At 33.2% G+C, this 288,358-nt stretch overlaps 7 protein-coding genes, 2 long non-coding RNA genes and 1 pseudogene across 12 annotated transcripts; 7 read left to right on the top strand and 3 right to left on the bottom strand.

The window, feature by feature from the left end:
- Nucleotides 1-54,589: 54,589 nt before the first annotated feature.
- Nucleotides 54,590-64,294, bottom strand: LOC120414512 (protein FAM107B). 2 transcript variants are annotated; one of them, XM_039575719.2, is made up of 3 exons: nt 64,168-64,294; nt 60,090-60,393; nt 54,590-55,639 (listed from the first exon to the last, which is right to left on the bottom strand). In XM_039575719.2, the coding sequence occupies exons 1-3, from the start codon at nt 64,232-64,234 to the stop codon at nt 55,339-55,341; spliced, it is 672 nt and encodes a 223-aa protein (XP_039431653.1). In that variant the 5' UTR covers nt 64,235-64,294; the 3' UTR covers nt 54,590-55,338. The 2 variants fall into 2 exon arrangements, with proteins under 2 accessions (XP_039431653.1, XP_039431652.1); XM_039575718.2 differs by lacking the exon at nt 64,168-64,294 and adding an exon at nt 60,450-60,534.
- Nucleotides 64,295-66,969: 2,675 nt separating this feature from the next.
- On the bottom strand, nt 66,970-174,337 carry LOC128093047 (uncharacterized). Its single transcript, XR_008212192.1, has 5 exons — nt 174,010-174,337; nt 161,478-161,926; nt 131,234-131,307; nt 99,681-99,775; nt 66,970-66,984 (listed from the first exon to the last, which is right to left on the bottom strand). It is a non-coding gene; the product is annotated as an uncharacterized LOC128093047 (long non-coding RNA).
- On the bottom strand, nt 100,987-101,990 carry LOC120414510 (26S proteasome non-ATPase regulatory subunit 7-like; annotated as a pseudogene).
- On the top strand, nt 102,584-104,025 carry LOC120414513 (abnormal spindle-like microcephaly-associated protein homolog). Its single transcript, XM_039575720.2, has 4 exons — nt 102,584-102,819; nt 103,075-103,227; nt 103,282-103,454; nt 103,515-104,025. Exons 3-4 carry the CDS (start codon nt 103,355-103,357, stop codon nt 103,664-103,666), a joined length of 252 nt encoding a protein of 83 aa, XP_039431654.1. The 5' UTR covers nt 102,584-102,819; nt 103,075-103,227; nt 103,282-103,354; the 3' UTR covers nt 103,667-104,025.
- Nucleotides 174,338-182,733: 8,396 nt separating the features above from the next.
- Nucleotides 182,734-183,710, top strand: LOC128093831 (uncharacterized). The gene is made up of 3 exons (XR_008212782.1): nt 182,734-182,840; nt 182,900-183,314; nt 183,375-183,710. It is a non-coding gene; the product is annotated as an uncharacterized LOC128093831 (long non-coding RNA).
- Nucleotides 183,711-188,229: 4,519 nt separating this feature from the next.
- Nucleotides 188,230-242,136, top strand: LOC120414515 (endoplasmic reticulum resident protein 44). Of its 2 annotated transcripts, XM_039575722.2 has the most exons (7): nt 188,230-188,612; nt 192,930-193,005; nt 193,146-193,237; nt 229,811-230,204; nt 232,912-232,923; nt 232,987-233,452; nt 241,137-242,136. In XM_039575722.2, the coding sequence occupies exons 1-7, from the start codon at nt 188,565-188,567 to the stop codon at nt 241,306-241,308; spliced, it is 1,260 nt and encodes a 419-aa protein (XP_039431656.1). In that variant the 5' UTR covers nt 188,230-188,564; the 3' UTR covers nt 241,309-242,136. The 2 variants fall into 2 exon arrangements, with proteins under 2 accessions (XP_039431656.1, XP_039431657.1); XM_039575723.2 differs by lacking the exon at nt 232,912-232,923 and having other exon boundaries at nt 188,233-188,612.
- LOC120414517 (uncharacterized) lies at nt 204,815-205,679 on the top strand. The gene has a single exon (XM_039575726.2). It carries the CDS (start codon nt 205,095-205,097, stop codon nt 205,662-205,664), a length of 570 nt encoding a protein of 189 aa, XP_039431660.1. The 5' UTR covers nt 204,815-205,094; the 3' UTR covers nt 205,665-205,679.
- Nucleotides 205,731-229,783, top strand: LOC120414516 (uncharacterized). Of its 2 annotated transcripts, XM_039575725.2 has the most exons (2): nt 205,989-206,285; nt 229,408-229,783. In XM_039575725.2, the coding sequence occupies exons 1-2, from the start codon at nt 205,995-205,997 to the stop codon at nt 229,690-229,692; spliced, it is 576 nt and encodes a 191-aa protein (XP_039431659.1). In that variant the 5' UTR covers nt 205,989-205,994; the 3' UTR covers nt 229,693-229,783. The 2 variants fall into 2 exon arrangements, with proteins under 2 accessions (XP_039431658.1, XP_039431659.1); XM_039575724.2 differs by lacking the exon at nt 229,408-229,783 and having other exon boundaries at nt 205,731-206,601.
- A 16,189-nt stretch (nt 242,137-258,325) lies between the features above and the next one.
- Nucleotides 258,326-260,491, top strand: LOC120414507 (uncharacterized). Its single transcript, XM_039575709.2, has 2 exons — nt 258,326-258,754; nt 258,818-260,491. The coding sequence occupies exons 1-2, from the start codon at nt 258,538-258,540 to the stop codon at nt 259,516-259,518; spliced, it is 918 nt and encodes a 305-aa protein (XP_039431643.1). The 5' UTR covers nt 258,326-258,537; the 3' UTR covers nt 259,519-260,491.
- Nucleotides 260,492-261,288: 797 nt separating this feature from the next.
- Nucleotides 261,289-283,142, top strand: LOC120414521 (proteoglycan 4). The gene is made up of 3 exons (XM_039575729.2): nt 261,289-261,965; nt 271,993-273,203; nt 281,522-283,142. The coding sequence occupies exons 1-3, from the start codon at nt 261,933-261,935 to the stop codon at nt 282,915-282,917; spliced, it is 2,640 nt and encodes an 879-aa protein (XP_039431663.1). The 5' UTR covers nt 261,289-261,932; the 3' UTR covers nt 282,918-283,142.
- Nucleotides 283,143-288,358: the final 5,216 nt, after the last annotated feature.

Below are 288,358 nucleotides of genomic sequence, written 5' to 3'. Positions count from 1 at the left end.
GAGGATTTCTTTGAAAAGAACTTTTTTTTTGCAAAAAATGGTTCTTGATCAAATGTATCGAATTTTGAATCGAAGATTGTTTTAACATATTTTTTGATAAATTAAGGCCGTTGCAAATATTTTTCAAAGTTTATGTCACCTCCCCCCTTCAAAGTCGGGGCAAAAAATTTTTTTTTCTAAAAACTTCAATATTTTAATGAAAATTAAAGTTTAAACAACCGAAAAACAATTTTAGCATGTTTGAACTCCTCTGAAGACATTTTAAATTTTCATGAAATACCAATGGATAGTCCCACGAAAAGTTTTGAGAAAAAAATAGGTACACGGAAAAAAATTGCCGATTTTTAAATTAACTTTTTCACAAAATCTCAATTTCCCAAATTCGAGATTTTTTTACATGTTTTAGGGAACAAAAACCCGCAATTTTTGAGCCATAAAGAAGCATGAAAGCAAAAAATCGAAATTTCATGCAAAAACAAACTTTGACCTGATTTATTATGTTAAATTGAATTTGCAATCAAAAAGTACTTTACTGTTTTTTTATAAAGGGCTCTGTTTTCAAGATATAGCCACCGAAAGTTTAATTTTAGCGAAACATTCGCAGTTTATCGATTTTTAAAAATAGTGACTATGAGTGACCACTTCTGAAAATATTTTTTTTTTAAGTTTACAAAATTTGCTATAAAATTGTCTAAGAGACATTGAAGATTGAACCTCTGGTTGCTGAGATACAGCAGCCTAAAGAAAAAGAAACAGGAGAATTGAAGTTTCAAACAACCCACCATTTTCTAATGTCGATATCTCAGCAACTAATGGTACGATTTGCAATGTTAACATGAAACATTCGTGAAATGTTTCAATCTTTTCGAAAAGAATAACTTTAAAATTTTTGAATCATTTAATACCTTTTTTTGTAGAAAAAATTCTAAATATTTTTATATTGCACAGAAAAAAAAGTTAAATTTTGGAAGGTTTAAAATTTGGTTGGTTGAATATTGCCTCTTTTTTGAGTTATTTTACCTAAAACAATGTGAAAATGTGAACCAGATGAATATTCATCAGAAACTGATAAAAAAAATCACCAGTTCCTGATGCACATTCTTTTAACACGAAATCTGTCATCAATCCCTCATGAATATTAAAATAATTTTGTTTCTGTGTGGTTCCCCTTAAGCTGAAAATTATTAGATTATTAGATTACTACCGCAGGAAAATTCGTTTTAATGTTTTGTCTAGTTGGTTTCACGTCCATTTCCTTTTAAATTGTTAAGTTATTTGGGATTTTTTTTTCTAAAGAAAAAATATTCACTTAATGTTTTTTAAACGGCCAAAAATTTCCCATTTCACTGCCTAACTGCTTCATATTGTAAGAAATACTCCTAATCACCTCTGCTTAAATTATATAGGAATTTTCAATTGAATATTGATTAAAAATGAAAAAAATACGTTTTCATCCTTGACTGAGAAAGGCTACAAAAACTTTGAAAAATATTTGCAACGGCCAAAGAAGAAGAAAAAAGTCAAACAATTTTAATGCTAAAATTTTCAATAGCTGTTTACAAATCTATGTTGTTTAATTTGTGAGTTCGCAAAGCCCATACAAAAAAAATAATGAAGTTTTTTAAATATAACTGTATGTTCAATGGTAGGCAAAACGTTTTTGAATTGATTATTTATAGATATTTATTTTTAAACTTTTTATAAGACACAGTTTCTTATGGGTCATTCGCTCCCGCAAGACATTAAGTTTGATCAAATATTTTCAATTTTGTTCAATATAAGTTTTTACATATATTTTTTTTAAATTTAAAAGTAACTATTAAAATTATAATGATTAAAGTTATTATTAAAATTATAGTTAAATTTCTGAGAAGTTTAAATGGATAAAATAATTTATAACAAAAATTTACTAGAAGTTAACTCTTAAACTCTTAAAAAAGGATTAATATAAAAAATGCAATTTTGTATAACACTAACAATGTTGGAAGAAACACAATTTTGCTCTAATATTTTTATCAATATCCAAGGTCAATTTTTATTTCAAATAGATGACTTTATTTTTATATTTATCTCGCTCAAAAGAGAAGTATAATTGTAAAAGTTCAATTGACTGCCTGATGGTTAATACTCACAACTTACCAAAAAGGAGGGTGTTTCGAAATCACGAAACAACTTTATAATTCTAGAACTATACTTTATCTACCCCATGCATCTCATGCAGGCAGTAGCGTTTCAAAAACTTGTACCAATTCATTGATAAGATGTTCTGAAAAAGCTTAACTTATTTTTCAGTAGGTAAAACTCATGATTAATTATTGCAGACAGTGCAAAGACAGACAAAAAAACAAGTTTTACAAATTCAGGCGGTATAGTTGTAAAAATATACACAATAAAAACAAATGCTCGATCATTTTACGTAGAATTAATTTTGTTGGTAGTTTAAAACATTTTTCTCGAATAACAAAAACAGGGCTAAATCTACGCAAAAAAAAACTCTACCCTACTGACTGATTGACCACGTGGGATTTGAATGCACTTCCAAACCCTTTAAAATGAGGCGTAATTGTTATAATTTGGCCGCGAACAAAATTGTATTAACTTAACAAGTAAATTGATACCGTGATGTACTTCTGGTTAATACAATCCATCTCGAATCTCGTTTCAGATCTCAGTGCAGTTGAATGGCGACTGGGTAAGAAAAATAAAGGTAAAGAAAAAAGAAACAAAACCTGCATTTTTCTTGAATGATGATTTCACCTTTCGCCTCCAAAACTCCCCCTTTTTCATGCATTTTCCCTACCAAAAATCACCAAAAAAATGTGCTCGAAAGAGAGCTCAAAAACCTGCGCGAGTAAAAAAAGAAAGAGAGGGACGATTTTTGTGGTGGTATTCGTTTCGTCCCCCCTCAGTCATCCAGTGCGAAAAAAAACGGGGCCGAAATAGTGGGCAGGTGGGGCGGGCAACGCCAGTCCCGGGGACGGGGGCAGCACACTTCATTCAACCGAACGCGCTCGAAGAAGTTTGCAGCGCTGGGGTGGGGTAGCCATCGATTTGCCACACCATCGAGCCCGGGAGCCACCTCCGAGGTCCACCCCCGGTGTGTGCGACCAAACGCACTCCTCTGTGCGAGAAGGGAGGGAAGGGGTTGAACCGGCGAGATTGGACGAAGTCTCGCCCAAAGTCAACACTTGAGCTTGGTGGGAGGGAGTTGTGGGTGGGTAGCAAAAAATTACAGTACTTCGAGGAAACTAATTGTACACATATCGGAACAATTGATTAAGGATCTCTCCTTTGAGGCGGTTGGTGTTGGATAAACATTGGACTTTGATTGAGTTCAATGTTTTTGGTGTGAAAATATTGTATTGTTGTCCTAATGAAGAAAGAAAATTGAGTATCTGATTAATTTCTCCTAAATAAACTTTTCCTTTAACAATAGTTTTTAATGATTTTGAAGATTAAAATGGAATGTCAAACCATATTTATCAGGTTTCAATAATTATCCAGAAATCGAAACCATATTTTCATAGTATTTATAATCATAAATTTTTAGATTTTTGACTGTTCTTTTATTAAAACTTTGATTTTAAAATCCCTTGACCGAGAGGCGAACAATAACATTTTTAAAAAATATTAAGTAGATTAACCCAAAATACTTAAGGAAATGATTAGAACAATTTTAATTTTGAATTGTTATATCTAAAACAATCTCAGTAATTTTATTTTTTGTTAAGGATTTAGAGAATTGTATACAAAAAAATGTTAATTTCAGGCAATTTTATTATATTTAAACAGGTAATTTTAATTCATGGTAAAATTAACTGGATAATTATATCTGATGCTGGAAACCCAATTTATAAATGTAAATGATATTAAATTTAAATTCAATAAAAATTATTACATTTAAAGATCAAATTGAATAACATTTTCTTCTCACGAGATTTTTGAAAATTCTTTGTCATATTGGTCATGTGTAACATAACAATTCTTATTTTTTTAAATTCAACTAAATTAACTGTAGAAATGTGTTTTTATTAATTCAGGCCAATCTAATTTTTTTTGTAAGACATGCCTTTTATAAAAAATTTTAAAATTATGTTTAATTGCGCTTAAACGTTTAAACAAAATAAAAAATAGATAAAAGCTCAATATTTTCAATTTTGATTCCAGCATGGCAATATTTGCAAAGTTTATGTCATATTTTTTTTAAATTTTTTATGATATTGTAAGATCAGTTCCTAGCTGGACTAGAGACCCTAAATAGGGAGACTGGTCTAAGCTGGCTTAATCGATCTGGCAACGTTTGTTTTGAGCTTGGCAACACTGATAAGTTTTGCTGGGCGTAAAGGCAAATGCTCGTTTGGATACGTCAAACTCGTGTCTGTTTGGGTACGTCAAATTCACTTCGACCAGTCTCCCTATTTAGGATCTCTAAACTGGACTCGGTCGTTGGAAACAACCGACGAAATAGGCGGCGGGCCAGATGCGGGTATAAAAAAAGTCAAAATCTCTCCCCACCCCCCCTCCCACTTCGTCTCACCAGGTCTCACTATCCAGCTGCAGCTTTGTTGATAAACAAACGGAGCACGCGGTCGCATGATAGCGGCATCGAGCCAGAATTAGGGGTGATCATGTGATTAAAACTGAAATAATATTTTATCGACTGAATAAAAAATTTGCGAGCGTGTTCAAACTTTCTGATGTAGGAGAAGTGATTAAAAACCAATGTTTTAATCCATAATTTTTCTATAAAGTGAACTTTCACTCCAATTGGGAACCCCTAGGTCTATCTACGATCGTTTCCAATGACCGTGAGAAGATGCCAGAAAATCCAGCTAGGCTTCATCCATAAAGTACGTCACGCTAAAACCAGCCAAAATTTACCCCCCCTCCCCCCTTTGTCACGCTTTTCCTATACTTACAACACGCAATGTCACACTTGCTCAGACCCCCCCTCCCCCCCCTAGAGCGTGACATACTTTATGGATGACGCCCTATCAGCTGAATCCAAAATAATTTGTCCAATATTTTCGGAAAACTATTATTTAATTATTACTTCGGCACCAGAATTCGTACCATCCAAAATTCCGGAATTTTGGAAATTAAGCTTTTTCAGAAAAGTTCTTATCACAAACAACAACTTTGCCTGGTGGCAAATCTATCAAAAATGGATATAGATTTTAGATACAGTTTTTCGAATGTTCACATCCCTTTTTATGACTAGCCTTTAATCATTTTCAATAAAATCTGATTATCACTCTAAAATGATCTAAAGCAAAAGTTTCTTAAAATTTATATGATTTTGTGATGCAATCATTGTCGTCCTAGTAGCCGGACAGACGGTTATTACAAAATTCATGCAATTTTAATAACAAATACTGTTAAAATAACAGAAAATTTTATGGAATCTTCTTGAAAAATCAACTTATGCATGAGGGTTTGATAACAGTTAATGTTATCATAACAAGATTTGTTATTGGTCTGATATTGGTTGAAAGCCAAAACAACTTTGGAATAATATTTTTTGTTATGGAAGTATACCTCCAAGTGTTATTGGGATGATCGGATTAGTTGTTAAAATAACAAAACAATAATAACAAAGATTTGTTCGAAGAATAACTAAAAATGTTATTAGTCTGATATTACAATAACAATCCAATAACAAAAAAATCATAACGACGAATAACAAATCTTGTTATAAATAACATAAAATGTTATTGGTCTAGTATTTTCAATTATCAAAAAATGTTATTCCCAAGTTATTTCCGTCTGCTCGGGTAGACAATCATTGATTAATGACGATTTCCATAACTTTGCAAGAAAAAAGGAAAATCGTCGCCATTAAGTATCACGATGAGTAGAATACTATTCTAACCAACTTGTAGAAGGAATTTTGATAAAATATCGAACGGGAAGCAAAATTTATATCTTTCAAGGAAAAATCATGCTTATGTTTATAAAAAAAGAAAATTTACTTTGAAATTATTTAATAAAGCAAATTGTTGTCAATTTTGAAGCATGAATCACATTTTCATATTTAAAAAAAAACGTTCCACTTAAAATTCCGATACATTAAAGATATTTTTCAATTCTGTTTCAAAAACACTTAAAACTTGTACTAAGAAATCAATAATACTATTTGTCAACGTTTTCACAGTTTTCACCTTCTTTTAAAGTTTTCAAAAAATGATGAACGATGCTTCTAAAAATTGTGTGACCGCTTCTCAATCAAGCTTTATATGATTTTTTACCACTCTATTCGTTATTGAGTAATGTCTTGGAAAACTCGAAGAAATTTTATTCAACGATATTTATCCAGAGTTTTTTTAAAGGTCTTATAAACATATGAAAAACAATAGCTTATAGGACTTTTTAAACAGATTTTTTAAATTTAGCCATAGCATACACATTAAAAAAATACATCAAAAGTAGAGTAATCACCTGATTTTGATGGGCAAAGTTGCATACATAATAGAAAGTGTTATTAAAAGTTGATATGATTTGATTTTTCAACTAACAAACAAAGTTTTGCACAAATTTTGCAGCAACAAAATATTTGTTAAAGTTTTGAAGAACATATCTTGACTTTTTTTTGATAAGGTCCTATAAACAAAATGTAAACATTGAGTGTATCCCGCTTACTCCGATGGACTTTGACATAAGGTGTGAAAGGGATACACTCAATGTTTACATTTGTTTATAGGACCTTATCAAAAAAAAGTCAAGATATTCCTATGTGACTCAATCAAACTTTTGCGATTGTTCGCAAAAAAAACCGTTGAAATTCTGCAATAAATCAATAAACAGGAGGCGACAGAAAGGTAATTGATTGTTTATGTTTTTACTGCTTTGCGACACACACGAGGCTCGACTGATTTGAGCCTTCTCAGGAAAGTTTCGAGCATCAGCTCTCGAAGGTGCCAGTCTACTTTGATTACAATTTCCATTTATGACCCAGGTTATTTGTCGCATTTGTTTTTTTTTTTTTTTTTGCGTCTATGCGAAATGTCCAATTGACATCTACTCGTCTACCCGCGGCACCGACTGCCGTCTTGGCAGAATGCCGACTTTATGGCCCCAACAATCACAAAAGGAAACCCGGTAGTGGTCCGCGTAAATTGGCTCCATTGTTCGACGAAAAAATCCGTTACTCCTGGCAAATGTCAAACTGGCGAGACACTTGCCTAACAGGTAACTGTCATATTTCTCTTATAAAGCTTCGTTTTTGCACCGCTAGGTGGCTCCCATGGAAGATTCTTTTTTTGGCTTTACCTCCTCCGACTTTTTTTCTGGCCAGTCGGGGTCGGCCAGAAGATATTACGGGGGAGTGCCCCGTGGGCTGTGCCCGATTACTGATGGAGTTGTCATAATACCCGGGACAAATATTGGCCGTCCCAGGGTCAGGAAGTCTCGCAAGCGAGTCTCTCTCCGGTTGTCACCACACCCCAAAATTCCGACCCTCGCGTGTGCAAACGTTTTATTTATGCCGAAATGCCAGAAATGAGATAAAATATGCGACTTTGGTTCGCAATTTGCCGTGTGTAATGTTTTGACGGAGCGGACCATATGGTTCCTTTGGTGATTATCATAGACTTGAAGCAAACAGACTTTAATGTTCGAATCCATAAAATGAGGTAAAATTCCTCGCAACGCAATGTCCCCTTGTCTGTGGTGTAAGGATTCAGTCACGTTTTTGCGTGGGTGATCGCGCGCGTGAATTATTTATAGCGGGGAGACGTTTCTTGCCCGTCGTTCAGTGATCCTGGGGGTCGTCGGTCATAAACCATACGGGCGAGTGGATAATGTGGTCCCCCCCGGAGGGGGTGACGACACATGATTTAAGACATTTACGGGGAGTGTCTAAATACTGCGGCGAGAGAATTTTGCAGCAATTTGTTTGGGGCTTGTTAGACGGCAGGTTGGCATTTGGCACTGGAGTGAATCGTGTGGTATTATTACGATTTGATTTTTTTTTATACATTTTGTTTTTCTAGAAATCATTTTTCCCTAAATTTTACAACGAAAAATAAAATTATTTTTATGATTAAAATTAAGAATCTGATTAGAAAAATTACTTTATAAATAGGCGTCTTTTAATTTAGCAGAAGACGCTTTGTTGTTTAAACAAAGTTTAGTTAGAAAATTGGAGCCAGCTTAGCTCGAATTTGAGCCAATTCGGATTGATTTTCCTCATTGGGAAAGTGAATTCACTCTTTTGTAGGGATTTCAGAGTTGCAAGTTAAAAAATGTAAAAAAAAAATAAATTTAATTGGAAATGGAAAAATCCTTCTTGTCAGTTACCTAAGTTAAGTTAAGTCAGTTAAGAAAATTGTGAAAATCTTTAAATAAAAGTTGATCGAATCAGTAAAAAACTAAAAATACTGCAGAAATTCAAATTGTGTCATGAAAAATCAAAATAGAGGTGGTGGATACACATTTTCAAATATTTAGACAACGTCGTTTATTAATAGTCCCATTCAGTACAATATATATTTTATGTTACAATGGTGCTTTATTTTCTGTTATAAAACTGTTCAAGGCTGTTTGCCTGTTGTATCACACTATTTTTCTATGGAATATTGTTATTTTTTTTTCCAGAAAATGTAAACTTTCATCAACCCTTTCTAGACTGAAATCAAAATTTAAAACATTTCTTAAATTTCGTATGTTCATTAGAACTATTTTCTCATCATTATACCAAAAAATAAAAAATAAATCAGGCCTGAAAGGGATGCATCAAAAATTACTTTTATAGCGAAGCTAAAAGCCAAAAAACTGCAAAGAATGCATTTTTTTTAATCTAAAACTACAAAACTGTAAAATAAGACAATTTTAATCGATTTAAGCTGGGTTCAAAAGTTAGTCGTAATTTCAAACTCTTATAAAAAGATGGGAACATTTCCTTAAAGTTTCTTTTTTGGACATAGGTAATTCTCTACCAACTCACACGATGTTGGAAAAATTTGCCCCGACCCCTCTTCGATTTGCGTGAAAATCTGTCCTAAGGGTGACTTTTGTCCCTTATCACGAATCCGAGGTCCGTTTGTTGATTTCTCATGACGGAGGGGCGGTACGACCCCTTCCATTTTTGAACATGCGAAAAAAGAGGTGTTTTTGAATAATTTGCAGCCTGAAACGGTGATGAGATAGAAATTTGGTGTCAAAGAGACTTTTATGTAAAATTGTACGCCCGATTTGATGGCGTACTCAGAATTCCGAAAAAACGTATTTTTCATCGAAAAAAACGCTTAAAAAGTTTTAAAAATTCTCCCATTTTCCGTTACTCGACTGTAAAAAATTTTGGAACATGTAATTTTATGGGAAATTTAATGTACTTTTCGAATCTACATTGACCCAGAAGGGTCATTTTTTCATTTAGAACAAAATTTTTCATTTTAAAATTTCGTGTTTTTTCTAACTTTGCAGGGTTATTTTTTAGAGTGTAACAATGTTCTACAAAGTTGTAGAGCAGACAATTACAAAAAAAATGATATATAGACATAAGGGGTTTGCTTATAAACATCACGAGTTATCGCGATTTTACGAAAAAAAGTTTTGAAAAAGTTACTTTTTGCGTTTCTCTTTGTTTCGTCGTCCGTGTCTGTCGCGGGTGACCATGAACGGCCATGATCGATGACGACCAACTTTTTCAAAACTTTTTTTCGTAAAATCGCGATAACTCGTGATGTTTATAAGCAAACTCCTTATGTTTATATATCAAAATTTTTGTAATTGTCTGCTCTACAACTTTGTAGAACATTGTTACACACTAAAACATAACCCTGCAAAGTTAGAAAAAACGAAATTTTAAAATGAAAAATTTCGTTCCTAATGAAAAAATGAACCTTTTGGATCAATGTAGATTCAAAAAGTACAATAAATTTCTCTTAAAATAACATGCTCCAAAACTTTTTACAGTTGAGTAACGGAAAATTTCAGAGTTTTAAAAAAATTTTAAGTGTGTTTTTCGATGAAAAATACGTTTTTTCAGAATTTTGATCACGCCATCAAATCGGGCGTCGAATTCTACATAAATGCCTCGGCCACCGAGGATAAGACCAAGGATGTACCGAACCCGAGTTCTGAGCTTGGCATCTGTGCTATACGAGACACAACAGGCAACCCCTGCACAAATATATTGGAACTAGTTTAATCAAATCTCTAGGTGGAAAAATTAAATGTGACATATTACCCCCTTACCCTTACACCAAATTTCTATCTCATCACCGTTTCAGGCTGCAAATTATTTAAAAACACCTCTTTTTTCGCATGTTCAAAAATTGAAGGGGTCGTACCGCCCCTCCGTCACGAGATATCAAAAAACCCCTTAGGACAAAGTTTCACGCAAATCGAAGAGGGGTCGGGGCAACTTTTCTCGATTTCATGTGAGTTGGTAGAGAATTACCCAGTTACTATCACTTTCTGTTTGAATAACACTTGAAACTTGTTATTTAGAGGCTAATTTTATCTGATCTCAGTGGAAAATTGTCAAAAATAACTAATTTCAGTTTATTTTCTTACTAGAGGTGCATTGTTAACGTGAAGACTTCCATCATTGCCATGATTTTTCGTTCAAAGATATAAATTTTGCGTCGCTATCAATATATTGACAAAATTTCTTCTACAAGTTGTTTTTAATACACAGCAAAAAATCCGATGGTAAAATCGCATGCAAAAGCATGCACATCACCTTTGTGAGAAAAAGCATGTAATAATGTATGAGAAAACGTGTACACAAAAAGCATGTATTGAAGAAAAAAATCAGGTTTGCTCACACCAAAAACAACATCAATCCGGCGAGAGTCATATTCAGATTACCAAGTCCGCCCCCCTACCTACTCGGCTATTTCGCCGCTATGAAAATAGTAGGATCAATGCCAATGTAACAGTAGGTTTTCCGTACGTCGTATACTGTGTTAACTGCATACGATGTATGGGGAACCTACAGCTACATCGGTGAAGATCCAACTATTTTCATAGCGGCGAAATAGCCGAGTGGGTTGGGGCGCGGACTTGGTAATCTGAATATGACTCTCGCCGGATTGATGTTGTTTTTGGTGTGAGCAAACCTGATTTTTTTTCTTCAATACATGCTTTTTGTGTACACGTTTTCTCATACATTATTACATGCTTTTTCTCACAAAGGTGATGTGCATGCTTTTGCATGCGATTTTACCATCGGATTTTTTGCTGTGTAGGACGTCAATGATTGTACCACAAAATTATATAAATTTTGAAACACATTTGATTTAGACCAAAAATTCTTTCAGTGGCTTCAAGAAGGCAACAACCGGCACATGCTGATTCATTTTGGTGCAAAAATTCGTTAAATTAAATTCAATACAGAGCATTTTAGAGTGAAGATCAATTTTCTTCGAAAATGATCAACGGCTTCACCTTAATTTGATTTTGGTTAACCGCGGTAAATTTTCTTGAAATAATTCGTCAGCGTCGAACTGTCAAAAATTGATCGGGGTGGATTGCGGTGGATACTTTTCTACCACAGTTTTTTGTGTGATCAATGTGGTAAATGCTTTGGTGGATTTTTGACAGTTCGAATTATTTCAAGAAAATCCACTGCGGTTAACCAAAATCAAATTAACAATGCAACTTAGAACTCCTTTTCATTTAGAAAATAATGATATATGAGAGCAGGAAAAATCATATTTGTCAATGTTTTCGTAGCAAAAGTTGACTTAATTTTATTTCATTTTTTTAATTTTGTTGAAAACTAATTCTTGAGTTAGATATTTTAATTTGTAATTTTTTAAGCTGTTAATGAAATGAATCGTATTTCAGATTAAATTTTTTAAAATTGCTAGAGGTCCATACACGATTAGAATCATTACAGTAATTTAATTTGAAAGTGGGAAGGGAGGAACAAAACTAAAATCCGAAACTACTGACTAAAAGTACATCCAAATGTAAAACTAAATGGTCATTTCGTCCAAGCGGCATCCTCAAAAAAGAATCCCGCTCCTTAATTTTTTGCCGCCGCATATTTTATGACTTGTTGACAGTGTTTCTTTGTTCCAGAAAAAGGACACAATTTGCTGCTGCCGGCCTAATTTTTCCCATGACCCCGAAAATTATCTCCGATTTCAGTGTAAAAACCAGCACAAGAGGGCCGAAAATAAATGGGTCACAAAGTGACAGGTTGCCAAAAGGGCCGCCGATAAGGGACCGACAAAACTAGTGTTTCATTTCGCAGAATCGACTAAAAGTGTGTGTGCGTGTGCGTGAAAATGATTGTCGCAAAGTGTCCTCTCCCTGGGTTGAGGAGTAGTGTCGGAATTTTAGATCGGGATCAAAGGTAAGAAATCAGGTAAGACTGCCAGGTTGGACCCTTTTGGGCTTCCGCAGAGAGGACAGTTTTTATTGTCGCTTATTGTGTAACTAAACATTGGACGGCATGGGATCCTTTGAAAAGAAAAAAAAAACAATAAAATAGTTGGACAATTGCGCCATAGTTTGTGTCCAAGGCAGCAAAAGGTCAGCGGGGTGTGCTCCGGGTTATTGGTTTTGGGAATTCAGTAGCTAATCGTTGGTCAGGTTAGACCATTGGTCGGTCTCCTTTGGCGGGCCGGAACGCTTTGAAGTTGGACAATTGGAGAATACAAAGCGCCATAATTGCAATTGAGGTAATTTTTCCCTGGAAATTGTAATCATTACTCAGTTTGCGGCAAATTTGAGATGGTAATGTAGGATTCGAAGAGGATAAGGGAAATTCTCCACGGAATCCTCAAGCAAGTTTCACATGGGCTTGGACGGTTTTTTTTTGGGAGATGAATGGTCTAAAAAAATTCAACCTGAAACGTCAATTTACGCACAAAAAAAATCTATAAAAAGAAGTATTGTTAATGAAACAGACATAACCAAAATGACCAAAATTCTCTAACTTAAGATTCATCAGACCAATTACCACCTACATCGATGTTTTCAATCTGATAAACACGAACGTGTCAATAATGACACCATTGATAAGATCTAAACCCAATGACAATCAACAGAGCGAATCAAACAACAAAATACAACCAAAGTCTTCCGAAAATCAGAATGAATAATGATGATTCTAGAGGGCCACACAATAAAACCACTTTACACAATACCCGCAAGTGGAGTGTGCTGTTTGTGTGTGTACACAATCCATTAATTAATTCGAGTCAACAAATCATTAATCAACCGAAAATCACTCGACTTTTTCTCAACTCGATTCTCAAGTGGTCACGCTGCCACGAAGAAATCCCATAAAACCCGCCAAGCAAGCAAAAAAATCGAAAAAAAGACGAGCAACAATCTTCCTCAACATGAAAATAGAAATCTCATTGTGCTCGGTGCTGTGGCACACGCGCTAACTTTTATTCGTTTTTATTCCATCAACAATCAATTTTTCACTCATGATTCCTTTTTTTTCTTTCCATCGACGGAGAGGCCGTTTCTAATTGAACAATAGCTTCCCGCGCGAGCCTTTTAAGACGATCCCGCGGCTTTTTTTTCTCTTTTCGTGTAAGCATTTATTTATTTGGGGTGGTAAATTCAATTTTGAGGATTCCCGCCGCGCGAATCGACGACTTTTATGACTTTTCTTTACCGCTCTCAGCTGGTGTGGTGGTAACATGAATGAATTTTATACTGAAGAGGTTTGTTTGCACGGTGGAGCTATTTCACAATTCAAGAAAAGACAAAGTCTAATTTATACTGGCGTTTAAGAAAACATATTTGACGTTTTCACAATAACACTAAAAGCAAAACAAAAATTTGTTGGACCTTTAAAAAATTCTCTAGATTTCATTATTTGACTCGTTTTTCTAAATAGTTGTTTTTTGAAAAAGTGAAATAAACGAAATTTTCCTTCAAAAAAAAAAACCAAAAAAGCAAAAAACTAAAAACTTTGGGTATGAAAAAATGTTTTGAATTATCGAAAATATAAAAAAAAAAATTACACATTCATCATATTTTTTTTTTTAAGATTTTATTGAGAATTGCAGATATACAGTCGATTCACTGTCGTTGAAAAATCCTTCACAGAAACTTAACTTTTTTTTTTTTTTTTGATACCTACATTGAAAATATTTACCTTAAGTCTACCGACTGAACACAAAGCGATCTAAGTCTACTGTTCTCAGGCTGGAAAAGATACCAAATTGTCACACGTAGCACTAAGGTGGCTTGAGACATCTAGAATCTCAAGGGCCTCAGTGGTATAATTGGCAGTGCGTCTCAGTACTAATGAGGAGGTTGCGGGTTCAAGTCCCGCCTGGAGCCTGATTTTTTTCGCTTCGTGGATCAGTTGGATAGCAACAGTCGTCGTTTCTTTCGAATGTCGTCCCTAAAGTAAGTCTTTTCGCTAAAAGAGAATTAAGGGAAAATATACCCTTTATCGTAACATTTCTACTGTCGGCCTATCAGCACTTTGACCTCTAATTACAACTTACACAACATGATTTTGGCTCAAATAAAAATCAGCGAGCAACTCTTCCTTATTGATTTTACAGAAAATGGTGTTTTGATAGGCAAAACTGAAAATGGGTATATTTCCCCTAATGAAATTTGGCTTTTAGCGATAAAAAAATTAAAAAAAGGATTTCTTTGGGAACTTATGGTTATGATTTTATACACTTAAAATTAATCAAAAATATTTAGACAGGGCCGAATGGGTTTTCTCGAAAGTTTGTTTGGAAAATTAATGTGATTCGCTCCTTGTACATATTGCATGCAATTTTTGGATTGTATGTCAGAGCGACGAACCACCCTAATTCATCAAACAAACAAAAACCTATTTGTTCCTGTATAAATCTTCTAATTTTAAAATTTCATTTAATATTGCTTTATTTAAACTTGTTTTTGGGAATCCTAAAAAATATTTGTTGGGGCAATTTAATTGAACTTAAAGAAGCAGATCTTTAAGGCTGGTACTAAGTTCATTTGACGTTTTTGCCCCCCAAAAAATCTGGGGGCAAAACAAATATTTTTTCGAAAAAGTTCAAATTTTCAGTGGAAATTTAAGTGCAACTAACTAAAATCAATTTAAAATGCATTCCCCTGCATATAGAATAATTTTTAGCATGTTTGGGTTAGTTCAAAAATATTTTTAATTTTAGTGGGAGTGGGTTTGAGTCAAGGGGCAAAATCTTTGAAAAATATTTGAGTCGGCCTTATTCGAAAAAGAAAAACAAAAGCGATTTTTTTCCAAATAATTTCAGGCTATGCACATTTTTTGTCGATTTATCTTCAAAATGTTCTAGCAAAATCAGGGGCAAACAAAATACTAAAATGGCCATTTCCATTGAAAAAAAAAACTTGTAAACCGATTAAATTTTTTTTCAAAATTTATTTGCAAGAAATCATTCATATTTTTAAATCTTTTTTGTGTACACACCGAAAAAATGCTGGTAATATTCATCAGGAAATAGTGATAGATGTTGTGTCAAAAAATGTGTAATATTGCATCAGTAACTGGAAAAAAATCATCAGTTTCTGGTGACTTTTATGCAAGGCCACATTTTTTACGTAAAATTACTCACAAAGGAAATAATATTCAACCAACCAAATTTTCAACATTCCAAAATTAAACTTTTTTTTTGCTGTACAACGGTAACGATGTATAAACCAACCACATTATGATACTCTCTCCCAATTTTTTTTGAAAATCTTGCTTGAAATATGGTTTTATTTTTTTGATTAAAACAGGGGTGACCAAAGTACGGCCCGCGGGCCAAACGTGGCCCGCGAGGTGATTTTTTGTGGCCCGCGGACCCATTTTGAATGATCATGTAAAATGGCCCGTAGACCACTTGTAAAGTGATTTTATACTTTTTTACCATTAATTTAATCTTTTTAAGGGTGCACAGCAACCAAGGAAGTTGTTGTCTTTTTATTCCCAAATTGTCAAACTTACGGACCCAATCCTGCAAGAATCTGATTGTAAAAATAGTCAAACCTTGTAGTAAATAACTACGAAGACAGTAATTTAGGGGATGAATAAAAAAATATATCGAAATTTCCCGTAGTTTTAAGGATACTAAAATGTCTGTAACAGAAATCTGGGTGCAAAAGCTATGGTTGATGTGTACCGTTAATGCTAATTTTTTTGTTAATAAAAAATGACTTATCAATATTTTGATCCCCATTTTAGAACACAAATATTTTGTTCGAACATTTTAAAAATTAAAACAATTTCAAAGGTTTCAATGGGAGTAACTATTAAATACCGTCAAAAATTTTATCAAACATTTTTGAAAGTAATTATAAAACGTTCAAATTTGATTTTGGTAGAAATATGTAATAATTGCATAATTTGAAATTAAAAGTAATAATGACTTTTTCATGAACTTATCCTCAAACTTACTTTGCACTTAGGAACCTTCCTTCTGGATTCGAACTCATTACAGTTAGATAACGAATCTGTTTGACTACCATCTGATTCAGGCAGGCAAAATGTTGAAATCGGAGGATCAAGGCTGTTGCAAATATTTTACAAAGCTTTTTGCCGATTAACCCTTTCCCTCCATTTAAAAAAAAATGCTCAAAAAACCAGGAGCAAAATATTTTTTCAAAAAACTTAAAAAAAATCAATGGAAATTTAAGTGCAATCAGCTGAAATCAATTAAAAATGCATTCCTCTTTGTTTAGAATTATTTGAGCATGTTTGGGTTTATTAAAAATAATTGAAATTTTAGTGAATTTTGCAATAATAAATGTTTTTTTAATAAAATGATTTTTTTTCGTCGAATCTTTTTTTTTGTTGAGAATAAAGATTGCAGTTTAACTTTACGGGTGCTTAAAACTTATTCTAATTTTTTTTTCTATGAAATGATGCAATTCTGGCTTGTATTTTCTATTATTTTGAATTAACGAAAATGTTAAAAAATAACAGAAATAAAAAATCAACTTATAGATTTATTTTCCAGTCTTTTAAATCAAAACGTTATTTAATTTTGTTTATAACCTATTTTGCAAATTTGGCCCGCAAGCTCATTCGGGCTTTTAATTTGGCCCGGCCTCCAAAAACTTTGAGCACCCCTGGATTAAAAGTTTAAAAAAAATTACGAAAATTAATTTCTTTTAGATAATAATTACTCAAAAGAATCTTTTTGCCGTACAAAAATTCAAAATATTTTGAAACGAGCTCAAACAGAGAGGGGAAACTTTTTCAAAAGGTCCTATGTACATAGGAAATCCATGGCACATTGGTTATTTTGAAAAAGTAATCTGGAATCCGGGTTCGCAACGACTGATTATATTTAATCTTTCTGGTTTTGGCGAGCAGCCTTGTCGAGAAAGGAAAACAGATTTTCTCTACTTCACCGACGTTTCGGCCTTTATTTTGAGGCCTTCTTCAGGGGGTTTATAGTTGTCTGTTTCTTGTCAAAAATGTTTTAGTCCTATTGTTAAACTGTCCTTTACGTTTGATGCACATCAATGTTTGTCCAAATAAATTGTTGTAAAACAACATTCAACTGCTGGGTCACTTTGTACTGTACAACGTCTAATTGCTAACTGTCCTGAATTTATTTGGACAAACATTGATGTGCATCAAACGTAAAGGACAGTTTAACAATAGGACTAAAACATTTTTGACAAGAAACAGACAACTATAAACCCCCTGAAGAAGGCCTCAAAATAAAGGCCGAAACGTCGGTGAAGTAGAGAAAATCTGTTTTCCTTTCTCGACATGACTGCTCGCCAAAACCAGAAAGAGTAATCTGGAATTATATGCAACGACCTTAAAGCAAATTTTCTGAACTTTTCGAAAAAACAAATACTTTTAGATTTGGGCATCATGGGTACTAGTGAAAAACAAATGAAGTCTTGAGTTTTTTTTGATAAGGTCCTATAAACAAATGTAAACATTGAGTGTATCCCGCTTACTCCGATGGACTTTGACATAAGGTGTGAAAGGGATACACTCAATGTTTACATTTGTTTATAGGACCTTATCAAAAAAAAGTCAAGAAGTACTTTATGATTCAAAATACAATTTGGATCTAAGCTTCATGGTAATTTTTTCAACTGTTTTTTTTTTCATATTTTCTAAAAATATGTTCTTTTTGCCTTCCTCACTGAGGTAAGGCTATTATCCTGCTCTTAAAATGAACTTTTTATTTAAAGCTCAAAGACCCACCTTCATGTATACATATCGACTCAGAATCGAAAACTGAACAAATATCTGTGTGTGTATGTATGTGAGTGTGTATGTGTGTGTGTGTGTGTATGTATGTGACCAAAATTCTCACTGAGTTTTCTCAGCACTGGCTGAACCGATTTTGATCAAACCAGTTGCAATCGACTTCGACTCGATCGCTATTGAATTGTTTGAAGTTTCGATAACTAGTTCAAAAGTTATGTATAAAAATGTGTTTTCACATATATCCGGATCTCATTTATATGCATGTAAACGATGTCCGAATCCATCATCCGACACATCGTTGGTTAGGTAATCATAAGAACTTTCCAATGAGTCCCAAACATTGAAGAACTGGCAACCATGCCTCGAGTTATGACCACTTAAATTATATCTGTGTACTTTTTTTCTGGATTTAAAAAAATATCTTTTTACCCATTGTTGGTAAAAAGTGAGGAAGGCATCAACCACATAGGTGGATTTAGCTAGTTTTTTTTATAAAGATTGGCAACACTGCCTAATATTCATTGCCCTTGCTGGGTTAAGGCTTAAATGTTGTCATTTTTAATTTTCTAAAACATATCCATTTTTTTAAATAATGTTTTTGCGTAAACATTTTTTTGGTGCGCAAATATAGATATTTTTCAAGAGGGTACCCATTTGCTCAGGACTTTTCTTTTCCCAAACCTTCAACTTGCCTAAGACACAAAATTCAGCAGAAATTTGTTCTCAAGATACAGATTCTAGAATAATTTAATTCCATTTATGAATAGACAGCTGTCTAATTTGCATGGAAACTTGTATGGCCGAACCTATTAAGTTTAAGGCAAATACAAAATATAAAAAATCGATTGTAGAAATTTAGGACATCAATTAAAATGTGTGTTTATCATTTATATTATTTGTTAAATATTCGGAAGTTTGATTTACATAGCGTTTTTTGAGTTAAAACAGTTTTTACAAGCAAGTCATTCATATTAAATTAGATATTCTGATAAAAAAAATTGTGTTTTTAATGCAAACTTAAATAAAGAAAAACATCTCTATAAGAGTTTTTGGAGCTTCCACAACTTTAACTCAATCAATGTTTTTAACAGTTTTTAATGTTTTTTACAGCGATTTCAATAACATCATATCTTTTGAGAACATAGCATATTTTTTTACTCAAGGATCAGGACTGATCAGTCCATATATTTAATGGTATAAAAAACTGATCGAAAATTTACAGCCTGAAACTAGTCATCAACTGGGGAAAATAGAAACCACATTCTGCATGGATTCAGTCGTGTTTTAAAGTAAATCATTTTTTTAAATACATTTTTCTCTTTTTCACCCACTGTGCGCGTATCAAACTCGTCAAACACGAGTCAAATGCGAGATTGCGCTTTCCGATCGACCTTTCTGACACACAATCAAAGATCCATCACCTCACAATCCATCGTCATCGTCGTCGTCTTTCGTCATCATCGGAATCCCCGCGTCGAGGACAACTCAAATCGTCGAGAAGGAATAAAAAAAAAATGTTCAAAATCACCAGCAGCTTTCTTTGCCAACCCTTTCACAAGCACACCATTTATTATGCCTCTATTCCTGCAGCAATTTTTTCGGGGTAGGACCAACCAGCCAACCTACCCTTTTTTCCGAACTTGCCCCGGGAATGTCAAGAGTCGCCTCTGACATTGAGCAATATTAATTCGACAATTAGGAAGTTGGAGAAAAAACCGGGCTGGCAAAGTGCCAAACCCCACTCGATTGTTTGTCAATAAAGCAGTGTGTGGTCGTCTGGTGGAACTTATTTTTTTGTTTTCAACGGAAATTTAAGAAGGGGATTTTATTTCATGAAAACTGAATTATCTGAATTGAAAAACACAACATTCTTTTTTTTCACTTCAATACAGTACATTAGAATTTGTTTCCCTAAAATCTAGCATAATTTTCTGAAATACTGAGTCAATTTTGAATTTTAGAACCACAAAACGACAAATTACTTAAATTTAGGAGAAAAAATGTTCCCGAATTTATTTAAATTTTGCAACTTTTTGACAGTAGTAGTAAAATTTTAAATTATATGTTTTTGTTATTGTTTACTTGCCTGCCTTATTTTTTTCTTGTTAAAAAATTAAACTTTTCACAACTCAAACTTACTTTTTTGCAATTTCTTCGTGAAACTTCCTACTTTTCCTATAATTCTCAAATAACGAAACAGCCTACTTTTCTTTACTAAAAATAACAGAATGGATTAGAAACACATTTCAAAACAAATGCTGCAAAGTTCTACTTTTCAACACTCAAATGGATGCTGAAAAATTGAACTTTTCAGCACTTGTTTTGAAAAGTAATACTTTTCAACATTGTTTTGATTTAAACGGTGGATTGACTGAATACATGGACATTTGACTTACAATTACATTTAAAAGGTGTGCTTCGGAATTGCAATAAATGTTGAACTCGTTGCAAAATAGTAGTTTATGCAACAAGTTGCAAAAAGAGGATTTTTTCAGCACGAGTCGTACATTTATCCAACGAGGTTCACCGAGTTGGATAAATACGAAGAATGCTGAAAAAATCAAGTTTTGCGACGAGTTCCATACAACATTTTTTGCAATTTCGAAAAACACCCATTGAGTGAAATTTTAAGTCAAATTTTCATATATTTTGTCAATAAATCGTTTAAATCAAAAAAATGTTGAAAACTGTTACTTTTCGAAACAAGTGCTGAAAAGTTCAACTTTTTAACACCCATTTCAGTGCTGAAAAGTAGAACTTTTCAGCATTTATTTTGAAAAGTGTAGCTACTCGATTCTGCTATTTTTGGTACAGAAAAGTAGGCTATTTCGTCGTTCAAGAATGACAGGAAAAGTAAGTAGTTTCACGACGGAATAGCAAAAAAATATTTTTTCAGCACTTGCCGTATTTATCCATAAATAAATGTACGACTCGTGCTGAAAAAATTGTCTTTTAGCAACTTGTTGCATAAACTACTATGTCGTAGAGATTCTGGCAATTTCCTATAGATTTTTAGTATTTTGATATTTGCCTCTTATACAAGCCGAGCGAAGGACATTAATTTATAGGTTAAGTTTTCTCTTTCTCTGTAGATTTTCTCAAATTCTACAAAGATTTGTTTTTCAGTACCTCGAAAAAGAAGCCGCTTTATAGTTTATATTGCGAGATAAATCAACTAAATTGCATCAGATAAGCAGCACAAAGATTTTGCGCTAGCCTTTTTCGGTCTATAAACCTTAATGTCCTGGCGCTACAAAAAAGGACCAAACACAAAAAACCTACCAAAACTCTTGTTTAACACAATAATTTAGGAGCCGATTCGTCCCTTCACCGTTTCGACTCTCAAAGGATCCCGCTATCGATAAATTTTACAGGTCGAACCCCGAAAGGTGTGTCCTTCCCGAGATAAGGTCCGGTCCTTAAGATGCAAGGGACAACCGCAGGATTCTCGGAAAATCCGTCAGGTATCGCGCGGGCCTTTTTGGAGGGCGTTACCGACCGCAAAAGTTGCTGGCGTTACGGGATCTCCGGATTCGCCAGGTGACATTCGGGGACAAAAATTGGAAACTTTGGTGGTGGCGCCTTGATCGTTTGAAGTTTCACGTGGGAAACTGGTTTTTTTTTAAGATAACCGTACATTTTTTGGAGTGCAAAAACAACAGTTGTCACGGTTTTTTCGGGCGGGTCCTTTCAGGACGTGTGGGCAGGGCAAGATAACTGTCACACGCGATTTGAGATTAAAGAGTTTGATTCGGGACTCGTTTTTTTGTGAGTGAGAATTTTGTGTTTTTGAACCGGAACAGGTGGATTCACTTTCTATCGTGAGATAATATTTTGGAATTTTGATACTAAACGGTGGAATAGGACATCAGAGGTACCGTTAAGTTGGCACAGCGAAATAAATTATTATTCGAATTTGATAATGCTTTGTAAAATTTGATTTATTTTTTGCCCAAAACAATACGAACTTATTTAAACAAATCATACTATTTTTTTTTTCTTTAAAGTTATGAATACTACTAACCCTCTTCTATAGCTCAAATTTTTTTATGATCAAGAGGTCATTTTGAACAGTTTTTGTTTTAGAAAATCTTAACTTCTTTTGTTACATATTTTCTCTAATAATTTTTAGTATTTTTAATGCATTTCTCTTGTTTCTTGGGGTGAATTGGAACAGCAGTTTAAACAATATTGCAGCCTGGTATTTTGATATTTTTGAGTGGTTTTGAGAGCAGATTCAGAGCTACAAAATGTCTACAATCTCCACATTTGAAGCATTGCAGCCCGAGTTGACGGTACTTCCTATTTCCTACAATCTCTTAAAATTATGTTTAGCATTTAATGTTTTTTTGGCTATGTACCGTCAACTGGTGTAAATCGGGAAACATGGGGCGAATTAGGACAGCAGTTTTAACCATGTTGCAGCAAAATATTTTGATTTTTTTGGTTGGTTTCGGTTAGAACATACTCATACCAACAAATTGCGTGCATCCATTTTCAAATTTAAAATCTTTAAGTACACTAAAGTTTCGAAATTTTCGAAAAAATATGTTTTCTTCATTCCATATTTAGGAATATTTTTTTAAGAAACTTGAAATTTAGAAAAAAAAAGTTCAAAAATTATAATTTAAAATTCGGGGTGACATTAAAAATCACTTTCTTTCTAAAAAAATATTAAATTTAATATTATGTTCCATTAGGGTGTAATATCAAAATCGATTTTCCAGCACAGCAATTTTTCAGTTCCTTTTGGGGTCCTAAACAACTCCCCAAAGTTTGGGAACGATTGGTTTAGTCCTCGCTTTGCGCAAAGCGATTCAATTTTCCATATAAATTTGTATGGGAAAAACCATTTTTTTGGATTTTGATATTTATAAAATCCACGTTTCACGCTGTACTGAAACCGGATTCATATTCGAATACTCTGAAAGATGCTCTACAACTTTCCCGAAGAGAGTATGGTGCTAACTTGCTCCTAAAAAAAGATACAGCGTGTTCAAAACTCGTCTAAAACGTGTTTTTTGCTCGAAAATCACGTTTTAGACGAGTTTTGAGGACGCTGTATCTTCTTTCAGGGACAAGCTAGCACCATACTCTCTTCGGGAAAGTTGTAGAGCACATTCCAGAGCATCCGAATATGAGTTCGGTTTTAGTACAGCGTGAAACGTAAATTTTATAAATATCAAAATCCAAAAAAATGTTTTTTCCCATACAAATTTATATGGAAAATTGAATCGCTTTGCGCAAAGCGAGGACTAAACCAATCGTTCCCAAACTTTGGGGAGTTGTTTAGGACCCCAAAAGGAACTGAAAAATTGCTGTGCTCGCTAAATTTGGACAACTTTATTTTTTTCCATACAACCATATTACACCCTAATGTTCCATATCCAAATATCTCAATTGATTTTTTGTTACAAAGTCAATTAACTTTTGATGAAATCTACAAAAAAAATGTTGTAGGGTAAAAAAATACAATTTTGCTGAAAACTCATCAAAAAATGTTTTTTTTTATAAAAATAAAATAATGTAATTGCCTAAAAAACTATTTTGAAGCATGAATCCAAAAACATTCTAAAAAATTTGTTCTTATAAAGATGCCGACTGATTAGAAGTTTTTTTTTTATTTCTTTTTCAATAACAATTCGAATTTTATAACTAGGTTTAGAAAACTGTTCAAATAATCTGAAAATGCATTCCGTTTTCCGATTCAAAAATATTTTTTACTAAAAGAATCAGGACACCTTCAGAGTATTAAAACAATCCATATATCAACGTTTTTGTAATTATAGCTAACTAACGTTAAAGAAAATTCAAATATGTTGAAACGTTCCATTCTAATTGAAGTCTTTGTTTCTCTTGAAAAAAAAATATTTTATTAATTAATTCTAAATCCCATAAAGTCTGATAAGAAAAACTAGATAAAAACAAAATTTAAATGATTTAATCGTTTTTAAACATTTTTATATTTTTTTGGGCGTTTTTTTTAATTTCGTTTTTTCTATACAAAGTTTCGATACATTTTTTGAGAGCTTTCTGTACAAAAAAGCTACAGCTACCTTCGATTCTTTTTTGAAGTTTTAGTGGATTAAAATTAAAAAAAATGATGAAAGTGTTTTCGGACGAATTGTTTTGACCTAACATATTTTTAAGTTGTGTTTTTGGAAGCTATCGGAAATATGTACATTTTTATTAAAAAACAAGCCTTACCCGACAAACTTCGTTCTGCCTTTTTTTTTCGTTTGTTGACGTTTTTTGCTTTTCAGCCTCCTGTGATCAAAATTTGATTTTACGTAACTTTCTCCATACAATTTGCCGATGCTCCGGAATCGGTTCCAGAGTGGCCAAAGTTGTATCTTTTTGGCGTAAGAACCTTCCTTGGACTTATACGAACCGAACACAACAAAGAGCACCTCGATCCGACATTCCGTGTTGAATTGATTCGCGTTCGAACAAAACCGTCGTAATTTTTTATATATATAGATTAAAATTGCTGTCGTAACTACTCTAAATCTTTTTTTCAAATCAATATTTTTTTCCATAGAGTAGAGCGGAGAAAGTTACGCACTACGCGGGGCAAGAGGGATTTTTCGCTTATTTTAGGTGTAAAAATTAAATTTTAATCTAGTTTTCATAAGTTAGTCGTTTTGCACCCCACTACTTATACAACTTAAGTTTAATTTTTAGGCTTTAAACCCATTATACTTTTGCAAAAGATTATTTTTTGGTTCGATCCTGAAATAAAATTTTTCAGTGATTTTGATACAATACAGTAAAGTTATCCAATGAGTTTGATTTTTTCATGCAAAAATGTATGGAAATTTTAGTTCGTACCTTTGCTCCTCAAATTTCTTTTTGGGAAAACAGATGGTAACAAATAAGAAGAAGGGGAATTTCGAAAATTCTTTACTGATTAGCAAGGCTAGGCTAAACTCTAGTTAAACGGTTTCAATGATTTCGTGAACCTGAAGTTTGGTAAACCTTATTTTGTGAATTTCAAGTATTAGATCAAAGTTGCCAAAAAATTCTTTTCTTAATACTTACACAAACTTAAATTTAATCACTTTATTTTTGTAAACGCATAAAATTTTCCCTAAAACAAGCCGAAAACCCGAATAGGAGCTTTTTAGGTAAAAAATGAGTATCAAAAATACCGGTGCGTACGTACTACTCTAATTATTTAGAAAATTACTACAGTTTTCTCAAGGTTGTTCTTTTTTGAACATTATTGATCCAATCTTGAGAAAATATTTGTTCAAGGTATGCTAAAGTATAGTTCAAATGTTGGAGCATTTAAGCCACTTATAAAATGTTAATGCAAATTATATTTATTTTTTGTTTTCGAACAATAGTAAAGTTTGATATGCAAGATGCTATTTTTTAACAATTAATTCGACATTTTATGAATTGATCTCTGTTCCCCAGTTCCTCAGTTCTTAGGTTCTCCAAATTCAATTCAGAAAATTGGAGAACCTTCGACTGATATCAATTCATAAGCCTTTGCAGAGAGGGTACATATTTCAAGCAAAATCTATTCTTAGAAATATGTACCCTCCCTGCAAAGGCTTATGGGTTGATCTAAGTTGAATGGTTTTCCAAAACCCTGAATGACAAATATAACATCCTGGAGCAGAACTATTAAATTCTAATAAAATACTAGTTGAATTAAATTGAAACCGACATTTTCCAAACATTACATAAAACTTGCAAAAGTTTGTTTCGTTTGACACACATATTGCAAAAAATAAAAATTGGTTTTAAAAACTATGTCATAAACTATTTAAATTAAAAAAATAGTACAAATAAAAAAGTGTACAAAGTTTACTGAAACCTTTTGAATTTCTTGCTTATATTCACAATTTTGAGAATCTTTAATTTTTCCAAGTGGTCTTAGACAAAACTGAAACTTTAGAAGCTTTTTTTTTTTGCTTGTCATAAAAAGGACAAACCGCGTGCAGCACCCGACACAGATCATCACCATTTCGTGTGTCCCCTACAGTGATTCTATACATTTGTCGGCAAACTGCGGGGGTCCTCGCCTCAAGTCCGACAAAAACAGGTCCTTTTTGTGCTCCCAGGCAGGGCCGTATCTAAGGGGGGTGTTATGGGTGTTCAACACCCCCCATGGAAAAAAATGGCTTACACCCCTAACGCCCCGACAAAAACAAGGCCCGAAGGGCCGCCATTATTTATGATTATCAAAATTTAGTCACCCAAGAAAAAAACTTCACTCTCACTAGATACGCCATCAAGTGAAAAACTCAACTCTCAGTAAATACGCCCTCATAAAAAGATTCAAAAATTACCATGTTCGTTGACGCCTAGAAAAAAACTACACTCTCGCTAAATACGCCTTTCTAACGCCCCTTTGATCGTTGACGTCTAGAGAAAAACTGAACTGTTACTAAATACGCCCTGATAAAAATATTTGAAAAAAAAAAAGTTGATCGTTGACGCCCACAGAAACCTCAACTCTCACTCGATACGCCCTCACATTTAAAAAAAAAATTAAAATAAACTTTGACCGTTGACGCCTAGAAAAAAAAAATCTCACTAAATACGCCCTTTCGAAAAGATTTAAAAAATCGTTGACGCCAAAAAATAAACTCAACACTCACTAAATACGCCCTCCGAAAAATAATTTAAACAAATTTGATCGTTGACGCCAACAGAAAACTCAACTCTCACTAAATACGCCCTCATAAAAATATTTAAAAAAAAACTTCGATCGTTGACGCCTAGAGAAAAACTAAACTCTTACTAAATACGCCCTCATAATTTTTTTTGCAAAAAAACTGAATGTTGACGCCTTGAAAAAACCCAACTTTCAATAAATACGCCCTCAGGAAAATATTTAAAAAAAAAACTTTGATCGCTGACGCCTCGAAAAAACTCCACATTCACTAAATACGACCTCAAGAAAATATTAAAAAAAAACTTTGATCGTTGACGCCTTGAAAATAACTCAACTTGCACTAAATACGCCTTCATAAAATCATTAAAAAAAATACTTTGATCGTTGACGCCTTGAAAAAACAAAACTTTCACTAAATACGCCCTCAAGAAAATATTAAAAAAAACTTTGATCGTTGACGCCTTGAAAAAAACTGAACTCTCGCTTCATAAAAATAATTAAAAAACTTTGATCGTTGACGCCTTGACTAAAACTTAATTCCCACTAGATACGCCTTAATAAAATAAAAAAAATACTTTTATCGTTGACGCCAAGAGAAAAACTTAACATTTACTAAATACTTTGGTCATTGACACCAAGAGAAAAACTTTACTCTCACTAAATGCGCCTCATAAAAATATAAAAAAATGATCATTGATGGCCACCGAAAAACTCAACTCTCACTAAATACGCCCTCAAGAAAAAAATAAATAAATACTTTGATCGTTGACGCCTTGAAAAAAAAACTAAACTCTCGCTTAATACGCCTTCATAAAAATAATTTTAAAAAACATTGATCGCTAATACCTCGAAAAAACTCTGTTGGCTGTTGACGCCTTGAAAAAAAAAAACAACTTTCAATAAATACGCCCTCAGGAAAATATTTAAAAAAAACTTTGATCGCTGACGCCTCGAAAAAACTCCACATTCACTAAATACGCCCTCAAGAAAATATAAATAAAAAAATTTGATCGTTGACGCCTTTAAAAAAACTTAACTTGCATTAAATACGCCTTCATAAAAATAATTATAAAAAAAAACTTTGATCGTTGACGCCTTGAAAAAACAAAACTTTCACTAAAAACGCCCTCAAGAAAATATTAAAAAAAAACTTTGATCGTTGACGCCTTGAAAAAAACTGAACTCTCGCTTCATAAAAATAATTAAAAAACTTTGATCGTTGACGCCTTGACTAAAACTTAATTCCCACTAGATACGCCTTAATAAAATAAAAAAAATACTTTTATCGTTGACGCCAAGAGAAAAACTTAACATTTACTAAAGACTTTGGTCATTGACACCAAGAGAAAAACTTTACTCTCACTAAATGCGCCTCATAAAAATATAAAAAAATGATCATTGATGGACACCGAAAAACTCAACACTCACTTAATACGCCCTCCGAAAAATAATTTAAACAAATTTGATCGTTGACGCCAACAGAAAACTCAACTCTCACTAAATACGCCCTCATAAACATATTTAAAAAAAAAAAACTTCGATCGTTGACGCCTAGAGAAAAACTAAACTCTTACTAAATACGCCCTCATATTTTTTTTTTGCAAAAAAAACTGAATGTTGACGCCTTGAAAAAACCCAACTTTCAATAAATACGCCCTCAGGAAAATATTTAAAAAAAAAACTTTGATCGCTGACGCTTCGAAAAAACTCCACATTCACTAAATACGACCTCAAGAAAATATTAAAAAAAAACTTTGATCGTTGACGCCTTGAAAATGACTCAACTTGCACTAAATACGCCTTCATAAAATCATTAAAAAAAAAATACTTTGATCGTTGACGCCATGAAAAAACAAAACTTTCACTAAATACGCCCTCAAGAAAATATAAAAATACATTGATCGTTGACGCCTTTAAAATAACTCAACTTTCATTTAATACGCCTTCATAAAATAATTTAAAAAAATAAACTTTGATCGTTGACGCCCTGAAAAAAAAACAAACTTTCACTAGAACCGCCCCTTAAAAAAACTTTGATCATTGACGCCTAGAAAAAAAAAACTCTCGCTTCATAAAAATAATTCAAAAAAACTTTGATCGTTGACGCCTTGACTAAAACTTAATTCCCACTAGATACGCCTTAATAAAATAAAAAAAATAAACTTTCATCGTTGACGCCAAGAGAAAAACTTAACATTTACTAAATACTTTGGTCATTGACACCAAGAGAAAAACTTTATTCTCACTAAATGCGCCTCATACAAATATTGAAAATTGATTGGCCACCGAAAAACTCAACTCTCACTAAATACGCCCTCAAGAAAATATTTAAAAAAAACTTTAATCGTTGACGCCTTCAAAAAAACTAAAGTTTAGCTTAACCAAAAGCTTAACCCTATAACGCCCATGGTTACTCCAGAGCACCACTAATTTTTGTCTTCAAAACTAAATTTCTCTGCAACCATGCATGTTTTCAACCTGATTCAACTTGCGTTAGTTTATATAGATTGTAAGCTTATAACCATTAGAATTTCATCCAATTTGGTCGGTTCAGTTACGAGTTATGGTGATAAACGTAAAAATCTCGATTTTGCTATGGGCAGGAAGGGGTTAATACGCCCTCATAAAAATATTTCAAAAAATACTTTGATCGTTGTCGCCAAAACAAAAACTCAACTTTTACCAGATACGCCATAAGAAAAATATTTTGAAAAAATTAATAAGACAATTTGATAGAAACACACAGAGAAAAATCGAAATGTCACTAAAAACGGCCAGCTATTTTTATTATAAAGCCTTGGAATAACTGGATAGGCCCTTCTGGATTTTAAGTAAAATAGTTACTTAGATCGTTATCGGCCAGATCCAAATCCAAATTTGGCGAAACTGTTTATCATTATACTGCCCCAAAGTTTTACGATTTGCGCCAATTAAAAAAAAAACTTTGTCAAATATTGTGGAAACAAAAAATGATAGAGCAATATTCGACTGCTATTTATAAAAGAAATTTGACGCTGATTCAATTCATCGTCATCATTTTGATTAAAATCAAACATGGCAGCATTTTGAGCAATTAAAAAAAATGTTGCATGGATCGATGTAGGTAAATTCTGCTACTGCAAGCTTATACATTTGAAATTCACATGAGATTTCATTTTGCCCTAACAAGTAAAGTTTGATTCGAATCAAAAATTTGATGACGCAATATAATTCAGCGTTTCTTAAAAAAGCAGTCGAGTTTTGCTCTATTATTTTTTGTATCCAAGATATAACCATTTGAAAACTAAATAAAAAAAATAGGTGAAAATCGTAAAACTAGAAGGGAAAAAAGAAGGGATTTTTGCATGTTTCGATAGGATAAACAGCTCCGCTAAATTTTAAGCATGTTCTGAAAAAGTCGATTTCGAGTGGTGTTCCGCTTCGTGAAATGGCCTCGTAAGCAATTATATGGGCAGCTGTCAAACTTCTATGGAAAGTTGCACGGACAAATCAATGTTTTTTTATTTATGAAGCTTTCACAACTAGGAATATTGTTTGCTTATATGTTGGGCAACAAAAATTATTTTTGTCTAATAAATTTAAATATTAGGCCATATAACCATATAACTAAAATCAAACCATAAATGGAACCATTAAAAATCATTAAAAATACAACTTTGTATCATATGAAATTCACCCAAAGAATGCAACCATTTTTCAAAAACTCACTTCAAATATTGCAAAACTTTGAGTTGTGATTTCATGAAATAGTGTTTCAAGTTAAATAACGTTAGAAATTAGATTTTTGACGCAAATTCAATGTTTATCTATTTATTCACAAGTTGAAAATACTAATTTGCCATGAAAAACATTATTTCTGCTTGATATATTTTTTTCATTTCAACTTTGTGGCCACTGAGACAAATTTAAAAGCAATTTTATTGTTGTGGAGCATAGATTTTCACTGTCCAAACACTTTGATTAACCCTCTACAACCTAACCCCGCCTTTAGACGGGCTTAGATCTAAAAACCCGATTTAATCCCACCTGGGGTGAGATAGAGCCTTTCTTACAAAAGTAAGTTAACGGCAGTTGATTTTTTTTTTTCAAAGAAATAGCAAAATAAAGAATGGTCCATTCATAATACAATTCTAAACTCAACCTTATTTTTTCACATAACTTATAAAGCGCTGGTTTTTGCCCCATTTGCCATGGCCGGTTGTAAGCTGTGCTCGCACACAAGCATTTTCGATTTTTAAAATCAGAACAAATTATTTTTGAGGCAGAGAATTAGCTCACAATTTGCGATGTTCGTAATGTTTTCTGCATATCGCTAAATTGTTCGTATTCTCTGAGTGTTTATTTGCACTTTTCAAAATATTAAAAATTAACGAGAAAACAAAATAATTCCGTCTTGCTCCAATGCGTTAAAGTGGTTACAAAATGACTGGCAGAAAGTGTTTCAACACCCGAGAATTTGCCGTGTTGTAAACAACGATGTAACGGTAAAGCCGCATAAATGTTCTTGAAAGCTTTGAAACGCCTACTGTAATTCACTAAACTGTCATTTTGGCGTTAGGCAAAATTGAGAGCTTTCAATAAGCAAGCATTTAGGCGTTTTTGGGATTGGGAAGCATACAACGACTGAGCGCTCGGTGGGACTTCACTACGACAAACGCAAACGTACCGAATAAACAACCTTGGTGCGCTGGTACGATGAACAAAAATACTAATACACAAAAAGGCTAGTACCGAAGCTAGAAAACCAAACCCGCGATGTGCGTTGTCACTGGCACATGGGAAGCTTAGACGTTTCCCAGAAATTCGTTCGCTCAGAGTTCGATCAGAGAATGAGCAAAACAAAAAAGAAAGGCAAAAGAATGAGCATGAGGCTTCAGAACAGATAGCTGCTTGCGTCAAGTTTGCGTTCACTGAAGCTTAGCATAGAAAATAATGATAGGCGATGTGTGATGAACGAGCAATCGATAAAGCAACTTGCACTAAAAGGGGGTAATCTAGTATCAAAACTCTAAACGCGCCAGCATCACGCGCCAGCATTGCTCGCGTCTGCATGTGAAGCTCAACTTGACAACTTGTCGACGAGGCGTCAAAAATCGATCGTCCATGATTTTTTGCAGATTTTTCGAATGAATATTTCTCGAGAAATGATTTGGGAACGAAGCTTGATTTGGCGTCGGAGCCAAAAGCAAACCCTATACCTTTCTTTAGTAAGAAAGGCAAAAATGGAAATTTTCTAAAATCTGAACGGTAAATCCGAATGAGGTCAAATTTGTTTCAGAACATCGAGTATGGTCTAGATTATGATGTGGAGAAAAAAAATTAGATAAAATGCCAAAGGAATAGTTTTGGCATTTGGTGAAAATTGGCTTTTACCTTTTTTAGGGGTTTTTCCCCCTCACAGTGAATTAGTCCACAAGCTGTAAATCAAGAACCACATTACCGACATGGATGAAAATTTGGGAGGATGTAGGGCTGGAAAAATGCAATTTTTTGGATAAATAAACGATTTCAATACTTCAATTTTCGACCGAATTTTCATTTGAAAACCGCCTGATTTGCGAAAACACACTCCGAGTCCCCATTAAAAATGGATAAATTCAAATTTGGTATGGAACTGGTTCAGGTTCAGCACATCCCCTTTCAAATGCGCCCAAGAGAGCTCAAATCCATAATGTGGGCTCTGAGAAACCCCCTACCACAAAATTGAGCACTTTTTTACCACACACGGACGTCACGCGTGCTCTACAGTAAATTAAGCGCCAAAATTCGGATATTGGAGGTAGACCAATTCTGTCATTGTCAATCGATCGGGCGTCGAAAATCGATCGTCCATGATTTTTGGCAGATTTTTCGAATGAATATTTCTCGAGAAATGATTTGGGAACGAAGCTTGATTTGGCGTCGGAGCCAAAAGCAAACCCTATACCTTTCTTTAGTAAGAAAGGCAAAAATCGCCAAACATCAATTTTCCAACCGATTTTTGATCTTTAAAAAGCATTGGAAAGAAGAACTCTTAAAATTTTAGAAAATGTCAGGGTTAGAAGTTAAACTTGTTTTATGTGACTTTGCCAATGTTTTTAAAAATGTCATTTTTTAAGGGTCAACTTTGGCAATGTTTTTTACTAACATTTCCTATATTTTCAGTAAAAAGAAGTATGCAGTAATTTTTGTAGTGACCCAGACTATGCCTCTATGCATTTTTTTACAATTTAAATGATGATGGTGCGATTCTATAGCAGAAAATGTGAAAAACATGCAAAAAATTTGAAAAGTGACTGTAAAATCATGAAAAATTTAGATAGGCGAAATGTAATTATATTAGGTGGTAGAGTAGGCCAAATACTACCAAAAACAAACATAAACTAAACAAGATAAATGCAAATTAAAATACTAAAAATGAAACAAGAAAAACATAAAACAAGAGAAGTAAAGTTTTTCGTAGAACAAAAGTTGCTCAAAATGACCTCCTGAACATGGGAAAAATAAATATTTTCGAAAAAAAAATTTGGGCAGTAGAGGGTTAAAAAAATACTTCTCAACAAAAAATCCTAATAATATTTTTTTTTTATTTGGTACGAACAAATATCGCTGATGTCTTCGGCAAACTTGTTCCTTAAAACACGAACTATAAGCTCATGATATTTAAGAAAAATAAAAAAAAACGACGAAAGCCAAAACGCATAGATCTTACGAGTTGATTTCCATTTTAAATTGATTTGGTCTGGGATGGCTCAAGTTGTGTACTGGTAAAAAAGGCTCTCCTTTAAAATTTTCCCGAAAAATTTGGGGGCAAAAAAAATTGCTGATGATAAAAAAATTAATTGAAAAAAAAACAATCTAAACTATTAAGGATGCAATAACGTTATTTCAATATTTTCAATCACATATATCACATCAATAATATATGCACGAATAACAATATTTTCATGAACTTATTGATGTTTAGATATTTTTTTAGCATTACTGTTACAATATATAAAGCAAATTTCACGTTTTTTTGATACTCATTTGTTGACTATATACGCCTTTCCTATAACACACATACACCCCTAACGCCTTATGGGAGGAAACACCCCCCATTGAAGAATCCTGGATACGGGCCTGCTCCCAGGGTCCATTCCAACAGTTTCGGTTGCACTTTGCTCTGGTTTTTGCGTTCTCCTTCACTTTTGCTCTAATTTATAGCACTTTCGAGAGAGAAAAAAACGAACATTACAAGAATTGATGGCCAAGGACTTTTACTTTCGGTTTCGATTTCACAAAAAGGAATCTGCCGCCAACGGACCGTGGTCCAGTTTTGGCATGGGTTCTTTCTCCCGGTTTTGGTGAAAACAAGGCTATCGATTTACACACTTTTGGGTGAGGATTGTGGACGGTCAGATTTTAGTTGGGAAAGTCATTAATCATAAGTGTCGGTAGATAAAGAACAGTCCCTGTAAAGCAAACATTATACACAGCAATATGATTTTATTTTATTTTAAAAACTATTTTTGTTTGCACATTTATCATCCGATTTTTGATAAATTTTGAAAATTATTGAAACTATGTTTTTTTATAAAATAACTATTTGCAAAATAGTTTAAAAAAAATACTGCTTAATAGTTTTTGATAGTATGTACAATAATTGCTCATTCAAACCTTCCCCAAACATCTTAAGTCTACAACAATTTTCACACCATTTCAAGCAGACAGACAGGTATCGTTCCAACACAAAGATCACCTGCATCAAGTTTCCCAAAAAAAAGGAGAGATAATCCCACCAACCATCCTTCAGATCCTCGAATATCTCCTTCCTATAGCTCTGCTGATGTGGGAACAGAACAACTTTGGGAGTAAATTAGCGAAATTCGATAGCTTTATCCTGGGTCCTGGATGCATTCCGAAACTTGTTCTTCCACCAAAAACTTTTTGTTCAATCCGACACTTTTATCGTCACATGTGATCATCAAACTTTCCCACCAGCGAGAGAGGTTTGCAACCTGCGACGATGATGATTTCGAAACTTTTTCATGAATGAAATGTGTAACATTATCGGGATCGCAATCAGCTTTTTCCGCTCCGTGCTGTGCCAGGAGAGATCAAAAGTTTGAGCTGGCCTTTATCACCCGGGCACATCCTGTTCTTGAAAGCTGATATCGCGATGGTTGGGGAGAGGAACTTTTCTTTTGGGAAAAGGTTTAGGAAAGAAAGAAAGTAACTATGTCGAAATTTACTGAAAATATGAAGAACACGTGCTGTTGTTGATGTGGACATTCCCGCGGGACAGTATCGAATACGTGTACTGCAGGGTGACGACATGTTAAGAAATTTGGAAAGACTCAGTCATTCCAGACTCAAATATCCTAAGTTCTTGGAAAAAAACCTATATGGAATTTTGTAGACTTTTATGAAAAAAAGCATACTTCATTTACAGCTTTAGTCGAGTTTTTACAAATGTGAAAAAAAATTGAAATCATTTTTTTTTTTAACAGGTATTCAAAAACGTTACTTAATACACCTGGGTGGTGCTTGTGGGTGGTGCCTTCCTCTCATTATTCAAGTGCATATTTTTGATCAACATCCTCACACACGCACAGACATTTGTTCAGAATTTGATCCTGAGTCGATGAGTATAATATATATTTTGAATATTGATCCTTTTCAGAAGTGTTTTTCGGAATTACAAAAGATGTGGTATGCAACTCGTTCCAAAACTCGAATTAAATACTGTTTCCTAATAGTTTTGCATTTGACCAATCTTTTTTTCAATTTCAATTGATAGTTTTGAAACATCTGATTCTTAGACAGGTCCATGGTAATTGTAACATAAAATCATTTAAGGCATAATATCATCATAATCATAATAATATAATGCTCGGTTAGTGTACAATTATCCGTAATTAAGTGTAAGTTTTTCTCTTGTTTCTCTTGTTTTTTAATAACTTGGTTCAAATATGTTTCAACCTTTTTTCTAAAAAAAAAAACTTACAAATCATAAAATAAACTTAACCCTTTCATGCCTGAATAATAGCCTAGTATTTGAAATTTTGAAAATTGTGTCATATCAGGCCTTAAAGGGCTTTCACATATAAAATAAGGCTTTGAATAACACGTTTTAAAAAATCATTGAATTTTTTTTAGTGGATTCTAACTATTCGATTCGTGACAATAAATCGTAACTTCGAGAAGTTCGCCAAAAAGTATCAGCAATTTCATAAATTATGAAAATTAAAATTTAATGCAAATGGCCAATTCTATGTTTATGGGTTTGAGGCAAATGAAAATCTTCTAGGTTTTAATATTGAATCACTTAAAAAATAGATATTTCTATTGAAGTTTAGGTTAGGCCATTGCAAGTTAAACTTCAAGTTTTTGCACTCTAAAAAATGAGGAAGCAAAAAATTATGATTGATTTAAATAAAAATCATTGAAATCACTTGTAAAATTGATTTATATAATTAGTTATGTATTTTCAATCAAATACATACAGTATGGCCCATAAAAAAATGCGACATGTGCATTTTTTCACAGAAAAAATGGTGCCATTCTTAAATTTATTTAACAATCTGATTTTTTATGTATTATGGTGTTAGTTTAGTATGTTTTGAAGATATCGTCATGATAATTTTTTGCAGTTCACCAAAACTGTGTACAGGCGGTCTACAATTATGAATGTGTTTTTGGAACAATATTTACCCTAATTAAATAATTTATATTTCAAAAACGAAACAGTTTAAAATATCCAACAATGTACCGAAAGCATCATTAGAAGTCCTTCTTAAATACGCCCAATCAAGAAAGTTTTTTAATTTTGTTAAAATTGGTAATTTGTGTGAAAAATGCCATTTTGGTTATTATTTTGTGTGATTCTGTCAAAATAAATCAATAACTTAAAACCGTTGTCGATGGCTCAAAAGCGTGCCCAGCGGCTCTATATTGTTAAAAGTCACATCAGAGCATCTGTTAGTATCAATTACCATCATTAGTAGCATTTGTTTTTTTCGTTGAAACATTGCAGGCTCCAAAAAATACCAAAAATTGATGCATTTTCAGAATCGGGATATTTTTGAAAAGTTCACTATTTTACTATAACTGGTAAATAGAATGCGTAAAATTCGGTGGAACTAACTCTTACAACTCTCAAAAACAGTAGCCTTGAAGGCTGTATACTTTTTAGCAGGGCTGCGGAGTCGGGTCATATTTAAAGCGACTCCGACTCCGACTCCGACTCCGGCTTTCTGAGTTAAGCCGACTCCGACTCCGACTCCGACTCCGGCTTTCCACAAATTGATGACTCCGGCTCCGACTCCGACTCCGGCCTTCCAACTCTAGCTGACTCCGACTCCGACTCCGACTCCAGCTTTCCACAAATTGTTGACTCCGGCTCCGACTCCGACTCCGACACCTAATCCGTATTTAAAATATTTTAAAAATTTCAATTAATCACATCACTCACATTTCAGTTCACACTTGCGCGAATAATACCGGGGTGACATTTATGTTCGGGGTGTTTAACAAAATTATACATACGAATTATTTATACAAACAGAATGATATTGAACCATACTAAGCTTGGTAGAAAAGTGTTCGCTGTTCTATGTTACATGTTTTCAGCGTTATTGAAACAAAAATCATAAATATCTTCAGATTTAAACGCATTTTCTGCACAACAATTTTCTAAATATATTTAAATTTTGTTGTTTGAAAAATTTGAACTTTTTATTTAACTACTTTAAATTTACATTCATTTTTTTAAAGTTTATATGCTAGCTACACTAATTTTTAACTGTACTTTTTTAAATGAAATATTAAAAGAAAGTTAACCTTCATGATAGAATTGACATATAAAATCCATTTGGATAATTTTAGGCTGAAATTTTAAAGAAACACAGTAACTATCAAAGATACGCTGGTTTTGAAATAGACAATTTTTAAAGCACTATTTTTAAAGCTCTTTTGAATTTATTTCAGAGGACGTATATGGAAATTGTGTGATCCAGCCCAGTACACACTTTAAACATATAAATCATGAGAAAATTCTAATATTTGAAAAAAAATTGAATTATATCACCCCGATTTAAGGTATTTAAAAAAATTAGACTTGTTCAACGATATTATTTAAGGATCCACTACACGCAAACATTTTTTGCTTCGAGTTTTTTACGGAAATTGTCATAACTCTGAATAGCAAACAGTTAGAGTCCCACTTTTTGTATTAAGTCCTGTAGAAAAGTTATGCAAAGTTTACAAGACCTAAACTGATCTGATTGTTTCAATAGTTTCTTCAAAAAGCCAAAAAAAAACTTGCGAAAATTTTGTTAACTTTGCATAACATTTCTACAGGACCTAATACAAAAAGTGGGACTCTAACTGTTTTCTTTTCAGAGTTATGACAATTTCCGTAAAAAAGTCGAAGCAAAAAATGTTCGCGTGTAGTGGATCCTTAAGGATCAACACTTTAAGAGAAATTGTAAACATTGAGGTAATCGATATATCTAATCAATTCAATGATTATTTCAAAATTAGTTGCAACTTATTTTCGATATTTTTTGTTTGTTTTAAATGTTTTCAGCACGGCAGTTTGATTTATTTTTATTTACATACAAAATGAGCATGTTGCGGTCCAAGTAGTAGATTGATATAATAGTTGATAATTTATTAGTATAGTTATAATGTCAATTTTACAAATGTTACATTTTTTTTTCGTTAAGTACTGATAGTGAACCTTTATTTTCCTATTAACATAAAGGATCTACTTAAAACCTTAGCAATTCTATGGTAATATATTGACATTTAGTTGAATTAAAAGTTTGCAAAATTAAGTTTAGATAAGTTTTATATAGAATTTCCAGAGTTATATAAACTTTTATACTAAGAAGTTAGTAAACTTTATACTCAATCCAAATTATTTTTTAATCTGTCAAAGATGCCTATTTGGAGTTGGGAGGCTGGATTTATGGTGATTTGTCAACAAATAACTTTCAAAAAAAAAAAAAATCAAATTATTCGCTCTACAGCATTGCCTTGGCGTTCTCGATTGCGAGATTCCTACTCGAAACAGATAACTTTATTTATGTTAATTTTTCGAAAGGTGTACAAACTTTTTTTGTACCTTTTTTGATTTTTGTAATAGTATTTGTTATAGAACTTTTTATAGAAATCATCTTTTCATGAGCTTGTAGCAAAATGTTCGGCATGAGTTTCTGTACAAAACGTAGTACTAGGTTTCTGTCAAACTTTAAATTGTTTACATGTTTCATCACAAAATGTGCATAGGGCCCAAGGGGTGTAAATACTTTTTTTACATACTGTAAATACAAGCAAAAAGAGACAGTAAAGAACCATTTTAATATGTTTAAATTTTTTGACTACGCAGCCACAATTATTTACTATTTTATGAGTTATGACACTATAGTATAGTGTATGCAAACATTGACAAGAGAGGATTAACAGATTATCATTCTGTGATCTTAGTGAAATAACACAATAAGAGCTTTCCAATCACAATAGAAATGCTTCGAAAACATCATGACATCTGATAAATATCTTGATCCAAAAAATAAATTGATTATAAAAATGTCAACGCAGTGCACGCGATTCAATAAATAAATTTAAAAAAATGGGAATTAACCTGAATTATAACAAATATTGAACAATAAATAAGTTCATAAATTTATTAAAATATTTTGATAACTCCGACTCCAGCTCCGACTCCGCGTCAATCAGAAATCTACGACTCCGGCTCCGACTCCGACTCCAGCTCATAAAATTTAGCCGACTCCGACTCCGACTCCGACTCCAGCTATTCGAGTTTTGACGACTCCGACTCCGACTCCGACTCCAGGTCCCCAAAAAGACCCGACTCCACCGACTCCGGCTCCGACTCCGACTCCGACTCCACAGCCCTGCTTTTTAGTCCATAAAAATACCATAATAGGCTATCCAGATCGACCAACATGAAAAAAGTATGTTTTTCTTTATATGGCCTGGGCGTAGAGCAAATTGGAAAATTATAAATTTCAATGAGCTGTAACTTATTTTATGCTAAGGGAATGGTTTTAAAGGCATTGATTGTTTGTTTTGAACCTATTTAACATGTACACATGCTACATACATCATTAATAGTAAAAATAGTCCCGATTTACACCTATTAACATTGTCGCATTTTTTTATGGGCCATACTGTACTTTTGAATTTTTGAACATATTTTGAAACACAGATCTGTTGAAGCCGTAAAATTATAAGAATAAAAATATTTTAATAAATAAATAGATATTTTGATAACTTTTGATAGTAGCATTCCTCTAATGATGTATAAAACTATTTTTTTATGAAATATGTAAATTTACATCTTTTTATGTGTATTTGTTCTTTTTCCAGATAATGCGGTAAAATTATATAATAGTAATTTATGCAACAAGTTGCAAAAATAAGATTTTATCAGCACGAGTCGTACATTTATCCAACGAGGATAATCGAGTTTGATAAACACGACGAGTGCTGATAAAATCAAGTTGTGCAACGAGTTCCATACAATTTTTTTGCAATTCCGAAAAACACCGTTTGAATGAAATTATAGGACAAGAGTCCATGCATTGAGTCAATGAAACGTTTGAAAAACTAATGAAACAACTCGGTGAACCTCGTTGAATAAATGTACGACTCGTGATGAACAAATCATCTTTTTGCAACTTGTTGGATATATTACTATTTTTCAGAAAACTTCAAAATAGATGTCTAAATAAACTAGAAACCATCTCAACCGCATTTTCTGCATCTGTAATTAAATTAAGCATGTTTGGGATGGTTTAAAAATATTTTGAACTATTTTAAAATTCCAATGTACAGCCCCGCATAAACTCTTTTTTTCTCTAGCAAAAATAAATTCATCTATGCTTTGATATTTTGGAAACTTATGATTGCAAAACAACTGGACAGGTGAACAATACATTTAACACTTTTTTCATTTAAATGTTAAAACCGTGGCATGTAATTTAAATTTTTCAAATTCTGTATTTTTTCAAAAATTTGAATTTTGGGACCACAGTTTGAAATAAAAATACAACTGAAACAATGTATTTAAAAGCGTTTTGTGATACCTTTTGGTTTCAAAATTATGGAAATTAGGCTTAAAATTTCACATTAACTGTTTTAATCCTTTAGTACTGTTAAATCCTACATAAAAACAAATTTCATAATTATTCCCAGAATATTCATAACATTGGAAAGTCTTGAATGCAACATTTTTATTGATTTTAACAAAATTTTAAAATTTGTGAATTCATTCAATTATTCCAATTATCAACATCATAACCTTTTGTTTTCTTAGATAAAGTCATGTATTTGTTAACTCATTTGAAAGTCATATAATTGAAGTTGTAGCAAATAATAATTTTTTTTGTGAATTAAAACTTACTAATGTTTGTAAATCATAATTTCCCTAATATTGTGAAAATCAAAAACAACACATGCGAGTGTACTTAAAAAGGTTTTGTATTGTTTACATTTTTACTTCAATTGTAAAAACGTGCAAAAACTAAATATCCTCAACGACCCAAATATAAAAATACAATATTAATGATGTCATAATTTATTTATTAAATTACACGTGATTTTGTTTATAAAATTTGCATGAAAAAAAAAAAAAAATCTATTTTCAAAAAATTTCAATCTTGTACTTTTAGCTTCAGAAAGGCTTCAAGAAATGAAAAAAAGGAAGAATATTTATTAAAAAAGTTTCACTAGACACAGACTTTTTTTTACCGAATTTAGTAAAGTTTAGCAAAATTTCAACTGCTGCACAATTCGGTAATGCAATTAATTATTGTTCATCGTACAACCGATTTTCGGTGAAATTCTGTTCATTTTGACAAATGGTTTACCGATCTAAACTTTACCAAGCCGCATAACTCTCATACGTGAAATAACATTAGTCGTGAAACATCATTTTTAAGCAGTGCTATGTCCTATGCAAGGAAACTGCACATAGCGCTATTTGAAATGTTGACGTTAAAATTAAAACTTGAAAAATAATCTTCAACATTATTGGCGGGAATTTCGATTTCTTTAATTCATGCGCAGGTAAAGCATTAGAGGTCGTTATTTTTTTTATATCCTAGGTAGTCAATGATAATAAACATTTGCTAAACAATGTAAACACAGCTGAGAAAATTAACGTGAATTTCCAAAAATATTCATAAAAATATCGTTCATTCTTTGAATTAATTCTAAACGCGACCGATTTCACTTTCATTTGCGAGAGTCGTCAGTGAAAAATAAAATTTAAAAATAATTCTATTGCTCTATTCAAATTTGTAATGTATATTTTTTTGTAAGAATTCTGTGAAAAATCAATAAAAGTTATAAAATGATAAACTTGTTTCAAATGTGCTTCCACCATGCAAAATCACTGCCCAAAAGTGTGTTATCGTCTTGAAGCCTGCAAGTTCCAGAGCATAATCATCAGTTGTGCATCACCACGTGGCACCAGGCAGTGGAAGTGTCCACTGCAGATGCTGGTCCGACGCCACCGACCGCCGTTTTCGGGATGCAAATCACCATTCGTCACTTTCGAAGGAGAAAAAAGCAACCATGATTAATAGATATCCCGAGGCTCTTCAGCCGCACTCTTCCGGGTTAATTCGAGAACTTCCTCTCTCTGGTGAAGACGTTTCGCATCAATTTCGTGGAAGTTTTCCGTAAATTTTGCATAATTTTTGTGTCGCAGATGTTTTTGAAATTTTCTTCAGCAAAAAGTGTCAACTCAATGAAAATGACCAATTTGCCGAATTCTGCCTGTTCTGTCCTGAGAAATCCTCCACCTTTTGTACACCTCATTTTTCCACTAATTGAATTAACTACCATTTCGAACAGGATTTGCGACACCCCTTTTTTTCCGGCGAAAGAAGCTCCCAGAAACCTTGTCCGAGCCGGGATTGCTGTGACTTAAGCCAAGAGGACAAAATTGGATTAACGATTTAGCCTGGGCCTGACTTTTGGGGGCCATCGAACGGGATTGATTTGTAAATTTCGAAATTTCCCAACTCGACTCGAAAAAAAAGGAAGGGAGAGGAAAAAATCCATAATTTACAACGGCTTAAGGCTTAAAAAGTCAGGGTAGAAAAGTGAGTCCTGAAGGTTGCAAATCTTTTTTTTTTTTTCTTGCCTCAAGACGACCACCTCGCAGAGATTAGCATACGTTCAGCGTAGGAAGAATGTTGAAATTTTCCGCTATGGTTTGTTGGTTTTACGGGTAATCATAATTGGATTAACGGATTAAGGAGCAAAGAGAGTGAGAGGAGGGAAGGAAGCCAACGCTTCGGGATCTGGGTTTTTCGAGACGAGTAATGTATAAGATTTAGCACGTTCAGGATCACGTTGGGTATGTGTGAATAGTAAATTTATCGTAATGAAATCATTTGATTTTTTTTATAACTCTCATACATTAAAAATTATTTAAAAAAATCAAACATCAAACATAAGTTTAAGTTGCACTGCATCCATGTTTAAGACTTCCAAATATTCGTGGTATTTTTTTTTTCAAATATGATTAAAAATTAAAACGCTTTAATTTTAACTCACTTCACCAAAAACAAATTAATTAAGCTAAACCATGTTTTTCAATGTGCATTAAACAAACATAACATAATTTTGATTCATCCAAGCGCCTAACAGTAGGCAACGGCGTAACGCATTTCACCAACTGTAATGCATTGGTAACGCTTGCCGCTGGTGTTGCATTCTGGTGGCGAGTAGGCAAACTACCAAGCTACCAACCATTCGGCCACAGTTGATCTCACGGGGAGTAACGTAGTTATGCTTGTATCGTTACATTTCGTTTCCAGAAGAGAGTGAAGACATCAACCGTGAAGGTTGCCTAGCTGTAGGCGGTTGGAATGTTTTGTAATGCTTTGGATTTTTCTAACCAAATCAACTCGCTGAGAAATTCGCTGTGGTTAGGAAAAATGATTTATTTTTGTATTGTTAAGTTTTAATTATTTGTTTCTTATGACATCCGACTGACGGACGCAAAATCTCCTGGAGTAAACTGCAGCCAGAGCCGAAACGCCGAGATATTTTGATAATACGATGTTTCATTTATCACTGACTGGCATAGCCAACATAAAGTTAAAAGAAAGAAACTAACAATTTTCTCATAATATTCAGTGTTTGAAAAACTTCATCTTTTTTTTTCATTTTTTCAAGGGTTAACTTTGGAAATGTTTTTGATAAACATTCTTATATTTCTAGTCAAAATAAGTATGCATTATTTTTGGTTGTGTTCTAGATTATGTTTTGACGCACTTTATGCGACTTAAAAGCTAATAGCTAATAAAACTTTTCACACAAAAATGTGAAATGCACTGAAAAATCACAAAAGTGACTGAAAAAAATATAATATAAAAACATGAAATAGATTAAAATACATACATAAACAAACAAAACTAAACAAGATAAATAAAATAAAAATGATAGCAGAAAAACATGAATCAAATTCATGAAACAAAAGTTGCTCAACATAACACTCTGAACACGAAAAAAATAAAAACTCTTGAAAAACAGTTTTGGCAGTAGACTATTATTAATTTATATATAAAATTACGTTTTTTCCCTAGCAAGATGTTTAAAATGCAACTTAAAACTTTCCTTAGTAAATAGTTCAAAATCCAATACAAATTTCAAATAGAAGGTTGACAAATCAAACCTTAGCCAAATGAGGTCATATTTTCAGGGAAGCTTCTGGGGACATAGAAGAAAGAATTTCCGTTTAATGCGCTAAAGAACATTGTAAACACATTAATTGAACGATGTTAAACGTTAAATAAGGAAAACAAATCTTAAGCAAAATTAAACCTACGTATTATTAAAATACTTAGGCCGATGGGCAAAAAAAAAAATTAGATACCAAGCCATAGTCTCAACATTTGAATGCAAAAAGTGTTTTAAAATGCATTTTACACTAGATCAGTTGTTTTGAAATCATTAGTTTTCAAAAAATGTAAGATTTGACGAAAGCAAACATTTTAGCGAAAAAAAACTTTTTGCGATGCTAACCAAAAACTTTAAATAAAATTTGTACCAGCCAACATTATTCAAGAGAAGTAAAATCCCTCAAAAATTTCAAAAATATTTTTTTTTCAAAATTTCTTGAATGTTTGGGGGCTTAAAATAGCTTCTTTTGCGCTAGAGTTTATTTGGGATAGAACAAAATGCGAAATAATGATTTTTTTGAGAAAAAACTGAAATATTGTCAAACAAAATTTTAAAAATAATTATTTGAAGTAAAATCAAATTTGCGATCAAAAATAGATTGTGCTAATGAATATTATTGCGCGTCAATATCGTGTTAGCAGCAGCGCCGGGAAGATGGATTTTTGTGGCGTTCTTTTTGTGCTGTATTCGTGATCGTGTTCATGTCGAATTATGTGGAAGGTGCGAAGTCGCGTGTTAAGATTCTTGTGTCTTTGTTGTTTTATTTGTGTTTCCATCTGGAGTATTAGTTTTAAAATATTTTCATTTTTTACAGCTTCCTGGAATTATTTTATATTAAATGTCTACATGTAAATTTTTCTACTCATTATATGATTTATTTAAATGTTTATATTATTCCTTATCCTAATCCTTTCCTGTGATATACCATCTCCTCATACCATATATGATCAAATTGCTTAAATTAACGAAACTTTCTAAAACAGCATGGGAACCATCAGGAGCATTTATATTTTAAATAACTGTTTTTTTTACAGCTTCCTGGAATCATCTTGATTGTATTTATTATATTTTTTATATTTATTTTATTTACTATAATTATTATATTTATTATTTATTATTATTACAGAACTATATGCTAATTAGATAATACACTACAGACTCACATTTACACTTACAAACATTCAAATCATTAAATACATTACGCACTCAACCATTTTCATCGGCCCGATGAAATTCCCCTAACCCCCATTCCAAACCTCCCAAAAATATTCCGTTCACTTTTAAAAGTCGCATGGGTTCCCTGCACTTTTGCCACTAGTGAACAACAAAAACATCCCCTCCCAAATCCCCACGGGACTGTATGGGCGTAGCCTTGTAGCACAGTGTGGAAATTTACGTTCTTAGATATTCTTGGTTGTACCGGGCAGCAATCAAATTGTCTAAGAATATTGAATTGACCATTGTGGCACCCCCTACAGCGTGGTGCAGACCAAGGGGTTGGAAACTCTTAGAGCTATATTTATTATGTTAACCAGTATATCAAAATATATGTTAGTATACTTATTATTTCCTTTAAATATCGTCAGTATACTTACCAATATACTGAGAGTATCTTAATATACTAACAGTTTATTGCTTTTCGGTTAGTATACTAACAAGTATACTGGAATATCGTTAGTATACTCAGTATTCCTAAGTAATATTAGAGTTTCCAGCCCCTTGGTGCAGACCCGTTATGCTATGCTATGCTAATCAAATTTGCGATCAAAAATAACTTTTCACATTTTTTGATCGCATTATGTTTAAGACATCAGACTGATGTATTCATTACAGTTATGCTAACATCAAAGATTTGCAAAATATCAATGAATTCTTGAAAATATATTTTTCCAAAACTTTGACGACTTTCCCAATCTGCGGTCCCAAAATTCAAAATTTGTTAAAATATAAAAAAAATATTTTATTGAAAATGTATAAATAAGCTTTATACAATATATTCTAAATAAATAGTCAACAATCGAATAAACAAGTTTGTTTTATGAAAAAGTCAATTTTCACAAAAGAAATGAAAAACTAAAAAAAACATGAAATAAAATATTCAATAGCCTAAGCATATTAAGGTGCGATTCGAAAAATGTTTAGTTTTTTGCAATTCAAAAATACTTTAGGAAGGAAAATCACACAGCCAAAAAAAAAAAAATAATAAAAGCTGTAAAGCTTTTCAATTTTTATATTTTTGTTACTTTTTTGATCGGACGGTTAGTTATCGTGGTGCAGCATCCTGAAGTTTTTTTTTTTTTAATGAGTTTTAATATTAAAAGAGAAACGTCTGAGAAAGCTTAAGCTTAAAGTTGCTGTATCTCAGCAACCACCATTCTGATTAAGAAAAAAATGTTTGCAGGGCTTCCTTTCCTTCATGAAGTATTATATATTATATAGCTCCTGTACCAGATTTTTCACCATCCCAAACTCTAGCGCATTTAGTCCCCAAAAACATAATAAAAAAAAAACGAAAATTGAAAATAATGTGATAATATAGTGATTATAAGTAATTTTTTTCCATCCACATTTTTTCTGACAAGTCCTAATCATAACCTACAACTTTGCCGAAGACACCAAATCAATCAGTAAATCCCGTTTCATGATACTAAATAACATACATTTTGTATGATCCCCTAAAATTTTATGAAGTTTTGTATGGAAAAACTGATGAAGCAAACTGGCTTATTTCGACATATGGAATGCAAGGACAAAGTTTCATTCGAATCTTATAATACAAAGAAAAGCCGATTTGCGAAAGCGTAGAGAATTACTCTTAAGACATGTTGTCAATCCTTTTATGCCTCTACAAAAACTTTGTTGCATATAATTTTTAAAGCACTTTACCAAACTCAATTATTTTCAAAAGGGACTTATGGAACCCCAAACCGGACTGAATGAAACAATTCCGGCAAAAAACTATTCTGCCTGTTCCGAGATAATCAAGTGACAACATTTATTTCTACACATCCCATTTCAATAATCCCTAAGCACACTCGTACAGACATTTGCTTAGAATCCAAAAAGTTGATATGAATACATGAAGGTATTTTGCTCTAATTTATAGCCGACTCGACCAGTAGACTTTTCCGAAAAAAAATCTTTTTTACCTGAAGGTTTTGGTTTTTTTTTATAATCAATTTAATACAAAATAGACAATTTCCTCATTTGACACAGGTTTTGAGGTTGCAATTTTTCGAAGGATCTTTCTGCATACGGAAATAAAACACAACATTTTCACTGTTCAATTAAAATATGTACTGTTTTATTTATCTCCACGTTACTTTTTTTGTGTACGACTTGCAAATGCTCACTATTTCTTGTTGGGGGTGGAGAAAGGACACCCTCTCCACCCCTTTTCATTTCTTCACTACACTCTACACAACTCACACACACATCGTTTCCATTTATATCATATATGTGGTAGTAGTAGTAGTTGTATTAGCGGTAGTTGTAGTGATTAGTAATATTATTTATATTTTGTAACTTTTACGAGCAACTCTGAACTCATCTTAACATTTTGTTGTTTGTTGTTTTTATTTTTCGGTAATGCTTGGTTTGTGTTCTAACCTACTTCTGTTTCGCACAATTAAAGTTTTAAATGTGTGGCGTTGCTAAAAACATGCTCGCTCAATCACTATATCCTAATATTTGCTGATATTCAAACATCGACACAATTTTTGCTCTTGTTGGTTGTTTTATTGGATTACAATACTATACGATAGAGGCCGCTAATGATTCTTGTTTTGTTGGGTGTGTTTGAGGTGGCTCAAGTTTCATACGATTGCTCACTTATAAAAAGGTGGTTGGTTGGTTTCGATTTGTTGGGTTTTCGCCTACACCTACACAAATATGAATACTATATTTAGTCTGCTCTGTTCTCACACACATTCACACAGGGTCTACTAAATATGAATCACTATCAAGGCCAAACTCGGGTTGTTTCTGGCAATTGTGTGTGTGGTTCAGTGTGATTTTGTTAAATTTTGGGTTAAAGTCTCTTGGGTTTGCTACTCTCTCAACGGAGAGAGCACTCTAGTCGGGGGCATTTTTTTACGGTTTGAGGGCTGAAAATGTTAACTTCTCTATCGGTTTAGGAATTTGGTACAATTCATGGAAGGTCATTTCGTTAAAGGCGATTTCTTTGTCGTGATGATAAACGTGTAGAAATTTATGTTATAGTAGGATGTAACAAAAATGACTTTTTGGCGGGCATTCAAGGGTTTGTTCCGGTGGGCATACTAAGCCCAAATCCAAAATATGAGCTTGATTGGACGTAACAGGAGCTGGCGCTCCTCCCTTCAATTTTAAATGGGATTTAACCCGTAAAAAAAGATTTTTTCAAAAATGTCACTTTTTGAGGCATTTTGGCCACCAATGCGTTTACCAAAAACATCACTGGCGTGTAGGCCAGATCCTTGCGCATCTTTTGGTATATATATAACATTGACATTTGGAGCACCCTGGAGCTCGGTACAGGCCTTCAAAGTTTGGCATTTTTTCGAAAAATCGGTCCCGGCAAAAAAGATATGCGTCGCGCCTCGGGACGCCCTAGACGCCATTTGATTTTGCCGAGGCCGATTTTTCGAAAAAATGCCAAACTTTGAAGGCCTGTACCGAGCTCCAGGGTGCTCCAAATGTCAATGTTATATATATACCAAAAGATGCGCAAGGATCTGGCCTACACGCCAGTGATGTTTTTGGTAAACGCATTGGTGGCCAAAATGCCTCAAAAAGTGACATTTTTGAAAAAATCTTTTTTTACGGGTTAAATCCCATTTAAAATTGAAGGGAGGAGCGCCAGCTCCTGTTACGTCCAATCAAGCTCATATTTTGGATTTGGGCTTAGTATGCCCACCGGAACAAACCCTTGAATGCCCGCCAAAAAGTCATTTTTGTTACACTCTAATGTTATAGTTTTCATTGGTCAATGTGTTTTTTATGTTTATCTATGAAACAATAATGATGCATTATAAATATTAATATTCATTGTAGAAAACGTATAAAAAAATCTAACGATTCAAACTACACTAAAACGTTGTAAAGTGGCGTGATTTACCCAACTTCGCATAAACGTAAATCAGCGTGCTGCCACAAGGCTGCCAACCTGACGGCAGCAAAACCGAAAAAGAAAAGCGAGAGACGATTGAAATTCACAATTTTGCCATGCGCAAAGTGAACTGTCAAACTTTGCGAACGTTTTTCTGTAAACACCGAGTAGATTTACGGGTGCCACGATATCTCGAGATTGGAAGGACCAAATTGGCTGAAATTTCGGGTGAAGACGCTTAAGACATATTCCGTGTGTATGACGAAGCCCAATTTTGAAATGTTGCTTTTTTAAAAAATACAGAAATCAAAAACTAACGATTTTTAATATAAAAAACATAAAAAATATCTTCATTTTTTTTTTAAATAAACTTTTTGAAATTCAGCCTTCGTCATGCACACGAAACAAGTTTAACGAGTCTTAAAAAAAAAAATGAGCTGCTTTGGTCAAAGCAGTGTTGAGATATCATGGCACCCGTTTTTTTTTTACTGCAAACTTCAAACAGCTATACTGCCCATGATCGCATAAATGTCCCATATGCATTTTCATCACTTTTGAGTTATTGATGCAGTTTTGTTCAAAATCGTGTGCTCTTTCAAAAGAGCCTATAACATCCAGTACTTTGTTCTAGAAATCAGGAGGAAATCCAGTTTTTTCGTGAAAACTTAACACGTAGCCTTATGTGTGGGACAAACTTCCTTTGCGTTTTTCTCAGCTTGCTGTTTTTGCATATGGGACATTTATGCGAACATGGGCAGTATATCTCAGCAAAGATTCAACCAAATGTCTTCAAATTCATTTTATTGATAGATGAAAATGTATATTTAAAAGCTCCAAAAACAGATTTAAAAAAAGGTTTAAGCATGTGCTCAAACTCTGAAATTACATGTTTGTAACCCCTCTCTCTTCACTTGTGCGCCATGACCATGGCCACCCCTGATCTCGAGTTTGAAAAAAAATGGTATTTTCAGCCTTGCAGTGCAGTACTAGATTTCCGATTTTGAACGCAACCTGGTGCATAAAATATGGCTTTGAGCTTTTTTGAGATTTTTTGTTTTAAAATTGCACCTTTTTTTAATCCAAAATCAATTTTGAAAAATCAATCAATTCAAGACGAAAATGTTTGTTTTTTTTCAAAACTCAAAGAGTCCAAAGTAGCTTCAATTGGTATGAAGAGAAAAACAAATCCAAAAAATATATTCCTGTAAAGTTAGTGTTTCTGAAACGCTCGAATTTTTTATCCTGTCAAATGTTGTCTCTTCTCAGCTGTAACAGACGTCAGAACTTCACATTGTTTCAGAAATCCAATTTCCACGTAATGTTGCGATCTGACCACTATGCATCAGTAAATTGCAAGCGTTTTTTTTAATTTGCTAAACAAAACAAATGTGCAAAAACTATTTAATAATACTCTTCCCGTTTTTTGGCCATTAGGGTCATAAAATTTGTTGAGTGCTAAACAAATTACTTTTTTTTTTTAATATTAACTACTCGTCTCTTTAACCGATTCAATTTTCCAGACTGCAAAGTAGGGTGATTATTTGAGTTTTCAGTTAAAATAGTTAGAAAATATAAAACTTTAGGTTTTCGACATATTACGCACAAATAAAAAAAGTAAAATTGAAGGTGGGGCAACAACTTCAAAAATATTTGCATCGGCCTAAAAATACTAACAAATTTGTATCGATATTTAAAATAATGTAAATAAAATAAAAATAATTGCTCTCATTCAATAAATAAGAACACAAATTTCAAATAAAAAAAGTTAAGTCAAATAAAATGTAATACAATTATAGCAAAACACAAGTTAATTTATATTTAGACCCTTTTTGATTTCTTTTGCGTTTTCCAACTTGATTTATACTAAATTATAAGAAACATTGAAGTAACAAAAATTATAATACCCTTATTTTATCAAAAATATTACTTATATTTATTTCTTTTTATAATTTTTGATAAATAAGGATATCATAATTTCTTTTTCTAGAATGTGTTGGATACATTGGTAATAAATTAAGCTGAAAAATAGAAGGAAAAAAACGGTCTAAATATAAACTGCGTTACGCTTCATATGAGCAATTCTCTACAAAATCGGGCAATTTCGTGCAATTTTATTGTTTCCCGAGCAGACGGAAATCACGTGGGAGATTATAACAAGTTTTGTTATTCGCCGTCATTATTTTTTTGCAATTGGGTTGTTATTGTAAAAACAGACTTATACAATTTTTAGTTATTCTTCGGAAAAATCTTTGTTATTCTTTTTTGTTGTTTTAACAACTAATCCGATCATCCCAATAACAGCTGGAGTTATTTATCCATAACAAAAAATGTTATTCCAAAGTTGTTTCGGCTTTCAACCAATATCAGACCAATAACAAATTTTGTTATGATAACATAAACTGTTATTAAACTCTTATGCAAACATGGTTTTTGCAAGAATATTCCATAACACTTTTTGACAGTAATTTGTTTTTGAAATGGCATGAATTTTGTTATTACCGTCTGTCCGGGATGTATTTTCTATTAGGCTCAAACTTTTTGGGAGCATTCCATGTGACCAAAGAAGCCATCCTATTGGTTAACCCATACAAGTCCTCATACAATTTTGCCAGCTGTTCATACAAAAATGGTACGTAAATCTGATCGGTTTGGTGTCTTCGATAAAGTTTTAACTGTTTTTGAGGACTATTCAGAAAAAAATGGCACAAGGAAGTTTTTTAATGCCGATTTTTAAATGAACTTTTAAAAAATCAATTTCTCAAAATCCATATTTTCTAATTCTTGCTTACTTTTTGCATAGGAAACCCATAGTTCATAGGCTGTTTTAAAAAATAATCTAGAATTTTTGAATTTTTTGATTTGTTAGGGGACAAAAAACCGCAACTTTTAAGCCGTAGAAAAATTCGAGCAAAATTTTGCCCAAGAGTGAAATTTTATCAAGGCTAACATTTTAAAAGGGTCAAATATTCGAAATTACGCTCATTCGAAATGTTAGTCTTGATTCCAAAATTTGAAAAATATTTGTTTCAGTTATATTATCAAATTTCACAAATGATTCATTTTTCAGCATTGAAAGTTGGACCATTATCATTAGTTGAGATATTGGCATTAGAAAATGTAGAAATTTTTGGGTGAAATTAAAAAAAAAACATCAATATTTTTTTTCTTTTTTCTTTTATTCGCTGTAATTCAGCAACCAGAGGACCAATTTTCAATGTAGGGGAAGGTGGGGCAAGACGACCATATGGGGCAAGAGGAACAATCGCTCGTACGGCCGTAATTTTTACAATTTTGATTATTTCCAGTATGAGGAATTGTTGCTAGCAATGCAATCAGCTGATTCTACTACCACATAACCGCCAAAATAACGTAAACGCCACGGGGCATAAGATTTAATGAAGTTTTTTAAAAACCTTTGTTTTCTTATAATATTTGGAAAGTACAAAATAAGGCTTAGGGTTCGTTTTAAGGCTCATTTTATCAAAATGCAATTTTTCCTAGATCAGTAGTGTCCCTACCAATGATTTGCACCTATTAGAAAGTATGATTTGACTTTTGGTTATTTTTGTTGAGAGCTTTTAAAAAATCTTGTTCAGGTGGGGCAAGTGTACCATATGAATTTTTAGTATGGAAAAAAATACGAATTGCTGCAGCAACATATTTTATTGGGAAATAAATACAAAAAAGTTCTTAAAAACTGATAAACAATTGTTAAAAAAAATTTCCACACAAAATAAAGTGATACTATGAAAATTTACTATTTATCATCTAAGTAATTATTTTTTTCGTAAAAACGATCAAATTTTTAGTAAAATATTATTATTTAAACTAAAAATGAAAGAAACGTTTCAAATACATTCTAATCTGATGTTTCAAAGTGATAGCAGTTCACTTGTTAGCAAATTAACATGTTTTTTCATGCATTGTTCCTCTTGCCCCAACGGGTTGTTCGTCTTGCCCCACTAGTTGAGTAGAACGTACGGAAAATCAAAAATTTTAAAATCAATTTTTAACATTGAAAAACAGGATTTTTTCAAAATTTGTTCTATCAAAGTCTTAGTCAAGACCTGAAATAAGATGATTATGATAAAATCCGGCAGATGTTTTAACATTTTAATGGGTTTTAACGAGCATTTCCTTAGCTTGTTACACTTGCCCCACTTTCCCCTATCTTAGTATATCTTAATTTTGTTGGAAATATTCTCAACTATTCGAAAAAAAAATTGAACACTATTCGAAAAAAATTAAAAACTGGAAATTTTTTGTTAAAATTTATCTTTTTGTGACTATATCTTGAAAACGGTGAAAATTTTGTAATGTATTTTTCGATTGATTTGATTTCACTTTAAAAACTGAAGTCAAAGAATTGAGTAAATTTCTATTTTTCCAAAAAATTATAACTCGACGGCAAAATTTTCTATGGCGATTTTTTGTCTCCTAAACAATATCGAAAAAAAAATACAGATTTTGAAAAATGAAATTCGTGTGAAAAAAAAGTAATAAGAAACACCATTTTGTCCCGTGTACCTTTTTTAACCTACAACTTTGCCGAAGACACCAAATCGAATCATCAGAGAAATTCCTTTTAAAAAATCGATTTTCGAATATTTTCGTATCATTTTAGTATGGACAGCTGCCAAACTTGTGTGGAGACTTGTTTGAATTTTTGAATTGTTTTTTTTTTGTGTGGGTGAACCAATGACACAAAATGGCTTCTTTGGTCATTGGAAAGGCCCTCAAAAAGTTTAAGCCAAATAAAAAATAAATAAATAAGATTCATTACCAGTTTTGGTGAAGAATTGCTCGTATAAAAAAATGTAAAAATGTAGGGAAAATTATGACGAGAAGGAAGTGCGTGTATGTGTGTTCAACCAATCAAATATCCACTGGCCGGCAGCGAAATTATGGGAAAGTGTAGTTTGTATCAACTTGCATAAAATTTGTAATATTTGCTTTTCCTAATTTGACGAAATAACCATTCAATGAATTGTACCACACTCCGTTTAAGGTCAATTTTAAACTCTATCAATTTTATTAGAACTCGCTTAGATTCATGTTTGCCGACTTTATTTAACTTTTATTTACCAACTAAACTTTTAAATTAAAGCGCACTAACGCTTTCTTGATTATGGTGATGCGATGATGAGTTTTGTTGTTTTTTATTGTTTTGTGGAGAAGGATATTTCATCATCAACAAGTGCTCGCCATTCGGGGTGGGTTTCCTTTTTTTTCTCGCGGTTATTTTTTATCACAATTTTGCTACATATAATTTACTGAAAATCCTTCCCACATTTCGCTCGCGCGCTTTCGTACACAGACACTGTCAACAGATCATTCTATCTAATAAAAAGGTAAAAAGAATTACAAAAATAACTCATTAAGAACTACTTAAAGCAATTGCGCTCTCCGAAAACGATTTATTTATTCGCAATTTGTTTCTATATTTTTTTTTGTTTCGATTCATATTCGACATCTTTCTTTCTTTCTTTCTCTCTTTCGCGCGCTCGTATTTATCTAGGATAATTGCAAAATCTGTGTCATCTGGCTGTTTTTTCGATTCGAACCAAAAGAAAGAATAGAAAAAAAAAAAACTGATAATAATAATTACACAGAACAGAACCGGAAATCATCAAAGTCGTTATCACTTGTCTACACGTTAAAACTTAATTACTCACCTCTGTTTTCGCTAAAATTACTCTGAGTTGGGGTTGGGGTGAAGGTGTGTGTGTGTTACATCTGTTTGTCTGTGAAAGATTGCTGCCTTAACTAAAATCAACCTTAAAACGTAAAAAAAAGAACCTATTTCGAGTAGACGGCGGCGGCCTGAGTCGCGCGGAGTTTGGCCCGCGCGTTCAGGTACTCCGGGTTGATCGAGTCGGGATGGGGGTCGGACTGGGAGCCGGAGCCGGCCGCCGCCGCCGCCAGGTTCTTCTGCTCGAGGCGGGCGGCGCGTTGCATTATCACCCGGCCGAGCTCGTTGGCGATGGAGTTTTCCGCGGCTTGCTGCTTGGCCAGGTTCTGGGCGGCCAGCACCTGGCGCTCCTTTTGCTTCTCGAGGGCGCGCTGCAGTTCGCTCTTTTGGTTGAGGACGCTTTTGCCCCTGGGGAGTGGAAAAAATGAGTTATTTCAATTTCTGATGGTCGGATGGTAATTTCCATCCAATATGCTGTTATCGCAATTTAAACAAATTATTTAGCTTTTCCAATTTGTTGAAAATCTTTAATTTATTGAATTTGTTGAACTTCTCGGATCCTAAATTTCTTAAATCTGCATATTTAAATTTATCTTCAATTTCTTCAGGTCTAGAATTTTGTCAATTTCTATAAATTGACAAATTTTTCAAAGTCGAGAGGAGAGCAAGGAATTAAAACATATATGAAAATGTAACATTTAACTCTCGACTTTGAAAAATATGTAAATTTATAGAAATTGACAAAATTCTAAAACTTAAAAAAATTAAACAAAAAATCAAGATATGCATATTTAAGAAATTTATGACAAGCCATAAAAGACAAAAAAAGTGTTTGAAAATGCTGACATTTTTTAAGATATTTGCAACAGTCTTTAACCTATACCTTTCAAAATTGCTCATAATTCTAGAATTGCATAAATTTCTATAATATCATGATTTTCTAAAAAAAAAAAAATTTAAAAAAGTTCTTTAATTTTATTAATTTCCAAAATTTCTTAAATATCATTAAAAGAAATTGTAAAATTTTCTACAATTTCCTGAATTTCTAACAGTTTTGAAATTCTTCAAATTCTATTTTTTTCAATTTCTTGAATTCCAAGATATCTTTGATATCTTCATTTTTTGTTATTTTCTTAGAAAGTTTCTTTAGGTTAAATTTCTGTAATTCTTGAATTTAAAATTTGTAGATTTCCTTAAATTTCCTTAATTTCTAAAAAAAAAAAAATTTCTTTAATTCAAATTTCATGAATTTCTATTTTTTAATTTTCGAATTTCTAGAATTTGTTATTATTCTAATGTTTTCTAAAATTTCTTAATTTTCTAACATTTTTTAATTCTTGAATTTTAATTTCATTTATTTTTTAAAGTTCGAGATCTCTTGAATTTTTATTTTTTTAATATTTTCTTAAAATACTTATTTGTGTAAATTTCTATAATTTTTAAATTTCATGAATTTCTATTTTTTAAATTGTTCAAATTCTGAATTTTATTAATTTTTTTAAATTTCTAACATTTTTGAAATTCTATAATTTTTATTTTTAATAATTTCCTAAATTTCCAGATTTCTTGATTTTATTTTATTTTCTTGAAATGTTCTATTCGATCAAATTTCTATTATTCATAAATTTCTTTTTTAAATTGTATAAATTCAAAATTATTTTAATTTTCTGCAATTTTCTAAATTTCTAACATTTTTAAAATTCTTCATTTTAATTTATCTTTATTTTTTTATTTCAAGTTTTTTTTTTAATTTCTTTGATTTTTTTTATTTTCTAAAATGTTTTATTTGTTTATATCTCTATGATTCTTAAGTTTCATGAATTTCAATTTTTTGAATTTTTGAATTTCTAAAAACTGCTTAATTTTTCAAATTTGTTGATTTTCTAAAATTTCCTTATTTTGTAACATTTTTTTAATTCTTCACATTTAATTTTATTCATTTTTTTTTAATTTCGAGATCACTTTAATTTTTTGATTTTTTCAGATTTTTTTGAAATATTTATTTGTTTAAATTTCTATAAGGCCGATGCAAATATTTTTCAAAGTTTTTGTCCCTCGCCTCTGGCCAGGGTCGAGGGGGGATGGGCATTTTTTAAAAATTTGTTGATTTTTTAAATTTTCCTAAAATTTCTTAATTTTGTTATATTTTTTTAAATTCTTCAATTTTTTAATCTTTTTTTTATTTTCTTGGAATATTTACTTGTTAAAATTTCTATGATTCTTAATTTCAATGAATTTCTATTTTATAAATTGCTATGATTTTTTTATTTTTTTTGAAACTATTTTTAAGTCTATTTTTTTTATGTCTTCAATTTCAGATTACTTTTTTTTATTTTCTTGATTTTCTTGATTTTCTTGATTTTCTTGATTTTCTTGATTTTCTTGATTTTCTTGATTTTCTTGATTTTCTTGATTTTCTTGATTTTCTTGATTTTCTTGATTTTCTTGATTTTCTTGATTTTCTTGATTTTCTTGATTTCCTTGATTTTCTTGATTTTCTTGATTTTTTTGATTTTCTTGATTTTCTTGATTTTCTTGATTTTCTTGATTTTCTTGATTTTCTTGATTTTCTTGATTTCCTTGATTATCTTGATTTTTTTGATTTTCTTGATTTTCTTGACTTTCTTGATTTTCTTGATTTTCTTGATTTTCTTGATTTTCTTGATTTTCTTGATTTTCTTGATTTTCTTGATTTTCTTGATTTTTTTGATTTTTTTGATTTTTTTGATTTTTTTGATTTTCTTGATTTTTTTGATTTTCTTGATTTTTTTTGATTTTCTTGATTTTCTTGATTTTCTGGATTTTCTTGATTTTCTTGATTTTCTTGATTTTCTTGATTTTCTTGATTTTCTTGATTTTCTTGATTTTCTTGATTTTCTTGATTTTCTTGATTTTCTTGATTTTCTTGATTTTCTTGATTTTCTTGATTTTCTTGATTTTCTTGATTTTCTTGATTTTCTGGATTTTCTTGATTTTCTTGATTTTCTTGATTTTCTTGATTTTCTTGATTTTCTTGATTTTCTTGATTTTCTTGATTTTCTTGATTTTCTGGATTTTCTTGATTTTCTTGATTTTTTTGATTTTCTTGATTTTCTTGATTTTCTTGATTTTCTTGATTTTCTTGATTTTCTTGATTTTCTTGATTTTCTTGATTTTCTTGATTTTCTTGATTTTCTTGATTTTCTTGATTTTCTTGATTTTCTTGATTTTCTTGATTTTCTTGATTTTCTTGATTTTCTTGATTTTCTTGATTTTTTATTATTTTCTTGATTTTCTTGACTCTCTTGATTGTTTTAATTCGTAGAATTTCTTGAACTTACTAAATTTTAAATTAAAATACAGTCCAGAATCGATTTTCCGATTTTATAAAATTTCTTTGATTTTTAACCTTTTTAAAAATCTTTAATTTATTTTTTTAATTTTTTTTTTAAATTCAAGATTGTTTTTTGATTTCTTGATGATTTTATTTCCTAAAATGTTTTATTTGTTTACATTACTATAATTCTCAAATTTCATGAATTTCTAATTTTAAAATTTTTAAATTTCTAACAATTGCTTAATTTTTTTTTATTTTCCGAAATTGTCTAAAATTTATTAATTTTGTAACATTTTTTTAAATTCTTCAAATAATCTTTTTTATTTTTTTTTAAATTCAAGATTCTTGATTTTTGTTTTTTTTTGGTATATTTATTTGTTTAAATTTCTATAATTATTAAATTTCATGAATTCCTATTTTATAAATTGCTATTATTTTATAATTTTTTTTAATATTTCCTTATTTTCTACCATTTTTGAAATTCTTCAATTTCGATTTTTAAATTCCGTCAATTTCAAGATTTTTTGATTAATTTTATTTTCTTAAAAACTTTTATTTAAATAAATTTGTATGTTTCTATAATTTCATGAATTTCTATTTTTTTTAATTGTACAAATTCGAAAAATAAATATATTTTTTTATTTTTGAAATTTAATTTTTTTTTAAACATTTTTAAAATTCTTCAATTTTAATTTTTTTTGAATCTTAAAAAGATTTTCTTGATTTCTTTTTATTTTCTTGATTTTTGTTATTTTCTTGTTTTTTTTTTTGATTTCCTTGATCTTCTTGATTTTCTAGATTTTCTTGAGTTACCGTAACTTTTAGAATTTCGCAAATTTCATGTTTTTTCTTGATTTTTTTTTGCTTCTAATATTCTAAAATTTCTTGAATTTACTGAATTAAAAAAATACAGTCCAGAATCAAAAAAAAATTACTTCGGATATTCGAATAATAATTAAAAAAAAGCGTTGCCTTTTTTAAGATTGTCGAGCGACTCCTATACAACTCTAACAGTAGTTTATGAAACAAGTTGCAGACAGATGATTTTTTCAGAACAAGTCGTACATTTATCCAACGAGGTTCACCTAGTTGGATAAATACGACGATTGATGAAAAAATCAAGTATTGCAACGACTTCCATACGATATTTTTTGCAATTCCGAAAAACAGAAATGAACAGAATTAAATGTCAAATGTCGCATGTATTTAGTCAATAAATCGTTTAAATAAAAAAAACGTTTTACTTTCCAAAAAAGTGCTAAAAAATTGAACTTTTCAGCATCCAAAGTTGATCTTTTCAGCATTTATTTCGAAAAGTGTTACCATTCGATTCTGTAATTTTTGGCGGCGGTTTCGTCGTTCGAGAATTTCAGGAAAAGTAAGTACTAGTTTCACGACGGAATTGCAAACAGTGATTTAGAATTTTCAAATCCAAGATGGCGGCCAAAATGGCGGTGATGAAATATTGAGAAAATTCACTTGGTAATTTTGAAGACAATCCACCAAACCTAATATTGCTAGAGTTAAGTTAACTATACTCACATCTTCTGGTTGAACATGAGCTCCCGGTGCAGGTTCTGGCGGTCCATCGAGTCGACGCAGGGGTTGATGAGCTTCTTCGGCACGATCAGGCCCTGGCCGCCGTCGGAGTGGCCCTGCTGCGCGTCGTTCCGGTTGATCGGCGGCATCATTCTAGTACTTCCCCTGTCGTTGGTGGTGCTGGTTTGAAACTGGTCGTAGGAGGCGCTGCCACTGGTGAGGTTAAAGTGCTGCTGCTGCTGCTGCTGATATTGCTGGACGTCCGAGTGTCTTCTCCGCTGGCCGCCGGAGCACTCTAGGCTCGCATCTGGAGAAGAAGGAGGGGCTTTGATTAGAGCTCGTGCTTTGCTACTAACTCCCTACTTTGACACTTTAAGCCTGGTAATGGGGGAAAATAACAAACAAGCAGATAAAAAAACACTAAATAAGGCATCATCAAAAGGAGAAAAAAAAACGCTTTGCTACAGATAAATAAGGTTTGGCAAGCGATAAGACAGTTCCGAGCGAGAAACAAGCAGGCGCTGATTTAATTAACAAACGTGTGTGATGAGACGTTTGGTGGAGCAGCATCAAAGTGTTGATCAAAGTAGGCGAAAATGACCGTCGTACACGCGGGCACGTGAATGGGCTCATGGTAATTAGTCTACCCTTTTTTAGCGAGACGACCACTTGCTACGTTCTAGTCGCGCTTGTTTCTACGATGATAATTTGTTTATCCCTCAAAAGGCGTTTTATTTTGAAGGGTGATGACGATGTGTGGCACGAAACGTGATTTTGACGGTGATTGCGAATGTTTACGGTGTCGCTAGGATTTGTGACGCCGCAGCGAAACTACTTAATAACTGTATCCAATGTTCGTTGAATGTAGTAACTAAGTTTAATATAAATAATTGTCTGCAAAAAAGTACTTCATCCACCATTACGTGGTTGGTGCCTTCATGGCTTCTGTATTATAATTTTGGGTGTGAAACGATATTCGATATATTAATGGAAAAAAGGGGTTAGGTATATAAAATATCTTATTTTGTAAAATCTAGTGAGTTTTGCCACTCTTTCAAACATGAGCAGTTCTTCTGAAACTTTGCAAAGATTTTTTTAATTTCATCATAAATTTATATCCTTTCAAAATAATTGATTCTTATACTTCACAAATATTTTTGTGAGTTTTTTCATTCTATTATTACAGAACAGTTTGTTTTATAGTTTGATAAGATTATTTTTAAGACAAAAATATTTTCGAATATATTCTTGAATCAATAAAAAAAATCCATTTTCTAAACGTAAACAGGTCTTAAAATCGTATGATGGGATTTTTTTTTAATTCAGGTATTTTTCAATATTCTATTAAAATGTTTTTTTTTTCTAGTTTCAATCAGTTTTAAGTAAGTTTTTCTGATCTTTCAATTTGATGCGATTTTGTTTAATTGAAACATACTTTAATGTTGTTTAAAAAATAATGTGTTCTTATGTAATTAAAAAAAATTGTTGTTTTTTGTTTTTTATTTGGCCCAAACTATTAACAAGAGAGTCATTTTGTGTCATTGGTTCGCCCATACAAGGCTCCATACCAAGTTAGCAGCTGTCCATACAAAAATCGTACGTAAATATTCAAAAATCTGTATCATTTGGAAAAATTTCAAAATTAACTTTTTTTATACAAAAAATTCAATTACTGAAATCCGTATTTTTTTTATTATTTCATATGGTCAAAAAAAATCACAAATTTTAAAATTTTTGATTGTTTTGTATTGTTAAGGGACATAAAAATCCGCAACTTTTGAGTCATAGTTATGATGTTGATATAAATTGACTTTAATGGAAAAATAAATCCAACTTAAACATTTTTAGCAATTTTAAATGTAATATAAAAGTTCAATCGAACTTAACAGAAATTATGGTTAAGTGCATTTTCCAGATAAACCACTTAAAGTATGACTTCATAACAAAAACAGTTTTTCGATTTTTAAAAATAGTATCCATAAGTGTCCATTTCTATATATCTCAGTTTGTAAAATATGCTGATCTCTTCCAACGTAATTATTCAAAAATCTCAAATTTAAGACTGACATTTGAAAGGAGCGTAAGATCTAAAATCCTAAATAAATTTAAAAAAATATCGTAAATGATTGTATAAGGAGCGTTCTTTTATTACGCAACGCAACATTTTAATTTTTGACCCAATACCGCTCTGCTAAAAAAATCGAAAAACAGTTTTTGTTTAATTTGAAAAAAATAATTAGTGGTTTTATCTCCGAAACGGCGGACTTTATAAAAAAATCTATTAAATACTTTTCGATTACAAATAAGATTTAACATAATGATGCCAGTTTTATGTTTGTGTAAAATTTTTATTTTTTTAATAAAAAAAAACTCTATCTAAAAAACAATATCGTGGGCATTTTTTCAGTTCGCGGTTTTGTACCGTAAAACATATAAAAATAATAAAAAATAAATAATACGATTTTTACGAAATTGAGATTTTTTAACAAATAGTTCAAAAATCAAAATGCTTTTCCGTGTAGATATTTCTCCTAAATAGTCCTCATCAATACATACAAATTTTCCGAAGACATTAAATCGATCAGAAAATTCCTACAAAAGGTACAGTTTTTTTTTCGAATTTTACGTTCTTCATAGAAAAATGTAATAAAAAAAATGTGAAATTTTTTCCAATTTTCCGGGAAAAAATCAGAATTTAAAAAAAAGATTTAGAGAAAATCGAAAAACTTTTTTTTTCCTGTAAAAGTCATGAGCAAGCTTGACCATCTCTAAAAAATATGTTTTCAATGGGAACAGAAAATTTTTCTATGAGGTTGCTTCAAAGACATTGAAGATTGCGTCAAATGTTTGATGAGGTACAGCCTCTGATAGAAAATCAAACAGTGAAAATAAGGTTTTCTCTACATTACCAAAATTGCGTCATTTTTTTCAAGTGACGATAACTTAGCAAATACGCGTCAGATTTTCAATGTCAAAAAATGAAATAATAATAAAATTATCCGATCTTTAGCATGATTTTTTTTTAATTTTCGCATTGACATTTGAAAAGGCCCTAAAAACAGTTACCTCTAAAAATATTATGGATTAATTTTAATATTTTAAAAATATTTTTATTCGGAAGTTTGGAAAATTTCAAAATACTTTCATTTTTGGTCCGGTCTTCAACATATTTTAAGCAAATTTATGGTATTTTTTCTGATCTTAAACATATCCAAAAATGAGAATTTGGCAAGTCCTACAACTTTGCGCAAGGCACTAACTCGATAAAAGAAATCCGTTCTCAAGATACAGATTTATTAATATTTTTAAATTCTTTTTGTATGGACAGCTGCAAAAATTCTGTGAAAACTTGTATGGACGAACTAATGATATAAAATGACTTCTTTGGTCATAGAAAAATACAACACACAAAGTTTCATCCAAATATAAAACTACAAAAAAATAATCGTAGCCCGAAGTCTTAAGCAGGTATTAGACTTTGACAGTCAAACAAACAAAGTGGCACTTTTTCGTGTTTGACAGTTTGTCAAACTCGCATTTTTGTCAAACTGTCAATAAATGCGAGTTGGTTTTTTGTTTGTCATAGTCTAATACCTGCTTTAACGATTTGCTCATATGTTAATCCCTCATAAGGTCAAAAAAGGTCAAGATGTCTTTTTTATCAAAGCTTACCAATATCCGGCCTTAAATCTTCCATTAACTTTTGTTACGTAGTGATTTTTCATGGCAGAGTTGTTTTGATTGGGCTGCCGGTTCTTCTTTTTCTGTTTTTTAATGTAAAGATCAATAAATGAGTGATGGGTTTGATACGAAAAAATCCTATTATGGAATTTGGCTTGGATCAATATCGTTATTTTATCATACATACATATCAAAAATAGGAATAGTACATAGTATCATTTTGCTTGTTTCAATCTTCTAACCAAATAAATGACTTGTGGAATTGAGTTTTGGAAACCTTTTGTAAATGACAATTTAATGAACGAGTTCTACAATCATCTACAGAATCTAGCAAATTTTTACTTGTAACTTTTTCTAGCCAACGACTTATTTGTTTTTGTTCAACATTTCTTCCTCAAACCTTGACCCTCGAACAGTCGCATCTTTTCGCGGATATTCTCGGACGGGTTCAGCTGCGGTCGAAACATGGCTGAATCCAGTTTTTTTTCCAATTTGTTTGGTTGTTGTTTTTGTTGTTAGTTTCCCTGCTTTTCTTTGAGTTCAAGCAGTTAAACTGGTTGATCCAGCAAAAGGCAGAAGTGGTAATTTAATTCGAAACAAGACCACAATAATGCACACCTCCCTGAAAAATCAAAAAATGTTGTATGAATAATTATTTTTTATTACTGACTTATGGAAAGTGGTTGAAATTGATTACTTCTTAGAAAACATAATATTTTTCAAATTCCAAAAATAAGGTTAAAAATAACTGTCAACAAATTTTTCAACTAACTTGAACATGTTTCAGTTATGCAAAGTGAACTCTTTGAACCGAATCACCAAAGCAAAAGACACCTTAATTCGTCGCACTTAATCACGTTTGTTCAAGCCACTTTTTTGCTTCGTTTCTCCACGTTGCTTGATTCTTTTTACGTTTTATACTGAAGTATTGAGTTGTATCCAACTGAAATAATCTTTAGAAAATAAATAAATTTAAGGTTTGCAGTAAGCTACATTTACGGCAAATTTTGATTTGAAAACAAAAGTGCTCTTAAACACATTTTTTAAAATATAAATTGAAAATTGAAAATTCCTAAAAATACCACAAATTGAATTAATCAAACTAATTCAAACCAGAAAAGTCTGTTGCGATCCACACCCCCTTTCTTCTTCGAGCAGTCTCTCTCTCTCAAGCTCAACCCAACTCCGGAACCGGATTTTTCTTCTGCGGAAAATTGCGTTTTTTTTCCCCTCCCTTCCGAGAGTTTCAAGTGTCAGGTTGTGTGTTTGTGGCCAATAATACCAACACCATTGCTAAATGGATTTTCTTCTTTTTTTCTCTCTGTTGTGCCTCCGACACAGTCGTTAATCAATTTTGCACACACCTAGAGCGAGCATAGTTGCTGGTTGTTGTTGTTTGATGTGTAATTGCTCTGTGTAGACAACTGTGTAGAGTTGCAATTACAACTATTTACAAACGGCTGAGTAGCCGGTTTGTTTTTGTTTTGGTAAAAAGCGGTTTCTTATGCTTCTGTTTTTGTCTGGTTCGCACATATTTGTGTTTTATAACTAGAGTTTGTTAATCTTAATTAACAAACTGGTTTTCTGTCAATCTTGTTTACTGATTGCAATTTGTTTTTTGCTTTAAAATTTTTATTAATGTAATTTAAATTCCGATTAGTGTCAAGTGTCAAGTGTCAAGTGTCAAGTGTCAAGTGTCAAGTGTCAAGTGTCAAGTGTCAAGTGTCAAGTGTCAAGTGTCAAGTGTCAAGTGTCAAGTGTCAAGTGTCAAGTGTCAAGTGTCAAGTGTCAAGTGTCAAGTGTCAAGTGTCAAGTGTCAAGTGTCAAGTGTCAAGTGTCAAGTGTCAAGTGTCAAGTGTCAAGTGTCAAGTGTCAAGTGTCAAGTGTCAAGTGTCAAGTGTCAAGTGTCAAGTGTCAAGTGTCAAGTGTCAAGTGTCAAGTGTCAAGTGTCAAGTGTCAAGTGTCAAGTGTCAAGTGTCAAGTGTCAAGTGTCAAGTGTCAAGTGTCAAGTTTCAAGTGTCAAGTGTCAAGTGTGTATTTTAGTATTTTAGTATTTTAGTATTTTAGTATTTTAGTATTTTAGTATTTTAGTATTTTAGTATTTTAGTATTTTAGTATTTTAGTATTTTAGTATTTTAGTATTTTAGTATTTTAGTATTTTAGTATTTTAGTATTTTAGTATTTTAGTATTTTAGTATTTTAGTATTTTAGTATTTTAGTATTTTAGTATTTTAGTATTTTATTATTTTAGTATTTTAGTATTTTAGTATTTTAGTATTTTAGTATTTTAGTATTTTAGTATTTTAGTATTTTAGTATTTTAGTATTTTAGTATTTTAGTATTTTAGTATTTTAGTATTTTAGTATTTTAGTATTTTAGTATTTTAGTATTTTAGTATTTTAGTATTTTAGTATTTTAGTATTTTAGTATTTTAGTATTTTAGTATTTTAGTATTTTAGTATTTTAGTATTTTAGTATTTTAGTATTTTAGTATTTTAGTATTTTAGTATTTTAGTATTTTAGTATTTTAGTATTTTAGTATTTTAGTATTTTAGTATTTTAGTATTTTAGTATTTTAGTATTTTAGTATTTTAGTATTTTAGTATTTTAGTATTTTAGTATTTTAGTATTTTAGTATTTTAGTATTTTAGTATTTTAGTATTTTAGTATTTTAGTATTTTAGTATTTTAGTATTTTAGTATTTTAGTATTTTAGTATTTTAGTATTTTAGTATTTTAGTATTTTAGTATTTTAGTATTTTAGTATTTTATTATTTTAGTTTTTAAAGTATTTTAAGTTTTTAAAGAATTTTAATTTTCAAAGTATTTTAATTTTCAAAGTATTTTAGTATTTTAGTATTTTAGTATTTTAGTATTTTAGTATTTTAGTATTTTAGTATTTTAGTATTTTAGTATTTTAGTATTTTAGTATTTTAGTATTTTAGTATTTTAGTATTTTAGTATTTTAGTATTTTAGTATTTTAGTATTTTAGTATTTTAGTATTTTATTATTTTAGTTTTTAAAGTATTTTAAGTTTTTAAAGAATTTTAATTTTCAAAGTATTTTAATTTTCAAAGTATTTTAATTTTCAAAGTATTTTAATTTTCAAAGTATTTTAATTTTCAAAGTATTTTAGTTTTTAGTAAAAAAATATGCATACCTGAATAAAAGTGAAATTAAATCATTTAATATCCAAAACAGCTCATTCCAAACTTACCTGAAAAGAAAAAAGAGAGAAGAATAAAATTATTTACTGTCTTTTTAACGATCCCATGCGCAATGGGTTTCTAGGCTTCTTCCAAGAGTGTGAAATTTACGATTGCTGTAAGTTAGTCAAACCTGCAATTGCTCCAATTAGCCAATGCAAAAGCCACCAGCAATTATGGGGCACGTCCCTTTTTAAAAAGCAACAACCATCGTTGCCAAGTTATAAAGTAAAGTTTTACAAGGCCCCCATTAAAAATTAAACGTTACGCAATCAATCCGGCAAACTCAATTTGTCGTCACACTTCGTACTAAACTACCCGCAAAACAGTTGCAAAACGCGAAGAAAAGTGAAATGTGACCACTGTAATGGTCATTTTAACGACCCAAAATAAAAAGTTTTAGTTCCACTTTTTCACGGTGGTGGCGCTGCTGCGCAGCTTCACTAACGAAAAATTTGGTAATTTTCAGCGACCAAAGCTCGTTAACCCAACCACGTGTGTTTGTGAGTGTGTGACAAAAACGACAATTGCAATTGGACACAAAAACAAAACATTTCACTTCCATTTCCGCGTGTGTGAGACTTTTTGTTGTTGTTTTGTCTTTCTTTTTCCACTTCTGACTAGTTTGACCGCAACGTGGACGGCGCGCGGCACGCGCTCTTTTTCTGCGGACTTCCTCTTGAAATTGTAAAGTACAGTTGAACTTCGGTGGTTTGACACTTACTCAAGTTATAAGAAATTTTTGTTAAACGTTTGTTTACATTGGAAATTAGACCCTTTTGAAATATTGTTGCCAGAGAACTGTCAAACAAATGATTCTCAATAATTCTTTTTTTTTTTTTTTGACAATCTCAAAAAGCTGTCAAACCATCAAACTTCCACTGTACTTCAATGATTGTGAAACCATGGCGTCACAATTCTCCCCCCCTTCCGTAACTCTTTCCCAGTCGCGAATGCCAACATTTTTATTTGCTATTTAACCCCTTTTTACGCGTGGTTCAAACCGGCTATGGACGGTGACCGGTAGTTACTTTCAAGGGGCCAGAGTTTTGATTGGCACCCTTCCTGGCTTTTTTCCCCCCTCCTGGAATGTCTCTCAATGAAACAATGAATGAATGTTGGGGGGAAACATTGCGATTTGTGATGAAGTGGTTGGATAGTTTTCAATTTTAGGTCACCGAATAGGTCGCGAAGTTTAATTTAGTTTTCTTTCACGGAAATTTTAAAAAGATTTCGATTTATAACAATAACATTATCTTTGTTTATTAGCTTATTCTCGATGAGAATAGAGATATTAATAGAGATGCATAGTTTTAGAAAAATAAAACAGCCTGTAAAATACTAAAATGTCCCGCCCGTGTGGATCAATCGGACCGCGCACTGGACTCACAATCCAGAGGTCGCCGGTTCGAATCCCGCGGCGGGCGCTCTAAAATTCTTTGTGTAAATATGGGTATTCGGCGCCGTCGCTCCGTGCCATACTTTCATACACTTAGGAGCCCAGGGCGGCGAAGTCCTTGTAGATAAAAAGGAAGACACTAGTGGTTGGTACTAGCAATGGTGGCCGACAGCTATAAAGTCAACTTCGTTGTAAAAATTTACAGATTTACGACTTTTTGGATTTACCAATTTCGAGTGTTCTAGTTTGCGAATTTTTGATTTTTTTTTAGTTTATTTTTTTTTAAATTAATTTTTGTGATTTTATTTATTGATTTTTTATGTGAATTTAAAGTTGAATTTGCAATTTTCCAATTTTCGTACTATCAAATTATCTGATTTTCAATGTTTCAAACTATCCGGTATCCAATTTCCTTAATTTTTTTATTGATTTAGACATTTTTAATTATCATAGTTTATTTTTATATTACAATAATTTTTGTGATCTGAACTAAATTTTTAATGTAAATGTAAAGCTGAATTTGAAATTTTCAAAACAGAGATTTTTTATTTTAGATTCAAGTATTTAAAAATTTTCAGAGTTTTTTTAATATAATAATTTTCCGGTTTGAATATTCTTCAATTTTTAAAATATTGAATTTGTTTTAATTTTTAAATTCACGATTTGAAATATCTTTTCATATTCAAAATTTCAAATCAAAATTTTGATATTTTTCTCAATATTTGAAATTTAGTTATTTTGAATTATTCATAGTTTATTTTTCTGTTTCGAGCATTTTTGTGATCTAAACTATTTTTTTATGAAAATGTAAAGCTGAATTGTAATTTTTTTCGAATTTTTGTCCAGACTCGATTATCCGAAACCTCGATTATCCGAAGTATTGATTATCCGAAGGTTTGTGTGGGACTTCAGATAATCGAATCACGAAGAAAAAAAATCGTATTTTTCAAATTTGTTACTTTTAATATTCAATTGGAGTTTAGCAACTTTATTTTAATTAAATTTGAATGGTTGATTACCATGTATTTTTTCAATATTTCTTCACCGCCTTTTTGGCCGCCAATTTTGATTTATAAATTCTAAATCACTTTAGACTAGTTTAGGGGTCATGCATAAGCTCAACAATCGAATATAAGACAACGAAAAAAAGAATTTGTGTTTTGATTATCCGAAGTGAAATTTTGCCAAGGCCTTGGAATAATCTAGTTTGGACTGCATTATAAAATTTTAGATTTGTCGAATTTTTCGAGCATTTCAAATTCAAGAATTTTTGAATAATTTAATTTACAAATGTTCATAGTTTAAAATTTTTCAGTTAATTCAGCTAATTCTTGAAATTTTCAAATTTATAATTTATTATGGTTTATTTTTATTCATCGAGAATATTTGTGATCTTAACCAAATTTTAACGTAAGTATAAAGCTGAATTAGCAATTTTTGAATTTCTGAAATTTTGAATTCTTGAATTTTAAAATTCACGAATCTTTGAATTTTTAGATTTTGAAATTTTCAAAGTTTTAAATTGTTTAGTTCACAATTTTTGAATTTATAATTTAGTTTCGTTAATTTTTATGTTTCAATAATTTGTGTGATCTTATAACTAAATTTTAACGTAAGTGTAAAGCTGAACTTGCAATCGAAATTGACGAATATTGTTATTTCAAAATCATTGAATTTATGAACTTTATTTTTTTGAATATATTTTTTTAATAATTTAATTTTCGAATTTTTTACGTTGAAATTTATGAATTTCTGAAATTTCGTAATAATGTATTGAATCTTAGGCATTTTGATTTTTTTTAATCCAAAAATTTTAAAAAAAAATGTTAAAGCCTTTAAATCTTTAAAAAATTTTGGCTTGAAATTTAAAAATTTTCAATGTTTAAAAATGCATGGCTTAAAAAAAGATAAATGAGTTGACTTTTAAATTAATTTTATTTCAGAATTTTATGATTTATGATTTCCGAATTTTTATTTTCTAGTTTTTGAATTCTGTATTTTTTTTTGTTTTTGATTCTTTTAAATTTGCGAATTTTAATTTTAACATTATCGCATTATTGTTGAATTTTTGAATTCCTAATTTTGTTATTCCCTGATTTGTATATTTTTTTGATAATCGTATAATTTTTTTTTATTTAATTAAAATAAAACTTTTCCATAACTTTTACGCTACGTGTAATTTAAAATTTGAGAAGATTTTCAAATTTAAAAATGTACAGCCTTCAAATTTAAAAAAAAAATTAAAAATTTCTAAAATTTTCGGTAGTTTTTAAATTTTTTAAGTTTGAAACTCTCTATTCTTGGATTTTTTTAATTTTTCAAATTCATCCGTGCAAAATGCTTTTTCAGACATAAGAAATCTGTTCGGTCCTGAACCGAAGAAGTTGACGTTTGAAAGAAAAGTGAAAAGTTTGCGCAGTGTCCAACCCCAAGCCTACTATGATCGCCCAGCCAAACGCATCGATGAACCCCTCGAGAAACGCGCGCCGTTAGCGGAGAGTTGTGGAGAGCAGAAACGACGAGAAAGGGAGAGAGAAAAAAGCGCGCGCTCAGCGCGCAGCAACAACGACGAGCAGCATTACAGTCCACGAGTTTGTGCGAGAAAGACGCAATAAAGTTTTTTAGTTTTAAAGAAATAGCGCGCGTGTGTTTTCATTCCGGAACATTTCCGCCCAAGCCCAATCACAAACAAAATCAATGTTTTAATACTCTCAAGTTTGAGCAAATTATTTGGATTTTTTATTTCAGCAGTTTTTGTTCCAAAATTAAAGGGAATTTTCCTAATCTTTTCGAAAAAAAAGCAGATTTTAATGGTTGTAACTTAAAATTGGGGCACTATATAAAATTGTCTGTACTTTTCGATTGCAAATTTGATTTAAAATCGAAAAATAAAGTTAAAAAATATCATGACCTTATTCAACGTTTTACAAAAATCATAGTTTTTTTTTCTCTAAAATTGGCAACGCTGCCAAATTAATTCTGACCATCTTTGCCATAACTTACAAAATACCAAAATATTTTGCACAGTTCAGTTTTTTGCTTAAGATTAAGATTCCGGGTGCTGGAATTGTGTATTAAAAGCCTTTTTGTATGGACAATTCCCAAAATTGTTTGGAGGCATAATTTAACCTAAGGATTTCTCCAGGATCCCTACGAAAGATTGGCTGCGCTAGGGTGTGGAAAAAAAATATGGAGATTTGTACACTGAAATAAAAATAAAGTAAAAAAATCCTATATTCAAGGAATTTTGCCTACTTTCCTTTCTAAGTAAATTGAAAAACCCAATAACTAAATAAGGAAAGGATGCAAAATTCTTAAATAAAGGAATTTGTTATGTAAGTGTATGAAAGAACCAATGATGCAAAATTGCTTCTTTTGACGTCGGGATTGTATGGACAAAGTTTCGTCGAAATAAAAAAAAAACAAACATAACATTTTCAAACAAAACTTGCTCATTCTTGAGATAATTGCTCTATGTCTCAAAAATAAACTAAAAGTAAACGAAACAATCAGTGCATATGTGCAAAATTTACCATCAAAGTTACGCATCAGTGGCTTTACCCACATTTGACGCGCAACATTAACCCAATAATTGAGTAATAACTTAATAATTTTAATCACTTTCGCTATGCGTGGCTCAACCCATCCTCATCGTAGTCGGCGTCGACGATCGTCCCACATTGCACAACCTCCTCCGCTTATGTAGTCAAATTGCAGTCAATTGCATTTGCCATCCGCCGAAGCCCATCGGAAGCATTCCAGCCTAATGAGCATCAACCGGAGGACGGAAATTGAACCAAACGAGCGAAAATTCAATTTTCGTAAACGTCGCTCTCATCGCGGTAGGCGCGCGATGAAATGTCACATTGAAGTCGCTGAGAATGGGGACAAACGTCACTTGCGGCGTTTCGGCGGGTCGTCAAAGTTCAAAGCTTGGGAAGTACCGGGAAACCTTTTTAGTTTGACTCACACATACTTGTTGATGTTTGTTTTGATTTTTGTTTGATAGTGTGCGTGATAGCAGTAATGACAGTTCAAGCGATACAATGCCGATACAAAGATGTCGATTTGTAAACAAAAAAAAAATCTTCCATCACAGTTGCAATGTAAATAAATCCTATTTGACGTGTACTTTGACAGGAATGCGCCAAGAAGATTGGAAACCACTTGAAAATGTTTACATAACCAAGTTATGGCGACGGCGAATGCATTCCAAAAGGGGGGGTAGTAGGCCGGGTGACCAACGTCACTTGATGCACTTCTTTACCCGCACCCTGCGAAAAGGGAATCTCAAGTGCCCCGACCAAAAGTGACGTAAGCGCCAACCAAAGCCAATTTTCATACGGCACCGGGCCCGGGAGTACGCGCATGGGCTACTTTGGTTTGTTGTTGTTGTTTTCTTTTTCTTAAGGAAATGGGCATAAAAAATGCGCAAATCCAAAGAAGGTGCATTACAAGGGGTTGACACGGTACTGGAGAAGGCAAAAAAAAATGCTCACACGTGAATGAGAGTCGGCCAACGGCAATGACATAATTTCCAGGTGGCGGTGGTGACTGACACTTAAGCGACGTAAGTGTGTGGCGGTGGTGATTCGTCAACTGGAGGAGATGTTTAACGGTGTGAAATGCGAAAGGTTATCGGATTAGTGAGTTTCTCAAGTGTTTACAACGGGAAATTTTGAATTATAAGGAAATACCATAACCATTACCAACCGATAAAAATCAAACTGCTTTAAAATGCCTGAAATAATTTTTAGGTTATGTTTTTAAAAACAATCAACATATCAACATTGCAACACGATTTCACCCGAAAACGTCAAACGCAACGCGTAACCACTTGGTTCCCTTCATTATGCATTCCATTTGAACTCCACTCCGCAACAACAACAACAACGCCAACTGCGACCAATTGCTAGACCAAATGTCGGAACGGAAAACGTACTCCACGTCTGACACACAAATCAGCGATTCCAGCAACGACCGCCGACGACATCAATAATGACAGCTCGAGCATAGTACAGTAGAACCCCGCTAGTCTGACATCAACGCAAATTTGACAACTGTCAAACTTTGTTGAGAAAATCAAAACAAACAAGATGAAAATCGCTTTGACAGCTGTCAATCGCTGTCAAACCAGTGGGGTTGTACCGTAAAGTGAAATTATGATCATTCATAATTTTTTGACGCTTCGGTATTGATCACTTGGTCGGAATAAGCAATGAGTTGGAGCGCTATAAGGTTTGGTGAAGGTTTAAAAGTGCATTTGAGCCACACCTTTCAAGCTTGTTATTCCATCTGGAATTTGTAAACAATAGAAATTTCTGCAAACTAAGTTGATTTCGCCATAACTTAAGTTAGTTAGTCCAAGCACAGCTTCGAGTGGATATGTTAATCATTTCGGTGAATGACTCTTTGTTTGTCACACCTCAAATCACTGATTTCTACGCAACTTTGGTTGCAACGAAAGCTACTCAAAGCCTAAACAGCGGTGTCAACAATGGTAGCAAGTACCCAAAATCGACCTCTTAACAACATGTTGAGCGATCTTTGGTGGACAACATAAGTACGGCTGACCACAATGAGTTGCGTTTAGTTGTTATGCAAAACATAGCTTGTTGAACAGCTGTTTGAGTTTGACGCTTGAGTTTGATATATTAACAATTGTAGCAATTTTAGCAATTTTGATAATTTTAGCCATTTTATCAATTTTAGAATATTTTGCAATTTTAGGAATTTTTGAAATTTTAGCAATTTTTTTTAATTTTTGCAATTTCATCGATTTTTTCAATTTTAACAATTTAGGTCATTCTAGATATTTAAGCCATTTCAGCAATTTTAGCATGTTTTGCATTTTTTTTTTTGCAATTTTTGCAATATTAGAAATTTTACCAATTTTAGCATTTTTTTTTGCTATTTTAGCAATTTTGAGCAATTTTTGCAATTTTGATAAAATTTTAGCAATTTTAAAAAATTCTGCAATATTAAATACTTTTAGCCATTTTAGCAATTTTAGCACTTAAAGCAATTTTAGACATTTTTGCAATTTAAGCAATTTTGAGCAGTTTTAGCAATTTTAGAAATTTTAGCATTTTTTGCAATTTTGCAATTTTAGCAATTTTAAAAGTTTAAGCCGTTTCAGCTATTTTAGCATTTTTTGCTTGTAAGCTTTGCATTTTTTGTTTTTTTTTACAATTTTTGCTATTTTAGCAATTTTAAAAATTTGAGCAATTTTACAAATATTAGAATATTTTGCCATTTTAGCAATTTTGGAAATTTTTGCAACTTTTGCAATATTCGCATTTTTTGCATTTTTTGCAATTTTCGCATTTTTTTCAATTTCTGCAATTTTAGCAATTTTAGCAAAAAGCAAGTTTAGCAATTATAGCAATTTATCAGTTTTAGCAATTTTAGCAAGTTTAATATCCAGCATTTTTTGCAATTTAAGCAATTTCAGAAATGTCAGCTGTTTTAGCAATTTTAACAAAAAGCAAGTTTATCAATTATAGCAATTTTAGCAATTTGAGCATTTTTTGCAATTTAAGCAATTTCAAAAATTTTAGCAATTTTAGCAATTTTAGAAATTTTTGTAATTTTAGCAATTTTAGCATTTTTTGCATTTTTTGCATTTTTTGCATTTTTTGCATTTTTTGCATTTTTTGCAATTTTTGCAATTTTTACAATTTTTGCAATTTTTGAAATTTTTGTATTTTTTGCAATTTTTGCAATTTTTGCAATTTTTGCATTTTTGCATTTTTAGCAATTTTTGCAATTTTTGCAATTTTTGCAATTTTTGCAATTTTTGCAATTTTTGCAATTTTTGCAGTTTTTGCAATTTTTCCTTTTTTGTAATTTTTCCATTTTTTTGCAATTTTTGAAATTTTAGCAATTTTAGCAATTTTAGAATTTTTTTTGCAATTTTAGCAATTTCAGCAATTTTAGCAATTTTAGCAATTTTAGCAATTTTGATAAAATTTGAGCAATTTTAGAAATTTCAGCATTTTTTGCAATTTTGGTACATTAAGCCATTTTAGCAATTTAAGCAATTTAAGTAATTTTAGAAATTTTTGCAATTTGAAGCAATTTAAGCAATTTTTGGAATTTTTTGCAATTTTAGCAATTTTTGCATTTTATTTGCATTTTTTTGCAATTTTTGCATTTTATTTGCATTTTTGCAATTTATGCAATTTCTGAAATTTCAGCAATTTTAGCCATTTAAGCAATTTTAGCAATTTTAACCATTTAAGCAATTTTAGCAATTTTAGCAATTTCAGCAATTTCAGCAATTTTAGCAATTCAAGCATTTTTTGCAATTTAACAAATTTCAGCAATTTTAGCATTTTAAGTAATTTTAGAAATTTTTGGCATTTTTGAATTTTTTGCAATTTTTGCAATTTTTGCAATTTTGAATTTTTTGCAATTTTTGCATTTTTTGCATTTTTTGCAATTTTTGGCAATTTTTGGAATTTTTGCAATTTTTGCAATTTTTGCAATTTTTGCAATTTTTGCAATTTTTGCAATTTTTGCAATTGTTGCAATTTTTGCCGCTTTGCAATATTAGCAATTTTTGCAATTTTAGAAATTTCAGCAATTTTAGCAATTTTAGCAATTTGAGCATTTTTAGCAAATTTAGCAAATTTAGCAATTTAGAAATTTTAGCAATTTTAGCAACTTTAGCAATTGTTGCAATTTCAGCAATTTTAGCAATTTGAGCAATTTTAGCAATTTTAGCAATTTTAACAATTTTAGCAATTTTAGCAATTTTAGCAATTTTAGCAATTTTAGCAATTTTAGCAATTTTAGCAATTTTAGCAATTTTAGCAATTTTTGGCATTTTTGCAATTTTTGCAATTTTTTTGCAATTTTGTAATTCAGTCAGTCAGGTCAGTCAGGTCAGTCAGGTCAGTCAGGTCAGTCAGGTCAGTCAGGTCAGTCAGGTCAGTCAGGTCAGTCAGGTCAGTCAGGTCAGTCAGGTCAGTCAGGTCAGTCAGGTCAGTCAGGTCAGTCAGGTCAGTCAGGCCAGTCAGGTCAGTCAGGTCAGTCAGGTCAGTCAGGTCAGTCAGGTCAGTCAGGTCAGTCAGGTCAGTCAGGTCAGTCAGGTCAGTTAGGTCAGTCAGGTCAGTCAGGTCAGTCAGGTCAGTCAGGTCAGTCAGGTCAGTCAGGTCAGTTAGGTCAGTCAGGTCAGTCAGGTCAGTCAGGTCAGTTGGTCACTCTAACAGAAAAAGATGTTTGAAGTTTCTTTTTAAATTTCGTCAAACTAAGTTTTTTTGAATGTGAAAAAATATTCTACCTTTTCATTTCACTGTCCAGACCGCATGTCAATGCTCCATCATGCCTACACCTAATGTTGATTGCTCTCTGATTGCCTGAACTTTCCTCAATCTTTTCTTTTTTGTCTACACTTCCTTCACTTCCTGAGGTGTGTTTTTACTCCCTGATTTCTTTCCAAAGCTTTTTTTCTTTCTCTCTTCAAGGCGAAGCTTTCCGCCATTATTTCACGATAGTGTAATTGTGTGCAATTGTGGGGCCTATGATAGGGCTCGTTTTGGAGAGGTTTATTACTAATATCGTGCGCAATCATACGCCTGCAGTAGCATCTTGTGGTGAATTATGATTAAAGTGAATTGACTCCGACTCGTTTTGCCGCTCAATTTGTTTGATTGTTTGTCGTTTCACTTTCATTGCAATTTATGAAAATTTGTTTGAAGATTGCAAACAAAAGCTTGTTTGTTGTTTTTTTTTTTAAATACTTCAAAAATCTGAAATAAGTTTAAACCCAAATTTTGGTAAATTTCACTCATAACCAACAAAAAATTGATTAAAGTTTACCCAGATCTGAGTGGAATTACCCAAAATCTGACGTTTGGCCTCAAACGCATTTCTGCGTAGGTTGAAAACAAATTGCAAAATTCAAACTCAAAACTAATTGTTGCGTACCAGTTAAAGTTAATCGCAAGGTCAGCTGAAATCGTGTGAAACCAGCCAATTTCAAATCCCATCCAATTTCCATTAGCGATTTACACACACACTCTGACACGCTGAACAAAAACACCTGCAAAAACAAAACACGTGAAACTTGCACACGCGAAATCAATCAGGCACATCGTGACCGCCTCATTATTCGCGTTGAACTACAAAGTCATGGCTTAAAATAAAGCTCACACGAAAAAAAACCAAGCAGGCCATGAAATCCAGAACTTCAACTACACTCTCACACACACACGTTCGAAATAAATCAATGTAATCTAGTCAAGGTCAGACGTTGCAATTTTCCCCCTTCCCCTACTCATTTTGGCTTTGATATAGCTTTACAGTGGCACTATATCAGCACTATATCCACATACAGAGCACGATACACGAAAAATGCTCGTACTCACACACCGCGTTGTAACCCACATTTAAGCCAATTAGGGTTCGATTATTTTGCATGGGAATCGGAGGAGGGCAGCCCCAAAATCGATATCGGCCAGACCTGCTCCAAGAGGCTTCTGGACGTCAGCCGGTTTTTCGAAAATGAATTTTCGTGTATTTGTGTGGAGCGCATCACAACATAAACAGACGAAGCACAGACGTAAACAGTGGTGGGATAGGGAGTGACTGTCAATTTTTGGAACCAGAGTTGAGTTGAGTTGAGTTGAGTTGAGTTGAGTTGAGTTGAGTTGAGTTGAGTTGAGTTGAGTTGAGTTGAGTTGAGTTGAGTTGAGTTGAGTTGAGTTGAGTGTTCTTAAAAATTTCCTTCAAAATTCTTTTCTGAATCAGACTCTTCCCCTCATTACATCAAATCACTGCCAAACGCTAGTCAACTTCCCCTAAACAAGCTGAATTCCCCGTTGAGAGCAACTGAAATCAGTAGTACTAGCCGGAAGCCGCATTCAATTAGGTGAACTTGTTTGGCCGGCTGGACCATTTAAAGCGCTGGAAAAAAGCGAGATTTATCCAACTGTGGCGCGGTTTACTCACGTGAAGTAAAATGGGGATTGTATTGCACGTGTTACGTGTGTTTTGACGGCGGGGTTTCATGGAACTCTTTTTTTTTAAACTTTGGGGAAACAATGGGAAACGTGACCTGATCCACATTAGATCCGTGTTGCTTTTTTTCAGTGTGGCTTAGATTTGACAATATAACTTTCACTGTTAAACGGTTAAGAAATTTTCTATTTTTTTAAAAGCAATTTTCATACATTTTTTTTCTTTTTTGTCTTTTTTGTCTTTTTTGTCTTTTTTGTCTTTTTTGTCTTTTTTTGTCTTTTTTGTCTTTTTTGTCTTTTTTGTCTTTTTTGTCTTTTTTGTCTTTTTTGTCTTTTTTGTCTTTTTTGTCTTTTTTGTCTTTTTTGTCTTTTTTGTCTTTTTTGTCTTTTTTGTCTTTTTTGTCTTTTTTGTCTTTTTTGTCTTTTTTGTCTTTTTTGTCTTTTTTGTCTTTTTTGTCTTTTTTGTCTTTTTTGTCTTTTTTGTCTTTTTTTGTCTTTTTTTTTGTCTTTTTTTTGTCTTTTTTGTCTTTTTTGTCTTTTTTGTCTTTTTTGTCTTTTTTGTCTTTTTTGTCTTTTTTGTCTTTTTTGTCTTTTTTGTCTTTTTTGTCTTTTTTGTCTTTTTTGTCTTTTTTGTCTTTTTTGTCTTTTTTGTCTTTTTTGTCTTTTTTGTCTTTTTTGTCTTTTTTGTCTTTTTTGTCTTTTTTGTCTTTTTTGTCTTTTTTGTCTTTTTTGTCTTTTTTGTCTTTTTTGTCTTTTTTTGTCTTTTTTGTCTTTTTTGTCTTTTTTGTCTTTTTTGTCTTTTTTGTCTTTTTTGTCTTTTTTGTCTTTTTTGTCTTTTTTGTCTTTTTTGTCTTTTTTGTCTTTTTTGTCTTTTTTGTCTTTTTTGTCTTTTTTGTCTTTTTTGTCTTTTTTGTCTTTTTTGTCTTTTTTGTCTTTTTTGTCTTTTTTGTCTTTTTTGTCTTTTTTGTCTTTTTTGTCTTTTTTGTCTTTTTTGTCTTTTTTGTCTTTTTTGTCTTTTTTGTCTTTTTTGTCTTTTTTGTCTTTTTTGTCTTTTTTGTCTTTTTTGTCTTTTTTGTCTTTTTTGTCTTTTTTGTCTTTTTTTGTCTTTTTTTGTCTTTTTTGTCTTTTTTGTCTTTTTTGTCTTTTTTTGTCTTTTTTTTTGTCTTTTTTGTCTTTTTTGTCTTTTTTGTCTTTTTTGTCTTTTTTGTCTTTTTTGTCTTTTTTGTCTTTTTTGTCTTTTTGTCTTTTTTGTCTTTTTTGTCTTTTTTGTCTTTTTTGTCTTTTTTGTCTTTTTTGTCTTTTTTGTCTTTTTTGTCTTTTTTGTCTTTTTTGTCTTTTTTGTCTTTTTTGTCTTTTTTGTCTTTTTTGTCTTTTTTGTCTTTTTTGTCTTTTTTGTCTTTTTTGTCTTTTTTGTCTTTTTTGTCTTTTTGTCTTTTTTGTCTTTTTTGTCTTTTTTGTCTTTTTTGTCTTTTTTGTCTTTTTTGTCTTTTTTGTCTTTTTTGTCTTTTTTGTCTTTTTTGTCTTTTTTGTCTTTTTTGTCTTTTTTGTCTTTTTTGTCTTTTTTGTCTTTTTTGTCTTTTTTGTCTTTTTTGTCTTTTTTGTCTTTTTTGTCTTTTTTGTCTTTTTTGTCTTTTTGTCTTTTTTGTCTTTTTTGTCTTTTTTGTCTTTTTTGTCTTTTTTGTCTTTTTGTCTTTTTTGTCTTTTTTGTCTTTTTTTGTCTTTTTTGTCTTTTTTGTCTTTTTTGTCTTTTTTGTCTTTTTTGTCTTTTTTGTCTTTTTTGTCTTTTTTGTCTTTTTTGTCTTTTTTGTCTTTTTTGTCTTTTTTGTCTTTTTTGTCTTTTTTGTCTTTTTTGTCTTTTTTGTCTTTTTTGTCTTTTTTGTCTTTTTTGTCTTTTTGTCTTTTTTGTCTTTTTTGTCTTTTTTGTCTTTTTTGTCTTTTTTGTCTTTTTTGTCTTTTTTGTCTTTTTTGTCTTTTTTGTCTTTTTTGTCTTTTTTGTCTTTTTGTCTTTTTTGTCTTTTTTGTCTTTTTTTTGTCTTTTTTGTCTTTTTTGTCTTTTTTGTCTTTTTTGTCTTTTTTGTCTTTTTTGTCTTTTTTGTCTTTTTTGTCTTTTTTGTCTTTTTTGTCTTTTTTGTCTTTTTTGTCTTTTTTGTCTTTTTTGTCTTTTTTTGTCTTTTTTGTCTTTTTTATCTTTTTTGTCTTTTTTGTCTTTTTTGTCTTTTTGTCTTTTTTGTCTTTTTTGTCTTTTTGTCTTTTTGTCTTTTTGTCTTTTTTGTCTTTTTTGTCTTTTTTGTCTTTTTTGTCTTTTTTATTTTTTTTTGTCTTTTTTGTCTTTTTTGTCTTTTTGTCTTTTTGTCTTTTTTGTCTTTTTTGTCTTTTTTGTCTTTTTTGTCTTTTTTGTCTTTTTTGTCTTTTTTGTCTTTTTTGTCTTTTTTGTCTTTTTTGTCTTTTTTGTCTTTTTTGTCTTTTTTGTCTTTTTTGTCTTTTTTGTCTTTTTTGTCTTTTTTGTCTTTTTTGTCTTTTTTGTCTTTTTTGTCTTTTTGTCTTTTTTGTCTTTTTTGTCTTTTTTGTCTTTTTTGTCTTTTTGTCTTTTTGTCTTTTTTGTCTTTTTTGTCTTTTTTGTCTTTTTTGTCTTTTTTGTCTTTTTTGTCTTTTTTGTCTTTTTTGTCTTTTTTGTCTTTTTTGTCTTTTTTGTCTTTTTTGTCTTTTTTGTCTTTTTTGTCTTTTTTGTCTTTTTTGTCTTTTTTGTCTTTTTTGTCTTTTTTGTCTTTTTTGTCTTTTTTGTCTTTTTTGTCTTTTTTGTCTTTTTTGTCTTTTTTGTCTTTTTTGTCTTTTTTGTCTTTTTTGTCTTTTTTGTCTTTTTTGTCTTTTTTGTCTTTTTTGTCTTTTTTGTCTTTTTTGTCTTTTTTGTCTTTTTTGTCTTTTTTGTCTTTTTTGTCTTTTTTGTCTTTTTGTCTTTTTTGTCTTTTTTGTCTTTTTTGTCTTTTTTGTCTTTTTTTGTCTTTTTTGTCTTTTTTGTCTTTTTTGTCTTTTTTGTCTTTTTTGTCTTTTTTGTCTTTTTTGTCTTTTTTGTCTTTTTTGTCTTTTTTGTCTTTTTTGTCTTTTTTGTCTTTTTTGTCTTTTTTGTCTTTTTTGTCTTTTTTGTCTTTTTTGTCTTTTTTGTCTTTTTTTGTCTTTTTTTGTCTTTTTTGTCTTTTTTGTCTTTTTTGTCTTTTTTGTCTTTTTTGTCTTTTTTGTCTTTTTTGTCTTTTTTGTCTTTTTTGTCTTTTTTGTCTTTTTTGTCTTTTTTGTCTTTTTTGTCTTTTTTTGTCTTTTTTGTCTTTTTTGTCTTTTTTGTCTTTTTTGTCTTTTTTGTCTTTTTTGTCTTTTTTGTCTTTTTTGTCTTTTTTGTCTTTTTTGTCTTTTTTGTCTTTTTTGTCTTTTTGTCTTTTTTGTCTTTTTTGTCTTTTTGTCTTTTTGTCTTTTTGTCTTTTTTGTCTTTTTTGTCTTTTTTGTCTTTTTTGTCTTTTTTGTCTTTTTTGTCTTTTTTGTCTTTTTTGTCTTTTTTGTCTTTTTTGTCTTTTTTGTCTTTTTTGTCTTTATTGTCTTTTTTGTCTTTTTTGTCTTTTTTGTCTTTTTTGTCTTTTTTGTCTTTTTTGTCTTTTTTGTCTTTTTTTGTCTTTTTTGTCTTTTTTGCCTTTTTTGTCTTTTTTGTTTTTTTTTGTATTTTTTTTTATACGGCGAATCATATCAAGAGTTGAAACATTTGAAAGATTTAGTTTCTTTTACAAATTTTACTAATAAATTGCAATTTAAAATATTGAAAAAAAGTTTTTTAACCTATTTTAATTTTTTTCGACTAGTTAAATTTAAGACTGGTCACATCTTTCACTTCCAATGAAGCAGTTTTTTTGTCACATTTCTTTTCTTTACCCTTCTACAGACTGAACAACTAAGCTGAATTTTCTCCACTGATTGATCACGCTCGACATAACGTGTGATTCCAACCTGCTGCTGGAGTAACCCTCGTTCATCTTAAATTGGTTTAAAAACGATCAATTTGAATTTAATTTTGACATTTGTAGTTCCGAAAAAAGCCGCATTTGACAGTGGCGCCACTGTCGTTTAATGTCACTATTACTAAGAAAAATAATTCAAAAGGGCGTAAATTTAAATTCCAAAAAACCTAGAAAAAATTATACAAAAATGTTATGAAATCAAATTTGACGTAGGACTACACCCCAAAGATCAAAAACAAACATGGCGACCGAGGGTTGAACTTGGCCAACAAAAAAAGCATTCCAAAGTATCGCGTGAGCAAAAAATGATTAATCAAAAGACCCCTCGAAACCCATTGGTCATGTGATCACAACACCTGAGGCTGTGATCCACCGTCACTTGAAGTAACGTTGACCAAATTTGCAACCGAAAAAGCCCAACTTGAAAGATTTCAAAGTTACGCGGAAGCCATTTTCGTTCCCAGGAAAAGTACACCCCTGCACTTGCATCTCGTGACTTGGATGAAAGTTCGATGGGTTTCTCGCTCTGCGAAGTCGGCGCACGTCAATCACTCCTCAGCGTACGATCGTGACGGGGTTTCTCGCCGCACCGTGAATTTCGCTCTCGGGCACGTTGAGGCTTGGGTTGTCATCGGATGCCCATTTATGGTCATAACGAATGGGGCTTGGAGTTCCGAATTAAGGTGGGATTGCACGGAAAAAGTTTGCTTCTTGGTGGAGTGAATTTTTGTTCATGAAATCGTGAATAAATGAAGGGGCGTTACGCCCCACCGTGAATTTTAAACATAATTACAGCGTGTTTTTTGGTAAAAAATCACGGTTCAAATTTTTAATTGCCAAAAAATAGATTTTTTTCCGTGCACCAAACTTTAAGGAATTCAAGGTAGGTAATTAGGTGCGACGTGTGGACTTTAAGTCAGTGTAAACACACATTTTAAGCAGTTTTTTTGCTACGCCGTCCTCGCCGGTCACAACTCCTTATCTTTATTTAGTTAGTATAACGAAGATAATGACGACGGCGATGATGGGTTCGGTGTGGTGATAACGGCAAAATAGCGTAAATAATAATAGTACACACGAAGAGACGCTAGCTACTCGTGCGGCGATAAGCTAATATTGAACGATACGATCGGATGCAGCTTAGTAAATTAGCGCGGTGTCTGCACACCTGTTTTTTTTTATCGTGACAAGGTCGTGCCGGGGTGGAGTTAAGCGGAACGTCGCTGGGAAAAGTTTTCAAATGGGGAAAGTAGCGCGCTTGGACCTCGGGGCTACCTCGTTGAACTCGATCAATATCGGAGTTGGAAGGTCCGCGAACGTCCACTAAACTTTCAGAACCTTGATGGAGGTCCCTGTAATGATTTGAGACTATGGGGACATCGAAAAGGACCATCGGTTTGGTTCCAGTTGAGTTCGTAGACCGCTGTGGCACAAACTCATCTGTAGATCAAACTGTTAGCATTTTCGATGTCCCCATGGTCACAAATCGTAGCAGGGAGCTCCACCAACAATCTAGAAGCACTGCGGTCATCGAAAGACCGCACCCCATCGATATTGATCGAGTTCAAATGAATAGCCCAACGGCAAACGTCTTCATAAAACGATAAAACGCTCATTCTCGCAGTCCAACCAACCGTAACCAAATTCAGGTCGGCTACCGTCCACGTGCCCGCCACGCGCTCCCACAGGAGAACCAAAGTCAACGCTCCCTTGGTGGACTCCGTGGAAACCGGGTCCGTCAACCTCGAACACCCTCAGCCCAGACGGCAGAGGGTAGAAGAGTACGAAAACAGCTGAATTTGCGCGGGTTGTCCCGCCGCAAGGAAGCAACAAGTTTCGGGAAACTCACTGAATCGATGGCGAAGAAGAGGATTCGAAGAATAGTAAGAGGCGAAACGTGTTTGAGGTTGTTGTTGTTGTTGTTCCATCGATTGGATATTTTCGACTGAAAGGTAACCCCTGCGAAAAAAGGACGGAGTGGTGTCGGGGATCCTGTTCTTGTTATGGAAAGTATGGTTATTTGCGAGGAAGGAATTAGAGAGATAAAAGTATATCTATACAAAATCCCACAAATTTTCTTCAAATTCTCACATGTTCTCACAAAATCACACACAAATTACCACAAGTTCTCATAAATTATTACACAAATTCCCATAAGTTCTCACGAATTTATACACAAATTTCTCAAAGTTCTCACAAATTCACACACAAATTCCAACAAGTTTTAACAAATTACACAAACTCCCACAAGTTCTCACAAATTCACACACAAATTTTCACAAGTTCTCATAAATTGAAACACAAATTTCCACAAGTTCCCACAAATTCGCACACAAATTCCGACAAGTTCTTATAAAATCGCAAAAAAAATCCACAAGTTCTTGAAAAATCACACACAATTTCTCACAAATTCACACACAAATTCTCACAAGTTCTCACACATTCACACACAAATTCCTACAAGTTTTAACAAAATCACAAACAAATTACCACAAGTTCTCACAAATTCCCATAAGTTCTCACTAATTTATACACAAATTTCCACAAGTTCCCACAAATTCGCACACAAATTCGCACACAAATTCGCACACAAACTCCTACAAGTTCTTATAAAATTACAAAAAAAATCCACAAGTTCTTTAAAAATAACACACAAGTTCTCACAAATTCACTCACAAATTCTCACAAGTTCTCACACATTCACACAAATTCCTACAAGTTCTCACAAATTCAACAACAAATTTCCACAAGTTCTCATAAATTAAAACACAAATTCCCATAAGTTCTCACAAATTATGACACTAATTCCCATAAGTTCGCACAAATTTATACACAAATTTCCATAAGTTCTCATACAATCAATCAAACATTTCACACTCAAGTTTCTACAATTTCACACACAAATTCCCACAGGTTTTTACAAATTTACACACAAATTCTCACAAGTTCTTACAAATTCACAAATAAATCACTCTTAAATTCACGAACAAATTTTCACAAATCAATTTATTGTAATTTTTGTAATTTTTGTAATTTTTGTAATTTTTGTAATTTTTGTAATTTTTGTAATTTTTGTAATTTTTGTAATTTTTGTAATTTTTGAAATTTTTGTAATTTTTGTAATTTTTGTAATTTTTGTAATTTTTGTAATTTTTGTAATTTTTGTAATTTTTGTAATTTTTGTAATTTTTGTAATTTTTGTAATTTTTGTAATTTTTGTAATTTTTGTAATTTTTGTAATTTTTGTAATTTTTGTAATTTTTGTAATTTTTGTAATTTTTGTAATTTTTGTAATTTTTGTAATTTTTGTAATTTTTGTAATTTTTGTAATTTTTGTAATTTTTGTAATTTTTGTAATTTTTGTAATTTTTGTAATTTTTGTAATTTTTGTAATTTTTGTAATTTTTGTAATTTTTGTAATTTTTGTAATTTTTGTAATTTTTGTAATTTTTGTAATTTTTGTAATTTTTGTAATTTTTGTAATTTTTGTAATTTTTGTAATTTTTGTAATTTTTGTAATTTTTGTAATTTTTGTAATTTTTGTAATTTTTGTAATTTTTGTAATTTTTGTAATTTTTGTAATTTTTGTAATTTTTGTAATTTTTGTAATTTTTGTAATTTTTGTAATTTTTATAATTTTTGTAATTTTTGTAATTTTTGTAATTTTTGTAATTTTTGTAATTTTTGTAATTTTTGTATTTTTTGTAATTTTTGTAATTTTTGTAATTTTTGTAATTTTTGTAATTTTTGTAATTTTTGTAATTTTTGTAATTTTTGTAATTTTTGTAATTTTTGTAATTTTTGTAATTTTTGTAATTTTTGTATTTTTTGTAATTTTTGTAATTTAAGTAATTTTTGTAATTTTTGTAATTTTTGTAATTTTTGTAATTTTTGTAATTTTTGTAATTTTTGTAATTTTTGTAATTTTTGTAATTTTTGTAATTTTTGTAATTTTTGTAATTTTTGTAATTTTTGTAATTTTTGTAATTTTTGTAATTTTTGTAATTTTTGTAATTTTTGTATTTTTTGTAATTTTTGTAATTTTTGTAATTTTTGTAATTTTTGTAATTTTTGTAATTTTTGTAATTTTAGTAATTTTTGTAATTTTTGTAATTTTTGTAATTTTTGTAATTTTTGTAATTTTTGTAATTTTTGTAATTTTTGTAATTTTTGTAATTTTTGTAATTTTTGTAATTTTTGTAATTTTTGTAATTTTTGTAATTTTTGTAATTTTTGTAATTTTTGTAATTTTTGTAATTTTTGTAATTTTTGTATTTTTTGTAATTTTTGTAATTTTTGTAATTTTTGTAATTTTTGTAATTTTTGTAATTTTTGTAATTTTTGTAATTTTTGTAATTTTTGTAATTTTTGTAATTTTTGTAATTTTTGTAATTTTTGTAATTTTTGTAATTTTTGTAATTTTTGTAATTTTTGTAATTTTTGTAAATTTTGTAATTTTTGTAATTTTTGAAATTTTTGTAATTTTTGTAATTTTTGTAATTTTTAATTTTTGTAATTTTTGTAATTTTTGTAATTTTGTAATTTTTGTAATTTTTGTAATTTTTGTAATTTTTGTAATTTTTGTAATTTTTGTAATTTTTGTAATTTTTGTAATTTTTGTAATTTTTGTAATTTTTTTAATTTTTGTAATTTTTGTATTTTTTGTAATTTTTGTAATTTTTGTAATTTTTGTAATTTTTGTAATTTTTGTAATTTTTGTAATTTTTGTAGTTTTTGTAATTTTTGTAATTTTTGTAATTTTTGTAATTTTTGTAATTTTTGTAATTTTTGTAATTTTTGTAATTTTTGTAATTTTTGTAATTTTTGTAATTTTTGTAATTTTTGTAATTTTTGTAATTTTTGTAATTTTTGTAATTTTTGTAATTTTTGTAATTTTTGTAATTTTTGTAATTTTTGTAATTTTTGTAATTTTTGTAATTTTTGTAATTTTTGTAATTTTTGTAATTTTTTGTAATTTTTGTAATTTTTGTAATTTTTGTAATTTTTGTAATTTTTGTAATTTTTGTAATTTTTGTGATTTTTTTAATTTTTGTAATTTTTGTAATTTTTGTAACTTTGTAATTTTTGTAATTTTTGTAATTTTTGTAATTTTTGTAATTTTTGTAATTTTTGTAATTTTTGTAATTTTTGTAATTTTTGTAATTTTTGTAATTTTTGTAATTTTTTAATTTTTGTAATTTTTGTAATTTTTGTAATTTTTGTAATTTTTGTAATTTTTGTAATTTTTGTAATTTTTGTAATTTTTGTAATTTTTGTAATTTTTGTAATTTTTGTAATTTTTGTAATTTTTGTAATTTTTGTAATTTTTGTAATTTTTGTAATTTTTGTAATTTTTGTAATTTTTGTAATTTTTGTAATTTTTGTAATTTTTGTAATTTTTGTAATTTTTTAAGTATTTTAGTATTTTAGTATTTTAGTATTTTAGTATTTTAGTATTTTAGTATTTTAGTATTTTAGTATTTTAGTATTTTAGTATTTTAGTATTTTAGTATTTTAGTATTTTAGTATTTTAGTATTTTAGTATTTTAGTATTTTAGTATTTTAGTATTTTAGTATTTTAGTATTTTAGTATTTTAGTATTTTAGTATTTTAGTATTTTAGTATTTTAGTATTTTAGTATTTTAGTATTTTAGTATTTTAGTATTTTAGTATTTTAGTATTTTAGTATTTTAGTATTTTAGTATTTTAGTATTTTAGTATTTTAGTATTTAAGTATTTTAGTATTTAAGTATTTTAGTATTTTAGTATTTTAGTATTTTAGTATTTTAGTATTTTAGTATTTTAGTATTTTAGTATTTTAGTATTTTAGTATTTTAGTATTTTAGTATTTTAGTATTTTAGTATTTTAGTATTTTATTTTTTTCGCTTTTTAGTATTTAAGTATTTTAGTATTTTAGTTTTTTCGTTTTTTTTGTATTTTTACACTTTTGTATTTCTGCATTTTTGCTTTTTTTGCATTTCAGAATTTGTGAGGTTTTAAGGTTTTGCTCAACCCTGCTAGCAGTTCCCGTCTCAACTCTTTGTTTTTGTCCAGCTGCACGAACTCTCTGTGCCAAGAAACTGGTTTCGGATGCAACATCATCGCAGCATCATCATCACCGTCATCATCAGTACCTGAAAACGTGTCGATTCAGGTCCTGCTCTGAAGGTGACTCAGGACGGTTAGTTTGCTGACTCTGCGAGAACGTCGTGCCGAGAGAACCTTCGCGAACGACTAAGGTCAAGGTTTTGACGTGCACTTGAACCTCGAGGATGGTTGTTCTTTTTTTTCGGTGTAGATGATTTCCTCTTGAAGAGTTGAAAGGAGCCGCCGTTAGAAACTCTGGGGGTCTCGAGAGGATAGTGAAGAAATATACCGCAACGATAACAAACATAATCATGGCGGCTAAGCCACATTGATCACTTCTTGAGGGGTAGAAAGACAAGAGCGCGTTACTCAATCCGTGGAAATTAATGTTTCAATATATGTACGAAACCCGTCATAGATAAACTGAAGCAATGAAACTAGAGGGTAACGCGGCAACGCTTGAACAAAAATCAAAACAGCGAAAGAGAGTTGGCAAAGTGCGCAACGCGCCAACCATCGCAGTAGGCGCACTTTACGTGCAGCTTCTACCGTGCAACAACTGTCAAACTTCCCACTCCACACATGAGGTTCGCTTTGTTTTGCTTGCAAACAACAGCAAGCCAGCATCAATTTCTTGCGCGTTCTTCCTGTACAGACGTGTGGGGTGTTCAACCAATATCTATAACAACAAATCAAAGAGGCTCAACCCGGCGGCAGCGCCGCCTCGCAAAAGTTATAAAAATAAACATTGGATATTGATTTTTGATTTCGCGCTGGTAACAACCATCGTGCACGAGTGTGCTTGGGATTGTTGAATCGGAAGAAAGAAACGATTTGGAGAGTGCGGTTTGGAAACGGTAGTCGGAACGGTCGTGACATAACCTCAACCTTTCCGAAGGTGACTCTACTGTAATTTGTTGGACGACGTCATCGCGACGGCGCCATATCATTTCGCAATCTTCTCCTGTCAATCATAATCAATTTCGCTACTCGCAAGTATTCTTCAATCGATGAAAGGAATTCAATCGTTGTTACCGCAAACCTGCATTAAGTTTTCAAACGGTCGTAATCGGTAACGGGATAAAATGTTTGTTTACATTCAACATTACACCCTTTTGACAATTGACGATTCCACGCTAAAACAGATCTAATTTGTGAGGTTAGGAACGCGTTGCCATAATGGCGGATGCCATAATCTGTCATCTGACATTTGACAACTTGTTCGCGTTCTAGAATAAGAAGCCACAATAAAAAAAACGTGACACGTGCCCAACAAGGTGCAAATTTCGATAAACCGACTTATGTGCCCCTCACTCTTCGATTTGTCCGCACTGGCATTGGCCCTTCCGGAAGGTCGTAAACACTCCCTTCGTCGTCTACTTTCTGCCTTTGAGGGATGGGCAGAACTTACGACGAAGAGGAGGACGATTTTCGCTCAATAAAAATAACACGCGATACTGTTTAGATAGCGGAATCCTTAAGCGGATAAGGGAATTTGTTGCTTCGCTTCCGGGTGGCGCAAAATTGCGGTGAAGGTTCTTCTGGCAGGTAGAGGATTAAGGATTTCCAATTGAATCGGAAGGGAAAGTTGATTGGAAGCAATTGCATTTGGAGTGTTTGCGTTATTTTTGCGATAAAAACACACAAGAGCTCTGCCATTGGATAAGATAAACTTTCAAAGCTAATATTTATAAACATTCACAGCATTATTTTTTGGTCTTGTTTGTCTTGTTTGTCTTTTTTGTATTTTTTGTCTTTTTTGTCTTTTTTGTCTTTTTTGTCTTTTTTTTTTTTTGTCTTTTTTGTTTTTTTTTGTCTTTTTTGTCTTTTTTTGTCTTTTTTGTCTTTTTTGTCTTTTTTGTCTTTTTTGTCTTTTTTGTCTTTTTTGTCTTTTTTGTCTTTTTTTGTCTTTTTTGTCTTTTTTTGTCTTTTTTGTCTTTTTTGTTTTTTTTTTTGTCTTTTTTGTCTTTTTTTGTCTTTTTTGTCTTTTTTGTCTTTTTTGTCTTTTTTGTTTTTTTTTTTGTCTTTTTTGTCTTTTTTGTCTTTTTTTGTCTTTTTTGTCTTTTTTGTCTTTTTTGTCTTTTTTGTCTTTTTTGTCTTTTTTGTCTTTTTTGTCTTTTTTGTCTTTTTTGTCTTTTTTGTCTTTTTTGTCTTTTGTTGTCTTATGTTGTCTTTTTTGTCTTTTTTGTCTTTTTTGTCTTTTTTGTCTTTTTTGTCTTTTTTGTCTTTTTTGTCTTTTTTGTCTTTTTTGTCTTTTTTGTCTTTTTTGTCTTTTTTGTCTTTTTTGTCTTTTTTGTCTTTTTTGTCTTTTTTGTCTTTTTTGTCTTTTTTGTCTTTTTTGTCTTTTTTGTCTTTTTTGTCTTTTTTGTCTTTTTTGTCTTTTTTGTCTTTTTTGTCTTTTTTGTCTTTTTTGTCTTTTTTGTCTTTTTTGTCTTTTTTGTCTTTTTTGTCTTTTTTGTCTTTTTTGTCTTTTTTGTCTTTTTTGTCTTTTTTGTCTTTTTTGTCTTTTTTGTCTTTTTTGTCTTTTTTGTCTTTTTTGTCTTTTTTGTCTTTTTTGTCTTTTTTGTCTTTTTTGTCTTTTTTGTCTTTTTTGTCTTTTTTGTCTTTTTTGTCTTTTTTGTCTTTTTTGTCTTTTTTGTCTTTTTTGTCTTTTTTGTCTTTTTTGTCTTTTTTGCCATCAACTGTGACGACCCTGAGAGAAAGGCTCTCGTGCAAAAGGGGATCAACAAACTTGCTAGTCACGACGACGATGACGGCGTGAATGGGCGACCCTATTGATAGAGTTTGTTCAACTGCGTCGATGATGCCGCGATAGGAGAGTAAACTAGGTCACATCCGTCGCAGACTAGATGAGGAATAATTAGCTTGTTTACACTCATTTCACTTTTTTTTCTAATTTGATGCAATGTCAGAAAATAAATAATTTTAAATATTTTTCAAAAGGAATTTTTAATTTAAAACAAGTTTTTATATTTTTGCCAACTAGATGTTCGAAAACGTCAACGATTAATCAACTTTGGAAATCCAATTGTCGTCATCGTGGCTAAAAATACCTCTCCCCTTCGCGCAAAAACTGTCTTCCAGCTGATGGCCACGCTGAACACAAAAGCGGAGAGATATTTTTAGCGAATCGACCGCCATCGTAAGGATTCCCAAGGACAAAACGCCGATGGTGATGGCGGGAGTTGGTGGTGGTGCCTTTTATGGTTGTCCGCTAAAGTGGAATAAATGATAAAGCGATTTGTACACTCAAACGAGGGAAGCCTAACAATAGCAGCTGTCATTTATTGTGTTTGACGTTTAAAGGCACGCTTTGATCTTTTTCTTCTGCAGAAATATCTATAATTTCACCATAAATATCTTATGGAAAACTAAAATGAAAAGGTAAACAAAGCAGTGACAGCTGTCAAATATCAGTTTTGACAGTTGTCAGTGTGTTAAAAACAACCGTCATCTGTCAATTTTACTAACCTATTAATTTATTTACATCCAAACTTATTATGTCATCCCTAATGACGCAAAACAATCAAATTTTGGCTAATTGTGAAGAGACAAAATCTCGATGAAGTCATCATCCGTCAAATCGAATAATCAATTCAAAAATATTCATGCGTAATTGAAGATTGACAGCACAAAACAGAAACAAATCTCCCTCCAAGCATTCTTCCGATTCATTCTAATTCGCAAAATCAATGAAACAAACAATGAGTGCGCACATTGACCGCGCAAAAAAAAGAAGAAGATACATTCGCTAGCGCAATGTTGTTATTGTTATTGTTTGTTGTTATTTTTCTATGTCATCAATTCAATAAAAAAAAGAAGGCGCCTCACACAAACAGTCGCGAAACATCCCATTGAGTATCGCTGGAATGTTTCGTTTTCGCTTTTTCATTATTGTTTTTATTTATGTCACCAATACCAGCGTCACGTAACGGCAGCAACATTGAATCCGGCCGGTCCGGTTTTGTGCGTGCGTTTGACCTTTTCCGGGTGTCACACGCGGAACAGCGACGGCGGCCACGGAACCGGACTGGCCAAATTTCGCGCGTGATTTATGGCAGCACCCAGAGACAAGCGGACTCAGCGGAAACTTAAAATTGGGTAAATTTTTATTGTCAGCGTGTAGCGTGGCAAACGTAAACAAAATTTGACAGTTTAAGGTGGTATTCCACTGCGGGAAACTTTGTTTTGAAACATGGCACAGCACAATTTTGACAGATTCCGAGTTTGTGTTTACCTTTTTCACTACGACAAACGTTTTCCTTTACTTTAGTGGAAAAGTTACAATAAACTTTTTTTTCACGCACACGTAAACTGTAAAAAATATGTTTTGACAAATTTGTAAGCAAAGATTCCCGCAGCTATATTTTGCACCATTCTTGGTCAGTATGGTAAATTTTCTCTCTTTCAACGAGAATCTGCTTACTTATTTTGTTTCCACCCTATCAAAAATTAAGTAAAATTTACGTACATAACAATTTCCAGCAAAAAATAACTTTGTTGCAAATGTTAGATAATTTCATTTTTACCGCATCAAAAATTGACTAAAATGAAGCCAAATTTACAGAAACAAAATTTAGATTTTTTTGCAAATGTAAAATTTTCTAGTTCTATTTTTAACCCATCTGAAATGAAGTTAAATTTACTTTTTAAATTGTCAGATTTGAGGTAATTTGATTTCCACGCCTTTTAAAAATTTAGGGCAATTAATCAAAATTTCACGATTTCCAACAAAAAATTAGGTCTTTTTTGACAATGTTAAATTTGGCGTAATTTTATTTCTACCCCATCAAAAATTGAGTAAAATTTACCAAAATTAAAAACTTTAATACTTTTTTGCAAACGTCAGATTTGGGGTAATTTCATTTCTACGCCATCAAAAATTAAGTAAAATTTACACAAATTTATCGATTTCCAGCAAAAAATTAAGTCAGATGTCAGATTTGGGGTGATTTCATTTCTACCCTATTAAAAATGATGTTAAATTTTTCCAAATTTGCTTTTTTCCAGAAAAATAAAAGTTGAAAAAAAAATATCCAAATTTATCAATTTTCAGCAAAAAATGATAAGTATTTTTTGCAAATTTCAGATTAAGGTTATTTTCATTTCCACCCCATCATTGAGTAAAATTTACCCAAATTTATTAATTACCAGCAAAAAAGAAAATATTTTTGGTGATGTCAGATTTGATGTAATTCGATTTCCACCACATGAAAAACAAAGTAAAATTTTCCTAAATTTACCGATTTCCAATTCTAATTTTTTTTTAAATGCCAGATCAGATATTCAATTTCTTCCCCCTTACAAAATGAATAGAATTTACCCAAATTTATCTATTTCCAACAAAAAAAATTGCTTTTTTGCAACTGTCAGATTTGGGGTTATTTAATGTCTGACCAACCAAAAATTGAGTAAAATTTACCAAAATTTCAAAAAATCCAACAAAAAACTAAAACTTATTTGCAAACGTGGTAATTTCATTTCTACGCCATCAAAAATAAAGTAAAATTTACACAAATTTAACGATTTCCAGCAACAATTAAGTCTGTTTTGCAAGTGTCAGATTTGGGGTAATTTCATTTCTACCCTATTAAAAATGATGTTAAAATTTATCCTATTTTAAATAAAAGTTGTATAAAATTTATCCAACTTTATCAATTTTCAGCAAAAAAAAGAAAGTATTTGTGGTAATGTCAGATTTGATGTAATTCGATTTCCACCACATCGAAAACAAAGTAAAATTTTCCCAAATTTAAAAATTTCCAGCAAAAAAAACTATTTTTGCAAATCTATTTTTTTTTAAATGCCAGATCATATATTTAATTTCTTCCGCCTACAAAATGAGTAGAATTTACCCAAATTTATCTATTTCCAATAAAAAAAAAATAATGGCTTTTTTGCAACTGTCAGATTTGGGGATATTTAATCTCTATCCAACCAAAAATTTATTAAAATTTAACCAAATTTAAGATTTCCATAAAAAAATTAAGAACTTTTTTTTTTGCAAATGTCAGATTTTAGATAATTTTATTTCAAGCCCAAAAAAATTTGAGTACAATGCTTTCTTTTGAGAGCACGCTTTGTTTTGGTTTGTTTACATTAACGGAGAGATGCACTCACACAGAAACAAAGATCGATTGCGCTTACTTGTAAGTGTGATAGACTTGTGTACAGTCTAATCAATCAAATTCCATCAAAAAGGAACTTACCCAAAAATAAGTACGAGTGCAAATGTCAGATTTAGGGTTATTTCATTTCGAACCCTTCAAAAAGTTAGTAAATTTCACTTAAATCTGGCAAAAAAGTGACGTAAAGGTGATTTTAAATGATTTTGAGCAAATTCAAAACAGTTTGACAGTTCAATCTACACGCTTGTTGGCATCAACCTATGTTTGGGTAAATTTTAACCATTAGTAGAAATCCAAAGAACGACAAGAATTTTGTCAGTTTTCTCAACAATTTGATAACTGTACTGTAAAATTAAAATCACCACTTGTCTGTGACGCGTTGTTGATATGTCTGCCGGTGCCAGGTGAAGCGTGATTGATTGATTGGACCCGGCTTGGCGCTGTGAGCTGTGTATGAAAACGATATCAAGGTCAATATCGTGTGTGTTTGAGCAGCTATGGTAAAGCTGGTTTTGGAAGTCCGATTTATGCTGCTGGTACTAATGCAATTTTAATGACCATCGTTTGATATGAGGGACGACGATGGATCGGAATGGCTGAAAGGACATTGATACGAAGGTAATTGAAAGTGATATGCTGATGAAATCATCAATGTCGTGCATGTTGAATGGCGTGGTGGTGGAGGCAGATTTCAATTGTAAAAAATGTAGAAAGCGAAAAGTTAAGGACTATCATAGACGCCCTTGTTTCAATTGCATTTTACTCATTTACTTCAATTCATTCAAACTTTCATAACTCTTATCGAACATTCTCGAACAGAGAAATTAAACCAGATCTGGAAGCATCCAAATTCAAGGTCATTCCTCCATACTCGAAATTCAAGAAGCAAAAGAAAAACACTGACGTGTGTGGGAGCATTATTATTATTTAACGGGAGTCCTCAATTTCCTATACTACTGACTACACACACGCGAGCGCGATCTGCTCCGGAACCGGACCAATTATCACCTTAATAACCCCACCACACTGCTGCTGCGGTGGTATGGTCGGAAGATCCGCCCGAAGAATGTGGTTGGTGAACCAGATGTTCTTGTTTTCATCTCTTGGAGCACCTCTTGGTTGTCGAAACCTGTATTTTGGTCCGGTATTATTAAATCGTCTCAGCGCAAAATTGTGGGTTCGATGTTTGTGTGGATTATGTGTTGTTTTAAGATGGCTTCCAGGTAGTACTTGTGGTCAACAACTTGTGATACCCAGCAAAAATGCAAAACCATTTGCCTCTCGAGAGTTCCAACACCCTTCTGGACGTGGTGTCGAGAGCAAATCGCTCTTTGCTTTACAGTTAGGAATCCCTCACAGGCTGAAGTCGTGATGATGGTCATCGGAATGCTTCTTCCCGCTGGTCGAGATGTCAAGATCTGAAGAGGTGGGCAAGTCCGGTTCTTTCAACGGCCACCCCCACACTCGAAGGGTTGGACAAGGATGAAGGAAGGAGTTATGCCATCTGAATTGATCTTGAACGGCTGTCCGACTGAGTGAGTGGGACGTTTTGTTCCAAGTGGGAGCTACCGTTCGGTCACTTGATGGGCCCTAGGACGGTGGCATTCGATCCGGTTTGAGCTCAATACATCAAAAATTGTGCTGACATAATTTCGCTTAAGAAAAGCTAATCTGTCCACTTTAAAGGAAGATATACCAAAATTCAATCCAAAATTTATTCAAAACAATAATTTAAAGTTTTTGCATTTAATCGTTATTATTGAAGATTTAGCAACCTTGTCAAAATGTATAAAAACATAAGTAAAGGACCCTTCAAACTAGTTACTAGATTTGATGACAAAAAAGTCAAAAATGTCAAAAATGTCAAAAATGTCAAAAATGTCGAAAATGTCAAAAATGTCGAAAATGTCAAAAATGTCAAAATTGTCAAAAATGTCAAAAATGTCAAAAATGTCAAAAATGTCAAAAATGTCAAAAATGTCAAAAATGTCAAAAATGTCAAAAATGTCAAAAATGTCAAAAATGTCAAAAATGTCAAAAATGTCAAAAATGTCAAAAATGTCAAAAATGTCAAAAATGTCAAAAATGTCAAAAATGTCAAAAATGTCAAAAATGTCAATAATTTCAAACATGTCAAAAATGTCAAAAATGTCAAAAATGTCAAAAATGTCGAAAATGTCGAAAATGTCAAAAATGTCAAAAATGTCGAAAATGTCGAAAATGTCGAAAATGTCAAAAATGTCAAAAATGTCAAAAATGTCAAAAATGTCAAAAATGTCAAAAATGTCAAAAATGTCAAAAATGTCAAAAATGTCAAAAATGTCAAAAATGTCAAAAATGTCAAAAATGTCAAAAATGTCAAAAATGTCAAAAATGTCAAAAATGTCAAAAATGTCAAAAATGTCAAAAATGTCAAAAATGTCAAAAATGTCAAAAATGTCAAAAATGTCATAAATGTCAAAAATGTCAAAAATGTCAAAAATGTCAAAAATGTCAAAAATGTCAAAAATGTCAAAAATGTCAAAAATGTCAAAAATGTCAAAAATGTCAAAAATGTCAAAAATGTCAAAAATGTCAAAAATGTCAAAAATGTCAAAAATGTCAAAAATGTCAAAAATGTCAAAAATGTCAAAAATGTCAAAAATGTCAAAAATGTCAAAAATGTCAAAAATGTCAAAAATGTCAAAAATGTCAAAAATGTCAAAAATGTCAAAAATGTCAAAAATGTCAAAAATGTCAAAAATGTCAAAAATGTCAAAAATGTCAAAAATGTCAAAAATGTCAATAATTTCAAACATGTCAAAAATGTCAAAAATGTCAAAAATGTCAAAAATGTCAAAAATGTCAAAAATGTCAAAAATGTCAAAAATGTCAATAATTTCAAACATGTCAAAAATGTCAAAAATGTCAAAAATGTCAAAAATGTCAAAAATGTCAAAAATGTCAAAAATGTCAAAAATGTCAAAAATGTCAAAATTGTCAAAAATGTCAAAAATGTCAAAAATGTCAAAAATGTCAAAAATGTCAAAAATGTCAAAAATGTCAAAAATGTCAAAAATGTCAAAAATGTCAAAAATGTCAAAAATGTCAAAAATGTCAAAAATGTCAAAAATGTCAAAAATGTCAAAAATGTCAAAAATGTCAAAAATGTCAAAAATGTCAAAAATGTCAATAATTTCAAACATGTCAAAAATGTCAAAAATGTCAAAAATGTCAAAAATGTCGAAAATGTCGAAAATGTCAAAAATGTCAAAAATGTCGAAAATGTCGAAAATGTCGAAAATGTCAAAAATGTCAAAAATGTCAAAAATGTCAAAAATGTCAAAAATGTCAAAAATGTCAAAAATGTCAAAAATGTCAAAAATGTCAAAAATGTCAAAAATGTCAAAAATGTCAAAAATGTCAAAAATGTCAAAAATGTCAAAAATGTCAAAAATGTCAAAAATGTCAAAAATGTCAAAAATGTCAAAAATGTCAAAAATGTCAAAAATGTCAAAAATGTCAAAAATGTCAAAAATGTCAAAAATGTCAAAAATGTCAAAAATGTCAAAAATGTCAAAAATGTCAAAAATGTCAAAAATGTCATAAATGTCAAAAATGTCAAAAATGTCAAAAATGTCAAAAATGTCAAAAATGTCAAAAATGTCAAAAATGTCAAAAATGTCAAAAATGTCAAAAATGTCAAAAATGTCAAAAATGTCAAAAATGTCAAAAATGTCAAAAATGTCAAAAATGTCAAAAATGTCAAAAATGTCAAAAATGTCAAAAATGTCAAAAATGTCAAAAATGTCAAAAATGTCAAAAATGTCAAAAATGTCAAAAATGTCAAAAATGTCAAAAATGTCAAAAATGTCAAAAATGTCAAAAATGTCAAAAATGTCAAAAATGTCAAAAATGTCAAAAATGTCAAAAATGTCAAAAATGTCAAAAATGTCAAAAATGTCAAAAATGTCAAAGATGTCAAAGATGTCAAAGATGTCAAAGATGTCAAAAATGTCAAAAATGTCAAAAATGTCAAAAATGTCAAAAATGTCAAAAATGTCAAAAATGTCAAAAATGTCAAAAATGTCAAAAATGTCAAAAATGTCAAAAATGTCAAAAATGTCAAAAATGTCAAAAATGTCAAAAATGTCAAAAATGACAAAAATGTCAAAAATGTCAAAAATGACAAAAATGACAAAAATGACAAAAATGACAAAAATGACAAAAAAGACAAAAATGACAAAAATGACAAAAAAGACAAAAAAGACAAAAAAGACAAAAAAGACAAAAAAGACAAAAAAGACAAAAAAGACAAAAAAGACAAAAAAGACAAAAAAGACAAAAAAGACAAAAAAGACAAAAAAGACAAAAAAGACAAAAAAGACAAAAAAGACAAAAAAGACAAAAAAGACAAAAAAGACAAAAAAGACAAAAAAGACAAAAAAGACAAAAAAGACAAAAAAGACAAAAAAGACAAAAAAGACAAAAAAGACAAAAAAGACAAAAAAAGACAAAAAAGACAAAAAAGACAAAAAAGACAAAAAAGACAAAAAAGACAAAAAAGACAAAAAAGACAAAAAAGACAAAAAAGACAAAAAAGTCAAAAAAGACAAAAAAAGACTAAAAAGACAAAAAAGACAAAAAAGACAAAAAAGACAAAAAAGACAAAAAAGACAAAAAAGACAAAAAAGACAAAAAAGACAAAAAAGACAAAAAAGACAAAAAAAGACAAAAAAGACAAAAAAGACAAAAAAGACAACAAAGACAAAAAAGACAAAAAAGACAAAAAAAGACAAAAAAGACAAAAAAGTTATTGTTTTTACAAATTTCAAGCTTTCAAAAGTTATTTATTGATTTTTTAAACAACTAGCAACTCCCACTTTAGAGCGCACTCAAACACCGTCGTCCAAAACTCGGCCAAGAGACAGAACACGCTCTCTTATCGGTGCCAAGCCAAGTCAACCCCAAGTCAAGTGATTGTCGCTCACTTGAGTTTTCGAGCCCGTTTCGCTAGTTCAAGTTTATATCTTGTCCGGTTGTCTCGTTGTAGTTTTTTTTTCAGGCTGAATTATGTCAACGCTAAAGTTATCTTAAAGTTTCGTTTCTCCCAATCTGCCGGCTGAAATCTTGAAACTCAAAACTGCACTTACCACTCTAGATGCACTGCTCTAGTGCAACTGCAAGAAGGTCCGCATGCACGGCTCGGCCGAGGTTTGGACACTTGTCTCTGAAGGCAACGGCAAATCTGGAATCGAGATAAGAATTTAAGATTAGTTTGAATTGCGTCAGAAGGGAGAGGGGGAAGGCGAGATTTGGCTATTAATTACGCTCTTTGAGCGTAAATAAATTTGAGAGTTGAAATCTGGAGCGCGATAAGATAACTTAAGATTTAAAATTGTAAATTTTAAGACGAAAACAAAATTTATGCAAAGTCACGCGTTTAATCCTCCACCCTTTCTAGCTTTATTTTTAACCACATTTTAATGAAATATGTAACCCCGGGCAGACGGTAATAACAAAATTCATGTCATTTCAATAACAGATTTTGTTAAAATAACAGAAACTGTTATTGAATATTCTTGCAAATAATTTTTGGAAGAAAAAATAATAACAGTTTCTGTTATTTTAACAAAAAATGTTATTGGGATGGTATTCAATTGGAAATGTGGAATAAGATAATAATAACATAATGAGTTATGTTTTCCATCAAATTCCATAATAACAGGAATTGTTATTGGTTTGATATTCCACTGGAAATCTGAAATAAGATGATAATAACAGTTTAAGTTATGTTTTTCCATTTCATTGCATAATAACAGGAACTGTTATTGGTATGATATTCCATTGAAAATGAGGAATAAGACGATAATAACAGTTTAAGTTATGTTTTTCATATTGTGACACAATAACATGAACTGTAATGAGTTTGATATTTTTCGGTTCTGCAACTGTTGAACAAGAGAAAATCTCTACTAATGTCCATAACAAGTCAAGCTAAAACCATCAGCTTCCCGAGCAGGAGGTCGAAACAAAACCATAACAGAAAAATAATATTATTTATTTTGTGTATCAAAATTGGAACTGAATCTTTTAATTTGCCAAAATTTAAATTTAAAGGTATCAAAATATTTGTTTAAAAGCACATATCAAAATATGTGAATCAAAAATATATTTTATAATATTTTTGTTACTGTGGATTTTTTAATATTTAGATTCCCCAGTGCTCTCTTAAGCTAACTAGACGGAAAACCCTCGGAAAAACCAGCAAGCTAAGTACAAGAGAGCACAGAGGCATCGATTTTCCAACTTTTTAGTACATATTTGTGCCTTATTTATATCCACTAAAAGTATCGCTGTCAAATATCACTCAAAGACCGCTCATGGTAATTTTAAAAACATTTGCTGAAAATGCTGCTTAATAATCGTGGTTTATTGGTAAAAGGAAACGTAAATATGGTAAAATGAAGACTTATTTTATTAGGTCCTAAAAACAAATGTAAACTTTGAGTTTATCTCGCTCACACCCTATGTCAATGTTCATTGGAGTTCTTCTCCTACTTCTTCTCCTTTTCCTCCTTCTCGCCGTCCCTACCATCTTTCTCCTTCTCCTTTCCATTCATCTTCACGTACTGCGCATCGGTAAAATCCTCCTGGGCAAGGTCCGGCAGCAGGTTCAGGATGTCCTGCAGCTGGTACACGATCTGGTGGTTCACCGGCAGCTGACCGTTGTCGACCGTTCAGCAGGTAGTTCTTGATTTTGCGCAACTGTGAGCTTCAGTTCGCTGGCTGGTGATCTTATGCGTCAAATTTCCGACGGTCGTGTCCTTCATGTCCCGCAGCAGGAGTTCCACGCCCACCTCTTCCACTTCCTCCGCCCAGTTTCACTCGGTACGTGCTCAAAGGTCTTCGACGTGGGACTGCCGTCGTCATGCCGTCGAGCACCGAGTATTAGCTGATCCGACGCTCATTGATGGAGATTTCGTTCTGGCACAGCTTCGGGCCCGTGTGGTTCCAGCCGACCAACCGTTCGCGGACGTTCACCTTTTTGAAAATACCGTACGAGTTCTCCAAGTAGTCGTGGTCCAGGAACCACACCGATTTGTCCTTGTCGTCCTCGTCGGAGGGGACCGCAAAGCTGTCTGACACGTCCAGCACGCTCTTGGCCCTCCAGCAGCCGAGCAGCTTCCGTTTAAAGTGGTCCACCACGCCCAGCAGCACCAGCAGGTGCACAATCACCTTCGTGACGCTCGTTTCCGACAGCATCTTGGTTGCGGGTTAGCTTCCTCGGTCAGGCGGAACAGGTTCTCAAAGATTCCAGCGGGGTTTTGACTCAAATTCATGCGGACAATGTTTATTTTGCCACCGGTAAATCTGAGTTTCAAAATTCGGATGATGATTGAGATTTTTCAATTTAGTTTGTTTTACTGTCAAACGTCTGTCACCTTGTCCCTTCAAATCAGGGTAGGATTGAGGGGATATCTGAAAATTCTTACAGATATTTTAATACACTTTTACAGATTTTACAGATACAGTTAACAAAACAGATTCTTTTACCCATTTTGGAGTATACTCCAAAATGGGTTCGAGAAGAGTTATCACAAAGATGGCTTTCAAGTGAGTCTATGATGATAAAAAAAAAATGATGAATAATTGGTCGCAGTGGTTTCAAGGCTCTACAAAAAAAAAAATGATGATAAAATCTATATTATATTAATATTTTTGTTTATTTTTGGTATGTTTTGTTTGTCAGGGGGGTTTCACGAACTTGATACATGCAATGTTAACATTGCCACATTGAACTATATAAAAAGTAAGGAAATTAACATCTATTTCAGAAACAATATTAACAATCCAAAAATAAACCTTCGAAAAAAAAACTTCATATACTTACACACTTTTACGCTCATACGATTATTCTTAAACAGTATAAATGAATGCCACATTTAAAAAAAAAAAACTTTTATGTGAGTAATAACGCACAACATTACTTAATTCCACCGAACAGTGTACGTATGTTTACATTCAGTCTGCGCGCGCCGCATAAACAGCAGCAGCGGCAGCAGCTGAGAGAGTTGTCGCAGTAGGCTGTGTTTGTTTGTCCCGTCGTGCCATTGTGTGTGTGTTTTGTTTACATTCACCCAGAGGTGATTGAATCGTCGGCGGAGGAAAGTGGAAAAACCTCTAGCAGTTCCTACCCACCGTTTCATTGGACAGCAGAATCAGTCCACCGCCTCAACCGAAGCAACAGAAGCTGAGTTTCTCGATCCGATCGTGAGTTTTGATTGAAAGGTAAGCTATTGTTTTTTGTCTCTTGAGTGATTGTTATTATTAGTTTTCGAACTTATTGGATAACGCTCAAAAACAAAACAATGTAAATGGGCCAATGTCGAATGGTACCGTCTATCCTGCTCATGTCAGTTGATGTTTACATTAGGAACGAGCAGGATAGACACTGTGTAAACTTCGATATTGGCCCAATTACAATGTTCTGCAAGTTATTTTGCTAGAAATGATCTATTTTTTTATTATACTTTTTGATTTTAGAACGAATCTGAGGAAATCATATCGCTGGGCATTCCCATACTGAAATTTATTAGCAAGGACTCGACCGGAATTGGATTATTGCATGGAACTGTACTCGCTGCCGTCGTCCCAGTTTGAGTAGTTTAACTTTGAGTTTAGCGATCACAACTACCGGTAGGTTCAAATATTATTTGAAAAGTTACAGTGAGTTCAATAGTTTAATTTCAGGTACCACGATGACGGTTCGTTAAGTCCGTTGCCATCGGCGGCGAGCCACTCAATCCCACAGGATGCTTCCGTCATGTTCTCGGATTCTCCGCCAACGACGCAGGTCTTTATCGGGTTCCTGCAGACAGGCGCAAACACGTTCAAAAAGGACTTTTATAACCTCAAACTGACCGGTAAGTAACATCTTGATCACCCTTGACATAAGCTTAACTTTTTTTAAACTCGCTCCGCAGATCGTGAGTATCGCGTGCTGTACGAAGCGGCCAAGTGCATTCAGAAGTCGTACAAGGGGCGCAAGAGTCGCATTACGGAGCAGGACAAGGTGCGATCGGCGGCCGTCGTCGTCCAGAACTACTACCGGCGGTATAAACAGCACGCGTACTAACGCCAGATGTCCAAGGCGGCCGTCAAAAAAGTCCCAAACCGGTGGAGGTCACTAGGCTGTCACGTATGGCGTGAGCGGCGCAGTGGACAGTTTTTCGGAGGGGCGTCCAGGTCGACGGAGCGTTACTGCAAGAAGCAGCATTCGCCTCAGCAGCAGCATCACATGAACAATCAGGATGGTTCCTCGAAGGAACCGAGCCCGTCGAAACCGTTTTGGTGAGTGGTGCAGGACTTCATGTAGGTTGTATGAGACTTAGGGGATCTTTTTTTGCTAACGAACTTATTTGCAGCGAACTCAGAATCAAGCCGCAAGGAAAATTTAATAATTTATTATGAGACAATCGATTAATATATCATTAATAATATCATTTTGAAACGCTCTTTTGTTATTTTTTATGGCAGCAGTCTTAGTCAGTTGAACGAATTAAAATATGTTGGACCTCTGGTTTGTCTAGTGAGTTAGAGTTATATCATGCACACATGCGGAATAGTTTCACAATTCACCGAACTACTACGCGTCCAGGACATTCCAACAGAAAGTTCAGCAAACAGGACAATCAAACGACTTAAGACAGCGCTAGTTCCGTGCAAGAAGAGAGTAGGTTGTTTTCAAATGATTAATAATTATTTCCAACTTTTTTCAGAAAAGCGGTTTTCAAAAGAGTTACAAACGCCGCCTTAAGAATATTATCAGATTTTATCTGTGGAGATGAATATCACCAACACGAGCATCTTTAGATAAGTGCATTAATTGTTTTCTTTTGAAAGAATATGACACTTTGTGATCATTTTTATTAATTTTTAGGTTGAACAGCAACTAGGACCAACAAATCCACTCAAAAAAAGTAAAATTTAACGGTAAGTCAGCACAGTTTTAAGTCTTTAACCAACACACTAAAAAGTTAAAACCAATGAAAAAAATTGCGAGTTGTGTATCAAAGATACCTTTTTCAAAACTTATTTGATATCAGCATGAAAAGCATTATTTTTTCTGTTACAATTTTGATATTTTTTTTATCAGATTCAGATTTCTATTTGATAAAATAATAACAATTTTTGTTATGCAATCAATCCATATAAATAACAGTTTTTGTTATTTTGGTGCTCCCCATCCACCGGTCAGAATAACAAACCTTGTTATTCTATTGTTCTGGATTCTATGTTATTAGTATGTTATTGAAATAACAGAGCAATAACAATTTGAGTTATTTTTCGAACAAATCTTTGTTATGGAAATTTGTTATTTTAACAACTAATCCGATCATCCCAATAACGGATTTTGATCTTCTCACAATATCAAAAACTGACCTTCTCAAGTTATTTCCGTCTGCTCGGGACGAGGGAAGCCCAACTAACCATCACCACCTTCATCATAATCCCAAGGTCTCTCATTAGAGAGGGAGGGGCAAGCATTGTGGCAAGTGCATCATCATTATTATGCTTTGTGCTGTACTAAAACTGAGGGAAAAAAGCAGTAGTGGCATCCCTGAGGCAAATTTTTAGTGACAACTTGAAACAATCGTTTGATGTTCAGTGTTCAGTTTGAGCTGTTTCATCAAGATCAAATCTTGATTTGACTTTTTAAGTTTTTGCAAAAAAAAATGATTCTCTATTTAAATTAGGAAACTCAATAAACACAACTTCATCTCATTCCTAATTAAGCCAGTTTATGACAATTTAACGACCCACACAAGCATGCATGCTTTATGAATTCTCGCAACTCTGTTTACTAATATAGCTGTCAGGTGCTGCTTGAGGCGAGAGGGGCTTTCAAAATTAATTTGGTTTGCGGTTTTATGACCACTTTTAATGGCGCTGTCAATTCTGAAACAGTGCAGAATAGAGAGGATACATATGATTTAGAAGCTTTAAATGATTGTTGATCAAATCAGTTGACTCAGCATTTTTCCACTTTTGCACATAACAAACACAGATGGCAGCACCATGTAACGTCATCTCCCTAAGCAAATTTTCGTTACCACAACGGTTGATCCCTTAGGCCATTCACCTTCCCAAAAATCGTCCACCTTTAAGCGAAACTTACTTAAGCTTACTGCGGAGAATTTCCCTTATCCTCTTAAAAAAGGGGAGCATCATCAATTCTCGTCTTCCAAATCCCTTACTCTTCTCCTCTGAATGGTGTTGAGAATCTGGTTCAGATTGATTTGGTTCTACTCCCAATTGTCAATTCCTAGGAGAGTTGGACTTGGATAACCATCACATAAACATGACGAAATCCAGACTACAACTCGCTTAAATCACCGTCTCCAATTCTGTACCAAAACCGGAAATGGATTTTATTTGTATTTTTTTATATTTGGCTCAAACTTTGTTGGGACCTTCCCCATGACCAAATAAGCCATATTGTGTGATTTGTTCACCCATACGAGTCTCCATACAATTTTGGTAAGATAAACATTCAAATATCAAATTTTAGTACCAAGAACATACCTTAAATTGGCACTAGAAAAATAAATCTCTTCAAATATAATTTAAACAGTTTAAGGTTAAATTGAATAAAAATGCCCAAACTGCAACAACAGAAGCAAAAGAAGAAAAATGATTCAAAATTGACCGAAACGCATTATTTTAATTTTGTTTTATGTCATCAATTATTGGCGATCGATTTTATATCAATTTCTGGGACCATTATCGGCCGTTATCGAATTCACTTTGACGGTAATTTTGAGCAGTTGCATCGTCCGCAAACTTTTGTTTGTCGGCTTCCGACTGAAAAAAGAGCCGTCTAGTGTCGTAATTGTTTGCAATATTGAAATGTTTTCCAGCAAAGTGGCGCTAAACGATACCAATTTTATCGTTTATCCTGCTGCAATTTGCAGATTTCTCACGAGGTTGAAATTGGTTCGTATTGTGGAATTTCATAAATCTGTTTTACTATCGACTTCCAGGAAAAGTAAATCAAAATCATGTCTTTAAAATAAAACAAAACCCAGAAGAAAGCCCCTCTCAACCTCATTTCTCTCCAATCAACAAAATCTTGCCTCGACCAAGTCCCGGTCTAGTTCTATCCGTTCACGGTAAACACTCTGGAGAGGTCGATTGCAAGCCCGCCTGAATCGGTTCGATTGTTTACAAACTTACCCTGGCTCTGTTTGCTGATGCTGCGTGCGCAATTTGTTTACATTAGACTTGTTTAGATAAGCCCGGCTTGGTTTGACTCACGGGGAGCAAAACAATCGGACCCATTTATGAAATATATATTAAGCAGCACAAGTACGCAACTAAGTCTCTTTCTAAATGAATCCGATCGTAATCGGTGGGCAAAACTGACAGTCGGTGAACTTTCCAGCATGCATGAGTTGAAGGAGAAAGAACGGCTTGCGTAGGCACCTTCTCCTGTCAACAGAGAGATATTCGTAAAAAGTAGTTGTGAGCCAGCATCTCTGATCAGAACACAGTAAAACACATCTGGTGATTGAACGCACGAGAGGTGAACTAAAGGGGGCATTCTTGAATTTTGAATCTTTTCAAATTCTGAAAGATTTGGTTTTTTTAATCAACGTGGAAATTGCTCACAGAATGTCTTAATTTTTTGCATCTTTTTTTCCAATTTGATTCCAAAGATTTGATTGCTCTCAACGAGTTGGTTTTGGACTCAAAAAATCAGAATATGATTATAATCGATCCAACATCGAGCGAAACCTTCTTGAGGATATTATGGAGAATTTCCCTTCCCCTTAAAAAAGTAGATCATCAACATTAGTATGCGAACAACGAAAAATTTCATGTGTAATGCCATGTTCGAATTTTATGTGTAAAAATAAGAAACTGAAAAAATAGGAAATTTTTTTTTTGGTTCGTGATTCGATTATCCGAAGTCCCATACAAACCTTCGGATAATCGAACTTCGGATAATCGTAACTTCGGATAATGGAGGCTTCGGATAATCATTTTGTTTAAAAAATATCGATAAAAATAGTGGACAATAGAGTTTTCAAAAATCTATTTTTTCTGGACACCATAATAACCTTATTCCAAATCATTTTTTATCCAGAATATTAACTGGGGACCATCCATAAACCACGTGGACACTTGAGGGGGGGGGGGTATGGTGATTGTCCACGATCCATACAAAAAAGTTTTTTTTGCATGGACAATTGTCCACGAGGGTGGGTAACATATTCCCAAAAAAGTGTCCACGTGGTTTATGGATGGTCCCCTGAGATTTTTCTCTCGGCTCTTGCCGGGGTCGAGGGGGAGGGGAGGAGCAAAAAAGTAAAAAGAACATATTTTTTAACCAGCCTTATTTATAAAATTTAATTTAAAAAAAAAAGTGCTTCAATGGGTTATTCATAAACTACGTGGAAAACATACGTCACCACGTATAAATGTGTTTTTACCTAAAAATCATTTTTTTTTACTTCTGGAAGAAATACTTTTAAGCAAACTTATATCTATTTGCGTGAAAAATATTATCTAAATATTATATTTTAATTTACAATTTTCAAATAGAATAATCAAATCTGCTGAAAAATTGTACACCAAAATCTTGGAATACATTTTAGTCATGAGTTTTTTAAGTTGATTTTAAAGGTAAAAACAGATTTTCAGATCTATGCTTGGCTGAAAAAATGCTTATATTTTTCATTTAAAAAAAACTATTAAAGGCAAAACTTTGAAAAAAAAATTGTTAATTTATTTTAAAGTGAATGAAGAAAAAATGTTAACTTATTTGTTGAATGTTATAGAACAAAAATTTGATATTTTTTTATGAAAATATGTAATTTTTCTGTAAATGGAATATCGAGAGTTCTACACGATTTTTCAGAATTTTTCGTTGAATGGAAACATTGTTCCTGAGGCAAAAACCTTATCGAAATCCGGGTGAGCCTAAACGTTTCCGCAAAATTGCGCGGGATACACTGCTCTAGAGTGAGTGGGATAGGCAGCTTCCCAAGTAACATTTTTAACCCAACTAGCCATCACCTAGTTTTATTAAGGTTTTATGGTAGCATCTTGATTGCTTAAAAGTTTAATTAGGGCATTCGAAAAAAACGAAGTTGACTTTATAGCTGTCGGCCACCATTGCTAGTACCAACCACTAGTGTCTTCCTTTTTATCTACAAGGACTTCGCCGCCCTGGGCTCCTAGGTGTATGGAAGTATGGCACGGAGCGACGGCGCCGAATACCCATATTTACACAAAGAATTTTAGAGCGCCCGCCGCGGGATTCGAACCGGCGACCTCTGGATTGTGAGTCCAGTGCGCGGTCCGATTGATCCACACGGGGCATTCGCCGCAACCAATAAGCAAGAGCTAATTAATAGGTTCTAACAGGGTTTTATGCCTCGGACACAAAACCTTGTGACAATAAAAGCTAAATGCCTTTCAATAAGGTTTTATGATTGTTTTAAGAAAGTCTTGAAAACCCAATGGCAATGTCATGCCAAACGGTTTTATCGCATGCTTCTTTAAAACCAAGGGTGTTTTAGCTGTCAAGTGCCATTAGGCATGCAAAAAGCTTAATTTAAACCACAAGCTCCTGAAAAAGCTTTAGCAGTGCATAAATTTGGCGCTAAACGCATGTGAATTGACCGCCATCTTGGTTGAAAAAATAGAGAACTGAGAAATTTGATAATTAATATTGCGATAAATGTTTATAAATAATTTGAAAAAAAAATTCAATGAATTGCAATAAAATATTTTTTTAAATAAAAACTATGATTACAAATAATGATTTTTTATGAAGCGAGTTGATTTTTTTGGCTCTATCTCCCCTACATTTATCAATAAAATTTCAACCGCAGCTGAATTTGAGCCACCAATTGCGAGAAATAAGCTTTCAAATTATTTTGATTACCTCCAATATCTATTATTTATCATCGCCATTTTTGCAAACCATCTCCATTTTATCATTTGGCAAGACAAAGACTTATTTTTTGCTAAAATAAAACCTATTTGGCAAAAGACGTTTGAAGGCGTATGAAATGTGATTTTTCCTTAACTCCTGACTAGGTTTTAACAAAGGTTTTATCAAGGCTTTGAGGATGTTGTTAGGATTCAGTTGTAAAGCCTTGAACTCCTATGTAGGTTTTATAAATAGGCCGTGACAACCTTTTGCGGAGGTCCTTTTGGGTTTTAACAGAGGTTTATCGGGGTTCTATTCTTTTGGGTTTTAACAAAGGTTTTATAGCGGTTGTGACAGCTTTGGTAAAGCCTAAAATGTTACTTGGGTATTGTCATCCAGATGACGTTATATTGAAAATTTACTACGGAACTGTTAAACGCGCGTAAATAAGCTGTGGTGAGTAAAAAGCTACCGTGGTGAAGTAATGATATTTCAAATTGACCGTTAAATTGGTGATAGATGGATTCTAGAAGCGATTAACATCTATTTGTCTGTGTTCTCATAACCTTATAGGAACCTTTTTAAAGGGATTCCAGATAATATTATAAACACGATATTTAGAATTTCACAAAAAAAAGCAAAAAATCATGGTTTTCAACATTTCATTAAATTTTTTGTGTTGTTATGATCTGCAAAAAAACATATCTCTTTCCCCTATTCAACACAATCGGCTTCATTGCACAGCATAGTTTTGTGATGAGAGGTGCATAAAAACGTACTCGCACATAGTCAGTTAATGTACGCAGCAGGATGGCTTCTTTCGCGTTCGTTGACATAATTTGTCGCATATCTCTTACAAGAAGAGGAGAGAATTTACTTGAACACACAGTCAGCCCACTTAATGCTATGAGACTCTGAACCCGGCAAGACACTAGTAATTACACATCCGTGAACACTGTTGAAAATGTTTGGTTTTGTTGAATATTTTAAATTTTTTAGTTAAAAAAATATGAAAAAAAATAATTTTTACAGTCCTCAAAAAACCGCCTTCACAGACTTTTGCCCTGACCTGGCGCGTACAACAGATGGCGTGGTGTCTCGCCACAAGAGAAACGTCAAACCAAACCCACAGGCACACTTTCAGACCACAGAAAACCACACCGCAGCCTACTTACGCTCTGAAGAGTCGTGTGTCATAAAGCCTTCTTGGTTCGTAATGAAATTAGACGACGACGAGATCGAGCGTCTACGAGCGCCTCCTTGGACCATGTGGTGACACTTGGTCGGATGAATAGGCCCCTTTTTTCTCTTAAAAAGTTATAAAATTATGATACACACCCCTTCCTCCAAGCGGCAAGCTGGTCTCACGACTTGTGGAGCAAGTATTTATTCGTTAATTAGTAACTATTTAGACAGTGCCACTCGCGTAGCAGTTGAGAAAAGAAGGCAGATCTTGCGGAATCATAACTGCCGCAGAGTTTACGAAACAAAACTAAGTCAGCTATTATGGATGTCTTTGAACCAAAAAGAAGGCCTATTGTGTTTGGCTTGGGAAACTCAGAAAACATCATAATCCGTAGTTGATGGCTTTGGCACGTTTCGTTTAATGTTTGGTGGAGAGGAAGGCATAAAATAACACTATTGTTGGAAAATAGTAGCTCTATGTTTTGAAGACGTTTTTGGGGTTGAATGAGGGATTCGAAAATCATTACAGGCACTAAACTTATTAAACGAAATTTTGTAATTCCACTGAAATGATGTGAGTTTACAGTATATTCAAACATATCAAAATTTAGCTTTTCTATATTTTCTAAGCTCCACACAGTAATAGAGAACATAGTACTCGACGAATGTGGTTAGATTCTGAGTCAAAGAAATATGTATAATATTACCTTGAAACATGTAAATTTACATCTTTTTGTGTAATTGATTTTGTCCTCATAAGTGGAGGCAAAATCACATAAAAAAATAATTTTATTTTACATCATCAAATATTCAAGAGTAGATAAGATAAAAAAAATTCAAAGTATCGACCATCTTCAAAAAAAAAATAAAAGTTGTGTCTACGTGGTTTATGGATGGCCTCTAAAAGTACAGAAATTTATGCCAAATAAAAATGTAAATGTAATGTAAATGAAATGTAAATGTAATGTAAATGTAATGTAAATGTAATGTAAATGTAATGTAAATGTAATGTAAATGTAATGTAAATGTAATGTAAATGTAATGTAAATGTAATGTAAATGTAATGTAAATGTAATGTAAATGTAATGTAAATGTAATGTAAATGTAATGTAAATGTAATGTAAATGTAATGTAAATGTAATGTAAATGTAATGTAAATGTAATGTAAATGTAATGTAAATGTAATGTAAATGTAATGTAAATGTAATGTAAATGTAATGTAAATGTAATGTAAATGTAATGTAAATGTAATGTAAATGTAATGTAAATGTAATGTAAATGTAATGTAAATGTAATGTAAATGTAATGTAAATGTAATGTAAATGTAATGTAAATGTAATGTAAATGTAATGTAAATGTAATGTAAATGTAATGTAAATGTAATGTAAATGTAATGTAAATGTAATGTAAATGTAATGTAAATGTAATGTAAATGTAATGTAAATGTAATGTAAATGTAATGTAAATGTAATGTAAATGTAATGTAAATGTAATGTAAATGTAATGTAAATGTAATGTAAATGTAATGTAAATGTAAATTTTAGTTTTTAAGTGTTTTATTTATAGTTCGACACATTGCCATTTCGAGGATGATTCTGAGATTCCTTAAAAATAAATGTTTTGACGTTACGAACTCAGATTGCCGAATATTTGTAAACAGATCGTGCAATTGAGCACGCCTTCCATCCATTGCACGTCTTGCACCGAGATGCAACCAATCAAACTCCCGAATTGCTCCAATTTGTGTTTACAAGAAAACTGCGCCTCGAAAATTTCCCAAACATCTCACGAATTCTTGCATCGATTACGCATTTGGAGCCATTAAATTGGCCTGTTGAGACGCAATAAGCGCACGTGTTCACACGTATGTTCACTGCCGCGATGCATTTCACACCGAGCTTGTGCATGAAAATTGAAAATTGTTCGAAGCAGTTGCAAGTCAATCAATTACCGACTCTCTGTGGCAACAGCAAACCGTTTTGTTTAGAAGGCCGGTAGATGTTTTCACACCGATAATTTCCACCTTTTATTGGCCGCACCTGATGCGTTTGACGAAAAAAAAAGGTTGATTGTGGGGCTTCTAGTGTGCGTGTGCCAATCGTGTTTATTGGATGTTCTGGCAAGACGATATCGACACACTCTGTCCCAGTAATAGCAACATTCCAGAGGGGCCTCTGGAAGTCGTAAAAGTGCGATAAAAGAGAAATTTTTGATGAAGCCGCAACAGTTGTTTACGAATGTTTTGGCTACCGGTTGCACTGGAGGAAAACATGTGTCTTAATTTAGATAAAATTTTACGGAAATGTTATTGACTTTGGTTCCAGATATTTGAAGAAAAAAGTCTACACCCAAACGAAAAAACTCTGACATTCAATGCTATAGTAAAATCTTTACACTTGTTGACAGTTTTTCTGTCAATTTATGCATTACCATAGCATGTTGACGTTCTGCCTCTACCTTACCATTTAGCCGTAGTGGAGCAGTGGTAAAGAGATGGTCTAGCAATCAAAGGGCACGGTCTCAAATCCAGACCGAACAAGTTTTTTTTTAATTTCAAAATTTATCGATTTCCCAAGCAATTTTAAATCGCAAACAAAGCCACGTCACTTTCCAGCGATTATTGACGCGTTCAACCCAAATCAGTCAGAGCCATTCTTCAGCGGTGAATAGCGCAAAGTTTTCGCAAAACCTTAACGCACCTCAAGTCTTTGTTCAGCGAAGGTTAAGCCACCGGCGGTGGCGTTAATTTGATACTCTCCTCTTCACTACTGAACGAGTAACCTTCATTTTTTTTGTTAGAGTTTTACTTTGCTGCTCTTTCGACCATTTCTTTTCATGACTTTATTACGGCGAGTTAGTTTTACCCCAGCTTTTTTTTCGCGCAAGTCTAACTCGATAAATGGGAGAGTCTGCCCGTTGTTGTTGTTGGGGGATAATTATATGTAATTTTGCTTGCTCTTTCTCTGTCGAGCGGAAAATGTGGCGCAAAAAAGTTGCGCAATTCTACTTTGTATGTTTACGCATGAAGTAATTAGTTTTAAAATAAGATGATGAAACCTAATTTTTAAGTTTGTGTTTTTAAGTCAAACTTTAAACTACTTTATGAAAGTTTTTCGAAACTTCAAATGTCACAGTGTAAAAGGTATAGTCTTACCCTTTACTTTGGTGAGTGAATCACCCAAAATGAATGAAAGAGCTCGGAGATACAAGCGTTTAAAATCTTTCACTTTTGCGTTTCACCTTCTCTTCTCAATTTTCAACAAACTCTAAACGAACTGGACACTAATTAAACCTCTAATCGGATGAAACGCTTATCAAAACATAATTCAATCCTCCTCCAAACCAGTTTCTAACCCCATTTAACAAAGTCCACTTGCATCAACGAAAGTCGTGTCGAAGAGGGGTTCTAAAATTCTAACCTGGTCACCGGCGGCGACGATGACGACGTCTGTCTGACCAGCGGCAGCATCCACAGCCTAATCCCATTAGGTCCAATTTCCAATCCCATCAACACGGTGTGAAATCACCGCCGGCTTCGGGTTCCCGAGCGAAGCTACGCGAGTGATGATGATGAGGATGGTTTTGGATTGGATACAATTTTATCAGCGCGTCAATTTCGAGCAGTTAAGGGAAGCGTTGACCGGTTAGGGTGGTGTGGGGAAAATTTGGATTTTTGTTAAAGTTCTTGGAAAATTGGTCACAGTTTTAAAAATAGTTTTCGAGCACTTTGACAGCTCTAATTGGACTTTTCTCAGTTTGATAAATAACTATTAACAAAATTTAAAGAAAAAAATGAATTAATTAGAGTGACACCAAAGTATCATCAACCATGTAAAAGCAGTTTAGTACTTCTTCTAGAAATTAAATCAAGCAATTAAATTTCTTAAATTTTACAAGAGATTATTTAACAATGAACAACTTTTAAATTCTATCTGAAGCTTTAAACAAAATTCGAGAAATTTTTGAGAGTAAGCTGAACTACTACTCATTTTTCAAATTATTTTATAAAGAAGTTAGAATTTTTTAAATACATTACAGTACTTTCAACAAAATTCAAGCAGTTTCACCGTTTGAGCTGCTCAAAATGTTAAAAAGAATAATTTTATAATTTAGTTTTGCATTGTTTTCCTAATTGAAAGTTTTTGATTTTATAAGCAATTTTTAAACCAAATTCGGATTTCATTTAACAGCCTCATGATCTGCTCGAATTTTTCATTATAAGAAAAGTCCTTTGAACATGTTCACAATAATTTTTAAATTTTATTCAAGCAATTTGACAGTTCTATTTTCAACGTTAACTGCTCGAATTTTGCAGTCCAATTTGTTTTTACCGAAATTCAATCTGTTTAAAAAGTTGATAAAGTACTCGAATCGTTGTTATACTCCTTACACAATTTTAGTAGAATTTTTCTAAAAAAATGGCAGAGTTCACAAATTTTGAGTTATCTCTGCCGTTTTCACATAAATTTGATCCTTTATTACAATCGATGATCTGCTCGATTTTTTCTCTTTGAGACAGTTTTTTTTAAAGAATGTTTAGAATGATATCACAATGTGATCAATAAAAATTCAAACTTATTCTGTTGCAATGAAAACTACACGAATTTATCATTAGTACGACACCAATTACTTCGCATTTTACAAATTCAATTTAAATCAGTTGATTTACGCTAAATCGATTCGAGTAGTAGAAATGAATGTTCGCTCGCAAGAAATACATTGAAGCAAAAAAGCAAAAACCGCTCGAATAATATTATTTAAATTTATTTCTTACGATCGAGCTCGATTTCGTTACGCAATGAAAAGTTGTTGACAGTACTGATCGAATGTTTTATCACAGAAACAGACTTTTGAACGAAACTGCAATTTTTTCAAACATGTTCGAGCAGTCTAAAGTGCAGCTAAAATTTATCTTTTTAAAGAAATCATCTTAAATTCTACTCATTTTCAAACGCATGAGTTTTAAGTAATTTTTTCGAGCAGTTTTTGTTTGTTAGGATCCGAGTGAATTTTGAATGACCTTACAATAATTTCAAACCAAATTGAGTACTTTGAAACTCTGGCAACTGACTCTAATTTTAAAAGATTTCACAAATTTGAAATTTTGTCAATAATTGTATCTTTATTCGAGCAGAATTAGTTCTTATTTTTAAAACGGATCATTTCATATTTAACAAATCTAACGAAAATCAAAATCAGCTCACAAATATTTTGGTACTCAATGAAAGCATTTTGAGAGTACTGCTCGAATGTTATATTACAGATACCAGATTTTGAGCAAAATCACAATGTTTCAAACAAGTTCGAGCAGTCTTTCAGTGCAGTTTTTCTCGTTTTGAAAGAAATCGTCTAAAATTCAACATTTATTTTTTTCAAATTCATAAGTTTCTTTAGATTGTATTGAGCAGTTGTTGTGTGTTATGCAAACTGTTAAAAACATAAATTTGTCAACAGTTTAAACAAAATTCGAGCAGCTCTTGACCATTAACCGGAAAGGCTTATTTCTCAACTTTAAAAGGAATCATTTTATGTTTAGGAAATCTTGTAAAAAAAACAAAATAAGAAAAATGTGCTTTAAGCAGTTTTTTTCAATTCGCAGAACTGCTCGATTTTTAATGGAGCACTTTCATTCGAGCAGATTTTGCATTTAACTATTCTTTATGGGATAACTAAAATTCAGTACTCCATTGAAGATAGTGTCTTGAACTAAATATGAATGACATTACAGTATATTTAACAGAATTCGAGCAGTTTAACAGTTTTATGAGCAAAGCTCGATTTTAAATTTTGCAGTGTTTCGAATAAATTAAGAATTACAAAACAATATATTTGATCACCTTTGAACAATTTGACAGTTCTGCAAGCCTTAGAAAAACTGTTCGAACTTTAAATTAGTGACAGGCATCATTTCAAATTTACTCAAAAGCACTTCCCTTGAGTTTGCATTGAACGCTCATAAACATCTGCAAAACTAACGTTTGAGTTTGTTTACTAGGAAACTGTTTCAATTTCTAAATTTTCTCAAGTTTTAAAGAAAATATTTTAAATTCTGTACATTTTCAAATCCAAAGGTTCGATCGATTGTTTCGAGAAGTTTTTGTGTTTTAGGAAAACTGCAGGATTTTAAGATTTGAATTAGTTTTGAATAACATAACTATAAAAAAATTATAATTTAATCAATAGTTTAACTATATTTGAGTAGATGTTGGAATTTCCCGGAATTGCTTATTTCTCAATTTTAATTGGAATTAATTCAAATTAACAAATCTAAAAAAATACAACCAGCAAAATTTTCTTTGTGCAGTCGCAAAACTGTTCGATTTTCAATGGAGCATTTACATTCAAGCAGATTTCGATTTTTTGTACTATGTATTCTTTATGGGATAACTGGTACTTCTACCACTCGAATCCGATACTTCATTGTTGATAATATTTTAAACACATTATTTTCAACTGAATACGAGCAGTTTAACAGTTTTCTAAGCTCTAGAAGTGGTCGATTGTTTATAACACAGTATTTTAAACATTTTTTTGAATTACAAAAAAACTTTTTGAATCCCATCTGAGCAAATCGACAGCTCTGCCGACCATAGAGAAACTGCTCGAATTTTCTATTTGTAAAAGAAATCCTTTCACATTTGCTAGCAAAACGCTTGCTTTGAGCTTGCACTGAAAGCCCATCAACATCTGCAGAATCATGCACTTGACTCATCTTTCACTCAAAGAAAAACGTCCCTCTCAACCTGGGATTCTGGGTTAAGAGATGAAATACACACAAAAACCATCTGTCATTCCCCGCACCCGAGAACCAGGAACTCAAAGGAATTCCATCTCTGTCTCTATCTCTTCACTTGAATTCTTACGTGTTTTGAATTTCTTCTTCTACTTTTTCCTCATCCTCGCGCCGTCGTCTACTTCTCACGATCCCAAACAGGAGATATGCTGCATCATATTTTATTCCTTTTTCTCTCTCACTTATCTTTCATCCCGACGGTTTTAGGGGTTTTTTTTCGAGTCGCACAGCCGGATCTTTACGCGAGCATAATGTTGCTCCTTTCTTCGGCGGCTCGTTTGAGGGTTGAGGGAGGTTTGTTGGACTTTTGCAAGATGTCAAAATTTCGTTGATTAAGATTTTTCTCTGTGTTGCATGTTTTATGTTGCATGACGATTGTTGCATGTATAATGTTGCATGTCTGTTGTCTCAAGTCTCAGTTAACCTTTTTTGCATGTCTCTTTTTGAATGTCACATGTCACTTGTTGCATGCTTTTTGTTGCATGTCTCTTGTTGCATGTCACATGTCACTCACTAGATGTCACATGATTAATTTTTTGTCGCATGTTACTTGCAACATTTTGTTGTTGCAAGTTTACAAGTTGCATGTCTTCTGTGACATTTTTTATGTTGCATGCCTTCGGAATCATGTTTTGTTGCATGTTTCCGACCTTGTCACACAAGTTACGCCAAAACTAGCTCCCTCTACCCTAATCCACTTGCACTTGCACCGCCGAGAGGGACCATTTTTCTGGCTGGTTGATCTCATCGTAAACACGACGTTTCAGGGCTTACTCTCTGGGTGGTGGTCCCACAGATGTTCAGGGGTTTTTTTTTCTGTGAGAATTTTGATTTCAAGCGGACAGTCATTTCACCGCCGACGAGACACCGTTGACGATTACGCGTCTCCCCCGGATGTGTCCAATCTAACGGGCCCATGTTTGTGTTACCAACGATTCAATTTTATCAATTTTGGTGCGGTCAATCGGGCTTTTTCGGGAATGGTTGATTTGTTTACCAGTTTTGACATAAAATTGAAGCTTCGAGACATGCAACAAAAAAACACGTAGCAAAATACTTGTAACATGGACTTGCAACACAAGACATGAGACAAAATTTTGTCATTTCTACATGATACACGAAACATGTGACAATAGACATGCAACAGGTGACATGTGACAAGGCATGCGACAAAACATGCAACATTTTTTTTAAGTTGAAATTGAAAATCAAAAAAAAAATCACTTTCACCTTAATGAAAACATTTAATTTTTAACTAATTAAAAAAAAACAACCAAATCAAAAAACCGCACAAAGGTGTTTGCGTTAACCTTGACTTTTAAATTGCAAGTGAAACACACGAGGAGCTTCCAAGACACACAATCATCAATCTTTTTCAAAACCCCATCAAACCGCCGGCAATTAAAGTCGATTACCGACGGCAAACAAGAGAAACTCCGACAAAGAAACCGGCTACCGCGCACAAAGCGCGTTTTTGAACGCGCCAAAAATCAAGTTAACAAAAAAATGAAGAAAAACAGACGCCATGATTGCGAAAATCGAAATTTACTCTCTCGTCCATATCCGAATAACCAAAAACCTACGAAAATTTCAAGGTCCACCACTTGACCGTGTAGCCGCTTCCGCTCACACGTGGTCGAATTTTACAACTTTCGGAAGATGGAAAAATGGAGTTTCCTAATCTCAAACATTCACGGCTTCTGGCCACGGTTGCCTCACTGCAACAAATGCTGCCTGATGATGAACAAACCTTCTCGCTCAATTTTTATGGGGCCCTAAATGTGCGATTTTTGGAAATAGGGTATAAGTCTGAATTTTGGTCTTTGAGAAAACAAGATTTTTTTGTCTCGTTTTGTTTCTTGAAACTTGTGACAAACGACTTGCAACACGAGTCAAATCTTGTTGCACGTCGTTTGTCACATGTTACTTGTCACATGTCTAATTTTGCATGACATTTGTCACAATTCTTCTGATACATATTTTGTTTTTTTTTTCTTTTCGTAATCTTGTTTTAATAAAAATTTTAAGTGAAAACTTGTGAAATCAACAGCATTTTAAAATTTCCCGAAAACCGGAATAATTTTCAAAAATGTCACCAACAATTGGCCACGTTACCCCGTTGACGGTTTAAAAGTCCGATTTTTCAAGTGCACTACTACTAGGCGCCGATAGTCGTGCGTGCGTGCTGCTTAAAATGTCTGAAAACAGCAAAACATCCGCCGCAAAATGTGTGTGTTCAATCGATCATAACTTGGAAATAAACGATAATAAAAAAAACCTCAAGTGGTGGAAATTGCTTGTTCTAGCATGTTTTTTTTTTTTTTGAAATTGACGAGGTCTGGGTTTTGGTTGGCTGGAGGAAATCTGTTTTCGAGTAAAGGTCAATAGAATTAGTTTGAAGAAGGTTTTGGGAAATCGTAAATTATCGGAACTTGAGCTTATTAATTATGAAAAATTGTGTTAGCGTGGTTGGCGAATAAGGTAGTCCTACTTCATAATAAATAAATTAAATATTGATAAGCTTTACAACAGATCTGGTTGAGCAATTCCTTATTTTATTTCGATTCATTTAGATTTTGATTTTTTTTAACGGTTTTTTTTATATTATCTTTTAATTTCAATTGTATTTATATCTAGATTTTTTTTGGATTAGGTCCTATAAACATATGAAAGACAAAAGTTTGTTGGTCCTTTTCAAAAAAAAAAAAACTCTGGATTATCTTTTTGTCGGACCAGATTGACTCTTGAGTTATGTGGTCCTTAAATGCAAATAAATAAATAAATAAAATATATCTTCTTTTTTATTTTTCTATTCATCTCTGCTGTATTATTTTTTATTTTTGTATTTTTTTTAGTTCTAACAGTATAAACCTTTTTTAATTCCCGCACTTTTTCTGAATTTCTTTCGTTTTTTTCTGCACAAATTAGCACTTACTCTTGTCTTTCTTCTATCTTTATGCTATTTTGTTATTTTTTGATCTTATTATCCTTCATATTATTTTATCTATCTTTTGTCTCGTTTCTATCTAAATTTGCAAGTTATATTCTTCAGATGCTTTTAGTTTTTGAAATGTTGAACTGCTTTTTTGTTATTTCTTCTGTTAATTTAATTGTTATTTATATCTTCTGTTCGATTAAATTTTGTTATTATCTCTTTGGTTTTTTTGTTTTTAATTTGTTTTTTTTTCTTCAACCTGTTAGATATTATCTCCTTTAATTGCAATTTTTCCTCCACTTATTTCTGTCTTTCTTCTATCTTTATGCTATTCTGTTTTTCTTCTCTTTTTCTATCTTTTTATCCTTCTTTTTCTTTTTATCTTTCTTTTGTCTTGTTTCTATCTACTTTTTTCAGTGATTAATTTGATTAACGCTTTTATCTTTGGTTTTATTTCTATCTAACTATCTGATTCTTATGTCATCATTATGACTTACTTTATTTTGTCCTTATATGACATACTTTTTCTATTCTTCTTTATTTTAAGACTTTTCGTGAGATCGTATATGTTTATCTTCCTGCTGTCTGATTACTGTCTTTCCGTTTTTACTTGTTCTGTTAGTTCTTCTTTTCATTCACTCTTTTCCATCATTCTTCTGTCTTTTACTGTATTTCTTGATTTTTTTTTCTCTCATTCTATTGTCTTTTATATGTCTTTCATCTATCTTTGTCAAGTCTTGTTTTTGTCAATCTTCAGTCTTTTTTCTGCTTTTCTTCTTTCTTTAAACTATTAATCTACTATATTTAATTTGCATTTTTATGTCTTACTAATTTTCATCTATTATCTTAGTACTTTTTTAAGGGATATCTTATGTATTTTTGTCTGTCTTTATCTGAATTTAACCATATTTTTCGATTTGTTCTCATTGAATTTTTCATTTGATTTTCTTCTGTCTGTCGGCTATTGATTTCTTTTTGCTTTCTTCCGTTTTTTGTTTTTTTTTCAATCTTTTTCTTTCTTTTCTTTTTCTGTCTCTCTTCTGTCTTTCTTGTTTCTTTCTATTTTTTTCTGAAATTTTATGTTTTTTTTTCTATAAGTTTTCTTTCTTTTCTGTATGTGCCGTTTATTTTTTCATTATTGTAATTTTCTAATTATTTCTTTTAATTTTATTCTGTTTTTCTGTCTCTCTTCTTTTTTGTCTTTTGACGATACTATTTTTTACTGCCTTGTTGTTTATTATGTTTTATGACTTTTTAAAATCAATTTCGGTTTTTTCAGACATACTATTTTTAATCTTTCGTTATTTTCTACTTTTTTCTACCTTTTTATGTTCTTTTTGCCTTTCGTTCTTTATGTATGTATATATGTTTTTTTTGTATGCCTTTTTCTACCTTTCTTTAGTCTTTCTTGCGATTTTCTGACATTTCAGCTACCCTTTTCCTATTTTTTTTCCTTGTGTCTTCTGTTTATATTCTTTTTGTCTATATTATTGCAATCTTTTTATTATCTTTTTGCCGTCCGATTTCTTTCATTTCTTTTATTTTTGCCTTTCTTTTCTTATTCTCTGTACTGTTTCTAAAAACCTCTGTACTGTTTTAAATTCCTCATTACCTCATTTCAAATTCATTTGTTTCAGACTTGCTTTCTTTAACTCTTTTGATTTTGTCTACCTTTTTCTGTTTTTCTTTGTCTTTCGTGTGTTCTTATGCCATCATCCTTCAGTCTTGTTCAATTTTTTTATTTTATTTCTTGGTTATTTCTATCTCTTTATATTTTTCATTTTTTTACATATTTTTTTTATTTTATTGTGGCTTTTTCCACACTTTATTTTTGTTTTTCTGTTCTGTTTTTCTGCTGACTTCCTTCTTGAAATTTATAACTGTTTTTCGTCTTTTATTCAAATCCTTCTGCCCTTTAACAGTTTTTCTTTTGAAATTTCTTCTGAATTTCTACTTTGTTGCTATTGTTCTTTTTCTTTCTTACTTCGTTTGATTTTTTTTTTGTGTTTTATTCGGACTTTTTCGACTTTCGGTTGTTTTCTTTCTGTTCTTAGACACTGTTTTACAAAGTCATCGATTTACGTTCTTCTGTTTTCTACTGTATTCCTCCTGCAATCATTCTGTCATTTTCCAGACTTGGTTTCTTTCATTCTATTGATTTTGTCTACCTTTTTCTGTTTTTCTTTGTCTTTCGTGTGTTCTTATACCATCATCCTTCAGTCTTTTTCTTTTTTTGTGACATTTTTTTCCGATTTTTCTATTAGCTGCTCTTCGTCTGCAGGGCTGAGCTGTAGGTTAGTCGAGGTTAGTCGTCGACTAACAAGTTCTTTAACAAAAATGTCGCCCTCCTTAAACCATTTGGCGCCCTCAGCAGGGCCCAAGAGAAACTTTGCATTTTGCAAATTTGCCAAGTTGCCGATTTGTGCTGCGCCTTTTTGAAAAAGATAAAGCGCCCCCTCAGGAAGCCCCAGGGCGCCCAAAATGCCATTTTTGAAAATTAAAAAAAAGAGCCTAAGGGAGATCAGGGCTGAGCTGTAGGTTAGTCGAGGTTAGTCGTCGACTAACAAGTTCTTTAACAAAAATGTCGCCCTCCTTAAACCATTTGGCGCCCTCAGCAGGGCCCAAGAGAAACTTTGCATTTTGCAAATTTGCTAAGTTGCCAAGTTGCGCCGCGAAACGCTGCCGCGTTTGTTTTGAATCAACTAGCAGTGCTCTTCAACGTGTTCCGTTTTGATGATTCTTTCCTTTTTCTAGATGCTGCTACGTTGCTGTTCGCTCTGTTCACACTGTTCGTTTTATGCATCGCTAGCATACAATGACCGGTGTTATGGTATATCAGGGTCTGATCTGTGTTTGAAATATACATTTTTTGTTCGCTGCGATGATTATTTTATTGCGGCTGGAGTGGCTATTTTTTGCCAAATCATTAATAAAATTACCATTTTTAGGGGTGCAATCGGGTCAAAATGATTTTTTCTATGGAATTTGCAATTCCTCAGTCTTTTCCATGAAACTTCATTATGTTTAAAGGGTAGAGTAGGATACATCTAAAAAACGTTTGCTGAAAATGTCACATTCCAAGAACAAAACCCGCGATTTTGGCAGCTTTATATATGTGGGGTACGGTTTTCACCAAAAATGATTTTTCAAAAAATCAACCTTTTAATATGTTCTTTGAAATGGGTCGATTCCTTTGAAAGAGAAACACTGCTGAGTTACTTGTTTTGATCATTGCTTCGTATTAGAGCATTATTTTAGTTTCAATTTTTAAACGATTCATCAAATTCCATCATATTTTTGGAAAATGTTGGTAAACTATCTAAGATCAATCCTTCGCTTTTTCGCTATCATTTAAATTGTTTTTGTTCGTTAGAAGTAATTTGATTAGATTAGATAGATTAGATTAGATAGATTAGATTAGATTTGTTCGTAAGAAGTAATGAGAAGTGAATCGTTTTTTGACCCATAGTCACACAAACTGACGGTACAGTAATGTTAACTTGATACAATTTTCAATGTAATTTTCAGATAGAATAATGTCGATTTTAAATGAAATATGTTTGTATGAAAATTGATTACCTTTCCGAATAGGGGATTCATACTCGTACTGTTGCTGTATAACTGTTGCAGTTTGCCGATAATCAAACAACATTTTATGATTAGTGCAGGGATGTAATGGATAGGGCAAATGGATAAAATTTATGTGTCTTTCTGAAACTCACTTTTTCATTTGCTAACGTAGTTGTTATTTTTTGTGTAATCAAAAATCGAACAGCATATTCCACCCCCCCCCCCCCCGCTCATCACTTGGCGCCCCTTGTACAAATATAGGCGCCCTCACCAAGAACATTGGCACCCTAAACCCGCCAACAGCGACTAACTAGTTCAAAATCGTACAGCTCAGCCCTATCGTCTGTCTTCCTTCACTTCTTTCATTCTTTTAACTCTGTTTTCGTCTTTAATTCAAATCCTTCTGTCCTTTTACAGTGTTTCTTTTGCAATTCTTCTGAATTTCCACTATATGTCTGATGTTCTTCTTCTTTCGAACTTCGTTTTTTTTTTATTCGGACTTTTTCGACTATCTGTTGTTTTCTTTTTGTCTTCGTTCTAGCTGTTTGAGACTTGTTCTGCATTTCTTTACACTTTTTTTCAATGTCTTTAATTTACTTTCTTCTGTTTTCTACTGTATTCCTCCTGAAATTACTCTGTCTTTTCTGCTCATCTTCTTTCTTAATTCTGTATTGTTTGCATTTATTTTGGTAATATTATTTTTTCTGCTGTTTTTAAACTATGTTTTTTATTTCCTTTCTTTAGACGTTTAACAGTCTATCTTTTGTACTTCTGTGGTTTTTCTTCTGTATTTTTCTTGTCTTGTTAAGATACTTCTCAATTCTGTCTGTTTTCGCTGTTTAAGTTGCTGCTAATCTCTTTCTTTTTTTTCTTTTTGTCTAATTTTTCTTTTTGTTTTGACAGCTTTTTTGTCTAATGTCTTTCTTTTATTTTATATATTTTTAGTCCGATTTAATTTTTTTATTTCTATCATACGTATTTCATTTCGGTTTTGCTTCAGTCTTTTTTGAATGTTTTGTAGTAATTCTTCGAGCTGTATTGTTTTTTTTTATGTCTTTCTTGGTTTTGTTTAATTTTTTTTTATTCTGCTTTTGCCTATTTTAAATTATTTTTCTGTTTTTTTTTATTTGATTTCTTTTTGGTATAATTTGAATTTTATTTAGATTTGATCTGTTTTTTCTGTTACCCATTTTCTTCTCAAATTTCTGTTTCATAAAAAAAAAAAATTTTTTTGTTTTATTTAATTTTTTTGGTTCCTTTCTCAATTTTTTTGGTTAACCAGCTCGATTTATAATGTTAAAAACTATTCTCCTTAAAAAAAATTAAAAAACCAACGTAATAATCAACGTGCCAACATTTCCCGACAAATGCGAAATAACCATCTCCCAATAAAGTAAAAAAAACCGTCACATCAATTTGTCAGCGACGAAAAGCGAAAGTCAAAACGCTGTGAATGAATAAATGAAAACACAATTAAACGCCCATAGAGAAACGATTCACACATTGAGTCAGCTTGTTTTTGTTTTGCGGGCAGCGACAGACAGATTAATTCATTCCGACAGATTTTGAGAAATTGCCTCCTCCATCAGTCATCGCCATGTGTCATAAATGTTGGGAAGTTTTTTTTTTAATTTTGATTAAATTTAAAAAAATTACTAAAGAAGATAATTTTTTCATCAAAAAAAACAACTTTTTTTTAGTGCAGCATCTGCCAAGTGCACTAGAAATTCCGCGCCACTTTGCAATTTTGCAAAAAAAAAGTAAAAGAGTGTAGGAGTGGAAAACCGCCGAGGTCAGGCCAGAGTGCTAAAATAAATAAATTAAGCATGAGTTATGAATGAAAGCCAGAAATCGTGCAACAGAGGGGGAAACAGAGAACAAGAAAAAAGAGCGATTAGCAAATGAATAAAGTTGGAAAGAGACGGAGAGATGTTGGAAAACGATGAAGATGGGATGGCGATAAGAAGAAGAAGAAAAAGTGGAAACCCCTCTTTTCGTGAGAGATGCCAAGTGTTAAAGTGCAAATTGAGTGAAGAGATGGGAAAAGATTTCGTTTTGGATTGCAAATTGAGGTTTGAAAGTTGTTTAGATTGGCGAAATTTAGTTTCAAGTTTGAAGAATTTTATTTTATTATGAAAAAAATAACTCCAAACATTTTGTCTCAAGATCACATTTCAACCTGTTTACAACTATGAACGTGTGCCCAAACCAAAACCAACCACGATCTTGATGATTCACCCTCAAGGTGGTCCCCCTCCAAATAAAAAATCTCAACTCTAAACAACTGGCATCGCGCCAGCCATAAACGCTTCCCAAGCCTTTCTTGGCAATTTGTCACTCTGTGTGAGTGAAGTTCTGCGAAAAAAAGAAGCAATTAAATGTTGCCTCCCAAATAATGACACATTGTTGCATTTTGCCTCTTTTTGAGAGAGTAACAATTCGAAAAGGTTCAACAAGATAAATCAACTTGTACGCAATTTGCCTCAAAAAGCATACAAGTATAAAAACTTGCATGCAAGTTGCATCTTTTCAAACAGAGACATCTGGTGGTCAAAATTTGTTTTTCACTTTTTAGTGCAAATAATGAAACAAAACGTTATATTAATCTTTCCCAAATTGTTTCCCCCGCCGCAACAAAATTCAACAAGAAAGGTCGTTTCCGAGCAAGTGCCCCCTTTGCTCTGCCGAAAACAAAACAAAACTACAACTTGCGGCCCAAACAAAACAAAACAAAGCCAAACGGAACAAAGCCCCTCAAACAACAATAACTACAGCAACAAAACAGTAACTACATCGCAAAGATGAATGCGGCCCATTGTTCGGTGGTTTGCAACAAACTTCGAGCACACACACACACGAAATTTTTCAAGAGATGGAAATGGAATTATAGTTGCTGCAAGAAGAAGCAAGAGGAGAAGAAAAATTGAAATGAGTAAGAGGGATTTGGCTGCCGTTTGTGCATTTTAGTGAGGTGTAACCTTGATTGGAATAGAGTGGTGAAGGAAAAAATGAGAGGTGAACTGAAAAACGTCATAAAATTCATGAATATTTGATCATGATTTTTTTTGTTATTCTTTATTATAGATTTTTTCAGCTGGAGGCTGGTTCACTTGATCATGAATTTAAAACACGGAACAAATAAAATAAAATTTGAAAAAAAACATAGCACAACATTTTCGTTATTCTGTCAAGTTTCTGTTTTTTCAGGTATTTTCTGTTCCAATTATGACTTATCTCCTTATCTTGTTTTCTGTCTTTCTGCTATCTCTCTGCTGCCCTTCTATTTTCCATTAATTTCCTAATTCGAATTTTTTTCCTTCTTTCTTCAGTTTTCATCTGATTTTTCTTTTCCTTTTTTTCAGCAATAATAATTCTGGAGTCAATTTTTAAAACAACCTATTTGTCATTGGTTTCCTATGTAGATAGGACCTTCATCAAGAATTGTTTTATAATACTTATTTTAATTGTATCTCTGTCTTTTCTCCTTTTTTATCGCCTTTTTCTGCTTTTTTCTCTCTTTTTCTGTTCTTCTTTCCTTTTGCTATATTTTTTATGTATTTATCTTGCTTTTCTTATATCTTTTTTTTGTCTTTCTTCAGTAATTTTTGTCTGTCTTTTTTCTGTTTTTCCTCTGTCTTTCTGTTGTATTTCTACTGTCTTTCTTCTGTATTTCATATGTAATTTTTGTCTGTCTTTTTTCTGTCTTTCTTTTGTTATTCTTCTGTATTTCTGCTGTCTTTCTTCTATCTTTCTTCTATCTTTCTTCTATCTTTCTTCTATCTTTCTTCTATCTTTCTTTTATCTTTCTTCTATCTTTCTTCTATCTTTATTCTATCTTTCTTCTATCTTTCTTCTATCTTTCTTCTATCTTTCTTCTATCTTTCTTCTATCTTTCTTCTATCTTTCTTCTATCTTTCTTCTATCTTTCTTCTATCTTTCTTCTATCTTTCTTCTATCTTTCTTCTATCTTTCTTCTATCTTTCTTCTATCTTTCTTCTATCTTTCTTCTATCTTTCTTCTATCTTTCTTCTATCTTTCTTCTATCTTTCTTCTATCTTTCTTCTATCTTTCTTCTATCTTTCTTCTATCTTTCTTCTATCTTTCTTCTATCTTTCTTCTATCTTTCTTCTATCTTTCTTCTATCTTTCTTCTATCTTTCTTCTATCTTTCTTCTATCTTTCTTCTATCTTTCTTCTATCTTTCTTCTATCTTTCTTCTTTCTTTCTCTTATCTTTCTTCTATCTTTCTTCTATCTTTCTTCTATCTATCTTCTTATTTTCTTCTATTTTTATTCTATCTTGCTTCTATCATTCTTTTTTCTTTCTTTTGCCTTTCTTTTGTCTTTCTTTTGTCTTTCTTTTGTCTTTTTTTGTCTTTCTTTTGTCTTTCTTTTGTCTTTCTTTTGTTTTTCTTTTGTTTTTCTTTTATTTTTCTTTTGTTTTCTTTTGTCTTTCCTTTGTATTGTTGACTCTCTTCTGTCTTTTCTGCTGTTTTGCTTTTGTCTTTCTTCTGTCGTACTATTGTCTTAGTTCTGTATTTTTCTGTCTATTCTGCTGTAATTCTTCTGTGGCTTTTCTGCTGTTTTCCTTCTGTCCTCCTTTGTAATTCTTCTGTTCTTTTTCTGCCTTTTCCTGTTTCTTCTCTGTCTTTCTTTTGTCTTTTTTCTGTGATTTTTCTGTATTTCTTATGTATTTCTTCTGGATTTCTTTTATCTTTATTTTATTTCATATTCTGTCTTTACCATGCCATTCAATTATATATAATTTCTCTGCCTTGCATTTTTTTTGTCTTTCATCGGTGTTTTTTTGTTTGTGATTCTTTTTCCGTCTTTCTCACCGCAAAAAAAACTGTAATACTAATTCAAAATTGAAAAAAAAATAAGGAATATTTAATAGACTTCCACTAACATGAAAACTAAAATAATAAAAAAAACTTTTTTTTCAAACAAATCATTAACAAAAAAATCGACTTTTGCAAAGAAAATCCACATCAATTTGAAAAGGTTTTTAGCGAGATGTAGATAAATACAAAACAATGCGAAAGTTCGAGTTCGAAACATAAAAAAAATACTTAAAATTAAATAAACAGGACCACCAAGAACAGTTGTAACAAATTTTAAATTTAAACCCAAAAAAGATCTCAAAGTAAAGAAGCTGCAAAATATTACAATCAAAAAATCAATTTAAACAAAACAAAAAAATCCAGATTCAAGTGGAAACAAAATTCATAAAAAATTATAGCTCAAAATACAATAATTAAAAATCATAGAAAAAATATTTAAAGAACTACTAAATTCCTAGTAAAGACAAAAACTAAATATTTAAAAAAAATACTGCAATCGGATCCAAACTTAAAAACCATCCATAAACCAAAAAATGGTAATGTTTTATAGCTCAAATAATACAAAAAATGTTTAAAAAAAATTATTGAATAAAATAAAATAAAATCAAAAAATCATTGAATTGATAACAAAAACATGAAAAATACAAAAATACAAAAAAAAACATATAAGAAAACAAATAAAATAACAAACAAAATAAAACTAAAGAAAACTAATTTTCGAAACAAAAGGATAAATGTTAAAAAATAACATAAAAAATAAAAGATAGTCAAACCTCAAAAAATAGTACGAAATAGGATTTAGTCCATTAAAGCAAAAAAAAAAGATTCTTCAAACTAAAATGAAAAATAAATTGAAATAAAAAAATCAAATGATTCAAATAATATTCTCTAAAGGTAAAAACTGCAAACGAAATATTACCCATTTTTTTTAATTAAAACAAATATAACGAACAAAATATTAACAAGATTGCAATGAGAAAAAAGTCGTCTCAAAATATGAAATATGAACAAAAGATATGTTTAACATAAAACTTATAACAAATAAACATAAAAAAAATCATCAGCAAAAAATAAAGCTTAAACATACTGAAAACTAAGAACGAAACCGAAAACATAAGCGCAGTGCACTAAAATAGACTGAAAATACATTTTAGAAATCCAAAATTTTATAGAAAGTTAAAAAAAGCATACATAAAAAAAAAGAAAAAACAAGAGTCAAGTGAAACTAAAGACATAAAATATTCGAAAATATAAATTAAGTGAAAATAAAATGTTAAAAATTTACCCAGGAAACCAAATAAAATTGAAAAAATTATAAAAAAGGAACTCACATTTCATAAGGAAATAGTCACAAGACACAAAAAAATATCTAGAAAAAAAAACCATAAAAAGAAAAAATATTAAAAGCACTCAAGACTGTTAAACTACAATCAAATTCTGTATTTTAACCAAACAAAACATCATAAGAAGACACAAAAATACTGAAATACTAAGAATGAAAATGAAAAAAAAAACCTGAACTGGAAAATATTGTATAAAATTCCAAAATAAACAAAAAAAAAAATGCTTCAAATTTCCAGCTCAAGAATCCCAACTTGGCCCACCACCAACAGTGTTGCCAGAAAGAAACCGCGGCTCAACCACAGCCCCGTGCCGCGCAACGGTTCATTTACTAATTTACAGAGCAATTAAGAAAACGGTGGTCTTTCCTCCCCCCACATCAACGCCGCACTCTTGAACACTCTCTGCAGAGGTTATTTTCTGGGCTTTTCACGCTTCACAATTTCTTCCTTCTGTTTTTAAGGGGGAAACAAGACTGTTTTTGTTTTAAATTAAAAAATTTCAAACTTGCATACAACATAAAAATGATTGCTTGCAAGTTCCGATTGATCTTGCACGCAAGTTTGAGCTTGATTAGCACTGCCATCTAGTGGCAACAAGTGATTCAAGCCAATTTTTGGTGCAATTGATGTCAGAAAAAGCAACTCAAGTCGAAAATGGATCCCCATACCCTACTCGGACACACCAAACCACTATCTTCGCGCTCGTCGTCGCTACGCGACGCTGAAAATTCTGAGACACATTTTCCCTACCGGCGATGGAAATCTCATCTCGTGCATGTCTCGGTGACGCGGCGACGTGGCGAGGTGGTTCGCCGGGGTCATTAGACGGAGAGACAGGTGAGACACCAGATGCACTTCTTGTTCGCTCTTCTTCATCTTCTTTCTCAGTGTTGCTGAAAGGAGTCTAGAGTGCATCGCGCGCGCGGGACATGACTGTGAATACCAGGTCGGCTCTCTTGAGGGGGGCATTGAGTGATTACCTCTTGGCCCCAAGAAGCCCGAGACGAAATCGTGCAAATAAATGCAAGGAAATGACCGACGAAGACGGCTACCGCCGCCGGTGGCAAAGTTGGGTAATGTGGTTCACTTACTTAAGCGGGTTGATCTAGTTTTGGGTTAATTTGCGTTCATCCTTGGTGGGGTGGCACGTGGAAATGTAGACTCACTGTAAAGAGAAGGAAAGAAAGCTGTAAGTTAGAGTTTATTTCAAAAAGTGACGCCAACTTGTTAGAGTTCATTTCAGAAGGTGACGCCAACTTTTAAGAGTTCATTTCAGAAAGTGACGCCAACTTTTTAGAGTTCATTCCAGAAAGTGACGCCAACTTTTTAGAGTTCATTTCAGAAAGTGACGCCAAATTGTTGGAGTTCATTTCAGAAAGTGACGCCATCTTGTTGGAGTTCATTTCAGAAAGTGACGCCAACTTGTTGGAGTTCATTTCAGAAAGTGACGCCATCTTGTTAGAGTTCATTTCAGAAAATGACGCAAAATTGTTAGAGTTCATTTCAGAAAGTGACGCCAACTTTTTAAATTTCATTTCAGAAAGTGACGCCATCTTGTTAGAGTTCATTTCAGAAAGTGACGCCAACTTTTTGGAGTTCATTTCCGAAAGTGACGCCAACTTGTTGGAGTTTATTTCAGAAAATGACGCCAACTTGTTACAGTTTATTTCAGAAAGTGACGCCATCTTTTTAAAGTTCATTTCAAAAAATGACGCTAACTTGTTAGAGTTCATTTCAGAATGTGACGCCACCTTTTTGAAGTTCATTTCAGAAACTGACGCCAACTTGGTAGAGTTCATTTCAGAAAGTGGCGCCATCATGTTGGAGTTCATTTCAGGAAGTGACGCCAACTTGTTGGAGTTCATTTCAGAAAGTGACGCCAACTTGTTACAGTTTATTTCAGGAAGTGACGTCAACTTGATAGAATTTATTTCAGAAAGTGACGCCATCTTTTTAAAGTTCATTTCAAAAAATGACGCCAACTTGTTAGAGTTCATTTCAGAATGTGACGCCACCTTTTTGAAGTTCATTTCAGAAACTGACGTCAACTTGGTAGAGTTCATTTCAGAAAGTGGCGCCATCATGTTGGAGTTCATTTCAGAAAGTGACGCCAACTTGTTAGAGTTCATTTCAGAAAGTGACGCCAACTTGTTAGAGTTCATTTCAGAAAGTGACGCCATCTTGTTAGAGTTCATTTCAGAAAGTGACGCCAACTTGTTAGAGTTCATTTCAGAAAGTGACGCCAACTTGTTGGAGTTCATTTCAGAAAGTGACGCCAACTTGTTGGAGTTCATTTTAGAAAGTGACGCCATCTCTTTAGAGTTCATTTCAGAAAATGACGCAAAATTGTTAGAGTTCATTTCAGAAAGTGACGCCTATTTGTTAGAGTTCGTTTCAGAAAGTGACGCCAACTTGGTAGAGTTCATTTCAGAAAGTGACGCCAACTTGTTAGAGTTCATTTCCGAAAGTGACGCCAACTTGTTGGAGTTCATTTTAGAAAGTGACGCCATCTCTTTAGAGTTCATTTCAGAAAATGACGCAAAATTGTTAGAGTTCATTTCAGAAAGTGACGCCAATTTGTTAGAGTTCGTTTCAGAAAGTGACGCCAACTTGGTAGAGTTCATTTCAGAAAGTGACGCCAACTTGTTGGAGTTCATTTCAGAAAGTGACGCCAACTTGTTAGAGTTCATTTCAGAAAGTGACGCCATCTTGTTAGAGTTCATTTCAGAAAGTGACGCCATCTTGTTAGAGTTCATTTCAGAAAGTGACGCCATCTTGTTAGAGTTCATTTCAGAAAGTGACGCCAACTTGTTAGAGTTCATTTCAGAAAGTGACGCCAACTTGTTAGAGTTCATTTCAGAAAGTGACGCCATCTTGTTAGAGTTCATTTCAGAAAGTGACGCCAACTTGTTGGAGTTCATTTCCGAAAGTGACGCCAACTTGTTGGAGTTCATTTTAGAAAGTGACGCCATCTCTTTAGAGTTCATTTCAGAAAATGACGCCAACTTGGTAGAGTTCATTTCAGAAAGTGGCGCCATCATGTTGGAGTTCATTTCAGAAAGTGACGCCAACTTGTTAGAGTCCATTTCAGAAAATGACGCCAACTTGGTAGAGTTCATTTCAGAAAGTGACGTCAAATTGTTAGAATTCAATTTAGAAAGTAACGCCAAATTGTTAGAGTTCATTCCGGAAAGTGACGCCAACTTCTTAGAGTTCATTTCATAAAGTGACGCCAACTTTTGCGATCCAAGCTCGTTACAGCTTGCAGATCTCACTCGTTACATCACCGTCCATTTCCTTCCAAACTGTAACTTTGCGTTCGCATAACTCTCGAAAAAACAAACAAATATGAAACGCACGATGGTGTTACGGCAAGGAGTACAAACCATCGCCGTGGAAAACCTCCTCCAACCTTCCTCAGTCGTCATCGGCCCATAGCTTAATTTGAATTATGCTCAATTCCGAGAGCTCAATGCTGCAGCAGCAAAACTGAAAAGAAACGACCGCTTAATGGGCACTAATTGACCGCTCGGCAAAACATAAGTGCACCGACGCTGGAAAAAAAGTGCGTGAAAGACTCCCCTTTGAAAAAACTTATGGTAATTTCTCTTCGTTGACAGTCGTGAAGGCCTTTCTCCGCTGACTGATCACTGACTGGTCATCCAGTTCATCAAGATGTGCACGCACGCACAGGAAAGTCTTGATTAATAATTAATTCAATTAAAAATGATAAAACCAAGTCGCAGGGTTCTTCTTTGAAAAATGCAGATTGGAACCAAATGAGAGAGAGGGGATCGTGATGACGATGACCAGAAGATGGTTGACCAATTGCTGAGTTTGCAGCAATTATGAATGAATGTCATTCATTTAACACGGGTCTCGAAAGAGGTCAGAGAGGCACAAGTGGACGATGGACTCGGTGCGTGTTGACATGATTTATGAGAGAAAAATAGAAGGCTATTTAAAGTTGAGAATTAAAACATTCAATTAGAAAATAAACTTGAATGTAATGTTTCAAGCTTAATTGAAGGTTTTAAAAGAACTTGCATGCAAATTTTGACTTGAAAGACACTGCCATCTAGCGGTAAAAAAAATATTGCAGTATCATCAGCAATATGGGAGAACCCAGTTTGACATTTATTTTTTAAATATTTTCCAATGTTGATGTCGCCCCCAAAAAAAACCCTCAAAATCGGACCGAAAAATCAGGAGGAAAATTTTTACTCAAGAAAAATCTATCTTATAATGGAAATAGAAGTCTAATCACCTGAAAACGATTTAAAATGCATTTCACTGCGTTAAAAAAAATAGTTTGTATGCTTGGTATCGATTAAAAATATAATGATTTTTGTGTAACTTATAATTGAAAAACAACTAAGACATAAATTTTAAACAATATTTTCAACGGCCTAAAGGGGCCTAAACGTTTTTTAAATAACTAACCGATTTGTATAAGCATAAAAAGTTCAAAATTTCAAATTACTAAAAACTAGGTTAAAAATTTTAAACTACCAAAAGGTACATTTTTAACTCGTTGAAGTTAATTTGCTCACGTTTTAGGTTAAATATCAGCGAGCATAAATTTACTTATTTGTAAATTGAAGAAAATAAAGTAACATAAAAATCTTTTGTTCTATTCTTAATTTACTCTTCTGTTTGTACGTTTCCCAAAAATATCTATTTGCAAATTCAACAATTATTTCCAATTTTTTTAAAATCAGCGATTTCACAAATATTTAACCTTAATTTCCAATGTAATATTCAAAAATGTTCAAGTTAAAAAACTAAGTTTGTGAGTTATTTTTTTTACAATTTTTCACCAACTTTTGGTCTTTATGGTCATTTTCTAAATTAGCTTGATATTCCCAAAAGAAAATTACATGTTTGCAATTTTGAATAAAACAAATCATCAAAATTTGCTAGTAAAATTATAAATTTTCTTAAATAAAGTTTTATTTCTTTTTTTTGTTTGTTTGCGATCTAAAAAGTTTTTTTTTCGTGAACCAAAAGGGTGGGAAGTTTCAAATTTCTAAAAATTAGCCCACGTGGTTTATGGGAGGCCCCTTTAGGCCAAAACTAATTAGAAAATTATAGTTTCGAATACTTTAGGGACGACATTCGAAAGAAACGACGACTGTTGGTATCCAACTGATCCACGAAGCGAAAAAAATCACCGGGCTCCAGGCGGGACTTGAACCCGCAACCTCCTCATTAGTACTGAGACGCACTGCCAATTGTACCACTGAGGCCCTTGAGATTCTAGATGTCTCAAGCCACCTTAGTGCTACGTGTGACAATTTGGTATCTTTTCCAGCCTGAGAACAGTAGACTTAGATCGCTTTGTGTTCAGTCGGTATCGTTTCGAATACTAAATATAATCTTATTTATTTTTAAGTTTTTTAGTTCAAAAAACTAATCTGGATGATAAACTACATAAATTTTAAGAACTAATGAGTTCGATGGTCTGACTTAAAAAGAACTGTGGAATTTTAGATGACACACTGAAATCATTATCGTTATCGAGCCTCGAAGATTTTATCGTTAACAACCTTGCAAAATTGCCTCTTTTGACATAGGGAATGTTAGACAAAGTTTTTTTTTCAAATAAATAAAAAAAACAAATTTTAAAATCACAAAATAATATGCGAAATCTAGACAACGATAGTTCTATCGTTGGAATGGAATACATCACTTTTTTATTCTTTCTAAAATCGACTGAATATGGTTGAATGTTAAATTTTCAATGCTTTTACAAAGAATATATTTCTTGAAAATGTAGTAAGTTTCAAAGTCTAAATACTCAAAATTGTTCAAGAAATACCATATTTCAAATTTTCATAATTTGCAATCTGGGAATCAAACAAAGCAAAGTTTTGAATGCTTTTCAGTTTTTATAGCTTTTTTAAATACTAAAATTGTTCACCTTATTTTTTTTAAATACTCAAATTTTCAAAATTTGCTAAAAGGGTATCAAACGAACCGAAATTGTGTATGCTTTTCACTTTATTAGAGTTATTTTTGTTCGAAAATACTCACATTTTTACAAAATAGCGTATTTTTTCTAAAATACTATTTTTTTCAAAACAGCGTATTTTTCGAAAATACTAAAATTTAAAAAAAATTCTTTATGGGTCTCAAATGAAACGAAATTTTTTATGCTTTTTCACTTCAATAGAGTTTTTTGAAAAATACTAAAATTTTGACAGAATACCGTATTTTGGAAAATACCAGAATTTTCAAAATTTGCAATATGGGTATCACTGGAAACTTATTTTTGTGTGCCTTTCCACTTCCTTAGATTTCACAGAATACCGTATTTTTCAAAAATAATTAAATTTTCAGAACTTGCTAAGAAATTTGAATGTATGTTTGAAGCATGCAAAATTTCTCTTCGTTTGATACCCATATTGCATATTTAGAAAATTTGAGTATTTTCAAAAAAAAATGCGCTATTTTGTGAAAATTTTAGTATTTAAAAAAAACTCTATTGAAGTGAAAAATCATTAAAAAATTTCGCATCGTTTGATACCCATATTGCAAATTTTGAAAGAAATGAGTATTTTCAATAAACGGTATTATGTGAACAATTTGGAGTATTTATGCTTTAAAACTTACTTGCACGGAAAATTTAACATGATATGGTTGAATTAAGTCTATTTTAGAAATATTCGAAAAACGAGTTATCGCCCATTATCGAAATAACGAAATTTGATGGATATCGTTATCGTTTGACGATAATTTAATCGATTGCAATTTTGCATCATTAGTTTTTCCATATAAGTCTCCATAAAATGTTGCGGGCTTGTCATACAAAATGGGTATGTAATGTATGAAATGAAAATCTGTATCTTGAGATGGGATTTTTAATCGACTTTGTGTCTTCGGCAAAGTTGTAGGTTATGATTGAGACTTTTCGGAAAAAATAGATACTCTTAAAAAATATTTTTTTTGCTTTTTATCATAATACCTCGATTTTGACAAACTTAAACTCCCTTCCTTTTTTAATTTTTTGATATGTTTTAGTAGACAAAAAGTGTCAAATTATGAGCTATAGGGTATGAAAAATATGTTGTTGTTCGCCATGTTATGTTTTTTGAAAAAAAAAATGTATTTTTTTTCTCTAAAAGTATCAAGAATGCACCCAAAGAAATTTCTTAAAGTATTTTTTGTATGTGAAATTGAATTCTAATTCAAAAAGTACTCCTGTAAAGTTCTGAAAGAGAATTTGCAGCAAAGCTTAAAGACACATGTCGCCACCTATGAACAAATAGCGTAAACCTAGATTTTTTGAAAAAATATGTTTTTTCCTTCATAATCAACATTTTTATAAAGCTCATGCCGGATTCGGATGAGAAAAATTATTTCCAACAATTTGGTGTACAAATTTCCAATATTTGTTTGATTTTTCTATAGAGAATTTGCAGCAAAGCTAAAAGACACGTGTCGCCACCTATGAACAAATAGCGTAAACCTAGATTTTTTGAAAAAATATGTTTTTTCCTTCATAATCAACATTTTTATAAAGCTCATGCCGGATTCGGATGAGAAAAATTATTTCCAACAATTTGGTGTACAAATTTCCAATATTTGTTTGATTTTTCTATGAGAAAACTGTAAATTTAGAAAAAGATATTAATTTGGACTAGATGGCAAGAAAGTCTGTCAAAAATCAATAAAAATTGTTTGATATACGTTAACACATCTGTTATCAACTATATAACTGTTTATTTTATTGATATATACGGGGAAACTAATTTTTTCGTGTTCCAAAACATGTTTTTCAAAGAAAAAGTTCACAAATTTTTGCGCGCCAAGAAATTGATGTTCATTATTTTAAAGCAAACATTTTTCTCGTATTTTGCAACCAGTTTTATTAAGATTGATGCAGGGAATCATGAGAAATAATCGATTTTGTTCTTCAATCCGGCAGAAAGGCATACGATTTTAGGCAAGTAACCTCATTTTGGCGCCACCTACATTTGAAACACAGGCGCGCTGCAAAACCTCAATAAAGTGCACCGGTTTTTAGTTATAGTCATTTTGAGGTTAAATTATTCAACAAAAAGGCTTATTTTTTTTTTAAATAGCCTGCATCATTTTCCATCTTCGAAAAAAAAAACTTGCTTTTTTGGACATTGTTGATCCGACCTTTGTTTATCTTAGGCCTTGCAGAGAAAAAAAAATAACAAAAATGAGTTCCTCTAAGTTTCAATTGATGATATCACAGAAACCATTGACCAGGTTATCAATGTTAAAAAGTGAGACTTGTATGAAATTTTCTCAACTTCTTGACAATAAAAATTATTTTTATTTTTTAAATCGAAACTTTCAATAAGGCCAAATAATCTGATTTAAACCCTTATCAAAACCTACAACTTCGCTCAAAACACCAGACCAGAAATTCCATTTTCGAGGTACAGATTTTGAATGTGTTCATAGCACTTTTCTATGGAATACACTAATGATGCAAAATTGTTTATTTGGACACAAGGAATCGATAGACACAGTTTGATACAAATTCAGGATAATTTTGGCGAAACTCTAGAGAGCTACTCAAATAATTGTTCTGTTTTTATTAAAATTGTAGAGATAATCATATAAAACTTGCATAATTTTTTGAAATTTTAAAAAGTTTGTAATTTTTATAAGCATCTCTTCAGTGCTTCAAATTCAATCAAAGTAACGCAATTTTAATACGCTAAATTACAATTTGCAGCGCCTAGAGCTCAAATTTCACACCACAACGACGAGGACGGAATTGCCGGTGACCGCGACACCTACTCCAATCCCCCCGCCTCGATCTCAACTTGCCCCGGAATGACGACGATGATGCCATCTAACCGAGTTGAACTGCTGACAGGTTGACCCGCAAAAGTCGCGTTACTTCACACAGCTCCGAGGCAAATCTCAATTTTCATACTTGTTACTTGAATTTTGGATCATCAGAAGAAGGTGGGGGGCACTTTTTGGGGCCACATTTCTCCCCTTTTTCGACACACTCACAAAAAATGAGTTTCATGGCAAAATTTCAATTAACTCACCTGATGTAAATTCAATTCACTAAAATTACGCGCGCGCGAATTCGCGTTGAGTGCGGAGGAAAGAAAAACGAATTGTCGTGATTTTTTTTTTTGCTCTGCTCAACACACACTCACCTATGATGCCACCCACTAAAGCTCAGCGGAGCTTTTAAAGCTCGCGCAAGCACTGGCAGACACAGGATGATGGAATAATTACGTTTTAATTTGAGTGAAATTGAAATCGTGGAACAATCTTTGGCTGTGCAAATTAGTTTTTCTGCCAGAGTGGCGTCGGCTGGCAGTCGAGCAGTCGAGCAGCATCTCGAATGAGAGAGGGGAAGGGGGAGGCTGGGTTAAGGCAAACATTGTGCCACCCTGCCCAAGCCACCCCCCTTTTGGGATGCTGCGCTGAACTGTGGAAAAACTAGGAAAAGCAACAGTGGAAAATTGAAAACTATTGCCACAGAGTTCGCGTTGGGATGTCGAGCTAGACGGACTGCATTTTTTTATAAAGTGTTATTTTTCTTTGAAACTTTTTTTTTAACAAAAATACAATAAAAAGTCAATTTGAACTGCTTTTTCCCGAGCATGGGTAAATAACAAGGGAAATGCGTAATAATACCTTTCTCTGGTATCAATACCAAATTTTGTTATTCCAGGACCCTTTAAAATTTGTCTTAAGGATTATGCAAGAGCAAAATGTGCTATCATACCAATTTGAGGTATTGTTTTGATATTGCAAAATTGCAGAATTTTTCAATGGTCGAACACCACATTTTGGTATTCTTTTGGTATTACAGTATTTTATCAAATTCCTCTGAAACTATGGGAAAATTTTGACCAATTTTGACAAAATAATTAATTTCGCGCTAAAATGATGTCTCAAAGCGAATGCTTTCATTGAAAACCGGAAATTTCAAACTTGATTTTAAACATTTTTGATATACCCCCTAAAGAAATGACTTGAAATTGTGGAAAATTTTCTAAGTCAGGATGGCACATTTTGGTATTATTTTGGTTTTAAAGTGTTTTATCAAATTCCTCTGAAACTATGGGAAAATGTTGACCAATTTTGACAAAATAATTAATTTTGCACTAAAATGATGTCTCAAAGCGAATGCTTCATTGAAAACCGGAAATTTCAAACTTGATTTTAAAGATTTTTAATATACCCCCTAAAGAAATGATTTGAAATTGCGGAAAATTTTCTAAGTCAGGATGGCACATTTTGGTATTATTTTGGTATTAAAGTGTTTTATCAAATTCCTCTGAAACTATGGGAAAATTTGGACCAATTTTGACAAAATAATTAATTTTGCACTAAAATGATGTCTCAAAGCGAATGCTTTTATTGAAAACCGGAAATTTCAAACTTGATTTTAAACATTTTTGATATACCCCCTAAAGAAATGACTTGAAATTGTGGAAAATTTTCTAAGTCAGGATGGCACATTTTGGTATTATTTTGGTTTTAAAGTGTTTTATCAAATTCCTCTGAAACTATGGGAAAATGTTGACCAATTTTGACAAAATAATTAATTTTGCACTAAAATGATGTCTCAAAGCGAATGCTTCATTGAAAACCGGAAATTTCAAACTTGATTTTAAAGATTTTTAATATACCCCCTAAAGAAATGATTTGAAATTGCGGAAAATTTTCTAAGTCAGGATGGCACATTTTGGTATTATTTTGGTTTTGAAGTGTTTTATCAAATTCCTCTGAAACTATGGGAAAATGTTGACCAATTTTGACAAAATAATTAATTTTGCACTAAAATGATGTCTCAAAGCGAATGCTTTTATTGAAAACCGGAAATTTCAAACTTGATTTTAAACATTTTTGATATACCCCCTAAAGAAATGACTTGAAATTGTGGAAAATTTTCTAAGTCAGGATGGCACATTTTGGTATTTGTTGCGTATAAACGCAGAGTGACGCGCCCCTCGGACACTGCTGCTGAAGATCTTTGTGTTCCGTTCTATTGTGTGTGCTTGCAACTCTCGGTGCCCGTGCTACTGCTCAAAGTAGAATCAAATAAAAACAACAATTCGAAGCGAGCGGTAGTGCGGGCGCAGCTGATGGATTAATAATCCTGGCCTCAGCTGCGTAAAACACCGAAGTTGTAAGTAATTGTAATTTTGTGAACTTTTGTGTATTTTAATTGTAATAAATTTTACAGTTTCAACGTGCCTAAATTAAGGACTTTTTCTTTGGGCCGTTCGAGAACCCGGTGCCCGGTTCTCCCGACTTTCGCCGTTCGCAACATTGAAAAACTTCGGCGAACATTGCGAAATCGATGACTACGGAACCACGGAGCAGGATGCAGATGTGCGTGGAAGCCGAAATCAATTCCATCTGGACGTAGCAACGGTGAAGTAAGCTGATCGAAGGAAAAAGATGGCGGACGATGAGGCGTCCAAAAGGAGGTTCAACGGGCAGGACTGCACGTCACCCAGGTCGCTTCTTCCCATCCGTCATCTCCACGTCAGCAGCTTACAAACGGAGGCCCGGCGGAGGAACGTTTCGGGAATTTGTCCACGGCCGACAGCTAGCGGGTCTGCGCTGCGCCGAATGTGGTTCGTGTGGGATCCGTCAAGGTGCATTCATCAAGAATAGGAGCGAGGGGGCAGACACTGGCGGCGGCTATAGCAGAGCAACTGAAGAGCGACATAATGGACGTCGCTAGTAAGTTCAACTCAGGCAACGACGACCAAGTTCAGCAGCTCCGGAACGCGTCACTGGTAGTTGTGAAAAACTCCAACTTCAACGAAGCAGGAGTGTTACGGGGGGGAGTGTTGCGTATAAACGCAGAGTGACGCGCCCCTCGGACACTGCTGCTGAAGATCTTTGTGTTCCGTTCTATTGTGTGTGCTTGCAACTCTCGGTGCCCGTGCAACTGCTCAAAGTAGAATCAAATAAAAACAACAATTCGAAGCGAGCGGTAGTGCGGGCGCAGCTGATGGATTAATAATCCTGGCCTCAGCTGCGTAAAACACCGAAGTTGTAAGTAATTGTTATTTTGTGAACTTTTGTGTATTTTAATTGTAATAAATTTTATAGTTTCAACGTGCCTAAATTAAGGACTTTTTCTTTGGGCCGTTCGAGAACCCGGTGCCCGGTTCTCCCGACTTTCGCCGTTCGCAACAGTATTATTTTGGTTTTAAAGTGTTTTATCAAATTCCTCTGAAACTATGGGAAAATGTTGACCAATTTTGACAAAATAATTAATTTTGCACTAAAATGATGTCTCAAAGCGAATGCTTCATTGAAAACCGGAAATTTCAAACTTGATTTTAAAGATTTTTAATATACCCCCTAAAGAAATGATTTGAAATTGCGGAAAATTTTCTAAGTCAGGATGGCACATTTTGGTATTATTTTGGTATTAAAGTGTTTTATCAAATTCCTCTGAAACTATGGGAAAATTTGGACCAATTTTGACAAAATAATTAATTTTGCGCTAAAATGATGTCTCAAAGTGAATGCTTTCATTGAAAACCGGAAATTTTAAACTTGATTGCAAACATTTTTGATATACCCCCTAAAGAAATGACTTGAAATTGTGGAAAAATTTCTAAGTTAGGATGCCACATTTTGGTATTATTTTGGTATTGAAAGGTTTCAATTAATTCCTCTGAAACTATGGGATTTTTTTTTTATAAATTTTGATGAGATAATTACTTTTGCGCTAAAATGACTTGAAACCCAAAAATGTTAAAGCTGATTTTCAATTTTTTTTATATACCCACTAAGTTTTTTTTTAAAACGTTGAAATATGTCTAAGTTGGGATAACCAAATACTTTGAAAAACGAGTTAATCGACATTTTATTGAATTTTGGTGAATTTCAATCCAGTTTCATTTTAATAACACTTATATTTCAATCTTGTTATTTTTTAGAATCTTCAAGAACTTCAAGCACAGGCCGTTCATCAACGACAAATGCATTCGATGTGGTGAAGAATATCACTAAGAACAACAAGGAATCATCAGGTGAGTAGATTTGGCTGTTGCATATGGATCATTTCCGTTTTTTCACTAACTGCAAATGGTATGAAAATACCAAATTTTGGTATTTCTTGCGCAAATAACAGGTACCAAAATGTGCTCTTGGTTGCCCAGTAATAGATGGTAAAATACCATGAAATCATACCAAAATCATGTATGTGGAAGACCACAGGAATACCAAAATCTGATTTTCCAAGGGCGCGGGAATACCTAAAAATAAAACCATGGCAATACCAAGTTTTGGTATTCAAGCAATGTTCAAAAATCCAGAAGACCTCAACTTGGTATTGAAATGGTTTTATTTTGAGGTATTATTTTACCCTTGGAATAACATGGTTTGGTATTGTTGGCCCTTCCACATACTGGACTTTGGTATGATTTCATGGTATTTTACCATCTATTACTGGGCAACCAAGGGCACATTTTGGTCGCTGTTATTTGCCCAAGTAATACCAAAATTTGGTATTCCCGTGTTATTTACCCCTGCTCGGGTTGCTATTCAGTTGTGCAAAAATATTAAAAAGGAAAAATTTAATTAAAAAAACTGTTTTCAAAAAAAGCCAGTATTGCTGAGTGCAGCCATATTGCAAGCGCAATTTCCGTGCAAATTTGCACACCACACAGAGATAGAGAGCTCTAGTGTATTTGCCGAGGCTGGCACGGATAACTAGTGTTTTTTGTTGGTTTTTGGTGGTTTGGGTTCAGCACACATGTCCCGTGACGGATTCAACCACGTGGTTTGGGTGAAGGAAATTGCGCCATGTGACAACCAATTTTAGGCCAGATTATGACGGGGAAATGGCTGACGGGAAATTAATATTTGATGACGGTTTTGTTCATTTGGCATGTTTTTTTGTTAATTTTTAAATTATTCGAAATACCAAGATTAGCTATAAAGATTGTTTAACTTATATTTGGAGGAAAACTTTTCATTAATTGTAGAAAGATAAACATCACTTTTGATCAAAATATCTCATCAAAGGGTTGTTCGATCTACAAACTTTAGAACAGATCAAAAAAAAAATATAGAAATTATTCCAAGATAGTATCTTTTCTTTATGAGTTACATACATGCAGAAATCACCATTTTTTATATCACTAATCTGATCTTATCTAATCTAATCAGGGCATAAAGGGGTCCTTGTCGGGACTTGGAAGAACGATTTAGTGGCGTGCTCAAAATATTGGTAAAAGTTATTTTCATCGAAAAAATAACAACATATTTTTAAAGCTCCTGCTTCGGAACAAAATTTTAATTTTAAAATTTCCTTTTTTTTTTTTAAATGTATCAAACTTTGTAGAATATTAGGCTGGTACAAATATTTTTTAAAGTTTTTGTCAAACACCCACCACCACACCCCTTCTTAAAAATCTTAAAAATATTTCAACAAATTACATCAAAATTTCAAAGGAAATTTAAGTGCAATCAGATGAAATCAATTTAAAATGCATTTCCCTGCTTTCAGAATCATTTTTAAGCATTTATTTAAAAAAAAAATGAATTTTAGAAAAAATGTTGATATTGAGACTAAAAATATTTGTTTGTTTTGTTTGTTTTGTTTGTTTTGTTTGTTTTGTTTGTTTTGTTTGTTTTGTTTGTTTTGTTTGTTTTGTTTGTTTTGTTTGTTTTGTTTGTTTTGTTTGTTTTGTTTGTTTTGTTTGTTTTGTTTGTTTTGTTTGTTTTGTTTGTTTTGTTTGTTTTGTTTGTTTTGTTTGTTTTGTTTGTTTTGTTTGTTTTGTTTGTTTTGTTTGTTTTGTTTGTTTTGTTTGTTTTGTTTGTTTTGTTTGTTTTGTTTGTTTTGTTTGTTTTGTTTGTTTTGTTTGTTTTGTTTGTTTTGTTTGTTTTGTTTGTTTTGTTTGTTTTGTTTGTTTTGTTTGTTTTGTTTGTTTTGTTTGTTTTGTTTGTTTTGTTTGTTTTGTTTGTTTTGTTTGTTTTGTTTGTTTTGTTTGTTTTGTTTGTTTTGTTTGTTTTGTTTGTTTTGTTTGTTTTGTTTGTTTTGTTAGTTTTGTTTGTTTTGTTAGTTTTGTTTGTTTTGTTTGTTTTGTTTGTTTTGTTAGTTTTGTTTGTTTTGTTTGTTTTGTTTGTTTTGTTTGTTTTGTTTGTTTTGTTAGTTTTGTTTGTTTTGTTTGTTTTGTTTGTTTTGTTTGTTTTGTTTGTTTTGTTTGTTTTGTTTGTTTTGTTTGTTTTGTTTGTTTTGTTTGTTTTGTTTGTTTTGTTTGTTTTGTTTGTTTTGTTTGTTTTGTTTGTTTTGTTTGTTTTGTTTGTTTTGTTTGTTTTGTTTGTTTTGTTTGTTTTGTTTGTTTTGTTTGTTTTGTTTGTTTTGTTTGTTTTGTTTGTTTTGTTTGTTTTGTTTGTTTTGTTTGTTTTGTTTGTTTTGTTTGTTTTGTTTGTTTTGTTTGTTTTGTTTGTTTTGTTTGTTTTGTTTGTTTTGTTTGTTTTGTTTGTTTTGTTTGTTTTGTTTGTTTTGTTTGTTTTGTTTGTTTTGTTTGTTTTGTTTGTTTTGTTTGTTTTGTTTGTTTTGTTTGTTTTGTTTGTTTTGTTTGTTTTGTTTGTTTTGTTTGTTTTGTTTGTTTTGTTTGTTTTGTTTGTTTTGTTTGTTTTGTTTGTTTTGTTTGTTTTGTTTGTTTTGTTTGTTTTGTTTGTTTTGTTTGTTTTGTTTGTTTTGTTTGTTTTGTTTGTTTTGTTTGTTTTGTTTGTTTTGTTTGTTTTGTTTGTTTTGTTTGTTTTGTTTGTTTTGTTTGTTTTGTTTGTTTTGTTTGTTTTGTTTGTTTTGTTTGTTTTGTTTGTTTTGTTTGTTTTGTTTGTTTTGTTTGTTTTGTTTGTTTTGTTTGTTTTGTTTGTTTTGTTTGTTTTGTTTGTTTTGTTTGTTTTGTTTGTTTTGTTTGTTTTGTTTGTTTTGTTTGTTTTGTTTGTTTTGTTTGTTTTGTTTGTTTTGTTTGTTTTGTTTGTTTTGTTTGTTTTGTTTGTTTTGTTTGTTTTGTTTGTTTTGTTTGTTTTGTTTGTTTTGTTTGTTTTGTTTGTTTTGTTTGTTTTGTTTGTTTTGTTTGTTTTGTTTGTTTTGTTTGTTTTGTTTGTTTTGTTTGTTTTGTTTGTTTTGTTTGTTTTGTTTGTTTTCTTTGTTTTCTTTGTTTTCTTTGTTTTGTTTGTTTTGTTTGTTTTGTTTGTTTTGTTTGTTTTGTTTGTTTTGTTTGTTTTGTTTGTTTTGTTTGTTTTGTTTGTTTTGTTTGTTTTGTTTGTTTTGTTTGTTTTGTTTGTTTTGTTTGTTTTGTTTGTTTTGTTTGTTTTGTTTGTTTTGTTTGTTTTGTTTGTTTTGTTTGTTTTGTTTGTTTTGTTTGTTTTGTTTGTTTTGTTTGTTTTGTTTGTTTTGTTTGTTTTGTTTGTTTTGTTTGTTTTGTTTGTTTTGTTTGTTTTGTTTGTTTTGTTTGTTTTGTTTGTTTTGTTTGTTTTGTTTGTTTTGTTTGTTTTGTTTGTTTTGTTTGTTTTGTTTGTTTTGTTTGTTTTGTTTGTTTTGTTTGTTTTGTTTGTTTTGTTTGTTTTGTTTGTTTTGTTTGTTTTGTTTGTTTTGTTTGTTTTGTTTGTTTTGTTTGTTTTGTTTGTTTTGTTTGTTTTGTTTGTTTTGTTTGTTTTGTTTGTTTTGTTTGTTTTGTTTGTTTTGTTTGTTTTGTTTGTTTTGTTTGTTTTGGCACTAGAAAATTCAGGAAAAATATTGCGCATTTTGCACTTTACTAGAGTCTTGCCTCAATAATTTCGTCACAGTACCTTTTTATCACAGTGATTTTTCATCACACTTCCTGAGCTTACCATAGCAACTTTGTTTTTGTTTGTTTTGAATTTCCAATTACGACAGATTTTGTAAAAGAGAGCTTGTTTATTTCAGTAAAGAACTAGTGGAATCTACTACAAATGTGATGAAATCAGCGTAATTAGAATCGCTGTCTGAGTTCTTGAAGGATCCCGTCGTAAATTGCAGTGGTTTTGGTATTTTAGAGCTTAATAAATGTGTTCGTGTTCAAGGCTTATCACATGACTTATTTCAGACCAGTGACCAGTGCCCTTCAAGGGATCCTCCAGTCTTATAACGGTTATGTGAAGCAGAACCATTCCTTTCGGATAAGATGAAATCCCAAATACCAGATACTAGATGGTTCGATATACAGATAGATATACAGATTTCTTTCGTCCAAAATGTATTGTTTTTTTAAATATAATATTGCTGAATTTACAGCCAAATCCACATAATTTCAATTATCCTTCACCCAAAACTGGGCAGCAATCGTTCGAGTAATGGCACCGTTTACGGACTCAGCGAACACAGCTCGAGGTGGCCGATAAAATTATGCCCTCGTGCTTATTAAAAAAAATCGTCAAAAAACTCGTATGTTTCATCTACGAGAATCGAACCAGCAACCTTTGACAGACCATCTCAATGACTTAACTGCCTCGGCCACCACAGCTTGGTGACTAGATTGTGGTCAAAAGTCGTTGCATTACACTTGCTTTGTTTTGATGGTGTGATGAAAAATCAGTTTGCCAACTGTGATGAAAATTTTCCCGCAGCACTCTACTGCGGTGCAAAGTGCGCAAAGTTGACAGTTCTCAGTCCTGCAAAGCAGTGTGATGAAAAAATCTAGGCCTAGCACGATTGACACAAAACTCTAGGAATTGCTGCAAGGCGCAATATTCAGATTTTTTTTCTGCGCGAGCAAAGTAGCTCAACAGATTGCGATTCAACTCCCAACCCACCTTAAATTTCCTTCTCATGTAACAAGGTAATACACACTCTGGCCCACAAATACGACGCACCGCGAGTTTTGCTGTGGCCCACGGAAATTGATTTCTTCTCGGTTCGAGTATTGTTTCTTACTCTGACCAAAGACAGTTGGAAAAAAGAGCTTTTCACGACGCCGCCAAACAATGCAGCAGTGACGTAAAAGCGCGTGGAAAAATTTGAAAATTGGGCGCGTTGAAAAAAATCCGTCGAACTTTTGGACTTGGAACGAGTTGAAGATCGATGTAACTGCGGGGTTTTTGGTTTGGGCTACTGGAGCTTAGGATGGTTTCAAACTGTCAAACGAGGACCACCGGTGTTACCGAGGCGTAGGAAATTTCAGTTGCAAATTGGTTGAAGCACAATGCAATTGTTTGCTTCTTTCGGGGGAGGGTAGTTTGTAGAGCAGTAGGTTTCCACCAATTCTGGAAAGTGGAGCAGCGTCTATTATAAAGGGGGTTGGGAAGAGTTATTTTTGTTTTAGAATGGCCAAACTTTGAAAGGTGGAAATGACAGCAAATGTCATGCGGTGAAAATGGAGTTGAGAAACTGTGCGAAAATTGAGCTGCTTATTTTCTTATTATGAGCTAAATTACTAGTCTAGTGCCTGTCTAGTTAAAAGTAGGGTCGTAAGCACAAAGTTGAACAAACAAAAATAAACCTTATCATATTTTTCTTTTATTTGGAACTTAAGTGTCCTAAATGGGGCACGCCATGGCTGAAGGAGATTATTATTGCAAATCAATATACCTAAAAAAATATTTCGCGGAAAGGACGCTTAGCGAACTTTTTGTTATAGGTGAAGATTCATGAACTATCGCGCACTTCCTTGGAAATATATGGAAAATTTTCAAATTCGAATACATTAAAAATCTCTAGGTAAAATATTTTCTAGTTTAGGATATTTGAAAAGGACTCCCTAAACGTCCTTTCCACGAAGTAATTTTGCAATAATAATCTCCTTCAGCCATGACATGTGTGGCCTATGCGTCTATTCAAAATTATGTTTGTGGAAGGATTATTAAACAATTATTTCGGATATTTTTGAATGACAGGCTTGATTTTTGATTTATTTTTAATTTAAATTAGCACAAAAACCATTTATTTTCGAAATAAAATCAATCGAAAAATGGAGCTAGTTTTGAAGCACTGAGAAAAAAAACTTTTTTTGCTAAATTTGCTATTTAAAAGACAACCAGCACAGTATTAGTTACTAAGTCACTTTCGATTCAAAATTTGGTTATGCACAAGGAAATCAATTTTAAATTTTAGATAACACAGTATTTTTGTAGTGAATGACAAAAAGTCAAATGAAAAAATCGGAATTTTTTTCATACATCCGAATTTCCAAAAAAGACCCTAAGCATAACTTACAACTTTGCCCAAGACATCAAATCGGATTGTGGAGACGAATGGAGAAATAAACGAAAATCCATTATCCATTGAAAAATCCATTATCCATTAAAAAAAAAGTTGGATCAATTTTTTACTAAGAAGTTGAAGATATTAGTTATCAAAAACTATTTCATTGCTTCAATTAAAAATAAAAGCGTAAAAATATAGTTTTAAAAGTTACTATAAAAAATATCTTTAAAAAGACTATGTTTAAACTACATATTATGAATCCCCGAAATAAAACAGTGGAGCCTAAATTTTGGATGTGTGTAGGCTTTACCCTAAACTTTGAGTAAATAATCAAATCCAACAATTAAAATAATATATAAGTTCAACTTTCCAATGCTTTTTAAAGATTAGGTAACAATTGTTTTTTTTATTTTTTTTGCTACTCTCAATATCGGAATTTTAAAATATTTTAAAATGTTAATTTACACTAAAAACAGAAAACATATTAAAAAAAAGTTAAATAATACTTTTTAACGGCTTATCCTTACATCTTTAGATATGAGAATATCGCAAAATATGGATAAAATTTTAATTAAAAAAATCTATTGAAGTTCAGCACAATTCTGAATAAAACTGTTAGAAGAAAAAAAAATGCCTTCTATTTTCCAAATAGTTTAGGTGCTTAATTTCAAACTATATTCTTAAGACAAAACCGAACCTATGTAATTCAATCAAAAATCAATATTGAAGCAATTAAATATTTTTGCCTTCCTCACCCACAAGACCCTAGTTAATATTATGAAGTTTAGAAAAGTACTTCAAAAGTTATGCTTAAAAAACGATTTTAGCTAAACTTCGGAAGATTGTAAAAAGGGTGGTTTTGTCAGAAAACCTTTCATGCTATATATTGTTGTATTTGAAACACCTTTCAACGCGTTCAAAAGATTGAAGATCTGACAACCCCATCAAAAGTTATGAGCACTTAAGTGTTTTTTAATACACTTTTTTGAGGCCGGATCTCAAATATTTTGATGAAAGAGTTGTCCGGATCTATCATGCGACCCATCGTTGGATAGGTAATCAAAATACCTTTCTAACGAGCCCAAAAGGCTGAGGATCTGACAACCCTTTCAAAAGTTATAAGTACTTTAGTGTTTTTATATACACTTTTTTTAGGCCGGATCTCAGAATTCTACACTTTTTTGAGGCTGTGTAGTGTATCCACTTAATGAATGTGAGGAAGGCACCAACCACTTAAAGGTGAATTAAGTAAAGTTTAAAAAAATTACATTTTAGATTATCGACATTTTGAAAAAAATATTAAATAATTCCAGATTTTTTTCTGGATTTAAAAGGGTTTTTGGAATTTTCAGACTTTTTCCCAACATGAATGGTTAATAAATTTATTATCGGTTAAAACCATTTTCTCAGAATTTTGAAAATATTTTTTGATTTTGATTAGTAAAAAAATTCCATATTTTTTTACAAATACTCATATTTTTATGGTTTTACTTCAAGTATCAGTGTAAAATGAGACTGAATTTTTCTTGAACGTAAACGTAAATGTTTTTGTGTAAATGGATTGAAATTTTTACATACATTTTTACAACGATTTTTTTTTTCAAGAATTTTTTTTATAGTATACCGCAATAGCCCAAGTTATTGTTATTTACAACATCAAAATTCAACTAATCAATTCTTAACAAAGATATTCACAACTATAATTTTTCAATTTGTTTGCAGAAAACTCAGATTTTTAACAAAAAACGTGTTCCATTTAAAAAATATATCACCTATGAGCAGTTCTCTCAGATTTCGGTCATTCGATTTTTTTTTGTATTTTTTAATCCGACTGAAACTTTTTTGGTGCCTTCGGTAAGCCCAAAGAAGCCATTTTGCATCATTAGTTTGTCCATATAATTTTCCATACAAATTTGGCAGCTGGCCATACAAAAATGATGTATGAAAATTCAAAAATCTGGACTACACTGAAAAAAAATGATACGCGGTAAAAAAGTTTTTGGTGATTTTTAATTTCACTTTTTGTCACTAAAACTTAATTTGCAAAATAAAACTATTTTTAATTTTTTTTTATTTTTTGATATGTTTTAGAGGACATAAAATGCCAACTTTTCAGAAATTTCCAGAATGGGCAAAAAATCTTTGACCGAGTTAGGATTTTTTGAATGAATACAATTTTTTTCAAAAAATCAAAATATTGGTCGCAAAAATTTTTCAATTTCATTTTTCGATGTAAAATTGAATTTGCAATCAAAAAGTACCATAGTGATATTTCGATCAATGGCACCGTTTTCAAGTAATAGCCATTTTTATGTAACTTTTTCAAAATAGTCGCATTTATTGATATTTTAAAAATAGTGCCCATGTTTGCCCACTTATGAAAAAAATATTTTTGAAAAGCTGAGAAAATTCTCTATATTTTGCTTTGTCGGACTTTGTTGATACGACCCTTAGTTGCTGAGATATAGCCATGCAAGTGTTTAAAAACAGTAAAATTGATGTTTTCTAAGTCTCACCCAAAAAACCCACCATTTTCTAATTTCGATATCTCAGCAACTAATGGTCCGATGTACAATGTTAAAATATGAAACATTCGTGAAATTTTCAAATCTTTTCGAAAAAAATATTTTCAATTTTTTTAAACCGAGATAAACATTTCAAAAGGGCGTAATATCGAATGTTTGGCCCTTTTGAAATGTTTGTATTTGTATTTTTTTCAAAAGTGGGCAAACATGTGCACTAATTCTAAAAATTGAAAAACAGCGACTATTTTCAAAAAAGTCACCTAAAAATGGATTTAACTTGAAAACGGTGCACTTTATCAAAATTTCACTAAAGTACTTTTTGATTGCAAATTTGATTTTACATCGAAAAATGAAGTTGAAAAATTTTGGCGACCAATACTTCGATTTTTTAAAAAAATCAGTATTGATTAAAAAATTCATAACTCAGTCAAAGATTTTTTGCACAACCTGGAAATTTCTGAAAAGTTGGCATTTGATGTCCTCTAAAACATACCAAAAATTTAAAAAAAAATATAGTGTTTTTTTTGAAAATCAAGTTTTAATGACAAAAAGTGAAATAAAAAATCACCAATTTTTTTTTACCATGAATAATTTTTTTTTCAGTGTAGTCCATATCCATACCTACAACTTTGCCGAAGACACCAAATCGATCAAAAAAATTCCTTCAAAAGATACAGATTTTTGAATTTTCATACATCATTTTTATATGGACAGCTGCCAAATTTGTATGGAAAATTATATGGACAAACTAATGATGCAAAATGGCTTCTTTTGGCATACCGAAGGCACCAAAAAAGTTTCAGGCGGATTAAAAAATACAAAAATTAAAATTCAAAAAAAAAACCGATTTCGTAGAGAATTGCTCCTATTTTAGTAATTTGTAATAAGGATATCGCACAACACGTAATTTTGCCCATGTTTTCACAACGTTTCTCTGGTTTGAAAACAAAATTGAAGAAATTCAAAATTTAGGGGTACTTGTACTTTTTATCCAAACAACTTTTGAATTTTTCTAAAATTTGGATGTACAGTACGTAATAAGTTTTTTTGTTTTGCTAAAATTTGTTTTCGTCGAATCTTACATTTTTTGAAAACAACTGAACTAGTGTAAAATGCATTGTAAATCCCTTATTTCGTTCAAATGTTGAAATTATGGCTTGTTATTTCAATTTTTATATTTTTTTGCCCTAATTGTTTTGCTGGATTACTACTTGTTTTGCTGGGAATTGGTTAAATGGCTTGAAATGCGCAAAAGTTGGTTTCAAGTCCAAATTAAAGATATCTCCATATCAAAATTAACCGTCTGTCGACGGTAGACAAATTACCACTCATAAATCAACATTTCGCAAATATCTATGCAATAAAACCCTTAAATTCATGTCACAGACACACACTAGTCGACACAAGACTCCCCGTCGAGATTTAACCGTTGAAATTGAGGTTATGTCGGTCGTTGACTGTCACCGGCGTCGGCGTAAAACTGGTTCGGCCAAATCAGTTAAGAAGTTTGGCCAAAACTTTTGCCATCGGCAACATAATGTGCAGTAAAAGTTGCAACTTTTTTCATACATATTTTTTTGCATACTCAAACAACCTACTTTCGGCTTATCTTGCCCAGCCGTAACACTTATCCGCGCCGAGGGGTACGTGCTTTCCAAGTGGGTCAAGCCAGGGTCCACGCGACAAGTTTGACAGCTTTGCGATTTACGATTACCGGTCGGTTGACCGACTGACTGCCAAATTTCACATCGCACCGCAATAAAATGCTAATATTGGTGCGATTTTGGCTGGACAATTAGGGGTCGGCTTAAAAGTAAACCAATTGGGTAACCCCTCGGCGTGATTATCAAAGTTGGCTTATTTTTTCTTCTTCTCCCAGAGAAAGGAAGATCGCGCTGCTCTACGTAACTTTTCTTTTTTGTTGGCCAAATTCAATACCCCAGAAACAAAAATATTCCGCCAAAACAATCGACCAGAGAGAGAGAGAGAGAAAAAGCCTATTTTGATACCGTTTCTTTGGCGAGTTTTTCCTGCCAAAAACAAAAATTCCAAGCCACCTGAATGAGTTGGCGAAAAAAGAAGCATCGGAAAAATGGAATAATTCCAGTGGACCAGTGGAAAAAATATGGCGAGGGTGCCAAGAAAGGTGGAAGCAGAGGTTAAAACTGAAGCATCAACTTTAGAATGTTTATCCCAACAGATTTTTTTTCAAGTTTATTTTTAATATTTGGCAACTCTCCATTTTCCGACTTTTTTTTAAGCGAGTCAGATTCAATTATGCTTTTTGGGTGGTTTATTGGTTATGGCTCAGAGCTTGTTTCCACAAAAATCAAACACTTGATTGAAGCTGAAAATTAAAAAAAAAGGAAATCCAAAAACCAGGAAATAAGCGAAACCTTGGAAGACAACGAAGAAAACAAAGAATGCGTTTATTGTGCAAGTGTTAACAAAACAAATCTTATTTCATGGGGGAACTAGAGCCGAAACCGAAAGGATGGGTTTTCTCCGGGCAAATTAGTTAATTTGGCTTTAAATTAGCTTTTTGGGCGGTGAATCGCGTGCACCTTCCACTCCAGATTAAATTATCGGAATTGTGAGCTTACTGGTTCAATGGGTTTTAGATTTGGCCTTTTTTTTAGTTTTGTTGGAATTTTGTTTTGTGATTTTTATTACCAATTTAATGAAACAGGTTTTATAAAATGCATTTAACATCAACCCAGTTGTTTGCAATCAAAATATCTAAGTATTGATTTTGCTTTAATGTACATTGGAATTCTACCAACAAGTCTGAATACGTTTAATCGAGTCCAATTATATCATTTTTATGGTGGCGCACAGTTTGGTGCGAAAATGGGTCCAAAATAGGTACATCATCCCTGTTTATTTTTTTAAAGCATTTAACAGTTTTTTTTTAATTTGAGATGGAAATTTTGATATTTTTAAACTATTATTTGATTAAAATCAAGGTAATTAATGATAACTTTATCCACATTAACCGACTGACTTAATTCAATAAACTTATTCAAACAAGATCTTCTCATACATAAGCATTTATTATTTAAAATGTAGCAATTTTTTAAGTATAAGTACCTTAAAATTTCAAAAACGTATATTTTAATGCTATATTTTATTATGACTTGCAAAAAAAAGTAATGAACTGAGGGAAAATTTATTTTTTTCCGAAATTTTTTATTCAAGATTGTAAAATGCATTCCACAAAATAGTGTTTTTTAATCCACTTTGCGCTTTTTTCCATTGAATTTTTCAACAAGACATTTTGCATGGATTCTCAAAAAAATCCTAATTATAACGTACATTTTTTTTTGCAAAATACATTATTTTTTAAAACATTCATATTTTCAACATTGCAAATATTATTTTCCAAAAATACGATGATTTGTAAAACAAATACTTTGGAAAGGGACCATCCACAAACCACGTAAACACTTTTTTGGAATTCTCACATTCTTTCAATTCGAACTATAAAAATTTTAGTATTTTCGAGAAAATACAGTATTTAAAGAGAATTTTAGTAATTGATTAAAAAAACTCTAAACCAGTTAAAAAAAATGCTAAATTTCGAATCATTTGATACCCATATTGCAAATTATAAAAATTTGAGTATTTTCGAGAAAATAGGTATTTTGTGAAAATTTTAGTATTTCATTCAAAAAACTCTAAAACAGTGAAAATGTATGCAGAATTTCGAATCATTTGATACCCATATTAGGAATTATAAAAATTTAAGTATTTTCGAGTAAATACGGTATTTTGTGAAAAAAAATTATATTTCATTAAAAAAAACTCTAAAAAAGTGAAAATGCATGCAAAATTTCGAATCGTTTGATACCCATATTGCGAATTATAAAAATTTTAGTATTTTCGAGAAAATACGGTATTTTGTGAAAATTAAAGTATTTCATTCAAAAAACACTAAAACAGTTAAAATACATGCAAAATTTTGAATCATTTGATACCCTATTGCAAATTATAAAAGTTTGAGTACTTTAAAAAAAAATACGGTATTTTGTGATTTTTTAAGTATTTATACTGTGAAACTTACCTACCATCTTATCAAACAAATGTTCACTAAGAGAATTCAACTTAATTTGGCTGGTTTTATGAAATTTTAGAAATATATTAAATATAAGTTATCATCCGTTTTCGTCGATAAACTTATCGGAATAACGATAACGATAACCATTATCGTTATCGTTAGACGATAATATTATCGACGATAATTCTATCGATTAACAACCGTGATAATTATGAAATATTCAAGGAAAAAAAACTAGATTGATTGTTAATTATTTTGTGTTTTTGCTAAACGATTATTTTTATGTGTTAACTGAACAAGGCACTTGAAGTCTTTTTAAAAATTTAGAATTTTTGGATCACTGATTGGAAAAAACAAAAATATTAGAAAAAAAAAATCATAAATTAATTGGCTTTTTCTAAACTTTTGACAGCGGTACAACTATTTCTGTGTAAAAACTATTTTGCAATACTGTTTGCATCAAAATGTTGAAAATCAGGCTTGAAATTGAAGAAAACGATATTTTGCTTTTTTCAATTAATTTTCCGAAGTGACTTTCGCGCGGAAAGCGTGAAATAATTGAAATTTGAAAATTTTCGTGAAACTGATATAAAAATTCACAATGTTTATGAATTTTGGCTATTTTAACATTTTTCACGTTCCGTGAAATTTTGTGTTTTGGAATTATGTTCCCCGTGAAAATTGCAATTTTTGAGCGTGAAAAATCACTATGCCGAATGAATTAAAAAAAAAACTTCAAATCATTTTTGTCCTTTACGAAATGATGAAAAATATCTTTGAACATATTTACTCAATAAGTTTGAAGTAAGTCAGACCTGAACTTATTTTTGATTATTTTGTGTTATTATTTATTATTAATGTTATTGTTATTTGTTTTTGTCCCTCGTTATTAATCAAATCAGTTTTTTGTACATGATTTTAAATATTTTAAATAAATAATAAATAAATTGAATTTCCAGAGCAACAGTTTAGGACATTATATTGAAAAATATTTAAATTGAGATATAAATTAGCTTTAAGTTGCTTTTAAATTGCAAATGCAAAGGAGTCTGTAACCAAAGTTGCATAACGACACACGATTACAGCATATTTTCCAGCACATTTCAGCCCATCTGGGTCACCGAAAAAGGGTTGAATCACGTTACATTACCATACCCCATTCTTCAAACTTCAATCATATCGCACACAAACTGCTCGGCCTCATACAAGGTATATCACACTTGCTCGAATCACGATGATGATCGCACAAGATAATAACACATCGATCGATGGCCACCATCCACCATCTGAGAGATCTGGCTCCTGTTACGCGGAACCAGTGTTCGATCCAACGAGATCTACGGATCTTCGCGCGATTTCTTCCATTTTCTGCATCTCATCGTGCGCGAACAAAACTGAGCTGACAGAAAGAAGTTGGAAAAAAATATTGTAAAGAGTGCTTTTGCGCAACCTTCTTCCTTCACAGTACAAAAAAGTGTGAATTTGCTTAAGTTTTTATGTAATTTTACATTCAGGAATGTAGAAAATTTATGTTACAGATAAAAAGAGGTATTACAACAAAACCTGTCACATTCTCCAAGTTTTAGCATTTCATCTAGCTCTTATGTAATTTCACATGAATTTACATGTAAATTTTACATTTTTGAAGAAAGCAGAAAAATTACACACTTTGTCAGATAAAATAACACGATTTTTTTAAACGGTGTCCCAAGTTCCAACCAGAAGAGCTCGGAAGGGGTGAAGGTCTGAAGGGGGGAGATCTTTGGAGTGGGTTGAGGTCTCTTATGGCTGGTCTTCACGCCAGATGATGTGGTTAAGGTCCAACACGCGGGTTGATGGTGTGGCCTACATGTTTACTACATTGGTATTTTTGCTTTTTTTTTGCAATTTTGTTGACTCAGTTGCATAGACCAGACACCAGCGACCGCGGACTAGACGAAACGAATGTGTGTGGGGGCAAGTTGGGTTTCCAGTTGTGGTCGTCGAAAAACGAGACCTGCCAGAAGTAAAGGGGGTAGCGCTCCATGGGGGGCAGTTTGGAGCAGGGTTGGACCATAACCTGAGCTAACATGTTATCGTGACATGACAAGTTAATTATGAAAAAAGAACCGTTAAGATGGGATTAACACGGTTGAATTATTATTTAATGGTTGTAATTTAGAGTTTGAGGGACATTTAAATTGAATCAACTTTGTTGCAGTATCAACTAAAACATTGTTTAGATTTGGAGAAAATTAGTATTGCTCAGTGTCACTCATTTTAAAACCTGCGAAACTATTGGTTCGATTTTCAATGTTTAACAATTAAACTCTAATGAAATATTCTATTTTTTCTCATTTAAATAATCTCTAAATTGAAAATCAAACCCAACATTTAAAAATCTCCAAGTTATTTAAATTCTTTCCAAAGATAACTCTTGATTCTAAAAATTCGAAATTTGACAATTTCAAGAAATTTTCCAAGAAATTACTAGTCGAAAAATGGATGATAAACAGATGACAGTAAGAAAAAACATTTTTTACAAAATTTAAACTTTAAGAGTCTGTATCTAAGGAAATAACAGTACGATCAGCAATGTCAAAAAACGTTGTAAGAAATTTTCTTTGCTTTTCAAAACAATTTTTTTCTTTCAGTAAATGATTTTAATTTGCCAAAAACGGAAAAAAATGAAAAAAAATACTTTAAAATTACTATACATTAAAACGGTGCACATTAATAAAATATCTAGAGTTTTTTTTAATAGGTCCTAAAAACATATGAAACACAATAGCTTATAGGACCTTTTAAAAAAACAACTCTACACAGAAACAAGTGTAAATTTACTCGACATGGAAATTATAAATCACATGTAATCTCGGTTGATGTAAACTTCAGATGTAATCTTCTGTATCACACGTAAAATCATGTTTTTACATATGATTTGATGCAAATTTACATCATACCGTACACAGCTAAAAAAGTAGTAATCTAGCTGCGTGTAAAAGGCCTGGGTTTAAAATTAATATTGCATTATTCTATGCAATTTTATGTGATTTTACACCCTGAAATATGTAGCCCATCAGTATGGGAAACCTACTTGGCCGAAATGTCAAGCTTATATATATGCGTTTATCCTTACAGCTTTTCATCGGTCTGATGGCCGAGTGGGCTAAGGCACCAGTCCTCACTGTTGGTGCTGGGTTTGAATCCCGTTGGTTGCAACTTTTTTTTGTGTTTGCAAAAATTGTACATGCAGTGTGTAATATTAAGTGTTTATTTTGACGAAGGTGATGTGCATGCTTTTGCATGCGATTTTACCATCGGATTTTTTGCTGTGTATTTAAATTTTAATGATTAATGACGCAAAAGTGTTACATCATTAACGATGTAACATTCAGAATTTTTTTTTGTGTAGATATCCAGAGTTTTTTTTAAAAAGACCAATACAATATTGTCTTTCATATGTTTATAGGACCTAATAAAAAAAACTCTAGATATGTTCTGTAATTTTCGATTGAAAAATTTATTTTGCATCCAAAAATAGTTTTTGAAAATTTGTTTGACAATATTCTAGATTTTCCAAAAATCACTCTTTTTTGAAAAAATATAACTACAGTACCAGATTTTGCACCACCCTAAACTCTAGCACAAAAAAAAATTAAAAAAATCTTGAATAAAAAATAACGTATTTTAGAAATCCAAATTTTATTAAAAGAAAAATATAAAAATATGCAATGTCTCAACTTTGCCGAAGACACCTAATCGATCGGGAAATCCTTCTCAATATACGGATTTTTTGAGATTCACATGCCCATTTTGTAAACTACCCCGCAAAATTGTATGGAGCTTTATATGAACAAAATATAGCAAAATAAGTTCTTCTCTCGAAAAAAATTTGGAAATAAAAAAAATATTGTTTTTATAATTTAAGCAGAAATGCTGTATTTTTTTTTAAATGGATCATTACAACACCAACATTTTCTTTGTAAAATACTAAATTTTTCTCAAAATATCGCTTTTTTTGAATAATCAAATAATATAGTTTGCAATATGATTATCATTCGATTTGCTTTTAGTGTAAAATATTTTGAATTATGAAAAATTTACTTTTTTCAAAGAAAGGCAGAAAAATTAATGGTAATGACAAAGTCTTTACCAAATTTGTCGTCGTTTGATTTTTGAAAAGAGAATTTTTAAACAAATAGATATTTTGTTAAAATTTTAATTAAATATGGCAAATTGAGAATGAAAAAAGGTATATAAAAAAATAATGAACCAAATCATTTAAAATTACCAAAATAAAAAGAATATAAACAGCTTTCAATGCCGAAGAGATTTTTTTTGAATAAGTAAATTTTAAGAAGTTAATTTAAACGAGTTTTTTAGAGGAAAACTAGAGTTTTTGAGAGAAATTATGATTTAAAATCATATTACTGTTGAAATTGTCCAGTAGTTGAAGGATTTCATTAAATCATTTTGAACATGTAATTATCCAAAAAAAACAGTTTAAAAACATCTTTGCATCACAAAAAAAGGGCAACTTCACTCAGATGATCGAATCACCAAAAAAAATTGTTCAGTGTCCTGTTTTTGATTGTTGAGTTAAGTATGACCCCTTAATGCTCTAAACTGCCCATGTTCGCATAAATGTCCCATATGCAAAAACAGCAAGCTGAGAAAAACGCATTTGAAGTTTGTCCCATACATAAGGCTACGTGTTAAATTTTCGCGAAAAAACTGGATTTCCTCCTGATATCTAGAACAAAGTACTGGATGTTATAGGCTCTTTCGAAAGAGCACACAATTCTGAATCAAACTACATCAATAACTCGAAATCGATGAAAATGCATATGGGACATTTATGCGATCAGGGGCAGTAAAGTGATTTAGAATTTTTAAATCCAAGATGGCGTCCAAAATGGCGGTGATAAAATATTGAAAATATGCATTTTTTTTATTAAATAGGCAATCAACTAGGCAAATTTGTATCGCAGAACTCAAATTTAATGTTTTAAGTATGAAAAGAAAAAAAAACTAAAAAAAATATTACACAGAAAAAAAGTTGAATTTTGGAAGGTAAAAATTTGGTTGGTTGAATATCACCTCTTTTATGAGGAATATTACCTACAAAATGTGTAAAAATGTGAACCTCACGAATATTCATCAGAAACCGATGAAAATTCACTGATTCCTGATGTAAAATTGATCATTTCTTTGACACAAAATCTGTCACCATTTCCTTATGAATATTACCATCATTTGGATAATCAAGGCTTCGGATAATCGAGTCTGGAATGTAATGGGAATCTTCTCAATCAAAAACCTTTCAGAGTTTTGAAATCTACAATATTAATTCTTTAAAAAAAATATTTCATTATATATTTTGAAACTTAATCAATAAGTTTAAAAACTCATTGAATTCAAATCTTTTGAACCCAAGTTTTTTTATTGCGAATATCGAAAAAAAATTGAGAATGGGCAAAAAAATAAACATCTCAAATAACCAACCCAGGGTGGCACACGATGTCATGATCGAACACGTTGTAAACTGGATGCTGCTGGAGATGTGTTCAAGCAAAAACAAGCGCACCCATGTTCAGCGCTAAACTCACCCTTTCAGGTTTCGGTGTCACGTTCTTCCGGTTACTCTCTCCCGTTCTTTCTCTCAATCTCAAGCTCCTTTGTTTACGCGGTCAAGGCAAATCTCCTGCAGTGATTTTAGCGTAAAAATTACCCTTTTTCAATTACTCACACTCACACAATCGCACCCTTTATTTTGCACCCGTTTTGCTTCCTTTTATGAAAGAGATAATAAATGCACTTGCACCAACACTACCTTGCCGACGCACTTGCGAAAAAAAAAACTTGTTTTCGGGCTACTTGGATGGGCTCTTCTGCTTCTTCGTCGTCACACACAGCTTCCGACAACAAAACCAATACACTCTCACCCCTTCAATGATGATGATGACGGTCTGGCAAGTTTGTTGACGTTTTGGATGCTGGCGCGAGAGAGAGAGAGAGAGAGGGATTGAGAGGCCGACCGCGCGTGTTGATAACCTTCCTAGAAGATGGGAGAAAGAAGAAACAACGAAAAAGAAGAAAAGAAGATGAGTTAGGGGTGAGATGAGAGGGAGAAAGTAAAACAAAGGCGAAGTAAATTTTCAAGTGGAACAGATTCAGCGCGTTAAACTCACAAACACGTGTGAGTGTGTGAATAACGTGTGCGTGTGTGTGTGCGGGCGTCTCTATGCACGTGTGGAGAATAGCAAGCGGTGCTTTTTTCCAGCTGGCAGTTTGATTTTGGTTCAATGGATGCTGCGATGTGGAGCGCCGGCTGTTGGCGTGGTTTCTTCCTGTGTGCGAAATGGGTTCTTTTTTTTGCGAAAGTGGGGGATGAAAAAAGGGGATGCGACAACAATGGAGCATCAATTTTGGGGTGCTTTCACCTCGCTAATAAGCTGTCAATAACCGAAGAAAAGGCGTAATAATCGAATCAATACAAGGGCGGAACTTTGACCAAAACTAGAGCTTTTTGAACTATTTTTTGAAAGGCAGAAGAAATCGTGTTTGATTTTTTTTATTCGTGCGAGTGACAATATCCGAATATCTCTCTCAGTGAGTGCTCAATGAAACACTTTTGATCAAGCTTCTTTCATCGCTAATTTGCTTAGACTTGGAGTATGGACTGAGGATTTGGTCATCCTAACTCCAAATAATTCGAACTCAGTCGTAAAACTGACCAGAAATCACTCTCTCATCGTCGATCCAATCGCTTGAATCGTCAGCGCGCAACCAATCGTGAGCTATCCAAATCGTTAATGATTTGCGTGTCCTGCTCCGCTCGTCGGTGACACTCACACATGAACGGTCAAAAAGAGAAGCGCAGGTATAGCAGAATACGGCACTTGTACTAGCCGATCAGAGAGAGCGAGAGAGTGAGAGCGGAAAAGAGAGAGTATTCAGTAGTGATTGGAGTGGTAGTGACAAACGCTAGGAGTTCAACGGCGCAGGTTTGCGTAGCGTCTGATTTACGCTCACGATTGGAGAGGGAGATTCTTTGCGCCGACCATTGATTATATTCAATTTAGGTTTTATATTTTTAACTTCTAAATTATTGTAAACGTCAATTTCCCACATCGTTTTTTAGGCTGTGAGATCGTGATTTTTCACTACAACGACTCCAAATCATGCTTCTCAAAAATTGCATTTATTTCATTAACGTATCTCAATATGAATTTTTAGGTTTTAATATTATTATTGTCGATATTATATTAATACAACCTTTTGTAGCTTTAATATTTTTTATAAAATTATTTGAGTACAGTCCAAATCCGATTATCCGAAGACCTAGGAAAAATTTTACTTCGGATGATCGAATCACGAAAAAAATGTTTTTTCGTTGTTCTATTTTGAGTTTAAGTATGACCCCTAAACTACGCTGAAGGAAATCAATTTTTTGTAAATCGAAGATGGCAGCCAAAATGGCAGTGATAAAATATTGAAAAAAATATATTTTGTTATTTTTAAATAGGCAACAAACTATTGAAATACGATTGAAGTCGAGTCGCTCAACAAAAAATAAAAAAAACTAAAAAAAAAATGTTCTTGATTCGATTATTTGAAGTCCCAAGCCTTTGGATAATCGAGTTTTGAAAGTTTTTCATAAAAACGTATTTTTCAATAAAGTAATGAGTGTAAAAATACTCAAATAATTTCAAGAAACGTCTTATTTCTAATTTTGTGAAGATTTTCAGTACAATAGTGTTTCTTTATTAAAACACTAAATTTTTCACAAGACACCGTATTTTATAAATTATCAAATTTACATTATTTTGAAAAGATTTTCAGAAAATCGGAACTTTAAGTATAAAAAACTAAAATTTTCAGAAAATATTGTATTATTTTGAAAACACTCAAATTTATATGATTTGAAATATGGGTTTCAAGCGATGCAAAACTTTTTTAAGATTTTCACTTAATCAGAGTGTTGAGTGTTAAATACTGATATTTTCACAAAATACCGTAAATATGAAAATACTCAAATTAACATAATATGCCAATAAATATTTAAATAAATATGTTTTAAACACTCAAATTTACATAATTTTGAAAAGATTTTCAGAAAATCGGTGCTTTAATTGTAAAATACTAAAAATTTCAGAAAATACCGTGTTATTTCGAAAATACTTAAATTTACATAATTTGCAATATCGGTATCAATTGCAACGCGAAATTGTGTAAGGTTTTCACTTCATCAGAGTTTTTCAGTGTAAAATACTCAAATTTTCACAAAATACCGAATAAATTTGAAAGTACCGTAAACCGGGGTGACTTTGATAGGATTTAAATTTGTTTTTGGAATATTTTCCAACTGTTAAGGTTTTTCTCAAGATTATTATTTTTAAAACATGTACTGGGGTATGCCACACAAAGTCCATGCACTATTTTTGAAAAAAAAGTTTTTTCAATAGTAATTGGAAAAATAGTTACGTTAAAAATTCTTAGTTTAAATTCCGGGGTGACTTTGATAGTCGTAGTTTTTCTTGTTAAAATCAGACTTGAGGTGTTCAAACTTTATTTTTACGTCAAATGTACAATCAGTAGATTGCTGATACAGTTTTAAAGAAAGAAAATCAATGTTTATATTTAGTTGACTAAGTTTATGTTCTTTTCAACAAAATACATATAAATTTCAGGTAAAATTGTTAAAATGTCGGAATTTTTCCTTAAATTCGTGAAAACTAGTTTTGTTTACAAAATTATCGATTTATATTGCATTTTATACTAAATTCAAAGCACGAATCACAAGTTTTCACATTTTACATGAAATTTGTTCAACTGAAATTGCCTTTAAATTTGGAGATTTATTGAAATGTGTTTTAAAAAACACATATAATTTATTATTTACAAACTTTTTTTACCATCTCCTAGTGGAAAATTGCCCAAAGAATCCGAAAATGCATTCCGTTTTCCGATTCAAAATCATGTTTATTGATAAAATCATGACACTTTGAGAAGTTTTAAATAAAGCCTTTCATCAACATTTTCTTAGTTTTAGTTAACTAACTATTTAAACTTTTCAAAATTTTATGCAAAGTTCTTCTTTAGGTACTTTGAACACTTCTCTACCCTGGTCAGTATGATTACAAACCATTCCGTATGTAATTTATTTGTACTCTTCATTTTGCGGAAAAATCTCAAACCTATAAACCTAAAAATTTACGCTTATTCAGAGTTTTTAGGGGAACATACTAATTTTTTATCATTTTTTTGTATTATTTTAAAAATACTGAAATTTACACAATTTGCAAAATGGGTATCAAACGACTCAACATTTTGCTAAGATTTACATTTCATCGAAGTTTTCAGTGTAAAATACTAAAATTTTCACAAAATCCAATTAGGCAATGAGTTTAAACAATACGCCGAAAAGGTTTTAAATTAATTGGCCAAAATGGTCCTGATTAAATATTGAGAAAATGCAGTTGATTACGTAACCGGGCAATCAACCATTCAAAATTGACTAAAATGTGGTCACAAAGCTGAAATTTGATGTTAAAAATGAAAAAAATATCAATACTTTTATTTTGGTATATTTTGAGAAACTCGGATATTCGAGTCTTGACTGTACTTAAATTTTTAGAATTTGCATTATATGAGAAACAAAAGATGCAAAATTGTGTATAAATTCTACTACATCATATTATTTTTCAAAAATTACCGTTTCTGTGAAATTTTTGATATTTAACATTAAAAAAAAATACAGTAAAATTAAAAAAATACAGTGAATTTTTCGTCTTTTGAAACACATCCAGCATTTTTTATTAATTAGTATTTCTCGAAAAATACTATATTTTACACTATAAAGTTAAATGTAGTGAAGATGTACACAACATTTTGCGTTTATTCATGCTTTTTATTAAAAAATAAGTATTTCCTAAAAATACGATATTTCTGGAGCTTTATTTGAAAAGGGCGCATAAGCATTTTGACAGCTGTAACTATTTTGAAAAAAATCCAAGACAACAGACTAACTAAGGCCAGCTATTGTTTTACATTTCGAGTTTTGTGAAAAAAATATCGGTTCTATCGAAATTCGCAAAATCATTCCAGCTGTCAAAATGCTAATCTGCCCTTTTTAAATGTTACTCCAGAATTTGTAAAAAGTTGTAGGTGCTTATTCTTTTAAATTTACGATATTATCAACATTTTTTAAATTGCTTTCAAGGTCTGACAGCATTTACTCGAATTAGTTAATTTAAAAAAATATTTCATATAAGTTAAAAATGTTTTTCAATAAATTCTTTATTTGATTTGAATTATATTTTTACCTATTCTATGTTTATAAAAGACAAATTATTTCGTTTACTTGGTTCTCTAATCTCTTTCAATAATTAATATTATTCAGGTTTTAAAATAAATAATCAGTTTATTTTTAAAATTTGCAAAAAGCTCCTCTCAAGCATTTTTTCCTCTCAAGCAAAGAAAATGATCTCTTTTCACCAGTCCAAACCCACACACAACCAAAAAGCTCCTCAAATAACCCCAAAAATCCGCTATTTCTCTGCACAAATTACTGAAACACACGCACCAAGAAGCCCCTCTTCCCCAAAAAATGAAGAGATATAATGTGGTGCAAGCCGCCAAAAAACCAAAAAAAAAACCACGAAAAAAAGGCAAAATCTTCCAGAAGCAATTGTTTCACCTGGTTTTGATACTTCACCGAGTTTGAAAAATTCCGGACGTCGGCTTTCTTCCTCTTTTCAGTTCTTCCTCTGCACACACACTCTCTTTCGATGCTGAGCCTCTGTGTGAGTGGGTGATTTCGATTGTTTCCGCTACTCTTGTGTGTGTTTCGCTCTTTTGTTGTTTTAAATTGTTTTCAATTTAGCTGATTTACCACAGACAACAAAGTTGAAGAGAAGGAAGATTTTATTTTTCAAGAAACGGACTTGCTCCAGAGATAATGATGGTTAGAAAAGGAAAAAAAGAACATAGAAATAAAAACGCAAAAAAAAAGAAAACAAAGCAACCAATTCGTTCGCGCAATTCTTTTATCTTTTCTCCTTTCTCTCTGATTGCCTCTTTTTCGTCTTTTTTATTTTCTTTTTTTCTCGCGGGTGTTCTTTCCGTTACTTCTCACTCTTTTGCTCATTATTTCGGTGTTTGGCGCACAAAACCACGAAAAAAATCAAGTGTGTTTGATGAATGAAACGAGTCTTTGGCTTGAAAAACAAAAGGAAAAAGTACGACTTGACAGCACACGTGTCTAATACGGTGGGGACGATAACCTCAAACAAATGTGTGAAGTGTCATCCACGTCGAGTCGAGTTTAGTTCTGAACGGGAACGCTTAATTAGCGGATGACGGTTACAGTTAAGGTGGTCTTCAACGCAAAGTTGATTACTTCGAGGTTTGCTCATCTGATGAGTCTGTGGTATTGTTGACAGTTTGAACCACTTTGACACAATACTGACTTTTAATTGTCAAATTAATCTGTTTATGTTTATTTTCTCCCAAAAATGACAGCAGTGTAGCCAGTAATTGGGAACAAAACCCTTCATTGTTCATCCGAGAAATTTCAATCATTTGTAGCGTTTAATGAACCGAACATAACCTCACTCTCGTAACATTGTTTACCTTCGCGGAGAGCTCAATGTCAAGAAAAGTAAAAGTTTGTCGGACGATACTTTTCCACACAATTGTATTCTGATTAGGCGTTCCCTTGGGCAGGGCCAATGCACCTTTTCCATCAAACAAAGCTACCTTCAAACTTTTGATAAAACTTATCTCACGCACATCACGCGCGCGCAGCTGTCAAAAGCCCACCACAGAGACATGCCATACTGTCGGAGTATTTATGAAAACTCACACAGAAAGTGAAATTTCCTTACTACCATGGGTAAATCTTCTTCTTTTTCATTGTAAACGCCACCCGCCTCCTCCTCCACTTTTGTGTACACATTGTACTGCATTGTAAGTGTGAAGTGTGTTGTTGATATTGGAGTGGAGTGGCGCCCTCTTTTGTTGTTGTTGCGTACATCCAAATCTCAATGACATATTATAAATGCCAACCCGCGCCACATCCCCGAGCTCGGTTTGTTTACAGTTGCCACTTGCTTCTGAATTCACACTTTAGCAGAGTGATTATTGTGCGTTTAGGACGGAGATGCACTTGCCCTTCGGGCTAGAAGTTTGTTTGTTGACACTTTTTGGCATTCAAGGTGACGTTTCGCGTCATTTTACGTTGAATGTCACAAACTTTGTGCAGCATTACATCTGTTCAGCTGTGCCTTTAAGGACATACGAGCTCTAGCTGTCAAATTTAGAGCTGCCAAACTGCTTTGTTTGTCTTTTTGACAGTTGTGGCACAGACAAAAAGATGTCAAACTTGCAGTTTTCGTGCAAAATTCTCGCCAATCAAACGTAAAACTTGCCTTATTCATCAACAAGAAACCTCCTCACTCACACACGCATAATTACACGTCAAAAGAAAATTGCCAGCCAAAAAGGCCCCCAAAAGTGGCATGTAATCGGCAACGTAAATGTAACTCTAATTTCTCGACGCGCCATCATCATCCCCAATCATACTTTTCCCTCTTGAAGCATCATCATTTTCTCTGCCTCCCTCCCCAGCTTCTTCTTCCTCCACCCTTTTTAAACGTAAATATCAACAACAATTTGGAAAACATTGAACTGTCGAACGAATCGACGAAGCTCGCGCACGCCAAAAAAGGCCTTTTCCGAAAAGGTCGAAAATTTGTGGTTTAATTTTGCATAAAAATATAATTTCGCTCATTATGAGTGCAAATTAAGCTGTCAAATTCCAATAGGACGTAATCTTGGATGTAAAAAAATACCACATCAAAGGTTACGCCCTTTTGAATCACCTTAAAACTATTCTTCGAGACAAACCCAAATTTTAAATTCACCGCGCCCGCAATTAGGGCTCTCTTGATGAACCTTCAACTTGAAATTAACGTTTTTGCCCTCAAGTCGATGACAAACCCAACCCCGGCATAAAAACAACAACAACAAAAAAGGGCACAACAATCATGTTTATCAAGTCGCTATTTAAACACATGACAAAAAGAAGAGGAGGCAACGAGAGTGTGGTGAATTCTTTCCCGAAAAACCGGCTTTCACGCGCGTGTGTGTGGCTGTGTTGGTGGAAGAGATCGTGACAGACAATTGTAACCGGGCGGCGAGTCGTGAAACGATGCGTGAGGCAAGTTTTAAGATTGCGGTAAGGTGTTTAAATGAAGGGAGATGATGAGGAAAAACACGCTCGTCTAATGAGGTGGGTTATTCATGCAGGAAAAAAACTTATTTTGAACAGTTTTAACATTGCTCATAACTTAAATTTAGCTTGAGAATGATTAGAAGTGTTTGTAAACACTTACTAGTACCCCATAAGAAATTATCGAATTTTTGGCTTGTAGGGCCGACAGCTGTTAAAAATGACTGGACACAATTACAAACGCGTAAAAAGTATTTTAAAAAAGACTTCACAAATTAGTTCTGACTGAAGTTTTCTGACATCTTTCGCAAAAAAAAATCAAATCAAATCAATTTAGATTTAGATAGACTGTTTGTTTACATCAAAAGTTTCACCCTTTTGAAAAGTTACTACAGATATAACTGTCAAACATTTGCAAAACATTTTTAAAATTTATGAAGCAAATTTTGCGTCATTTTCCGATCTATGGTCCAAAACATTGAAATGTCACTTTGAGTTTTCTTATTATAACTTTTTTATTCGCAAAACTGCACAGCAGTTGCGTCTCATTTTGACACTTAAATTCAGTTTCTTTTGTTTCAATGAGCTGTTCACAATAAAATGTAAAATAATAAAGAGTCAAGACTCATGGCTTTCGGTTGTCAAAATCGTTATCTCTGACTCTCTCTCTCCACTGACACTGACATTGTTTATGTTTTGGTTTTCCTGGCACGGTCCATTGTTCGTTTGTTATTGTTTTGGTTTTAGTGGCACGGAGTCATGCACTCACACTATAATGCAAAGCAAGATCGCGAGTACCTATGATATACAGCCTTGGTCAAGACTCAGGCATTAAAGTTGCAGTGCTGCAAGCAAACTATTTTGACAAATGTGAATGCATTGGTGTCAGATTAAGTTTTTTTTTTAAATTTTGTAATCAAGACTAACATTTCATAAGGGCCAAATCTTCAATATTATTAGAATTTTGGTTTTGACTGCAAAATTGAAAAAAAAATGCGAAAAGATCATAAAATTTTACAAAAATGTTTCATTTATCAACATTGAAAATTGGACCATTAGTTGCTGAGATATTGGCATTTGTTCAATTCAATTCAATTAGCGTTTATTAGTAAATAATCAATTTACAATTTCGTGTTTCTTATAACCTAATAGAGTTTTGGAGTTCCTTTCAACTATGGTTTACACTATAATTCATTTAGATGTAATTGGATATTCTAACAATAGATTTGGCAAGAGAAGGAAAATTTTTAAAAAAAAACCTTTGAGATTGATATTAGCATTTGAAAATGGGGAAATGTGTGAGACTTAAAAACTTCAATTTTCTTGATTCTTTTTTTTTATTTGCTATATTTCAGCAACCGCAGGTCCAATCTTCAATGATTCTTAGGAAATTTTGTTAGAAATTTTCTGAACTTTTCGAAAAAAAATGGAATGAACAATCATAAAAAATATTTTAAAAAATCGAAAAACGGGAAGTCAAACTTTTAGTGGATATATCTTGAAAACGGAAAAAAATCTGTAAAGTTCTTATTAATTGCTTACCAAATTTTACATTAAAAACTGAAGTATTTAAACAATTTGGACTGAAATTTCTAATCATAACTCTGCGGCCAATATTTTGTTCAAACTTCTCTATTACTCATAAATTGCGATTTTTAGTCCCCTGAAATATATCAAAAAACTTAAAAAAGGCATCCTTAAAAAAATAAGGATTTTGGAAAAAAATATTTTTAAGTTATTTTAAAAATTGACAAAAAATTAGTATTTTTTCCTGCAACTTTGCCGAAGACACCAAATTGATCAGAAAATTCCGTCAAAAGTTACAGATTTTTGATTATTAACGTACCATTTTTGTATGGACAGCTGCCAAAATTGTATGGCGCCTTGTATGGGTTATTCATTTCTGGTTTCGGTGGAGAATTGCTCATATGAGTGAATTTTACTTAGAATTCATCGAAAAACATAAAAAAAGAAAAAAAGTAAAATTCACCAAACTCGGAGTAAATTTAAGTCTTTTCAACTAACTTTTTAAAATCAACTCTGAAAGGTGCTTCATTTTTCACGCAAACTGAGTGTACTAATAAAAAACAATTAGCAAATAAAATTAACAAACAATTTAACAACGAGAGTTGTTTTCTTGCAAATACTTTGATGCTTTTCAAAATTCCATTGAATGTTAAAATGTATTACTTTTCAGAAGTTTTAATGTTTTAAATTTGGATGTTACTTAAAAATACTTTTATTCAGATAAGAGAACTCCAAAATTCAATTTATGATTAATATTTTTTTTATCAAGATTGCCTACAAACTAAAGGGACCAAATTTTTCAAAGTACGCACATAAAACAATTTAAATCCGATTACTCATAAACATTTCTCATAAGTGTCAATGCTTTTAAATAAATCTAATTTTTTTGATAAAAATTAAAAAACAAAACTTTGCATTTTAAATGTTTATGATCAATAGAGAATTTGCAGCAAAGCTAAAAGACGCGTGTCGCCACCTATGAACAAATAGCGTAAACCTATGATTTTTTGAAAAAATGTGTTTTTTCCTTCACAATCAACATTTTTATGAAACTTATGCCGGATTCGAATGAGAAAAATTATTTCCAACAATTTGGTGTACAACTTTCCAATATTTGTTTAATTTTTCTATGAGAAAACTGTAAATTTAGAAAAAGATAGTAATTTGGACTATTTGGCAAGACAGTCTGTCAAAAATCAATAAAAATTGTTGAATATACGTTAACACATCTGTTATCAACTATATAACTGATTATTTCATTGATATATACGGGGAAACTCATTTTTTCGTGTTCCAAAACATGTTTTTTAAAGAAAAAGGTCACAAATTTTTGCGCGCCCAAAATATGATGTTCATTATTTTAAAGCAAAAAATTTTTCTCGTCTTTTGCAACCCGTTTCATAAAGATTGATGCAGAGAATCATGAGAAATAAGCGATTTTGTTCTTCAATCCAGCAGAAAGAAATGCGATTTTTGGCAAGTAACCTCATTTTGGCGCCACCTACATTTGAAACACAGTCGCGCTGCAAAACCTCAATAGAAACTTCGAAATAAGACATTTTGACAAACAAGAATTTATGTTTTGAAAATGAAATTGTTAAGTTGCGTTTTTTTAGAAAATTGAAGCAAAATATTAGTTTTTTTTTCAAAAAAAAAAAGGGTCTGACACACAATTGTTTTGGCTTTTTTGGTGTTTTTGAATACAACATACTAAAAGCGGATTCAAAACCACCCAAAAGCAAAACATAAAATTATTGTTTATTGGACCTTTTCAAATAAAACTCCAGAAATGTTGATTTAAAGCTAAGTAACAAAGATGAATCTCGTTTGAAAGTAATTTTTTAACCTGTTATTTAGATTTTGAAGGGGTTATTTGTTTTATAAGATTTTGTAGAGAAGAAAAAGCATTGCAATTTTGGTTATTTTTTCTCCCAAAACAGATAAAATTACCTTTAAAATAAGATGAATGTACAATTTTGATGATAACCAAATAATCTCCCGTAATATCAGCATTCTTTTATTATATACCGCATTTAGGGGAGAGGGGAAGAAGTCGACAACTGTGTTAAGCTTCATACAGAAGATCTTAATTTGTATAGTAAGTGAGTTACGAAATGAGAGTGGGTCTAAAAATTTAAAAATTTGCGTTACGCAATAAAATAACGCTTCAGACAGAAAGATTTTTAGTATCAATTTCTCCAAAATCACCAAAATTTATATTCAAATCAAGATTTTTTTATTTTTTTTTAATTCCTGTAAGCTTTGGGATTCCCTCTGTTTATAGGACCTCTAGAATTAATTAATGATTTGCAAATATTACAGTGAAAATACAGAGCGAATTCGTTAATTCGAATTCCTCTACATCGAATGCCTGCTAATAGACTTATCTACGTGCGCATGTATTGCGTGTACGTACACGAAAAAAAGTGAGGTTAAATTTTGTCCGGCCAGCAAAATCAAATGCTGCGCTAGTGTGCGTACGCGAAACGTCATAAAGCTCTATTCGAAGGCTCGCTAATTGGAACGTATTCGAATTAAAAAGCACACAAACGTCAAAACCAGTTGTCAAAGTGATGTTCAACCCCATTGTTCGACTATTTCCGAGCACGTGGTTTCAGTGTTAAAAATTGTTGCGTTGCAGACCACTTACCAAACACGAACGGGAACATCAAGTATCTAAATGGGAATCGTCTCGTAACGTAACGCAACACTTTTCGTTATTCTGGATTGACACCGCATCAGAAATAGAGCCCTTAGGACAAAGTTTTTTGTCAAAAATAATAAGTCTAGATTTTCTTAGAATTAGAAATGAAATATTAAATTAAAATTGTTAATTAAAGAAGTTTCCTAATAAATTATTATACAATTGATGAAATTTCCTTTAAAAACTGCATACAAATCTCCTTGAACCTCAGATTTTAATAACCCTTACCAGACGCCAATAATGAGCTAATCCTTCTTCTACCATCATAAAATTTTAATCATCAGTAAGCAATCCCAACCTCAGACTTGCCGCGAGCTGAGAAGAAACGGAATAAAACCTTGCTCTGCCCAGTCCAAAGAGCCCGTATTATTTCTCCTTCTATCATCTTCATCACCCTCTGCTAAGCCCATCATCACAGTAGACGACCTCGGTCCAGAGTGACGATGTCCAACGTCCCTCTCGCAGCATCCAGCAAATCCAAAATCCAGACAAGAAAGACCAATACTAATCAGATGCTTGGTTTGTTGATTTTAGACTTATTTTAACCGCAAAAACCACATTTACAGGTCTTCCTTAAACGCCACTTGTTGTCCTGAAGGACAACCTTCGTAAAACAAAAACTACAGAAAACACACAATTTCAAAAAAACATCAACTCGAACTCGATTCCTTACACAAAAATCTCCGGTAGCTCAAAAAACAACACAAATACACGTATACACACGCGGCGGCACCACGGCTTTGTATTCCTTTTCCTCCTTCTTTTTATCTGTTTTCAAACTTTACGTTTGTGTGTGTGTGTCTTCTTCCTTGCAGCAACACCGAAAAAAAAGGACGACGATCGATGATGCACCGCCGGCAGAAACAAACAATCAAGGATTTACACACGAACGAACGACGAAAGAACGGTGAATTTTTGTTTTTTAGAAGAAAACACACGCGACAACACGACCTTCCAGTGCGCACAGTGAAACGTGACTGACCACGGCACGGCTTTGAAAACGGAATCAAAACCGCTCGCTCTCACGGGACGGCGGGCGTCGCGACGCCGCGGGAGAAAAAAAAGTGTTGCTGCTCGGAGAGGGAAATTGAATGGGAGAGGAGAGAGATTGTTGGGAGTTTGAATTTGTTTGCGCGCAACCGCGTGGCGCGTGGCGTTGAGGCGTAGTAGAATGGAAGCGACTTTTGAAATTTGGTTTGAAAAACGTTCGCATGCGACCTTTGATGTAAAGGTTTTCTAAAAGGCTCCAATTAAATTTAGAAATAATATTGCCACTCGTTTTCCGTGAAAAATTTGTGCAAATTTCTTAACTTGCGAGTGAAATCGACCATCTTTCATTTTGATTGAAATTTACTCGAATTGACTCAAAAAGAAACGAATTGTTAGCTCATTTAACTGATCAACTTTTCAATTCTGAAAAAATCACTGTTTGAGAAATTTGTTCAATGTTGAAACCAAATAAATAAATAAAAGTTCATGGATTCTTTGGAGTTTGAGATTTTTGCCTTCCTCACCTTACTGAGGAAAGGCTATAAAATCACTCGAAAAATGAACTTATTAGTTTGACCTCGCAGACCCACCTTCACGTATACATATCGACTCAGAATCATGTTCTGAACAAATGTCTGTGTGGATGTGTGTAGGTGGGTGGACAAAAAAAATGTCACTCGATTATCTCCAGACTGGATGAACGGATTTTGACCGTATTAGTCTCATTCGATCCGTCTTGGGGTCCCATAGGTCTCTATTTAAAATCAGCAAGTTTAGTTAAGTACTTTAAAAGTTATGCTAAAAAACCGATTTTGGCGAATGTCCGGAAGATTGTAAAAAGGGTGGTTTTTGCAAGAAACCCTATCATGTTATACATTTTCAGAAAGGTATTAAAAAGACCTTTCCAATGAGCCCAAAACATTGAAGATCTGACAACCCTATCAAAAGTTATTAGCACTTAAGTGTTATTTATACACTTTTTGGAGGCCGGAACTCAGATATTTCAATGAAAATGACGTCCGGATCCATCATGCGACCCATCGTTAGTTAGATAATCGAAAGACCTTTCAAATGAGCCTAAAACATCAAGGATCTGACAACCCTATCAAAAGTTATTGGCACTTAAGTGTTATTTATATACTTTTTGCAAGCCGGATCTCAGATATTTCGATGAAAATGATGTCCGGGTTTCTAATGCAACCCGCCGTTAGTTAGATAATTGAAACACTTTTCAAATGAGCCTTAAACATCAAAGATCTGACAACCCTATCAAATCTTATTAGCACTTAAGTGTTATTTATACACTTTTTGGAGGCTGGATCTCAGATATTTCAATAAAAATGATGTCCGGGTCCATCATGCGACCCATCGTTAGTTAGATAATGGAAAGACCTTCCAAATGAGCCTAAAACCTCGAAGATCTGACAACCCCATCAAAAGTTATTAGCACTTAAGTGTTATTCATACACTTTTTGGAGGCCGGATCTCAGATATTGTGATAGAAATATTGCCTGAATCATCCATGCGAACTATCATTGGAAAGGTTTTTTATCAGACCTTGCCGATGAGCCAGAAATATTTAAGGTCTGTGAACCCTATCAAAAGAAATGAGTAATAAAGTTGACTTGCTAAACTTGTTGCTATTTTTACTACATGTATTGACTTTATGGATGTGAGGAAGGCACCAACCACCTAAAGGTGGATTAAGTAACGTTTTTTATTATTATTATTATGGCCGTTGCAAATATTTTTTTTTGCCCTCCCCTCCTTTAGAATCGGTGAATTTTTGATATACTGTGCTGCAAAAAGTTTTTTTGTTTTTGCTTAAATTTTATTTTCACATTTTTTGTAAACTAATAATTGTTAAACAACTGTTGGAAGTGTGGCTTGTAATTTTAATTTAATATTTTTAATTTTTGTAGGCTTTTTACAAATTGCTAATTTTAGCACTACAAATCTGGAAAGGTAGAAAACTTTGGGAAAACAGTGATATCCATGAATTTTTCGATATTTTGAAAATATTTAATAGAATTTGATAGAAGCATACGTATCATGACTCTGCAAAAGTCTAGAGGGAGGGGGCAGGGAAAAAATAAAAAAAAATGAATTACGAGCCATGGTTTCAAAATCTATATGAAAAAAAGTATTTTAAAATGCATGTTACACCAGTGCAGTTGTTTTGCAATCAAAAGCTTTCAAAATATCTAGAAATCGTCGGACATTTTTTTCGCTAAAATTCGGATCGTGAAACATTGGAATTTAACAAAATTTCGAAATATTTGTAAACCAGCCCAAACATGCCGAATATGAAAATCAACGCAGGAAAATGCATGTTACTTGTTTTCAGTTTATTGAAGTTCTTTTTACATTTTTAAGTTGTTTTTTAAATATTTTTGCCGCTTGATTTTTGGTCGATATAAAATTATAAAAATATTAGCAACGGCTTATATAATTTAAAAAAAAATAAACCTAAAATCAACTGAATCGAATTATTTTAATTTAGGTCAAAGTAGATTGCAGCCCAAAAAAGAATTTGATCGAGATAAAAAATGCAAAATATTGGAAAAAAATTAAATTCTTCAATAATTCTCGGAGTAATTAGTTAATTTTTTTTAATTTAATTTAGGAATTTGTTTAAATTTCAAGAGGCATTTCAATTAGTGTTATGCCACTTCATTGACATGGCTTGAAATAATTGAAAAAAATTAACACTCATTTTAATTTATTAACCATTGCTGGATTGTCCTTTTTCAGTAAAAATGAATCCTCTGTAGAAACATTTTCATTCAAATTTATACTGCTAATCAAAATAAACCAAATAGCTGCCATGACAATATTTGAATGGATTTATAGATTTCTATTTTTGCAAAGATGTTTTAAATTTCTTGTGATATATTGAATACAGACAACAAAAATCTAATTTGAAAGTGAGGAAATTTCGTTTTTTGCCAGTTCTTTTAGGGCCAAACCAACATATGTGGAAAGAACTTTATTTAAAACTTTTAATTAAGTTTTTCAATTTATGTTTATTAAGGTGGTGTTTAAAAAGAAGTTTAGTAAAATTTTGTTAACACTGGTTTTGATAACATTTATCTTTATTTAAAGTTGATGCGATTTAATTTAAAAATCGGTATTTTTTCATTTTTTCTTAATTTTATAGTCTTTTAGTGAAAAGTAAGTTTAACATTTTCGAAAAAAAGTTACTGCAATGCTTGTTTTTAATAATTTTTGTAATCTTCTTCGCTTTCTATAGAATTTTGTTCTTTGCTGTAATAAGTTTTATGATAAATAATTTAATTAATTTTTTTTTCAATGAAAGATTGTTTTGTTTAGTAAATCAATTGAAGTTAATGATAAAATATTCAGTACATTAACAACAGGTAGCACTTCAATTTTGGCAGCTGACATCGGCCATGTTCACAACAATGTATTGTGGTTTATTTTTTGTTTGAATAACGTCTAAAAATACATATTTGACTGATCAATAATTTTTATAAATTCAAAAATGCTAAATTGAAGACCTGCACACAACTTGAAGTGGATCCACAGTAGGGTGTCCTGAAGTGGATCCACAGTAGGGTGTCAAGAAAAATTTAATATTTTTGAAAATTTGAGGAGATAGGGGAAATATACCCATTTTAATCACTCTAAGCTGGTCGACCAATTCTAATCACTTTTGTCGTTTTCCGCTATTAAATCAACATTTTCAGATGTTTCAACAATGGAGAGAGGGCCTCGACTGTTTGCCCAGTTCGGTCGGTTAGTTTTGTTCGCGAGTTTTAGATTAGATTTTTCCGGTGCAATGTTATAATTGGCGTCGTCAAAAATGTTCCATTCAGTGCACGTGAATAATTGTAGTGTGGGAATGATGAAGTTTTCTGAAATTTCCGCGGAAATAGTGTGGTTTTTGAGGAAATAAATTTGTATTTCCGAGTGATTCCATGATGGAAGCTTTTTATAAGCAGGGCCGTGGATGCCATGTGTTAGTGTAGTGGTAGGATACAGAACGGAAAAGAAAAAGGCCTCTCTGTCCGCTTTGCGTCTCTTTCGTGGTGGTGCAGCGAGGAGTTGTGTGTTGGAGCGAGACGGGAAGCGCGATGATTCAGACGGCTGGCATCGAGCTTTGTTCGTGTGCGTGGCGTGTTGTCGGCCACGCTCCTGATGATGAGAGCGAGAACGGTCGAAGCATCATCGTGATCTGTGCGAGGCGTTGATGATGGCCAGGAGAGAGTGTTGCTGAGAGTGAAGCGAGAGTCTACAGTTTGGCAGCAACTTTGGTGAGCCCGTTTTGATTTGGTTTTTCTCTGTCTGATGAGAGAGAGTTCTTTTATTACGTAACGCAGTCGGGGGGGAAGGGGGTCGAAAGCTGTTTTACGCTCCATACAACATTTTTAAAATTTGTATGGAAATTTTGTTACGAGAGGGGAGATAGTCGAAAAATCATTTTTTTTTTGGGTTACGTAATAAAAGAACGCTCCTTTACATAACGTGATGAGCAAGGGACGAATGGAGGTTGAGTGTGTGCGGGTGTATGTGTGTGTGTTTTTTTTGCTATTTGACAGATTGACACAGGGTAGATGAAACATAAAGAGGTAGGCTCAATGAATGTCGGTATTCGCGTCGCGTCACACCGGATAGTTTACTGAGATTGGAGTTGCATTGTTAATTTGATTTTGGTTGGCCGCGGTAAATTTTCTTGAAATTATTCGTTGGCGTCGAAATGTCAAAATTGATCGCAATGGATCGCGATGGATACTTTTCAATAGATATAGTATACCACAGTTTTTTGTGTGATCAATGTGGTAAATGCTTTTGTAGATTTTTCAAGTGTGCAAATATTTGGTGTGCAGATATTATTTGCAAGGGTAGAGAATTTAGTGCAAAGTTTGCAATAATATGTTTTAAACGCAAAATTTTCCACTGAACATTTTAAGGCAGTAATTTAAATTAATTAGTTTTGTAGTGTGATTGGCTGAGTGAATGAATGAATGAATGAAAGAATATGTAAATTACTAATGAAATATTTGGTTTCAGGGCAAGCTTACTGCTGATATAAGAACGAACGGGTAGCGTTTTTCGGTGGTCGTGTGATCAATTTTTATATTAATGTTAGTTTAGACTGATGAGCAACGCGTCGGGTCAGTTTTGTTTTGCGCGTTCGTTCGTTCGTTTGTTCGATAAAAGTTTTTCCTTGTATTATTTATACGATTCGAAAGTATTTGTTTTGTAGGTTCACTATACGCTTGCGAGGTATAAATTTAAAATTCGAAAAGACGTTTCCCGTAAAACGCGTGAAAAAAAATCTCATTATAAAGCATTATAGCTCGGAGAGCGCGATAACGAGTATTCCTTCTACGCGATAGTCATGCCCTTCTTGTAGCTTCAAACACATTAGTTATCGGTCGCTAATCTTATAACTTTTCATAAGTTGAAATCTTCTATGATCCACAAGAACTTTACGTAGAGTTGAATATCTTACCTGTTAAATATTTTTTTTTGTGGTTTTATCTTTCCACAGCCGGCTGTCTAGGATAATCCATCTAATCGTTAATAAATCACATATAAACGGGAATAGTCTCAACCGCAGCATCCGATTGCTTGCCTTGGGAATAATACATCACCCCATTAAACAAAACATATCGATTATTTGGGTCACATCATCATCTTCTATGATGAATCCTGACCATTACCCTTCCCTACTAACAAAATCCCAAGTAGAAGTAGTTTCCGGCACACGCGGGGGTGTGGATATCGTATAGAACCCACCCTTGGTAGCAGCCTGTGCTAACTAACATTCCCGTCCCGTCCCCTCCGAGATCTACAAACTGACATGGCGGGCGCCGTTGGTGGCCAACGACTGTTTTATATCTGCGGCAGCTCTAGTTTTGATGATCTTGATGTTTTATCTTTTCAGCGCATTCATGCATGCTGTTGATAAGGGAAACATCACTAGATCGTTGAAGCGTATGATCGGTTGTGCTGATAGGATATTACGGTCCTGTTCAGCAACGGAGAAGGACAACCATGGGTGGTCTCTCATGCTCATGCTCATGCTCATTTTCAGATGTTTCAACAATGGACAGTTGATTGCTCACTTTTACTTGAGCTATTTATGACTTTGGAACAGTCGAAAACACTTTATGAAAGCTGTAATTCATGATCAAAGTGCTGATAAGCCGATAATAGAAATAGGCTGAAAATGGGTATGGTTCCCCTACCCCCTGGATCGATGTTTCAGGCAATAATAAGTAACTGTGCCAATTTTGAGCCAAATCGGTTAAGGTTAAGGGGTTGCTTTTTATCGTTGAAGTTTATATGAGGAAAATCGCTTAAATGTACGGGGAAAAAAATCGCTTCAAGATTTTGCCAGCAGGTGGCGCATGTTCCGCTCAAAATTGTCCAAGTGTGAGATTCTTGTAGGAAATTTTATTTCCTACAACTTTGTCCAAGGGTGCAAAACGATCCGAGTTGATCCTGGTGAGTTATTAGCAATGCGATGATCGTTTTGCACCCTTCGACAAAGTTGTAGGGAATGAAATTTCCTACAAGAATCTCACATTTGGACAATTTTGGGCAAGACCCGCGCCACTTGGCAGAAAAATACTGAAACGATGTTTTTCTGCATATTTGCGATTTTCCCCATATAAACTTCAACAATAAAAAGCGACCCCTTAACCATAACCGATTTGGCCCAAATATGGCTCAGTTACTTATTTTTGCCTAAAGAATCGGATCACAGGGTATCCCTGATGTCGATTTTTTGTTATTGTTACCCTAATCCACAGTGAACCCCATTTTAATTCACTGATTAAGAGGATAAAGTCTCGGATAAAGATTTATTTATCTAAAACAAATCTCAATCATTGTAGAGCACAGAGGCATCGGTATCTTTAAATAATCGCCAAATCGACGCTAACATTTCAAAAGGCATCATGTACATTTTGACATTTTCTGGGTTATTGCATATTCTGAAAGTACTCCTAATAAGCTACCTCTCCACCAAAAATGAGCAAAAGTTACTTCAGTAAAGTCTGTTTAATCATGATTTTAAATAAAGTAACATAAACAAAATCTCTGCCATCAGCAGTCCCTGTTTATATAACCCTGTCAACCTGTCAAACAAAAGACTACATGAACCTCGTGACGAAAAAAAAGCAACATGAACAAAGCGACATGTACATTCGGCGAAGAAAAACGAATCATAACAAATCGTCACCCTCAATGACAAAAGGGTGATATAGACGTTGGTGATTTCAAAAGGAGTTATGTTTGTTTTTCTTAAATAAAATTACGGAAATAATGTTTTATTGAGCTTGGATGGTCAAGTATCAATAAAAGCAACGTTTTTCATCGTTTGTTATTATTAGAACATTTGAAAATGGATGCTCAACATTCAAATACGTTTTTCTCAAAACGCATGGTTTGTACATGATGCTTTTTGAAATGTTGGCGTCGAAATGTAAACATTCTTTTTTTTTTTCTTTGCTCTGTCTGTTGACGTCTAAGACCGTAGAAGATCCATCTCGACATGTAAACATTCTTTTGACGAAGAGATTTGTTTTCATTTTTTCGACTCTCCCCGCAAACGTCAAGTTGCTAAGGGTGCGAATCATTTTGGTTAGTGTTATCAGGGGTGACATTAGGTCTGAAGGGTGAGATTGGGTCATACAAAAAGGCTGAAATTTGTAAGACCTAATCTCACCTTCCAGACCCAATGTCACCCCTGATGACGGTATGTACCTACACTCAAACCCCGATGGTTTGACACCAATAGAGTTATCTAAGGCCGATCTCACGCACACTAGCTTACCATTTGTTTTTGCTGGCGGGTACAAAATTTAACCTAGAAATCCATCGTGTACGTACACGCAATACATGCGCACGTAGATAACTCTATTGTTGTCAAACGAATGGGGTCACTTTTTTGTTTGACACCAACTTTACACGGAGCATACACACACTACCAAACGATTGGTTTGATAGTAAGTGTATGTCCCGTGTAAAAAAAGACAGTTCAACGGGGTACAGACTAAAAAGTATCAAACAAAAAAGTAAATACATCTTGCTAATTTTTTTTGCGGATTCGCTCGAGGGACGCGACATTCTAAATTAATCACACAAAAAAATATTATGGTAATGACAAAAGTAACTTACTTTTAAATTAATAAGTGGTTAAAATTTGCTACATTAAAAGTTTTTTTCTTGTTTTGAAAATGAAAACTTTTAATGCTACAGTTTTTGAAAATCTCATTGCTAACTTATTTAAAAGTTTTAACTTTTAATTCGACTGTATAATTTCTTTCATTTTGTCGTTCTCGTGAAACCGTGTACGTCTAAGTCCAAAATGTAAACAAACGTTTAGGTGATTCCGGTGGTTAGTGAGTGGGGGTCCACGACGTCAATCAAGGAAGGAGGATGGTGCGGAACAAGGTTAGGGGATTAGGGGAAAGTTGGTTTTCAAAAGGATGAGGCCAGCTTCCTGCCGGATCTGCAGCTGTTTCACGACCGAAATGGGTAAGAAGGAAGCTTGGGTGTTTGGTGGCGTTTGTGTTTGATTTTGTTTGTTTTTGTAGGACGCCGTTTATGCGGATGTGAATTTGCACCGGTTGTATTCGATAAAGTTAATTTTAACGGTGAGGAGAAGGATCCGACGGAAGAGGGAAACGACGAGAAGCGATCGGAGGTTGTCAGCGCGGATGTTGCACTCGGTACCGGCGGTTTACGACCATCAGCAGCATTATGTGCCGGAAGTGATGACGGGACAGTGTGGGATGTCCTGAGGGTCCGCAGTCCATTTCTCGGTGCGGGACATGTTTGACGAGTATTACATAAACATCCGGAAGAACAGTTTGCACCAGTTCTGGAAGAACCGTCTGTACGAAAGCCGCAGGTCCTGAAGCTGTCGTACTCGGATTACTTCCAGAGGTTGGAGCGATATCCGACGAACCTGATAAAGAAAATCTTCCTGGAATACCGAAGAAGTCACCGGTGAGTATTGAGAATGTGTTCAGTGTCTAGCCAATTTAATTTACTTTCAAACTCTTTCAGCAACTCCCGCCCGCAAACTCTCAACTCGCGACGGCGCAGCTTCGGCCGGATGAACTGGCAACATCTGTGCCATTCCGAAGGAGGACGATGTGATCGGGAACTATCGGTTCAGGCGCTTCACTTCCCAGTCGGAAAACGTCGACTTACCTTCCCGAATTAACACCCAATGGCCAACTCCTCCAAGCCTGTCCTGATGATGGCCGGCAACGAGACCACCCTGTTCTCTACATCGCTGTCGCGCTCCAAAATGTAGGCCGCGATGTTAAGCAGCATAAGCAGCAGTTTTAATATTAAAATAAAAATAGAAATAAAATCCATCACATTTTTCGAAAATCATCACTGTTGTGTGATCCCAGATCCGTACCGGGAATCGTCTGCCGAGGAAACCGGTGCAGTCCTGCATCCGATCCGGCCGAGCGTCGCACGAGAAAAGAGGACGCGAGCTAGACTTGCTTTGTCAGCTGTCACCGAACCGTTCGATGGCTGCGTCCATGCACTGTCAGTGCATGGCTGCGTCAAGTCCATCGTACGAGGGGCCTATTCGACTCGATCCAATGGAGTGCGCTCACTTACACCGCAACAGGGTGTATCACTCCACACATCTCTCCTCTTCTCCATAAAAAAAAATCTTCCATGTTTTGTGCCACATATTTCTTTTGATCCACCATCGGCTCGCTCTTTAGCTGCTAGTCCATGACTCGGTCAACTGTTTGTACATATCTGCATTAAATTTTTTCGGCCAATTTTAGATCTAGCCCAATTAAGTAGTGGTAGCTCGTGAAAAATTTCGTAGTCGCGATATTCAAACCTATCCGATATTATGCGCGCTGCACCAAACCGAAGTCGTTAGCGTGTACATCAGCCTATGGCGCAACAGCTTTGCTCTCGTATTTTGATTTTAGTCTGCTTCCACAATATTTCTTCTTAGTTTCAGTTATACAAGATTCAATTATGATTAGATAAACACCATCAATCTATAAAAAGATTAAGAAATTATCTTTCTCTCTATCTATCTATCTTTCTCTCTCTCTATCTTTCTCTATCTTTCTCTTTATATCTCTCTATCTTTCTCTCTCTCTCTCTCCATCTATCTTTCTCTCTCTCTGTCTTTGCCTCTCTCTATATCTTTGTATCTCTCCCTCTCTCTATCCTTGCCTCTCTCTCTATCTTTCTCTCTCTCTCTATCTTTCTCTCTCTCTATATATTTCTCTCTCTCTATATATATCTTGATCTCTCTCTATCTATCTCTCTCTATCTTTATCTATCTATCTTTCTCTCTCTCTATTTAACTCTCGATCTTTTTAAACAATTACTTCATTATACTTCTTAGCCCAGAAATCTTTTTCTTTTATTTTTCTTGTTCTCATAATTCTAACACATTTCCTCCACTTGTTTTCGAAACGCCATTCCTCGATATTTTCTTGCCCAAGTTTACGCTTAAAAAGTCACTGTTAAGCGTACCATCAACATCCTATAACAGCTTTGCCATCCATTGTTCACGACAGCATTCCAAACAATATAGCCTTCTTCACAAACAACCTCAATTACCAACAATTCAGCATTTTGATTGTTTCAGGCTTTTCAGCCACAGTGAGTCAGTCTGGATCACCTTTTTCTAATATACTAACAACAATAGCTGCTTTTCAGGCTTTTACCACGTCAAACCGGCCTACCGTGCCCACACGACTCAATCTTTTCTTGGAACAATCGCGGCCTTCCAGGCTATTTACCACGGTGGGCCAATCTGACCTCCGTGCCCAACGCGACAAAATGTTACACTAATCGCGGCCTTCCAGGCTACTTACCACGGCAGGCCCATCTGACCTCCGTGCCCAACGCGATTCATTTTTTCTAGGAACTATCGCGGCCTTCCTGGCTATTTACCACGGCGGGCCAATCTGACCCACCGTGCCCAACGCGACAAAATGTTCCACTAATCGCGGCCTTCCAGGCTACTTACCACGGCAGGCCCATCTGACCTCCGTGCCCAACGCGATTCATTTTTTCTAGGAACTATCGCGGCCTTCCAGGCTATTTACCACGGCGGGCCAATCTGACCCACCGTGCCCAACGCGACAAAATTTTCCTCTAATCGCGGCCTTCCAGGCTACTTACCACGGCAGGCCCATCTGACCTCCGTGCCCAACGCGATTCATTTTTTCTAGGAACTATCGCGGCCTTCCAGGCTATTTACCACGGCGGGCCAATCTGACCCACCGTGCCCAACGCGACAAAATTTTCCTCTAATCGCGGCCTTCCAGGCTACTTACCACGGCAGGCCCATCTGACCTCCGTGCCCAACGCGATTCATTTTTTCTAGGAACTATCGCGGCCTTCCAGGCTATTTACCACGGCGGGCCAATCTGACCCACCGTGCCCAACGCGACAAAATTTTCCTCTAATCGCGGCCTTCCAGGCTACTTACCACGGCAGGCCCATCTGACCTCCGTGCCCAACGCGATTCATTTTTTCTAGGAACTATCGCGGCCTTCCAGGCTATTTACCACGGCGGGCCAATCTGACCCACCGTGCCCAACGCGACAAAATTTTCCTCTAATCGCGGCCTTCCAGGCTACTTACCACGGCAGGCCCATCTGACCTCCGTGCCCAACGCGATTCATTTTTTCTAGGAACTATCGCGGCCTTCCAGGCTATTTACCACGGCGGGCCAATCTGACCCACCGTGCCCAACGCGACAAAATTTTCCTCTAATCGCGGCCTTCCAGGCTACTTACCACGGCAGGCCCATCTGACCTCCGTGCCCAACGCGATTCATTTTTTCTAGGAACTATCGCGGCCTTTCAGGCTATTTACCACGGCGGGCCAATCTGACCCACCGTGCTCAACGCGACAAAATGTTCCACTAATCGCGGCCTTCCAGGCTACTTACCACGGCAGGCCCATCTGACCTCCGTGCCCAACGCGATTCATTTTTTCTAGGAACTATCGCGGCCTTCCAGGCTATTTACCACGGTGGGCTCATCTGACCCACCGTGCCCAACGCGACAAAATGTTCCACTAATCGCGGCCTTCCAGGCTATTTTCCACGGCGGGCCCATTTGACCCACCGTGCCCTACGCGATTACATATACCAATTTACTCGCATTTCTGTCAAACACGATTTCCACTTATTACCTTCACCGCGGTGCGCCAACTTTGTCCTATTTTGCCCAGGCGTCCGCAGCACCTTTCTCGCTCGAACGCCAACTCTTCAGAAGACCTTTTAAGGAAACAAACAATATTTTGGAAAATTCCTTAAAAGAAAGCTCTTTTCCCAGACTCTCGTCAAGACCTGAAAACACTTCTGCACACTCCTTTAGACCACGCTCCGCAAAATAAAACACCTTCAAGCAGCAACTCCCTTACTCACTCAAACTAAACCTTTCACACCGTCAACCAGCAGCAGCACTTCGCCTACCCAACAAAACACACTCCGCCTGTAGAAACTAAAAAAAAAAATCTTCCCCGGCAGACGATTCCCCGTAGGTTCTCAAAAGTTGTAATGAATTACAACTCCGTCACGGTCGCCAATGTGTGATCCCAGATCCGTACCAGGAATCGTCTGCCGAGGAAACCGGTGCAGTCCTGCATCCGATCCGGCCGAGCGTCGCACGAGGAAAGAGGACGCGAGCTAGACTTGATTTGTCAGCTGTCATCGAACCGTTCGATGGCTGCGTCCATGCACTGTCAGTGCATGGCTGCTTCAAGTCCATCGTACGAGGGGCCTATTCGACTCGATCCAATGGAGTGCGCTCACTTACACCGCAACAGGGTGTATCACTCCACACAACTGTAATGTTAAATGTTATTTATTGTTGCCATAAAAAGTTTCTTCTTATAATAAAAGTAAAAAACTTTTACCGATACAACGATTTTGTTCCAGAAGTGCATGGTAGTATCAAAAACTTTCCAACTTTTAAATTAAAAAGTTTGAACTTTCTACGAATATTCACCAACGCGAACTTTTAATCCAACGAACGATCTTTTTAAATTTAGAGTATTTTTTCTTTGTGTGATGAAATCTAGATTAAATTTTCAAAACAACCTATCCCTCATTAGAGATCCTAAATAGGGAGACCGGACGAAGTGAATTTGACGTACCCAAACAGACGCGAGTTTGACGTATCCAAACGAGCATTTGCCTTTACGCCCAGCAAAACTTATCAGTGTTGCCAAGCTCAAAACATACGTTGCCAGATCGATTTAGCAAGCTTAGACCAGTCTCCCTATTTAGGGTCTCTATCCCTCATGGGTTTCCTACGCAGATAGGGCCTTTTGAAAATTTAATCGAGAAATAGTTTTAAACGAATAGAGCTTTATGACGTTTCGCGTACGCACACTAGCGCACCATTTGATTTTGCTGACCGGACAAAATTTAACCTCACTTTCTTTCGTGTAGGTATACGCAACACATGCGCACGTAGATTACTCTATAAACGATTGTTAAAAATCAAAACAACGTTACTTCTCTTTACATCACATTGGTTTGACAGTGAAAGAGTTGTTTGTTGTTGTTGTGCTCGAGATGTTTGGTGGATTTATGTATTTCAAGATAGAATCCCAATCTTCAGATTTATTTCATAATCATGATGTTTTTATGTTGATTTTATATTTATACAAACGATAAAGCTAAGAGGGCATCCATCAACTATACGCGGAATTTTTTTTTCATTTTCAGATTTTTTATTTACACTAAATGTTTTGTAAAAAATGGCCATCAAAATGGTTATCCACTCTTCTAGAAATTACAGCCACGACAGGGCCCTGGCATTTTTCTCTCCTCCACCCTGCGCATTTTTCATCTGACAGTGACAGCGCTGCGCAGCTGTCATTCCGATCCGCTGACGTGCGCTTCTATCGCTCAAAAGGGAAGGAAAAGTCCGAAAGAAAAGAAACAGAAAACCGTCAGGTTGTCAAAAATTTTGTCTAATTTTGGTGGACTCGCTGGCTGCTGTTCGGTTCGTCGGTCGTCGCCGCATCACACTCAATTTCGATCTCACAAAACGCAGCAGCAGCGGTTCGCGCGGGTCGTCGTCAGCAACTTTGGTTGGAAATTACTGGAACAACTTTTCGTCGGAACAGTTCCGGAAGATCTCGTCGCGGTGGTTTTAATTAGTTTTGGGTTCCGGCAGTGAATTCCACCCCCTTAGTTCGTCACGGGAAAGAAAAACTTCTAAAAAAAAATCAAAAATGAATGTGCTGAGCAGTGCAAAGTCGGCGATATTCAGCTATTTGATGGTGAGTCTAATTGGTTGGTTGGTTGGTTGGTCTAATTTCGATCAAAAAGGGTTAATTTTCCGTTCTGTTCTTCCGCTCTTCCGTACCACCCTCGCCCGGCATGCCACACCTGTCTGCTTCTTTTTGGCTGCTGGAGATTTTGGGTTTCGATTTTCTTCCTGAAATGATGCTATTTTTTGGAGTATTTTTAGTGGGTGCAACAAAACTTGAAGATTTGGCTGTGCCCTAGGGTGGTCGCTTGAATATTTAAATTTACTGAATTTGTCTCAAGATTTTAAAAAATGCAGAATATGAAAAATATTCATGTATCCCTACAGAAAATAACCTTAAATTATTGTGGTAAGATTACGCCCAAATTTACATCAATATTGAGGTAGCCAGCCTCACTGTGTTGAGTTAACCGCAAAGAAGATTCTGTGAAGGGATATAAAAATTGATAAGCGCTAGATTTCCTTCACAATTGTATGCTTTCTAGATACTTGACCTTCTCGTCGGTGTTAAGGAAGCACTTATTTTGCTTGCTAATTCTCTGAATTTTGAAAATATTTTAAACATTGAATTGTTTCGATACTTAAACTATTTCGCCAATGTTAAATTGAGTGCATCATATTTTACATTAAAGTCCTTTTGACACAAAATTTCTCATTAATCACCATTTCAGACTGCAAATTATGGAAAATACGTCTTTTTTCAAATGTTAAAAATAAAAGAGGCCATACCTCTCCTCCGTCACAAAAAAATACTTTAAATTGATGAAAAACAACACAAAATAAGAAAAGTGAAGATTTTTGTGCAACAAAGTTGCTCAAATGACAAAATTTCTTGCATAAATAAAAAAAACTTGTAATAAAACATTCTAGATATCTAGAGTTTTTTTTAAAGGTCCTATAAACCAAATTTCAGTTTTTACTTTTGGGTGTCTTTGAATACCTCTGACTCAAATCGGTTTAAAAAACACACAAAACGCAACAATTGTTTGTTTAAAAATCTAGATATGTTTATAGATTTTCAAAATTCAGTGCGTTGCAAATATTTTTAAAGTAGGTATATGCGTTTAAGTTCATTGGAGAAATCACAATTTAATGTTTTTTTTTGTAAACTAAGTTTATTGACTTTAAATAAAATCCTTTTTTTGTGAGATAAATAATAGTTACAACTTTGCTAAAAACGTATTCTAATTAAAAACACAAATCAAAAACACAAAAATGAAATAATCATTTTTTTTTAATTCAAAGATTTCAGTTTGAGTGATCTCCCCATTCAATTATTTGAACGTTTAGATCAGAAATTTATTGGTTTCAAGCGAATCTTCTCGTGTAAGTTTTTTTTTCTAATAATTTATTAAAGTCCCGAACAGACGGTAATAACTAAATTCATGCCATTTCAATAACAAATACCCGGGCATACGGTAATAATAAAATTCATGCCATATCAATAACAAATACTGTTAAAATAACAGAAAGTGTTATGGAATCTTCTTGAAGTATCAATTTTTGCATAAGGGTTCAATAACAGTTTATGTTATCATAACAAAATTTGTTATAGGCCTGATATTGGTTGAAAGCCAACACAGCTATGGAATAACATTTTTTGTTATGGAAGAATAACTCCAACTGTTATTGGGATGATTGGATTAGTTGTTAAAATAACAATAAATAATAACCAATATTTGTTCGAAAAATAACTAAAAAAAAGTTATTAGTCGACTGTTATTACAATAACAATCCAATAACAAAAAAAAATCATAACGGCGAATAACAAATCTTGTTATAAATAACATAAAATGTTATTGGCCTAGTATTTTCCAATATCAAAAAATGTTATTCCAGCGTTATTTCCGTCTGCTCGGGGTCCGATAAAAAATAAACCTTAAAAATCACACCATTTTTTAAATTGCCTTTTCATCAAAATTTGGAAAAGGATGAAAGAGCCGTCTAAAAGAGCCGCACATTTTAATGAGCGAGCGAAAATGAGCGGCTCCTAAAAACAACCCAACCCCGCTTCCATCTAAAAATTCGCCAAAAATCCGTTTTCAACCGATTTTTGATCTATAAAAAGCACTGAAAAGAAAAACTCTTAAAATTTTAGAAAATTTTAGGGTTGGAAGTTTTTCTTGCTTTATGTGTCTTGTCCAATGTTTTTAAAAATGTATTTTTTTAGAGGTCAAATTCGGCTGTGTTTTGTAAAAAGACTTAAAATATAGGAAATGTTAGTACATTTCCTATATTTTGAGTAAAAAGAAATATGTAGTAATTTTTGTAATGTCCTAGACGATGCCTCTACGTAGTTTTTTTTACAATTTGAATGATAATGGTGCCATTATATAGCAACAAATGTGAAAAAAACAAGCATAAAATTGAAAAACATGGAAAAATTAGAAAAAACAAAATGTAATTATAGGAGGTGGTAGAATAGGCAAATACTACCAAAAACAAGATAAATGTAAATTAAAATACTGAAAATAAAACAAGAAATACATAAAACAAGAGAAGTATTTTTTTTTTCGTAGAACAAAAGTTGTGCTAAAAGGTGCTGAACATGGAAAAAATAAAAATCCTCGAAAAAAAATTTAGGACCTTAGTAGAAATCTCCAAAATTTATATTTTATCGTAATTTCACTGCCGGCCGTTCGTATTGAACCCTCTTCTGCCCTTTATTTTGATTTTTTTAAATTTCTGCCAGACTCAGATTAAATTTGATATATTCAAAGCAGATAGCTTATATTTAATTGTGTTACCTTGATGATTTTGTATCACATTGTGCAAAGGCATTCTTATTCTTTCTTGAAAGCAGCTGAGACAACGTTTACCTTATTTATTTTATTGCAAATCGAAGGGATGCATTTGTTCTGAGCACACATGCCTCTACATGATACTCTTTAACAGAAAATTTCCCTTATTTTTATCGAAGTCAATGAAAGAAATAAAAGCTGTTAGAAAAATCTAGCCAAAATCGAGCCATTTTCGTGCGCAAAAATTTCAAGCATTTTTTCACTGAGCAGCGCCAAAAATATCAAGAAAAATGTGGATAATTATAATTTTAGAACCACCCTAACCCCAAACTAGTGCTTTGTCACTAACTACTAGCTTCACACTAGTGTTAGTAAACTTCGTTGAGTTGATAGTGGTGAGCCGCTTAGCCGGGCCTCGCTGGACGAATCAGCGTTTGACATTTTGCATTTGCCGCATACACTGAGATCGTAGTCGTAAACGCAGTAGTCGTCGGCAATGTTTTGTTGTTGTTTAGTCACACCCGAGCAGAAGGAAATAACTTGGGAATAACATTTTTTGATATTTGAAAATACTAGGCCAATAACATTTTATGTTGTTTATAACAAAATTTGTTATTCGTCGTTATGATTTTTTTGTTATTGAATTGTTATTGTAATAACATTTTTAGTTATTCTTCGAACAAATCTGTTATTATTTTTTGTTATTTTAACAACTAATTCTATCATCCTAATAACAGTGTGAGTTATTCTTCCATAACAAAAAATGTTATTCTCAAGTTGTTTTGGCTTTCAACTAATATCAGACTAATAACAAATTTTGTTATGATAACATAAACTTATATGAAACTCTTATGCAAAAAAGGATTTTTCAAGAAGATTTTATAACATTTTCTGTTATTTTAACAGTATTTGTTATTGAAATGGCATGGATTGAGTTATTACCGTCTTCCCGGGCACCACCACCACACATAATCGAGCGTAGAAAAACGGCACTCCGATTCGGGCTCGGCCTACCTTGATGATATGAATTTGGCTCGTTTTCAGCTGTTTTGGTGGTGGGACTTTATGGGAAAATTCCGGTTCTGAACAAAAAAACTGTGAATGATAAGCCATTGTCTGAGGTTGCTAATGGCAAAATAAGCACTTGTGCGTGAGCTGTTACTACAATTGCTGATAATATCGCCAGACTTGTGCCACGACTTCGACTAAGTCAGGTTGTGACGTAGGCGGTGTGTGACACTCTCGACTCATCCCAATTAAGTCGACCAAGATGATCAACCGGTTCAACTGGGTCGACTCCAGACTCCAACCCCAGAGAGAGAGAGATTCAGTGAAGACGAGTCATTGGCATCTTCATGTTTCATAACCATCGTCAACACACACGTTGGGTTATTTGCATTTCCTCTGTGCCTCGCGTTGTTTCAAGCGCCAATTCCGAGACTCGCTGCTTCGGACATGGACTTCCCCAAAAAAAAAAGAAACAAAGATTCGTCGACTTTCGATTTCATGAATCAATTTGACTTAATTATGAAGTTATGCAAGCGAAATGTTCATGCTGATCTTAACCCTTTTCCTTGTTTTTTTAGGTGGTCTACCTGTTCTACAATCCCACGGACAGCGGAGCGGTGCAGCTCAACAGTGAGAATCTGGATATGACGTTAGGTGAGTTCGTCTCACTCTCTTATCACTAAAAAGTCTCAAAAGTGGAATATCTTGTCTGACGACAACTCAAATGATTCTTCCTGATAAGACAATTGATGATACCTCACTAAAACGTTATCTTCCCACCTTTTTTTTTGCAGCTTCTAATGAACTAGTATTTATCAATTTCTACGCGGAATGGTGCCGGTTCAGCAACATTTTGCAGCCCATCTTTGACGAGGCGGCCGACAAGGTGAGTAACAAAAGAACTTTGTCCTAAGGGCTCTATTTCTGCTGCGGTGTCAATCCAGAGAAAACGAAAAGTGTGGCGAGCGTTACGAAAATGTTGCATTTTGGTACTTGAAGTTTAAGTACCAAGAAGGGAAAGGGGTCTGCACTTTTTTCCCTATGGACCAAAGAAGCTATTTTGTTTCATTGGTTCACCCATACAAGTCTCCATACAATTTTGGCAGCAGTCCATACAAAAATGGTACGTAAATATTCGATAATCTGTAACTTTTGAATAAATTTTCTGATCAATTTAGTGTCTTGGGCAAAGTTGTAGGTATTGTTGAGGAATATTCAGAAAAAAATAGGTACACAAAAAAAAGGCTGCTGTTTTTTTTACAAAAAATCAATTTCCCAAAATATGTATTTTTCGATTTTCGGGATTTTTTGATATGTTTTAGGGGACAAAACCCCTCAACTTTTGAGCCGTAGAAAAGTATGGTAAATAATTCTGCCGCCGAGTTATTATTTTTTGAAACAATAGTGATTTTTGGAAAATAAACTAAATCTCATACACAAAAAATTACCTAATTTTTTTAATGTAAAATTGAATTCGCAATCGAAAAGTGCTTTACAGATTTTTTGATTTTGATTTCAGCGAAATATTAGCAGTTTTTCGATCTTTATAAATATTGACCATTTCTGAAAGTATTTTTTTAACTTTAGATAATTTGCTATAAACTTGTTTAAGAGGCTTTGAAGATTGGGCCTCTGGTTGCTGACATACAGCTTATTTGGTCATAGGGAAGGCCCCAACAAAGTTTGAGGCAATTAAAAAAAAAAATACAAACAAAATCCATTTCCGGTTTCGGTAGAGAACTGCTCATCTTTTAAATACATTATACAATACAATAGTATTTCTATTGCTTTTTCGGGGATTTTTGAGGGGAAAGAGGAAAAAACTGAAAATAAAATTTGCAGTAAACCAAACGAATAAAATGTAAAAAATAACTGTCAATGCCACTTGCTTTTTTTAAATGTCTGGAAAAAGGCTGTGTATGTCTGTGCATTTGTCTAAAATTCAAATATTTCAATTTACAGTCATTGAAAACCATCAGAAATCGCTTATTTGAGCATTTGAAGACTAATGAAATAAATTTCGACAAATATTTTCATAAAATATTAATTTAATGAAGTTTTCTAAAAGTCTGTGCACCTCAAAAAATGTCTGGCACAAGCTCAAAAGTCTGCGAATCACAGACAAATCTGTGAAACACAGACAAATCTGTGCATCTGGCATCCTTGCGTTCAACAACAACAAATTGGTTCACAAAATTCTTGGTACAAAAAAAATCGATAATCTTTTCAACGATCAAAGCCTTGTCACTTGTTTAAGAGTTTTGTTTTGGAAAACTACTAAAATTTTCACAAAATTTCGTATTTTTTCAAAAATACTCATATTTTCAAAATTTGTAATATGGGTTCAAACGAAGCGAAATGTGTTATACATTTTCACATTATTAGATTATTTCATCAAATACTCAAATTTTCACAAAATATCGTATTTTTTCTGAAGTACCCAAATATTCTTAATTTGTAATATTATTATCAAACGGAGCAAAATTTGGTATGCAAATAACTTTATTAGAGTTCTTGTTTAAATACTGACATTTTCACAAAATACCCAAAATTTTCTAAAATTTGCAATATGGGTATCAAACGAATCGAAATTAACTATACATTTTCACGTTATTAGATTTTTTTACGAAATACTCAAATTTTTACAAAATATAAATAAAATTTTCATAATTTGTGATATGAGTGTCAACGAAGTGAAACTTGTTTTTTACATTATTAGATTTTTTTTAATAAAATACTCAAATTTTCACAAAATTTCATTTTTTTCTAAAATACTCAAAATTTTATTATTTGCAATATGGGTATCAAACTAAGCGAAAATTGTTATAAATTTTCACATTATCAGTTTTTATAAAATACTCCAACTTTCACAAAAAACCGTATTTTTTCGGAAGTACTCAAATTTACATCATTTGCAATATGGGTATCAAACGAAGCAAAATTTATTATTCATTTTCAGATTATTAGATTTTTTTAATAAAATACTCAAATTTTCACAAAATATCGTATTGTTGCGATGCAATATGGGTATCAAACGAAACTAAAAAGTTTATGCTTTTCCACTTTATTAGAGTTTTTTTTTAAATACTAAAGTTTCCACGAAATACATTTTTCCAAAATACTTCAAATTTTGCGATATAGGTATCAAATGCAGTGAAATTTGTTATAATTTTTTTATATAATTAGATTTTTAAAATTTCTCAAAACCGCGAAACTTACTCGAGAGAGATTTTCCCTTGTCCTGTTGAAAAAGTGGAGCATCAACCATTTCCGTCTTCCCAATCCCTATCCTTTATCCTTGTCTCTGGTGTGCGGTGGAGATGGGAGCAGCCGGCAATGTACGGCTATCATGGTGTTAAGTCGAAAAAAAAACGACAAAATCCAGCTCATATTTGGGAGTTGATGCCCAAGCTCCAAAATGAAGTCTCTACACCCTATTCGGGTCGTGTTTTGTAGATCCTTTCACAGAATCTTCTTTGCGGCTAACGCAACGCAGTAGATCTGGCTGAACAGTTGAGGTGGGCAAAAAAAGAGCGAGCCGCTCAAAGAGCCGGTTCATTAAAAAGAGCCAACGAATCATAGCTCACAAAAAAAGAACCGCGGTTCTTTTTTAAACTCCGATCTTTCGAAAGAACCGTTCCAAAAATGGAATAATTTATTAATAAATATAATTAATTGAATTTCCAACAAATTGAAGTGTTAAATTTGTTTTTGAGAATTAAAAATTTTAATTTCATATATTTCAATGCTAATATAAAATCATCCCAACATTGTCCCTTAGTGTACTTTTTCAAGCTCTTTAGGATAAAAACGTCATGTTAATGAGGGGATATTTTCTAACATTTTTAGAGCTGAATCGTTATATTTCATTGGGGAGTCTATAGCAACATCAATATATATTGAAAGACTCTCAATAGCATTGATGTCAATCTTTGAACGTTTGATGTCCTTTTGCCAAAATAAACTTCAGTTTATAGACTTTATCGATCAAATCAGAATGTAGAAAAAAGTTAAAAGAATATTTTCTCTTAGTAAAATATCAGCATTAGTTCAATTTTGGAAGAAATAAACGCCATTTTAAAATGAATGGCAATTTCTCCAAAGTCCTAGATTTAAGTTTGGATGCCATTCAATCATTCAAACGTTTAGGTTCAAGTAGAAATGTTGACATAGAGATCGCCAAGACCAATGGTGTTAAAGGGGATCTTCTCGTTTTTAGTTATTTGTTTTTTTTTTTTAAATAGCTTTAAAAATCACACCATTCTTAAAAAATATGCTTTTCGTCTATATTTTGAAAAACCAGATTTAATCCCACCTGGGGTGAGATAGAGCCTTTCTTACTAAAGAATATAACAATGGTAAAACTTTTTTCAATTCATAATATCGACTTTGTTTATTTATAACGTCAGCACAAAAGAAAGTCTTATGACGAAAGCAAAGTATTGTATTCAAAAGAAATAAAAAACGCAATTTTCACCAAAAGAATATATTCAATCGTACAATATGTTTGTACGTTTGTAATCAAACAAACGTTTATGACAAACGCGATCATAGCAAGCTTCCCATGCACCAGTGCACGGAGAGACTGTGCCCAGAAATTTTAACAATTAAAATTGTTGATTTTACTTTCGTAAATTTTAACAAAAACGTACTTGTCACTGCCAATTTTCAGTTAAATTAACCAAAATTCAGCAATAATTTAATAACCTGTTTGTTGAAAACGCTAAAGGCAAAAAGCTAACAGATTTCCCGAACTCGAATGAACGTGCTCGACTGTTAGCTTTGGTTTTAGGAAAATCAAAAATTTTATTGGTTGAATATAATTAATAATTGGTGAAATATTTAAAAGATGAACTTGGGTTTGTTTACGTCTGTCATTTGAAGTCAGGATTCGAACGAGAGCGGTCGATTTGTTGAGTTTGTGTTGTTAATTATGAAGTGAGAGGATGTGAAAGGTGAAAATTACACTATTTAGCTAATGTTGAAGTGGCAAATCAAAGTGTTGCAACTGGGGAGGTGGAATTGGTGAGTAGGTTTGTTGATGATTTCTTTGCAGGTGATAAACTATGAAGAGCAAGAGGATGACCTTCGCCATGAGGACCTTTAATGCGAGTGAGTTGAACACGTTATAAGAATGTTTGAAGGAAAGAGAGAAGGGAGATGCGGGCCAACTCTTCACGGATAGAGTAGCCCGGGCAAATTTAACAAAATGTTGGTTAATCCAAGTAAGTATGGGTTTATTTTTGCACAATAATTTATCTTATGTGATTCTTATTAGAAAACTGAATCATTAAAAAGCTTCGTGCTTACGACGGATAAAATCTTAATAAATCATTTTTTTCAGTCATCAATTATAAAATACATAGAAATGCGTACACATGACAACATAACAAATAGAAATGAAGTAAAATATCAAAAAATAAAAATATATAAAAGAAGATAATTATTATCTAAAAAGTTTTGTTGCAACACGGCTGCTCAAAAAAATGGTAAGTAAAACTCAAAATATTTTTTTCAGGAATCAGAGTACGTTGAATAAATTGAATCAAATGCAGTGAAAGTGTGTTGCCAAAAGTAATTGATAAATCAATGCAAGCTTGGTAAGTAGCATTATTGATATTTCTTCTTTCCTCATTATAATTACATTTATTTACGTTCCTTTTTTTCAGTTTATAGCCGAAATTAAGAATTTTGTATTAAATTACTAATAAATTTCACATGTCTATTTGCAGCAAAAGGTGGTGAAATTTCTGTATCCCACCACAAGAAAAATAACTAAACCTGAGACCGTTGTAGATGATGATGACTTATCGGATGATTTCACAGTGATGGTAAGTGAATACAACACTTAATTTATACAACATAATAAAAATATAGGCGTAAAACTTGTTGAAAATTTTGCTCGGTTTCTATTTTTAAGGAATTCACGAGAAATTAAACATCTTTTTTAAATATGTTTAACAAAATTTGTAATATGCTTTTTATTATTTTTTTAGATTAATGCAACGTAATTTTTTAAAATATTAGTCAAACTTTACATGTTTTATAACAACAGTTAAAAAAAATGTTTTTTTTTATGCTTTTTAACAGTTATTTAACAACTTAATGCAAACAAAAAAACAAATTAGTACAAAACGTTAATTTTTTAGGCAGAATGAATGCGAATATAAAAACACTCAGCATTTTTTTGGAGCTATTATTACGAAATTTACTGCTAATTCAATAAAAGTATTGCTAACAACAGCTAATTATTGACTACAAGTACGAATATTTTTCTGTATTCAAGTAAGGCATTAGTTAAAATATAGCTAGAAATTCGGCCCAGCCTATATCGTTAGATAATTAACGAAAATATGTATCAACACTTACATAAATTATGTCTAATTAAGAAATGTTTTGTTATAAACCACTAATAATTTGCTGCATGCAAAAATATTTCGGTTGATACAACGAAAAAAAATAGTTGAAAAATAGTTGAAATATATGTCCCAGCCAGTTTTTAACAGAATATTCCACAATATTTCAGCTGAAAACAAGAAATTTTTAGTTAATTTTCTGAAAAAAATATTCTAGCAGTCGACTGCTAGAATTTTTTTCGGCCATTTAACCAACAAAAATGGCAATTTCAACTATTTTTTTAGTTAATTTTAGGTACTGGTGGTCAGCAATTTCGGGTTAACAAAATCAACAATCGATTGTTGAAAAAAAGCTGTGTAAAAAATTAACCCATACTTTTAGTTAAATTAACCAAGATTTTCTTAGATTTGCCCCGGCCGGTCTCTCCGTGTGGCAACGCACACCGCGGTTTTGGTTTTTTAGCTTCGATGAACCGCGTGTGCCGCACGGTGCAGGGAAGCTAGCCATTCAGCTTCTAAGAAAGTGACAGAGTCAGAGATAGCTATTTTCAACAACCGCACCACTACACACTCAATCGCGAGAACCTTAGGTAGAAAGCCATTGGCGTCGCCAGCATTGAAAACTTTGAAAACGATATAAACGATGAAAGCTTGGAAAGCTCCTATTAAAATCCAATGAACCCTGTTAAATAAAATTACGATAATGAAGTCTACATTTAGGCGATTTTAGGAGCGCACGGGAAACAAATTGATTGTAGCCGGATGAATGTCCTATGTCAAAAAAGTTTTTGCATAAACATTGGACAGTTATGCAAAAAAGGACAGAGCAAAAGAAACCGAAAAGCTACGATATCATACATGTTGTAGGAAACATCGGTAGACAAGCTACTACAAAACGAGTATAAGTCGAGCCACAAAATAGATGCGCCAGCATTCTCGCGCCAGTATTCGAAGCTCAACTTGACAACTTGTCGGCTTGGCGACGAAGCGTCGAAAATCGATGCAGTGTGATTTTTTGACGATTTTTCCGATTAAAATTCATGCTGAATCGACATATTTACGAAGCTGGAAATGACGTCCAGCCTTAAAGTAAAACCTATACCTTTCTTTAGTAAGAAAGGCAAAAAAGTGAAAGTGCCATTCAAAAGAGCGGCTTTTTAATGAGCGAACGAAAATGAGCGGCTCCTTAAAAAAAGCGGATTTGCCCACCTCTACTGAACAGTGAACATTGAAAAGAAAAGACTAAACGCAAGGTTCGTTTTGTAAGTAAGTAAACAAGAAAATCGTACCGATTTTGGACGAAAATTGGAAGATTCGACGAGGCCTTCGCCGCCGAGCTACTCGAAGCGTCATGTTTGGGAAGTTTGATTACATCGTACGGAGACCTGAGGTTGTTCAGCTTGTCGCACTGAACTAGATTCAGAGAACAAGCGTTGTCCAACAAGAGGGTTCTGGAAGTCATGTTCTTACCAATTTGACCTTGATTTGTACTACATTGATATTAGATCATTTGTACGAGGACAATGTCTGACTACTTTGACAGATGAGCACGTGGTGAGAATCGGAGTTGACGGATTGAGTTCCTTCAAGACTTGAGATAATGTTGAAGACTGCTGTATATTGTTCTAGTTCGTTTAATAAATCATAACATGAATTTCCAACACCAACTTTCCCCGGATACCCTGAATTTAAAACCTAACCTCATTTCCCCTCCTACTTGGTCTTCCCCTTCGTGACCCGGTAGAAGAACCGCAGCTGCATCACGATCTCGTCGTTCGGGCGCAGAAACTCCCACGTCATGCGCCACAGCCCGGCCGGAATGACCGGCGGTAGAAAGGACGCATCCGGCACCAGCTCCTTAAACCAGTACTCGCCCTTCGGAAACGGACAGAACTCCTCGGTGCCCTTTTCGACGTGCGGCAGATTGGTGCTGTCGGCCCAGATGTACTGGTACTCGACGTACTCGTCGACCATGAAGGCGCAGATGCTCTTCCGGGGCAGCTTCATCGGGTACTCGTTGAACTGGTTGTTCCCGAGGGTGCTGTACGCGACCTTGACCGTGACCTCGTACGCGTTGTCCAGATCCGTGAACAGCTCGATCGACCCGTCCAGAACGAACGTGGTCCGGTTGTACTTGCGGACGCGCAGCTTGGACGAGTCGATGATGTCCGCGCCGTCGATCTGCTCGAAGCGCTCCAGCTGAAGGTTCATCTCCTGCTCCGAGCTGGACTCCGTGGGTAAACAGCCGAGGACCGCGAGTGCGACCAGGAAGGTCGTCGTGACCGATTGCATGGTTGCGTCAAGTGTCGAACTGGCTTTGCGCCGAATCATGAGATCAGCAGGCTGCTTTTATAGCCCTAGCGGACGGGTATCGTGACTTCCGGTACGCGAGCTGATCTCTTGTTTGGAATGCAAGATTGGATCGTACATTGACCAGAGCTTGTCAGCTGAACATTGACTAGAGCTGTACTGTTCGAACATGAACTTCAGTTCATCGGCAGCTACGGTCCTGCTCGTACGCAGTGGATTCGTAACGCTTCGTTTAAACTTTGAAGAATGATAAAATAATGATTTGTCTGGAAATCTGATAAAAATATTTACCCCGACACTTTTGCATTGATGTATGCAAGCAATAGCCTAGGGTTTTTGTCCCTATTTTGGGCCTAGTACCTATTTTAGGTCTACCAAACGAAATCGTGCCTTTCACCAAATCTGGCAGAAATCTGCCACTTGAGAATGGTTCGTGCTGTCATTATCTTCATTTTGGTGGGCAAGAATAATTCACGTTTTCCTCGGAAATTAGAAATAATGCAATAAATATATCCCTCTTCACTTTTTTCTTGGCAAATTGCTACTTGCCCATTAGGTTCAAAATTTTCACTTCCTCAGCAAACGTCAAACCATAAGGCTAGTACGGAGCTCGGAAGGAACGCAAAACTCAAAACAAATAAAAAACATCACTCAAGAAACGGTTAAGAAGTGGTCCACAAATAATTGAGGCCAAAAAAAAACAAAAAAATATATAAGAATTTAAAAACAAGCCATAGTCCCAAAATCTCAACAATTGAATGAAAAAAGTATATTAAAATGTTTTGTTGTTTATATATCAATTTTGTTACACTCTAAAAAATAACTCTGCAAAGTTAGAAAAAACACGAAATCTTGTAGTGAAAAATCTTGTTCTAAATAAAAAAATGACCCTTATGGGTCAATGTAGATTCGAAAAGAACATTAAATGTCCCTTAAAATGACATGTTCAAAAAAAATTTACAGTCGAGTAACAGCAAATGGCAGAGTTTTTAAACTTTTTTAGTGTTTTTATTTTTCGATGAAAAATACGTTTTTTCGGAATTCTGGTATTTCTTAACGCAGGGAAATTCATTTTAAATTGATTTCAGCTGATCGTACCTAATTGAAATTTTGTAGTTTATTGAAAAAACCTCGATTTTGAAGGGTGACACAATCTTTTTTAATATTTGTACCAGCCTAAACTATTATAAAAAAAAATAAAATCTGGAAATCCAAAATAAAAAATCAAATTATTCAAAGATTCATGAATTCAAAATTTCAATAATTAAAATAATAAAAAAAATAATAAAATTTAAAAATGATTAATTCAATAAACTGAAAAAAAAAACTAAAGTAAATATATAAAGTTTACAAATTAAAAAATGCAGAAAGTTAAAAAAAATATTTAAAAAGGAAAAATAAATAAATATTAAAATATGGTTGGTTTTGAATTTTTCAATTTGCCAATCCATCAATTGATAAATTTTTGAATTTAAAATTTTATAATGTCAGATTTTTTTAAATATTTCATTTTTAAATTCAAGGATATATGAATTTTCAAATTATTCGATGGTGGAACTTCAGAAGATTGCTGCCAAATTTAATGATTTTGTTTATGACGTTCCCCTTTTATAATTCTTAGCAAAAACACATTTTTTGCTTTTTATTTTCTTGTACAAAAGATTGAAAGATTCAAAAACCAAATCAAAAATGTTGATCTCTGAACTTAAACCTTTTAGTAGTAGAGACTTGATTAGAGATTCGATTTAATTTAAAATGCTTAAATTATTGTGTATTTATTTTTCAAAGATTAAAATTTTATTTTTTTAAATTTTAGAACTTTAGAATTTTGAATTTTGGGATTTCTGAATTTTAAATTATAATTTGTTTTTTTTTCTTTTTTTGAATTGAAGAAATGTATTGCCAGAAAATTAAAAGATTTTGACTGGAAATTATTCCCTATTTTTTATTATTTTGAGCAAAAACAAATCCTTCCTTTTGATTTTTCTTTTCCAAAATTTGTTAATTATTTTAAGAACCTATTTTTTTTTATCTTCCAACAATCAAATCACGACATTTTTATGTTTAAAAATGTGTTGGTCTCTGACCTTTCATATGACTCCTAAAATTATTCAACATGAAACTAAGAACTAAGTTTGAAACCTTCGGATAATCGGGGTTTTGGAAGTGTTTTAAAAATTAAAAGTTTCTTTTCATTTCATTTCATTTTATTAGGTTGCTGTAACAATTACATTTGTGCAGTTGTTATCCATTAAAAGTTTCTGTTTTTTTTCAAATAATAGATTTTTGTTGTTAAAAAATTTAAGAATTTTGGAGCTCGTTTTCGTTTTTCGTTTTTCAAACTTTCAAATGTTTATTTTTTGTGTTTTTAATTTCTGTTATTTTTTATTTGAATTTGAATGTTTTGAAGTGTTTAATTAAAATGAATTTTTTAAATTAAATTTTTTGAATTCTAGATTGATTAATTATTGTTCAGTCATAAATATAAGTACACATTTTGAATTCATCAGTTTCAAACCTAGAATCTTATAATTATTAAAAAAAAATTCTAATTTTCATTTTGAAAATTTATGACAGTAGCATAATTGTAACTGTTGCCTGCCTCTTTCTACCTTGAGTCGATTTGCCGGGAGGAAAAAATAATAAAAAATGAATGTTAAAATTATAGAATTTTATGATTTTTTGAATTTTTAAGGTTGCTATATTCTTAAATTTTTTGAAGTTTTAGTATGTTTAGTTAGTGAAAAACTGACAATTAAATTAAATTATTATTCAACCATATTAAATTTTCAATGCTTTCACTAAGAATATATATTTTTCTAAATGTACTAAGTTTCAAAGTATAAAATTTATATTAATTTAATCTAGAGCTTTTTTTGAAAGGTTCCTATAAGCTATTATGTTTCATATGTTTACAGGACCTATTCAAAAAAAAAAAGAACTATAGAAATTCTCAAAATTGTTCACAAAATACCGATTTTTTTCGAAAGTAATTAAATTTTCACAATTTGCAACATGAGTACCAAATGAAGTGAAATTTTGTTTGTACTTTTATTTATTAAATTTTATTTATTTATTATTTATTAGAGTTTCCTCTTGTAAAAAAAAACAAAAAATAAACAGAATACTGTATTTTTTACAAATACTTAAATTGGGTAATTTGTGACAATATTAGACTTTTTGTTGTTGTTTAAATACTCAATTTCTCACAAAATACCGTATTTTTAAGGGTTATAAAGGAAGTATATAAGAAAATACAAGAATCTCACTTTGGGACAATTATGGGCGAGACCTGCGCCACCTACTGGCTAAGTTCCGATGCGATGTTTTTCCTGATTACATTTTTGTGAATTTTCCCATACAAACATCAACGATCTATAGGGACCCTTAATCCTCAGCCGATTTGTCTCAAAATTTGCACAGAACCTTATTTTTGTCCAAAGAATTGTGTCCCCGATGTCGTTTGTTTTATTGTCACCCTACACGGAGAAAAATGAGTTCTCAAAATCGTGAACAAGCGTTCATGAAATTCGGAACCACGAACAAAGTATTCAAATTTCATGGTACGTTTTTCAAAATCGTACCATTCAACTTGAACACTTTTTTCGTGGTTCCGAACTTCATGAACGCTTGTTCACTATTTTGGGAACTCATTTTTCTCCGTGTAGTGGCTACCCTCAGTACTGTAACGAGAAAAATAAGAGAGAGAGAGAGCAAAGGTGGTTTGGAGTTCAAAACGCTGTCAAGTTTACAAGTGTTCAAAATGGACGAGCGCGTTTCATGCGCAATTTGAAACAAAACCTGTCAATAGTTGTAGCAAGATCAGGATAATCCATTCTGCAGCGTTACTTTCCTTTGGGTGTAGCAAACAATTGAAAGCGAAATTTTCCACGTGATTAATACAATTCGAATTCTAGTTTCCAATTTGTTCAACTCCAATCGTACTGCGCGCGCGATGCTATCTTGCCTTTAAAACAAGGTACAATTGTACGATCATGGTCCGAACGTGACGTTACCACGTGCCCTCTACGGTCTATATAAACAGCTTGTCAACGGTTCAAAACAATCACAGTTGCCATGAAATCGTCCGTATCAACGCTGCTGGCCTTCGCGAGCATCCTCGGAACTCTGCCATCCGGATCCTGCCTAAGCCGGGTCAAGATGCAGATGGAACGCATCGAGCAGATCGGTGGCGAGGAGATCGCCGACTTCTCCAAGGTGCGCGTCCGCAAGTACAACCGGACCGTGTTCGCGCTGGACGGAACGCTCGACCTGCACAAGGACCTGGACGCGTCGTACGAGTTTTCGGTCCGGGTAGCGTACAGTACGATGGGGAACAACCAGTTCAACGAGTACCCGATGAAGGTCCCGCGGAAGAAGGCCTGCCAGTTCATGGTGGACGAGTACGCGGACTTCCAGTACATGTGGGCCAACAGTAGCAACCTGCCGCAGCTGGTGAAGGGCACCAAGCAGTACTGTCCGTTTCCGAAGGGGGCGTACTGGCTCAGGAATTTGGTCCCGGACGCGTCGTTTATTCCGCCGGTGGTTCCCTCGGGGCTGTGGCGCATGACGTGGGAGTTTCTGCGCCCGAGTGACGTGGTCGTGATGCAGCTGCGGTTCTACTACCGGATCACGAAGGGCATGTGAGATTGATTGACAGTTGTTTGTTTGTTTTTGAAATTATGGTAGAATAAAGGCTTCTTTGTGTAGAATTGTCGTTCTTTTTTTTACTGTTGATTCGGTTGAACGGTGCAACCCGAGCTATGTTGCTATGCAGGGTGTTTTGTTTTTTCGCATTCAGCGACATGCTTTTCGAGCTTTTTGGCGTCATGATTGAACCTACTTAGCTAGCTTTAAAGTTGTTATCTGGATTTCTAAACAATTTCAGAGCGATCATCGAAGTACCGGATGTCACGTTACCACGTGACCATCCGGGCTATAAAACCTTCGAGTTTATGACCAACCACAGTCAGTACCATGCAGCCATTCGTAGCCGCAACGGTCCTGGCTTTCATCAGCGTCCTTGGCTGTCTGTCAACCGGGACCAATTCGGAGCAGGTCAGGATGCAGCTGGAGCGCTTCGAGCAGGTCAGCGGCGTGGAGATCTCCGACTGCTCCAAGCTGCGTGTCCGCAAGTACAACCGAACCGTGTTCGCGCTGGACGGAACGATTAACCTACTGGTGGATCTGGACAGTTCGTACGAGGTGACGGTCAAGGTGGCGTACAGTTCGCTGGGGAACAACCAGTTCAACGAGTACCCGATGAAGGTCCCGCGGAAGAGCATCTGCAAGCTGATGGTTGAGGAGTACGCCGACTACCAGTACATCTTTGGCGACAGTACCAACTTGCCGTACGTTGCGGAGGGGACGAAGGAGTTCTGTCCGTTTCCGAAGGGCGAGTACTTCTTCAAGGATACGGTTCTGAACGGGTCGTTCATACCTTCCGTGGTTCCGGCGGGACTGTGGCGTATGTCGGTGTTGTTTTTGCACCCCAGTGACGTGGAGGTTATGGTGCTGCGCATCTACTATCGGGTCATCAAGGGAATGGGCATGTGAGAGCCGGTTTGAACTGTGTGACAAATAAACTGTGTTGGAGAATTTCTCTTATCCTCTTAAAAAAGTGGTTAATCTTCACATGAACATGACGAAATCCAGTCTGAAATCCGCTAAAATCTTCAGAACATCAACATGTGTTTCACTAAACAAAACGTTCTATTTCGGGAAAATCATTTACACATGTTTTGTTTTTCGCGTTTTTTCAATAGTTAGGATAACTATTTTAAACTTAAATATTTTCTGGTAACCACCTACCTACATTTTCGCGATTTTCCCCACATAAACTTCAACGATAAAAAGCGACCCTTAAACCTTAACCGGTATGGCTCAAAATTGGCACAGTTACTTATTATTGCCTGCAGAATCAAGTCAGATGGTATCCCTGAAGTAGATTTTTTTTATTGTCACCCTAATGACCACACACAAAACAATATTACTTTAATGACAAAAGTAACTTACTTTTGAAATAAAAAGTGGCTAAAATTCGATACATTAAAAGTTTTCAATCGGCGGCAGGTTAGACAAGCGAAGTGTCAGCTTCAAACGGTTTGAACGAAACTATTAGTTAACTTTAAAGTTAGCTTTGTGGGTTTTGAGAATATTTGATAAAAAAAAAACTGGAACCAAACTTTTAGCTGGCTTTCTTTCTTAATGGAGCGTTATTTTATTACGTAACGTAAAAAGTTGTTTTTCTTTCTAAAATCGTTAAATTTTCAATGCTTTCACTTAGACTTAGAATATATTTTTTGAACATGTAGTAAGCTTCAAAGTAGAAATATGTACTCTAAATTGTTCACAAAATAGCATAAATAATGCTTTTTCACTTTTTTAGATTTTTTTGAAAATATTATTTTTTTTACAAACAACCTTTTTTTTTCAAATATATTCAAATTTTCAAAATATGCAATATGGGTATCGAATGAATTGAAATTTTTCATGCTTTTTCACTTGATTAGAGGTTTTTTTTTTAATTAGATTTTTACAAAATACCGTATTTTACAATGTTTATACAGACATTCAAATTTTGTATGCGTCGTTTGATACCCATATTGCAACTTAAACAATCTGAGTATTTTCGAATAAATACGGTGATTTGTGAAAAATATAGTATTTTCCAAAAAACAACTCTAATAAAAACTCGAAATTTAGTAGATCAACATTGCATATTTTAAAAATCTGAATATTTTCAAAAAATAGGGTTATTTGCGAAAATTTTAATATTTTCCAAAAAACAACTCTAATAAACTGAAAAAGTTACCCCTTAGGACAAAGTTTCATGCAAATCGAAAAGGGGTCGAGGTAACTCTTTCCGCTTTCGTGTGAGTTGGTGAAGAATTATGATTATATTAAAACTTTAAAGAATTAAAATATTTAAAATTACAAAACATGAAAACTCCAAAACTCTTAAGTTTTCAATTTCAAATTCAAAACTTCTAATATACTCAAACTTTAAAATTCTACAACTCTAAAATATTTTTTTAAATTCTGACATTCCAAAAACCTAAAATATAAATCTTCAAAACTCTTAAACTTTTAAACTCTCAAATGAAAGCCTAAAATTCAATAATTCTATTATACTAAAATTTTCAAATTCTACAACTCTAAAATACCAAGGATTTTAAATCCTAAAATTCTTAAAATATATAATTCAAAAATCCAAAGCTCTTTGATTATGAAATTTTTAAATAAAAATCTGAAAATTATAATTCGGACATACTAAAACTTTAAAATTCCAAAATTCAAAAAATCCAAAGCTTTGAAATTCTAAAATTCTAAAAATTTAAAACTCAGAAAATTCTTAAATTTGGAATCTTCAAATGAAATTATAAAATTCAATAATTCTAATATGCAAAAACCTTAAAATTCTAAAACTCTAAATATCCATAGTTTTTAAATTCTAAAATTCAAAAATCTAAAATTGAACTCTAATAATCTTAAATTTTGAAGTTTTGGAATGAAATTCTTAAATTTAAAAGTTCAAAGGCTGGTACAAATTTTATTATTTTTTTTCAATTTTGTTTCGGGGCTTCAAAGTTGGCCCGAAAAATCGGGGCAAAAAAACTATTTTTTTCAAAAAACTTGAAAACGTCTTTGTAAATTTAAGTGCAATCAGCTGAAATCAATTTAAAATACCTGTGTTAGAATCATTTTTTGCATGTTTGTGTTGATTTAAAAATCTTTGGAGTTTTTGAAAATTTTCGATGTTAATTATCGCAAAAAGATTTTTTTGGATAAAATTTTTGTTTTCGTCAAATTTTACATTTTTGGAAACTAATGATTGCAAAACAATTGAGCTAGTGTAAAATGCATTTTAAAACACTTGTTTCATGGAAATGTTGAAACTTTGGCTTGTTATTTAAATATTTATATTTTTTCATATTTTTTTGATTCTTATATATTTTTTTTAATTCTTATATATTAAAACTTGAATATTGTAAAACTCCAAAGTAATTTTAAATTCCAAAAATCAAAAAAAAAATAAGGCTCCAAAATTCTTAAATTTTGAAATTCTCGAATGAAATTTTTAAAATTCTAATACACTAAAACTATAAAATCTAAACTCTAAACTCTAAAACTCTAAAAAAACCCTGTTTTTATAATTTTGAAATTCCAAAAAATTCAAATTCAACTCCAAAAATCTAAAATTTGGACCTTTAAAACTCTTAAATTTTTGAAATTCTCGAAAAAAAAATTGATAATTCTAATAAACTAAAACTTCAAAATTTTTAATTTCTAATTTCTAAAATTTAAAAAATCTGAAACTTTTATTTTTTTTAAATTCTTCATTTTTAAAATTCTTAAATTCTAACACTCGACAGTTGTAAATTTTTAAACTAAAGTCTTGAATTTTCTATAGTTTTAAAACTCAAAAATTCTGCAACACAATATTTCACTATATTTTCTTCAAAGATATAAAAATCTTATATTTAAAATTTAAAATACATTCTGGACTCAATCATCCAAAGTCCTCACCCACATTTTTCTTCGGATAATCGAATAGCTAAAGTTTTATTTTTATCAAAATTTCAGTCTTTTACTTAAAATATGTCCAAACATGGTCCGAAAATTTCTGATATTATGTAATCAAAAATGACGCCCAATGTGTCGGCAATAAAATACGGATTTTTTTGAGTTTCATATTTTAAAATGTTTTGATTGCTAAATTTTTGAATATTTTTTTTTTAAACTTCAGAATTTTTTAATTTTTTTGCCGAAACATGATATTATAAAAAATAAAATAAAAATAACTAAAAACCGGCTTTATGATTTCAGTTATTGAAAGATTTTTTAAGATTCAACCTTATGAGGCAACTTTGGGTCTGGATGTTCTTGTTCAATTGTTATTATATCGTTTGTAACGTTGCATATTTTAAAAATTTGAGTCTTTTCAAAAAATAGGGTTATTTGCGAATTTTTTTGTATTTTCCCAAAAACAACTCTAATAAACTGAAAAGCATACGAAATTTCGCTTCGTTTGACGAAACGTGTGTCAATATACGGTCACGCCGTTGTTTTCTGACCCATTCTGGACACTCTGGAACCGGTTACCGGTGGCCCCTTGGGGACACTTCCGCAATATGAGAGAAACCCTATCATCCGACATGTCAAACTTCATGAAATTGAAAGATATGTCAATCTGTAGTAATGTCGTTGTTTGCTGACCCATCCTGGACACTTTTAGACTGGTTACCCGGAACTAATGTAATGGTATCGCACATACGCTTTGTATCATCAAATGGTTATCAAACGATACGATCTTAATGACTGGATTAATTTGCCATTAGCACGTAATCTAATCCCAACCTCAACCTCTTGGTCCAAACAAGTGCGCTATAGAAGCTATGGCGTGGCGTACAACTATTTCCACCGTTTCTGCTGATATTCACTGCTGACCGCTCGTACTTGGTGAAGTTCTTGCTTCTGAAGACGGAGATTTTTGCTGATTTCAGACTGGATTTCGTCATGTTCAGTGGTTCATCAGTTTTGGCGGCCGGGTGACGAGCTGGTGGTTCAGGGACGGTTCTACTACCGAGTTACGAAGGGGTTGGTTTGATTTGGATGAAATACATGGTTATGTTCTAAAGACCCTCAGAGTGCTTCGCTTCATGTTGAATTTACAAAATTTTCTCTTAGAAAATATATATATTTTTTTTTTGATAATATGGTTAGTTTCAAAGTATACACACTAAAAAAAGCACAAAATACCGTATTTTTAAAAGTACTCAAATTAACATAATCAGTTCGTTGACAGCTACCAACCAGTCAACATCGTGGAAAAATTGCTCTCGGGCTTGTTTATTTTCAAAATAGTTTTCGACCGTAAATCGCGGGTCGTAATCACGCGCGGTTTCCCTGCCGAATATGGGAAAAAAGAAGTCAAAGGCCCCGCCGGACGGCGTCCCGGGGGTGAAAAAAACGACGCAGCACACGTTCGATCGACGAGACTACGGTCCGAAACTGAAAACTAACCCCACTTTGGACACCGAAGTGAAAAAACTCGCAGCTGCGGGTCACGGCTATTCACTCCGGCGAAGGGCATCTTACTCGGATTTGTCTAGCACGCGAAACGGAAATACCTGGGCTGGTGCATCCACCCAGCCAATCCCACTTGCCAACGGGTTTGACGCTTTGCAGTCGATGGAAGACGATTCGTCCAGCAGTACCAGCGGTGACAGCATCCCGGGAGTTGTTGACATCCGCGTCAAGAAAACGGTGAAGGCTCGCTGCCCCCCAATAACAGTGCGAAACAAGACGGCGATCGAAATCAACAAACTGATTTCACGCCTTGGAGGTGGCGGCGGCAGCTACAGCCTACGCAATTTTGAGAAGGCGGTCCAGATCAAGGTGAAGTGCGCGGAACTTTTCGAGAAAATTACCGCAGAGCTGGTGCAGTTGAACGCGGAGTTCTTCACCCATGCCAAGCCGGAGGACGCCCTAGTGAAGATCGTTCTTTCGGGTCTACCCGTGTTCGAGGTTGATGATCTGATCGAAGAACTAGAAAAGAACGACATTTTCCCGCGGGAAGTCAAAGTGCTGTCAAAGTCGGAAGGTGGAAATCGTGCACTCTACCTTCTCAACTTCTTGAAGGGATCGGTGAAGCTGACGCAGCTGCGCGAGGTGAAAACCATCTGCAACGTCGTGGTCTGGTGGCGTTTTTACACTCGGAACAAAACTGACGTGATGCAATGTTTCCGTTGCCAAGGATTTGGTCATGGCAGCCGGTATTGCAACATGACGCCTCGCTGTGTCAAGTGTGGGCAGAAGCACGGATCGAACGAATGTCAGCTCCCAACGAAGGCCGAGCTGGAGAAAGCCCCGGATGACGTCCGCCAGAAGATAAAATGTGCCAACTGTAACCTCAACCACACGGCCAACTTCAAGGACTGCACCGCTCGCAAGGACTACCTCAAACATCAGGAGAAGAAAAAACCTCGTAAAGCAGCACCGCAGGCTGAGAAGGCGTCCCCCTCGCCACGGAAGTTCACCTCAAACGTGGTGGCACCTGGACTGTCCTTCGCGAACATTGCTGCTGGTTCGAGCACTAACACCCGACCTGGCGCATCGACCGAAGAAACAGAAGCTCTCAACGACAATCTGTTTACAGTTACTGAGTTCTTGGGCTTGGCGAGAGAGATGTACGCTCGGCTCAGCAAGTGTACGACTAGGGAGGAACAATTCTTCGCTCTTCACGAGCTTATGGTGAAGTATATTTACGTTCACTAGTTTAAATAAATTAAAAGTACTAAACTGGAATGGACGATCCGTTCCGAAGAAGGCACTTGAGCTCTCTGAGTTCATTGTGTCGCAGAAAATTGATGTTGCCGTTTTAACTGAGACGTGGCTCCAGGGAAACGTTTCATTTTTCATCGATGGTTATTCGGTTGTTCGACTGGATCGACCAACAGAAGCTGCTGAAAGAGGGGGCGGGGTTGCTCTCCTGGTCAAACGAGGAATCGCTTTCAAGCCGATGGACAATCTACGGACGAAGGTGATTGAAGCGGTTGGCGTTCGGGTTCAAACGGAGGGCGATTCAATCAACATAATTGCTGCTTACTTCCCTGGAGGACGCAGCAAAGAAGATCGAGTCAACTTCAAGCGTGATATCGGAACCCTGACGAGGCAAAGTGGAGCTTACTTCATCGTGGGAGATCTCAACTCTCGCCACGCGGGCAAACCAGACTGGTAACATCTTGATGAACCTGTTTCGTTCTTCTGACTTTTTCATTCATGCACCCACTACGCCGACGTACGTCCCGCGTGGTCGCGCACGCCCTTCGGTCATCGATCTGGTCCTGTCGAACAACCGGGTCAACATGTCAGTTCCTAAAGTACATCAAGAGCTTTCATCAGATCACCTTCCCGTGACATTTGAGATCGACTGCAACATCCAGGCGGAGTCACAAGCTAAACGAGTTCGCTGCTACGACCGAGCGGACTGGGTCCGGTTCCAGCGGGAAGTTGGCGGAAAGCTGGACGTAACCGTAGAGTCGCTGAACAACATCCAGACAACAGCCGAGATCGACGCTTCTGTTCGCCGATTCACGTCTGCAGTACTGGAAGCTGAGGACGTTGCAGTCCCCTGGGCGGAGTACAATCCGCAGAAAGTGGTTCTACCAGATGGAGTGCGGCTGCTGATTACACTGCGAAACACCCGTCGACGGCAGTTCATCCGATCTCGAGATCCTGTGCTGGGCCTGATCGTCGAAACGCTGAATCAACGAATCCAAAAAGAGTGCAGCAAACTGAAGTACAAAAACTTCGGCGATACTGTCCGCGATATCGCCAATGGCCACAAAAAGTTCTGGAAAATTTCCAAGCTCGTGCGGAACAAAGTTAAACACAATCCTCCTTTCCGTATCGACGATGGCCTGGTCATCTCCCCCGCGGAGAAAGCCAGAGTGCTCGCTGAAAGCTTCGCGAAGGCACACGACAACACCTTGCCGGGTGACCCTTCAGTGAACGACGAGGTAGCGCGGTCGATGTCGGTGGTGGCAGAGGCGAACGAATGTAACGACGACTGGTCCACATACACGAAGCCAAGCGAGATCAAAGCTATCTTCCGGAAGCTGAAAAACAGGAAAGCCCCGGGTCAAGACGGTCTGCGGAACATTACGCTGAAGCACCTTCCGCGAAAAGGATTAATCTACCTCACAAAAATCTACAACGCCTGCCTGAAGCTGTCCTACTTTCCTGCTGCGTGGAAACACGCGTTGGTGGTAGCGGTTCCAAAGCCGAATAAGGACATCACGCAACCCGGAAACTATCGCCCCATAAGCCTGCTGAGTACGCTCAGTAAGGTCCTGGAACGGATAGTACTCGCACGAATGAACCGACACTTGGACAACAACCGCATCGTCCCCGACGAGCAATTCGGATTCAGGCGAGCGCATTCGGCGAACCACCAGCTCGTGAGGATTGCGCAAGCAGTCAAGAAAGGATTTGACGCGAAGAAATCGACGGGCATGCTGATGCTGGACGTAGAGAAAGCCTATGACACGGTGTGGCAGGAAGCTATTGTCCACAAGCTGGTAGTAGCCAACTTCCCACTGTACCTTGTCAAAATGTTGCACTCCTTCCTGAAGGGTAGAAGTTTTCAAGTGAACGTCAACGGTGCACTGTCGGCCATCCACGGAATACCGTGTGGCGTGCCCCAAGGTTCGGTTCTAAGCCCAACGCTATACAACATCTTCACTGCTGATGTACTGATGATTGACGGAGTGTCGTATGCGTTCTTTGCTGACGATACTGGCTTCTTTGCAACAGACAACGATCCGAAAATTGTCACAATCAAACTTCAAGCTGCTCAGAACCGTCTGGAGGAGTTTCAACAAAAGTGGAGGATCAAAATCAACCCTTCCAAGACTCAAGCCATCTTCTTTACGCGCCGAAGAGCGCCCAAGTACCTCCCGAGTTCCAAGGTCAAAGTCTGCGGCTTGGAGGTGGACTGGTCCAAAGAGGCCAAGTATCTAGGCCTTGCCCTAGACACCGGGCTTCGCTACGACAAGCACATCGACCAGACGCTCAAAAAGTGCAAAAACCTGACGAAGGCTCTCTACTCGCTGGTGAACCGACGCTCCCGATTACAACTCCACAACAAGCTGTTGCTGTACAAGTGCGTTTTCCGTGCAGTCCTGACGTACGGATCTCCAACGTGGAAAACCTGCGCAGCTACCCACCGCAAAAAGCTTCAAAGGATGCAGAACAAATTGCTGAAGATGATCTACAACCTCGATCCGTGGCACCCCACCGATGATCTCCACCAGCTTGCCGAACTGGAGACGATCGACCAGTTTATCGATCGCTTGTTCCAGAAGTTCCGGACCAGCTGCCAGATGTCGGACAACCCACTGATAGGAGCCATCCTTCCCCTTTAATGAAGCGGAACTCAACCCCCCACTCGTCTGTGATATTAGTTTTTAGAAACCCCAAGTTTCGATCTCACTAGGTTTTTTGGCCAAATTTTCCCTAGTTTTTGTTTAATTGCATTTGAAGAACCTTCTGTTACCAAGCGGTTAATGAAAAGGAAATAGTTGCAAGGAACACCAAATCTCTATGAACCAGCCATTCACACAAGTTGTACAATTGTTATTTCGGTAAATAAAATGAATTGAATTGAATTGAAAATTAACATAATTTGCAACATGGGTATCAAACGAAGCAAAATATTGTTTGCTTTTACACTGTTCTAGTATTTTAGGAATTAATTGCTGTTTTTTTTAAAATACCGTATTTTTTCAAATATACTGAAATTTTCACAAAATACCGTTTTTTAAAGTACTAAAATTATTATTATTTGCAATATGGGTATCAAACGATTTGAAATTTTGCATGCATTTTCACTGTTTCAGAGTTTTTTTTAATGAAATACCCAAATTTTCACAAAATATTGTATAAATTGAAAGCACTAAAATTTTTATGATTTGCAACATGGGTACCAAAACATTTTAAATTTTACAGGCATTTTCATTGTTTTGGAGTTGTTTGAATGAAATACCAAAATTTTCACAAAATACCGTATTGTTTTGAAAGTACTAAAATTTCATAATTTTCAATATGGGTATCAAACGATTTGAAATTTTACTGGCATGTACTCTGTTTCAGAGTTTTTTTTTTTTCAATGAAATACACAAGTTAGCACAAAAATCGGTATTTTTTTGAAAGTACTCAAATTTTTATAATTTTTAATATGGGTATCAAACGAAGCGAAACGTGGTATGTTTTTTTACCTTTATTAGAGTTTTTTTTATAGCTGCTAAAATCTTCACAAAATACCGTATTTTTCGAAAATACTCATATTTTCATAATTTGCAATTTAGGTACAACAAATACGGTATTTCTGAAAATTTTAGTATTTAATTCAAATAACTCTAAAACATTACAAATTCATGCAAAATTTAACATCGTTTAACAACCATATTGAAAATTTTAGAATTTTCAAAAAATTTGGTATTTTGTGAAAATTGTAGTTTTTTAATCAAAAAACTTTAATACAGTGAAAATACCAAATTTCGCCTCGTTTGATACCCATGTTGCAATTTATGAAAAATTTTGTATTTAAAAAATAGGGTATTTTGTGAAAATTTGAGAAATTATCACAAAAAACTCTTATAACAGTAAAAAAGCATACCAAATTTCGCTTCGTTTGAACCCATATTGCAAATTATGAAAACGACATACACTTTGTAAAATAATTGCATGGGCATTTCAAAGTTTAACTAAATTTTACTAAATTTAATTAAATTTGACTCAATTCAACTTAAATTAGTTTTATTTATCTTGATTTTACTTAATTTAACTTAATTTAATTTACCTTGATTCAATTTACCTTGATTTAATTTAATTTAACTTAATTTAACTTCAATTAACTTAATTTTCATAATTTTACTCCATTCAACTAAATTTTATGAAATTACAATAAAATTAACTAATTTCTGTAAAATGTAACAAAATTTAAATATATGTACCAAAATTTAACTAAATTCAACAGTTTTTTTCAATATATAATTACATTTAACATAGCTCAATTTAACTTATTTAATTTGATTTAGCTTAATTAACTTGATTAAACTTAATTTAATATATTTTGACTGAATATTACTTAATTTCAATCTAATTTTACTTAATTTTACTTAATTAAACTAAATTCAACTTAATTTAACCAATTTTGGCTTAATTCAACTAGATTAAACAAAAAAAACAAAATTCAACTAAATTTTACTTAATTTAACTGAATTTAACTAAATTTTATTAAATTTATCTAAATTTTTCTATTTTTGCTAAATTTATGTAATTTTTACTAAATTTAATCTACATTAAATTTCATGAAAATTTATAATGTTTTCAAAGGAGTTTAAACATGCTAAATATGATTATAAACGCAAGGAAATTGCATTTAACTGGTATTCAGTTGATTAAACTTTAATTTTCATTAAAATTTGGAAGTTTTTCGAAAAAATATTTATTTTTTGTTCATGATTATTCAGGCCATTTTTAAACTTTGAAAAATATTTGCAACGGCCTAACTAAATTTAATTAAAATTTATTTATTAAATTTAAATTTATCTTAATTTTACTAAATTCAACAGTTTTATTAATAAACTTGATTGAACTTAATTTCACTTTATCGCGCTGGACACCAACCGCCCTTTTACGCCCTGCAAAACTGGCAGTGTTGCAAGCGAAAAACCTCGCAGAGCTGTTTTATTTTGCATCGACCAATCTGTTTCTCTTGACAATTTGTACTACAAAAGGCATTAGGAAGCGTTCTTTCATTCTCAGACTATTTCCAAGTATGTTTCTCCTAGCATTTGAATGGGTTTTGGAATTGGAACAAAAACTGAAGAGGGATTCAAACAACGAAAACTGGTCTTCGGGTATTGTTACTTTTATTATCCACAGAGTTCAAAGTAAACCTCACATGCCCTTCCCCTTAACGATTCGATAAAAAATCCGCAGCTGCAGCACAACCACGTCACCGGGGTTCAAAACAACAATCGACATGCGCCACAGCCCGGCCGGCACCACGGAAGGTATGAACGACGCGTCTGGAACCATGTCTCTGAACAAGTACTCGCCCTTCGGAAACGGACAAAACTCCTTCGTGCCCTTCGCAACGTGCGGCAAGGTGGTACTGTCGCCAAAGATGTACTGGTAGTCGGCGTACTCCTCAACCATCAGCTTGCAGATGCTCTTCTGCGGCAGCTTCATCGGGTACTCGTTGAACTGGTTGTTCCCCAGCGTGCTGTACGCCACCCGGACCGTCACCTCGTACGAGCTGTCCAGATCCTTGAGCATGTGCAGCGTTCCGTCCAGCGCGAACACGGTCCGGTTGTACTTGCGGACGCGCAACTTGGAGGAGTCGGCGATGCCCTCGCCGTCGACCTGTTCGAAGCGTTCCAGCTGTAGCTTGATCTGCTCTGAGCTTGAACTCGCCGGAAGACTCCCAAGGATGCTTGCAAAAGCTAGGAACGTTACCGCGGACGACTGCATGGTTGGTTGAAAAGTGCGGCTATTACATTCGGGCCGGTTTTATAGCCCAGAAGGCCACGTAACGTGACAACCGATCGAACAATAAAACCTTGTTTTCATAGCAAGATTGCATCGCGCAATGCGATCTGGGTTAGCTGAAATAAACAAACTAATGCTAGAAGCTGAATCATTCACAATTTATAGAAAATTTTGAATTCAGTTTTTTTTTGTTTTTTTTTTGTATCTGAGAACACCTGAAATTGTACTGAAAAATTTAAAGCGGCCAGCCCTACTGCGTTGTGTTTAACCGCAGAAAGGATTCTTCACATTTCACAGAATTTACAGGAGAGGGGGGATGCGTGGACAAACCGTAACAAACACGATCCATTTAGTGAATTCAATTGGTTTTGTTTAGTGTTTACTTTTTTCGTTAAAACGCGATAACTCGTGATGGGATTAGAAAAAAAACACGTTATTTTAAAAGAATTTTTGGAACTGTTTTTTTTTTTATTCCGATGAAAAATACGTTTTTTCGGAATTTTGAGTTTTTTTCATAAAAGTCCTTTCATAAAAAATTGAGCTCAGAGGTATCGATATACTTAAACTTAAAAATTCTCATTTTCTAAAATTCCAAAAATTTAAAACTCCAAAACTATTAAATTTTGAAATTCTCGAATGAAATTCTAATATACTTAACGGTGCACAGCAACCAGAACTTTTGCACCCAGATTTATGTTGCAGACATTTTAGTATCTTTAAAACTACGGTTACTATCGAAATATTTTTTAATTCTTCCCCTAAAATACTGTCCACAAAGTAATTTACAACAAAGTTTCACTAATTTTACTATCCCGTAGTTGCAGGATTGGGTCCGTAAGTTTGACAATTTTGGAATAAGAAGACAACAACATCCTTCTTTGCTGTGCACCCTTAAACTATTAAAAAGCAGTGTTTTGAAATTTTAAAACTCATTAGCATTAGCATTAGCAATAAAGGTCGCACAATTCCGGATGGCTGCACAACGCTTATCTTGCTGTTTAACTGTAATTAAACGTATGATAGCACTAGACTTTCATCCGGTTAGAATATTCCAACACGGGAGATACCATGTTTTCATCTTTAGATGAGCGTGTAATACTATCCAGTAAGATAAGGGGCTCCTGGCCGGTACCTTGCTAACCTCGGGGATTGGAAGGTATGTTAGTAAACATCTATCTAGAATGCGCAGAGATCTCTACGTCACCTAGTGGTATAGATGTTTGTAGGGAGGTTTTGGACTCAATGTTAGTAAATTGAACGTTTGTTTTTTTAACACCATCACCACCACCACCAAAACTATACCATCACCACAAAAGCCATGCTAGATTTTAATACAAATACATTACAAAACGAACACGACAATAAAACCATCATCCCGGCACTGCCTACTGACGCGCAATGGTATTCACGGCGTGTTTTCTGGGCAACCTTAAGGAGAAAAAATAGTCATCACTACTTTCAAATGTGTCTTATAGGAAATTTTCTCAGCTTTCCAATGCTTCTAAGAGCGAAATGTTTCATCGGGAAATTTCTGAGATATCTCTATTTTAAGTTTTTTCTTTTAAAATCCTTGATTATGAATTGGACACTTTTAAATAACAGTCCAGGAAACTTGTCAAATTATGTGTTTCATGTGTCTTTTACTCATCAAAATGTGCAGAATAAGACAAGAAACAACTTTGTAGAAGGTTGCAAACCGCTAAACATTTTGAAAATTAAGTTTTAACCGAATTTTTGGATATGTGGGATTTATTCAAATATTAAAATAATAAAATCGCATTGAAATATTATTTTTAAAAGAACAAATAGATTATTACATAATTGATGTGTAAAAATAACACCGGTCTGCTCTGATCCAGCTTGGAATTAGCTGATACAACCGAAATTTCTACAGGTTTGAGATTGATAGGGTATTACAAGATTTTTATGAATAAATATAATATTTCCTTAATCAAACACTAAACAGTTGCATGGATACAAAACATGTTTAATACTAGAAATTAAACTGCAAATTACTGTTGCGAGCTTTAGGAGAAATACTTTTCATTAGTATGAAATGATTGTTTTAGTTTTTTTGTATTAAATGATTAAATGATTAGCAATATTTTAGAAGTTTATAAGTCTCAACTTCAATCTCATCTATAAAAATATATATATATATATTTCTTGATTTTTTTTTTCAAATAGTTTGATAAGAAAGTTTTTGTTTGTTTTTTTTTTTTAATTTTATTTAATTCTTGTTCAAACAAAAAAACGGTGTTTTCAGCATTCTGAATTGGAAGACTCGAGTTTAAGTGCTACTTTAAGTGCATTTTCAACAGAAAACATTTTATAAAATTTAATTTTTATTTTATACTGATGAAAATATGACTTTTGAAGCTTGCTACAGTAATATGTAGTATATTTTCGATTTCAAATCATATTTGTATTTATGTTCCAGGTTAATGTTTGCTTAAGAAAATATCAAATTTATTCATTAAAATTCAATAACACCATCAACAATCACAAACCTGCCAAAGTTTCGGTTGAACAAGCTAAATCAGAGTAGACACGTGTTATTTGTACACAAAAAAAAAAATGTAATTATCAAATAATTCTTGTAAAAAATATATTTTTACACTGTTTTATGATTTTAATTTCTGAATAAATCCCATATATTCAAAAACTTAGACAAAACATGATTTGCAAAATGTTTAGCGGTTTGCAACCTTCTACAAAGTTTTTTTTTGTCTTATTCTGCACATTCTGATGAGTAAAAGACACATGAAACATATCATTTGACAAGTTTCCTGGACTGTTATTTAAAAGTTTCCAATAAATAATAAAGGAATTTAAAACCAAAAACAATAAAATAGAGATATCTCAGGAATTTCCCGATGAAACATTTCGCTCTTAGAAGCATTGGAAAGCTGAGAAAATTTCCTATAAGACACATTTGAAAGTAGCGATGACTATTTTTTCCTGATAAGGTTGTTCTAGAAAACACGCCGTGTATTCATTACCACAAAGACCCCCCCACTGCATGCATGACTCGAACATGAACACGAACACAGCACAAAGAGAGCACCACAAAAACCCATCTTCCCATCACCACTGCTTGCACGATACTCGTGTTTTGAAATTTTAAAACTCATAAAACAAAAATTTAAATCTCCAAAACTCATAAATTTTGGAATTCTCAATGAACTAAGACTTTAAAATTCTAAAAACTACTCCAATAACTCAAAAGTAATTAAGTTCTTAAAATCCTTAAATTTAAAACTCCGAAACACTTAAATTTTTAAATTCTTGAATGAAGTTCTAAAATTGAAAAGTTCTAATATACTAAAATTTTAAAATTCTGAAACTCTAAAATACAAACGTTTTTGAATTCTAAAATTCAAACAAATTAAACTTTGAAACTCCAAATCTTATATTTTTTTTAATTCTCGAATATAATTCCGAAATTCTTTAAAATTATGATAGCTCAAATGTTTTTTAAATTATAAAATTCCAAAATTCTAAATTTTAAAACTTCAAAACTCTTAAATTTTGAAATTTTAAAGTTCAACAATTCTGACATACTATATCTTTAAAATTCCAAAGTTTTTAAATTCTAAAATCCGAAAATCTATAATTAAAAACTCCAAACCTCTTGAATTTTGGAATTCGCGAATGAAATTCAAAAAATCTTATAAACTAAAAGTTCAAAAATTCTAATATACTCAATCTCCAACATTCTAGAACTTAAAAATTCAAAAAATCTTAAATTGAAAACTCCAAACCTCTTAAATTTTGAAATTCTCGAATGAAACCCCAACATATCATAAAAAGTTCTTAAACTCTACAGTTCCAAAGTTTTTAGAATCAAAAATTCCAAAAACCTAGAAATTTTTAAATTCTCTAATGAAATTCTAAAATTAAATAACTCTTATAACCGAATTTTATTATTCTGAAACATAAAATACCAACGATTTTGAGATTCTTAAATTCCAAAAATCTAAAAATTAACTTTAAAACTCTTAAATTTCTAAACTATCAAAAAAAAACTAAAATTCTAATACACGAAAACTTTGATTTTTTTTTTCAAAACTCCATTACTCTTAATTATGAAACTCACGAATGAAATTCTGAAATTCAAAAATTCAGAAATACTAAAACTTTAAAATTGCAAAATGCTAAGGTTTTTATATAAAAAAAAATCTAAAATTTAAAACTCCAATCTCTTAAATTTTTGAATTCTCGAATGAAATTCTAAAATTCTATATTTCTATATTTCAAATACGGGTCATTCCACCTGAAGTGTGCAAGAAATAATGCAAATTTGAAAATTACCATCTCCGATTCTGCTCAAATTTGGCAGAGCTGTTGAGACTATCAAAACATGCAAAAATCCCGAATTTCATCAAAATCGGACCACCCCCTCCATTTTTGTACCCTCCCAAAAAATCGACTTTTTGGCGATTTTTGAGGAAAACACCTATCTTTGAACGGCGATAGCTCAGGAACCACAAATCTTAGAGGGTCGGTCTTAGACTCAAATTTGAAGGAAATTGGACGTAGAATCCATTTCCGTGATCAAAATTTAGATTAAAATATTTTTTCTACCTGTATTGCGCAATTGAAAAGTTTAAATGGCCGTATCTCAAAACAGCCCTGTTTATTTTTTAAATTTGACCTCACCATCGTATTCCCCGTCCAATTTTACATAAGAATCACCTATCGATAGAAAGGAATATGTTTCGTTCCAGAGATATCGAATTTTAAAGTTTTGAGTATTTGGGATTACCTGTATTTGCTTCATTTGCCGCATCTGCTAGAAGCACTCGGGCGCGCTGATGAATAATTACTACCTGACAATTTATTGAAATAAGATTTCATAAATAATCTTTAGCAAATTTATCTGAAATTTATTTTATACCGCTTTAGAAATATTAGTTTACGGTGAATTTGTGTGCTAGCCTACAGGACAGAACAAGAACGACACGCAATACAGGGCAGAATGGAATTCCCGTAAAGCTAGCAGAAAATTGCAATTGGTCTTGTAGTAACACTTGAGAAAATGTCTACAATACATTATCTGGTTAAAAAATATGAAAAAAAACTCATTGATATGTTGCATACTCGCGAAGAACGATTAAGGAGGAGGGTTTCCGAAACGTATAAAACTAAAAAATGTAAGAAAATCACGAATTTTGATCTGATTTATTATCTGATAAAGATCAAATTCAGTAGTGTTGATTTCGACACCGGCCGAACAATAATCTTTTTTTTGTATGTTAATCATTTCGAATTCTTGGAAAACAAGAATTGAATATGATTCAAATAATCGTAAGGCAGATTTTGGGGGTTTTTGCTGAATGGCACTATTTTGCTACTGCACATGGCAAAAACCTTAGAGCCCATGAACATTATTTCATCTGCTACATCCAGCACTACATTTATTCTAGTTCAAATAAAAGAAGAAATAAAAGAAATAATTTGATAAGGTGAAGTAGCAGGAAAAAGATAAAAATAATAGAAGAATGATGAATTTTCGAAAATTGTGTTGTAAAAACTCTGTAGCATTTGCAAATAAACGTCAAAAGTTCGACTTTACTAAATATGGTTCAATGACACTGAGATCAGTAAAAACAGTGCATTAAAAATAATCCAATAAATATTCCTTAAACAAAAAATTGATTGTATTAGTTATTTCAAAATCGCATAAAATTATAAAAATAATTCATCTCCAATAACACCAGGTAGTAATTATTCATCAGCGCGCCCGAGTGCTTCTAGCAGATGCGGCAAATGAAGCAAATACAGGTAATCCCAAATACTCAAAACTTTAAAATTCGATATCTCTGGAACGAAACATATTCCTTTCTATCGATAGGTGATTCTTATGTAAAATTGGACGGGGAATACGATGGTGAGGTCAAATTTGAAAAATAAACAGGGCTGTTTTGAGATACGGCCATTTAAACTTTTCAATTGCGCAATACAGGTAGAAAAAATATTTTAATCTAAATTTTGATCACGGAAATGGATTCTACGTCCAATTTCCTTCAAATTTGAGTCTAAGACCGACCCTCTAAGATTTGTGGTTCCTGAGCTATCGCCGTTCAAAGATAGGTGTTTTCCTCAAAAATCGCCAAAAAGTCGATTTTTTGGGAGGGTACAAAAATGGAGGGGGTGGTCCGATTTTGATGAAATTCGGGATTTTTGCATGTTTTGATAGTCTCAACAGCTCTGCCAAATTTGAGCAGAATCGGAGATGGTAATTTTCAAATGCTGTTCCGCTTCAGATGGAATGACCCATACACTAAAACTTTGAAATTCTAAAACTCTAAAATTTTAAAGTTTTTTATTTCTGAAAACTCCAAGTTATGAAATTCCAAAAAAACTCCAAACCCGTAATTTTTTTAAATTCCCGAATGAAATTCCAATGATCTTAAATTTAAAACTCCAAAACTATTAAATATTCAAATTTGTGTATGTAATTCTAAAATTGAATAGTTCTAATATACTAAAACATTAAAATTCTAAAACTCTACAATTCCATAGTTTTCAAATTCTTAACTCTAAATTATGAATAAATTTTAAATTCTGAAATTTAAAACTCCAAATTCTAAAATTCCAAAAATTAAAACTCCAAAACTCATAAATTTGGAAATTCTCGAATAAAATTCTAAAATTCAATATTTCTTAAATTTAGTAGTATCTATAAAATTCAAAAACTCTTCAATTCCAAAGTGTTTGAATTCTAAAATTCCAAAAAACTAAAATTTAAACCTCCAAAACTCTTAAATTTTGAAAATCTCAAATGAAATTCTAAAATTCAATAATTCTGATGTACACAAATTTTAATATACTACAACACTAACATTCCTAGGTTTATTCTAAAATTCCAAAACTCTAGGATTTTGAATTTCTTGAATTGTAAAATTCTCTAATTTTAATAGTCTACAATTTAAAAAATCTCAAATTTTAAAATCTTAATTTTTTTTGTTGTGGTTTTAAAACACTGAAATTATGAAACACAAAAATTATCAAATTTTTATGTTCAAAGACACACAAATTATTAAATTCTAAAATTTCCAACACATTCTGGACTCAATCATCCAAAGTTCTCACCAAAGTTTCACTTCGGATAATCGAGTTACAAAAGTTTGATTTTCATCAAAATTGTTTTCGTTTTATTTTTGATTTTTTTTTGAACCTTAAACTTTTTTCTGCTGAAAAATTAAACTATTTTTCTAAGGAATTTTCTCTTTAGACTACTGCATTCGGAACAAAAAAAACAGCTTTTTGATGTCAGTTATTTGAAAGATTCTGCTTTTTTTAATTTCGGCTTAACGTTGCACACCTCTGGATGGTCAATTGTTAGTATATCGTTTGTAATTTTGAGCTTTCATGTGAGCAATTTCAAATTATTATTATTTATCAAAGCATATTGCAAACAACCACCGTGTGAAGAAACGTCAAGCACTGGCGACAGGGGAGCGTTCATTTATTACGCAACGAAAACAAATTGATTTTTGAACCCCCTCGTAACAAAATTTCCATACAATTTAAAAAAAAATGTATGAATCGTTACATACATAGCCTTCGACCCTCCCTCACCCCGAACTGCGTTACGTAATAAAAGAACGCTCCCGAGCAATTCCAGCTCAAATCAGGAATTTTTCTGGTTCTTTTAGTATCCGACCCTCTCCGATTTCAATGAAACTTTGTAGACATGTTATCCTAGACCTATATAAGCCATTTTTGTGTATATGGAGCCAATAGTACTCGAAAACAACATTTGAGAAGGGTGTAAGGTATTTAAATATTTTTGTATTTTGCAATTTAAAAATTACTGTAACTCGAAGCCGTTGCGTCGTATCAAAAAGTGGTCAAAGACAAACTTATAGGAAATTGCACGAGCTTTCTGAAAAAAATACACTGAAACAAAAATACACGCCACTTATATGAGATTTTTTGATTTTTAGGTCTAAAACTTAAATTTAAAGGTGTTGTCACGATTTTTTTCGTGCAAAATTTTTGAGGAAATAGCCTAAGATGTTACCAAAAGACTGACGAAAAATGCAGGATGGTATGTCTCTCCTTAAAAAATACAAAAATCATTTACTAAAACTGTATTTTTGAAAAGTGGTCTAAACGTCAAAATTTTCAAAAACCCATAGTGAGAATCGATTCCCCAGACAATTTTACATAAAAGTCTCCATATTGACCATTGTCCTATGTCGAATCCTTGGGAAGATACAGCGGTTTTAAAAATAAAAATGTTGAAAAAATGAGTTATTTTGTGGTTTTTGGCAATTTCTATAAGACAGACTTGGTTTTTCAGTCTCGTAAATATTTTTACCGGAAGACTCGTCCAATTTCCCATAAGTTTGTCTCTGACAGCATTTCAATTGGATGTAAGATTATTACTTTGCTAATAACTGAAAATAGAATATTTTTTTCAGTGTGGTAGAAACCTGGATAGTAAATAAGCTTATATCTGTAAGCTCTTACATCCAATTGAAATGCTGTCAAAGGCAAACTTATGGGAAATTGGACGAGCTTTCCGGTAAAAATATTTACGAGACTGAAAAACCAAGTCTGTCATATAGAAATTGCCAAAAACCACAAAAAAACCCATTTTTTCATCATTTTTATTTTTAAAACCGCTGTATCTTCCCAAGGACTGGACATAGGACAATGGTCAATATGGAGACTTTTATGTAAAATTGTCTGGGAAATCGATTCCCACTATGGGTTTTTGAAAATTTCGACGTTTAGACCACTTTTTAAAAAACAGTTTTTGGTAAATGATTTTTGTATTTTTTTAATAGAGACATACCATCCTGCATTTTTCGTCAGTCTTTTGGTAACATTTTAGGCTATTTTCTCAAAAATTTTGAACGAAAAAAAATCGTGACATCACCTTTAAATTTATGTTTTTGACTTAAAAATAAAAAAATCTCATATAAGTGGCGTGTATTTTTGTTTCAGTGTATTTTTTTCAGAAAGCCCGTCCAATTTCCTACAAGTTTGTCTTTGACCACTTTTTGATACGACGCAATGGCTTCGAGATACAGTAATTTTTAAATTGCAAAATACAAAAATATTTAAATACCTTACGCCCTTCTCAAATGTTATTTTCGAGTACTATTGGCTCCATATACACAAAAATGGCTTATATAGGCCTAGGATAACATGTCTAAAAAGTTTCATTGAAATCGGAGAGGGTCGGGTACAAAAGTACCAGAAAAATTCCTGATTTGAGCTGGAATTGCTCGTATGACGTTTTGTCACGGCAGTTGTGAAGAATGCTGGAACAACTTGTGATAAATGTGTGGGGAATTACAAAAAAGATAAAATAAAGATAATTTCCACATTTCCTTTGGGTAATTCTCCGCCAACTCACACAGCAGTTGCCCCGACCCCTCTTCGATTTGCGTGAAACTTTGTCCTAAGGGGTAACTTTTGTCCCTGATCACGAATCCGAGGTCCGTTTTTTGATATCTCGTGACGGAGGGGCGGTACGACCCCTTCAATTTTTGAACATGCGAAAAAAGAGGTGTTTTTCAATAATTTGCAGCCTGAAACGGTGATGAGATAGAAATTTGGTGTCAAAGGGACTTTTATGTAAAATTAGACGCCCGATTTGATGGCATACTCAGAATTCCGAAAAAACGTATTTTTCATCGAAAAAAACACTAAAAAAGTTTTAAAAATTCTCCCATTTTCCGTTACTTGACTGTAAAAAATTTTGGAACATGTCATTTTATGGGAAATTTAATGTACTTTTCGAATCTACATTGACCCAGAAGGGTCATTTTTTCATTTAGAACAAAAATTTTCATTTTAAAATTTCGTGTTTTTTCTAACTTTGCAGGGTTATTTTTTAGAGTGTAACATTGTTCTACAAAGTTGTAGAGCAGACAATTACGAAAAATTTGATATATAAACATAAGGGGTTTGCTGATAAACATCACGAGTTATCGCGATTTTACGAAAAAAAATTGGAAAAAGTTGGTCGTCTTTGATCATGGCCGTTCATGGTCACCCGCGACAGACACGGACGACGAAACAAAGAGAAATGCAAAAAGTAACTTTTTCAAAACTTTTTTTCGTAAAATCGCGATAACTCGTGATGTTTATCAGCAAACCCCTTATGTTTATATATCAAAATTTTTTTAATTGTCTGCTCTACAACTTTGTAGAACATTGTTACACTCTAAAAAATAACCCTGCAAAGTTAGAAAAAACACGAAATTTTAAAATGAAAAATTTTGTTCTAAATGAAAAAATGACCCTTCTGGGTCAATGTAGATTCGAAAAGTACATTAAATTTCCCATAAAATGACATGTTCCAAAATTTTTTACAGTCGAGTAACGGAAAATGGGAGAATTTTTAAAACTTTTTTAGTGTTTTTTTCGATGAAAAATACGTTTTTTTCGGAATTCTGAGTATGCCATCAAATCGGGCGTCTAATTTTACATAAAAGTCCCTTTGACACCAAATTTCTATCTCATCACCGTTTCAGGCTGCAAATAATTGAAAAACACCTCTTTTTTCGCATGTTCAAAAATTGAAGGGGTCGTACCGCCCCTCCGTCACGAGATATCAAAAAACGGACCTCGGATTCGTGATCAGGGACAAAAGTTACCCCTTGGGACAAAGTTTCACGCAAGTCGAAGAGGGGTCGGGGCAACTTTTCCCGATTTCGTGTGAGTTGGTAGAGAATTACCCCTTTTTCTTCAAAGAAAGAAAAAGATTTTTTAAATGTCAATAGCTTACATTGAAATTGGCAGAATACTTTTAAGTTATAAAATGCTTTTGTCCCTTTTCATATCTTGCTCCAGTAAGTTTTGTTAAGTTTTAATTTTTTTTTCATTTATAAATTCCAAAATCTTAACATTAAAAAAATTCTAAAAATAAAATAAATAATTTTTAAAATTTTATTAATATTTTTTTAAATCGTAATGATCGGAAACTCATTAATCACAAATCAACAAGAGCTCGCGATCTACAAACCAACCACTTCCTTATGGCTTCATCGCGTGCAACGCTGTCGTAAAAACGGTTGTTTGTCCCACTTCCAAACAACCCGTCAACCAATCGAACGCCAACCATGACCACGACCAGATCGACAATTCTCGCGATCCTCCTGACCCTCTGGCTTCCCCGCTCCAGCGCGGTCAACCTGGAGGTCCAGCTCGAACGCATCGAACAGGTCGGCGGCGAGTGGTTCGCGGACATCTCGAAGATGCGCGTCCGGAAGTTCAACCGGACGGCGTTCGTCCTGGACGGATCGTACACGCTCTTCCACGACATCGACGAAGGCTTCGAGGAGTCGGTCCGATGAAGATGGCCCGCAAGAAGATCTGCCAGGTGATGGTCGAGGAGTACGCCGAGTTTCAGCACATCTGGGCGAACTACTCGAACTTGCCGCAGCTGCCGAAGGGCACGACGCGGTTTTGTCCGTTTCCGAAGGGTACGTACTGGGTGAAGGACCTGCAGCCGGATGCGGGCTGGATTCCGCCGGTCGTTCCGGCTGGGTTGTGGCGGATGACGCTGGAGTTTTGGGGTCCGGACGGGGAGCTGATTGGGGAGTACCGAGGGTATTTTAGGCTTACGAAGGGGTTGAGATGAAATATAGTTGGTTTTATCTCATTTTGTTGCGTTTTATTCTGAACCCACTGCAAAAAGAATGACAGAGAATTACCTCATATAGACGCCCTTGTTTACATTCATTTCCCTTCTCTTCCAGGTCCGCGAAGCGTTCCCCGAGGCGGGTCGCGTCGTGATGGGCAAGGTGGACTGCGACAAGGAGTCGTCGGCGGCGTCCCGCTTCCACATCTCCAAGTATCCCACGCTGAAGGTGATCCGGAACGGGCAACCAACGAAGCGGGAGTACCGAGGGGCGCGAACCGTCGAGGCGTTCGCCGACTTTATCAAGAAGCAGCTCGAGGATCCGATCAAGGAGTTCTTCAACCTGAAGGACCTGGAGGTTCTGGACACCAAGAAGCGGATAGTGGTGGGGTACTTTGACCGGCGGGACATGGTCGAGTACAACACGTTCCGGAGGGTGGCCACCAACCTGAAGGAGGACTGCGTGTTTTACGCTGGGTTTGGGGACGTCGTGACGGCGATGCATCCGCCAGGTGAGTTGTTTGGAGTCGTTGGTGGCTGGTTTCAATTAATTTAATAATTTAATAATCTAGCAAAATCTAGAAATTTAAAAAACAATCTGAAAATTTGAAAATTTTAAAAATTATTCTTATTTAATAAATTCTGAAAAATTCAAAAAATCCGCAAATTAAAAAAATTTAAAAGTTCAAAAAATTCTAAAAAAAATAAAATTCAGAAAATTCTGAATATTTTGAAAAAAAAAATTATGAAAAATCAAAAATATCTAGAATTTATTTTGCAAATTGTGAAAAAAATTCTAAAATTTCAAAAAAAAAATAAAAATTAGGAAAACTTTTAAAATTCTAAATTTCTAAAAATTTAAAAATTCCGAAAATTTTGCAAATTTTAAAAATTATAAGATTTTTAAATAAATTGCAAATTCCTGCAAAAACTTGAAAATTTAAAATCTTCTTAAAATTGTAAAATTTCCGAAAATTAAAAAAAAAAAATTCTAAATATTTGAAAAAAATAGAAATTTCGGAAAAAAACATCAAAATTCTGAGAAAAAAATCCGAAAATTCTGAAAACTATTAAAATTTTTAAAATTCTGAAAATTTAGAAAATCCTGCAAATACAGATAATTTAAAATAATTCTGAGTATTCTAAATATTTTGAAAATTCTAAAATTCTAAAAATTGCAAAAAAGTGAAATTTAAAAAAAAATCTAAATATTTGAAACTTTTTAAAAATTCTGAACATTTTGAATATTCTTGCAAATCCTGAAAAAAAAACTCAAAATTCTGAAAATTTCAATTTAAAAAAATAAAATTCAGAATATTCTGAAAATTGAAAATTATGCAAATAATTAAAATTTCCAATAATCTGAATATTTTAAAAATTCTGAAACTCTAACAATTATAAATTTAAAAAAAAAATCTTAAAAAATCTAAAAAATAATGAAAATTTTGAAAATTGAAAATAAAATTTAAATTTTGTTTTTTTTTTGAAATTCTGAAAAAAAATCAAAATTGTGAAAATTGTGAAAAAAATTAAAATTCTGGAAAATTTGAATACTTTTAAAATCCTGTTGTTTGGAGTCGTTGTTGGCTGGTTATAACCAGCTTAATTTAATTAATTCAATAATTTAATAATCTTGCAAGTTCTAAAAATTTCAAAAATTCTGAAAATCATGAAAATTTTGATATGATAAAAATTATGAAAATTTAAAAAACTGTGAAAAATTTCAAAAATTATGCTCATTTTAAAAATTCTAAAAAATCCAAAAATTCAAAAAATCCGAAAATTCCAAAAATTGTGGAGGTTCTGAAAATTCTAAAAAAAAATTAAAATTCACAAAATTCTAAATATTTTGAAAATTACAAATTCTGAAAAATCCGAAAATTCTAAAAAATTGACAAATTATAAAAATTCTAAATTTTCCAAAAAATTTAATTTTTTTTAAATTCTAAATCTTCTTAAAATTTTGCCAAATCTTAACAAATTGAAAATTTTAAAAATCATGCTTATTCAAGGAATTCTTAAAAATTCTAAAACTTTTGAACATTAAAAAAAAATCTAAATATTTGAAAAAAAAATAAAAATTTTGAAAAAAAACCTCAATTCTGAAAAAAAAAAAACTCAAAAAATTTAAATTTAAATTTATTCAGAGTATTCTAAATATTTTGAAAATTCTGAAATTCTAAAAATTCTGAAAATTATAAATATTATAAATATTTTAAAAGTTCTGCAAAATCTAAAAATTCTGAAAGTTCTGAAATTAAAAAACATCAATTCTGAATATTTGATTTTTTTTAGAAATTCTGAAAATTTTGCATATTTTTCCAAATTCTGAAAAAAACTCAAAATTCTGCAATTTTCTTTTAAAAAAAAAATAAAATTCAGAAAATTCTGAAAATAGAAACAAATCTAAAAATTGAAAAATAAATTAGATTCTTAACATTTGTTTTTTTAGAAATTTTGAAAAAAAAAACTCAAAATCGTTAAAATTTAAAATATAGTAAAAATTTTGAATTTTCTGAAAAATCCTGCAGATACTTAAAAAAAATACTGGAAATTTGGAAAACATTTAAAATCCTGCAATTTATGAAAATTCTAAAAATTCTGAGAATCCTTAAATTTCCAGAAATCCTGAAAATTTTAAAAATTCTACAAATTCTAATTTTTTTTAAAATTCTGAAGATTCTGAATTTTTTGAAAATTTTGAAGTTTTTGCAAATACATTTTTTTTAAAATAATTCTAGATATTTTGAATATTTTGAAAATTTTGCAAATCATGAAATATTTGAAAATTCGGAAAAATCAAAAAAATGTTAAAATTGAGAAAATAATAATTTAATAATTTATTAATTGAATAATTGAATAATTGAATAATTGAATAATTGAATAATTGAATAATTGAATAATTGAATAATTGAATAATTGAATAATTGAATAATTGAATAATTGAATAATTGAATAATTGAATAATTGAATAATTGAATAATTGAATAATTGAATAATTGAATAATTGAATAATTGAATAATTGAATAATTGAATAATTGAATAATTGAATAATTGAATAATTGAATAATTTAATAATTTAATAATTTAATTATTTAATAGTTTAATAGTTTAATAATTTCATAATTGAATAATTTAATAATTTTATAAATGTTCAAATTGTAGTGTTCTAACATTTAAAAATTCGCTTTGCATGCCTTTTTCACCGGAAATTCAAGGAACTGTATCAAGTAATAGTAGACAAATCTCAAACAATTCGACCAATAACTAACCTTCCCCCTCATTCCCAACAGGACACCCCATCATCGTGTTCCGGCCGGACGTGGCCGTGTCGGACGCGAACGACGAAACCTTCACCGGCAACCAGAACAACTTTGACGAGCTCAACATCTGGGTGCAGCAAAAGTGCGTCCCGCTCGTACGTGAAATCACCTTCGAAAACGCCGAAGAGCTCACCGAGGAGGGTCTGCCGTTCCTGATTCTGTTCCATGGCCCGGACGACCACCAGTCGATCAAGGACTACAAGACGATCATCGAGACGCAGCTGATTACGGAGAAGCAGAATATTAACTTTTTGACGGCGGACGGCAAGAGGTTCGCGCACCCGTTGCACCACCTGGGCAAGAGTCAGTCGGATTTGCCGCTGATTGCGATCGACTCGTTCCGGCACATGTATCTGTTCCCGAGCTTCAAGGACATGTTCGTGCCGGGCAAGTTGAAGCAGTTCCTGAACGATCTGTACAGCGGAAAGTTGCATCGGTGAGTGACCTTTGGATGACATCTTTTTAGTTGCATTCATTAAATATTTAAATCCTCAAAAAACTAAAAATTCAAAAAAATATGATGTTCTAGAAATTCTGAAATTTCTTATAATTCTGAAAATTCTGAAATCTTGGAAATTCTAAAATTTCTGAAAATTCTAAAAAAAAAAACCATCCACATTAACGACCCCCGGGTCTTTTATGGTCTCTATTGCAAGTTTCTGCTCGAACCTAGGAGTCCGAAGGCTTGAATGGGGAGAGCACCCAAACCTCTTTCTACTCCAAGGAACCTTCCACCCCAGTGTTTGAACTGACGACCTTTGGATTGCGAGTCCAACCGCCAACCGCCGCCAGCGATTCCACCGGAGTAGGCTTGGTTTGGTGTGTTGTTTGTACTTATGGCATGGAGGCGACTCCTACACCTGGAATGACTTAACGGCCTAACAACCAAGGCCGGGACCGACATTTTACTTCCTCATCCGATGGAAGGTTGGAGCAGATGGGAATCGAACCCAGAATCATCCGCTTACAAAGCGGACAGCGTAACCATTCGGCCACGCACTGCCACAATTTTCTGCAAATTGTAAGAATTCAAAAAAAAAAATTTAAATTTGAAAATTTTTAAAATTCTAAAAATTTTGTAAATCTTTGAAATTCTGAAAATTCTGAAAATTCTGAAATTTTTGAAAATTTTAAAAAAATTGAAAATTGTAAAAAAATTAAAATTTCTGAACATTCTGCAAATTCTGAAAATTTAAAAATATTTCAAACTAAAAAAAATGAAAATTCTGATTTTTTTAAAAATTTACAAAATTTTGAATGTTCTAAAAATCCTGCAAATTCTAAAAATATTTTTTTTTATTTTTTCAAAATTCTATAAATTTTTAAAAATGTAAAATTTTGAAAATTGCTGAACATCCTAACAAAAAGAATTTGAAAAATCTGAGAATTTTGACAATTCTAAAAATGTTGAACATCCTGCAAATTCTGAAAAACAAGCTCTTCCCGGCAAACTTCGTCCTGCCCTTTTTTGGTTTCCTGACGTTTCTTGATTGTTTGCTAATTCAGCCTCCTGTGATCTAAATTTGAGTTTACGTAACTTTTCCCATACAACCCGCCGATTTTCCGGAATCGGTTCCAGAGTGGCCAAAGTTGTAACTTTTTGGCGTAAGAACCTTCCTTGGGCTTATACGAACGCAACGCAACAAAGAGCACCTCAATCCGTATTGAACTGATTTGCGTTCGAACAAAACCGTCAAAATTTTTTATATATATAGATTTAAAAAAATTAAAAACTTTAAAAAAAAATTAAAATTCTGAAAACTTTTAAAATTTTGAAAAGTTTCGAAAAAACAAAAATTCTGAAAATCCTGCAAATTTAAAAAAAAATATATTTTTTTAAATCATGTTTTTTTTTGAAAATTTGGATTTTTTTTGAAATTCTAGCAATTATGAAATTTTTTTGAATTATAAAAACTATGAATATTTTAAAAATTCTAAAACTTTTGCAAATTTTGCAAATTTCTGCAAATTCTGAAAAATCTAAAAATTCTGAAAATTCAAAAAGTTCTGAAAATCCTGTAAATTTAAAAAAAATATTCTGGAAATTTTGAAAATGTTAGAAATTCTAAGAAAAAAATTAAAAATTCAAAAAATTCTAAAAATATTGATTTTTTTTTAAATTCGAACAGGTAAAAAAATATCCAAATTCTGAGATTTTTGAAAAAATTAACAATTCAGAAACATCCAAAAATTCTGGAAATTCTGAAAATTCAGAAAATTCTGGAAATTCTGAAAAGTTGTGAAAATTTGAACCAAAAATTAAATTCAAAATATTTGAAAAAATTTATAAGTTCTAAAACTTTTGCAAATTCCTTCAAATTGTAAAAATTCGGAAAAAATTAAATATTCTTAAAATTCTGAAAGTTTTAAAAATCCTGCAAATACTTGCTGTTTCTAAAAAAACTAAATACTCTAAAAATTCCATAATCCTAAAAAACTAAAAAATTAAAAATCCTTAGTTTTGATTAAAAAATTATTGTGTAGAATTTTGAGCTCTATATTTTGAAGTCTATATTTTTTAGAAAAGGCTTTAATTTTTTTTTCAAGATTGGAAAGCTTTGTTATTTTTTTGGTAATTCAATTCCAAATCCTCTAAATTTAAAAATTTGGAATTGAAATATAATAAACATTTGTTAAAAATGATTAGCTCAAAATTCTTTAATTCTTAAAAAAAACATAAACTTAATTATTTCTATCAAAGCCAAAACAATAAATTACCGGTTTTTATTTATTTTTTGCATTTTAGCGATAAGTTTTTTAAGGTATCACATTTTAAAAACAAGAGAAGCTTAGATTTTTAGAATTTAAGATTTATTTTACTTTAAAAAATAGATGTATAGAACTTTGAGCTAAAAATCTTTATTTGAAGAATTTTGAATTTTTATGTGAGTTATTTCTAAATTTCTGAAAATTCTTTAAACATAACTTTTTAATTTTAGCAATGAATTTCAAAAACTTATTAAGTTTTAATGTCCTGAGTTTTCTTAAAATAAAAAAAATCTCAAATGAAAAAAAACATTGACTGTTACAATTGTATTTTCATTCAATAAATTTCAATCGTAAATTTTATAAATCTTATATATTTAATAAGAATCTAAAAAATAAAATATATTTCTTTTATATTGTAAATTTCATTAATCTCGTAAATTTCATAAATTTCTTTTCTTTAATTTTATAAATTTCATATTTTTTGATTTTTTTTATTTCGAAAATTTTGGTAATTTTATAATTTTCATTAACTTTAAGAATTTCATAAATTTCATTTGAACTAATATTTTCATTAATTTTAATCAATTGTTTACATCAATTGCATAAACATAAGAATGTCAAAAATTTCATAAATTTTATAAAGATTAAATAAATTTCATGAATTTCATAAATTTCTGTGTCAATTCAATAATTTTTATGTATTGAATTATTTTAACGTAGAAATTGCATATTTTCATTTGATTTTATAAATATCAAATATTTCTTAATGTTCTAAAAGTTTCTATAATTTTTATGATTTTGATTTAACACTTTTAATGAATTTTGCAAAAATTATTAATTAATTCAATAATTTTTATATATTAAATTATTTTAACGTAGAAATTGCATGTTTTCATTTGATTTTATAAATATCAAATATTTCTTAATGTTCTAAAAGTTTCTATAATTTTTATGCCTTGGGCATGAGTAAGGACCTCGACGCCGTTAGCAATGTTGGCTTTAAAATAAAATTTCGTGATAATATCACTTCTCCCCAGCCAACATTTTTGCCATGCGAAGCGGGCCTCGACGCTGTGTCTAGGTTTAATTCCTAGCTAGGAGCCATCAGTGTCTTAAGAGGTGGTCCCAAGGCCGAGTAGGAGTTCATGAAGCTAATTAGTCGTCTCCCACCCCTTTTAAATTAAAAAATGAACTCTGAAACCAGCGCTTACTCACAACAGAAACAGAGGCCTCTTCTAGGCATTGTAGGATAGAATAGATTTTGAAATTTATTTAAAAATATGTTACGTGCATAAATTTGAAACTTCCATTTCAGTAATAATACAAAGCATTTTGGTATGTCAAAATTTCCATAGAGTCTCGATCAATCAATAATGTAATGATATCGGACAAAACTCGTTAATCTGTTGAACTAACGGTTTTCGGATTATGGTTGTATCGACCATTGTTGCGAATCGAGGGTCTACTGGAGCCTTGACGATCAAATGGAGCCTAACATTTCAAAGGACACATGGGTTTTGTGAACAGGAGTGTGTCTTATTCACTCAAATGACAGTTTATAGTGATAGAGAAGCACTCTTGTTTGCAAGGCTTTATGCCCTAATGAAATGAAAGGCACGAAATAGTCGTCTTAATGACGAGTGTTCAACTTGTAAAATATGAACTGTTCATTTATGTTTATTGGTTTTTGGAAGCGGCAAGACTGGTTGAAAAACAAGGTCCTTTACCTTATTTGGCGTTGTAATAACAAATCGTGGATTTGAGATTAAATTTACTTTCAGAGTGTTTAGTTTAGGTTGTCGATTAAAGTTAGCTAGTTTTCCGTAGATCAGGGGTGACCAAAGTATGGCCCGCGGGCCAAATGTGGCCCGCGAGGTGATTTTTTGTGGCCCGCGAGCCCATTTTGAATAATCACGTAAAATGGCCCTTTGACCAATCTGTAAAGTTATTATGAATTGATTAGTTCAAGCTTTTTAAAGAACTTTAACAGATGTTTTTAACATAAAAATAATTATCAATTTATATCCGACTTCGATTGAACGAAACAAATATTTATTATTTATTAGCAAAATGCTAATTTGATCAAAGTAACATCAAATCAAAGTTCCATATTAATTAAAAAATCATATTGCACCATTTTTTAAGGACTAGGCCTCAAACTTATTTTGCTCCAATAAAACACCTCGGGATTTGAACTCATTTGGTTACATTTGGTTACGAATCTGAGTGCATAACATCTAATTCAGGCAGACAAAAAAAAATATAGATATTTTATTGAAATTGGAGAAAGTATTGTTGAAATATCCTTTTGCATAATTAATTGAAGTTGCACTTTACTTTAAAATAAAACAACATAGTTTTTGATAGTTTATGTTATGTGATTTTTGTTTTTTTTTAATTCTTTGTGAAAATACGATTTTTCAGCCACAAAATGTTCAACCACCTCTCGACCTTGACCGGACCGTGGTGTTTTTAAAATCCTTACAAAAACACTGTGTTTACTGATAAAATTTTTGGCATGAAATTAACAATTTAAAAAGCTAACGAATAATATTTTTTGCTTTTTGTTTATTTTGTTTATTAATAAATTTGAACCACATGATTGAAAGCTTTTTTGAACGAAAGTGTTGGATTTTTTTTCGCTATCTTATAAATAAAATCCCCAACATTTGTGTTTGTCGTATTACAGATTGAAATAAAGTAATTTCCTTTCAATCATTTTTTTTTGCAACTGGCCCGCAAGCTCATGTGAGCTTTAAATTTGGCCCGGCATTCAAAAACTTTGAGCACCCCTGCCGTAGATGAATAATTGGATAAGTTGATTTGGTCGAAGTGTAATATTTCATTGGCAGATCTGTTTCTAGTTGTAATGTACGACAAGACTACTGACGGACGCGACAGGTCGGGGCTCAGAAAATGGCCGGATTTATACTCCCTAGACAAGTTAGTTTTCATCTTTTGTTCTGTAGTATTTTTGATTTCCTCTAAATTTGGAATACATCATAGGTTTTTTTCCAGGAAGTTTCACTTTTAATTATAATTTCAGATTTCATTTATTCAGTTTCAAACTTAGATTAACGTAATTGCTCAAGTCATCCAAGTTCTTACAACTCACACCTACACTAATTTTCTTTCACCTTCCCCCTCCCGATCCCCTATATCTTCCGGTGGTGTTCATTTGGTATGCAATAGGGGCAGGGGGGGCAGAATGGACCAGGGGGGCAGAATGGGCCACCCTTGGTTTTGGGCTTTAGAATGGATTTAGACCAATTGTAAGGCAAGGGTCTTGTAAAGGACGTCAAATAACTTCACCATACCGAAAACGACGTTTGAATTCATTGTATTTTTCGAATTATGAGCAAAAGTGTAAATTTATTAACAAAACCACGCAAATGTTGTTTATTTCGAGGTTTTTAAATAAGCTTTCTGAAAAATTGGATTGTTTGAAAAAGTTTGCTCAATGCTTATAACGTTACTAGAGGTTACTACCAAGGTATACAAACAACAACGGAACCTTAAAATCATTTAGAAACTTGGTGGTGGAAGTGTTAAATTAAAATCCACTTGGGGGCAGAATGGACCACCCTTATCCTACCTTATAAAAACAATCAAAAGTTATGAAATTTGGATAAAATGGATTATTTCACTCCTGGTAGCTTCACAAATCACGTTTAATGCAACATTAGTTGATTTTTTAGTTGTTTTGAAGATAATTTGTAAAAATAGTGTCCTTTTTCAACATATTAACACTATTTTCAAAAATCTTTGTTTTGGTAAGTGACTATTTTTATTAAAGTGGTCTAACTTCATGGAAACTATGTTAGAAAGGTACCTTAAGTCATTTCTTATCTCCCTTCAACGTTGTATTAGACAAAATGGCTTGTTTTCTAAGGTGGCCCATTCTGCCCCGCAGGGTGGCCCATTCTGCCCCGCACCCTGGAAAAAAAGTCGAAAAAACTTTTTTTTTAAAGTGGCTCAAAAACAGTTTTAAGCTAAAAAATTTCATCAACCAAGTATATAACATTGAAGGGAACATCCCAAAGCATACGCCCACTACACTGAATTCATAAGTTTTCATGTTTTTCTATGGTTTTTGGCGCATTTTATTTAGGCGGGCCATTCTGCCCCCCCTGCCCCTACTAGTTCGGCCACTACCCTTTTTTCCTCAAGAAACCGGACTTGGACTGACTTGAGGCCGCGTCCCCCACCTTGCTCCGTAAAACGAAAACGAAACGAAAAGTTTCTATAATTTTTATGATTTTGATTTAACACTTTTAATGAATTTTGCAAAAATTATGAATTCGGTAGATTTCATAAGATTCATAAAATACATATTCATTATTATCATCATAGATTTTACAAGTTTCATAAATTGAACAAATCTCGTAAATTTTACAAATTTCTTAAATTAAAAACAATTATAAATTTTTGACATTTTATAAATTTTGCAAGTTTTAAAAATATTTTTTTTTATAAATTTCACATTTTTTATGAATTTGATTTTTTTATCAATTTCAAAATTTAATATCGCAGAGAAATTTACGAATTTTACAAATTTAAAACAAATTTACGTTTGATAAATTTCATAAATTATAAATTTCACAAAATTATAAATTTAAAAAAAAATTTAAAAAATCAATTTCGATAATTTTATAAAAAAACATTTTTTTGTAAATGCCATAATTTTCAGCACTTTATAAATTTTATTTAATTTTTGAAATTTATTAATTTGAAGATTAATTCCAAAAATGTTATGTATTTCTATAATTTAACATATTCTGTGTATATATTTCAGATATTATTTAATTTTTTTTTATTTATGCATTTTAAAAATTTATCAATTTGATAATTTTAATTTAATTTCACTGTTTCTATAAATTTCTTACGTTCAATTTAACAAATTTTACACATTTTCATTATTTTCACTAATTTTATAAATATCTAAATTGTCATAATTTTATCAATTTATTAATTTCCTTATTTCCATGATTTTTAAAATTTCATTAAGTTTACATCTTTTATATCATTTATTTAAATAATTTCAATTATTTCATAGATTACAAAAATTTCATAACGATCCTAAATTTAATTTACTTCATAAACCTCATGAAATTTCTATAGTTCACATTTTTTGGAAATTTACAAAATTAATTTGTGTACAAATTTATTTTTTTTCCCATGATTTCTTAAATTGAAATTAATTTTATAAATTGTTTCAATTTTGTGAATTAATGCAAATTTTAAAAAATCAGAAAAAAAATTTTTTTTTTTGTTCAAAAAATAAAAAGATTTCTAGCCCTCAAAAAATTCTAGATCTTTAAATTTTCAGTAAAATTTACATTACCGATAAAAAAACCAATAAATTCAAATATACAAAACAATTTTCCTCCTCTTCTCTTCTTCCCCCTCAGCGAATTCCACTACGGCCCGGAAAAGTCCGACGACAACACGATCGAGGTGATGGTCGTGAGCAACAACGGCCAGGACGGTGGCCCCCGGAAAGGCACGACGCCGCCGGAATCGACGTTCAAGAATCTGGCCCCGTCCAACAAGCGGTACACGCTGCTTAAAGACGAACTGTAGAGCGAGACTTTTCCAGCCTGTTTTTCTTTTTAGTAGATTCCGTTCCAAATTTTTTTTCGTCCACCTTTTTTTTCCTCATTGATGTTGCTTTACCCTATTTACAAGACAGAGAATAAAGTTTGGTCTTATTTCTTGAGGGTTTTCTAAAAATTAAATTCGACGAAAATTGAAAAACAAAAAATCAGAACCATAAGGCCTGCGCTTTGACTATATTAGTGCTACTATTCTAAAACAAATCACGGCGAAGAGGAAGAAGAAGAGAAAACAACCAATCTTAGATGTGTAAAACTTCAAACTAGTTCAGCTAAAACGATGATGACGATGATTCAGATTGTGTGACCGTGGCTGAATGAAAAGAGAGAGAGAAAAAGTGAGAATGTCTGTGAAGAGTGCAAGTGAAAAGTGCAAGTGTGAAACGGAAGTTTTAATCGTTCGAGTTATTTGAATCAAATATACAAACTGATGCAGAGTGTGTAGTAACTTGCGAGGAAGTTTAGTGAAGAATCAAATGTAAAACGAAGCAAAACTTAAATTCTTTCCATCATTTTAATCTAAACATTTATACACAAATTAAACACAAAATCCACACGAAATAGTAAAAAATTGGCAGAGAAGAAGAAAATAGTGCAGAAAAAAGTGATACTTGGTTACACAAACAAACAAAAGCCGGATTCATTGGAAATTTTATAGAGTGCAACTGCGTTGGAATGTGTAACACGCCCCCCTCCTTCTTTTTTTGTTAATTCGTATTACATAAATAAAAGTCTGTATAAATAAATGAAAGTAAATTAAGAGAATAAACGAAAATCTGAATAATCTAAATATTGATGACTTTGTTTACGAATTTCTGTGCGAAATATCACATTTTAGTTAGAATCAATTTTCAGAAATTAAATTTGAAATTTTCATGGTTTGTTTTTATTTTTAATGGAAAGTTTGATGAAAAATTTCTAAAATCAAGAGTTCGCAAATGCTAGAAATTTAAAAAGTCTCTGCAGAGCGGATCTGATGATTCCAATATCGCTTTTTTTAATGTCCGCCTAATCCAGGGGTGCTCAAAGTTTTTGGAAGCCGGGCCAAATTTGAAGCTCAAATGAGTTTGCGGGCCAAATTCATAAAATCGGTTTAAAAAAATGAAATTATTTTAATAAAAAAAAAACCTAAAAAAAATAATCAGTTGAAATTTTTTGACACTTTTTTTTATTTTGTAACATTTTCGTTAATTAAAAAAATAGAAAACACAAAATGACAGCTTTCTATAACTATTATTGATTTTATTGTCCTAATGAATTTGAAAATACAAATTTGGTTGTCCTTGTGTTTTCATTAAAATTTTAAAGTTTATAAAATGGTGACATGTTATCTGAACAATTTATGTAACGACGTAATTCTATCTTTTAATTATGTGTAACTAACACAAAATCTTTGAGAGCCAGAATTTCAACATTTCAATGAGAAAAGTATTAGAATATGTTTTAAACACCCGTCAAGTTGATTTGCAATAATTATTTTCAAACATTTTAACATTGGACAAAAAAACATTTCATCGAAAAAAAAAACTTATTGCCTTACTGTCCATCGAAAATTTGCTAAAATTCATTTTTTTTTTTTCAATTTGAATTAATCCGAACTTGCTTAAAATGATTCTAAACGCAGAGGAATGCATTTCATATGAATTCAGCTAATTCCACTTAAAAATCATTGATATTTTAAAATATTTTGAAAAAATAGTTTTTGTCCTGATTTTTTTAACAATTTTTCATAGTTCTAAGGGAGGGTTGGTCGACAAAAGCTCTGTAAAATATTTGCAACAGCCTTATTTCCCCAATTTAACATTTTTTTCTGCCTGAATAAGATAATCAAGTGCAAAGTAAGTTTGAGGGTTAGTTCTTAAAAAGGGTCATTAAAACTTTCAAAATAAGATGGAAAACATATATTTTTGCAATTATTACAGATTTCTACCTAAGTCAAATTTGAACGTATAACCTTTCCAAACATGTTTGAAGAAAGTTTGGACGATATTTACTAGTTTCACGTGTTAAATTGTTTTAATTATTAAGATTTTTAAACAATTTTTTTTTGTGTCGTAGAATGGAGATCAAAATATTAATAAATCATTAGTTTTTTTTTAACAAAAAATAGAAAAGAAGTTAGCAAAAATAAGATTAAAAAAACCTTAGTATAAAAGTATAAAATCACTTTACAAGTGGTCAACGGGCCATTTTACATGATCGTTCAAAATCAGTCCGCGGGCCACAAAAAATCACCTCGCGGGCCACGTTTGGCCCGCGGGCTATACTTTGGTCACCCCTGGCCTAATCGAAAGCACGCCAATTCAAACGTACTCCAACTCAAAAGAAAAGAAAAAACTCTTACGTGATGGGAGCAAGGGCGTCCATGCGAAGTGTCCCTACACCCGCTAGGAAAAGGGAAAAGGGACGCTAACCAAGAAAAAAAATTCGGTAAAAGGAATCTAAAAAAATCATCATCTTGACTATTCGGCGGAACATCGATTTCACTACTACACTTGCAGGTGTAACGTTACACGTCGAAAAATGACCTGTCATTTTCTATAGATGGGCAATATGTGTAAACAAAACAAAATAAATTAATTCAAGTGATGCTAACAAAAAATCTTCAACTGATTGAGTTTCTTCGAGAAGTTCGGGAGCGATTTTCTTTTGCGTGTTTCGCCTCCTCTCTCTTTCGCGGGTGAGAGAAATTCGCAAGCAAAAAAGTTTTTTTGCGATTATTCCATCCTTGGTTATTAAAATCTGGGTGATGAATAGAGAGAATGCGTAACGTGATTTTCGTATGATCCCACATTGTTTACATCTTCTAAGTAGGAGGCTGTTCAAGCCCAAGCATGACTTTTTTCTTACTGGTAAATGAGCTGTTTTATAATCAGTAATCTTTGTTTTATTTTGTCTAGTTTTTGACATTTTCTGCTGGAAAATTTTTAATTTTTGATCAGTAGGCTATTCAGCACCCAGATTAAAATGCAACAATTTAAAAGTGTCCATTTTTTAAATATTCAGTTTTGTTCTTTTTTTATGTTTTGTTATTCAAACTGTAATAATTGGGTACTAAAGCCCTATGTAAATTTTTATGTACAACGGTAAAAAACGCGATTAAAAACCATTTCTGATCACTTTTTTTCATTTTAATGCAATTTTTTTTTTGACAAAACAACATTTTTTCGATGGATCAACTATGGTCCCCTTGGAACGAGCTGTCAAGTAGGAGCTTTTCTATCAAGAAGGACCGCGAGATTGATTTTTCAAAATTGATTTAAAAATCCATTTTAAACTTTTTGGGGTCGTACAAAGGGTCATTGTACTCAGAAAAATAAGCTTTATTGCTGGAAACAATAATATCAGCAATCTAAGCTTCATTTAAGGACCCAATTAAAGTAAAAAAGTCATAAATACTGAAAAAATCGAAAAAATACATTTCGTTTTTTTCACTTTGTAGATTATTTACATTTTAAATGTTTAAACAACTAAATTCTCAAATAAAAAAATATCATCAATAACAAATAAACATTCTGCTTTTAAAATGTTTCGATTATGTTGCTAAAAAACTATTAAATTTTATAATGCCAAAATAAACCAATTTCAAATTCATTCAGGGCTGCGGAAATAGGTAACTTTTGAAGCGACTCCGGTACCGATTCCGACAAAGTCTTCTCAGAAATATTTCAACTACCGACACTGCAGTGCACTGGGTCTAGAAAATTACCAACTGAATCCTACAATTCTTAAATTCTACAATCTTTAAAGTCTAAAGTAATAAAATTTATTTATTTTTTTCTGAAAATTGTAATTTTAATTTTCTTATTTCAAGCATACATTAATGTATAGAATATATTTTCGAACTTTACATTTTTTTAATTTTTGGTTGGTTTCATGTATTTTTATTGTTTTGTATTTTTTGAAACAAAAAAATCCTTACCCCGAAATTTTGCTCGACATCAGTGTAAATTATGTAAAATTAAATTTGCATCAAGGAATTTGTATAAAAGAAATTTTAATAAAGTGCTCATTTTTCGAGATATAGATATTAAATTTTGATTTAAATTTTTGAAAATTCAAATCTTTGATTTTTTAAATAGTGTCCATATATTTTTGCTTAACTCCAAAAATTTAAAAAAATGTAAAATTTTATCAAATACAAATACAAGGTTTTAAAAAAAAAAATGCGATTTATAACAAATCTAGATATTTTTAAATTAAAATTCAGTTTGTACTCGATTATCCGCCAAGATTTCACTCAGATTAATAAAACTTCAATAATGCCATTGCAAATTTTATTTCAGGTTTTTGCTCGATACACGAATATTTTATTTTTCACAAAATTTCGTTCAACTATAATATTACCCCAAATGCTCTAATTTTATCTGACTTTCTATAATCTAAAATGGTGGCTTAAGAATTTAAGCATTTATTTAAGAATTTAAATTTAGGCAAAAGAATTATAATTTTTTAGAACTAAAGAATCGATATTTTAGAATTCAAGAAATTTAGAATTGATGAATTTTAGATTTTTAGAATTAATCTATTCTAATGTAATTTTACAAAAGGACGCAACCATGGGCGTTTTCAAGCAAGATAATGTCCTTTCGAAAAAATACCTTAGAATTGAAGAAAGTGAAAATATAAAAAAATGCATGAACATCGATTCATGAATTCGTGAATAATTGGATTCATGATTTCGTGATACTTTTCATGATTTCGTAAATTTAGTTCTTGAAATCGTGCATAAAAATTCATGAATTTATGATTTTTACGAATATTTATTAATTTACGTTCATGAAATCATGAATATCAATTTTCATGATTTCATGACTGATTTTCATGAAGTCATGAATAAACTTCATGAATTCATGGAATTAAATTGCGACGGCCTCAAAAATAGAAAAAAAAAATTGTTAATTTTTCAGTATTTGCATTTTTACATTAACCTCTTCCCCACCCGGATCAAAATCAAGATTCTTTATGTTTTTCACCATTACTCGTAACTGGATCAATCAAATTGGATGAAATTTCAATGGTTATAAAATAACATTCTATATAAAATAACGCAGGTTCAAAAAATGCAAGGTTGCGTTGAAATTCAATTTGAAGACAAAAATTAATGGTGCTCTGGAGAAACCATGGTCGTTAAAGGGTTAAAAAACTTAATTATTTGTTATTTTTATAATTTTTGAATTATGATATACAGTCCAAACTCGATAATCGAAGCCAAGGCCTGTTTTGAACAATTGTATTTTGTAAATTAATCAACTTATCAAATTTGACTAAAATGGGGTCGCAGAACTAGAATTTGGTATTAAAAGTATGAACATTACGTAACAATAAAATGTTTTGTTCATGATTTGATTTTCCGAAGTCCCATACACATAATCGAACTTCGGATAATCAAATCCAACCTGTATTTACATGAATTTAGCAATTTTATAATTTTAGGATTTTTAAAGTTTGGAATTGTGAGATTTTGAATTTATAAATAAAGAGCTTATTCGTTAATCCGAATTAACCTCATCGAATGTCCGCTAATTCGAATGCACTCTAATTTGAACGTACACTGAAATGGGGTCGAACGAACGGGGTCACTTTTTAGTTTGATAGTAAGTGTGAATCCCGTGCAAAAAAGACAGTTCATCATTTTTAAGTTTGACTTTGTCAAATAAACGGCTAATTCAGATTCGCTTATTCGAATGCAGTTATATTCGAATTAACGAAACCGCTCTGTATTTCAATCTTTTTTTCTTATGCTCCCCCAAAACTCTCAAGCGGTTACATACATGTAGTTTTAGAAACTGATAAAGGTGGTATCAGACTATGACAAACAAACAAACAAACTCGCACTGTTTTGCGTTTGACAGTTTGCCAAACTTGCAAACTCGCAAACAAGACAAAAAATGGTAATGTATGCAAGCTGACGTTTTTGAAAACAAATGTTGGCGATCAAACAACGCAGGCAAACTGGCAAACTGTCAAAATGTGCGAGTTTGTTTGTTTTTTTTTGCCGTAGTCTAATAACTCCTTCACTTTAAATAGCTGTATCCCGGCAATGATACAGTCAAATGTCTTCAAATTTATTTTCTTGATTGTAGTTGAAAATGTACATCTAAATGCCCTGAAAACAGATTTAAAAGAAGTTGTTGCGAGTTGTTGCGTGTGCTCATACCAAGCCGATTTACATCTAGGGTATTTTAAACATTAGTGGACCCCCTAGTAGAGCCGAAGCACATTTTTCACAAATTTTCAATATTTTAAGCACTTTTTCATAACCCTTTGAACAAAATAATGGAATCTGGAGTGTTTTGAACAATTTTGAGTATTTGTTTCATCAGTTTTTTTGTTTTTGAGCAGAAAAATAGCCATTTGAAAAAAAAGTCTGTTATGGACCCCCTTTTCCTATAGTGGACCCGGGTCCATAATCCGATTGTGGACCCGGGTCCACTATAGGCAAACTGTTATTTTTATACCTAATTTAACCGATATTTGATGTTTTAATGCATTGTGTATGTCTAATGACAGATATAATGAATAAAAGATGGATTTTGCTCACTTTTCATCATGAACAAATATGTTTTGTTAACAAATTTGGCTTTAAACAGCAAAAAAAACTAACAGACATTCAAACACATTTATTTCCGAAAAAGATCAGAGAAAACGTTTCAAAAACCACTGTAATTTAAAAATAATGTTTTGTTATTGATTTATTATTATAAAATATCATTTCAAACTGCAACTATGATGCTTCAGTTAAGTACCATTAACTAAAGTTTTGATTAATTATAAATTCTTTCGGCTTCAGCATATTTGGTACTTTTAACATGAAAACAGCTATATTTATACTCATAATTGAAAAAAAAATGTGCGTTTAGGTTGATAACAACAAGCATTTATTGTATGTTTAAGAGAAACTTTTGCTTTAATACACAGTTTTCTTTATTTTTGTAAGTTAAATTAACAGGGGTCCACTTTTGGAAAAGTTTGGATTTTCGTTGTCCTATATTGGACCCCCCTAATTTTTGCTCGAAAATGAGCAGTTCTTCGCTTTATTTTAGTAAAGTTTCTTAAACTTACATTATTTCGACCTGCTGAAGTTGAATAATCAATCAAAAAATGATTGGATAGTTAATTCAATCATAAAATATAAATGCAGTTTTGTTGTGAAAATGCTAGTGGCCATGACTGATTTCAGATGTCGAACTCAATGTCGTGATCGGGGACTTTCTTTTATAATAAAAACACAGATATTTTGCAATTAACAAACAACACGTCTTATTCCACAGAAATTAACCACAAAACTGATTTGACAATCTTCATTCTCTCTTTCGCCGGCCGCGCGCATCTCGTTGTTTTCTCGCTCGTTGTTCTCTCTCGCAGCTCGCTAGCGCGCTCTCGCACTCAATCCACAATCAGCTAACAAGGCAATATTCATGAAGGTGCGCACTTTTTGTTGCGCTCTTAACTCTTATTTATAAATTATATCAATCTTATAATAAGTACTCCTTTAATAATTTATTACATATTCAATCCTGCAACCCATAATCCCTACATTCTCCCTCTTTTCTACTCTCAAGATGACAAATATCAATCATAATTCCTAACAGAAAAATTGCATGAATGCTAAATCAATCAATGTTTTTTTTTAATTTCCTTAAAGATTTTCGTCGGGTTCCTCGACTTTGTTTTCATGCTGATCTAAATACGAAAGCGCAGTCTTCGAAATGTTTCATCTATGTTGTCCAAGAGACTGACATCCGATCGCAGGAGTTGTAGAAAATGGAATGCGCTGATGAGGTTGAAAATTTAAAACACCTGAAAATATAAGAAAAAGAAAAAACGAGGAGAAAAACAAAAACCACAAATATTTCTCAAATAAACGCAGGTTTATCAATTTTTATGTAATACGAGATTAGTGATTGTTTACCTGATTTTCTTTAAATTTTATGTAATTTAAAATTAAAAAGCAAATTTTACAAACATTGCTGAAACAACACAACACGATTTAAAAATAATAATAATTCAAATTCAAAAGCAATTTTTATTTTTTTAAACATTTCGAATTAAATGGAATCACATCATTTTGTGAATATGAAATATAAAACAATGTGTTCTAAATTCAAAAATCTAACATGTTGCTGACTTAAATAACAAATGAAGCATAATCCTGGCGTTTTTAAAGTTTTAAATTTATGTTTACCTTAAAAAACAAAGAATAAACATTTCTAAAAATATATACAATGTGGTAATTTATTTACCTTATTTAAAAAAAATCTGAAACAAAAACTATGACAGGCACAGATATTGTTTTTACTCAAATTTACACTTTGAATTTATGTGTGCCCGCCACGGAGTTCAAAACGATCTATGGATTATGAGCCCAAGCCCAGTGCCACGTCCGATTGATCCACCAGACGGGACTTGAAGGTAAACATAAACTGATTTTAATATTAAATGCAGACGTGACGAAAAGTATAAGTTTGTAATTAATACCCAAAAACACCCAAAATGGATCTACAAGCAAGCTTATTCCTTCCTCATTTTCAATATTTTTATCAGTACTTTTCTGTAATTTATTCCCAACCAAGCTGTACAGCTAAAACAAACAACATTTTTTTAATAAAGGCTAGTATGGAGATCGGAAGGAAAGGGGTCAAGTAACAGCTTAACGAACAGCAGAACAAAGGAGAGGGAGCGTTTTCTTGGGGCTTTTTTTCACCCTATCTGGCTTGCTTTCGCTTCAACTGCTGCCCATTTGAATTTTGTCTTGACCGGTTCCTTCCGATGTGCATACACCGCTTAACATTGTATCAAAAATTACCGCATTTTAACTTATTTTGAAACTGTTAATAAATCATGGCAAAAATTACTAAAATGCAAAATCAGTAATATTTTCGAAGAATTTGTTTTCATCAGTACCCAATCACGACGTTCTAGCAGGATTCTAGCAGAGTTCTTACAGAGCTGGATATTCTTACAGCATTCTAGTAAAAATGTTCCACCGTTCTAAAAGGGTTCTGGCAGAACCAGCTCTGCTAGAAAATTTCGTGACTGGGTACCGGTACACTTTTATAAAATAAAAAATAGTCCATATTTCAGTTTAAGATGATTTCTTGAAAAGCAATCTCAATAAATGAAGCAAATTGCAAAAATAATATAAATAATTCAATTAATGCTCAAAATGTGCTTTGCTGCACAAAATTCATTTTTTTATAAAAAAATAAAATCAAATGTTGTTAATTCTTGCCACAAAAGCTCTCTGAAAAAACATTTTTACCGATTTAACGATTTTGTTCTGTAAATGCATGGTAGTATCAACATTTTTCAACTTTTATATTAAAATTTTTGAACTTTCTATTAATATTCACCTGGGTGCTGAAAAGACAGAATGCGTTACGTGATTTCCGAATGATCCTTACTGCTCCTCACTAATACAACTGCACTACAGCTGTAAACATAAACAAAGTAGAAGGCTTTGTTCAAGCTTAAGCGTGACATATTTTTTGCTGCTGAAGTGACTCGTTTTAAAACATTTTGGATCTAATAATATTTAAGTTTTCGCTGAAAACTTAAGTTCTTCGTGCTTTTTTTGTTCGTAGACTAAACGATGGGTGGTTAAATGAGTCCTTCTTTGTTTTCAACGTGATGAAATATTGCGTCAGAAGTGGGGGAATTTTGTGAATCAGAAGAGCAACCGGATGGAAGTTATGAGATTATGTATCTTTGAAGCGCAGTGATTATTCAATATTATTTGGCAGGTTCCATTCACAGTTACTGATAATTCATCGTAAACAATTCGTAAACATAGGTTTTGAGTGAGACATAGCGCTTATGGAAATGTTAGCGACGAATTATGGCAATCTCGATTTCGTCTCTTTTCTTAAGACTGACTCAAAAGCTCGACGCCCTCGACTTTTTTATTCCTGACAAAATAAATTATAGATCGATTACAATACTTGCCACTTCTTGGCATCATTTTTCAAACAGTAAATTGGTTCCGCTTTGACAGTTCTAAATTGAGGCCGCTTTGCGGACAACTATTCTGCACCCAGATATTCACTTACGCGATCTTTCAACCAAACAAATGATAGTTTTTACCGAATAGTTTTTTTTTCTCTGTTGTGTCTACTTAATAATATTTTTGTTTATCTTGAAACAAAACATAGTTCAGAAAATATTATTCTAATGAATAAATCAAAATCATGTGGTAAATTGTTGCAATAAAAATAAAATATATAAACTGAAATAAATGCCGTTCTGCTATTTTCGATTTCTATTATATGTCAAATTAATTTTCTCTTCAAATTGTATTTATTGTAGCTAAAGGTGATATTGATATTACCGTAGATTAGATTATTCAATGTTACATATAATCATGTTAAAAACAATGTTTAAGGTCATTTTATTTATAAATACCTTCAAAATGTACTGTGCCTATCAGAAACAACAAAAAACATATTTTATTCAATTATTCTTGTAATGCATAGATGTATAGATTGCAATCTGACAACTTTCTCAAAGGGTTCCAGCTCAGGCGAAACATTTTTCAAACTACCACCGCAGAGGTCTGTCAGGCTCCAACACGGAGGAGAAAATATCCTAACCATAAATTCCTTCAAAACGTATCTTGCTTATCTAAAAACAGCTGAAAGATTTTTTAATGTTTTATTTTTAAATATTTTGATTTATTTTTCTCGTAATGTAAAATGGGTTCCAAGCAACTTTGATATATTACATCAGTAGATTGTTCACAGAAACTTATTTTTTTTTTAAATCACGATCTTTACGATCCCTGTTAATGGTTTCTTTTCTTATTTAAAATTTTAACTTTTTCTTTGCTGATAAACTCCTGTTATGTAATTTGAAAAAGTTTGGTTTCATAATTAAGTACAATCGATTAAAGAACCCCAAAGTTTCTTTAATTTATTTCAAAATAATGTTTCTCTTAATTAAATTTTGATATATTTACTTTACTAAAATTCTGAAAGTTTTTTTTAAACTCAATAAAATGATAAATTGTTAAAATATAATTCTATCGAAATTAATTAATGATTTTGAACTATTTTGATACAAATCACAGATATTGCATTGAAAAATAAAAATAAATATAATTAATATAAATATTTCCTAGTTTTTTTGAAATTATGTTTTTTTTTTCGTTGCTCAATTCAAAATTAATATTTAAATATTTGTATTATTTTCTCTTGTGACGCAACGCTCTCACAATTTAAATTATATTTTAAGCATTTCTGATGATTAATCATTCCTTTATCTTTTATTTAAAAATACATCAAATTAAATTATTAAGTGAATTATTTTACCTTTTTTTAACTAATAATGTATTGTTCATGTTAACGATTACTTAAATTTTTACGTCCCTGTGAAATAATGTTGGGTTTCAAGAAATGTTTCTATCACAGCTGAGTAAATCGATTAAAGTAACAATTAACAATAACAACTATCAATATGGAATACTTAATCATTAACGTCTTTCAATTTAGAGGTTTATCTTTCAAGAGAGGAAAACTCCAGTGTTAGTTATAGTGACAACCGTTTTAGTCCTATTCGATGAATTTAAAATCATTTTTTTTAGGTAGTTCACAGACATAACGCCAAAATACATATTACTTTATCTGTGGATACCAAAAAATGCTCACTTTCACATTTAAATTTATTTATTTATTTTCTTAGGTCAATTTCTTTAATGATGTTAAAGACGGTCCTTAATTGAATGAAAAGATTTGCTGAACAATATATTTTTAAAATCCATAAGGCTCCTTCTGCGAAGTTATTTAAAAAAAATCATCACAAAAGTCTGTCGGGTTCTTTTATCGAGGAGATTGTTATCTGACTGCTTTCGCAAAGAACTCCAGCACAGCCCGAGCAGGGGTAAATAACACGGGAATACCAAATTTTGGTATTACTTGGGCAAATAACAGGGACCAAAATGTGCCCTTGGTTGCCCAGTAATAGATGGTAAAATACCATGAAATCATACCAAAGTCTTGTATGTGGAAGGGCACAACAATACCAAACCATGTTATTCCAAGGGTAAAATAATACCTCAAAATAAAACCATTTCAATACCAAGTTGAGGTCTTCTGGATTTTTGAACATTGCTTGAATACCAAAACTTGGTATTGCCATGGTTTTAATTTTAGGTATTCCCGCGCCCTTGGAAAATCATATTTTGGTATTCCTGTGGTCTTCCACATACATGATTTTGGTATGATTCCATGGTATTTTACCATCTATTACTGGGCAACCAAAATCACATTTTGGTCGCTGGTATTTGCACAAGTAATACCAAAATTTGATATTTTCATACCATTTTTAGTGAAGCAGTTGCAGTTAGTGAAAAAACGGAAATGATCCATATGCAACAGCCAAATCTACTCACCTGATGGTTCCATGTTGTTCTTAGTGATATCCTTCACCACACCGAATGCATTTGTCATTGATGAACGGCCTGTGCTTGAAGTTCTTGAAGCTTCTGAAAAATAACAAGATTGAAAAATAAGTGTTATTAAAATGAAACTGGATTGAAATTCACCAAAATTCCATAATCATTCGATTGACTCATTTTTCAAAGTATTGGGTTATTCCGACTTAGAGAAATTTCAACGATTTAAAAAAAAAATCTTAATGGGTATATAAAAAAATGTTAAAACCAGCTTTAAAATTTTTTTTTCAAGTCATTTTAGCGCAAAATTTATTATCTTGTCCAAATTGGTAAAAAAATCCCATAGTTTCAGAGAAAATTGATGAAACCTTTCAATACCAAAATAATACCAAAATGTGCCATCCTGACTTAGAAAATTTTCCACAATTTCAAGTCATTTCTTTAGGGGGTATATCAAAAATTTTTAAAATCAAGTTTGAAATTTCCGGTTTTCAATAAAAGCATTCGCTTTGAGACATCATTTTAGCGCAAAATTAATTATTTTGTCAAAATTGGTCAAAATTTTCCCATAGTTTCAGAGGAATTTGATAAAACACTTTAATACCAAAATAATACCAAAATGTGCCATCCTGACTTAGAAAATTTTCCACAATTTCAAGTCATTTCTGTAGGGGGTATATCAAAAATGTTTAAAATCAAGTTTGAAATTTCCGGTTTTCTATGAAAGCATTCGCTTTGAGACATCATTTTAGCGCAAAATTAATTATTTTGTCAAAATTGGTCAAAATTCTCCCATAGTTGCAGAGGAATTTGATAAAACACTGTAATACCAAAAGAATACCAAAATGTGGTGTTCGACCATTGACAAATTCTGCAATTTAGCAATATCAAAACAATACCTTAAATTGGTATGATACCACATTTTGCTCTTGCATAATCCTTAAGACAAATTTCAAAGGGTCCAGGAATACCAAAATTTGGTATTGATACCAGAGAAAGGTATTATTACGCATTTCCCTTGTTATTTACCCATGCTCGGGAGATTATTCATTTTTTTAATCTGACTACCATCACAGAGGTCTGTCAGGCTCTAACACAGAGAAGACTTTTTTTCTGACTACCATCGCAGAGGTCTGTCAGGCTCCAACACAGAGGAGACTTTTTTTCTGACTACCATCGCAGAGGTCTGTCAGGCTCCAACACAGAGGAGACTTTTTTTCTGACTACCATCGCAGAGGTCTGTCAGGCTCCAACACAGAGGAGACTTTTTTTTCTGACTACCATCGCAGAGGTCTGTCAGGCTCCAACACAGAGGAGACTTTTTTTTCTGACTACCATCGCAGAGGTCTGTCAGGCTCCAACACAGAGGAGACTTTTTTTCTGACTACCATCGCAGAGGTCTGTCAGGCTCCAACACAGAGGAGACTTTTTTTCTGACTACCATCGCAGAGGTCTGTCAGGCTCCAACACAGAGGAGACTTTTTTTTCTGACTACCATCGCAGAGGTCTGTCAGGCTCCAACACAGAGGAGACTTTTTTTCTGACTACCATCGCAGAGGTCTGTCAGGCTCCAACACAGAGGAGACTTTTTTTTCTGACTACCATCGCAGAGGTCTGTCAGGCTCCAACACAGAGGAGACTTTTTTTCTGACTACCATCGCAGAGGTCTGTCAGGCTCCAACACAGAGGAGACTTTTTTTCTGACTACCATCGCAGAGGTCTGTCAGGCTCCAACACAGAAGAGACTTCAAAATTAATTATGACTAATCAATTATAACGGCAAAAAAACCTTGCTCAAATCAAATTTCAAAGCAAAACATTGATTGTCAATTTCTGCATAAATCTATAGAATTCTAAAACGATAGTTTTCAATTTCCACAGCATCAAGCAACAATCTAATATTGCATCAAATTCACAGTAAAAATTTATCGTCAATAATAACAACAATCAAATCTTCATTCAACTGAGAACTAAACATTTTTTCATTAACCATAAAATTAATAATCAAATTTTGCATCAACTTCAAAACAAAACATTGGTCATCAATTACCATATAAACAATCAAATATTGCGTCAAATTTAAAACTCAAAATTGCCCATCATAAAACAACAATCAAATATTGCATGAAATTTAAAACCGAAAAAAATACCGTTCTATAATAACAAAACTCAAATTCAGAAAACAAATCTTGGCCTTCGATTGCCACAACAAAAAACAAATCTATCATCATATTCAAAATAATAACTGGTTTTCGATTACCACAATATCAATCAAACCTCGTATCTTATTCGAAACAAAATATTGGTTTTCATTTATCGCAAACATAAGCAAATTTGTCATCTTATCATAACAAAACATTGGTCTTTAATTCCCTCATCAACAATCAAATCTTTCAATCAAAATTAAACCTGTAAATTTTGTAATTTGTGATTTTATTGGACTTTGCATCAAGTCATTGCCACAACAAGCATATCTTTCATTAAATTTAAAACAAAACTAGCAAGAAGCAAATATTTATCTCATTCAAAAATAAACATTGGTCTTCAATTACCAAAATAACCAGCATCCAATCCAAAATAAAAAATAAAAATAATGATCATCAATAATAACAACAATCCATAACAATCAAATTTTGCATGAAATTCAAAACAAAACATTGGTCGTCAATTATAATAACAACAATAAAATTCAAACAACAAATTTGATTTCAATTACCAAAACAACAACTAAATTAAAAACAAATTATCTACCTTCAATCGCAAACTAATCCTCCATCAAATTCAAAACGAAATATTGATTTTCAATTTCCACAATCTTGTCAAATCTTTTGTCAAATTTTGATTTTATCAATCACAAAAATAAGAAAAAAAATGAAGTCTAATTCGTTACAAAACATTGGAGTTCAATTTCCACAACAACAATGAAACATTGCATCAAATTAAAATCAAAACATTGGTCGTCAATCAAAACAACAACAATCAAATCTAAAGCAAAAATGTGATTGTACAAAAACAATCAAATTTCGAGCAAATTATTTGCCTTCAAATTCCACCATAAACATCACAACGAAAAACCAAACTTACTACTTCAAAACAAAACATTCGTTCCCAAAATCACAACAACAAGCAAATCATTCATTAAATTCAAGACCGTCAACTATCGCAGACAGTTTTATGCCTTTTATCAATTTCAAATAACAAGTTCAAGCAAAAATCTACCTGTTTCAAAACACAGGCAAAACAACAAAGCGAAACTTTGGACCTGCATCCAGGCAGATAAACAAAACTGTTGGATTTCACAACACAACAATCCAAGCAAAACAAATGATCTTTCATGAATCAAAAGGTTCGACTTACCGGACTGTGCCATTGTCGTGATCGGGGACTTTCTTTTATAATAAAAACACAGATATTTTGCAATTAACAAACAACACGTCTTATTCCACAGAAATTAACCACAAAACTGATTTGACAATCTTCATTCTCTCTTTCGCCGGCCGCGCGCATCTCGTTGTTTTCTCGCTCGTTGTTCTCTCTCGCAGCTCGCTAGCGCGCTCTCGCACTCAATCCACAATCAGCTAACAAGGCAATATTCATGAAGGTGCGCACTTTTTGTTGCGCTCTTAACTCTTATTTATAAATTATATCAATCTTATAATAAGTACTCCTTTAATAATTTATTACATATTCAATCCTGCAACCCATAATCCCTACACTCAAAACACTTATTTTGGCTGAAAGGACACGTCAATGTCAGCCAACATTGTTTTAAATGATGCTGAACATGCCAAATAAAAGATTTGTAGACAAAAACACGCTTGAAATTGTGATTTTATTGATTTTTTCATCAAAAACCCTTCAGAGGGTCCACTATAGGAAAGGGGTCCACTAATGGATAACGTACCCTATGTAACCCCTTAAACCGAACTGTAAAATTTTCTTGAGGGGGTAACGAAACTTTCATTGAAACGAACGGAATTCGTATAAGATTCGAATCGAGTTCCATGTTCGCCAAAAGTAGAGAGTATTGTTATCGATCATTATTTTTTTGTGCAAGAATAGAAATGTGTTGCTTTTGAGGACATGAAGTTGAAGTCAAAAAATCTTAAGAAAGTTGAAGGCGAGATCGTCATTTTTTATAATTATGAATGAAAGATTTATGGAGTCGATGCGGTTGTATCCACCCAGAAGCTGTCTTTATTGTTTGATTCCATTTGAAAACCTACTGATCAAAAATTAAAAACACACAATTTTCCAGCAGAAAATGTCAAAAACTAGACAAAATAAAACAAAGATTACTGATTATAAAACAGCTCATTTACCAGTAAGAAAAAAGTCATGCTTGGGCTTGAACAGCCTCCTAATTAGAAGATGTAAACAATGTGGGATCATACGAAAATCACTTTACGCATTCTTTCTATTCATCACCCAGATTGAGAGAGAGTCGAGAGATCCAGTTAAAAAAATCTGCAAACCCCTGAAATCGAAAAATGTCTGCAATAATTTTAAAACATCTGCACAGTTATCGATAAATCTGCACCAACCTCCTGGCACTCGCGCTGTCACGGGTCAAAACTGTCATCGTCGCCCAAGGTTACTGTAAGACAGGTTGGGCTGTTTTTGTAAGGTTGTATTGGTGCGAACACGGAGAAAAAAATAAAATGTCAGTTTTTGCTTGGAAAATTATTTTTCGACACTTTTTATCTCCGTGCACACTTTTCGACAAACCTCGTGACGTCACAAAGTTTTGTTTTTCTTTTGGTTGGCAGACGGGCGAGTTGGTTTTGACGAATCGGTGCCGTGATTATGGCCATCTGCAGGGTCAAAGGATGCAAATCAACCAGAAGTAATCCGACCGTAACCCTGCACAAATTCCCAAAAGATCCAAATGTGCGTGATAAGTGGTTAAAGTTTTGCGGGTGTGCTGACGGCCAGAATCTATTTGTTTGCTCCCTCCACTTCCGGGAAAACGATTACGAACACATTTTTATGCAAAATGCAAAAAAAATTCTTCAAAAATCAGGTAGGTTATTAATTGTATGATTGGATTTAGGAAATATTAAAAAATATTCTTTTAATTATGCAGCTGTGCCTTCAATCCGTGTCCCAGCGGTTGAATCTGCTCGGGATAACAGAGTATCGTGTCGGAATCGAAAGAAGCTGGTCGTGGAACTCTTGGAGGCGGACGAAATTCGGAGCAAAGAAGCGGCCGATTATCAAAAGCTGTTACATGAAGTTTACGAGCCGTTGAGCCCGTTTGATTGGTTCCCTTCAGTGTCAGTAACCGATCCCGCCATCGTCCGACCGGAAAGTGTGAGCGTGACGTCCGGAAGTCGAAGTCCTGCAGTCGATGTTTCGCTGCCCGTTCCCGCCATCGAACAACCGGAAAGTGTGGCCCTGACGTCCGGATGTCGTAGTCCTGCAGTCGATGCTGCCATCGTCCGACCGGAAAGTGTGAGCCAGACGTCTGGAATTCGCAGTCCTGCAGCCGATGCTTCGGTGCTCGTTCCCGCCATCGTCCGACCGGAAAGAGTGAGCGTGACGTCCGGAAGTCGAAGTCCTGCAGTCGATGTTTCGCTGCCCGTTCCCGCCATCGAACAACCGGAAAGTGTGGCCCTGTCGTCCGGATGTCGTAGTCCTGCAGTCGATGCCGCCATCGTCCGACCGGAAAGTGTGGGCCTGACGTCCGGAATTCGCAGTCCTGCAGCCGATGCTTCGTTGCTCGTTCCCGCCATCGTCCGACCGGAAAGAGTGCTGAAGAGTGCCTCCCTGCTGAAAAAGAATTAAAAACAAATACTTAAGCTTTTCTATTTTTATCGTTTCAGATATTCCAAAAAGCCATTCTGACTTCGATACAATCCATCCGGAGATTGCTCTTTAAAATGCGGGTCGATTATGGCATTTCTTTTATTATGTGCTATAAAGTAAATCAAGATTTTCTTGAAAGTCTATTTGCTATGGTGCGCCTGAATGGCGGCAACGATCATCCTTCTCCTCTGGAAGCATTAAACCGAGTGAAGCTTATTATCCTTGGGAAAAATCTGATGTTTCCGATGAGTGCCAATCAGAACACCGAGCTGAACAAGGACGTCGAAGAACACTTCTTGATGTCTTCGATTTTCCGCAAAAAAAAAAGAGTCAACATCGGACAACCCGGACGAGCCACATGATGAGGAAACCGACGAAGACGAGCCATGGACATTCCAACCAAGAAGGCGTGCTCTTGAAGAGCTAGATGGACAGAACTACGTGCAAGGGTACATGGCGAAATCGCTGATGAAGAACCACGACTGGACCGGAAATTACACATACCAACTGGAGAGCGGCACCGAGCAACAATTTGGGAAAGAAAACTACGTGGAAGATCTCTCACGGGGAGGGCTAGTTCAACCATCCCAACAATGGGAAGAACTGGCCGAACAAATGGAAGACTATTTCAACCACATTCACAATCTTGGAAAGGACAAAGAGGAGCCCGGCTTCAGGGACAGCACAAATGTTTGCCAAAAATCTATTCAAAAGATGACGAAAACGTTTCCCGATGTGCCAGCAGATGTTATAAAAACTTTCGTGAAAAAACGAATCAATATTCGTGTTCGACACCTAAAGAAGCAGATCCAGGAGAAGAAACATCATCGATTCAAGATCATGAAGAACAATAAGAAATCGAAAAATGAAGAGAAAAAATCAGAACTCAGCAAGAACCAGAAAAAAATTAAACATTTTACTACATAAATATCGTATTATAACTAAAAATATGTGAAACAAACTGAAATAAAAATCGTTTCATACATATTTTTGTTTACATCATACACTTTATTCACACAGAGAGAAAAACTTAACTGTATACCGTTATCTGGGACGAATCGGGACACATGAGGCGAATTTGTACAGTGTCTTAGCCCTTTTATTGTATTTTCATATTTAAATCTTTTTAGTGCTCTAAAAACTGCTGTCACGATTCGTCCCAGTTTACGGTATCAACCCAATCCTCCTAATTTGATAAAAAAATTAACAAACTAATAAACATTCCAAATGATTTGAAATCGTTTCGCAAGAAATTGTACTATCATTGCAATTCAAATTAAATTCATTTATATATTTTTCTGGAATCAGCAAATCCTCATTTAATGCTTAAAACAACTGTATGTACCTGCTCTTTATTCTTTTAACCCTGTTTGTCTCGAAAATCACCGTTTAATTTAAAATTGAACAAATCTTGAGTTTTTTTTGATAAGGTCCTATAAACAAATGTAAACATTGAGTGTATCCCGCTTACTCCGATGGACTTTGACATAAGGTGTGAAAGGGATACACTCAATGTTTACATTTGTTTATAGGACCTTATCAAAAAAAAGTCAAGAAATTTTCATTCAATTCCCTATTCTAGCCATAAGAAACGAGAACGTTGTGACGTCATCACTTGAAGGATCGCAAATGTTGACACTTTTTTGCTTACTAATACTAAACCAACACGTTTTCAGCCCAACCTTTCTTACAGTAACCTTGATCGTCGCCGCGGCTTCGCACCTGTCACCTGTCAACGCCACTCTCTTTGGTCCGTCAGTCAGTTTTTTCCCCGTCTTCTCGCTGTGGCTCACTGGCCGATTCGCTTTTTCGTGTTCCGCCGCGAAGCTCCCGTTAGCTTTGGTGCTGCTGCGTTTTTTTTCACTTTACCGCGCGCGCGTCCCTGTGCCAAATGGCCGCTGCCCTCTAAAGTGGAATCCTTTTTCGACGACCAGTGGCGGCGCATCTTCCGGAAGGCGTCTTGGTGCGTGCGACGGATTCGTGGAAGGGAGGAGAAAGGTTGTCCCTCCGGGGGAAGTGCCCCGCAGAGCTCCTGCCCCCGCGCAGTGAAAGTGATTTGGAGGAGGAGGTGGAGGAGCAAAAAAGTGAACTAAATTTGGATTAAACAGTTTGTTATTGCTGGAAGGAAAAGAGGATTACCACCGGTGGAACCGTGTTCCGGCGGAGAATCTCCCCGCCGTCGTCACAGTTGCAGTTGCGGCGTTCCCCCCGGGAGATGACGAATCGCTTTTGGCAGGTGTAACGAAGAATTGCGACATTCACCCACAGACGGAATAAACAAATTTTCGGGGCGGAGGAGGAGGGAGAGAACCTTCCCTGAGGGCAGCGCCCTCCCGCGGCCATCCCCTGTTTGCTAGAGGTCACACAGAAAGCATCATCATCATCGTCGGAGAATGAGTTTCTTCACCTCGTTCCAGGAGTTGCTGGTAAGTCGACGCGGGAATCGGTCCTCGGGAACCATTTTCCCCGGTCCCCGGTGTGTGTCGCCCTTTGCTCTTGATTCGACCTCGATACAGTTTTTTTTTCGTGTGTTGTATTTCTGTGCGCGCGGTTCCTGCCTGGATTCTATCGTGGGATGGGGTGGCGGAGGGAGAGAGACTCTCCTGGAATCCGGGAGGGATTGGGTTTAGGAGGGGAAAGGGGGACGAGAAGTGTTCATTTTGGTTGTCGGAAGAAAGTGTGTGCGCGAATTAATCGTGGGAAGGCACACAGAGAGAGGAGGGAAGAAGGGCAGTGTTGCTGGAATGATTTGTTTAAAAAATATAGTTTGATAGTGTATTTATCATTTATATTAAATTTTATTATTTTTAGTTTTTGTAATAAATATTATCAAAATAAAATTTAAAAAATTGCCCAAGCCTTTTAGAATCTATTTTTGGATTTTAATGCAGTGTGTCCACCAGATTTCGGTTATGAAATTTCCGGGTTTTTTTTTCTGAGTCCAATAGGAAAGTTTTAACATCAAAGAACGATGTTTTTTTAAACTGACCTGAGTATCAAAATACTTTTAAAATGCATACATTTATCTCAGTTAAAAAATAGCTTTCAAAAGGACGCTAGCATTATTTCAAACAAAGCCTTTTTGACTGGCTTTCAATCCATAACCATTATTTTCAGCTAGGGATTTTTCATCTGCATGGACTTAATTTTTTTCAAAATGCAAAATTTAAAATTAATATTGTTTTGCTTTTTTTGGTAAAATAAAAATCGATCTAACAACCTATCTTTTATTTTGCGGACCCGTTGAATAGGTCCTAGAATTGCGCATTCAACGATGGTTCGCTTGATTGATCCGGATATCATTTTCATCAAATCATCTGCGATCTGGCTTTAAAAAAGTGTATAATTAACACTTAAGTGCTCATAACTTTTTATAGGGTTGTCAGATATTAAATCTTACTTAACTAAACTTAATAATTGGGTACTAAACTGCCGTTCTACGCATAATTGTCCCATGTTCAAAAAAGTGCAACTTAAAAAAAACGCGATTGAAATTTTTCCATCGATTTCTGTGTTTCTACGCATAATTGTCCCGTGGGTTCTTATTCGTCCTATGTGTCCTCAATCGCCCCAGTTAGTAGTTTATCACTCTTATTTATGATCCTCTTGCTATACAGTATGTAAACAAGACTCAATGCTTCGTATAACTAATGATTCCGTGAAAGAAAATACTTGGTGGGACAATTATGCGTAGAAGTGTAACGATGGGACAAACAGACTTGGTGTTGTTTTTGATGAGTGTCCGAACAAAGTACTAGATTTTATGCGTTTTTCTTAAAGTATACGACAAACTAGACTCAAAAATGTCAAAAAGTCAAAATCGTCAAAAAACTACACGGGACAATTATGCGTAAAACGGCAGTATAGCCCTATGTCAATTTTTACGTACAACGGTAAAAAACACGATTAAAAACCATTTCTGATAACCTTTGTTTTTTCATTTAAATGCAATTTTTTTTGTCAAGACAACATTTTTTCGATGGATCAACTATGGTTCCCTTGGAACGAGCTGTCAAGACGGAACTTTTCTGTCAAGAAGGACCGCGAGGTTAATTTTTCAAAATTGATTTAAAAATCCATTTTTAACTCTTTGTGGTCGTACAAAGGGTTATTGTACTCAGAAAAATAAGCTTTATCGCTGTAAACAATAATATCAGCAATCTAAGCTTCATTTTAGGACCCAATTTTCAATAACGAATTGTGGGATTCCAAGACGGATCGAATGAGACCAAAACGGACAAAATCGGTGCCAGTGCTGAGCCAGTGCTGAGATAATCGAGTGACATTTTTTTTGCTCAACATCCCACTTTGAATTTGATTAAGTCGATATGTAGATATATTTATGTGAAAGTGGGTCTAGGAGGTTTAATAAAGAATTTTATTTCTCGACTGATTTCATAGCATTGTCTCAGTGAGGCGTGGAAGGCAAACACACTGATCCAAGATCCAGCACGAAAAACTGTAGATCAGCTGTATCCTTACAGAACATAGCAGAAAAATCTTTTTGTTGAATTTTAAATTGTATTTCTTTTCTAATCTTGCTAAAAATTTGCTGATTCTTTTACAATTTACAAAATTTTAGACAAAGATAAATTTTTGCCGAACCAGACTTCAACGATTTTAGTTCAAACTTAGAAAAAGGCGTGATTGTGCAAGTTTTAGGTTACTTAATCAAGGATCTGTACACTTTCCAATGAATTAAGGTTGTGCATAAAAAATGTTCGTTGACGTTGTTATAAAGTAATTATTTTGTTGGTTATGAATGTCAAGCTATGTTTTCAAAAGTTTTTTTTTTTCAAATATGGCTCCAGTTATGATTCTTTCTAGAAAATTTCTACGAATTCACGAAAAAAATAGGACGTTTCAGTTTATGTTTCACTTTTAAAATGCTGCCCAAAAATTAAAAATGAAATAATATTTTTTTTATTTCGAATCATGTTTTTAGATTCTTTGCAAAAAACGGAATTGAAATCACATGTTGCCTTAAGACTCAGAGAGAAAAAATTAAGGACATTTTTTTTTTAATGCCTAGTTCAGCGACGAAGTCAGATTTGAGTGGTAGATTTCCCGTTGCATTACCCAACACATTGAATTAATATTTCCACATCATTTTACAGCGTTAATGGGTTATGCTCAGTAACGGAAAATAAGACAATGTAAAAACATTTATTCCTGAAATCGATACTAAGATACTTTGGCTCCATTCTTAGTGCAGATTCAGGTTTGCGGACAAAATCACGTAGAAAAAAAATTGGACAAGTTTCAAGTTTTATCAGGGTGGTCCCACACACTTTTCTTTTGAAAACAACAACATGCAACTTGGCTTGCACATTTTTGAAATATTTGTGTTTTAGAAAGGCAACTTTTTTACCTTAAAATGGCTGTAATGTTTGACCTCCGAATTTTGTTTTTTTCGAAAACGAAATGTTTGTTTATAAAGCTGCTCCAAAAGTGCTCAGAACATCACTTTCAGCTTATTGAAGGTATTGTCTGATGTTTTTGACAAAATTAGTCGTAGAAGGCGTAAATTGCTAGATATATATATTTTTTTAATTGGTATTCCCTACAACTTTACTCTAGAAAAAAAAAAATCGTTGGAAATAAGATTTTGAAAAACACCCTAATCGTAAACTACCCTAATTTTAAACCAAACCAAATGTTGCCCCTTCTCATTTCTGGAGCAACATTTGAAAAGGGGTGGTACGACATTGCTCCTACGGCCTTTCATTACACTCGTTTAAATGGGACGAAAGGCCGTAAGATGTCGGAACGTCCCTTTTCAAATGTTGTTCCAGATCTAAGTGGTGCGAGCTGTGAGTTATGGTCAAGGTTTAAAGAAAATCCTGGTATGCTTAATTTAATACAATATAGTATTGAATTTATTAAAAAGATTATAACATTTACTCCGTACAAAGCATTTTAATGATCAGAAATAATTAATTTTTAAATTAATTTTTCTTCGTGTTGTAATGTTTTCCACAAAGTTGATCGAATTTGACACAATTACATCTCCTGAGTTTTTTTTTAATGGGTCCTATAAACCAAATATCCAGTTTTTGCTTTTTGGGTGTTTTTGAAACCGCCTTGAGTCAGGGGTATTAAAAAACACCCAAAAAGTAAAAACTAAAAATTTTGTTTATTGGACCTTTTCAAAAAAAAAAAAAAAAAAAAACTCCAGATATGAAAGACAATAGCTTATTGGACCTTTTCAAAAAAAAAACTCTAGAACTGATTTCATCTTGGAAAACAAAAACCACATTTCACGCAAATCAGGATCGTCAGTGAATTGATACAACTCCATATTTCTTCCATCTTTCGCCAAAGACTAAAAATTGCTACAAAAACTCAAACACAAAACATTACATAACTAAAATTAATAGCTCACATCTAAACATCATAAAAACTCGAACAAACAAAAAAAAATTGGTTCAAAAATCTGGCATACCATTAGTTTCTAGAGCCTTGAAACGCTGGTGCAATTGTGAGTGTTGCGACAGTTCGAGCTGGAGTGAAAACAGGGACGAAACTCGCACCACACAGCTCCAGATTTGTAACAACTCTTCTGAACTTCACAATTTTCGGAAAGTTCATCTTTCACTTAATTTTGCGATCTGGACCACTGTGCAATGGAATCCTACAATAATAATAATAATTGATATTATTAATAATTATTTTTCTGAAGACACCAAATTGGTCAGAAATCGGTACCGTAAACTGGGGAGACTTTGATAGCCCGGGGTGACTTTGATAGGATTTTCAAATGGCCGTCAAATGAATTTCTAAACATTTTTGAGAATATTGAGTATGTAAGCAATAAGGGATAGCTTATTATCGAAAATATATGCAAAAATGTGACTGTTACATTGGATGTATCAAAATTAGTGGCCAAATCAAATTTCTATCAATGTCACCCCGGGCTATCAAAGTCACCCAGTTTACGGTAGCAATGTTTTCAAGGGACCCTCCATAAACCACGTGAACAATTTTTTGAAATCTGAGTTATACTTATAGAGCATCAAAATTCCTATGAGAATCTCACTATTGGGAATTATTGGATGCAAGAAGCGCACCGTGTAGACCAAACCATATGAAAATATGGTTATTCTGGGTAAATGTTGACCAATTTTGCTCATATTTGGCCCAGAGTACAAAACAGCTCAAGGAAAAATATTCAGCTTGTGGAGTGAGGCTCTGTGAAAAAGTCTCATAATTCTGGACAATCGTCAAATCGCTAATAATGGCCCCTTGATAATTTTATTTAGCATTATGTTATTTTGATTTTGTTTGAAAATATTTTTTTTTTGTGAAATATTGATGAACAGTACCAGTGCTGAAAATGTCAGGTGTCATGACGCGAAAATCGGCGACGCTGACACGAATTTTTGAGATCCATTCACTGAACCGCAAAACCGTGACATAAACAAACCCGGCGCAGTCGTGAGTGCCCTAGCTCATTGAACAGCTGCAATGCGAGGCAGTAGTCGACCAACGCTCATTCGACGTTGCACGCACACATATAAAGAAACTAGTTTTTACACAAAAAGTTCGTATTTATGCGTGGAAATGTAACTTTGAATATAAGTTATGGTTGTTTTAAGTGTTTTGCACAATCTACAACCATTCAATTGTTTGAAAATAGTCAAAATAGTGTTTATAGAGGATTTTACGAGTCAGTCATATGATACGAATTGAGTGAGTGTAGCTCATTTTTTCACGTCTCTCATTCTCCAGCATTCGATCGGCACGAGTCAGGCGGCAGTGGTTGAACAGACACAGTAGGCTTACAGTCACATGCTAGCAGTGAACTGACATTTTGGTTTGCTTCATGTGTACGCTGGGTAGGAAACTTTTTGCAGGCCTGAACAGTACTGTAATAGTAGTTTATGCAACAAGTTGCAAAAAGAGGATTTTTTCAGCACGAGTCGTACATTTATTCAACGAGGTTCACCGAGTTGGATAAATACGAAGAGTGCTGAAAAAATCAAGTTTTGCAACGAGTTCCATACAACATTTTTTGCAATTCCGAAAAACACCAATTGAGTAAAATTTCAAGTCGAATTTTCATGTATTTTGTCAATAAATCGTTTAAATCAAAACAATGTTGAAAAGTGTTACTTTTCAAAACAAGTGCTGAAAAGTTCAACTTTTCAGCATTCATTTCAGTGCTGAAAAGTAGAACTTTTCAGCATTTATTTTGAAAAGTGTTGCTATTCGATTCTGTTATTTTTCGTACAGAAAAGTAGGCTATTTCGTCGTTCAAGAATGACAGGAAAAGTAAGTAGTTTCACGATGGAATTGCAAAAAAATAATTTGTTTGGTGGATGATTTTTTGTAATACTTTGAAATCAAATGATTGCAAAACTACTGGATTTATGTGAAAACTGTTGAAAACTTGACCTGTTATTTATTTTTTTATATATGTTTTGCTTCCCTCCCCTCGATTTTGGTTAGGTCGAGGGACATAAACTTGAAATAATATCAAATAAATATTTGCAACGTCCTAACGAATGACCAAAATTCGACTAAAGTCACCTTTCAAAGAAACTGGCCTCACTGCACCCCGTAATGAATGAATCATCTCCGTCATCCGTCGTAGTAAACATTCTTACTAGGCGCCATTCATTCACGTTTGCCTCTCTCTCTCTTTCTTCCGCCGTTTACGCTGAAAAACACGACATAAAACAGTTCATTTCTCATTCGCTTCATCGTGAACACGCATGAATCCTTGCTCTGTTTTGTGGTGGGTGTTGGGATTGGGGTCGACGTCGAGTGCTCTGCTCTCCCCTCTCGAGCAATAATAATTTGGAAAGTTTGAACGGTCATGCGACCCGTGCATGGGACTCAGAACCAGTGGCACTGGACAGTATTCCTCCTTCTCTTTTTGGGGGTTTTGGAAGGGGGAGAGATACTTTTAATGGAATCGTGATGGTTACGCAAGAGGAGCTCTGGCAAAAATCTGGATTTTTGGCTACACAAGGTTTCGTTGGTTTCAGATTGGAATATGTTTTGATTCTTGTTTTGTTTATTTTTTTTATTACAAATTTAATTTTTGAAATTTTTGTTTTGGATGAAACTTTGTGTTTTCATTTTGCATCATTAGTTCGTCCCTACAAGTCTCCATACAATGTTTGGCAGCTGTCCATACAAAAAAAAAACTATTCAAATATTCGAAAATCTTTATATTGAAAATTGACTTTCTTATCGATCTGAAGTTTTCGGTTAAGTTGTATAGATATTGCTTAGAACTTTTCAGAGAAAATTACATTCTTAAAAAAATAACTCATTTTTCAAATCCAAACTCGATATTTTTTTCAAATCTCGTTTTTGGATATATTTTAGAGGACAAAATATGTCATCTAACGAGCAATCAATGGCAAGCTGGTCAAAATTAATTTGAAAGTGTTGCCAATTTTTCGAATAAAATAAAATGATCTTCGAAAACAGAAAAAAAGTTTTACTTTATTTTTAGATAAAAATAAAAAATTCTATCGAAAAGTGCTTTACAGAATGTTGGAGTCTGCTTCATTTCTTGATGGATTTTTGTTTGTCTAAAATTCAGAATTCTCAATCCTGTAATTCTAAAATCTAAATTGGACAATTTCTAGAATTTTTTTCAACTTTTTTGAATTCCCTTAATTTATTAAATTTATTGATTTTTATAACTTCTAGATTTTTTTTTAATTTATTAAATTACTTTAATTGCTTGAATATTCTCAAAATTATTGAATTTCTTGAGTTTTTTCATATTTTCAAATTTATTGAATACCTTAATTTTTTTAATTGTTATTTGCTTACCTTTTCTAAAATTCCTTGAATTTCTTGGTTTTCTAAACTTTTAAATTTCCTAATTTTTTAGATTGTTTTGAATTTATGGATTTTTTCTGGTTTCCAAATTTTAAATTAATTTTATTTCTTGAATATTCTCAAAACTTTTGAATTTCTTGTGTTTCTGCATATTTTCAAATTTATTGAATGCCTTAAATTTTGAATTGTTATTTCTGGATTTTTTTTTCTGGTTTCCCAATTTTCTAAATTTATTTATTCGCTTGAATTTCTCGATTCTCTTAATTTGGTTAAATTAATCAAAATTGATTGGATTTGTTGATTTTCTAAAAATGGTTGAATTACCTGAGTTTCTTAAATTTTCTTGAATATATTAAATGTATTTCATTTCTTAGTTTTGATTTTCTCAGTTTCTTGAATTTCTATTTTTTAAATTTTCTTGAGTTTCTTATTTATTATTTTCTTGCTATTTTTTTTTTCATTTTCTTAAATTTCTTGAGTTTCTTAACTTGCTTGAAATAATCACAAATAATAAGTATCTTGAATTTCTTAAAATTGTTGAATGTCTTTAATTTAGATTTTCTTACAATTTTTATTTTATTTTATTTTTTCAATTTTTTTGAATTTATTTAATATTTAAAATTTACTTATTTTATTTTCTTATTTATTTATGATTTTTGTATAATTTCGGGCTTTTTTTAAATCGATAAATTTTCTTAATTCCTTACATTTTCTAATTGTTTTGAATTTCTTAATTTGTTTAATTGCCTGTTTTTTCGAAACTTGTGGAGTTTTTTATGATTTCCTGATTTTCTAAATTTATATATTTTTTTAAATTTCTTGATTTTTTTTTGCTTCAATTAATCAAAATAATCGATTTGTTGAATTATGTAAACTTGATTTTTTTATATTTCTTAAATTTATTTAATGTTTTAAATTTCTTAGTTTTGATTTTCTTACTTTTTCTTTTATTTCTTAAATTACAATTTTTTCATTTTTATGTTCCTACTTTTTTTCAATTTCTCAAATTTATAGAAATATATTAGATTTTTTAATATTTTGATTTTATTGATTCTCAATTTTCTAGAATTTTTTTAAATGTCTTGACCTTTTTAATTCGCTTGTTATATTTTGTTGAAATTTCTGAAGTTTTATTTGATTTTCAGATTTTATTGAATTTCTTCAAATTGTTGAATCACCTGAGTTTCTTGTGTTTCTTAAATTTCTTAATTTTGTTTTTCTTATATTTGTTTTTATTGTTCAAATTTCTATTTTTTATTATATTTTGCTTCTTTAATTTATTTGAAGCCTTAAATTTCTTCATTTTGATTTTTTTATTTATATAAAAAAATCTTATTCAAAAAAAATAATAATTTTCTAAATTTCTTAAATTTTTGGAATTTTTGAATGTCTTAATTTTTAAAAATGTTTTTTCAATTGATTTTTTTAATTTTTTGAGTTTTTAGGATATTTAGATTTTATGAATTGATTTATTTTCTTCATTTTGTTGATTATCCTAATTTGTTTGAATTAATCGAAATCAATCAATTTCTTGAATGTCTGAAAATTGTTGAATTATCTGAGTTTCTTAAATTTATTGAATTTATCAATTGTCTTGAATGTCTTAAGTATCCTAATATTGATTTTTCTTATTATTTTTTAATTTAATTAATAATCGAATTAATTGAAGTTCCATTTTTTCAATTTTCAGAAAAAAACTGGGTTTATTGAATTTTTTTTTAATTTTGATTTTCCTACTTATATTCGAATTTCTTAAATTTCTATAAATATATATTTTTCTATTTCATGATTTTTTTATTTTTTTAAATGTTTTGAATTTCCTGAACAAAAATTATTGGTTTTACAGATTTCCAGATTTTCTATTTTTATTTATTTCCTTAAATTTCAATCAATTAATTTCTTGAATTTCTTAAAATGGTTGAAATACCCGAGAATCTAAATTTGTTCAATTTATTAAACGTCTTAAATTTCTTGATTTTGACTTATTCATATATTTTTTTTAATTTCTTGAATTTCTTTTTTTATTTTTTTTTTAATTTTTTTAAATTTATTGAATGTCTAAAATTTTATTTTTTTGAATTTTTGAAATGTCCTGAAAATTGCTTGTTTTTTTTTGGATTACCAGAGTAACTAATTATGTTTATTTCTTTTATTTGTTCTTAATTCATTTGAATTAATCATATTTCTTGATTTCTATTTTTTTATCTTGTTTTTATTTATTTAGTTTTTATATTTCTGAGATTTCTTGTATCTTTGAATTTCAAAAAAAATAGGATTTTTCGGTATTTCTTAATTTTTCCTTATTTTTTTACATTTTTTTTGAATCGCTGGAATTTGTTACATTTCTTGAAATCTTTAATTTTTAGGTTTTTTTTAAACAATTTCTTGAATTTAAACTTTTTTTTTAATTTCATTATTTTTTTTTGCTTACTGAATTCTTAAATTTGTTAAAGTTTTTGAACTTCAAAGTTTTGGTTTATTCAGTCAATATTTTTATTTCTCACAAAAAAAAAATCACGATTCAGGTGTTCAGGTTACAAACATGGCCAATTTGACAAAAACAAAACATTGTTTATTAAAAAATACATAAAAAAAAATCCGTTTAAGAAAAATCAAGTCAACTAACACGTTCCCCCTTTTTTCTTCCAGGACTTTGACCACTCCACCAACCTGAATGGCTTCCACTTCTCCAACAGCCTGTTCGGCTTCGACTCGAACTCGCTGCCAACGCTGGAGAACCTGCCCCCACCGGTTCCGACGACTCCGCTGGCCCCGCCCCCCACTACGCTAGACCTGCCCCCACCGCCAGCCTGCTCCCCGCTCCAGCTCGCACGCAATCCCTCCCCGCTGTTGGAAACGCCCACCAAGGCGTTGACGCCACAACTCTCGCCGGAAGTGCACTACAATCATCACGTGCCCCAGCTGCAGCCACCTTCGGTGGCCACGCCGGCGCCTCCGGCGCCCAAGTTCCAGCTCAAGGTCACGCCCAACAACGAGATCTACATCTCGAACGAGTCGGGCACGTTCTGCGAGCTGGCCGGAAGTTTCGTTCCGTCGTCGCCGCTGCGGGGTTCGCCGGAAATGGTTCTCGAAGAGGAGGCGGTGCCGGAACCCGCGCCCAAAACGCTGTTCTGCGTCGAGCGAAGTGGCCTCAAGCGGCCACTGTCCCCCTCAGACCGACGGTACGGCACGTCCGGAATCTTCCACGTGCGTGGGTCGCCCAGCAAGAAGAAATCTACCTCGGCCGGCGCTGGCGCCGATGGCCACGGGTCGGCCCAGCCGGAGGGCGCCAAACTGGTCGTCTCGAACGTCATCAACAACGGGCTGATCGTCAACAAGAAGCACCTGTCGACGACGGGCGAGGAAGCGATGGCACCGACGACGGTGGCCGTCACCACGCCGGAACGGCGCATCATGCGGCCAAAGAAGCGCAAGAGGAAAATCCCACCGAAAGCGGCGGTCACGCTGGAAGCGAAGCTGGAACCGCCGAACGGGCGGATCGTGACGAAGGTGGTCCCGAAAGCGAGGAGGAAGGAGGAGGAAAGCACCCTCAACTTTTCCGGCATCAAGGAGAAGGCCGCGCAGGAAGCGATCTTTACGGAAAAGGTGCCGGAAGTGGTGGTGGTGCCGCCGCCGCCGAAGAAGAACGGACTGAATGGGACCAGTTTGGGGACGGTTGTGGCGGCGGCGGCGAAGGAGGTTAGCAGGGAGGAGCAGCAGCTGCCGGAAGTGCAGGAGATTAGGGGGTCGGAGGAGGGGGCGGTCGTCGCGCCGACCAGTCCGAGCAGTCCGGTGGAGCTGAAGGTCGTGGCGGATTTGGTCATGGACAAGGAGGTGTTTGGGCATATCTCGTTGCTGAAGTGAGTATTGCAAAATTCACTACAGGCTACTCTAACATTTAAGGATCGAAAAAGCGCTTCCCTAACACGGATGTGAACTTTAAGTACTTAGCATGCAAAAAGGGGCAGACGAACTGACGAAGTCTTTTGTGGTCTCTTTTCCAAGTTTCTGCTCCAACTTTGGAGTCCGATGGCTTGAATGAAGAGATCACCCAAACCTCTTTCTACTACAAGGAACCTTCCACTCCAGGGTTCGAACTGACGACCTTTGGATTGGCCAGCGATTCCACCGGAGTAGGCTGTGAACAGGATTAACATTATTGTATAGATTCTGTCATAATTGAGTAAACGACAGTTTCAGCGTCCTGCGACTTTTTACTGAGAAGCTGAAATCGGTATACGCATTTTTGATGCAAGACTCCGTTCAAGCGGTCTACTTCGATTCTCGCAGAAGCTAAAAGCGCGTGTTAAATTAACTGCTGGCGAACTTAGCTGTTTTTTTCTTGCTTGCCGAATCCGATCGCCTCCTTCTGATATACTTCTGATATCTTCTATAGCAAACCGGTGATCAGCTATAACAATATTGTTATAGGGAAATTAAGAAATGATAATGTAATTCCAATCAGCTCTTTAGCAGTGTAGTGATGTTTATATCTCGAGTTTTTTTTGAAAAGGTCCTATAAACAAAATTTTCACTTTTTGCTTTTTGGGTGTTTTTGAATACCCCTGACTCAAGGCGGTTCTAAAAACACCCAAAAAGCAAAAATTAAAAATTTTGTTTTTAGGACCTTTTCAAAAAAAACTCGAGATATGAACTATACATTTTATACTAAATGACATCCTTTGTTCCTGGCTTTTCCGTGAGAATTTCCAAACGATCTGCGATAGGAGGAGCATTAATAAAGCTTCCTAAACCTAGCAGCCGTGTGTGAATCAATTGTTTCCTGTGATGGCCAACGGACTAAATCTTGAAGACTTAGTAAACAAGTAAACAAAATATCATTTATTGCTTATTGGGTGGTTTTCAATTCTCCTTCAATAGTGTAGGGGAAATATACCTATTCTCAGCCTATTAAGCCGCGACTCTTGATTTATTTAAGAATTTCTCAGTAATTTTCAATTAAATCATCAAGTTTCTATGTTCATTAGAAAGAAAAACTCTTCCTAAACATTTCAATATAAAATAATATGAACCTCTGTTATTTAATCTATTTTTAAAATCATTTTTAATTCACTCCATTAAACCATTTAGCACCACTACATACAAAATGTGCATAAAAGCCATAATTTCGAATGGCAAAGGGCCTGTGAAAACTGAGACAGTTTTTAAATTTGTATTCAAAATGACCGTTATTTTGGGCAGGGCAAGGATTGATACCTAAGAGCATGCAATGGCACTGACCTTGTTGCGTGCTCTTCGGTTGACGTCCACGTAAGGAACATCCTGGAAGGAGCGTAACTAACTACATCCGTAGTTCTGTTAGATCATCCGAATTATCTTGATCAGTACAGTATAGCTCTGGTTCCTTGCGAGTGTCCTATTTTCTTACCTCCACGTTGGCTTGGTTTTCATGATGACCTAGCTGGTGGCCTGTGGAAACGGATCATAAACCTTTGACCACCGCGGGTCAGAGTCGAGACGGCTAAAAGAAAGGGGCGCGACAATGTGGGAAAGGTAAGTAATTTGTGATTGTAGACGGTATTGTTTTGATTCGCAGTATGTTGAGTCAACTGCTGTGGATGTACCTGAGCATCGCAGGTAACTCATCATTCTCAGCTACCACCTATCTCCTATTTCTATTTTGCTCTACTGATTCTCACTTCTTCACTGATTCTTCTATTTAATATCCATCATTTGATTTTGATTTTACTAACTTTTGATTCTCTTATCTCTCAAAGCTTTTCCACTCTTTTTTACCAATTGATACTGCTGTAACAAACTTTGTTTTTTCCATAAAAATATATTTTTCCTTAATGTACTAGTAATATCAAGTCTATTTATCAATATTTTTTTTATTTATTGCGAATTTATTTATTTGAATAATTTTTTATCTGTCCTATAAATTATCATTACTATAATCTAAGCTTGTTTTGTATCTCTATTTATTAACTATTGTCTAATTTTACATCTAATACATCTAGCTTCTCATTTTTATTCTTTAAATACGCTCATCATTCTCTTACAATTGATACTTGATTTTTATAAAATAAATTCTCTTTTACTGTCTATTGTTTTCAATCTTCACCTTTTTTTTCAAACAAGTAAGGTTTGAGTCCTTACTCAATATATCGAATAACCAAAGTCACACACAACATTATTGTACTTTTGGTAAACTTTTGAATAACATGCTTAGGTTCAAAACATTATAACAAAACACCGCGACAGAAAAAATAGCAACAGATAAACACGACTCAACACTAGGAAAGATTTCAGGAGAAAACAGTACACAGTAAAATTACAACTAGTTTTTGAATTCAAACTAAAAATAAAACAGTTTTTGCTTTAATGAACGTTGATAGGCACACTATAAATGGTTAGGCGCTTATACTTACATCAAACCCTACGTAATGTACCACCCCCGGCCGAGTTAAAATGCGTAACCGGAAAAGAAGGTGTGCATGCCTGGCACGAACACTCAAAGCGTGTTCTAGCGTGTTGCTCGTACTGACTCAGAGCAAGGGTAAGATGTAGGTGTAAGGGCAGTGCGTGTTCGTCGGGAACCTAGTGCATAAGATCGGTCAAGGCCCGTTCTTACACTGAAAATTGCGAATTGCGAAAATGACCGTTATTTTGGAAATAATAAACGCTATATTTTTATCCAAAATCAAGCAGCGTAGTTTTATCAGGTAAAAAGGGACAAAAATGACTAGATTTATATGCAATTTAATATAAATTACAAAAAGAGCATGGAAATATACCCAGATACTATAAAAGCGAATTTTCAGAAAATCAATTCAAAAGGTCCATATTTATGAGGGTTGAAGGATTCCGATCTTTTTGAGCAGCTAAAATCGGACACAGCCGCAGCACTTAAAACAATGAAAATCGTTCTAACCACTTGTTTGAAAATAACACCTTGATACCCATGTTCAAGAAAAGATTGAATATGCTGTACAAAATTTAATTATTTTATAAGTGCTTGGGAGCATACTTTCATAATTTTTACATGTAGTTTTTGACGATTTTGAGTTTTTGACATTTTTATGTTTAGTTCAACGTATACTTAAAGAAAAAGACACAAAATCGCAAACCCATTAAAAACAATATCAAGTCTGCCCAATCGTTGCACTTCTACGCAAAATTGTCCCGTAAAGTATTTTTTTTTCGCGAAATCATCGGCTTTACGAAGTTGATTCTGATTCTGCTGGAGATGTAGGTTCTGGGACCGCATCCGGGCGGGTTAGTCTCGAGGAACGTCAGGTTCAACCCCGGTGCAGCACTCATGTTGCTTGTTCTCGTGGTGTTGAGGTTCCCGGACCGCCTCCCGGCGGATTGTTCTCGAGGAACGTCGCGTTCCCCTCCAAAGCGCCGATGTCGTCATGTGATCTGGCAGTCACTGGTTGTTTTTTGTTATTTCCAAATCCAGAGGGCTTTCTTCGGGTTCTGAAACAAAAGATTTATAAAATTTTAATATTTGCTGCAAAATTAACTTTTTTTAACTCACCAGAAATCAAAAAAAAAAAAAAAAACACGCCACGACGATTTTCACAATGTTGACACTGCTGAACTGTCAACCAATTTTACAAAGGGTCTAATCAGTTTTCAAGTTGAAAATGACGCATGAGTTGCCAGATTCGTGGCAAACTTGGGTTGCATGGAAGGAAAAGATTTAAGAGTCATAGAAAAACAAGAAAAATAATGTGTTATTGTTTGGCAACACTGCAAATGTGTTGGTGTTTGTGCCAGCTTGAAAGAGTGGCGAAGTTTGATGAAAATACAATTGCAGCTGTAGTTTTTGTATTATTTTTAAAGTGATTTTTCCTACTAAAAACTAACATTTTCAAGAAAAAAGAAATTTCAGTGTCAATGTGAAAATGATTTTTTAAACGTAAGCGTCGAAAAAAGGTATGAAGTTTTTAACACATATACGAAAGGAATACGATTTTTGGCAAGTAACCTCATTTTGGCGCCACCTACACCCAACCGGCGGTCGCATGATTGTGATACATGGCGGCATGAAAGTATATCAGAATCTGCATGAAATCTGTCCTCATGCATTTTTTGCGATATAGGGGTATGCCATTTTTGCCCGTTACCGACAATTATCGACATTACCGACGGCAGATTGTTTGTATTGCAGAAAAAAAATCTTAACAGAACGAGGATTGAACCATCAACTTCTGGGTTGCTGATCCGACACGCTACCACCGCGCCATGAACGCTTGATGAATGGTGAGGGACAGCGCGAGAACATAATGTTCTCTCTAGAGTGTTGCTCGGGGACGCGCCAGCATTCTATGTGTTGGTGAGAACTGCAGATCGCTGACGTGTTTACACGCGGGCAAAAATGATTCATGGGCTTGCTGCAAAAAATGTAATAAAATATAACATTTTCTGCAGCAAATCCACTGTTGCAGATTTTGAGATATATTTTTCGTTTGGGTGTACATTTGAAACACAGGCGCGCTGCAAAACCTCATTCTGCTGGATTGAAGAACAAAATCGCTTATTTCTCATGACTCCCTGCATCAATCTTAATGAAACTGGTTGCAAAAGACGAGAACATTTTTTTGCTTTAAAATAATGAACATCATTTTTTGGGCGCGCAAAAATTTGTGACCTTTTTCTTTAAAAAACATGTTTTGGAACACGAAAAAATTTGTTTACCCGGTATATATCAATGAAATCAACAGTTTTATAGAGGATTTGCAGCAAAGCTAAAAGACACATGTCGCCACCTATGAACAAATAGCGTAAACCTATGATTTTTTGAAAAAATGTGTTTTTTCCTTCATAATCAACATTTTTATAAAACTTATGCCGGATTCAGATGAGAAAAATTATTTCCAACAATTTGGTGTACATTTTTCCAATATTTGTTGATTTTTCTATAGAGAATTTGCTGCAAAGCTAAAAGACACATGTCGCCACCTATGAACAAATAGCGTAAACCTATGATTTTTGAAAAAATGTGTTTTTTCCTTCATAATCAACATTTTTACAAAACTTATGCCGGATTCGGATGAGAAAAATTATTTCCAACAGTTTGGTGTATAATTTTCCAATATTTGTTTGATTTTACTATGAGAAAACTGTAGATTTAGAAAAAGATAGTAATTTGGACTATTTGGCAAGAAAGTCTGTCAAAAATCAATACAAATTGTTGAATATACGTTAACACATCTGTTATCAACTATATAACTGTTTATTTCATTGATATATACGGGGAAACTCATTTTTTCGTGTTCCAAAACATGTTTTTTAAAGAAAAAGGTCACAAATTTTTGCGCGCCCAAAAGTTGATGTTCATTATTTTAAAGCAAAAAATTTTTCTCGTCTTTTGCAACCAGTTTCATGAAGATTGATGCAGGGAATCATGAGAAATAAGCGATTTTGTTCTTTAATCGACAGAAAGGCATACGACTTTAGGCAAGTAACCTCATTTTGGCGCCACCTACATTTGAAACGCAGTCGCGCTGCAAAACCTCAATGAGAAAACTGTAAATTTAGAAAATGATAGTAATTTGGACTATTTAGCAAGAAAGTCTGTTAAAAATTAATACAAATTGTTGAATATACGTTAACACATCTGTTAACAACTATAGAACTGTTTATTTCATTGATATATACGGCGGAACTCATTTTTTCGTGTTCCAAATCATGTTTTTTAAAGAAAAAGGTCACAAATTTTTGCGCGCCCAAAAATTGATGTTCATTATTTTAAAGCAAAAATTTTTTCTCGTCTTTTGCAACCAGTTTCATTATGATTGATGCAGGGAATCATGAGAAATAAGCGATTTTGTTCTTCAATCCAGCAGAAAGGAATGCGATTTTTGGCAAGTAACCTCATTTTGGCGCCACCTACATTTGAAACACAGTCGCGCTGCAAAACCTCAATAGTTTATAACAGATGTGTTAACGATGTTGATATTCAACAATTTTTATTGATTTTTGACAGACATTCTTGCCAAATAGTCCAAATTACTATCTTTTTGTAAATTTACGAAATTTACAGTTTTCTCATAGTAAAAATCAAACCAATAATGGAAAATTGTACACCAAATTGTTGGAAATAATTTTTCTCATCCGAATCCGGCATAAGTTTTATAAAAATGTTGATTATAAAGGAAAAAACACATTTTTTTTCAAAAAATCATAGGTTTACGCTATTTGTTCATAGGTGGCGACATGTGTCTTTTAGCTTTGCTGCAAATTCTCTATCAAAAGTTTTAAGCACTTAACTGCCCATGTTCGTATAAATGTCCCATTAGGGTGTAATAACAAAATCGATTTTCCAGCACAGCAATTTTTCAGTTCCTTTTGGGGTCCTAAACAACTCCCCAAAGTTTAAGAACGATTGGTTAAGTCCCCACTTTGCGCAAAGCGATTTGTATGGGGAAAACCATTTTTTTGAATTTTTATATTTAAAAAAATCCACGTATTACGCTGTACTAAAACCGGATTCATATTCGGATGCTCTGGACTTTCCCTCTACAACTTTCCCGAAGAGAGTATGGTGCTAACTTGCTCCTGAAAAAAGATACAGCGTCAAAACTCGTCTAAAACGTGATTTTCGAGCAAAAAACGTTACTTAATCCACCGTAGAGTGGTTGATTCCTTCCTCATAATAACATAGTTTTGGTTTTGGTAAAATAAAACTGTTCAATCTACAAATGATAAAGTTAGCATATTTGCAATCTTAGAGTATCATTAGAAAGGCCTTTTACTGATCCAACAAACGATGGAAAAATCGATTCGGATATTGCTTTTATAGAAATATCTGTACTCCGATCTCCAGAAAGTGTATAAAAGCTAATAACTTTTGATAGGATTATCAGATCTTTGATGTTTTGGGCTCATTTGAAAGGTCTTTCAATTATCTAACTAACGACGGGTCGCATGACGGACCGGAAGACCATTTCTATCGAAATATCTGAGATAATCCAGTGCAAATTTTTTTGATCAACATCCCACCACACACAGACATTTGCTCAGAATTTGATTCTGAGTCGATATGTATACATGAAGGTGGGTCTAGGAAGTCAAACTTAGAATTTCGTTTTTCGAGTGATTTTATAACCTTTCCTCAGTAAGGTGAGGAAGGCAAAAACTGTGCCCTTCTCAAACACAGATGTAAGCTTCAAGTACCGGAAATGCCTGTATTATTGCAATGTTATCGAACGCCATTCTGGTTGTTATGTCTGTTAATTCTGGTTTTTGCCATTGCTGAGCACCTTTGCGAAAAAGGTTATTCCTCATAGAATTATATTAACACTGAATTTTTAGTATGTTTACGTAATGTCCACTGAAATTATAACCTTCGAATACGTGGAATGTTGGGTCAGAATCCAGCTTTGGAACTTTCATATACTCTTCTTTCGATGAACTTCTGTCCATCGTTTAAGCCGTTAGCACTTTTCGTTGGGTTCGAGAGTTTGATGATGTGGTCTACCAATGTCAATGTCGTAATATCCTATTGTGAACCAATTGTAAACAGGCTCAGTATTTTCTTGGTTTACGAACCATTGCTTCGTTGGACTTTAGCGACATAATCCTTCCTCGATCTCTGGAGCCATTAATTTCCATCATGTTGATGGCAGATCGAAGCCGAAATTCCATTGTTGTTAAGAGGTATGTCATCGGCTTTCGGTAGGTCCGGAACTGTTATGTAAGGTATTACGGAGACATCTCTTTTTCTCATCGTGGTTCAAACTTTAGCTAAGAGTGTGGAATCTCACCCACCGATTCATGTGGTTGATAGAATTAGATTAAACAAGCCTTACCCGACAAACTTCGTCCTGCCTTTTATGGTTACCTGACGTTTCTTGCTTGTTTGCTAATTCAGCCTCCTGTGATCAAAATTTGATTTTACGTAGCTTTTCCCATACAATCTGCAGATTTTCCGGAATCGTTTCCAGAGTGGCCAAATTGGAACTTTTTGGTGTAAGAACCTTCCTTGGGCTTATACGAACCCAACGCAATAAAAAGCACCTCGATCCGACGCTCCGTATTGAACTGATTCGCGTTCGAACAAAACCGTCGAAATTTTTGATATATATAGAGATATTAGATCAACTGTCATAATATTGAAAACCCATGGCTACTACGATTCTACGAATGTTTGGGATTTGAGACATGTGAACACGTACTGATGGCTTTCCCTCCCTATCTATTCCAGCACCTCCCCGGACCGCGGCAAAACCGTCATCTACCAGAACCCGGTCACGAGCCGGAACGTCATCTACAGCATCCTGAACCCCAAGTCGCTGAACCTGGCGCTGGCCGGCGTCGACCGGTCCACGACGGCAACGCTAACCCTGCAGCCTCACCGCGGTGGCCGCAAACCTAAAAAGCGCGGCCGCAAGCCAAAGGCTTCAGCTGAGAACAACGGCGGAGTGGAGCAGGAAGGTGCTTCCGCGGTGCCCGCGGCGGAGCCGCTCGACCCGTCCGTCCCGGTGATGGTGACGCGCTCGGGGAGGTTGAGCAAACCGCCTCGCTACGCGAACAACTTCTTCCAGAACATGAAGCAGAAGGGGTTGGAGCCTTCGGCTCCGCTGGATCCGCCTCCACCGCCACCGCCACTGCCTCCGCCGCTGCTGCCGGATCCGGAGACGGCGGAAAAGTTGCCTAATTTTTCGGCGGCGCTGAACTCGGTGGAGGAGCAGCAGAAGGTCGAGCAGGTTCAGAAGAGGAAAATGACCGTTCCGCTGCAGTACCGGTGTGCGACCTGCAACAAGATCTACCTCGGCAAGCGAATGCAGAGGCACCTGCAAAAGTACCCGAGTCACAACTCGGCCGAGGGGGAACGGGGGGAGGGCGGCGAGGCGGGCGCAGCCCGCAAGGACAAGGAGGAAAAGTCGACGTACTTGTACAAGCATTTGTTCGACCTGCTGCAGCGGTTCACCGAAAAGGACAAGGGCCGGATCATGCTGAAGGAGATCAGCAACTTTGTGGACTTTGTACGGGCGTTGATCCCGCGCCTCATCACAAACGACGAGCAGAACTCCACCGTCGAGTACATCGACCACAACGTGGCGGACGTGCTGCGGCTCAACCACGGCAAGTACCGCCTCAAGCTGTCCTCGCTCGCGGAAGAGTACGAGAAGCTGAACCTCACGGTGAACCTGCTGGACGGCGATCACGACGAAGTGGCCCCACCCAACCCCCACCCCCCAATCACGAGCACCCCCAACGCGGACCGCGCCACCTTCTCCTTCAACGCGGACGACCTCCTCAACCAGTCCAGCTCGTTTCCCAGCCTGACGACGCTGATGCACGAACACCACGTGCTGAACACGATGCTGGCACCCGCCACCAACAACAATCACTACTTGTACAACAACAATGTGCCCCAGCAGCAGCAGCAGTTGCTGACTCAACCACAACAACACTACACTCACAATCACCATCACCATCTCAACAGCTTGCCGGCAGTGTTGCAGGAAGAGCCGGTCGTGGTGAGTCAGCCCCTGGCGGGGCTGTGCAAGAGTCCGGTGCAGCATCACCACCATCTGAATCATCATCATGGGGCGGCGTCGGCGGGGATGGTCAATATGGCGCTGAATTTGTACTGAAGAAGTTGGGGGGAGAATTGTGCATGGAACTACAAATTATTTGTAATGGGACAACACAAAACAGAGCAAGCTTTTCTCGAAGGAAGAGAAATATTAAAAAAGGGGAGAAACACACAACACAACAAAACAATAATACAAAGCAGAATGGTTTTAAATTGAGTCTAATCAGTATACAAAGAAAAAAAAAGGATAATAAATTAATTGAATGATATAGTAGAAAAAAGAGGGGGTGTTGTTTTATTGTTTGATTGGAAATTTCAACGCATCAAAGATTATCAAAGTTTCCTAGCAAGCACCTACACGTAAAATGAGTAAACCAAGTTCAGCGTGTTTGCGGAGAGACACGTCAAACGAACGAACTGACAGGAGCGAGAGAGTAAATGTCAGACGGAGCGGACGTGTTGACCGGAGTGAAGATTCTACACCACCTAGGAATTAAAAATGGAGAGAAGATTCTCACCATATCAATTCATCCATTGCTGGCCGCTTCTATCTTTACCGCACATTGGGAATTTGTAAGACGGGAATTGTAGATGCTCCACCTTTTTTTAAGAGGAAAAGGGAAATTCTCCACGGTATCCTCAAGTTAGTTTCGCTTGGAATAGGATGGTTTTTGGGAAGGTCTAAGGAGTTAACATATTGTAGAGTCGCAACCGGGACTCCTTGAGACACGACGTTCCGGACGCAGCACCATCGCTGCCGATCATTAACCTCCCAACCACCCACTGACCTCATGTCCGCTTCCGTCGTGTCCTGCTCCGGATTCCGCCAACCGGTTCCAGCACAATTCAATCACACTCCCACTTCCGCGCCAATCGTTCACTCTCCACTGTCCACAGCGTATACATAAACACGCGCCTCTTTTCATGCGCTGTCAAAAACCAAGTACACGCTTCAGTAAGGGATATTCTGTTTCGGGTTATTATTACCCGGTCAATATATTTATATTGTTTACATTATTTTGAAGGACGAAAATCCTACACATATTGTGAAAGATTTCAATTTGTCTCATCTCTTATTGGATGAATTACGGATATGCGACGAAAAAGTGTATATTTCTTCTGAATATTCAACTTAAATTGAACTTGTATTCTTGTCTGATTCTTGGTACCCAATTCGTCTTGAGCACAAATTTGAATATTTTAGGTTTCTTTCATTTCGGCTACTTTTCAAAAAAATCCCAATTATTTTCAGCGTTTCGGGTAAAGTGGCACCTTAAAAGAAGATACCACGAAATGTTTTTACATATTTGGAAAGATAATTGATTTTCCTACATAGAAATGTCATGTAGAATGAACAATATTGAAACTGAAATGAAAATGAAGCGTGACGGGACAACATCGCAAAATTGGACTTTTGAAAAGCACACCAAAACAATCGCAGTTTGGATTGTTTAACACTTTTCTTCTACACATTTTAAAAAATTGAAAAACGGATCTTTTGCTCCTTGAACTGAACGAATTGGTTGAAATTTGAGTTTTTGCCAGCCATTTCTTTCCGTGACGGGACAACGGAAGGAGTAGATTTATGAAAAAAAAAAAAACTCCTCTCCCGTTCAATGGCTTGTACACCTTATTTGGTCAATATTTTTGGCTTTTAAAGTAAGAAAACGCATTCAAAGCACATTCCAATTAATGGATCATAGTAAAAATGAAACCTTTCATTTAAAAAATCACATTGAAAATTTTAAAAAAAACTTACATTTTGGTGTAGCTTCGCTAAGAATCGGTCAAATCATTTTGCCAAATTTGTGATTCCCTTCAATGCAGTTAAAACTTGATTTTCAATTACCATATAAAAATAACATTTGAATAATCATTTTATATATTAATCTCTTTGTTATTAAATCTAAGCGTTTGCATATAAAAAGGAAAAAAAAAACTTAAAGCCCTTAGGGACCATCCACAAACCACGTGCACACTTTTTTTTTGAAATCTCAACCCCCCTCCCCCCCCATCGTGGACAATTTCCATAAAAATAAAATCTTTTTTGTATGGAGCGTGGACAACCGCTAAATTTAGTCAGCCATCAAAATCAAATGGTGCGCTAGTGTGCGTACGCGAAACGTCATAAAGCTCTATTAGGTTTTACGCCGACTCGATTTTTAGGTTAGAAATTTGACAGTTCGGCTGCACTGTTTACATTTTTTGCACGTGTGTCTAAGTAAAAATGTGTGTGCGTGTGCGCTCGTGACGTCACGCTGTAAAATCTAATTGGTTCAAGGTATGTATATTAAATAAGGCAAGGCGGGATTTCCCAGCTGTCAAAATAGTTAGCACGATTATTATATTATTATTATATGAAAGTTTTCAGAAAACTTAAAATTAGACCATTTGCCGGGCAAATTTCACCGGATTTTTTTTGTAGATTTGTTAAACATGTCAACTGAACCGAAATACGCTTTTAAAACAAAAATTTTTTTTCAGAAAAATAAATTCAGCTTTGGTTTTTTGGTTCAGTTTGGCATGCTTAACAACCCTACAGAAATTTTTCAAATTTTCACTTTTCTGAAAATCTCCATATAAAATCCGGGTGTTGTGCTAACTAAATATAATGACAGCTGGAAAACCCGCCGTATCTTACTAATTTACATCTTGCTATCGGTTAAACCTGAAGGGGGTTATTGGCATTTTAGTGAAAAATAGCACAATTTCCAAACTCAAATAAAAAAGTATTCCATCTGTCATCTGGCACTACGATCTGAGACTGAGCACGTTTTGGCAGTTTAACATATAAAATAGACACTTTTTCTTTTAGTGAATTTTTTGAGTGTAAATTTTTGCTCGGGGGACCCTTTAAATCCAGCTTTTTGGTGATAATTTTATCAAATTCGTGTTTCTGAGTCAATTTTACAATAGAACCATATATAAACATGTTTATTTTCATCCATTTAGACCCTTTCTAAAATGAAGGTTGAAAGCCCTTTCAGATGCATTTTGGATTTTGAAATTTAATTTTATGTTGCCTTAGTACTTTTATAGATTCTCGTCGTTTTTGGAAATATTTGTTTGCTATTTTTGGTACTAATTTTCTTACTTTGTTAAAAGCCCCTAAGTGTATAATTTTATTAAAAACACGAGTTTCCAATCGATTTGTACAACTTTTTCACTGAAAATTTTAATTTTTGGCAGCAGGTAATTTTTGTCCCCTGATTTTTTGAAAGGAAATCTTGAAAGGGTGGCGTAGACAAGAACTTGATACTTACAGAATTTGCATTGGCCTCATGAAAACAGACAAAATACTGAATCTAAATAAAACAGAATAGATTTTTGCCAAAATTCTAAAAAAAATACAGTTAATCATTGTCTTCAATTTGCGTACTCGACAATCAAAACTGAGCGTTTAAAGAATAATTTGTTCTCAAGTTATTACTAGAGTATTGATTTGAGACAAAGATAAACTGTTTTTTTTTTATAAATGGTGTCCTTCTATGCCAATTTATTTTTTCTTTTTCGAACATCTGAGAAAATTCTCTACAATTTAAATTTATTACTTTGAAAGTCGAATCTGCTGAAATCTGCAGAGCAAAGAATTGAAATTGAGAAATTGAAATTTTTAATGCGTTTTCGAATTACTTTATTTTATGTGCAATTCCAGAGTTTTTTTGAAAAGGACCAATAAACTATTGTCTTTCATATGTTCATAGGACCTAATAAAAAAAAACTCTAGAATTTGCATATTGAACATCAAAAAAATATCTCAACAAAACTTAAATCAAGAACAAGAGTTATCTGCAATGCCATTCATATCTCGATAAAAAAAGAAAATTCCACTGTCTTCGTCAGTTCCTGATTAGTTTCCAAATGTATGTTCTGCCAGCGTAGCATTCCCTGTATACTAACTTTTGCACATATCGTTAACAAGTTGGAAAGATGCTCGCGGAAAAAAATGCTCAACAACACACGAAGCACAGAAACAAGAAGCAAAGCTGATCAAAAGTCGCTCCCGTCTCATGTACCAGAATATCAAAAGTTTAAATAACCTCGCGTTCGCAGCCAAAACGGGAAGCTTTCCTTTAACTTTGCGTCAACTTTCCTTTGAAGGAGCTTACTTTTGTATGTTTGTGAAAGTTGTGTTCAAGGAAATATTTTTAGAATTATTTTTATATCTAAATTTATTTTTGCTTCAAAATTCAAACTGCCTTGCTCTAAAAAAATGACACGATAGGTATCAACTGCATTGTCACTGTCACCAAAGCCATAGAGAATGTCCACAGCAGTAACTGATAACGCGCCAGACAAAGCACGAGGAAACCTCAATCAAAACTTTCCCTATTACAGTTTTTTTATTCTCCCTCAACAAAAGCCATCCTTATTCGTTCCTATTCGTTCAGTTGTTTTCCATTTTCAATTTAAAACTCACGCAGAATTGCAGAGCTCCCGGAAAGTTTGCCAACACTGTTCGTGCTGCAAACCGAGAATGAGAGAAAATTCTTGCATTAAAATGATACACACAATAAATCAATTTTCATTTTTCTTTAATGCCTGTGAAAAGTACTTGAAACAAATTTGAATTGTGCCGCGCACATGTGTGGTCTGTGGTTGGGCCGTGAAGGAAACACTTTTCTGAAGAAAGTTTCTCCAACTCTAACGAGTTGCGAGAAAGGATGAGCATTTTTCGTACTGTCTGCGAAGAGAAGTTTTGCCGTGGAAATACATATTATGTCTTTTTTCGACATTGCTTTAAGAAATAGTTTTCTCTAATTCAATGAAAATAGTATGCAAATTAAAATTAAAAAATTATAAAATAAATTATTCGCGCTACAGCATTGCCTTGGCGTTTTCGATTGCGACCTTCCTACTCGAAACAAGGTGTCCGAAGGCTTGATTGTTGAGGCAATTGCAAACCTCTTTTTACACCTAAGCTTCCATCCACCCCGGGATTTGAACTGGCGACCTTTGGATTGTTAGTCCAACTGCCTACCAGCGACTCCACCGAGACAGGACCCAGGGAGACGACTCCTACACCTGGACTGAGCTAACGACCTAATCCTTTAGGTTAGACTTTGGCCAAACATTGACTTCCCGTCCGGCGGAAGGCGTGATCAGACAAAGCTCGTCTGGGATCGAACCCGGGCTGACTGGGTGAGAGGCAATCACGCTTACCCCTACACCACGGTTGCCGGAAAAAAATAATATGAAGAGACCGTTATTAATTTCAAACCAACACAATATAAAACGTGAATCGAAAACAAAGATTAAAACGTTGTATTAATGATTTTTTAAATAGTTTTTGAAGAGAAATATCATAACTATAATGGTTGATTAATAAAAATCAAACGCACAATTTGCATATCGACTTTCAAGTCATTTTTAATTTTTAATGAAACTTTTTTTTTAAATACATTTGATTTTTTTCTTATACTGTTTTCAAATTTTACATTAAAATCAACAATTGAAAAAAATGCACCGTTTTTCCTCCAAAATTTTGGCATCTGGATT

Source organism: Culex pipiens, chromosome 1, assembly GCF_016801865.2.
Source record: "Culex pipiens pallens isolate TS chromosome 1, TS_CPP_V2, whole genome shotgun sequence".
In the NCBI taxonomy this organism is placed as follows: Eukaryota; Metazoa; Arthropoda; class Insecta; order Diptera; family Culicidae; genus Culex; species Culex pipiens.
Note: the sequence above shows the minus strand (reverse complement) of the source record. Positions and strands in the feature narration are given on the sequence as shown.

What these genes read in the sequence shown, in the direction of transcription:
- LOC120414521 (XM_039575729.2), top strand. Translation starts at nt 261,933, where the DNA reads ATGAGTTTCTTCACCTCGTTCCAGGAGTTGCTG. An exon ending in CCTCGTTCCAGGAGTTGCTG is followed by an intron (nt 261,966 to 271,992) that starts GTAAGTCGACGC and finishes TTTTTCTTCCAG; the next exon opens with GACTTTGACCACTCCACCAA. An exon ending in GGGCATATCTCGTTGCTGAA is followed by an intron (nt 273,204 to 281,521) that starts GTGAGTATTGCA and finishes TATCTATTCCAG; the next exon opens with CACCTCCCCGGACCGCGGCA.
- LOC120414515 (XM_039575722.2), top strand. Translation starts at nt 188,565, where the DNA reads ATGAATGTGCTGAGCAGTGCAAAGTCGGCGATATTCAGCTATTTGATG. An exon ending in CGATATTCAGCTATTTGATG is followed by an intron (nt 188,613 to 192,929) that starts GTGAGTCTAATT and finishes TTGTTTTTTTAG; the next exon opens with GTGGTCTACCTGTTCTACAA. An exon ending in GAATCTGGATATGACGTTAG is followed by an intron (nt 193,006 to 193,145) that starts GTGAGTTCGTCT and finishes TTTTTTTTGCAG; the next exon opens with CTTCTAATGAACTAGTATTT.
- LOC120414517 (XM_039575726.2), top strand. Translation starts at nt 205,095, where the DNA reads ATGAAATCGTCCGTATCAACGCTGCTGGCCTTCGCGAGCATCCTCGGA.
- LOC120414512 (XM_039575718.2), bottom strand. Translation starts at nt 60,522, where the DNA reads ATGATGCCTTATTTAGTGTTTTTTTATCTGCTTGTTTGTTATTTTCCC. An exon ending in ACCAGGCTTAAAGTGTCAAA is followed by an intron (nt 60,394 to 60,449) that starts GTAGGGAGTTAG and finishes CTTCTTCTCCAG; the next exon opens with ATGCGAGCCTAGAGTGCTCC. An exon ending in CTCATGTTCAACCAGAAGAT is followed by an intron (nt 55,640 to 60,089) that starts GTGAGTATAGTT and finishes TCCACTCCCCAG; the next exon opens with GGGCAAAAGCGTCCTCAACC.
- LOC120414516 (XM_039575724.2), top strand. Translation starts at nt 205,995, where the DNA reads ATGCAGCCATTCGTAGCCGCAACGGTCCTGGCTTTCATCAGCGTCCTT.
- LOC120414513 (XM_039575720.2), top strand. Translation starts at nt 103,355, where the DNA reads ATGTTCTCGGATTCTCCGCCAACGACGCAGGTCTTTATCGGGTTCCTG. An exon ending in TTATAACCTCAAACTGACCG is followed by an intron (nt 103,455 to 103,514) that starts GTAAGTAACATC and finishes CTCGCTCCGCAG; the next exon opens with ATCGTGAGTATCGCGTGCTG.
- LOC120414507 (XM_039575709.2), top strand. Translation starts at nt 258,538, where the DNA reads ATGGCCATCTGCAGGGTCAAAGGATGCAAATCAACCAGAAGTAATCCG. An exon ending in AAAAATTCTTCAAAAATCAG is followed by an intron (nt 258,755 to 258,817) that starts GTAGGTTATTAA and finishes TTAATTATGCAG; the next exon opens with CTGTGCCTTCAATCCGTGTC.